At 39.3% G+C, this 263,592-nt stretch overlaps 11 protein-coding genes across 21 annotated transcripts in view; 9 read left to right on the top strand and 2 right to left on the bottom strand.

Moving 5' to 3' along the window:
- Positions 1-3,032: 3,032 nt before the first annotated feature.
- Positions 3,033-29,792, top strand: nfatc2a (nuclear factor of activated T cells 2a). The gene is given in 11 exon segments (XM_056733760.1): positions 3,033-3,527; positions 4,456-5,383; positions 5,470-5,638; positions 9,939-10,141; positions 10,730-10,902; positions 12,487-12,627; positions 17,984-18,039; positions 18,126-18,258; positions 18,477-18,612; positions 18,614-19,197; positions 27,916-29,792. Coding segments are annotated over 11 exon segments (2,703 nt in total). The 5' UTR covers positions 3,033-3,403; the 3' UTR covers positions 27,972-29,792.
- Positions 29,793-61,801: 32,009 nt separating this feature from the next.
- kcng1 (potassium voltage-gated channel, subfamily G, member 1) lies at positions 61,802-84,181 on the top strand. Its single transcript, XM_056733498.1, has 3 exons — positions 61,802-61,920; positions 78,999-79,839; positions 82,715-84,181. Exons 2-3 carry the CDS (start codon positions 79,057-79,059, stop codon positions 83,492-83,494), a joined length of 1,563 nt encoding a protein of 520 aa, XP_056589476.1. The 5' UTR covers positions 61,802-61,920; positions 78,999-79,056; the 3' UTR covers positions 83,495-84,181.
- Positions 84,182-85,440: 1,259 nt separating this feature from the next.
- Positions 85,441-120,411, top strand: src (v-src avian sarcoma (Schmidt-Ruppin A-2) viral oncogene homolog). Of its 7 annotated transcripts, none has more exons than XM_056733930.1 (13): positions 99,759-99,894; positions 108,437-108,540; positions 110,078-110,321; positions 110,421-110,520; positions 112,717-112,815; positions 113,858-113,961; positions 115,531-115,680; positions 115,999-116,154; positions 116,232-116,411; positions 116,789-116,865; positions 117,034-117,187; positions 117,283-117,414; positions 117,513-120,411. In XM_056733930.1, the coding sequence occupies exons 3-13, from the start codon at positions 110,087-110,089 to the stop codon at positions 117,719-117,721; spliced, it is 1,596 nt and encodes a 531-aa protein (XP_056589908.1). In that variant the 5' UTR covers positions 99,759-99,894; positions 108,437-108,540; positions 110,078-110,086; the 3' UTR covers positions 117,722-120,411. The 7 variants fall into 7 exon arrangements, with proteins under 7 accessions (XP_056589904.1, XP_056589909.1, XP_056589908.1 ...); XM_056733929.1 differs by having other exon boundaries at positions 108,437-108,609; XM_056733927.1 differs by lacking the exon at positions 99,759-99,894 and adding an exon at positions 99,923-103,091 and having other exon boundaries at positions 108,437-108,609.
- Positions 120,412-121,915: 1,504 nt separating this feature from the next.
- On the top strand, positions 121,916-144,170 carry mical1 (microtubule associated monooxygenase, calponin and LIM domain containing 1). Of its 3 annotated transcripts, none has more exons than XM_056733147.1 (24): positions 121,916-121,947; positions 126,447-126,741; positions 126,827-127,034; positions 127,593-127,700; positions 127,816-127,911; positions 128,300-128,455; positions 128,549-128,649; positions 129,032-129,289; positions 130,867-130,982; positions 131,360-131,483; positions 131,711-131,783; positions 131,959-132,106; positions 132,189-132,371; positions 134,072-134,183; positions 134,559-134,639; positions 135,844-136,027; positions 137,069-137,139; positions 138,952-139,732; positions 139,843-139,955; positions 140,271-140,378; positions 140,623-140,716; positions 141,216-141,306; positions 141,686-141,759; positions 142,824-144,170. In XM_056733147.1, the coding sequence occupies exons 2-24, from the start codon at positions 126,481-126,483 to the stop codon at positions 143,021-143,023; spliced, it is 3,741 nt and encodes a 1,246-aa protein (XP_056589125.1). In that variant the 5' UTR covers positions 121,916-121,947; positions 126,447-126,480; the 3' UTR covers positions 143,024-144,170. The 3 variants fall into 3 exon arrangements, with proteins under 3 accessions (XP_056589125.1, XP_056589123.1, XP_056589126.1); XM_056733145.1 differs by having other exon boundaries at positions 121,942-122,045; XM_056733148.1 differs by lacking the exon at positions 121,916-121,947 and adding an exon at positions 124,928-124,947.
- Positions 144,171-148,852: 4,682 nt separating this feature from the next.
- Positions 148,853-161,508, top strand: camk1gb (calcium/calmodulin-dependent protein kinase IGb). Of its 2 annotated transcripts, none has more exons than XM_056733301.1 (13): positions 148,853-148,952; positions 151,942-152,053; positions 155,701-155,826; positions 156,129-156,203; positions 156,298-156,436; positions 157,657-157,780; positions 157,918-157,993; positions 158,259-158,371; positions 158,489-158,567; positions 159,015-159,102; positions 159,429-159,772; positions 160,487-160,588; positions 160,679-161,508. In XM_056733301.1, the coding sequence occupies exons 1-12, from the start codon at positions 148,859-148,861 to the stop codon at positions 160,551-160,553; spliced, it is 1,437 nt and encodes a 478-aa protein (XP_056589279.1). In that variant the 5' UTR covers positions 148,853-148,858; the 3' UTR covers positions 160,554-160,588; positions 160,679-161,508. The 2 variants fall into 2 exon arrangements, with proteins under 2 accessions (XP_056589279.1, XP_056589278.1); XM_056733300.1 differs by lacking the exon at positions 148,853-148,952 and adding an exon at positions 149,025-149,421.
- Positions 161,509-163,843: 2,335 nt separating this feature from the next.
- Positions 163,844-164,741, top strand: g0s2 (G0/G1 switch 2). The gene is made up of 2 exons (XM_056733622.1): positions 163,844-163,902; positions 164,095-164,741. The coding sequence occupies exon 2, from the start codon at positions 164,109-164,111 to the stop codon at positions 164,445-164,447; it is 339 nt and encodes a 112-aa protein (XP_056589600.1). The 5' UTR covers positions 163,844-163,902; positions 164,095-164,108; the 3' UTR covers positions 164,448-164,741.
- A 562-nt stretch (positions 164,742-165,303) lies between these two features.
- Positions 165,304-168,186, top strand: otud3 (OTU deubiquitinase 3). 2 transcript variants are annotated; one of them, XM_056733657.1, is made up of 8 exons: positions 165,304-165,414; positions 166,375-166,655; positions 166,739-166,887; positions 166,959-167,071; positions 167,160-167,282; positions 167,387-167,486; positions 167,584-167,777; positions 167,866-168,186. In XM_056733657.1, exons 2-8 carry the CDS (start codon positions 166,453-166,455, stop codon positions 168,028-168,030), a joined length of 1,047 nt encoding a protein of 348 aa, XP_056589635.1. In that variant the 5' UTR covers positions 165,304-165,414; positions 166,375-166,452; the 3' UTR covers positions 168,031-168,186. The 2 variants fall into 2 exon arrangements, with proteins under 2 accessions (XP_056589635.1, XP_056589634.1); XM_056733656.1 differs by having other exon boundaries at positions 167,387-167,504.
- Positions 168,187-168,674: 488 nt separating this feature from the next.
- vwa1 (von Willebrand factor A domain containing 1) lies at positions 168,675-178,402 on the bottom strand. The gene is made up of 6 exons (XM_056733655.1): positions 178,021-178,402; positions 173,996-174,553; positions 172,570-172,893; positions 171,484-171,777; positions 170,429-170,691; positions 168,675-169,831 (listed from the first exon to the last, which is right to left on the bottom strand). The coding sequence occupies exons 1-5, from the start codon at positions 178,103-178,105 to the stop codon at positions 170,435-170,437; spliced, it is 1,518 nt and encodes a 505-aa protein (XP_056589633.1). The 5' UTR covers positions 178,106-178,402; the 3' UTR covers positions 168,675-169,831; positions 170,429-170,434.
- A 9,576-nt stretch (positions 178,403-187,978) lies between these two features.
- On the top strand, positions 187,979-205,950 carry LOC130409672 (transmembrane and coiled-coil domain-containing protein 4-like). The gene is given in 15 exon segments (XM_056733794.1): positions 187,979-188,118; positions 193,194-193,329; positions 193,427-193,601; positions 193,811-193,838; positions 194,146-194,275; positions 195,062-195,159; positions 195,357-195,500; positions 195,752-195,871; positions 195,957-196,121; positions 197,619-197,755; positions 197,841-197,925; positions 198,145-198,262; positions 198,606-198,723; positions 204,571-204,649; positions 204,652-205,950. Coding segments are annotated over 15 exon segments (1,854 nt in total). The 5' UTR covers positions 187,979-188,072; the 3' UTR covers positions 204,927-205,950.
- A 36,020-nt stretch (positions 205,951-241,970) lies between these two features.
- Positions 241,971-245,542, bottom strand: LOC130409577 (uncharacterized protein K02A2.6-like). Its single transcript, XM_056733619.1, has 2 exons — positions 245,183-245,542; positions 241,971-245,099 (listed from the first exon to the last, which is right to left on the bottom strand). The coding sequence occupies exons 1-2, from the start codon at positions 245,540-245,542 to the stop codon at positions 241,971-241,973; spliced, it is 3,489 nt and encodes a 1,162-aa protein (XP_056589597.1).
- Positions 245,543-257,527: 11,985 nt separating this feature from the next.
- Positions 257,528-263,592, top strand: part of LOC130409359 (transmembrane and coiled-coil domain-containing protein 4-like) — a 9,453-nt gene continuing 3,388 nt past the window's right edge. The window contains exons 1-13 of the mRNA XM_056733291.1: positions 257,528-257,696; positions 258,321-258,456; positions 258,554-258,728; positions 258,951-258,978; positions 259,297-259,426; positions 260,252-260,349; positions 260,538-260,681; positions 260,939-261,058; positions 261,135-261,299; positions 262,686-262,822; positions 262,908-262,992; positions 263,212-263,329; positions 263,562-263,592. The exon at positions 263,562-263,592 is cut by the window's right edge and continues 87 nt beyond it. Coding sequence (XP_056589269.1) covers positions 257,651-257,696; positions 258,321-258,456; positions 258,554-258,728; positions 258,951-258,978; positions 259,297-259,426; positions 260,252-260,349; positions 260,538-260,681; positions 260,939-261,058; positions 261,135-261,299; positions 262,686-262,822; positions 262,908-262,992; positions 263,212-263,329; positions 263,562-263,592 — 1,413 coding nt within the window. The 5' untranslated portion in view covers positions 257,528-257,650. The remainder of the gene's footprint in view (positions 257,697-258,320; positions 258,457-258,553; positions 258,729-258,950; positions 258,979-259,296; positions 259,427-260,251; positions 260,350-260,537; positions 260,682-260,938; positions 261,059-261,134; positions 261,300-262,685; positions 262,823-262,907; positions 262,993-263,211; positions 263,330-263,561) is intronic.

The following is a 263,592-nucleotide window of genomic DNA, read 5'->3' as shown; positions in this document are numbered from 1 at the left end:
AAGGTCGCTTTTATTTGATGTAACCAAACACCTCGGGTTAAACGGAATGTGTTTTATGAAAAGAATTTGAAAGCAGAATTATATGCAAATATCAAGTTATGATTGGAGCACATTTAAACCTTGAAAACGGTAAAATATAATTTTTATAATAAATGGAGCGCATTTCATTATTTGTTGTCTACATTAAATAATATTGTCCTTTCAATATCACAGCCATCCAAGTAAAGCAATTCAAATAAACATAGAAACAGTGGGGATTAGAAGGGGGAAATATTCATAAATAAACCACGCAGCATGTTCCATGCCGTTTCCAAGGTGTCTGAATATAAACTAAGTTTTTCATCCCAAACCCGTAATCTAGGTCCAGTTTTTCTGAATATGGACTTTATTGAATGCCAGTTGGGTCAGCAGTTAACTTCCATTGGGACATTAGCAAAAAGATCGATTCAAGACATAACTGGACGTCTTTTCGAAAGCATATTGACTGCTTTAATGTCTGGTTGATAATGCTTATAAGCTTTTATATAAGTATAAGTATACTATTTTTTACATATTTATCATGTCTAGAACAAATACAGTGACCCCAAAAAGTATTTAGACACCTAATTCAACTGTAATCGTACAGAATTTTACTGTTAATTATTTACACAGATTTATTTTACGGAATTTTGGGCTCTTTCGCATACCGTCAAATTACAGAAAAGACTGCAAATTTACAAGAAAAACAGGTAAACTATTGTACAGGAAAACTGTTATTTTAGGGTATATTTCTGTCGCCCCAGCTGCCAGAAAATACTGTAAATGTATAAATGTTATTGCGAGAGACCAAAACCATAAAACAAAACAAATGCTAACTTTTCTAACTACTAAATCTGATAAAAATAAACTCTGACTATCTAAAACTGTGATGCCTTGCTCTTGTTTCATTATTTATGTATTTTATAGAGTTTTATGTATTATAATCCTTTTGTAAGGTTCTATTGTTCTGTTTTTTTGTTTTATTTGATATGTACAGCACTTTGGTCAACCTGTGGTTGTTTTGAAATGTGCTATAGAAATAATATAAACAAACAAACAAATAAACTTTACTTGTCCTAAATGTCATTTTAAGTGTCATTTATGTGGAACATCACCATAAAAAACACATCGAACTAAATGGTTGGTTTATTTTGTGTGACATTCCTACGTTTTTCAAATACATCTCCAGACATTTGAATGACTACATTCTATATCGAATGAGCTGTAAAGTTGACTGGAGTACAGTTTAAAGATCCCCGTGCCTTCATAAGCCTGCTGTGTGCACCTTCTGTCTTTCATGCATATCCTTGAACATTGCTCCTGTTTTCATTTTTCTACGCCCTCCTCCCCTTAACTGTGATTTCGTCGAGCCCACAATGAAGTTCTTGTGCGCCACTGTCTGAAAGCAGCCGCAGAAATGCCTTGGCGCAGAGGCTGGAGACGTCATGGATTCCTCTGCAGGAAAGCCCTGAGTCTCCGAGATGGATCCACTCCAGGTTTCCATGGCAGAGCGCACAAACAGGAGGAAACACTGTGGGAATCCCGTTATTTTACAGCATTGGAGCATTATAAACACCCAGCACTGGGGAAGGAAGCCGTTCTTGATACTCAAGTCAATGCTCAGAGCAGTCAAAGAAGTTCACAGCACACACAGCTGTAGTACCAGCTTACTCTTTTTTGTGACGGAGTATTTTCTTCTTTTATCGCCTCTCCATTCAGAAGTTTCTTTGACGCTTCTGTTTGCTATGAGCTTTGAGGAAAAGCTATTTTTTGATTGTTGATTTTATTTCTTGTATATTTTCCAAATGTTTAGAGAGACCTGGAGACTGATGCATTACCACACCATGAGGTCGATGGATCAAGGTATGGATGGCGGGTGCTGAAGTGTTGTGAATTTCTGGTAATCAATAATTTGATTTTCAACGCTTTTTTATGACAAAGCTGTTAAAGATTTGTATGCTCAATCTTGCTTATTAAGTCATATTTAATGCAATAACCGAGTGTATACGATAATAATGGAAAGCAAAATCTGTTATTTCTGTACAGTATATTACAGTATAAGAATTACATCATCAGGGCACGCTCGGTTACAGCCAACCAGACATTCATGTAACGAATATTACATTGAAGAAACTTTAAAGATCTTATTATGAATGAACAAACCATTTAATGCATTTTAATGTTTTTTAAATGTTATTTTTGTCAAATGATCCTATTACTCATTTTGACATTCTTGGGGATTTAACAGACAATACGTACTGTATGTTAGAATTTGTACATCGTTTATTTTATATCAAGTTGTTTTTGAGCCAATAATATATTCAAACACCTGGCAAAGGATTTTGATCAGATGATGTTTATATGCCACTGTGTATGTCTTAAGACTAAGTGGTTTTTATTTTCTTGGACTTTCATTTGTCCATGGAGTGTATTGATGTACAATGCATCATATCACATTTATTTATCTATCGACCAAAATACTAGTAATGTACAAAGAATGAAAATGTTATCACAGGTTCTCAAAATATGAGTTTGACCTCTAGTGGATTGCAATGAGTGAATATTGAATATTCCTAGTTATATAAAATTCAGACTCCTTGGCAATTCATAGATCATGCTGTAATGGAAAACCCAGGTAATGTTTCATAACACTATATACTGCCACTATGTAGAGATCAAGATCTTTTTGTCATTTTTGGCTGTAAGAAATTGAATTTTTCTGAAACATTCTGGGTATAAGATTGTGGATCTGAACCGTTTTCTAAATAAAATAGAAAGTGTCGTCAGAAAAGTGGTGCAATTTCCTATAGATACATAGATAGATAGATGATAGATGATAGATAGATAGATAGATAGATAGATAGATAGATAGATTATGTCATAACTACTACCTGTCAACAGGAGGCGTGTGTCATCAATTTATAGTCTAACCTTTAAATGAACCCGCTGTACGCGAGCAACGCGGCGCAACAAAACGCGAGAAATCACCCGTCGCGTCCCCGCTGTTCTTTTACCTGGGATTGTATATGTTCTGATGCGTCAGACGGACACCTTAGGACATTGCGTCGCGTCATTAACTTTGCGCGTTAAAAACGCTTTTAAACTCGTTTAAAATGCGCACCCAAACATTTGACCGCACATTCGCGTCCATCGCGTATCCGTTTTTAATTAGCCTGCGGAGAGTTGTAACGCTGTCGCGTCGCTGGCGATGCAAATGGGGGTGTGAGTGAAGTTAAAGGCGGAAGTTAAAGTTGTCACGAGCATCTGCCGCTCGATATCATTCATGCGTTTGTACGCGCTCGCTCGGACCCCTGATCTCGGACCCCGGACGGCTCTCGGCGCGTTTATGAGGTTGTTCTGGTGCGCATAAATCCCATTGAGACAGATGAGCTCGTTTTACGGAGATAAAGTGGACTTGGGGCTGGCAGAGGAGCTGAGTCAGGTGAACTGCCAGGATGAGCTGGAGTTTGCCGATCTCTTTGAATATGGATTTTCTGCCGGACAACAAGGTTTGTTTTTATCAAACTTGCGTAAGAGGCGCGCTGAAGGTTATAATGTTGGAGTTACACTTCCTGTGGTGTTTGGCTAGTGGAGGGCAAACTGCATAACATCATTTGACAATAGAAAACAACGCTTTTTATCTGTTTAAGTTATAGCCTAGATACTGCAACTTATTTTATAACCTGCAATAACATCGTCTGTTTTATTAAGAATTTATAGGCGTATTTCAGATATGTCTGTCAAATACAGTTCAGTTTCTAAAGTTTGCATCTTACTTCACAATGATTCTCCACAAAATGGTTGAACTTTGTGGTAAGGAGCATATTGCTTCACCCAAAAGTTTTAAGAGTTTTAAGAGTAAATTGTTTTTTTAAACATACTATATCTGCCTCCTATATTATCTACGATATAATCGTATCTATGCCTCTATAGTGAATTTTAGGCATTCCCAATGCAATTCACATTTGTTCACTTCATACTCCTTTTTTAGAATTTAAAAGAGCTTGAAATCTAATTGTGTTTCTTTCAAATAAATTTGTGTTGTTTTGTAGTTTGTAGCATGCACAGGATAGTATGAAAATATTGATGTACTTCGTTTGCTAAAATGTGCAGTGTACTACAAAGCATGCAATATGAAATACTATATCCCAAAATGCGATGTAAATCAGCATGTTTATGTATGAAACGAATGCTGCTAATTGGTTTAAAAATGCAGTGGTTATTTGGCAAAACTTTAGTATAATCTTCTGTTGCATTACATACTATTTGAAATATAGTAAGCAGCATCCATATAATGCATACTGTGTACAGTCATACGCTAGCATTCTGTTCCTAAAACAACCCATTACTTGACCTCGCAAATCTCTTTGGATTGACCTTTTGGGCGTGCTCACCAACTTTGTTTCTGTATCCTTTTGTTATTGTTTGTTTGTCTAGATGAGCCAAGTATCTCCTCACACAAAGATCTCAACTCTCCTCCCAGCCTTTCCTATCACCTGGAGGAAGCCCCGCCTTACGGCATCAAGCCTTGTGTGCCCACCTACCTGGAGGTCGGCGCTGAGGGTCTCTCTGGTTTCAAGCAACTGGACGCAAAAAGCTACCTTGAGCAGGTCGGGACCAACAACCACGCCCTGAGCCCCAGGATCGAAATTACCCCTTCCCGTGAGCACTATAGTCATGGTCGAGAATCCCTCCAGCACCATCTTGTGAACACCAGCCCCAGTCCTGGGCTCACTGTGCCGGGTCACGATCCCTTAGCTTACCGAGAGCCACAGTGCCTGAGTCCCGCCAGCAGCAACTCATCCACCTCCTGGCACTCTGAGAACCTCTCACCCTGGGCGTCGCCCTGTGTATCGCCTAGCAACAGTCAGGCAGCGGGGGAGCTTTGCCCGCGACTACAGGGCGTCCACACGGGATCTCCTCGTACGAGTCCGGGAACCTCCCCCCATACCAGCCTGGCTGAGGACGGCTCCGTTGGGCCACGCTCTCCTTCGCCCAGGCCCGGGTCACGTTCCACCTCCCCCCTATGCAAACGCACCTACGAGATGTACAGGAACCCCAACCTGGTGCCAGGGTCCCGCTCGCGGAGCCCGTCGCCACACGGCGGTCACGATGAGCATCACAGTGGCCATTATGGTCTGAACAACCTGTCCGGTGCCCTGAATGGGTTCGGAGTTGGGCAGGTTTGCTCCATTCCTCCCAAAATTGTGAAGACCAGTCAGCAGGCCTATCCTCTGTACACAGACAACCACACTGAGAGCTACCTGGTGTCTTGTGACCAGGACGTAAAAAACAAACCTGGTTCTGAACCTTTCTTTGTAATTCCACAAATCTGGCCTAAACAGCTGGTGCCTGGGATATGCAGGTAATGTCATTCGCAAGATTTCTTTAAGTTTTATTTGGCAAAACGACCTGCCTTTAATAACATAAATGGTTTGTCAACTCTTCCAGCATCCCTGTGACGTCTCTGCCTCCTCTGGAGTGGCCGCTGCCCAAACGCACCGATCAGTATGAGCTGCACATCGAGGTTCAGCCCAAACCCCACCACAGAGCCCATTACGAAACCGAGGGCAGTAGAGGGGCGGTTAAAGCCCCCACTGGAGGTCACCCAGTGGTCCAGGTAGGCGTGGCCTTCTTAAAGTCTAATCTGGTTAGGCTTGCGTGTGAAGGTATTTCCCGATCGGCAGGGCTATATAAAAATGGCCGGCTGTGACATTGTCTGAGCTGTTCTCCATACTTGTAGAAATGAACAAGCTGTTGATTAGTAGTATTTGACAAGAAAAAGATGTTTGATACTAAAAAGCCAACAATATTCAACTGGCAGATGATACAACTAATAAAAAATTCTCAAACATTGCACACTTAAATGAAGGGTATGCATTAAGATGCTTCTAGGCCACTTATTATCATGAAGACTTGGGCTATTATAATAATGAACGGTATTATTAATATTTTTATTTAAAAAATGTGTAACATTTATTTATAATAATAATAAATGGTATTAATAATATTATTTTTTCAAAAATGTATTGCATTTACAATTTGTTATAATACTACATTCTATTTATATTATTATAAAAATATTAATTTATTATAAACAATCATCATAATACCACTAATTATTATATTATATTTTAAAATATCTATTGTATTTTTTTATAATAATAATTAATATGATTATTTATAGCATTATTTTATTCATATTTTTTGAAGGTTTATTGAAAGATGGTCTTTTTTGTCCGCAGAAGAAGCAAGACACTTACTGTACACTAAAGTCTCAGTTGGCTGTCCATTTCATTTTAATGTTGTTTTTGGGGACCGCTGAAATATCTGCGAGATCTCAAAACAAAAGTGTGCTCAGTCTATCATTTTGTGAATGTTACTGTCGTTTGATTTGCGTTGTGGTCGCTTTAAACCCTTCAGGAAGTTGTTTTCACCGAGAGATTTTACAGACGCTGTAATGGCAGCTGTTTTGTGTAGACTCATGATATTGCTCTGTTTGTTTACCACTTGAAGTTTGATGTTTCCAGGGCTACAGTTTATGTGAAAGCCCTGGTGTTCTTTTTTGCTCGCTCAGTGTAAACCATCTTTAATGGTCCTTCCTACCAACGTCCTTCCGATGTCATCTCTCTGCTATAGATCGCAGACTAGCTTGGCAAAGCCAAAGCGTTTAATGCTTTCCATTCCCTGGCATTCGCTGTGGTCAGCGCAGCCCCTCTCTGGACGAGGAGCTACTCGGGACCGGGATAAATGTCCCGCTCCTTCCTCTACTTTTCTTTTCCGACCTCATGAATGACTCACCGGTTGCCATGGCAATCAGGTTCTCAGATGGCGCATGGAAACTGCCCTGTTTACACAGTTCATGAGGCCCAGCTCTTGTACCTGATTCACTCACCTGCGTCTTAAAGAGACACCGCAGACATTTAGAGGGATCATGAACAAAGGTGATATTCATAACCGTTTGCGAAAGAATGCAATATGATAATGCGTTAAAGGGAACGTTAACCCTAAAATGAACATTCTATCAGCTTTACTCTTGTGTGATTCTGCTGAACAGAGAAACGTAGATAAAAAATGGTAACAAAACAGAATTGGCCCCCATTGACTTCCATTGTATGGACACAAGACATTTCTTAAAAAAAATGTTTTTTGAATTGCACAGAACAAATAGTTATATTAGATAAAATATGTTTAAAAACTGAAAATGATATAAACAATATGTTTCATATTTTCTTTTTGGGAAAGCGCACATTTCAACTCCCAAACATGAATAGTCATGTTTACTTTACATAAAAAAAATCTGACCATATTATTGCAAACAATATTGTGACATCTCGATATTGTAAATCTGCCATATTTCAGTAATTTAGAAATATTGCGCAGCCCTATTTCTAAACCTCTATATGCATTTCCTTTTTCTCAGCCAAAACATATGAGAAGCAGAAAATGAACCCTCATTTGGCTGTTTATTTAATCTCTAAAATCTTAATTCTAGGCAAGAAAATCACATGTTTACCAAAATTTACAGATTCGGTCCACTTATCTGATGCAGTCTATTAAAGTGCATGATGAAATGTTCACACTTGTCCCGCTTGCTGTGCTTTTGAACTGGGTGTAAATTTAGCTGCATCTTCATGCTTTGTGGTTTCTGCACGCTTCCTTCCCATGTGTACATTTTGCTTTTTTCGAGCGTGCATCTATTTGTCACTTGCGTTTCTGCATGTAATCGAACAGTTGCAAAGCTTTTTTGTGGTCCTTTCACTGCTATGCACAGTACATTGTTAAAAAGCCATGCAATAACAAAAATAATTTTATAACATTCAGTCCAATTTTTGTCAGTCTACTACAAAAGCAAAAAGCCAGTATACAAAATAACATTCAAATTATGCAGTCTTTCAAAGACACCTGTCGGTCATTTAAGCCCGTGGTTTACTTCTTTATTTAAGTGTATTTGAGTTTACACAACAATAAATATGTTTTCATAATCATACACAGTCAGCTTAATTTTGATTGTTAACAGACCGGTTCTCACCGTTCCAATATGGCGGACGGCCTATGTATAGCGGCCCATAAAAACTGATGCTAAGCCGGCATCTAGTTATTTATATCTATACATACAGTTGCAGGTTTTCTTCTACTACCTTAAATAGATGCTGCCAGGACACTGTTCCGAAATTTTCACACGCTGTCTTATGCGTACACTTAAAAAGGGAACTATACTTTGGGCTTTATCCTGTACATGGGTATGTGAAGCTCATTGCTCTGAAAAGCGAGGTGTGCTATGATTGGCTATTTAACCAGTGCGTAGTGATTCGAATACTGCAAGCGTGTGACGGAAATGTAACCCCTCTTACCATTTTTTGAACATCAGGTTCCAAAGCAATTGTACTGACAGGTTAATTTTTGCAATTTGAAGTATTTAATAGATGCATGGGCAATGTGTTTTTTACATTTGTTTCTGACTTCGTGCAATCCCCTGGGATCAAACCCATGACCTGGCATTGCTAGTACCATGCTCTAACCACTGAGGCACAGGAAACCCCTACAATGTGTTTAAAGTAACTTGGTTGTATGTAAATCATGGCCATCATATCCCATCAACTCTGAGGTTTTAATGCACTTTCTCACTTTAAAGTCTCTTTCATGATTCTGATGGCGTAGAAAAGAGCTAGCTTGATAATCCTTGTTTGGTTTTTCAGCATACGTATCCCCTCTACAACACCACGACAAGGCCGTAGTTGTTTTTCTCATTGGCCACACCGTGCTTTGCATATGAAAATGTGACCCATTTGCGTCTGTGTCGAACAGGATTTGAATTATTAACCTTCATCACAGGAATGCAGACAGGAAAGTAAGATACATGCAAGCAATATCGTGTTCATCTACATACACAAATGCCCTGTTTAAGGTTTAATTTTCACTTTCGTTGCGCCGGGGGTTTTGTGATAAATCACATTTTCAGTGTGGGTGTCCCTCAGGGTTTAATTCCTTTAATGCCACACGAAACTCGTTCAGGGTTTGTACTGAAATTGAAATTTATCTTCCACGATCAATCAGTTGGCGCTGAAAGGGCCCAAAGGCCACAGACCCCACCACGTGAGTGACTGCTGGGTTTTCCGGTAGTGTCTGAGAGACGAGTCCACGAAGAGAAATGTTTGCAGACCCTGTGCCTGACTGCACACGCCCTGCTGGCCTGTTTTCAAGGTTTCTGGAGATGCTAATGTTTCCAGCGGTGTGTCTACTTTAAGTGCCCAACTAGGAAAGTTGCTAAGATGGTTGTTTTGGTAGCACACCTCACCTCGTCTTAAACTGTACAAACCTTGTTCTCCATTTAGGGGAGTGGAAAGTCAGACTATCTCTGAATATTGTGATTACTTGTATATTTTGTTATATTCTGTCTGGTAAAGATTGTGGATGCTAGGAGGTTGCTAAGGCGTTGCGAAGGTGGTTGTTTTATTGTTTGTTCGATGATACTAATAAAGGGAGCCCACTGATAAATCTGTGATATTTTGATCTCTTATTATGGCTCAGGTTTGTCCTTTAATGTACTGCAAGTCAATAAATATTTTTTTCTTATCTTAACGAGACGTGTTATGTACATAACAGCACCACAAAGCCAACGTATGCAGACTGAAACTTTTAACTCGCTGCCGCCATCTCTGTTTAAAACACACAACTGCATGTTATTTTATGCATTTTTCTTTATGTGGGTTAAAGTGAAATTGATCAAAGTGACATTACCTTTTTGTTTATTTTTAACCACAAAAGTAGCGTCGCAGCTGGACTATCCTTTTTTTTATCAAAATTGTATTGTTTCAGAATATGAAAATAAATATATGAAATAACGAATCTGGTAAACTATATATAACAGATACCATGAAAACTGTCCATCTTAAATCTCTTTTTTTTTATGTGTATAGCTCCGTGGATATAGGGGGAAGGAACCTCTGTGCCTTCAGATCTTTATTGGCACAGCGGACGAGCGGATCCTGAAGCCTCACGCTTTCTACCAGGTCCATCGCATTACTGGGAAAACCGTCACTACCACCAGCTACGAGAAGATCATGAACGGCACCAAAGTACTTGAAATCCCTTTAGAGCCAAAGAATAACATGAAAGCAATGTAAGTAAAACTTATTAAATTAAACATTTTATTCTACAATTGCAGATAGCCGATGCTTTTGTGTAAAAGTGTTATTTTTGTTATATTTGTTTTTATTTTATACATCTTTAACAATAATCAGACAAAACTTTCATTTGTCTTCAATAAGAAGATAGTGAGTTAAGAGAACGAACAGAAATTGAAAATTGTAACTGCCCACTACCTAACCAAAGGCAATGCAGTTCTGAACAATGGTAACCAATAAAAACTATAGCAAACCCTTCAAAACCTTAAAGATAAATGAACATTAAACAATAACGAGTTTTTCTTTTTACTGGAAAATCCATAAAATAACACTTATTTAAGAAAATAAATCTCAAAATGAAGTCCTACGCAAAGCATGCTGGGAAATATAAGTCCTCTACCCAATTGTAACTATTTTATGTTGACACAACACAAATCCTTCATGTTGTCCCAACATGGAGGGATTCAGTTATATGATTAAACAAATAATAATAAAAAATAATGTTTGACCAAATCTTCCGATTTCATGTGTTTTAAACCTTTAATGTAGTGAGATTTTTAAATAATATGTCTGTACTCTGACAGAATCGATTGTGCTGGAATTCTGAAGCTCCGGAACGCTGACATCGAGCTGCGCAAGGGGGAGACGGATATTGGGCGGAAAAACACCCGTGTTCGACTGGTGTTCCGTGTTCACATCCCGCAGCAAGGAGGCCAAACTGTGTCGCTCCAGCTGGCTTCGCATCCCATTGAGTGCTGTGAGTACATTCAGAGATTCAGATTCACGATAGTGTGTTCCTGTAGCTCAGCAAATGCAACTAATTTACTTAACACACCTTGCTGGTTTTAATGTGAGCGATTTAATATCCTATTCAAATAAAATAAAATAAAACGATTGTAAAAGATCACTATTTAAGTTTGTTGAACAAGCATTTAGAGGAACCAGACAGGTTTAGTGACTAACAGAATATTTGAAATACTTTTGTAAATACCAAAAGAGGTTTTGTCCTGCATGAAGTTCGATGTCCTGTCAGATGCGTCTGGTTAAGGCTAAAATACACTACAAGACTTTTGCTCCGATTTTGGCCAGATTTTCAGTCTGGACTTGTTGCAGAAAGTCTGTGCCAGTCTGTAGATTTGATTTGTTAGTATGTTTCTATCTAAATCTTTCAAAAAGTCTGAAAGTGTAGTTGAAAAAAATCTGTTTGTCGCGTATTCCAGCCATTAGTTAGCCTCCTCCAGAGTTATTTCAATTTTTTAACCAAACATCACATGAGGTTAACAAAACAGAAAAGGAACAAATTGAATATGAGCTCCATAGACAGAACTGTCTAAGCCCTGCGTCTACGAAGACATTAAATCTGTTTTGACAGACACCTCTGAGGTAACATCACATCCTGTGTATTTAGAGACTCACGTCACCAAAACGGATCTCGATTAGCACACTAATATTTAGGACTATGTGTCAATGCTTCATTGTCCGTAGGTCACTCTCATTGGTCTCTATCACAATTACTACAGCGGATATTAAATCACAGTTGTTAGGAGATAAGTTTCATGCATGATGCTAATAACATTACAAATTTAATCTCCTCGTAAAACAGGATTTCATGGTCACATAACCTAAAGTAAATAAAGCCGCATTTAATATGCCGGAGCATACCGTCTGTTTGTTAACCTGTAGTAGACTCAGTGTGGCTAAAGCAAACAAATACTGTACGTTTATTTAAATCTCAATTCAAATTTTAATTAATTCACAAAATTTCCCAAGTAAAAGTCCAATTGCTTATAGTTACCCCTTTAAAACTGCAATCTGTGGCTTCAAGTACTATTCAAGTAAATATTTATGTAGACTTCAAGTCGGTCAAGTATTTAAAGTAATAGGTCACACAAATATGAAAATTCTGTCATAATTTACTCACCCTTTGTCGTATTATACCTGACTTTCTTTTTTTCGCAGAACACCAAAGAAGATATTTTGAAGTTGTTAACCAAACAGTGACGGGAGCTATTCACTGGCATTGGTTTTGTGTCCATACAATGGATGTTGTATGGGGTCTGTGTTGTTTGGTTACTGACATTCTTCAAAATATCTACTTTGGTGTTCTGTGAAGGAGAGAAAGTCATTCAGGTTTGAAATGACAAATGGATGAGTTAATGATGACAAAAAAAATTTGGGGGCAACTGTCCCTTCAATTTCATTTAAACATAAATATGAACTCTATAACTTCCAATATTCAGCATATTATAATGTTTAGGTGATATAAAATAATTGCGGTACTCTATTTTGAACAAAATGAACTGTATATTTAACCAAAAATTGTTCCTCTTTGACCCTGTAGCCCAGAGATCAGCTCACGAGCTGCCCATGGTGGAGAAACAGGACATGGACTCGTGTTCAGTTCTCGGAGGTCAGCAGATGATTCTCACCGGCCAGAACTTCAGCTCAGATTCAAAGGTTATCTTCACAGAGAAGACTCATGGTAAATTTTGAGTGGATTTTAGAGAAATTAAGATGATCAAAATCGTTCACATTTCTTATCAAATTTACCCCATTCCAGATTTTTGCTACCTCTGCTATATTTATTTTACACCTTCATACTCTATGAAGTACTCTCTTTAACAACTGTCCCATGTGTTTTCTGTTTTTATTTCTCCTAATTAATTTTAAGAGAAACATCTAAAACTACGTTGATACTTGTATGAAACAAAAGAGAACTCAATAAAATATCCTGAGCTATAATAGCGCAATCGTAGAGCAATAACATGTTAGATTATATTCTTTAGTCCAGCATATTTGTTTCTAGCACCAATAATATACATGGGTGTTTTTAAGTGGATCTTAAAATGTGCTCTTGGTTTTATTTCAGAGCTTCTATGGCATTAAAGGAACAGTTCACCCCAAAATTTCAATTCTGTCACCATTTACCCAACACAAATGTATTTGTTCTGATGAACACGGAGAAAGATATATGGAAGAACGCTTGTAACCGAACAGTTCTTGGCCACCATTGAGTACCATAGTAGGAAAAACGACAATGGTGGTCAAAAGTGCCCCAAAACTGTTTGCTGTCCTACATTCTTCAAAATATCTTCTTTTGTGTTCAACAGAACAAAGGAATATATAGAGCAATTTTCCTACTAAGATATAAGTCAATGGTGACCCAGAACTGTTTGATTACAAGCATTATTTCAAATATCATCAGAACAAGGACATTTATACAGCTTTGTAACAACCCAAGGGTGACTAAATGATGACTGAATTTTCATTTTTGGGGGAACTGTCCCTTTAAGCTGTTAAAATGACTTGCTTGTACAGGTAAGCTTTATTTTAAACGAGTGTACGGATCACAACCTGCAACCCATTCACACACAGTAGCCTACTTGAGCTCTGGGACATTCTCAGTTGTTTCACATATTTCTATTATGCGCTTATTGTTTTTTCTGACTCGCTCACAAATCAACCCATCAACAATTTGCATTATTTTTGAGATAAGAGGCCAAGCTTCACCATCACTCATGTGCTATGTCAGCTCACGGGCGTGCTGCTTTTGTTTTCACGGGCAGACACATAAAACAACTTACATTAGGTGACTCTTTTCAGGTAGAGGACCTCTTGTGTGTGTCATAATAGCTTGAAAATAATGCACAGTGCTCAAAAACAGAAAACAACAAGTCATTCTTTTAACCGATGAATTTGTGCTGGATTTCAACAACCACTAGAGTTTAACAACAATTACGCTATTGTCACGGACACGCACAAACTGTAGCTTTATGAATGATAGAGACCTGCAGTAGACCATTACGCTGCTTTTATTTGAATTTTACTAATCCGTTTCACTTGCGATCGCATGAAGTTTTCGTTTTTTACGTACAGGTAATGGCTTAAATATGCAAATTCTGGCCTTACGTTTTCATGTTTAACTCTGTCACTTTACCAAATAAAAATGGTTTAATGAGTTTTGCCGCAGTCTTTCGGATCTTCGATGGGTTGACTTCCATAAAAGGGGAAAGTTCTAGGCATCGTAATTGTTTTTGCATGTCGCTGGCAGATTTACGAGAAGCGCGTCGACTGAATGTGTGTGGCGGGATGGTTGTGTTGTTGCCCGCAGGTGTCATTGTTATGTCTCTCCCACACATTGTGTTCTTTCATGCGTGCTGAGCGGCAGATGAACTGTGTGTGTGCGGTGACGTCTCTCTCTTATTGACAGTCTCTTCTGATGCGGACAGGTGGCAACTGGCAGTTTTGCTTGCAAATAAAATCCTCTCACAGCTGTGTGACTAGAAGTGGTGCTTCGAATATCAAAGTTCTTATTGCTAATTTTGTATAACTTATTTAATCATTGGTTTACTCCACATTTAGTTTGTTTCTCTATTCTGTCTGTTTTATTGTTGTATGTGATGTGGTGTCTGGATTTGGTTTGTTTTGCTGAAAAGTCTGGCTCTGTTTATTGATCTATGCGGTGCTTTATGTGCTTGCCAGGTTGCATTTCCCAGTCGTAGTGTTTAGTCTCTCAGTTTAGCTCTGACTCATTTTTATTTTTTATTTTGATGTTGGGGTTTCATAACTCTTTATTTTTTTGCCCATCACTAACTCATTTACAGTTGTGTTTCTTCATATATGCTGCATTATGACTTATGTGGAGACTTCAAGGATGCTAAATAATGCTGGAAACTCAATCATGTTAGTTATGTGAAAAGATATAACAAAAATCTTGGATTCTTTGGTAATCAATGCGTTTAAATTAAATAATAATAAACAAAAAATGCCAAATGCGTTTTATTGAAATATGCATTTCAATTGCATTTTCAAATTGCATAAAACCCAGCAGTTAAACAATTAACCCAAATTTTTATTAAACCTAAAAAATACCTTAACTTTAATGCATTATAAGTTGCTTTAGATAAAAGATCTACCAAATGCAAACAAATGTGAAATTTTAAATGACTTGTTTTTCTCTTGCAATACTGCTCTAAATGTACAAAATGAGGAACAGAAGGGATGTTGCATTTGTTTTTCAGTGTCTCTATCATTGAAAGGGTGTTCTGGAGCAGTTTAACTGTGAAATCTCTCAGAAATAGGAGACGGCTGTCTTTGGCCAGAGTTTCGTTGGCTCTAACTGACTCTTTTCTACTCTCAAATCCTCGATTCCTAATTTTCTGAAAATCCAAAACCCGTTGGATTTAGATGGAGCTTCGGAACAAACTGGCAACGAACAGAACTGCCAAGGAAGAAGCTCTCATCACCTGTCGCGGGTGAAACGGAGGAGTTTGATCATAAAACGGCTTTAAGACGCTGGTCTGGCAGCGCGTATGGAATCCCCCTCTTTGTTGCTGACTCATTTCATCCACAGGGTATCATTTTCAGCCCGATGAGGGGTTTCCCACACGCCGCCGAGATACGATGCTAAATCGTTCCTTGTTTCGTGACTAATTCACTGGGAATGTTATGTTCAGCTTGAAGATTATTTTTGTGATGTTTACTTAGAGCTTCGATTTTTGTTGTGTATGCTTGCATGGATGTTCTATTTAAAATGATCTTGTAGTAAAAGTAACTTATTCATGTTTTAAAGGTACAGTTCACCTTCAAAATGAAAATTCTGACATGTTACTTCATATGACTTTCTTTCTTCTGCAGAACACAAAAGAAGATATTTTGAAAAATGTTGGTACCTAAACAGCACATTCACATCTACTGTAACTAATGCAAGTGAATGAGGGGCTGTTAACAACAATCTTCAAATTATCTTCTTTTGTGTTTTGCGGAAGAAAGAAAGTCATAAAGGTTTGAAATGACAAGAGGGTGAGCAAATGATGACAGATTTTTCATTTTGAAGGTGAACCTTTAATCATGATTCACATATCATAAATCTTGCCCATTTTTGATTGCAAACTTGGCAAATCTGAGCACAGTTTGAGTGTTATAGCTCAAGATAAGACAGAGGTTGCTCTCTTCTTTTTCCCTGGAGAACCGTCCGACCTTAGCAAAAGGCTCCATTTCATCTCACTGTTCTCCAGACAAAACATTTGAGAAACAGAGCCATTCGTGAGCTTTATGTCTTGTCTTTAACAATAAATGGGCATATAGTGTGCTTTGACTGACCTGTTTGTGGATGTGGGCGTGGTTAGAGATGCAATCGGCTCATACCACTTGCATTCCTTATTGTATGGGAACCAGTCAGTGGGCGAGAGGTAATGTAATTACCCCTTTGACCTATGGCAGTGACAGATGAACTCTGATGTTAATCGCCCACTTTTACCTGTCATAACAAAGCTGCAGAGTTGAGTCATCGTGAACGGGGAAGAAGCCGTGTGTGCCAATTAGAAGGTCAAAACATTAGAATCAGGGGGAACAACAGCCTGTTGCCCAAACCTGTATTTCCCCAAACTGCTTTGACGTATGACTATGTGCAAAAGACTCAAGCATAAAGAATGTACCAGTTTAAGTGTGCTGTGATGTATGAAAGCGGAGGCAGTTCTTTAAAGGGATAGTTCACATAAAAATAACAATTCTACCATTTATCATCATGCGATTGCATAAAGAAACACAAAAGAAGACATTTTGAGAAATGTGTCAAGGGTTTTATGTCCATACAACGGGGGTCTATGTTCTTTTATTTAACACATTTTTTTTAAATATTTTTTATATTTTGTTTGATCTGCAGAAGAAACGTCAAGCAGGTTTAAAGTGACATCAGCATGATTAAATGATGAAAGATTATTCATTTTTGGGTGATCATATTTTTGTTAATACTTTAATAAATTCTTGACATTTGCTTTAGCAGGATGAGAACAAATTGACTTGCTGTAATGTGAAGTTAAAGGGATAAAATTCTGTCATCATTTACTTGCCATCAGATTGTTTCACACGACCACACCCGTTTAGATTTCTTAGTTCTGCTGAACACAAATGGAGGGTATTTGAAAGAATGTCAGTAACCAAACAGATCTCATCCTCAAAAATAATTATTATGGGACTAAACCTGTTTTGTTAATGAAATTCGTCATTTGTGTTTAGCAGAAAAAAACAAATGTATACAGGTTTGGAACAATCTGATGGTGATTAAATGTTGACAGACTTACATTTTTGGGAGAACTATCCCTTTAAGTAAACTAATAGAGTGCATTAAATGGAGCGGCTCAGAGATGAGACATTTTTGTATGCAAACCCCGGAATCGAGCTAGCATTTTAAGACTTCCGGTTCCATCGCTACCAAAGTCTATGTTTTTTTTTGGTAAATCGCCTGAAATAAGGTCTGAAGCTAACAAAAGCTCTAAAGATTTTCACGTTTAAATCTATGACATAAGACACACCTGTTATTATAACCCGCTTATGATTCTTTAAAACCTTTATTGTGTCTTTAAAATGGCGGTTGCTAACAATTTGCTAATAGCGACTACTTCCATTGGTGGGGATTTTAGATGACATCGCGCATATAAATCTGACATATAATGCAACATGGGCACAAATGTTTAAAATCATTGTTGGGGATTCATTAACGGAGTAATTACTTACCAGGGAACACATTTTTTAAAAGTTTTTCACGAAAGTTGTCGGTGACGTTGATATCGAGCAACCATAGCTCTAGTCTGTTTATAACATCATGTTAGCTTTTTACTTCTGCCGATTAAATTTAGGCTTCAAAATAGCAAATATTGTGTTAATCTTTAAAGATTATCTTGATTAACAAATGTTCATGATATTTACACGTTTTATCTGTCACAGTTGCAATCTTTCCAAAGTCTGATTTAAAAGAATGTAAAAGCATCTTTCAAATGCATATATGTAAAAATATGAATCACTTAAGTCATACAAATATTTCTTCTTTGTCTTTGCAGATGGACAGCAAATTTGGGAATTGGAAGCCACGGTAGACAAAGATAAAAGTCAGGCAGTAAGTCTTCATGTGAAACTCTTTATTCAGTCTACTTCCTGTTTGTTGATAAAAGCAACCAATAAAAAAATGTATTTTGTTTACAGAGCATGATGTTCATCGAGGTGCCTCCTTACAGAGACCCGTCCATTTGCCATCCCTCTAAAGTGAACTTCTACGTAATAAATGGAAAGAGGAAGCGCAGTCAACCTCAGCATTTCACCTACACGCCTCTTCCAGGTATTTTTGACACTGTACCTTTAAGAATCCTTTGACTACTTAAACATGATCGTATGTTAAAGCGCTTTGTTTTTTAGAAATAGTTGCATCTGCAAGGGTTTGATTTCAAAAGGTCACAAAGAATCTTGCTTTTCTATTACATGTGCACCTTTAAAATCTAAACGGATGTCCACACTTTGAATTTCTCTTCAGTAATTTCCTCATTTTTCTTTTCATAGTTCCGTCTATTAAGACCGAGCCAGTGGATGACTATGAGTCCAGGCAGGTGAGATACTCCATGTCACAGATGATGGGGGTGTCTCCCCAGTCGTACTATAATCCACGCGGGATCATCGCCCCTGACAGCGGCCTGGTGCCCTGCCCTCGTCCCCTGCCAGCAGGTTCGCCTGGGCGTCTCTCCTCCGGACCACCGATTCCAGCAGCAAAGCCCGGTCATCTACCCCCGTCCTGCGAAGGCCATGGCAAGCAGTCCCTCTGTTGTATACTCCCAGACGGGAGCCTCTATGATGCCCGACTCTCATCGCTCAGTTCTGGTCCACACAGGTTCCCCGGCCCAGTCCTCCCACCTGGGTGGCCCGCATCCCACCAACCAGCATCCCTCCATTATCCAGTTCTCTCCCACCAACCACCACCTGCTCAGAGGAGGAGACCCTCCCGCACCACCACCTCCAGAACATCAGCACATCATGTATTGCGAGGGCTATAGCCAAGCTGTCGGAACCAGCCGCTCTCCTGCCCCGGCGCAGGCACCTCAGCAGTCTCAGAATTACCCAACAGTCATTCAGCAACAGCCGTTCGTGCCAAGGGTGACCAAAGACAGATCGCCTCCTGTACAGGTGGAGTCTCCGAGATGTTCCTCCGCGGAAGAGCAGGGAAGCAGCGCTCCTGGAAGAGTCACGGTGAAAGAGGAGAACCTGGATCAGGCGTATCTTGATGACGGTAAGAAAATGTGTTTCTTTAGCAAACCAGTCTATAAATAACTCGTCATGTCACTTTTATCATGTCCATGCATTTAGCAGATGTTTTATGCAAAGTCTGAAACATCATGTACTGTTTGGAGTCTATGAACCTCTTTAAATAATGAAAAATTCTAATTACGTAAAATCTTTTCTTAAAATGTGTTTTTCACTTAATTATAAGGTTTCTGATGTTCATTGACTTGAATGTGACTCAAATACTACACACATATTTAGTGATGACCTCAGTATTAAATTTAATTGAAGATATGAATCTGTTCGGTACCTGAGGTCAACGCAAAACACTTATTTTTGTATGTAGTTGCTTTTCTGAAACGACAACGAGGAAGTAAAGTAAATCTCAACAGAACATGAGAAGAAGGATAGAGTGGAGAATAAAGTAAAAGTTTGCAAATCATTCTACACTGAGCTACAGAAGCATCTGTCAACACATATTGATGTGCAATACATGCGTAGAAGACATTCTGTTTGTCAGAGTCATTTTCTTTATCACATTAAAAAACGTGTATACACCGGACGATACAGGCGTGTTTGTCGCGTCGCACTGGTGTGGACAAAATTAGATAATAGAAATTTGTCGTGTCGCATCACGCCTGCCGCATCCTTCGTGGACACTGTGTAAGACTGCATTCAGACAATGGCAGGACGAGTTGCCCACGCATGTATTAGACACATAAAATTGCAAAAAAATTGTGTCGGAACAAAAGATGCATTCTACTGTATATAAAAGCGAATGCTCACCCAGACCTGCCTGAAACGCCTCATGTAACCACACCCCCACAAGACTAAGACCGCCCAAATGTATACGCAAGTAAGGTGGGCGTACGTGTCAGTACAATTGCTTTGGAACCTGATGTTCAAAATATGGTAAGAGGTGTTACATTTCCGTCACACGCTTGCAGTTTTCGACCAATCACTACACACTGCTTAAATAGCCAATCATAGCACAACTTGTGTTTCAGAGAGCGCGGCGGCAAAAAGGAGATGCAAACATCCACGGAATGTGAAAAATTCAGCGTTTTTTTTAGCTTAAATCGTGTATACACATTGCATAACATCTAAAACAAACCATAATATTTGTTTTAGCCGTGTCGTACGACCACATTAATTGTTCAGTTTTACTATAGTAAAAGCTTTTTCGGGACTAAACTGGGACACTAGAGAGGATGTGTATTATATAAAGCTGGATGAGTTGAAGATGGATTCTGTGAGCTTGGCTTTTGTGTAATTTCTTTCCATTGCACAGGAACAGTAAATCAGGAATGAATTAGCTACGATGGTGCGTGTGTTTTTAATTAGAGTCCAGAAAACACTTCAAATTGTAATGACACGGTTTGGCAGAATAATGACAAACAAAGACGTAAGATTTCACAGTCACTTTCAATGGGCCACGTTCTCTTGTGTCTTCATTACTCCATATACGGGGGTTTCTCTCTTCCTTTTATGTGACAAGGAAACGGGTGCTTTTTCAACCCAGTGCATAAAAAAGGAAAAGAAAAAGAAGCCGCTCCAACATTTCTTGGACATATTGACACTGTTATGATTCGCAAAACAAGTGTCATGGCAACCCATTGTCAGAAAGCGCCTGGGAGAGCCGGGGAAAGCCGCTTTGTTTGTTATACTTGGCCAGGGCTTTCTCCTTGGCCCCGAGCCCCCCAATACTGCGGGGGGACTCGCTTTTTTCCACAGGTCGCGCTCTTGCCAATCTGGAGCACAGAAGTCTATTCGCAGCTGGTGCAGAGAGGCGGCGTGATCCGAACAAGATACTGATGGGTGGGAGTCTGCAGGAAAGGGAAAGGGCCATGTTGGATGGAAAAACTGAAGCGGCTGGGATAGGGAGCCAGAGACGGAATTTCTTCTGGATACTCTTGTAGGGTTTCCCTGAGTAAACAGCAACGCCATAACCGTGGCCACGTTAATAGTGCGTTTCTATGAGATCCTTTGGTCCTGCCAGCTTTGATGTTTTTTAATAACAAGGTGCTGCTTTAGAAGCTCTAATGAATTCAAGTCGCCACACTTTTCATATACAGGAATTTCTGGCCATTAGAGTTTAACACCGGTCTTGTTAGCTCATAAAAATGATAGATTATTCCCTCATTAGGGCCCCTAAAGTGAGAAAAATACCAAGATGTATGAAGACTACCTTAAAAATACTGGGTTGTCTCCGCTTGTGGTTGGCGTAAATATAGACTAAATGCATATCAGCGTATCTGTTGGCTTATACAATTTCAAAACTTTGGAAACACTTGACTAAAATGATTTTATTGATATTCAAATTTACTTAAATGTTTGAAATTTATTTAGTAAGTCAAGTACTGTTGAGTAGTTTTAATTTCATACGATTAATATACAAGAAAATATTAATATAAATGAATTGGAATATAAGTTGTTATATCTTAACCAAACACAGGCGGGAAGTTAAAGAAGTACACCTTCAAAAAAAAATTCATGATAATTTACTCACCGCCATGTCATCCAAGATGTTTATGTATTTGTTTTGTATTTGTGTATGTATTTGTGTAGTCGAAGGTTTTTGATGAAAACATTCCAGGATTTTACTTCATATAGTGGACTTCAATGGATTTCAAACGGTTTTAGTGCAGCTTCAAAGGGCTTTAAACAATACCAGACGATCAATAAGGGTCTTATCTAGCTAAACAATTAGTCATTTTCTAAAAAAATTATATGTTTATAAACACAAATGCTTGCCTTGATCTGTTCTGGGATGCGCGTTCCTCACTTCACGTTATACGTAGTTACGTTGGGCCAGGCATGTGTGTTCGATGAAACCAATGAAAAAATAGTTTGGAAATGGATGACTTACACCAAATAATGAAGAAAAATCAAAATAGATTCACTGAATAGATGGAAAGATCTTAAATGCTGAAGAAATTAACAAACAGGGGTGAGACCTGGACCATAAAATGCTAAGAGAACGATGTGCAAATTGTAGTCAAAGAATCTCAACGTTAAAGATGCTAAAATAAACCAGTTTTCTGTTAGTGATTTTTTTTGCAAGCTGTTTTCTTACCGCTTCTTGTCCCTTTAAGATCAATAACTACTGTTCATATACCGTGATTAGTTAAGAGATTCTGCAGAAATTATTTCTGAGTTACTCAAAAGCAGTTGGGCCTAGGTCACTGAGAACAGGAAGGATGACGACCGCAAAAAGTCCCGTTGCAGAGGTGTAAAGGTGTGCTGATCCACCCACCAACAGTTCATCGTTTGATGTTCTGTAGTCTTTCACACTCGGCGAGTTGTAAGATGAGTCACACACAAGTTTATTTTGCTCAGAATTTCGATGGTGGCTTTCGAAGGGGTATCAGGGTTTCTGTGGTCGGCTTTCTGTAAAGAAACCTTAACTCCATCTATCGCGTTACGAACATGCAGTTTTTGCATTTCTAAAGAAACGTAGGCAAAAGGCTAGACAAGACCGAGATTTAAGACCGGTCTTACATGCTTAACTATAGGTCAAGTTTGTATACTATCTAGACCATCAGGAGCAAAATTCAAAAATTAGTCTTTAGTAAATCGGTCTTTATCGTAGTGCTGGGGCCGGATTCACAAAAAAAGAAAATTCATCTTAGCTGCCATGTTTTTTCTTACATTCTAATTAAAGATGCCTAAAGAAAATAGTTAGGAATGTTATGTATTCCCGAAAAAAACTTCTTAAGACAGTTCTTAAATGATTTCTCAAGATTGATCGGAGGAAAAATTTAGAAGAATCTAAATTCTCGAAACAAAAGCGGTCGTAATTATCATCTTAAAATTACGACAGCCTCACGGTTGTCTTAAATCTCAAAAGGTAAGATGTTTAATACATGTATTCGGTTGTTTCACATGTGACGTGTATTGTTTTAAGCGACAATCATAATTTTGATGTTAACTTGCCATTAAGGAATATTTCTTTTGATATAATAATGATAAGGTCTAGCTCCCTCACTTTAGCTTTCATTATTACACGGAGTGCTTTTTACATTATTCTGGGACAAAGGGACTCGAAACGGAGAGGGTCACAAGTATTATGCCACAGTAAAACACAAAAAGTATTATAATAGGTATATTTTTTTAACGCTTGGTAACATATTAGCTAACATGCGATCATAAATGACGTTTAATGTGAATATATATATATATATATATATATATATATATATATTTGCTACATAAAAATGTGACGTGCTTGTCGTCACGCAAGTTTATTAGGCCTAGATAAACATCTACAGTTACCAAATGAGCAAGGGAGTATAATCATATTATTTTATTCTTATAATAAAAATGATGATGTTCTTAAGAAAATATTTGAAAACGTTTCAAGAAATGTTTGAGAATCGCTCTCACAAACATTCTTACGAACTTCCTTTAATTGATCTTAAGAACCATCTTAGATTTTGTCTTAAGAACAGTTTCGTGAATCCAGCCCCAGGTTCTCAGATGCAGCACATCTTTCCCTTAACCGCACGCCATGATTGTGGGTCATCTCCACTTTGACTCGAGTGTTATCCTTGAGAGAAACAGTCAAACTGGTCTTGAGTTGTGAGGGCTTTAATTTGGCCGATCTTCCTTTGCTGAACTGGTTCAGTTTAGATTGACTTCCCAGACTGGAACCGAAGCCCGAGGCAACGGGAGTTGAAGTTCTTCCAGCTGGAGAAGGCAACAGGAATAATTTAGATAGAGCACGTAAGCTTGCACATTAGTTTCAGATCACTTGCATTCAGCTTTGGACCATGTATGTGCCAAACCGTTGGATCATTGGCTGTGAAAACGCTTTCCTGATAAGATTTAGCTTTGTTCTTTGAAAGCTGTGTTTGAAATAGTCTGTTGAGGTGCAGAGTTAAAAATCTGTCTTCATTTATTCACCTTCATGTTGTTCGTAACCTGTAATTGTGACTCTTTGGTGTGTGGAACACAAAAGAAGATATTTTAAGAAATGTCTCCGTCCATACAATGGAAGTCAATGGGGGTCAATGTTGTTTGGTGGACAAAGCTTTTCAACATATCTTCTGTTGTGTTCTGAAGAAGGAAGAAAGTCATTCAGGTTTGATATGACACCTAGAAAGCGAGAGTTTTAAGTTTTGTTCTGTTTCAGACCTGCGGCATAGACTCTTCCTGTCTGTTTCTTACACTGAAGCTTTATTATTCTCACGAGTCCAGCCAGCAGCCACCACACACACCACACATACACACCTGTAGACCACATAATATATGTCTGTTGACTTTCTACACGAGAGGGTATAATCTAACCTACAAGATTATTCCCGTCCAATTGTATTTGTAAGTTTACTTAAGGGTTTACTTTATTTATGAATTAGTTTTAAACGTTTAAATAAGTCCCCCTCTCAAACACACACATGGGGGATGTACAGACTGAGTCGACTACTGTGCTGTCTTGGTGTCTGCGAATGGTTTGTAAACAAGCTCTCCCATTGGTCAAGAGCGTTTCAGCCAGACACTCACCTTTTGTACAGGCCGGTCTGTGCACTTCCTTTAAAACCGTCTGCGTGTGCCAACCCTTCATGAATTTTCCTATGGACGCTCTGTACCTGTATACTCGCCTATCTATGTATAGTTGTCACGTGATCTTGTGATTTTTAAATAAATAGTTCACCGAAAACTGAAAATTCCTGCCCTCACGCTCTTGTCATTTCAAATATGTATTACTTTATTTCTTCTGCAGGACACAAAAGGAGATATTTTGAAGAATGTTGGTAACCAAGCAACACTGAACGCTGTTGACCTCTATTGTATGGACACGAAACCACCACATTTCTCAAAATATCTTCTTTTGTGTTCCACAGGAGAAAGAGTCTTGGACAGGTTTTGAATCACATGAAGGTGAATAAATGATTTCTTTTATTGTGAATGTTCCTTTTAGGTTTACTTTTAAGTGGCACGTATAACTAGTTTTATTTGTGTGTTCTGCTGAGAGCTATAAGATTGATTTCTAAGCAATCAGATTAAAAATACCCCTTTAACCACCATTAAAGGTAAGACCCGAGCTATATATAAATAACAGAAGGTGATTGAATCTTACTGTAAGCAACCACTTAGAAACGCCCTAGCAACCGCTAAGCATCACACTAAAAAACACCCAGAAAACCATAGCAACCAGCTTGGCGTTTCCCCCACAAAACTATAATAATCGTGGAAGTGAGTTTTGCATGAGTACTTGCACCACCCACGTTTTCTTAAGAGAATGCAAACTTGCGCTTCTTAACGTGTTTACATGTAGTAAAATCCAGCTTCCCTGCTGTTCAGTTGAAACTTGTTGTTAGGCGAGAGAGAAACGATTGTCACAGCGGCACATATTCAGTGTCTTCATTAGAGGAAAGAACAGATGTCATCTGTATTGAGCCCTCATACTTACTGTTGTGTGATTTAGATCCACAAGGCTTTTTTAACAACATCATGTATGTCCATCTGTACTTATATGCATGTAATGTTTGTATACGCTTGTTTATTCAGATAAGTAGTGTTTGATGTACATTTGATTGAGCTTTATTAAAGAAAAAGTAGATTAAAATGACCCAAAACAACTAAATGAAATGAAATAAGCTAAATAAAGACAAAATATTAATTAAAATATTAAAAAGGAAATTATGTAAATGTTGTCACTTTTATATTATATACATTTATGTTATATTACATTTATTATATAATGTGTGTATATATTGTACTGTCTGTTTAAATATACACATTTAATATTCCTCTCTCTCTCTCTCTCTCTTTCTTGCTATCTAAATATATATATGTGACCCTGGATCACAAAACCAGTCTTAAGTAGCAAAGGAACACTTTTAGTTAAAGCCAAAAATACATTCAAAATTATAGATTTTTCTTTTATGCCAAAAATCATTAGGATATGAAGTAAAGATCATGTCCCATGAAGATACTTTGTAAATTTCCTACCTTAAATATATAAAAACTTCATTTTTGTGAGTGGATGACCAGTAACAGTGCATCTTATTAACAACTTCAAAAGCAATTTTCTCAATATTTTGATTATTTTGCACCCTCACATTCCAGAGTCGTTTTAATGTAATATAATTAATATATATAAATATATAAGTTATTTTATTATTATCAATCTTTATCAATTTTATTTAAATATAAAAGAAATGGTTATATTATAACCGAACACAGAGCGGAAGTGAACTTCAAGCCAGGCGCGTGTGTCCGACAAAACCATCTATATAATGTTTATTTCTGTGCCCTTTCTCTTCTTACACAATCATATTTCTAGAAAGGGAAATAGGTGAAACATGAAGTTCCTCCTTTGATCAAAAGCTCTTACCACAACAAACACAGTTTGTCAAACAGGATCAGTTTACTTCATCTTATTCTTTGTCGCATTATTAGTATTAGTGTTTTCTTATGCATGCATTTTACTCTACTTCATTTTGCACGACTTGTGAATTTGTGCCGTTTGATACGTCACGGTTTTGCACTTCAAAAAGAGCGTTTGGTGTTATTGGCGTCATGTACTCTACCGTTGCATAGTTAGCCGTCTGATGCAGGTTGGGTTGTGTGGTTTGACTCCAATTAGGGCCCTTTAAAGGGGGAATATGTGTTCGTTTTATAAAAAATATGTGATTATTAATAATTCAGTTGAAACCATTGCCTGGCGGCTATGGCAACATGGCCTATTATTTCAAGTTCTTAGAAAATCTACATCCAGCGTATGTTATTCCAGCGTGTTGCCTGGTATAGTTCTGGGCTTTTTTTTCAGGCTGAAATGTCAGACGCTGATAAACGCGTGACGTTGAGATGTTAAGTATGTGGCCTGTCAGGTCTGACCGCATTATATTGCTGTGGAGTTGTTGACAGTAAGTGCAGCATGCAGAAGGTTTGAGTGCAGTTCACCAGCTGTATAAATCAAACTGATAGTTCAATCGGTCATTATTTTGAGTGTATTTTTTCATAGTGACTTTTTTGTGAATGTCTGTGTTGTGGCTGGAGATAGTTTGGTGTGATTGCGTTAGCAGCCCCATGCATCCTCCAGCTATTCTTGGATTGAAGAGGCAGAAAAAGTTTCCATTTATGCCCCTTGTATATGTAAAGAAACAACAGGAAGTGATGTGTGTAATATCAGAGCATCTGTTCTGCAAATGCAAAGCTGCTTCTGTTCCCCCTATTGGATACTTGGTGCCATGACATCTGAAATCTTTAAAAGTGAATGTTCATTTAGCAGCTCTTTTTATCCCCTTACAAATAGGAAATAGTATGTTACTATAATTTTAATATTGTATGTAATAACTCACAGATATCAAACTCATATTTTGAGGATACATTTTATTTCACATTTGACTGCGTTACATTCATTTAACATGTCAGATCATCATACAAAACTGTCACATATCACAAATATAAACTGTTAGACATGCGTTTTGTGCTTTACATGATTAATTTTATTAAATTAATGAAAAAAAATCACAGATGCTAATATTTACTAATATATATATATATATATATATACACAACTAATATTTTTACAGTTAAGAGTCTTTATTACATATAGTATTTATTACATATAAGACTAAGGACATTTAACCTGTATGCAAATTTTAAATTATATCCAAAATAACAATGTGTATTTTTAAGTTTTACTTGAGTTTTAGTTGTTTGTACACAAATCTTCTGCTTTTCTAAATGTCTTGTCTTCTCTTTTGTTTTTCTTTAGTGAATGAGATCATAAGGAAGGATCTGACAGGAGTGCATGGCAGAGGTCAAACATAAAGGAAAACCCACCTCAGGAAGAGAGCAGGACCTCTTAAGCGTTTGTATTGTGACCCTCCTCAGTCTTCTCTGAAAACCGTCCATCTTAAGGGTCTTTTGGATTCCTGACTAAACTGGATCATGGACCACATGAAACCAGCCATCCATCTCAGTCAATTGCAGAAACAACCGTGATGTCCAAATGCTATTGAATTTCTCATCTATTATTTGAATGTCGAAACCCATCCAAAGTTGATCTCATATGTCAGAGTTGTCAAAGACTCGCGCTCTTGAGCCTTCATAAATAGTTGGAATTGGACAGGTGAAGTCAATTTTTTAACTCTTGTGGGTTTTTATTCCAAAGCCTTTTGACTCACGTGAATGAACTCGCTCAAATCAATGTATTCGGAGAAATAACCTCATCTTCTGTTAAACTTAATCTGAACCATTACTGTCTGTCATAAACCGGGAAACATGTAGTTTGCATAAACTTTTGTAGAGAAGGAAGATGAATAGATCACTGTTTCACTGCTAATATTTGATAAGAATAGGTTAATAATTGATGAGGGAAACACAAAGGTCAAATTTTCATTTAATACATATTTTATATTGCCAAATGCACCATTACTGAATAGGACAATGTATGCACTTCCTGTTCATTTTTTATCTTGTAGTTGTAGAGCAAAAATGGCTGATTAAGAAAAACCAAAGACGTTACTTTTACATTTTTTGTAAATAGAAAAGACTGACCAGTCTGCTTCTGTGCCTTTACCAACAATACTGTAATTATACCCAAACTAAGAGCTAACCAAAAATGAAAGGAAATAACATGTCAGAGCCCATAATGCCTTGCACTACATTTAGGTTCTGAGGTCTTTTTGCCATACTAGAACTATATGGTCTTTATCTTTCAACATTGCATACCTAAAGTCTTGTCCTTATCAGTTCCACCTGTTTCCTTATAAAAAGAGATGCAGATTTTCCGTCCTCTGTATTACAGTTCTGTGTCATTGATGCTTTAATAACCACAACAGCTTTTCTTTTATAATGCACATATATACAGTATGTGTTTTGTGTACATGGTAAAGATTTAAAATATGAACATCTGTTTCTTTATTTATCCAGTAGATACAATTAGATTAACAAATATGAGAAGTGTCAGCTTGTGTAGATGGTGTTTTTTTAATGGTTGCTTGATTTTGGGAATATTTTCAAACGGAACCCTGCCCACTTTAAAGTGCTAAATATATTTTAATGTCTTCACGATTTTGGCTAAATTATTAAGAGTGGCATAAATTAATAATTCATGTGAAAGTATTAATGAAGTTGTCTCTTTATTCTTTTGAAGAACATTGTAAAAAGGAGGCTTATGTTTCCATAGAGCCATTCTTTCAATGTACAGTGGGCATAGCCATAACACCTATTTACAGAATGTAAACATTTTATCATTATTGTAAATAGATTGCCTTAAAAGTGTATAGTATGTGTGTATTGTTTGTATTTTTTAAGTGTCATTTAGTCTTAATTGGGGGAGAATATTTATATGAACTGAATCAGTTGTTCTCTTGCCATTTTAATATCTTATTATCAAGGCTCTGGGAATATATGAAATGCCAAAGCATCTGCCTGTAGACAAATTGCATTTAACTTTTTTATATTAATATAAGATTATGTCAATACCAAAAGAGAGAACAATTATATTTTAAAGCCCTTTGCTTATCATGAAGTTTTTTATTTTATTATGGCTTAAGCATGTCTAACATAATTTGGACATGTTTATGTTGTTTGTCAAAAAGTAACAAGGCAAGTTGTGTAAATGAGCAATAAAATTAAAAATGTTTTAAAGAAATTGTTTTCTTGTGGTTTTCTTTGTTTTATGTCAGTTGTTATCGATCTGTGATTTGTACAGTAGGTAGTGATCTTTGTATTATTATTGAGGATAATACAACAACAGAGGAAGCACAATAACAATACAGAACAAACAAAAAAGTAAAAACATAGTAATTTAAAGAACAAGACGGGTATAAACAAAACTCATCACAATCAAACAAAAAGATTGAACCACTGACAAATTTCAATTCTTTTTAAGGAGTATTATATTGTTAGTTAGAAATAGTCCCGAAAGTAATGCTGTTTTTCAACAAGTAAAAGTTTTTGACTGTAAAACAATGTTATAAATCAGAGGTTTTTTTTTACAGAAGACTTAAAACTGCATCAGAGTATAAAGTTAAAAATGTACTTATTTAGGTTATATGTTTATAAAACTTTAAACGATTTAAATGAACTATTTATATTTATAAATATACATATTTTAAATATATGCACTATTTTTATACTGTAAGATTTAAAATATATACTCATCATGGCTATCTTTGTTACATAAACTGTAGATTTGTTGAGATGTTTGTAACTTGTGTTTACCATGGTATTTTACCAAAATGATGTTGTGTTTATCTATTTGATCACATTGGTAATTTGGAAGGCGGTATTAAACTTCTTTTTTGTTCCTTCTCTGTATGTTCCTTAAAGAATCTACCTTTATTTGGTTTTATGAAAACTGACTTTGCATTGCTTATGTAGTCATATTAATTGAGACTCTTTTTATTCTAGGAGCTACTACATCGGCCATAATCACAATGTATGATATTAATTTGCAGCAGAGGATGAATGTTTGCTGTGACAGTTTAAAATATTAGGCACAGTCACATATACATAATAATCATGTAGCCTTTATATGTCCCATGCAAATACACATATATTTTTTTGTTTGTTTGTTTCTTTTTTTTGACTTTGTTTGCATAAAGGCCATGGCTTTCCAAATTTTAAAAGAGGAGGAAACGGCCTATCCTGAAAGGCTAATTGTAATCTGGAGAAAGGCCTTTCAATACTAAACTGTAGGAGGAGGCTGATGATCAGAAAGACATTTTTAAGAAAATACAGTCAGTTTGAAAAACCTTAAGTCTACGTTTTAATGTAAATGGTTTTTAAATTATATAAAGAATTTAAATATGTGAACAATATGCCATGGTGATCACATTGGGGGTCACCTAATAAAGCCTGGGAATCCTTCCAGCCTAGGAATCGAACAGGCAACCTTTGAGTTTTAAATATGCCTCTCTAACCATTAGGCCACAACTATCTTTGACCCAATGCATCAAATATTGCCCAAGAAGTGGACAGATATGCATTCCTCTGGAGTTAAAATACTTCACTATTAACATCTATTAACTGTTGGAAATTGTAAGATGTGTATATTCATCCAGTGATATTTGGAGATTTTTTTCTCTAAAATAATTCAAAGTGTATTATTCAATATTTAATATAAATACATAAAGTTTAACAATAACAGCTTACATTATTTTATTTAAAGATTATTTCATATTAAAAGGTTAAATAATAAAAAATTGCGATGGTTACTTACATACCCTGAAAGTTATCTCCACTTTTGTAACCAAAAGTTGGGGACACCTGCTAACTAACCCTTAAACTTACCCGGGTGTTACTTCTTTTGCGTGCAGAGTATCACACTACCGACTTAAGCAATACTAACTGCAGAACCATGCGCTACAGCACCGTCAGGTGGCCTTACAATTATGTAGATTTCAACAGATAGACCAATCCTGGCCACTGAATCGTTCGGCATCGGCGCCGCCATATTGGACCGGACATGACTAGCCTGTAAACACATATTATGCAACGGGGGAGTGGCCGTTTTCTTAACGAAGCACAATAACACTTACATTTCTAAAACGACTACAATTCCTTATGATAATGAACGATTTTTCAAGTCTGATAATGCGAGATCACGGTGTATAATGTGTCCACTTGCTTGTACAACGCACAACTTGGACTTAAGAGCTTTGACATGTTCGCTACAATTCACGCGGAAACACGGCGAATAAATGATAAAAAGGCATGAAATATATGTGTAGCTACTTGAATTTAAAGGAACACGACAATCTGTTATCAGTAACTGTAAATCCATAAAGTGCGGTCTTACTTTATTTCATGTTGCTGTTGATTTTATTAATTACATCGACTTTGAACCGGATATCCGTACACAATCTTAGTACGGCATACATATATATACATCTGTCTGTATAACTCTATCCAAAACCTCATAAATTTAAGTTTACACACCCTCATTTTTCACAAACCTTGTATTTTTTTGAAGCAAAAAATTTTGAATAGAAAAATTGTGACTCAAAATAGCATGTCAGTGTTTATCATTACATCGTAATGTTGACTGCGATTATAAAACATCTCACACAGGAGCAGCTGCGCTCTTTATATGTGAATTAAAGCCGTTATCTTGATATGCACAGCTCAAAAACCGGATCACTCGAGCTGAAAAGAGAAAATGAGCACAACTTTGAGTCTTTAATGGTGTCGGCCCCTAAGGCCCTTTGTAACTATGTGCCTTCAGACAAATAAGCAGCTTGTCGTTTTCCTCGATTGCTAAGCAACAGCTTGTTTGGGCCCTAACTGGTGGTGAATGGCTTGAATGAACCCTGTGTTCAGGAAGTCTCTTGGTATGACATCACTAGCTTTGAGCAAAATAAATAAATAAAACAGCACGTGGGTCGCGACACAAGACAGGCGCTTTTCCCCTTTTCTTGCTTTTGCAGATTTTGCTATGAGTCATATGAACTTTATCTCTGATTAGATAATCCAAGTCCAATCTCATGCACAAAGACCATTATGGACCAAGGAACAAATAACACGAATGTTTTCACTGGATGGGAATTTCATTCAACATTGTGCTAGTGTAGAATGACCGGGCGATTCACTTGTTTTTCATCGTCTCTGTTAAGTAAGATGTTGTGAAGCTGGAACGTAGCCCAATGATGACTTAACCGGACAGACTGTTTGATCATGTAGTATTGTAGCACTGACATCACAGCACGAAAAAGGTCAATTTGAATAATTGTCTAATAATGACACATTGACGGACATTAATGGCTTATTGTGATGATGACATCTGATTAATCCATCTTCATATTTCATTGAAATCTTGACTTTGAATGCCCGGCAATGCAAGTTAGCTGTGGTTGTGGAAAAGGCCAACAATGATGTTGCGTCCTGTAGCATAGCAACCGGCTTCCGTGGGAATAGTCTACGGACCTAGCTCGGCTAAGGAAGGTTCTGTTCAGATAGAAAAAAACACGCCACACCCATGACGAACAGTAAATATTTGTTTTGATTGAATGCTGCGTTTGTACGGTAGCTGGGAATACTGCATCATACATGAGACGTTAGTCACCGTCCCGAGGTTCAAGTGTAGCACTTATTACCTCATTAAAGGGGTAGACATATTTAATAACACGATTTACTCATTTTACTGTTAATATGCAGTAGTCAAACAGTTCTTCCAATTTTAGATTGCATCAGAGTATCTTTGCTTAAATCTTAAACTTAAGTTTGTTCAGTTTTCAGACTATATATTCAATATAAAGGCAATAGCATGGTCAATTTATTTTCATTGTTTTATTTTTCTATTTACCTTTCGTGGTGCTTTTGAAAAGTATGTAAAAGAAGATTGTTTAGAATTTTGTAATCTTGTGTGATCTTTCTCTGGGTCTGTGTGGGACACGTTTTCGGTGTTTTGCAAATTACGTGACTAAAGTTTTTCAACCTCGGACATTAAGAAATGTTTTTTTTCCACATGGATTTGTCGTTTTAGTATTTTTTCCTAAAATAAAAAAATGTAAGTATAGGGCTGTCAAAGTTTGTGTACTGTGCATATTATTTTGTATTTATAAACACATACGTGTATACATATTTGGGAAATATTTACAAGTATTAACTTAAAGTATAGTAGTCGATATATAACAGATCATTCATTTTAATATTTTTCTTATTACACGGCTCGTTGGAATGCTTGATTCTAAAAGTGAGTCCTGGCATGTTTGTAATTCCCAGATAACAACCGCTCAAAACTAATAACACACGGTAACTCGGAGGCATCAAGTCATTTTGAAAGGTTTCTTGACGAATTAAATATAATTCTATCTTTAAATAACATATATGACATTATAATTACAAACGATTGAACAAAATTGCCTGTTCCTGACATTTGAGCGTCGTTTCTAACCTTTAAACCAAAAGTAAATGTCTGCATTCGGTAAAAATGAGCTAATAAAATATTTCAAATTCACATTTCATGTCCAGTTTTTTTCTCATGTGGCAAGTGGCCGTGTATAAGTGGGATAATATACAAGCAGCCGGTTATTATCGCGAAATAAGCCCCTCCAGTGTGATACACGATCCAATGTGAAGCGGATCACACCCTCGTGGCTTATTTCTGCGATAACAACTGGCTGCCTGTACACAATCCCTTACTGAAATGTAAACATGTACATACAATATGTATATTTTTATAAATTCAAAATTAATATGCACAGTACACAGACATATATTATGTAAACACAAACTTTTTTTCTGGTTGCAATTAATTGCAAATAATTGTTTGACAGCGCTAAAAAGTTCATAAATGGTATTTACAACCTAAAAATGTGAACCATATATGCTGTCTATCTTGCTTGTAATTTATATAAAGTAACATTAGTAAATACTTTTGTATATATCTTTATGGCTGTATTGATTTAAAAACCGAAAATGCTGTAGGCCGAGCCACATGCAAGGGTTAAGAGTTTTAGATGATGTATGGTATGTCATACTGAGTATATTAACTGTCATGCACTGTGAGTCCTAAATATAATATCCAATATAACAGATGTTGGAAAAGTCTGTGTAAGAAAGAAATCCTTTAAATAAATATCTGCCTGGAGGCTGTAGTCAGTAATGATGAATGTGATTATTTTGTGTTTTCGCCCCCTGGTGGCACAAAAGTTGTGTTCATGTTCTTTGATGGAGTCTTTAGATTGATTTGACCTGATATGAGCCTGCAGCTGTTTTGGTTTAGTTTGTCTCTCCTTCAGCACATATAACAGTTATCACTGCGGTAAATTAACCTCAAATTACTGACATTTACCTGCTGGCGCTGCTATAATTATCAGTTATCCAACAACCTAATTCTGTGATTTATCGCCCTTGGGTTATTCAAAATCTACATGCGTATTGTATCATAGAAAACAAAAGGAAGATTTGATAAAAATATGCAACTCTTTATAGTCCGTTTAAAGCACCACTGCAGTAGTTCATATGATTTTTATGCCTGACAGTGTCTTCTAAAGTCCTAAAAACTGATTTGTGTCCTTTGTGGAGCTTGACCAAATAGGTAAAATTTTGATTGCAAAAATATATTTTTGTGTTCTGTGAAACAGAAGGTTTGGAGCATCATGAGGGTGAATTAAAAATAAAATTGTATTTGTGTGTGTGACCAAATGTCCTTTAGCCAGATCTGAACAATCTTTTTTACTGCCATTTTTATAGACTGTGATGGATTTTAAACCATGTGCCTAATATGATCAGTGTTTTGAATAACACAATAAGGATTCATCATCTCGAGTAACGACAGAATAACTCATTTTATAAGTACATTTTTAATGCATGTTGAAGGCAACAAGTGGTTGATGCATGTTCCACCCACAGCCTGTAGAGGGATGTCCAGTCATATCCAATACGATACTCTTCTGTCCATAACAGAATCTCTGAGATATTTTCATAAAAAACCTTGTTGAATCCTTTTGGAAGCACCTTGTAAATGCTCATGGATTTGTGACCTGCAGCCATCTGGAGATCTCCTCACAACGGCCTGATTGACTGAAAGAGCATCATAAGCACAAGATGGACATTTGATATGGAGGAGTTTTTCTGCACTCATTCTGCCCTCTGTGGTCATTATTTTCACCATTAAGCGTACATCTGCTGCCTGTGAGACTGCGGTTTCCATCAGCTTTGATGTAGTTCTGTAGGGTGCTCATTATCGACAACCTAAACTCTAACCTGCACGCACACCCTCCCTCCGCCCACCACCATGTTCATTTTACTTCTCCAGCCTGTTTATTTTACATAACATGCATCCCGACAGGGCGTGCATGTGAATATCATATAAGTTGCAGCGTGACTTGCTTTGGAAATGATTGATTAGCTTCATTATATAAGCAGTGTTTTATATAACGACAAACAAGTGTGCTAATAGAAAGCGATGCATTAAATGAAGTAGAAAATTAACCTGAATTCACCCTTCATGATTATTGATGTGTATATCACACATAAAACATTACAGAACTTTTTTCAAGGGTTTAATATGCTTGTCATGGCAAGAATTAAATAATGATTCCTTTTATGAATTTTGAAATACAATGTTTCATTGAAGAGTTATGATTTGCTTTCAATTTGCACATGTAGGGGGAACCGGGGCTAGTTGTCCAACTGTTAGTCAAAGTTAGTATTTGTATAGACCTTGAGCTTTTTCAGCATAAAAAAAAAACATTCAACACAAATGAATCCAGCAGAATGCTTCTTCAATGCCATAGAAGAATCTTTTGGTTCTATAAAGAACCTTTAACATCTGAAGGACCTTTCTGTCTCACAAAAAAAGGGTTCTTCAGATTATAAAAAAGTAAGAAAGAGATGGTTCTTCAAAGAACCTTTGGCTGAATGGTTCTTTGTGAACCAAAAAGGTTCTTCCATTGCATCGCTGTGAAGGCCCTATTAAGCACCTTTTTTTTTTAAAGTGTAGTAGTAAGTTAATGGGAACCTGCTGTTTATTGGTGGGTTTTTTACATCTTTTCCAGTGGTTTTCTATATTTTCCAAGTGATGGTTGTGTTTTTTTGTATAATTCACATTTTACAAATTCATATGAAATTGTTAACTTATAAAGTAGAGACATAGATGTCCAATTCAATATAAGCATTTAAAGCCATGGCGACATCTTGACTAGAAACTTCAGTGAGCTATAAACTACAGTGTAAACATTTGGAGGAAAAGATCGGATGATCTGTGCACACTTATACATCGTGCTGTGCCAGAGCCATCTGTCCCGCTGTCTTCACCAACCCTCTACACGCCTAACACAGACCATACCATACCATATTGGCCTTCAGTCATTATCCATTCACTCCATTTAGGGTTATATTAAAATATCGCTAGTTTCTGGTTATATATTGGTAGCTATTTGTTATATGAAGAAGGAATGCTGCAATATGTGATGAGATTTTGCTCTTCTTGGGCATTTAAGATGAAGTTGCATTGACCGGTTTCACTCGGCACAGTTTCAGATGGCCACATCGGAGAACAAGTCATTAGTTTGCCAACATTTGCGGATTGGGTTTTGTTAGAGGAAATACTGTAGATGATTGAATTGTTTTGTTGTTGCGTTTGTGTACATTGAATAAGATGATATCTTAAAACAGTAGATAAGTAGATTTAAATTTTTTAAACATAACTTTATATTAAAGAAATCAGTCAAATTAATATTCAGAGGGCACAGGATCAAAAGTAATCAAAAGAAAACGGCACACTCTTTATTTGTTTCTTTATTTTTATAATTACAAATAAAACCAATCAATATAGTTTTGACCAGTATGAGGGACAAAGATCTTGTTTTCAACAGCAAATCAAATAGATAAACACTATGAGGATTTACTTGTTAACTTTCAGAGTTTTCCGTTAACTTTCTCTTACCTTCTCCTGATAGAAGCACAGTGATAAACACAGCTGAAGATGTTTACATGACCGCACACCTACAGAGGAACAAATAAAAGAATGGGATTTACTCTGTTTTTGTTAAGCTTTCATTTGGTTTGTAGTCCAATTGTAATTCTTTAAAAAATGAATATATTATTTTGTTAAATCTTGATTCCAGTCATATTGCGTCTCATCCCAGATCACGTGGTAGTGTTGCAGAGATGTTTGGTACACACACTCACAACAGATCACACAGCTGCACACTGACAGATCTGCCAAGACCAAATCACATGTGTTGTGACTTTTCAGATTGCCGTCATTCTTCGGGTCTCTTGACATGCACACGCGCGCACACACGCTGATTAAAGTGAAGCGAGTGGGATGTTTAATTATATAGACTCTTATCCCAGTTTTTTCTGACACGGCCTTTAAATGTGTGTGATTAGTGGCGTCCCAAATCATTTGGAAACATCAGCTGTCCCTCTAGCAGCACACCGTCATTAAGATCTTAATTGCTAACAAGTTTGCTTAAAGTTCTTCAATAGTTAAAGTTTAACATATATTGTAAACATTCACCCAAAAATTTAAATTCTCTTATCATGTCTTCCATGTCTCATGACTAAATGTCATTAAACAACATGACATTTTGGGAGATATATACAGTATGTTCATGATGTGATGAATGTTTAAAAAAACATGTTTAATGTTTACATTAAAATTGTGTTCATCTGAGTAAAATAAGTAAATGAGAGATTTGAACTTCTTACCAAGCATTTTTGTCTTGTTTTCTAGTACTAAATCCTCTTACATCAAGATACATTTTACTTGACCAGGAAATTGACCAAATATATTATATATATATATATATTTAGTCTTGTTTTATGAAAGTAAATATAAGAATGAAGTAAGTTCATGTTAAAAACAAGCAAAGAATCTCCCTATTGGTTAAGAAAAATAAACCTGAATTTTACCTTTTTTTAGGTACCTAATTAAATTAAAAAAATTCACCCCATTGGCAGATTTTCTTGTTTGAAAGTATTCCTTTAAGTCTACTGCATGTTCTTTTATGATGTCATCTTGATTTGTATAGTCGTACAGTGACAGCACGTGGACTTTATTCTCCGGATGTCCGTCAAACCTCAGTGCTCCTTGGCAATGTTTCCTGTGACGCTGACCTTTTCCTGACGTCTTTGTGAATCATTCTGCCAAGTCTTAGTCTTCGTGGTCTTATTGCTTGTGATCTCTACTTTATTAGAACAAAGAGAACATCAGCTGAAGTTAGCCGTGCCGTCACAAGCCTTTCAAGGCTTCTGAAGGTCACTGAAGCTCTGTTCCAGTGAGATGTCATGTTGTCTGATATTGTGATGTGAAAACTGAAGTAACTATTGTGGAACGTTGTGTAGCACCAAGCACATATAATGAAGTGCATTGAAAAGCTCATCCCTGACGACAATGTCTGCTACTTTTCATATATGTGATTAAATATATGTCAGATTTATGAGCCAGAAAGACGCAAGATGCCTTTTGTGTGATTCTGGAGGATGTTGTACAGCAGAAATGGACTTTAGCATTAAGCTGTTTCTTCGTCTTTCTTTTTAGATCTGTCAATCATCCCAATACAACTGACCGCAGGCGCTCATTATTTCTAAAGCAGGAATGAAATGGATGCTAATTGTCTCTCGAGACTCATTGTGTGGATTATGTGATAGTGACGGGTCACGCTGCCTCTGTACTGAATGTGCTGAATGTGCTGAAGTGATAATGATTTATAGATAACAATATGATAACAGTCTTCTTCAACCTTACTGTCACATATTATCATCTTCATTTCTGATGAATAAATAACCACAGTAATGAACCTCTTTCTCTCTGTTTCTCTCTTTACATTATGTTATTTTATATTATTAATGTTTATATATTCAGTAAGTGCAGAAGTATAACGTCATGGTTACATCTATAACCTCAGATACCTGATGGAGGGAACGAGACGTTGTGTCGAGAACGACAGATGGGGTTCGCCCTTGAGAACCAATCAACTCTGACCACTATCGAAAAGGCCAATGAAATTTGGCGAATGAAATTTGCATGCCGGTCTCCGCCCCCGGTATAAAACGAAGCCGGCGTGCAGCATTCATTTACATCTTGTTCTGAAGAGCCTGAGAGCCTCTCACGACTGGGAACCATTCTCATGAGGATACATCAAACAACATTGGGGAACAGCCCACGGAGGAGGTGTTACAGATGTCCGGTAGCACTAGGTCAGGTTAGAGCTATCTGTGATAGTTCATATGGTGTCCCGGCCTAAGGGGGAAGGCTGCTCTGCCCAGCCAACCCCCAGGGGGTGCTTGCTTAGTGATGGATGAAATGCCTGTTATTAACCAGTGTTTGGGCAAGAAGGAAGGTTGGTGAGATACCTGTTCTTAGCCATGTGTTTGGGTAAGAAGAGAGGTAGATAGCACATTGACCTAACCTACTGGATGGTGGGAAGGTGCTTTCGCAGGCATACGCCCCCCGGATGCCAGTCCTACATGTCGCAGGCAGGACGGTGGCTGACACTGGGTTTACGCGAAGGTTGTTAACCCTTGCGAAGGTGTTTGGGCGTAGCCCAACCTGCAGCTCTACAGATGTCTGCTAGAGGGGCGCTTCTGGCCAGTGCCTAGGAGGTGGCTATACCCCGTGTGGAGTGAGCCCTCACTGCCAATGGGCATGGGAGATTCTGAGATCGGTATGCCGTCTTAACGGCATCCACAACCTAGTGCAACTGCCTCTGCTTGGAGACAGCCTTCCCCTTCTGCTGTCCTCCAAAACAGACAAAAAGCTGGTCAGAGCTTCTGGGCTCTGCGTGTGGTCCAAGTAGAGGTGCATTGGCGTACTGGACACAACACGGATGGGGTTTGGTCTTCCTCCCCGATGGGGAGCGCATGCAAGTCCACCACTTGGTCCCGAAAGGGAGTAGTGGGAACTTTGGGCACGCATCCGGGCCTGGGTCTCAAGATAATGTGAGAGTTGCCAGGGCCGAATTCAAGGCAATCTGGGGACAAAGAGAATGGTTGGAGGTCCCCTACCCTCTTGAAGGAAGCGAGCGCCATCAGGAGGGCCATCTTACTCGTCAGGTGAGGAAGATTGGAACCAGGCCTCCGAGCCCCCCAAGACCACGTCAGGGTCCCCAGAGGGTATGGAGCGGAGACGAGGCGGATTCTGCCCTCTTGCGCCCCTTAGGAACCTGGTGACCAGGTCGTGCTGCCCTAGAAACTTTCCATCAACTGAGTCGTGATGAGTGGCGATAGCGACTACATACACATTCAGTGTGGATGGGGAGATGTTAGTCTTCATTCTCTTAAGGGCGAGAAGAGGCGCTATCTAGAGGCGTATTACCGAAGCCACCCTGGCGATTGATTTACGCTACGGCTCTCATGCTGTCCAGGCGGACCAGCACGTTCTGGTCCTGCACGAGAGGGCGTAGCCTTCTCAGTGCAAGTGGCACAGCCCACAACTCTAGGCAATTGATATGCCAGCGCAGACGGGGGCCCATCCAGCGCCTCGCTACTGCGTGCCCGTTGCACACTGCACCCCACCCCTGCAGAGACGTCCGTCATCACCACGACGTGCCTCGTAACCTGCCCGAGGGGGACCCCCGCCAGGAGAAAGGTCATGTAGATCAAGGGGTTAGGGTGCGTCGGTAGAGGGGCGTCATCACCATGCGCCAGCTGCCGGTGTGCCACGCTGTCCCCGGAAACTCAACTCTGTAGCCAGTGCTGAAGCGGTCTCATGTGCATCAACCAGAGGGGTATTACCCCCGCCGAGGTCACCATGTGTCCCAGGAGCCTCTGAAATTGTTTCAGGGGGACCGCTGGCTGCCTGAAGTGTTCCAGGCAGTTCAACACAGACTGGGCGCGTGCTGCACAGAGTTGAGTTCCATACCGAGAAAGAGGATGCTCTGCACTTGGGAGAGCTTGCTCTTTTCTCGGTTGACCTGTTATCCCAATCGATCTAGGTGCCGGAGCACCAGGTCCCTTTGTGTTCACAACAGATCTAACGAGAGTGCCAAGATAAGCCAGTCGTCAAGATAGTTTTAGTACTCATACACCTTTTTCTCGAAGGGGAGAAAGGGCGGCTTCCACGAACTTCGTGAGGACCTGTGGAGACAGGGACAGACCGAAAGGGAGGACTCTGTACTGATATGCCCGCCTTTTGGACGCGAACCGTAGGAACGGCCGGTGTCGAGGGAGGATCAAGACATGAAAGTAAGCGTATGTCGATTGCCACGAACCAATCCTGACACCTGATAGATGTCAGGAGGCGCCTCTGTGTGAGCATCCTGAACGGCAGCTTGTGAAGGTGCTTGTTCAGGGTACGCAGATCTAGAATGGGGCACAACCCTCCGTATTTTTTTGGGAACGATGAAGTACGGGCTGTTAAACCCGCTGAACATCTTGGCTTGAGGGACGGACTCGATTGCCTGTTTCACCCAGAAGGGTGGAGACCTCTGCCCGAAGTACGGAGGGGTCCCTGCCTCTGAGAGAGGGAGAGATGATGCCTAGAAACTTGGGAGGGTTTCTGGCGAACTGGATCGAGTAACCAAGACGGACCGTCCGCATTAGCCACCGAGACAGTGTGGGCAGCGTTTTCCAAGCTCCAAGGGACTGTGACATAGGGACCAAGGGGACGGTCTGCTTCACCATTCCCACGGGGAATCGCCCCTGTCTGCTTCTTCACCTTCAAAAAACTGCTGAGCGCAGTCCTCGATGGTGTTACCAACAACCCACCCTGCGAGACAGGTGCATCAAGAAAGCAGACTTTCTCGGTGTCACTCATCTGGGCAAGGTTCAGCCAGGGGTGTCTCTCCTGGACCACTACCGTGGACATCGTCTGACCCAGGGCGCGTGTCGCCACCTTGGTCGCCCATAGAGCGCTGTCAGTGGCGGCACGGAGATCCTGCATTATACCCAGGTCGGCCTTACCCTCGTGGAGCTCTCTCAACACCTAGGCCTGGCGGACCTGCAGGATGGCCATGGTGTAGAGAGAGGAGGTAGCCTGGCCCGTGGCAGCGCAAGCCTTCGACACCAGTGATGCTGAAGTCCTACACGCCTTGGACGGTTGCCGTGGCCGATTCCCCCAGGTGGCAGCCGCGGGGCGGAGACCGGTATGCAAATTTCATTCGCCAAATTTCATTGGCCTTTTCTATTGTAGTCAGAGTTGATTGGTTCTCAAGGGACAACGTCGAGAGACAGACAGAAAGGGAACAAGTATTATTTTGTCACATTACAGTAATAGAGTTTAGTTTGATTTTTATTTCAGCTTTACACAATATCATAGACCTTACTCGAGCTACTGTTGAACTTCATCAATGAAAGAAGTGTCCCTTTCGGAAAGCATAAAATATTGTTGATATGTTATGTTTTAAAAATGTTAATACTGAAAAGAGCTGAATGAAGTCATAAAAGTTTATTAACTTTCACAGTGCTCTGTCATCATTTACCCAAATTGGTCATTTTTACTCACTCTCACTCACCGTCCTGTCCTTCTAGACTCATTTTATCGGATGCACGCCCCTGACCTGAAGTTACCTTCCGGTCTGTGTTTGTTGACGGTCTGGCTAATGTCTACTGGCTAATAATATTTATATTTATGTGTATTTTAATTAATATTAGTTTTAAATTACATAAATATTTGATTGTGTAATAATTGTATCAAATAAACAGTTTTTTAAATTTGATTGTATATTTTATTAAATAAACAATTTGTTGAATGGGTCGTGTAACCTTGTCGCATTTACTTTTCGCCAAGTAACGTTTTTTCTACCGGTAGCCCAAAATAAAACTGGCTAGACATACTTCAAGTTGCAAGCTAATGTAATTTACTTATTATTTCTTTCACTTGTTTTCGGAAATAATCTGCAGGGACTCTATTCTTGGCATATGTGTACCGGAAGATAAGTTTGGACCACAAAATTGTGCATGAGCATCAACGTTTGTTTATTGTGTTATTTTGAAACCGTCTATAAAGCATGCAGTGATCCAAAATGACATGCTTATGTAATGTCCTTATATTCACAGTTTGAGTTCATTATTGTTTTGGCTGAGGGACGTCTTTGTGTAAACCTGTCGTGACTTTGAAAACTGTGTTTGGAACCATGTCTAAACATTCAGTCTAGAGACTCTTCAAGATCCAAATGACACATCAAACCAAACAACCAGCATATACAGTTAAGACGGCTGTATTTCTTATTTATTACATTTCCTGACACTAACATGTTTATGGCTGTGTAGCTTTTGAACTTGTACTAATGTACATCCTGTTTTCAGGGTAAATTGATTTGATGTTATACTGAATTTGAAATGTTATGATAAAACATTTACTGTAGCTCAGAATGTTTTCTTTATTTTTATTGACTTCAAGACATTGAAATCTCAACCTGAATGATTTTAACTCTGTGTAGTCTTTGTCCAGGTCCTGTGTAAGTGCGTTTGGAATTTGTTGTTGTTTCTACATAAAACTATAATCACACAGAACATAGATGAAGTCACACCTTAAGGAATGAGCACATGCACTAGACTAGATCCCTACCATCCATCACATATGTTCTACTCGCGCTGTCACATAGCAACAATGCTGTATCCATGGAAACAGATTTAAACTTAAAACAAAATGTATTTGTATCTATTTTTTTCACTCTAAAGCCAAACAACAATTCTTTCATTAGAAACGGAAGAACTTTGTGTCTCTGAATTGTTTTTTTTTCTTAAGTAACATCTGAACGTACAGTATGTTCTTCACAGCATATTTGCATTTCCAAATCGTTTTCTTTCTCCCACTTTTTGTGTCTACGTTTGCCATTTTCTGTGTTTCTCTGTTTGCTGTCATTATGTTAAAATTATTCATATTTTTTGTAGGATGTAACGTTTTGTCATATTACATTAATGAAAAGGTGTTGTTTGTAGATTTACAGGAACAGAAAATCATCGACCTTACAAGAGCTAATGATGAACTTCAAATCATATATACGTGGATAGAAACATTATTAAAATAATATAAAAATAAAAAATGGACTGTTTTTGCCTCCCAAGATTTAAGCAATGTTAAAGGGTCTGAACCGGGTCGATTGACAGTAACATAATTTAAGATGTGCTTTGTTAGGATACTGTTAATGTGCTTCACATGGTTACATCTTAGTTTTACTTAAATGAAACATATGATTTAATATGATTAGATCAATGTGATTACATTTTATTTTTGGTAAATATAAATAGCTTATGACATCTTTGTAAAAACACTAACTATTTATCCTCTCAAAAGCCACATTTTCGTTATAATTATAGTTTCGAATGGTTATTTTTCACAAAAGCCTCCTGACATGTAAACCTACATCCGAAGCAAATGGTATATACTTGCCTTACTTAATGTGATTGTGTCACTCTGTGCAAAGCAGGTGCTTCTACTGAAATTACAAACCATTTTTATTGTAACTTCATTTAATGAAACTCTGGTGGTAAATTGCATTTGCAATGCAAATCCAGCATTTGTTTGGTTCATTTCACACCGGTATTATGTTTGCATTGGATTTCTTGGGAATCAATACAGAGTCCAAGCAATAAGATTTACTCATTACTACAGGATCATCAGTGGAATTACAATGCCATTTAATTATGTTGTTGATGACAGTACCCGCTAACAAATCATAAGGGCTCTTTTGCGTTATTGTCTTAAAATAGTAAACATAATGTCTAAGTCTTTATTATTAGTCAGTGTTGGCTCATGACTCTTTGTTTACTCACTTGTGTAAACCACGAAACTCAAATATACCAACAGAATCTCTTCTTAATCTTAAAGACAACTGAACAATAAACACTATCAAGTCTTTCATTCATTTTAAAGCTGATAAATTAGCACTTTTTCCACAAAAATTACTCTCCTAAAGCTGTTGTATGCAAAGCATGCTGGGAACTCTAAATTCACTGCTCAGTTAGTGAAGTTAACTAAAATAATTAATGTAGTCACACCACAAAATAATTAAGTAAAGATCCTTTAAGTGGGTTGAACATAATAAAATTGAACTTAAATTCCGAGATCTTTTCTATGATTTTAATAAAAAATTTGCCTAAAAAACAAGACCCCAATTTTATGAAGTAAACTTTACTCAATAAATTTAAGGAAATCTACTGCGAGGCAGAACCCTTTTTTACAGTGTATAAATTACATTATATTGTGTGCATTTGTGACTATTAAGCAGGACAGGAGAGGAGTAATGTGGAGAGAAAGCGGCTTTTTTTCTCTCCAGTTTAAGTTGGAGTTTTAAATCCGCCATTTATTCCTGATGTGAAATGTTGCTGTAGTTTACAGTAAATTCTCTTGAGCTGCCAGAATCTTCATCACAACGCATTCCCCGCAGCGCAATCAGCCTCTCTGATGAGACGAACCACGAACAGCTGACAATCACAAATGCGTTTTATCACGTTGTCTTCCCTCACCTTCCGAGCCCGTTTCAGCCCAGCCTCCTCTGGTTACGTGCTTTTACCGCAGCAGGCTTCTTCGATGAAAGACATCATCATCATCATCCTGCTGGTGAACGGCTTTAATTCCCCTGTGCCCTCCTTCAGAAGGTGAAGAGATGCTGAAAAAGATCCTGACCCCCCGGGTCAGATTCACCTGTGGGGCCAAGAACGTATGTGGATGTTTTTCTAAACCTAAGCCCGAGCTATGCCATCACCCACACCTTGTAATGTTAAAAGCATGTGTTTGTGTGTTTTGGTAATCTCTGAGCCTCCAGGTGTATGCACTCTCAGGACTATAGACATTATAATTGATTTATTTTCCTACAGCAGTTTTTCTTTTTTAAGCTGCTGTTATTGATCAGAAAACAGGAGTTTTCAGTGATGTCTAATTTAGATACAGGGACAGTGTGTGGGTTTAAGTCAGCCATGATTGCAAAAATCATTTCAAAGATCCAATTTGCACATCAAGCTGGATGATGCTTGTGTTTTTTATATCTCCCTTTGTGTCAATTTAGCTCTGTGGATCTTGGACTATATTTCTAGATATATTGGGTGAATATCACAAGGAAATGACAACTCCTGTTTTACTGTAAATCGAATAAGTAGAGAATCATTAGCAATTAACATTTATTCCATTTTGGCCCAAAACAAGCTGTATTTTTTATGCAAAGTATGTTTTCATCTATACAATTTGCGGATGCTTTATCCAGAGCCATTGAGGGAGAGAGTCGCGACAAAGGAAGTTGACATTTTGCGAGCGTCACATGATTCATGGAGCCTTCAGACATTCCAGGGTTATTCCTTTAATTCTTTATTTCTTAAATTTTGTATTTGTTAAACGACTTACATTTTTAAATGTGTTAAAGTTTACCTCGCTTGGTCTGTTTAGCCGCAGCTCCGTGCATTACTTGTAACATCCGGTAACTATTGAGAAGCTTCATCAACCACCATTGTTGTGAAAATCTGTTCCAGTGGAGGCAACGGAGTTGACACGATTCTCTCTGCCAATGGCTCTGCTTTTATCCAAAGCAACAACATATACTGTGCATACTTGCTTTTGAGGCGAAATAATAATTGTTTTATTATTCTGAATCCTCAACATTTTTGCAAGGTTCCCCCATAACATTGTGCCACTGTAAAAGAATAAGATCGAGTCATCCCATCACTGGTATTTGACAGCTTTTAGTGGGCTTGTGTAAAACGCTGTTGTGTGGGGGCAGGGTGCTATCAGCATAACAGTTTGCTAATATTAGTATACTAGCTGTGAGGAACAGAGTAGCGGGGTCAATCTGCAGTTCTGTCTCCAGAGATGAAGAGGAAGACGGCATCCGCCCGTCCATGGTAAAAAACACAATTAAAAACACCATTAATTCATCCCACATTCCTCCGCTTGGTTTGACAACAACACACGTTTGAAGGGGACGTAACACAGAAAACAATATGTTTCTTGTTTTTAAACCTAAAAGGTACAATGATTTTTTTTCTGGACAGGAATTCTTGTGTGGCGCTAATTTGCCATCTAAAAAAAATTAGTGCATTTGTTGTACGTCATCTATATGTACAGAAAAGGTTCATAAGTGCATGCATACTTTATGCTGAAGAAGTTTACTGTGCTACAGTATATGTTATCTGCTGTTAAGACCACACAGCTTCCACCACAATCCACCCTTATGAATACATTTATGGATACAAAGTGGGGAAAAATTTGTCATTCAGAAATGTGCTTATGACATCACCACTATGTGCACATTAACATGTGACCGCTGATGTTAGTCAATACCATTTAGTAAGCAGTCGTGCTCCCAGGTTGTTCAGGTTTGGAACAAGACATGGGCGAATAAACGAGAATGGTTAATAATAATCATTTATTTACAAATTCAATGTTTAAAGCTACAATCTGCAGCTTTCGTCATATATATTTTGTGTGGGTTAAAGTCACACCTGACAGCTCAGATTATGCATCATTTTATAAACTTGCTGTTGTGAATCTGGGTAAGGTAAGGAGTATTCAAGAACTTTATAACTTCAACCTTTTCTTTGAAACGTAGGTAAGCTTCTATATATTCATATTCTGTTTGATTTTAGTGAGTCATGAAGAAGATCCAGATTCCAGCTGTTTCTTGTGACTGTGTGGGGTTGATAATCAAACCCATCAGACTGAAATCCTGTAGGAGCCTTTTGTTTGTCTTCTGAGATCCTGCGAGACAGACTGTCTTCTGACTTGTATCTGCAATTATGCAGCTCCATCTTCCTGAAAGGAAAACTGCCAGCCAAGAGCAAGTTATAATTATGACCCTCCAATCTGTGATCTCTCCATCCCTAAAGCGCTAATTGATTTTGACACAGCATTTTGTTCTGTTAAAATCGGCTCTGAATATCAAACACCCTTCTCGGTTCTGGAATTCAAAAGCGTTGCCTAGATTTTAAAGAAATAGCTACCCAAAAATGTGAAAAAGTCTCTCATTTACTCCCTATCATGTTGTTCCGTATCTGTTACAGTTTGAGTTGAAGAGAGATGTGAGCTCCAAATATAGAAATTCTGTCATCATTTGTTCACCCTCTTTCATACGAAACCTGTATGACTCTTTTTTTCCTGTGAAACTCAAAAGAAGATATTTTGAGAAATTTCTCAGGGGTTTTGGAAGTCTATGGGATTCAATCTTGTTTGGTTAACAATGTTCTTTAAAAAATCTTCTTTTGTGTTCTGCAGTAGAAAGAAAGTCATACAGGTTTGGAATGACACGAGTGTGAGTGAATGCTGAAAGAATTTTTATTTTGGGGTGAACTGTCCCTTTAAGAGCCATTTCCCTTTTCAATCCTTTGATTTATAAATTAAGGTGCATTTACTCATGCATCCCTCCATGGAAGCTAAGGATTTCTTTATTAACGTTTCTACAATTTCACACTTTATTTTTAGCCAAAAGCAAAGGTATTAAATCTTTTTTTATCAAATTGTAGAGAAAGTGAAGAAGGTGTCTTGAAGGTCGTGATGGTTCCAGCAGAGCATTTTAAGGAACAGAAAAGGTGAAGTTTAGGAAAAGCAACTTTGAACATTAGGACAGAAAACCCATTAGATGATGAGAAATGAATGGTTTCCTTGTTCATGCAAACACAGAACGTTATGTCATGTGTCATGTATGTTTCAGAGTGGCAGCTACAGTGAAATTGTGAGAGCATCTCATGGATTCAAAGGCCATCCTTGCACCATGCAATCATCCTGACATGTGCAAATTGAATTTGAGTCCTCGCCGCAAGCTGTTATTTTCTGTCGTGGAATCTCAACAAGCTCCAGGAGAAAAATGGTCAGTCTGCAAATTCACCAGAGGTCGAAGTGCAAAGATGCTCCTGATCCGGATCTGATTGTAGTTCGAGGTGAGCCGCTCGGCTGTAAGTGCTGCCCGGGGGAACGGGGTGTTTATGGTTGGCGCTCTGGATAAATTGGCTCTTGATAGGGAAATGAAAAGCCATGTGTGCTTATCTGCACAAACATTCTGATATAAAGGCTAGAGAGATGAACTCGATTCTAGTAATGATCGCATTAGTGTTTTCCTCAGAGGAGTAGTCCTCATTTGTGTCGATTCTCAAAATTTAAAAAGGGCATCACGGCAAGGCCCTATATAAGAAGGTCATAGTATGAAAATAATTCAGTGACATTAAATTTGTACTGAAGGGACAGTTGACCAAAAGATTTAAAGTCTTTCATTATTTACTCACCCTCATGTCAAGCCAAACCTGCATGATGTTCTTTATTCTGCAAAACATAACAGGAGATATTTTGAAGAACGTTGGTAACCGAATTTACTGAATATACATTTATAAGTCCCTTGACAATACAGTGCTCTATGTGTATGTCATGGAGATGTGTGTACTGTATTTTGTTAACAATTGTCTATTATTTATTGTATATTGTGTAAATGTATGTATATTGTGTAAAGTGTATATATTGTTGTTTATGTATATTGTACATTTTCAGATCTTGTTGTTTCTACTGCCATAGCCAAGATTCTTTTACTTAAGAATTTTACCATCAGTACACTTGCGTACATGATGAGTGAAAATAAAGAGATTTGATTTTTATTTGAACAACATTGGACCCCTTGACTTCCATTCTATGGAAACAAAACCAGTGAGACATTTTTCAAAATGTCTTCTTTCGTGTCACACAGAAGAAAGAGTCACATTTTTGAACTCTGCGGGGTTGAATAAATTAAGTATTTATGTTTGGGTTAACTGTCCCTTTAACCTATAGCACTCATTTAATGAAATTGAATTATAACATGCAGCAGAATAAAAAATCTATCTGGTTGACATTGTTCCTGCATACTGATGTTCCGTGACCTCTGAACTCTCCTCCTCTTCCCATTTAATTTGCACACCATATGGACCGTTCACCCAGACATCACTGGTACATCTGCTTGAGGTCTGGAGAACATCTGCTTTGAAAAAAAACATCTGCTAAACATCTTAGAAAGAGCAGTTTTACATACATTCCAAATCATGAACATGATTACATTCTAAATGTCTATGATATCTGAGGGCAGACATCACGGAGACGTATTGCAGATGAGCAAACAATAAAAAATTTGTGCTATCAAATAATCTTTATTATAAATGTTTAATAATCTTATATCTAACAAACAAATGGGACGAAATGGGGTTAATGTGAAGCCACATGAGAATCCTCAACTCAAATGTACAAAACGTTCTGAATATTATGAGAATTTTATGGTCTCCAGGGCGGACAGAGCGATTGAATTTGTGGCATGCTGGGTACAATGGCTTTTTGCAACCACAACCATTAGCATTTCTGGGAAATGACCCTGCAGCGACGCGCAACTTATTTGACTAAAATACTGTACCCCAAACCAGAGCCGGTCCTTCCAAACGCAAACTACGCAAGCTCCATAGGGACCCTGCACCACCTGGGGGCCCCCTTGAATATCGAATCAAAAACACTATCACAGAAAAATCTATTTGGTAAATTTAAATAATAATTAGGATTTTTAATTATAATATAATATAATATTTCCTTTTATTTACTTAATTGATTTAATTACTGTGACATACTCAGACATCATGCAGTGTGGGACTTTACATATGGCCATGACTTCAGAACAGAGCTATCTGTCTGGAGCGAGGGAAAGTAAAAGTTAAAGTAAAGAACAAGAAAGCATGTGTTTTTGTACCAGTTTAAAGTATATAACAGTGAAGCAAATATATGTAAATTGATCAAACATTAAAGATTGTGAGGTCGTGGCTTTGAATTGCAACTGTACAAGTTTGAGCCCCCTGCTTTAAATCAAGTGACTAACAAAAGTTAACAGTTAGTTTTAATTAAGATCTTTGGCTTTGAACAGAAGGGAAACATTATGTTGATGCTTGATGGATTAGCTTTCTTGCATTTTTCACACGAGGACACAAAACATCTGCGTAGACGGAAGTGAAGAGAAATGCTAATTCTTCATAACGGGAGATGTTGTTTTCACTCTGTACAAAATTGCCGGTCATATTGCAAATGACAATTTCAGATTTGGAGTCAGTATAGTTTGTGTGGAACAGCATGGTGCTGAATATCTGTTAAACGTGTCATTAAGACTGCGGTTACGAGCGGACAGGTGCAGACCACAGCGCTGTGTTTCTGTGCGTCTGTAATGAGTTTGGCATTTTCAAACTCATTTCACGAGAAGAGCATATGGTTCAAGGCAGAGCGGGAATTTGCCAAGTCTTTGCAATGCAAAGCGCTCATGATGTTTTGGTATTATCATCATTAGTTAACCTTTTCTAAATTCAGAGTGCTCTTTGCATTTAGATCTCAGTTTCAACATGGATGCATCCTGGCAAGCACCTTACATCATCTTAGAATCCAAAATAAGAACTAATTGTCCTTTCTTGTAAATTGTATTATATATTATTTAGATTTTACCAGCTGGATCATAATGTTGAGTCATTCTTAAGAGCTTTTTCCTTATTTTAGGTGTAGATCCTTTTATTGTATATATTTTTAAAGGCAAAATATGTCTTAAAAGGACAAAAAATGAACAAATCAACTAAAGCAGCATTCAAATTCACCTTGTGCACTCCAGTATACAGTATAAAAGTTCTTTGAAGATGTGTGAAAGAAACATCATCATCAGTCTTCCATTTGGTCCTTTCAGCCAAAACTCTGAATTCTTATTTTGTTTGAAGCTCTTATAAATCAAAATCAATCTGGGTGCCATAAAAATTCCAATATAGATGTGTCACATTGTCTATTGATAATACTGAAAACGTTTTGTTAAGATCTGTCATATTGTGGAAAAAATAGAGATGTTAGTAAAGCTTTAATTAAACAATATTTAAATAACAACAAACAGTTGTGACTGCGTGAATACAGACAAAAAATCGTTTTTGGATGATCTTTCCATTTATCTTTGGATTGTTGTGGTTAGTGTTACGTTTTTCTATGGAGACGGTGAATAAATACAAGTGCATTAAAAATGCTTTGGAGAAGTCCCCCCTTGGGTTCTTCATTAAAGTTTGTTGTGTGAAACCAGAAGTCGTTTTCACACCCATCTGTTTTTCATAAGGAGAACAACAGACGAGATGAATACCAAATCCGTTCAGATGCCATCGAGAGGAAGAGAACACTAGATGTCATTGCTGATAAATATTCAGATCGGCGGACTGTAAAAGCAAGAAAACAAATTCTACAGTTGTGATTACATTTGCTATGCGCTTTCAGTTCAGTGTCAGCCAATTATTGTGTCTCAGATGAATATCTTCAACATGCTCAAACAAGCTTTTATGCAGAAAATATTATGTTTTTGTTGACAGTGAGCGTATAAAAAGGAGCCAAAGATACACATGCAAGCAGATTCACTGTGCCAAAATCCATTACTGCGAGTGTCACAGAATATAAACCCAGAGAGAGAGAGAGAGAGAGAGAGAGAGAGAGAGAGAGAGAGAGAGAGAGAGAGAGAGAGAGAAAAGAATAGAGAGAGAGAAAGAATATTTTATAGTTTTTAAAAATCCATAGCATTTGTTTTACAGAAGGTTATAACACAAATTCCAGATCACTGTGGAGCTCACTAGAATTCCCAACATTCCCAGACATCTTGTCTGCATCCGTATCGATCAGGATGTCCCCGTAATGACACTAAACCACAGGCTTGAGTGTTGTGAAAGAGATGCCATTTTCTCTCATTAGAAATGTAAATCAGCCTTAATGTTATGAATAAAGTGACAATAATGGCAAAGGACATTTTTTAGTGGCTTGCATTTCTGAACAGTCAGTTAGCTCATGTTTAGGTCTGGACGGCAACATAATCCAGGAATAAATACACAAAGCTGTTGCAGTCATCCAGAGCTGTTTGTCAGATTTTGACATTTCATTTGGTTGAAACATGATGTTAGAGAACTTATTAGTGTTTTTGATATATAGTCCCAAGACCTGTAGAGTTGTACAAAGGTTTAAATAGCATTTTTTAGTTTCTTGAGTACATTAAATTAGGTTTTAATACATTGACAACAATGTACAACCAGCCGATTTAATAACATAGACAACAATGCTTCTTTTGGATAAATAGAATAGGTTAATTTGAGAATAGAATAGAGAACAGAATAGAATAGAATAGAAAAAGAATAGTGAATAGAATAGAAGGCATTTAAAATACAAGAGGTAAAAAATACACATGAATTATGTACAGAGGACAATAATAACATACTGTATATTTAAAGAAACTATATACCATATCATAATAACATTATGTATTAGAATTATATACAATAATAAATAAATTTTAGTACACATAATAAAGCATTGACTTCTAATGGTGAGACAGGAGAACGTCGGTAGACTCTGATGTTGCTTTGGTGAGCAAAGGCTTTGAGGTCGGCTCTTTTAGCGCTTGTCTTTTTTTGGTATTTTCAATCAGGGCTGCCCACATGACCTTCAATGGAGCAGTTGAGTCTCAGACTCCAGCAATGCCCATCTGTAGCCCATGGTCATGCTGTATCTGGGATGCAATCTGGCTTTGCCTGAAGTCTTCAGCAGAAACAGCGACTGTGGTCCTTCAGTTAGCTGACTAGAGCCGTGGGGGTCTTTGGCAGCTGTATATTCTAGAAATCATGTTTGATTTGTGTCTGGTTAAGGTTGGTGTTTTATATTTACATGTATCCATTGGGCAGGTGTTTTTTATCCAACGTAATTCATAGTGCGTTCACACACTGTAAACCCGGTTAAGTTGGCAATACTCAGACGTTTTTGAGTTTTATAGGTTCTCAAAAAAATTTGAGATTTAGAGGTTCTCAAAAATATTTGAGTTTTAGAGCTTCGTGGTTTAAGTAAGCAGAATTTCTAATTTTGATTACTGTTAAGTTAAATTTCTTACCAAATCTTAGCAAGTGCGACTTAAATATTTAATTTATCATTTTTATGAAATTAAGCAGACAGAACTGCAGTCTGACACAAAGCATGCTGGGAATTGGAAATCCTTCTTGACCAAATTGTGTTGAATTAACGTGTTTATATTAAGTAAATTGAACAAGGAGTAGATCCATTTTTTGAGTTTTAGTCAAAACTTCAAGTTAATTGAAAATAATCATTATACTTTACTCAAAAGTGAAAAAGTGTTTCAGGAACTTAAAATATTTAAGTGAGTAGAACCTTTTATAAAATTCAGTTTGTATTACTTAATCTGTTTGATTATTTTGAACATTTGGGTTTACAGTGCATTATAAATTTGATCCATATGTGACTTTTACAGGACTTCAAACAGTGGGGTTGTTTAAAACAAAAAGTTCCCTTTCTGTCGGTCTCTCGACGTTGTGTCGAGAACGAGAGATGGGGTTCGCCCTTGAGAACCAATCAACTCTGACTACTATAGAAAAGGCCAATGAAATTTGGCGAATGAAATTTGCATGCCGGGCTCCGCCCCCGGATATCCGGTATAAGAGGAAGCCGGCGTGCAGCATTCATTTACCTTTTGTTCTTCAGAGCCTTCGCTCATGACTACGAACAGAACGAATTCAATGAATTCTTCTTCTTCTACATTGCCGGATCTACGACGTGTTGCAGCGGTTCGTCCCTACCTGCAGCGACCTTCCCCTGGGCGTCTCGGCGGTTCCGGAGGAGTTAGAGATTTTTTCTAAAAAAGTCCTTTTCAGGACTGACTGAGCATTCTCCAGCGCGGCATGTCCCGCTGTTCTCTTGGGTGCAGCACCCTCATCGAGGAGGGGGATGGACACGATCGCTGCGTTAGGCGTCTGGGCTTCCAGCATGCTGAAGCAGCGTTCGTTGACACATCTGCCCGCACTGCCATTTCGTCTGCTACCTGGGCTGTGACATCTGTGGCTACGGCCCCGATGACCACCCACGTTAGCAGCGTTAGTGATATGGGGAACTCTGCCAACGTAAACCCAGATTCGCTCTTCTGAACGTTCCCCAACCGGCGGTGGCATACCGTCCGGATTCTCACGCACACACTCGGAAACGATGTGTGACGTAGATGAGATGTTGCTCGCAGCATCGGAGGGAGACTGCCATCCGACTTTGACGAATCCGTGCTCCACCCACAGCGGTCGAGTTCAGGAGGAAGCAGAAGTGATATCATCCATGCTCACTGTCCCCTTGGTCTCCCTGTCACAGTCCCTGGGAGCTTGAGAGCTGCCCACACTGTCTCGCTGACCAATGCGGGCGGTCAGTCTTGGTTACTCAATCCAGTTCGCCAGACTCTCCCATGTTTCGGGGCATCATCTCTCCCTCTGTCAGAGGCAGGGACGCCTCCATACTTCGGGAAGAGGTCACCACCCTTCTGGCAAAATAGGTTTCGAGTTCGTTCCTCAAAAGCAAGATGTTCTGTGGGTCGCGATCCGCACTTCATCGTTCCCAAGAAAGACGGCGGGTTGCGCCCCATAGGTCTGCGTACCCTGAACAAAGCACTTTCACAAGCTGCCGTTCAGGGTGCTCACGCAGAGGCGCATCCTGACATCTATCAGGTGTCTGGTTCAGGCATTCCCGTAAACCCGGTGTCAGCCCACGTCCTGTGTGGCGACATGTAGGACTGGCATCCGGGGGGGCGTATGCCTGCGAAAGCACCTTTCCACCATCCAAGGGGTTGGGTCAGTGTGCTATCTACCTTTCTTCTTACCCAAACACATGGTTAAGAAACTGGTACCTCACCAACCTTCCTTCTTACCCAGACACTGGTTAAGAACAGGCATTCCATCCATCACTAAGCAAGCACCCCTGGGGGATGGCTGGGCAGAGCAGCCTTCACCCTTAGGCCGGGACACCATTTGACCTATCACAGATATTTCTAACTGGCCTGGTGCTATCAGACGCAGTAATTTCCGTCTGCTATACCCTCATGACAATGTTTCCCACACATGGTAACCCATGAGCTTCCCCAGGTGGACCTCCACCTCACGGTTAACTACCCAGTCTGCACGTTCCATGCGTTCTCCTCCAAGGACGAGACCATACTTCCTCCCCACGGGTAGTAGGTGGCCTCTGCAGTGCTTCTCTGATTAAGAGTTGCGCTCACCCGGTGTAAACCCGAGTCGGACGGCCTCTCGCCAGTAGAGAGCTAAGGCCCCGTCTGTGAAAGGTTACTTGTCAGGGCTGTACCCATCTTTCTCAAAGAAAGCTCTGGTACCCCCCGACCACCACACTGGAAGGTTACAGTTTCACGAAGCTTCGAGCTGACATGCCCAGGCTTGATACCGTCGCTTCGCTGAGATTGTGACGCGATACAGCGTTGTGGCGTTTTCCATAGGCAACCCCATCTGTCGTTCTCGACACAACGTCAGAACAAGAGGTAAATGAATGCTGCACGCCGGCTTCATTTTATACCGGATATCCGGGGGCGGAGCCCGGCATGCAAATTTCATTCGCCAAATTTCATTGGCCTTTTCAATAGTAGTCAGAGTTGATTGGTTCTCAAGGGCGAACCCCATCTGTCGTTCTCGACACAACGTCTCGTTCCCTCCATTAGGGAACTGAGGTTACATACGTAACCAAGCCGATTTATATCGTCTGGCTTTCTGAAACCTATGTCCGAATTCACTGTTTGTCTTATCTTTCAAAACCCAGTGACAAACATACGGATTAAAGAATAGTAATGAAATATTGCAAAATATAAACACTTCAGGAGACTTCAGAAAGACTTTAGTGATACTATATGTTGTTTTTCTTAGTAGCATCTGTTATTGCTGCTCAAATCTTTCGTTCATTTTGTGGTCGGGTGGCTTTCTTCAATTCCCTCACCCGCGTGTGAAAACTTGTTTTTATTGTGCATTTATTGCATCAGTTTCATATAAACCTAAAATATATACAATGCATTTATGGGCGAATTGTTTTTAACCCTTTCTTAGACATCTCTGCTGGAGTCATTGTTCAAACTTCAATCTCCTTATAAACTGTTAACATTGTTGTAATGCTCAGGTGACGCATTAGTAGCCCGGAGCTATTCATCTCGATGATGACTTGACCTGTCACCTCTTCTATTGCCTTTGTCTCAGCAGTTTTCTCTTGGTTTGCTCGGAGGCAGCCAAACCTGTCTATGATTTTATGGAACACAGGTAATTCATCCTGCGCTATTGATTCAATATTTGTCGATGCTGTCACAAGAAATATGAATAGTTCATGCGATGATATTATTTCTTAGTGGTGCCGCAAAACGCTAAGGGAAACATCCAGGCTGATCTCAGGAGAATTGGTAACTATTTTACATGTCGGCTAATTCTTACGATGTGAATCATATAAAAACATAACATTTTTAGATAAAAGCAAGAAAGAAAGTCCAACCTTAAACAGATCGTACAAACTTTACACCTTGTAAAATAGTTAAGAATTGTAACAACACTTTTACTCTTGCTCATACTTGTGATTTGTGTTTGTTTTCCCAAAATATAACTAGTGCTTCACCGCACCTTTACAATTAATACAATTACGGCAGAAGAGAAATCAAAGAGAAACGATTTGCATGTGCTGTTTAGGTTGTAGCTGCACTTGGGCTTCTTTGAACCGTCACCAAATGACTTATTACTTGTGCTCTGAGAGTAATTGCCGGCCGTGATTTTCAAAGTCCACCGTCCGCTGCCACGCAGATACTGTGCATGACAGGGGGATCAATAGGAAATGAGGGCCGCCAACACAGGCAGTGTTTCAGAGATAATGCCCTGCGGCAAATCACCGGACGTGCCGAGCATACCCAAGAGTGTTTAGCCCTATGTATTCGTGCAGCTTTGTTGTTCCCCTCCCTGTCGTCTTCTGTCGGATATATCTTCAGATGGATGTCAAGTGCTGAATAACATTTATCATCTATGAATGTGACACATGTGGTTTGTCAGATATTGTTGGATGGTTTCTTAAAGAGATGAATATGTGAAGTTAGGTACATAAGGGCATGTTTAAGACACTTAAATAGTGATGTCACAATATCATATTTCCACCACACGGTTATCGTGACCATGGGTGGTTGCTGTGGCGGTAATTATCATGGTATCTGTTGGAATTTCAGCCAAATTTGTCATTTAATTATTGTCGTTGAAATTTATCTTTCATTTTACTTGCTTTGTTTTCTCTTTTTGGCCACATGAAATTATGACATCATCTATGTGGTATCGTGGGATCTGTTGAACATCTGCCAAATTATTTGTGAAATTTATCTTTACTTTTGTTTGTTTTCTGTTGTCTCTTTTTTTGGGTAGACGAAACTATGACATCATTTATGTAGTATCGCGGTATGTATTGAAATATCAGCTAAATTGATCTTTACTTTTGTTTGATTTGTGTTGTTAGCCACATGAAATTATGACATCATTTATGTAGTATTTACAGGATATTGAGAATCATGGTTTTCACTATCTGGATTATTGATAATATCAGTATATTGTGAGTGTGACACCCCTAATACTACAGCTTTAGAGAGAAAAATGAAATTATTTTGATATTGTTTGTTTTTGTTTCATGGAAAAAAAATGTTTCATTTATACATTTTATTTATAGATTTTATTTCCCCGATAGTCAATATACTGACAGGTGTGTGACAGAAGGCATGGGGTTCAAAATTTTTTGTTTAATATTATATTAATAGTAATATTATAGTAATTTAATATTATATTACTTCATATTTTATATTTTGGTATAAAATGCATCAAAGAATCATTCGCAACAAATCAAGGGTCGCTCTCTTAGGCAAATCTGTAGAAGATTTGAGCGAAAATGGAAAAAGGATAGACTCCAGGTCTCAATGCAAATGTTAAGAGACTCCTTATCTCAATATCAGAAAGCTTTAAAAACAGCGAAATCAAGGTATTTTACTGAAATTATAAATAAGAACTGCCATAAGACAAAAAATATTTTTAACATTATTAATGCCACTATCAATCCTTCCATTTGCTCCTTTACAGAAGTGTCTTCACGATCATGTGATGATTTTCTCAAGTTTTTTGTAAATAGGATAAATGAGTTACGAATGGGGATAATTCCTGTTCTGTCAGACCCGTCGACGACTCTTAGTTGCACTGCTGTGCTGAGTCATTTTACTCCAATTACGAAAAACTATTTTATAGATTTAGTGGATCATCTTAAACCATCTGGCTCTTCAACTGATGTAATTCCTCCTTTTTTCCTTAAACAAATTCTGGATGTGGTGGGTCCAGGTCTTTTGAGTCTAATAAATCGCTGTTTAGAAACTGGTACTATTCCAGATCTGCTAAAACATGCAATTGTTCGTCCTCTGCTTAAGAAAAACAGTGCATGGATCCCACCATTCTAGCTAATTTTAGGCCCATTTCTAATCTGTCGTTCATTACAAAAATTATAGAGAAAACTGTTCTTGACCAATTACAGACTTTTCTAGCTGACAATTTGATCTTTGAGGTTTTTCAGTCTGGTTTTAGAAAATATCACTCCACTGAGACTGCGTTGTTGAAGGTTTTTAATGATATACTACTAACGTGTGACTCGGGGAATTATGCGGTTCTTGTGCTTTTAGATCTTACTGCCGCATTTGATACTGTTGATCATGCTGTCCTTATTAATCGTCTTGAAGGTTGCGCTGGTATTGTAGGTAGTGCTGTGGAGTGGTTTAAATCTTATCTTACCAATAGGACTTTTTCGGTTAAGATGGGAGATCGTATTTCTGGAAAGTCTGTATTAACCTGTGGGGTTCCCCAGGGATCCATTTTGGCCCCCATCCTTTTTTCTCTATATATGCTTCCACTTGGTTCCATTTTTAGAAAATATGGGCTGTCGTTCCATTGCTATGCCGACGATACTCAAGTTTATCTGCCTATTAAGCAAAACTTGGATGGATTAGATACTCTCTGGGCATGTTTGGCAGATGTAAAGGCATGGCTGTCCCTAAACTTTCTGAATTTTAACGAGGAAAAAACGGAAATTATTGTTTTTAAACCCTCAGATTCCATGACTGCTGCCGAACCAAATCTTGGTGGGTTATCCTCATGTGTTAAGCATTATGTGAAAAACTTGGGTGTGGTATTTGATGAACATCTGAAGTTTGATAGGCAGATCAATTCTGTGGTCAAATCTTCTTTTTTCCAGTTGCGGCTCCTGTCTAAAGTCTTTTCTTTCTTTTAAAAATCTTGAGAAAGTGATTCATGCTTTTATTACTTCTAAACTAGATTACTGTAACTCACTCTATACTGGGATTAGTCAAACAGCTCTATCCCGATTACAACTGGTTCAAAATGCGGCAGCTAGACTTTTGACCAGGAGTCATAAACGGGATCACATTACTCCGGTTCTACAGTCTTTACATTGGCTGCCTGTGCGGTTCAGAATAGATTTAAAAAATGTACTTATTGTCTACAAGTCACTAAATGGTATGGCTCCTCCATATATCTCTGACTTATTGATTGAGCATAATGTAAACAGATCTCTTCGGTCCTCTAACCAGAGACTTTTGTTTATTCCCAAAACGAGGCGGAAGTGCAGGGGTGATCACGCTTTTGCTACAGCTGCGCCACGACTCTGGAATGATTTGCCCTTGCCTATTAGAATGGCATCATCTGTGGCTATTTTTAAGTCTAAACTAAAACCTATCTGTTCGATAAGGCATTTAATCCTGGTTGAAGCACAGCGTGTTTATGATTATTTTGGTGTATGTCAAAATGTATTCTTGTTTTACTCTTGTGTGTTACTGTTGTTTTTAGTTATTGTATTGTAAAGCACATTGGTCAACTCTGGTTGTAGTAAATAGTGCTATATAAATAAATTGCCATTGCCATTGCCATTTTAATTTCATGTTTTTCTTTTTTGAGTATAATAATGTAAAATATGCATTTTGTAATCATTGAAAAATCTTTTAAAGATAGACTCATGTAGTTCTGGCTTTACCATTATACTTCTAGTTTTGTTTATGTGTGGACAGCTGACTATCTCCACCGCCATAACCCTACGTAGAGGTAGATATTGTTCACGATAAAACTTAATATAATTCTTTGCCGCGTCTCGAGAAACAATATCCAAGAAGAATTGCGGTCTGAATAAAGACACAGGGAAGGCTCTTAAACTCACAGTGCTAAGAAGAAACACATGTGTCCGTTGGTTCAAAGACACTTGCGTCTTTCTGCTTGAAAGGAAGAATCCTTCCTCCCGTGGTTGGTTGCTATGGATATCTCTCAAAAGCTCTTAGAATAATGGCACGTCCCACTTCTGATGTCAGAGCCGTTGATGTGTGTGGAAAGAGGGAGGAGGAACTGTAGCCTGTTGCTCATGATCATCAAATGTACCGCCAGAAACCCGGAGCCTGGTCATGGATCAGTTGAAACGCTGAGCAACAGCTTGTGGATCTCAGTTTCTGCTTTCAGAAGCGTCACTTTACAGCTCTGAACATCATGAGTGCTCTTAACTGCAGATGAACTGAGCGCAACTACAGTAAGTGTCACTTTACATGACATTTTTTTTCTGTTTGTATAGTTGTGTTGTGAAAGGAATCAGAGATTTATTGAATAGTGATTTTTGATACAAAAGAAAAGATGGACTTGAGCGTGATGCGCGTGCTGTGAGTCAGAAGTGCTGCACTGGTATGGGATGCACAAATCGCATCAGGGATACTGAACTGCTCAGATTGCAGTAACTGTAGACTTCTGAGCCTGTAAAGAAATGTTCATTTTGTCGGCATCAGTTTTCTAGTGGACTGTGTGCCAACACATTGTGCAGGAGCACTTCGGACGACCTGAGTCGGACGTTTGAGTCCCAGCTTATCGTCCTTATCGTCCTTTCCCGGCTCCTGTTTCCCTCTCTCATCCCATAATTTCCTGTCTTACTCTCCACAGTCATATCTATATAAAGATGCAAAGGCCAAAAAATAAATAAAGAAATAGACAAATGTTTATTATTGTGAAATTCATCCACTTGTTTTTTCATGCACGTTTCTTTGCATATAACTTATGTCGTGTGAGTGTGTGTGTGTGCAGCCAAGTTTCTATATTTGTAGGAAAATGCTAAATCCACGGACGAATTACAAACTAAATCCATTACATTTTTCTCGAAGCATGTACATACCTGTACAAAAGAAAGAGAGCAACCATGGTATCGTCTTTGCCTACCGGAGCTGTGTCCATTGTGTAAAAGCTGAACCGATGTTAAATTGAGTTTTTCCTCTTTCCTGATCCAGACGTTTTTTCGTCACTGCTTTTAAAAAACTTACTTTCGTATTGTAGATTTACTTGTTGTCGGTTCCGCAGGAAAGTTTGACTGTCCGCCATTATCCATACATTGACGCAGTGGACGTGAACGCGCTGATGACGTATGATGTCTGAGTGAACAGGGTGCGCAGTGGTATGCAAAATACGTTGGCTGAAAACGTAAACATGACCATTCAGAACGTTCGGCCAGAATGTTTTGATTGGGCGAATGTTTTTTGGTCCTACGTCATTTACATACGATATGCAATTATCCAAATATTATGTGACAACTATACTTCTTGATTACTATTAGGATGTAAAGAGATTTCCAACCAGTATGACAAAAAAATTCTCTACATGATCACCTATTGTGCCTTTAATGTGTGCAATTTTATTACATTGTCAAGCTTTCAAAGAATCATTACTTGGTGTTTTCTGTTCATTCAGAGAATACAAATTCCTAATACTTGATATGATTTGTTGACTAAACCTGTTCAGTTTAAAAGTGTGAAATGTATTTAGATTATATCAGCGTTGGCGTCTGTCATTGACGTGAATGTATTCTTGTCTAATTACTCTGACTCATGTTCATTCTTCTGCTTGTTTTATCTAAAGACCCGCTGACAGATTGTCAGGAGTGCAGTTCAATCCCAATGTCAAATTCAGTGTTTTGGGAATATTATAAATTCAGCGGCTGATGAGAAAACGATGTGACAGTCGATGTCTGTGATAAAAGCCAAAAAGATGCCCTGACAAGTGCCAGAAGTTAGAATATGTTTGCCAGAAATATTTAATAAATACATTTATGTACAAAATTACAAAGAAGTAATCCCATGAACCACTGTTCATCTGAGAATATAAAATGTTACATCTGTTTTGTTGTTTTGGTATAAACCACAAAAATAATCACATAATGTGAGATCTTTTTAATATCTAAATTATTTCTCATAGACATCAGTGAGATTTAATGAAGATCAAATTGTAAATTTCAAGTCTCATTTGTAATATTTCTCCTGAGATAAAGCGTCAGAAATCTCACAAATGTCTCTGTCATTAGAGTTTCAGATGAGAATTCTCAAATTAAGATCAGATTTGTCAAGTCTGCTATCAAAAGTCAATACTATTCAAGATCTCAATATGAATTCAAACATTTCTTATCAAATGAAATGCAGATTATTTTACCTCAACAATACATTTATTTGCGCCTTAAAAAAAACTGAACACTGCTGTCATTCACACAAAAGAGGGACTTTTGGACCCCACTGCTGTTGACTTTGAATATACTGTATCAACACATCGAGGGTCAGAAGGCTCGCTGTGGGTGGTTTGAGAGTTGGTGATATGACACTTAGTCATAAGCATTATTGAGTACACTTCTCTTAATGTGAAATGAAGTTTCTTGGTTGTCGAGTGAAGTTATACGCACGCATCTACAGATGTGAGTGGGTATAAGTCTATAGGTGGGAATGTGTCCTCTCTGTAAATGATATTATCACTAGCGGTAACTCTAATGGGTAGCTCAAGTTTAAGAATGAGTTATATTTACATATTTTGAATTTCAAATTGGAAAATGACAGACAAAAATTAGTTTATCCATTAAACCAAGACAATGATATATCACATGTAGAGTCTACGAAAGCTTTCTCTCGGAGGTCATTTGCACGATGAGAAATAGACTCACGTCAAGTTTATTACAAAGAGAATAGATCTCCAAAACATGTTTATGCAAAAACCTTTGGCACAGAAACACCAGAGACTGATTTATAGGTTTGGCAGCTGAAAGGAACCGCAGGTTTATAACTCTCTGATCAAGGATCAAGATCACGTGTTGGGTTTTGGAGTTTACGTTATGATGTAGATTTTAAATGTCTAGATGTTATGCATTTAGCATAAAATTGGATCCAAATTGACTTACAAAGTGCATTCCGTCTATACAGTTGATCAGTATGTGTGTGCACTGGGGTTGAACCCATGAGCTTTGAGTTGCAAAGCCACGCAAATCTGTAAAATGTTGATGTATAGGAATATGATTCTCATAGTTAGAGAGAAGGTAGAAAATAATCAAAAACTAACATTACAAAACAAAATTGTGCAAGTTCAATGCTTTTTAAAGTACAGCTGAGATCAGGGCAGGGTCAGAGTTTGGGCTCATCATTACCGTTTAAGGTTAAGAGCATTATTCCCTGAGAGGATTTGTGGATTAAAATGACAAAACACTTCATCAAGTTCATAGGATTTGTAAATGGCCTGCTTTTAATGAGTGGAGTTAATGTCTTTTCATACCTTTATGTACACGGTTTGTCAGAATAATAAATGATCGTTCCCAGTTTCTACAGTTTATAATTGGGGGTCTTCATATAATATTAAGCATCTGAATTGACCTGAAGTCAAAGCAATGGCAGATTTACTGACCAATCCTAACCGAACTGAACAATTACAGTGTATGTGATATAAAATGCTTTCTATTTTCTTCCTATTAAAAGGATAGTTACCCTAAAAATATTGTTTACTCATATTTTAATTTTTCCAAAAACAAGAATTTGATTGTTAAGATAATTTTTTTACTGACAAGCTTCAAAAAGTGAACACAGTAGTCTATACAAACCTATCTAATATTCAGCATCTTCTAAAACCACCTCATCCACTTTTGTGTTTTGGGAAACTTTAATTCACTGTGCGTCACTTTGGAGAAATGCATTTGTCAAATGCATCATTGTAAGTATTCCTGTTAGTGTTTGACCCTACACTGTAATTTTTTGTTTTATGCTACTGACTATTTCTGTTATATTTTACAGATTTCCCACGTTAAGTAAAAAACAATGGAATTTTCTGTTTTTATACAGATTATTACAGATTTTTATGTCATTTTGAAATACAGTTAAAAAAAAATTTTACATGGTAAAATGTCTTTTTTTACAGTTTATTTTTAAAATATGGTCAAAAACTAAAGAACTACAGGAAACGGCAACAAATGTATAACAATAGAATATATATCCTTATATCCTATAATTTTACAAGGGTTGCGGTATATTTCTGTTTTTCCAGTTTACAGAAAATTTTACAAGGTCGATTTTACAAGGTTAGTCTTCCAGATTTATTTGTTCAGCGTCTCATGGTTTAAGTGAACCTGTGAGCTGCAGTCGAGAGATGTTTATATGTCATTTCCTCTCTTCTTATAGTTATGCTGCTTAATTCCCCATCGACAGTGCCTGAATGATGGTCGAGTAAATGTGTTGTAAAGCCCACTCTGCAGGACAGTATCTGAAGAAATAACTGAAGTGTTTAGAAGGTCTCCATAGACACCAAACAGCTTAAATCCATCACACAGGGGACACAGAAGCATCGTTCATGCAGGCTGCTTGAAGTTTTTCGATCCATCTCATCCGATCAAGTATTTTACTCTCTCACACCATCCAATAACACTTGATGTTGACGTCTTTGTTTTTATAACTCCTCCAAACACATTTTCTGCTTTCTCTGAAAGCACTCAAGTATATTTTCTCCAGCTGTGCTTTGAGGAACTCTGTGGTTGGCTAATGGAGATATCCACTCAGACGCTTGGTTTGCAGCAGTGACACCCTGCTCACGCAGACACATGTCTTCCGCTCCCATCCGCTGTGGTCTCTGTTCTTGGAAGTGCTTTGGCGTAATGGATGTTATACACTGAGGGTTGATCTGCTGGTGTCAAAAAGGAGATGGAGAGTAATTGCATGAAATCTGCAGTGATGCACACAATCGCTGTACGAATGCTAATGAAATAGTTATGTTAATTTGTGCATTGCAGTATAGCTGTACAGAGACAAAATATGAATGGAATGGACACACAAATAGAGATCAAACGTATTATTAATATTTGTTCTGGAATGTTTCTAACAAACTATTTGATTATTGTTCTGTCCTTGTCTGGTAGATTTGTCATTTGCAAGGATGTTTAATTTGCATCCGTATTTCAGATAAAATTTGTATTCTTTAACTTTTTTGGCATAAAAATAAAAAAAAAATTATATTGAGCCAACGCATCAACAATTAAGGTGCAATACAAATTCAATTGTTTTTCATTCAAAAACCAAACAGAACTTTTCTTTCCAAAATTCACAGCGGTAAGCGTATAATGAATTATAATTTCAGCTGTTGTGAAAATATTGCAAATGTTGTTTGTCAATGCATGTAAAAATAAGTACATATAGTAACTTGCAATTTTATGTTTCTGACAGAGATGGCAATAGAGAAGCACATAACATGTAGTGCACATTTTGAAAAAAATCCACGTAAAATTTAGAAAATCTGAATTTTACAGTTTTTTTACAGTTTTTATGTATTTTTAAATACAGTCAAAACCCATAAAATTACAGAAAGCTGGATTTTTTACAGGGAAAACCGTTATATTGCAGTTTAATTCCAGCTGCCAAAAAATTGAGCGGTGAGCGTATAATGATTTACAATTTGAGCTGTTGTGAAAATGATGCGAATGTTGTTTGTCAACGCATGTAAAAATATGTACATACAGTTACCTGCAGTTTTATGTTTTTGACAGAGATGGCGATAAAGATGCATATACAGATATTCAGTTTTATATTAGATCTTCTATGCTGAGATAGCTAAAAAAATTACCAAACTAATCGAATTCCTAATTCTCACAAAAACATGGTCGGGTCATTATTTCCTCACAGTCTAAAAAAAAGGAAGGCTATTATCAGTCCATAATGGTTTTTGCATTGTGAAATTTATTATTCTTATATATTTCAACATTCTGTGCATAATTTAAAGCACTTATTTGCAGTAAAAACTTGCTTAATTATCATAAATTAAAAGCAGCATCAATATGTCCAAAAGTCCTTATGGTTTAGAAAATCTAGTCTACTATGTTTTCTTGTAAGCCAAGTATTGCTTTGCTTTTTTATTTTAGAGAGAAAGTTAACCTGGAGTTGTTCCAGACAGTTTTCGCTAGAGTCGCCCGATGATAATCCCTCACAAAGAGGTTCGCAACGTGACCGTACTTTAAATGCGTCCGTGCAACAATGCATTACTAAACAAAGCCATTAGTGCTGGAATGGAAATCAGGATGACCCCGCTGGTGGAATTTAAATGAAAACACCAACTCTCGAACTGGGAACACAGATTTTACAACATCAGAATGCTGTGCATACATGATCGGCCTTTCTCTGCTTGTGAAAATCAGCCAGGAATAGAAGCAGCGCTGTGCCAAAGGTTAAGTATAGTGAGAAGATAGAGAGCTTTACTGAACCATCGCAACGCTTAGAGACTGTTATATCTACGGCCGACCATGATAGGAAGGGAAGGCAATTACATCCCGAAGGTTTTTCTTGTTTCAATATATTCAGCGATTTATTAAATCCACCCACCCAAATCTAAAAAAGTCTCTCTTCGATCCCTGTTCTGAGTTGATGTAAACAGATGTCTTGTGATACGAGCATAGCTGCGGGCTCTGTTGAATCTGTACATCCTGATGTTTCATACTCATATTGAACATGTGTTGTTTATACATACGGAAGAGTCTGTTCACAAAGATGCTGCTCACAGCATCCGTCCAGATCTGATGCGGGAGATATTCCTCGCCACGGGCTACAGGTGTCAGAGTTACAAATGAGGAGAGTACAGTATTGTTCTGTGGTGTTTTCTGGAGCCCAGTGAGGGTGAATGTGTGTTCATGCTGTGTTTCGGCTGTAAATGATGAGCGTTCATGCTGAGAGGAAGGGTTTTCCAGATGGCGCACGTATAAGAATAACTCAACAGATTATTTGTTTGGTTTTTCTGTGACTTAGTCTGAGTCACCGAGCGAACGAAAATAATGACTAGCTTTAAAGCAAATGTTCTTTAAATGTGGAGAGATCCAGATCCTTAAGACAATTCCAAAGTGGGTTTTGTTCATGAGTGAGTGAAGAGCTTATTGCCGTGATAACCATGAATGTCAATGTTGTGAAAGAAAGAAAAATCACAGATGAGATCTCTCGACTATTTCTCCTATAACATTGAGATTAAATATTGAGAGCGAATGGAACGTTTTTTTTTTATTCTCCTGTGTCTCAGACATTTCAGAATTCAAGAGGAATATGAGAAATCTCACAAATGTCTCTGTCATTAGAGTTTCAGAAGAGATGTCAACAATGTCTCAAACTAAACTCAGATTTGTCAAGTCTGCGATTATTCAACATTTCTCATCAAATTGACTCAAATCCAGATCTTCACCTCTATGATCTGCATTCATCATACTTTTATCAAATTGTCTCATTTGTTAATACTTTTATTTATATTTTAGGAGAAACATCATAAACTAAGTTGACACTTAAAGCCACAATATGGAATAATTGTGTTATGAAATATCCAAAAATCACTTGCACAGTGTGATATATTTAATGCATTTGAGTACTTACATTATCTCAAATGTTCCCAAGAATGTGCAAATCTAGAGAAATTCCTATTTAAAATAATGGCACGTCCCCCTTGTATTTGTCGCATATCAGTGACTTAATATCCGCTACTCTGCACTACCCTCAGTTGTAGAACGCAAATGCAGAAGTGGTTACACAGCGTCTGGGATGCAGCATCTGTTGCTCTGTTAGTATGGATCATGTTTACTGTTTGGCGAGTAAAGGAACCCGAAAAATGCATAAACGTAGGCCAAATGAGGCAAGCAGGCTAATGGACAAACAAAGAAATAAAACAAGGATTAATATCGGTGTGGAGTTTTCTAAATGGAGAGAGCTTCGCGACCAACTTGAACTCAATAGAGACTCCGTTTCACGTTTGTTTTAATAGACAGGTAAGCCATTTTTTTTTACACAGATTACTCTAAAGATTATTTGAATAGTTATGAATGTAGTTACCCTATGAAATACAGTGTATTTCGCACAGATATACTGTATGTACGCAGTAACGTTACTTGTAAATACTGTGGGTTCGTTCAAATTAACTTTCTAAATGACGCCTGTATGACTATATTAAACATGCAAAAGTGTGTAGCATTCATTACGCTAGCAAATCAGTTGACAAAGTCCAATATCAGTCGGGGGCTAACGTAGCATTACATTCCACGTTTCTTGGAAGCTAATTCATTACGATGACAAAATAAAATTAAAACATTACCTAGTCCATGAACATGGGCGATCTCTGTTCACCTCTGGATGGGGAAAATAACATGTGCTATTATCTAGCGGTCCAAATATTCCATATTGTGGCTTTAAATAAGACCCCAATAAGAACCTCATCAAATATCCTAAGCTGTGAAAGAGCAACATGAGCAACATTGTTTTGCCAGACCTTTTTATAAGTGTAGTATAATTCTGTGATGCTAATTATTTTTGTACATTTATTTTCATGTAGCATCAATGCTTAAGTAGGGGGCACGGTGGCTTAGTGGTTAGCACAAAATTATTTTCCATTTGTCACTGAAATTTCAGTAGTGATGATGGGTGACTACGTCTGGAACTTAAGTTCGAGAGGACAGTATTAGTCATAAAAGACAAAAACGATCCAATGTACACCTCTGAAGTTTTGGACGACTCATTATTAGTAACTGCTATGTTAAACTGTTGTTTTGAGCAGTGTTATGGCAGTACCTTGTCATTTCACCATACGAACAATAATACCGAAATGTGTTTTTTTTGTGAGTACCGTTGATGGTAAAAAGATAATAATGTGATTTTCGTATTCAGCATGTTAAACTTCACAAAGAAACAGTAAACTTTTCATTTTGTCATTACCTTGTGGTATGTTAGTCACACCAAATGGGACAATGGTCAATGGTCAAACTCAAAAGATATATTTGCTAGCACATCCAGAGGTGCCCTGGTCAAAATGACTCCCACCGGCCCTCTTGGGCACGATGGGAAGACTGAGTCCTCCACAGGTCACAGGTGCTTTGGTTTGAGGTGATGAGAGATGGAGTGGGTGAGATAGCAGGAGTCAGTAAACACAAAGTTCCAGGAAGCAGACCCCATCGACGGACAGACGGGTGGGTGGCATCAGAAGAGAGCATGAGATGAGTAGGAGGGGGTGGGGTGCCATTTGCCAAGTGGTCTCACCAGGCAACAGTGGAGGATGGAAAAGCACATGACAAACAAACAGTGAAGAATTCAAGTGGATGAATTAGAAAGTGATGGACCGAAATGAGCGTCCAAATGTTTTCACTGCCCGTGTTGTGTGCGTCTGAACGGACGTGATGTTTTACTACGGTTAGAGACATGGTGGGAGAAAGGATTAGGCTTCTATTATGTTCAGCATGCAAATAAGTCTGAGATAATGTGATAAACCTCACACAGACCAGCCAGAAGTTATCGTCCCCTGTTATCCATCACTTTGACAGGTTTTATGAAATAACGCTGACATTCTGGTTATTGTTTGCGTTAGGATTTCGTGCCCTCACATATGCAGATGCAAACAAGTGCATTGCTTACATTTGTTGGTTTACCGTACAACTGGAAGGTAAAATAAAAAGAATGCATTTTGAATACAGACTTGTAGATTTGGTTCTTTTAATGGCAAGAGTAGATCTTGCTCTCTCCCGAATAAAAGTTATTAAACTTGTCAGGTCTTGTCTGATAATGAAACCCCTTGGAGTATTAAAAAAACAATAGTGATGCAAAGCAATCTTGCATGACAATCAGAGTACACATAAGCCTTTTTCTTTTTGAATTTCATTGTTTTGTCACAGTTTCAATATTTCCAGTGATGTAAATAAATGATTCATGTGATCTCTCTGTGCTTTGAATACTGAACATCGCATTAGTTCTTCATACAATCCTTATTATTCTACCCAAATAGCTCACATCATTCAACAGAGGGAAAAGTGGACGGTATTATTCAAGCAGCTCTTTTGGTAATGTGCACATTGCGGTAAATGACTTGATGTGTTTCCGAGTTTTTTGTTTCTGTAGGCTGAAAGCTCAGGGTTTGAAGACTTCGCCACTGTTTACAGGGCGATGAAGGTTAGAGATGTTAGCTTTGGAAAGTATGCTCAGCATGTTACTGCCACAATCACAGTCCTGTGACTCAGAGGCAATCTGGAGAAAAAGCCCTGGAGCTAAAGCTGTGATCTCACTGCGTCAGAGAGAGAGAGATGGAAGGAGAAATGTATGCTTGAGACTCTGTGTTACCAGCTGAAAGGTTCTCCATCTTTCTCTATACTCTTCTCACAGTTTTTTCCTTAAAGAAACATCTTAGACGTACTTTGGTCAAACGAATAATCATGATTAATTGCATCCAAAATAAAAATTTGTGTTTACGTAATGTATGTTGGGGTACTGTGGATATTTATTTTGTATTCATAAACACATACACATAAATGTATATATTTAAGAAAACTAAAAAATATAGCAATTAATAAATGTTGATATAGAATTTCAATAATTAGTAAATATGAATAAATATATTTAAACATTTCCTAAATGTATATACAAGTATGTGTATGTTTTTGTGTTTATGAATACAAAATTAATATGCACAGGACACAGACATATATTACGTAAACACAAACTTTTATTCTGGATACGATTAATCGTTTGACAGCCCATCTTAGAAGTTAAAATTGCATCTCCTTTTTAACCTGTTTGACTTGCTTTTGTGGAATGAAGAAAGAGATGTCTTACCCACACCCGGACTGTTATTGCTCAGAGATTTCTCTTTCATACCTCAGATGATTTGATGGAGTTGTTTCATTGAGGTACCAGTTAAGTATCAAACAATTCTCTAGATTTGTTTTAAGGCAATACAAATAGAAAAAATGAGAGTGTGATTGAGAGGTAAAATAATCTGGACTTGAGTAAATTTGATGAGAAATGTTTGAGTTCACATTGAGATCTTCAATAATATTGACTTTCAATAGCAGACTTTACAAATCTGAGCTCAGTTTGAGACATTTCTGACATCTCTTCTGAAACTCTAATGACAGAGACATTTTTTTGATTTTTGCCTCTTTTTCTCTGGAGAAATATCCTGCTGTAGACTCAAAGAAAAGTTTCCATTTGCTTTCCATTTAATCTCATTGATTGAGAAATCATTGAAAATTCTCATCTGTGATCTCTATTTTGAAATGACGAGAAGTACAGAATGATGACTTAAAAATTGAATATGTCACAGACTATATTATGAATTCTTAGATTTTCTTAATGCAATATTTTATGTACTTCAAGCTAACATTCAAGACACAAAACTTGAATTCTCGAATTCTCAAGAACCGAAGATGTTACTATATTAATATACAATACATCTTGTTTTGTGTTCCATGAAATGTCATACAGGATTCAGAAACTATTATCCCAAATAAACGTTGAAAAACTGTATTATTTATTTCATTTTTTATACATGCTTTGTTTTCTAACATTATTCAAGTGTTATTTAAGGACTTCTTTTAAGACTTAAAAAATGGCTAGAAGGCCTTTTATGAAACCGTATAATTTTCCTTCTCTTTCTATCACACTGTTTTGGTGAATGCGTATACATCCCTCTCATCCACTTATTCCCATCACTCCTTTTTTGATACTTATTTAAGATGACGTTGCGTACGATCTGGAGATAAAGGCAGCAGACATTCTTCAGCAGCCAAGCGGTTGGCCCATGCATTATGTGACAGGTCGGAAACAAAGGGCGGAACGTAATGATTATCTTGCGGCGACTGACAGTGCAGGTGCTTAATAAGCATGCAATGATGCAAGCGCTTCCTGATTTTAGCAAGCCAAAGGCCCCCATCACAACCTCTGAACACAGAGGGCCGCAGACACTAATTTGTGACTTGTGAACCCATTTCATCTTAATCATTGTAATTGATTTAATTAGTTTGGACACCGGCCATGGATGCTGAGAAGTTAACGTTTGGTGGGATGTTGAACACAATTACATCTGGTCTGTGTTGGATGGCGGTTTGCATTGGTTTGGGGTTTTTTATACAGCAGGACTCTTCTGTTGTTTAAGTGACCGTTTGAGAGGAGATTAAAAAAGAGGTGTTGGATCTACTTGTGTTATTCATTTTCACACTCTTGAGTTGGATGACTGTCACAGGCTATCACAGTCTGAGCTATCACATGCCAATATATGTTCACTTGAGTTGCGAAAGTTCATTTATTTTGCAAATCCCACGCAACAAGTAAAAGCAGCCGTAACTTAATTGACGCCCCAGATGCTTGATAAACAGAAGATGAAATTCAATGGTACACAAAGTCCTAATGAAAAATTCAGAGGTGGACAGTACTTTAGCTGTGTGTTTACTCTATTCCAGTACATTTTTCAAGTATCTGTACTTTTTGTTTTTACTCTGGAAAGTTATACTTGACAACATTTTAATTTTTACTTCACTACATTTCATAAATAAATTTGACTTGTTTTTAACCTTGGATGAATTGAGGTGATTATAGGGTGACAGGTATAGTTTGGGGTGAAATGTAAATATTTATTTGGTGTTTAAATTACTGCATGTTTGTTATTTTATGATGAATATATAATAAAATGATATCGATGTAACAGACTTAAGATATACTGGACTTGTAATTATTGTTTGCAGATGTTGTTTTCCTTTGTTACAGTGACGTATGGTACATTAAATAACAGAAGCACTTTCTTACTTTTACACAAATGAAATGTTGGAGAAATTACTAGATTTCAATGTATTTAAGTAATAAAGGTCTCATGAATTGTGTTTTATCCTGATATATGAGGTCTACTTATTTTTACATTCAAAAACATCAAAATCAATAAGTAATGGGCTAATTGTCATGCGCGAACCAGTTGGCTGGGCTAGAGAAGTAGATGTTAATATTTTTTAATGGAGGTGGTGTTTCAACCTATCAATGTCGTCATAGATATTCCAGATTTCACAACCTGATGTTCGCTGGGCATGGTGTCATTAAAAGATGTAATCTCAGTAACAAAGGCGTTTTCAGTTCTGACTCTTTCATGATGTCCGCGTGAATATGATACTCTCTTATATGAAAAAAACTAGGGTTAAATTTGTGATTTTATTTCATCACTCCTTTAAAAGTAAAAAATTAAACAATGTGTTTATCATAAAAGTATATATATGTATGTAGTAGGATATATGCTTTATAGTGTAGTGAAATAAAATGTTCCATCATAAAACAGATACTGAGAGTCAACCTTTGAAAAAACTACAGTAAGTCATTTAACAAAAGTGAAAATGAAACGTTTGATTAAAATTGTATGTACTATAATTTACACAATTATTCTCTTGTCGACCACGCCCCCCCGTACCAGAGTCATCTACCCGCTTTACCCACTCACTTTCCCTGGACTTTTAACCCCAGGACTACATTTTCCATCTTGCACTTGCACCCCTCTGACATCAGTGATTAACCCTTACCTGACTCTCATGTCACTCCACCTGAACACTATCCCATAGACTCTATTTATACCTCTTTATATACCTATTTATATTCTTTAACCTGGACCCTTTGGAAATACCCCTACTATTACCTTCCCCGTGGATGTGATTCTGTTTTACCCGTTGCCCCGATTCTGTTTAACCCGTTGCCCCATTTTGGCTGATCCTGGAAAATTGCCAAAAAATTTGCCAGACTGCCTTCTGTGTGAATTTAAACGCATCCCGGATAGATCCAAAAAATGATTCCGGAAAGGGGACCTAGTAACTTGAATGGGATTAGGCCCGTTGTTGTGCCGAATTTGGACTCCCCGTCAGATTACGACTATCCTCGTTGATTTTGATGGGGGATTAGCAAATACTAACCCCTCCCCAACACCTAATCCTAACACCTAATGTTAGTGGGGAATGGGGGAGTCATAATTTGGCAGGTGTCATTTTTCGGCACAACACCAGAAAGTGTGAACGAAAGGCAGGAGCAATGCCGTAAGGGGTGTGTCGTAGTGCCGACTCACGCGTCTGACTCTTTGAGCAGGGGTTTTAAAAAACAGTAATCACTTCGATAAACAAAGTTTGCAGATCAACATCTAACTTCCGATCAGCTGCCATGTTGTTCAACACAATGTAAACACTCACTATGATGTAGCGCGTCACTATTGCTTTCTTTTCTGACGCGCAGATTATACGTCACGGCAAGATCGTGTCATGTGTCTTAACGGGATCTTTACGGGATGTGTGTGAATGCACCCACAGATTCCAGAAAATCATGGGCAGTGTGAATGAACAAAATCTAACGATCCCGCAAAAAATTACGGAACTCATTTTCTGTATATTTTCCAGGATCTCTGTGTGAAAAGGACTTAAGAAACAGTAAAGTTCTTTGGATCTTCAAGGTTTTTATGGAACCATTTAGCAAAAAAAATCTATGGCATTGGGAAGCATGTTTAGTTTTAAGATTTGATCCTTACTAGTATGAAGAATGATAACAGACAAAGACAGTATGCAGAAAGACTCAAACTTTCCAATACGACCAATAACCAGTTTGCAAAGTTAAACGTTTTGCATAAAGATTATATATAAATATACTACTCTGTAAAACACTACATGGATATGTACATAAAAACATTATTGTAACAATATTACACAAAATATTTTAAGTACTTTAAAGCGTATTTTTTAAGCAATATTCCATGAACAAATCAAGCAAAATTACCAAAATTATTTAAGTACATGTCACATATAAACTTAAAAAATCAAGATGATTTTTTTTGAGTTTTTTGAAAGATTGAGTTTTTAATTAATTATCTTTTACAACATATGTGATTGCAAGTAAGCTGAGTGTTGTCTCAGTACTGGCATTAGCATTACTGTTCACTGAGTGAAACAAAAACACACATCATCAGCTCTCCCATAACCTAAGCACAAGCACCACTCTTTTGAAAACCACAAAAGTCAAAAATACAAACAGAATTTCTTCTAAATCTTAAGAGAACTGAACATTAAACTCTATGAAGTCTTTAATTTTATTGTAAAGTATAAAATAGCACTTTTTCACAAAAATGACTCTCCTAATGCTGCTGCAAGCAAAGCATGCTGGGAACTCTAAATTCACTGTTCAGTTAGTAAAATTATGAATGTAGTCCCACCACAAAATAATTAAGTAAAGATCCTTAATACAAGTATAAGCGGGTTGAACATAATAAAATTAAGTTAAATTCACTCAATACAATTTTAATTAAAGAAACAATTGCATTAAGTAAAGTTTTATCAATTCATTTCATGAAATCTACTACGACACAGAATCACTTTACCAGTGTAGTTTATACAATCAGAAGCAACTTCACAGATCAGCTTTCCAGCACCACTCGGTCCTGTAGATTCATCTCGGCTGAAAACACATCTCTTCCGTCAGCACCTGACCGGTCATTTCTGACTTTTATATCTATCTATAAATATAAAAAAAACTTAGCTCTGTGCACTGTAGTAGGCTTTGTGAGAGATGTTTTATTGCACCTATGCTTTTTGTTGTCCTAATGTTGAATTGCTTCCATCGTTTACCCAACTTGTAAGTCCGTTTGGATATAAGCATCTGCTAAATGACTAAATGTTAATGTAAATGTGGCACATTGTACAGTATGCTATAATGATATAGTATGTTTTGTGAAATTGTGGCTTTGAGTCAAGCAAAAGGATGTGTTTTGTTTAAAGTGGCAGTTTGTAAGTTATTTTGAGTAAAAATTTGCTAAAACCAATTAGTGAGTAAGTAGATGAATGAACGGTGTTTAAAACTGTGTCACTACCCTTGCGGGGTTCACCACGTAAAGCTTGTAATAATGGTTTGTAATTTGCCCTGTCGGGTCGTCTTTACCGTAGATCCTTATTTGGTGTCTTTCGCGCCAGCGCGTGGATCCTGCTAGTGACAGGCGGTTTGTAGCGTATACTTCCAACTGTTGGGTAGGATATTATTTATGGCGGCGTTTAGTACTTTTACTTTTAAACACCAAGCAGTGTTTTTCACATCTGGGGATTCATTGTTTGTAAAAAAACAAGAAGAACTACTTCTGACAGTTTACAAAGAAACCGGGAATGTGATCGGACTCGTGCGAAAACAATAATTAATATTGGCAAGGCATTTAAAACGTGGTGTGAACTCTGTGATATGAAAGGGTTGTAAATGGATGCAGACTTCACTTTATTTCTTCTGAACGGATAAGACTTTAGATAGCACAAAACCGTAGCTCCCTTGTTTTGTTAATAGAGACGTGTACAGTTTCATTGGTTGTTCTTTCTCTCTTTGTTATGTTAATTATGATAAATGTAATTTAAGACCTATTCGAACGGGATTAGTATTATCTGTGGACCTCGTGTGATTTAGAAAATTACATTCCCCTTTCTGTATTTCATGTGGTGCGAATTAGCGCAGACAAGTGAAGCCTGTGATTTTCCTTAAATTTACTGACTTATATCCCGGATATGATGGCAAGGCTTTTCATATAGTATAAATAGTTGTATGGTGTATAATGATTTATGACGGTGCCTGTCAGCATTTGAGACCCGTGTTCGGGGATCTTCTGTCCGGTTCACTTCATGGGAGTTTTAATGAGAAATAACAAAATGACCCAGCAACCGAAATAATATTAAAACACTTCAACACAGCCTCCCTTTCGGCTGTTTGTGTCTGTTTATGTTCTTTTTTGTTTCGTGTTATATCATCTGCCATGTTATCTGTGTTTAATATGCGCTACTGATGTACAGTGAAGATTCTCGCCGCAGCACTGTAACAGGCCACGACTCAAATCATCAGACTCATTCGCGCAGGTGAGAAGTGCCGTAAAGAAATACCTCCGCACATCACCTGCAGTAGCAATTACAAACTGAGATGGCGACGAAGAGGCCAATCCTACGGACTGCCGCTTTAAAGAGATGCGCCATTGTAGAAAGTTTGGAAAACACAGAGACAGGAGAACAGCAGCAGAAAATCTTGCATCCACCTACATTACACAATCTTACTAACAATTGTCCCCCATTTCTGAAAAATATCTATGTTCAACACACCAAATCAAATAAGCCCTGAACAAACCAATGAGGACAACTGCACTCCACTGAACCAAAAGCACAACCTCTCCATGGAAACATAAACAGCGAGATTATTGATTATCAAAGCCCGGGAGGTTTGTGTTCATTAAAAAATCATTTTAAATGCATGGCAAAGACTAAGGTCTGCAAGTGTTGTCATGAACCTGAGCAGAGCATCTGACACTAATTCTATTACCATTTGCATTGTCCCACTAGCTCTTCAAAGATTGTTTTAATTTCTAAAAGGGTTTTTATGATCAAACATGAAACATGCAGCTAATGTGCTAGTCTTGTCACTGACCAGGATGATTTTCATTATGGCCGATGGTTTACATAGGTCAGAGTTTGGGTTAGGTCAATCGTACAGTAATATTCTGATCACTTATCGCCCTCTTTCAAATTAGGTTGCCCACAGAGAGGGAGTGGACAACGACAGGCATGTGACAGCCGCTGATGTGAAAGATGACTTTACTGGCAGGGGATGGTTCTGATTACGACTACAGCGCCCTGAGTTGCACCTCTGACACCTCTTTGAATCCTCCGCCCCTCCATGAGCAAGAGTCCCTAAAGGGCGTTTTTTACAAACGGGCCCAGCGCCTCCCTCCCACTGACCCTTATGCTGACCGCCCACCCGACGATGTCGACCTCCCATCTTGCGCCCAGCGGCTGCACGTCATCATCAATGTGGGCGGCCTCCGATACCAGTTTCCCTGGACGACCCTCGAGGACTTCCCCCTGTCCCGCCTGGGTCAGCTGCGCCTGTGCAACAGCTTCGATGAGATCATGCGGGTGTGCGACGACTACGACGTGGTCCGCAACGAGTTCTTCTTCGACCGCAGTCCATGCGCCTTCCGGACAATCCTCACCTACCTGCGCGCCGGAAAGCTGCGCTCTCTTCGTGAGATGTGCGCCCTGTCCTTTCAGGAAGAGCTGCTCTACTGGGGCGTTCCGGAAGAAAGCTTGGAATGGTGTTGCCGTAGGCGCCTCCTGCAGCGCCTGGAGGAGTGCGAGGAGCTGGAGCGCATGGCGGAGGAGGACGAGGAAGACGAAGGTGATAGTGAAACCGGTTCGTCCGGGGAGTCTCGGCTCGGACGCTGTATGGGAAATCTTCGAGATATGGTGGAGAAACCTCAATCAGGACTGCCGGGGAAGATCTTCGCCTGCCTGTCGGTCCTGTTTGTCACCATCACAGCTGTCAACCTGTCCATAAGCACCATGCCTGCCATGAGGGAGGAGGAGGAGACGGTAGGAGGAGATCTGATATTTACAGAATACAAAAGAAGATATTCTGAGAAATGTCTTGGTGGTTTTGTGTTCATACAATGAAAGTCAATGTGGGCCGACATTTTTAGGTTACCAACATTGTTTAAAATATCTCCTTTTTCTACAGAAGAAAGAATGGTAAGCCTTCTTTGTTAGTTCTGGTAGGTCACCTGAGTAAAGCTCACATCAGCTGATCCTCATCTACCTATAGAAATTTAGAGTTTGGTTCCAAAATGAGATAACTCTGTTTTAAAAAAAAATCTAAAATCTTTTTTTTTATTGTGCACTCAAATTATCAAAATGCAGTTGGTTTGTTTTGATCTAAGCCATAATACCAAAAAAATACGGCTAACTTACACAACAAAACACAATGAAATGATTACATCTTGAAACACATGATTTTTTTTTTTTTTTTTAAACGGGTTATCTCATTTTTGAACCAAACTCTTCAAATATGACGCTATCACAGCTTCCGTTTTAAAATTCATTCAGTAAACAGCAGTTTATCGTGTTGCTCAGGAGCAAATTACCCTCCTCCCTCCCCATTCCCACATGTATTTACAATCCGGACTCGACTTCTAGTTATTCCTTTTCTTAAGTCTCAATTACTTTACATAATGTGTTACACTTAAATGTCATTAAGAACTAATGACATCTGTTGTTCTGTTTACCCTAAGGAGGTGGGGGGTAGAGCAGAACCACAACGCCAATCTAAACTGTATGCTAATTGTCAATCATTTTTACGGTAGTAATCCTGACATATCTTTGAGTTTAGGTTTTTTCAAATATGGAAAGTACCTGAATAAGGGTTTCCTCAAAAACTCCAGAGAGGCGACTTAAAGAAGCGTTGGAAGAAGGAAGAAGATCCTTGTACACAATCATTCTTCTTAACACCATAAAATCTGTTTAACCAGACTCCAACGAGAGGTCATTTGTCACGATTAGATCGAGTCACGGGTTAAACAAGCCCTTACACTAATTGAATTAAGACACCAGTGTGTCGGCTGACATCAGTCTTTGGAATCATTCTAATGCTTGAGAAACAACAGAGCATCGAAAATTCAATTATGCATTAAAGCAACATAGCACTGGCATGACAGAGACTCCTTTCACTTTATAAATGAGCTTCTCTGTGTATGTCACTGGCTATTTATAGTGTCTTCTGTTATGAGGGAAAAAACACACACACTTGTCCAAGAGTCTCCAGGAATGTTCCCTTATAAGTGCTTCATATATGCCCCAACAAATGTGACGTTGTACCACCTTTGTTTAAAGGGATAGTTCACCCAAAAATGAAAATTCCGTTATGAAGATAAAGGTTTGATATGACAAAAGGTTGAGTAAATTATGACCGAATTTTTATGTTTAGGTGAAGTATCATTCAACAAAAGCCATGTTGAGGTGTAAATTATCAAACAATCATCAAATTAGTTGTTAGTCATCCAGACAACAGAAAGATTTAATAAGAATGCGGAAAACACAGGAAAGAACGATTTGAAGTTCTGAAAACACACTCCTCATATGACAGGAGCAGGTGGAGTTGTGGCAGAGAGGTTTTCATTTGTCGGCCTCTAGTGTTCTGAAAGAAGTATTGCAACTGGGAACAAGATTATTTTTACACATCATAGTAACCAGAAATGTGCAGGAAGGTTACATTATTCTTGCATCAGTGCCTATATATAAAATAGAGTACATCACACTTTATCACAATACTATGGATAGAAATTCAATGAGGAATGTAAAATAACGGCTTTATTTACTATTTTTATGCAAAATGAATTGACTGATGAGTTTGAACAATAAATTATAAAAACATGAATGCGAATATTTGTTTGGAACTTGACATACACATACCAATTATAAGAGTAATTATTATTAACAAATTAATGTCTGTCATCAGACTCTTAAAAATAAAGGCAATAAAAAGGGTTCTTTTTTAGCAACTCTAATGGTTCATAAAAGAAACCAAAAATTTCCCAATACTTAGAACCCGTTTTTTATGCTTTTTTTGCACTATTATTAAGCCATTCTTTTTTTTATTATATATTTTTTCATGCAAATTTGTGTATTGAGTATTTTTTATATTGTATATATTTATATCGTGTATATATTTTATATTCAGTTTTGTTTTTATTTTTGATTATCTCCAGTTATTGATCGCATTTCACTTCTTTGTTAAGGCAACATTTCCAAATTTTCCATTAACGTTTTTCAAATATGTTATTTGATTTGATTTCAATTAACAGACATGTTTTCTTAGTTTTGGTTAATTATAATAACCCTGCAAATAACCTTATGTGCAACAGAAAGTTTTATGTCCACGTGAGAGGTTCAATAACTTTTATGTGTTATTGTAACACCCAGAGTTCACTCAAAAATAAACATTCTGTCATCATTTTCTCACCAGTTGTTCTAAATCTGTATAGATGTCTTTGTTCTGGTGAATAAAGAGAAAGATGTTTGGAATAATGCTTGTAACCAAACAGTTCTTGTGCCACCATTGACAAGGGAAAATGACATATGGTAGTCAAAATTGCCCCAGAACTGTGGCTGTCCTACATTCTTCAAAATCTTTTCTTTTGAGTTCAACAAAACAAAGAAATGTAAACAGATTTTGGTGCAATCACTTGAGGGTGAGTAAATGAAGACAGAATTCATATTTTTGGGTGAACTATTCCTTTAAGTTAAACAACCGTATGCCTTAAAGCACTTTGTCCCGATGTGCACCTGCATCTGATTCGATTCTACAACTATTCGATTATTATTGAAACTTGACCACCCATATAGAGAGAACAAACTGCAGACTTTGTTAACCAACTAACCGCACAATCCCAAGTCTTTAACTTCTCTATTTCAGGGCAAGTGCTCTCAGATGTGCTACAACATCTTTATCGTCGAGACGGTGTGCGTGGCCTGGTTCTCTCTGGAATTCACGTTGCGCTTCATCCAGGACCGCAGCAAGTTGGCCTTCCTGCGACGACCCCTCAACCTCATCGACGTCATAGCCATCCTGCCCTACTACATCACGCTGGTTGTGGACAGCACCTCCACGGGGGAGAAACGACTGGGCTCGGGCAGCAGTTACCTGGACAAAGTTGGTTTAGTGTTGCGCGTGCTGCGGGCCTTGCGCATTCTGTACGTCATGCGTCTCGCGCGGCACTCGCTCGGCCTCCAGACGCTCGGCTTGACCGCCCGCAGGTGCACGCGCGAGTTCGGCCTGCTCCTTCTCTTCCTCTGCGTTGCCATTGCGCTGTTTTCCCCTCTCCTCTACCTGATCGAGAACGAAGCCGCGGCAACGCGGGAGTTCAGTAGCATACCCGCCACCTACTGGTGGGCCGTGATCACCATGACAACGGTGGGTTACGGCGATATGGTGCCGCGCAGCATCCCCGGGCAGGTGGTCGCGCTCAGCAGCATCCTGAGCGGAATCCTACTCATGGCTTTCCCCGTCACGTCCATCTTCCACACGTTCTCTCGCTCCTACGTGGAGCTCAAGCAGGAGCAGCAGAGGCTGCTGCAGAGGAGGACTCACTTTCTCCTCCGAAGCCGAATTGCGGGTCTAGGCAGCGGCCTTTCGCTGGAGAGTGGCGTGCTCTTTCCCAGCGTCTCTTCTGACCACAGAAACCGAGAGGAATAGATGAATACGTCGCAAGCTGTGAACTAAGAACGTGGAAAAATAAACAACTTATACATTTGGCAGAGGCTTTTATCCACAGCAACTCACATGCATTAAAGCCATACATGTTATCAGAATGTGTGTGTTCTGGGGATAGAACCAGTGACCTTTGCGCTGTTGAAGCACTGCTCTAAAAAGGGAGCAGTTGTTTTGATATCTTGAATGTTTACATATTGTATGTTTCTAGTCCCTTTTTAAGATTCCAGTTTTAAAGCGCCTGCAGTTTAATTCATAAAGTTTTGTTTGTCGACACTCTTCCAGCCTGTGTGTCCATATACCCACTGTGTTGAATTCGAAGATGTGTATTACTACTCTATAGTATCAAGTGAGTGTCTTCCTTTTGTGTATATGTATTTATGAGACATGAATCACACATGCACTTATTACTTTGATATTCTTTGAACACCAGGGTTCTTTCTACATGTGTTGTGTTGTTGTTCTGTGCTGAAGTGTATTCAGATCCAAAGAATGGTCTGGTCGTATGTATTTCTGTATCATGAAATGTGATCTGGAATGTTTGCTGAAAACGTACAATAATGTCTCTTTGTTTGGGAAATCACCAGATTGTTGCCATAAACTTTTTTATGATAATGAAGACAAACAGATACAATAAAAATCTATAACTGCTGTAAATAACCATAATTTGCTAAAATCATCCATTATCGGTTGATTCCACTAGAGGGCAGCAGTGCCCCAGGTTTGAATACAATTTACTGTGAGACAACCGCATGGTAAATAAAAAGGAAGGTTTACAGACAACCAGCAAGAATTTGCCTCAGGCGATAGTCCTTGGTATGTGTTTTTTTGTGTTATCCTTGAACCTGATGGGACTTGTCATGAGATGATAGGAAAGGAAAAGTAGCACTTCTAAAGTCAAGAAGAGGAATCCAGGGAAACGTATACAGTACTATACAGTAATACTCAAGAATTTGTCTATTCTTTACATCACAGGTACCGTTTATTTTGTAATAGATTTGCTGGTTTCATTGCAATTTATAATTCCAAATGCGACAGGGGGCATTAAATCTCATGTCATTTTAATTTAAAACACAACGCCCTTTTCTTACGAAAATCACATCCTTAAGTGTCACTTTGTAGATCCTTAATGAATGAATGAATGATGAGGCATTTATAAAGATCACATTTTAACCACTCAGACGTAGAGGACCTAATTGTAATTGTTAATGACACGTTCCTACCTGTTTAACTTTTGTTTTATACCAGACTAAGTTTTTTTCCACACAAACATATATCTATTTACAATAAAATTGGCTTGTGAATGAAAAACATATGAAAGAAATAAAAACAGCTGCAAATTTACACGTAAAAACGTACCTAGTTTATCACGCGCTAGACGGGTCTAAAGATACCATATCAACAACACACCGCTCGAGCGGATGTATTCTAATATATAATGTTCATTGTTTGGATGCTTTATGCTTTATTAGGGATATTATTGTGATGTTGCAAGCCGGCCGAAATGACAGATTTTTTTTTAAAATGACGTCACCCACGAAGCAAATGCAATGCACCCGGAAAACAGTTTTAAAAACAAAATATGTTGTTACAAAAAATAAAATAACAAATCGCACAATACAATACGATGCATGAAATAATCAGATACAATCCGTAGCGATTTAATTGTATTTCTTCTAATAATTGTACAATGACGTTCAGCGTGGGTGCCCCAGATCCAGCAATAGGTGGCCCAGTTACCCTCATCTCTCTCTCTCTCTCTCTCTCTCTCTCTCTCTCTCTCTCTCTCTCTCTCTCTCTCTCTCTCTCTCTCTTTCTCTCTCTCTCCTGCTTTTGCAGTCTTGTCTCTGCTAGTCAAGTGTGTTCTAACCCGCTCACGTCAAAGTGCCCTGCCCTTTCCAGTTTTCCCATACTCGTACGGGTTTGATGGTTCGTGTGTGCCTTTTCTCAGGGACACAATAATCCTCCGCTGCTCATTCAGACACTCCCAACAATCTCTTCAAGAAACTGATCTTGACATTGTTTTTACACCAACTGTTACCCGCGTAACATCGTTACATGCCATTAAAACGATGACTCGGTCGCGCAGCTGTGCGCGTTCCCAGGCAGTCCGCGTCATGAGCGCGCACTGAACGCGCTCGCGGTCTTCGTGTCATATCGTCTACATGAGCCCCTCAACGTTATTGACTATGGAAAGCTAAGCCTGCTTCATTCATACAACAAAACAATAAAGCTGAGGTCATACACAGGATTTTATTCACACCGCATCAGTGGTACACGATAGGGTGAGTATGGACGCCTTGGTTGTATCGCTGTATATTTTTGTTGGGCGTTGAGATTGAATGGCCGCTGTATTAAAATAGAGCTGTGTACGTTTTAAAACGATTTGGGTTTATAACATGTTGTGTGACATTAAATTGCGTGTTCAATATTTGTCGGCGCTGTTTATAAATCCGGGTATTTTCCTCAGATCCGCCGGCTTGAATTGATTTTATCAATAAATCAGCTGATGTTTTCACAATCGAATCTGATTTAATCCGAGTCAGTTGTTATTGTTGATTTATGATTGTGAAAATTGCAGACAAACAAGGACGTTGACTAAAATTGAAGACACGTGGCTTTATTTCTCGACTATATCCACGTTGGAAATAAGATTCATATTGCTTCAAAACCTGCTTCTCGGTTGTTCTCATCAGCAGACTCTCACTTCTCATCTGGAGTTTCAGAAGAGATCTCAAAACAGTTCACTGATTCAAAAGTCTGATTTTTGTCTCTCTCTCTCTCTCTCTCTCTCTCTCTCTCTCTCTCTCTCTCTCTCTCTCTCTCTCTCTCTCTCACTCTTTCTCTCTCTCTCTCTCTCTCCCTCTTCTCGCACTCACTGTTGGTAGTACCATATCTGCTTGATATTATGATTTTCCTCTCAGAATGACTCAGAGCCTTAAATATTGAGTTTTCCATGATAAATTAGTCATGCATGTTTAATTCATATTTTGGAAACTATTTAGTCAACATTGTATATATTCAGGTGCCTTTCAGAGCAGTCCCATTTTCTTATCCATACGCCAGTGTTTACGAAAGAAAATGTAAAGAAATGTCGTATAGAGCAGCGATTCCCAAACTTTTTCATTCCAGGACCCACCTAGACTGTCAAAATCTATCCTGAGACACACCAAAATATTTTTAAATGGAAATATGAGGAGAAAATACACACAAATACACAAGTAGAAGCTTTTATTTTCCATAAATAGAATAAATGAAATTTAAGCTGCAATACCAAACTATCTAATGGTAAAATTTCAAAGCTATTGTTATTGCCATTCATTTACTGGACTAAACTGTTTTTTTGTTTGTCATTCAAAAGCCAAGTGACTTTCCATGACCCACCTCATGTCACTGTGCGACCCACAAGTGGGTCCCGACCCACAGTTTGAAAACCCATGCTATAGAGCACCATATCTCAACTCAAAGTCCAGTGCCGTGCTCGTGAAACTAAACTATAATCTAAGTATACAACTTCTCATCTCAGTAGAACGACCTCGCCTACACTTGCTGTCCTTTGAGTGTTTCGTTTTGCCTGCCTCCTCAATCTTTGTGGAAAAATGCACTAACAGTAGGTAAGTGAAAGTGCGAGGGTGGTTTTACTAACCAAATCAATTCTAGTTTGAATCTGCGCAGGACTGGTTTGGAGTCCTAACAGTGTCATGGAAATGAAGGGTCGCATCTCGTCCATGTTCTCTCTCTTTATTGACATCATGATAACGGCTTGATTCTTCACATAGCAAGGCCTGGTTAAGCAGTCATCTTTTCCGTTTATCTTTCTCTTATCCCTCCTTTGTCCTCTCCCTGCTTGACCTGAGTTTAATACCATTGCAGTTCCAGTTCTTTCATTGTATGTCCTGGTTATCACAGGCGTTTTGCCAGTCGAGTGTTTGCCAGCGTGGCTCAATGTCAATTTTAATCCAAAGCTTTAGTTGACTCTTTAGCGTGTGTGGTTTCAGTGAAAAGGATGTGGGAGATGCAACCTCAGGTTTACGCATTTGTTCAAGCCTGTTCCTGTATTTTAGTGCTCTAAGAAGGGATGTGAAAAGTGTTAAAATGAAGTAAAATGTAACATTTTAATCACATTCAGTGATTTTCTTGTTTTATTCTGTTGGTTTGTTTTATATTTTGTCATTTGGTTTGTCATTTGTTTGACAGATTTAGGGATTTGTTTCAATCTCTCACTGTTACTATGAGTAACAATACTAGTGATTCTTTAATACATTTCAATACAGATTTACTTTAGGCAATTCACAATTTTGAAGGTTAACACACAGTAGATAGGATAGTAAATGAAGTAGATTAAAGTACATAATAAAACCGGACACATGATTCCAAATTTTCTCGTAAGCTAATCGGTAATTGTACTACAATTTTAAGTTACTTTATAAAAAGATGACTGAATTCATGAATTCAAATACATAAAACCTGGGAAAATTGTGCTTTGTAAACCAAAATCCTGTAAAAAAGCAGTATTTTTCCGGCAGGTGGGGTTCCAGTAAAAACCTGTAAAATATAAACTTACATTCTCTTTCTCCTTGAAAACTTAGTCTTTTTCTGTAAATGTACGTCAGTTTTTGACTGTATTTCCAAACAGTTTTTTTATAGTGTACATTAGTATTTTATGAAAGGAAAATGTTACAAATATGGTATACAACATTTTTTCCCTATATTTTTATTTTAATTCAAAGAAAAAGGTCTTAAATTTGCATCACTGTCAGCCTGTCAAATGCAACAAAACTACAATTATCACAAGTACAAATAGACTTTGAAGCAGTAAATATTACTGTTGGATTTGCAACAAAAGAACATCATCTGAAAGTCATCCTCTAAATCTAATGGTTTAGATCTTGATTCTACTGTATTCCCTGTCTGTCCCACGCAGTAGTGCCCTGTAGCTATTAGGAAATGCATGTGGTCTACAATAGTGTTTGTCTGTTTCTGTTCTGCATTGCATGTATCTGTCGATGCTTTTGAGGAGGATCCGGCGCTCTTAATTAGATGTGCTCATAAGAGCATTGAGGGCCCTCAAAGAGATAACGCAGAGCCCATGAAGTGGCCCTAATGCCTTTCCGAATTCACTCAATGCCTCTCAGTGAAAGCTGTGGAAGTGTAAGTTTGCTTGAAATGAGATCATTGGGAAAGCAACTCTTAAAGGCAAAATTCCTGTTAATTGGTAACGTGCCGACGCAGAGGGCCCTTTGTCCTCCCGTCACTGAGGCCCTCTGTCTCCCCAGAGTCTTACATTGAGCTTGGCTATGAATGATGGCTCTGTTTCTGTGGGCTGCCTTTGAGAATTGGCATGCAATAAAAAGTAGCTTCATCTTTTGAAATGCTATTATGTGAATGAGCGATCGTGAGAGACAAGATTAAACGAGGAGAGGGAAATAGGAGAACAACAGAGAATCTATCTGACGGAATCGCAGAGAAACAGATTCACTGAATTACATCATGTTAGAGCAAATATGAGATTTTAATTTCAACATGTTGAATAATCATTTTGTGTCATACAAATGACCTGTGTTTGTATTTTCTTTTTTTTGTGAAAATGTAATACGGATTTATTTTTCATTTTATGGATTTATTCGGATGTAAATAAAACCGCATAAAACTTTATAGCACTTATATGTCTGTAAGTAAGGCTGCTTGATTATGACAAAAATCATAATCACGATTATTTTGGCCAATATTGAGATCCCTGATTATTTAATACAATTACTCATTACCTTTAAGAACAACATAAAAAAACTGCAAAAACTAGCTTTTTAAACTGTGATTCAACTGAAGAAAAATATATAAATGTAAAAAAAGCACAGCTGAACCAATTTGAAAGGGGTGCGCTTTATATGTGGTTACATAAAATGTATAAATATATGTTATCCGGTGGATTTATACCACAAAAAAAGAGAGGAACCATGTAAAATGGAATGCTTCACAATAAATGTTTTACCTCGATTATTTTGTTTTTGTAATTGTTGAAGGCCAAAGTTGATGATTACGATTAATTTTCGGTTAATTGCACAGCCTGTAAGATCTGTAAGATGTCTTGTCAAAATCTAGATGTTCGGAAAACATTTGCCATGTAAAAACCTCAATTAAATTACTTTGATAGAGCAATTTTACATGCATTCTAAATCCTAACCATTTTACAGACATCTTCTCAACGTTTATATGACATCTGACCTGAAACGTCTCAGAGACATATTGCAGATGACCATACTCAAAAAAAAAAAACGTCTTGCAGATGAAAATGCAGACGTTAAAAAGAAGTCTTTGAGATGTATGGGTGCCATAGCGGAGGGAAAGTTCACCCAAGAATTCTTTTATTTACTCACCATCATGTCATTCCAAATCTATGAATGATTTTCTACAACCCCATTTGCCCCCACTGACATTTTTCAAAAGACCTTCTTTTGTGTTCCACAGAAAAAAAAATCAGGTTTATATTAAATATATCTGTAAATTAGCTTGTTGTTTGGGATAAATATGTTTTTTAAGATTCACCCTGAACATCATGAGAGACGGCTTTGGATGATTGCAATCTGTAAACAGGAAACTCTATCACCTTGTCTTTTATGTGTGCGTAAACACTTGATATGAGAGTACAATAGAGTGTCATGACGTTGAGGTCAATACACTGTTAAACAAGCATCGTCTTTTGTGTGCTGTTTGATTTACGCATCATCCAGATTGGCCATGAAATGAGCATTTTAAACGGGCGCATGCAATCTGACTGAATCTGGATTTGGACAATGCAGGCAAGATTTGTTGTGGCCACCCACAGCTCTTGTTCAATTTTTTATGCAGCAGACGGGTGACTGCGTGTTGATACCTATCTATTTTCTGTCCTCCTGTCCCAGTTAAGTGTTCAACCAGGGTCGTTCTGTTACCGACATTCTTTAAAATATCTTCTTTTGTGTTCTGGAGAAGGAAAGTCATACAATTTTGGAATGACATGGATGAGAAAATTATGAATGAATTTTTATTTTGGGGTGAGCTATCCCTTAAAGCTTAGTTACATGCTAGGAAAGTTTTGTGCTTTAAGTGAGGTCCTTAATGGGCCAAGAACATTCAATCAATGAGTCCACTGGCTAGGATATTGCCGGCAGGCGTTTTTCATTGTCGTCACTTAATGTGTTAGTGAGCCTGGTTTCTGTCACTGAAAGTGTTCGAGGTGAGTGACCCCTCAAAACACTCAACAGTACATTCATCTGCTGTTCATTTGGATGGAGGATGTGATGGTGGTCCCATCAGAGGAACACAGCGCTACTGTGTCCACACGGGGTTCAGGGCCACTTCCTGTCTACACAGAGAGAAAGAGAGAGGGGCCACAGATGCTTCACATCTCATTTCAATCCTCCCTCTGTTCTCTCCATCCGGTATGTGATGGGAGAAGATGGATTAATATGACGTGGGTTTTAATTTTGATTGCTGAATAGGTCTACAGGATTATGAAGAACTCATTGGTTTCCGCTAATGTGGCTGGTGTCTTCAGTGATCTAAATAATATCCAAAAGCTTGTGTAAATTGGACGGTTGGTTGGTTATTCATTTTAGTTATTTTCTTCAGGTCCTCTTTCAAGGCTAAGTGTTCTTAACTGAAAAGATATTAAAATCAACATGCCTGGTCATGACAGTTAAAATCCAAATGGACGTTTTTTTGGCACATTTTGTCCAAATATGTCTTAACTTAAACGTCACGACTTTTTCATGTTTTACACAAAGTGTAAGCGTTGATACAAACCTTAGTCAAAAAAGATATATCCTAAATTTGAAGCAAACATTATCTACTATAAGTTGTACGATTATATGGGTTATACTCTTGGAAATGGGGGACAGTTCACCCAAAAATGAAAATTCTGTCATCATTTACTCACTCTTGAGTTGTTCAAAATGTGTGTAAACGTCTTTGCTCTGATGAACACCGAGAAAGATATTTGGATGATTGCTTGTAACCAATCTGTTCTTAGCCATCATTGACTAGCACAGTACAAAAAATTACAATGATATTCAAAACAAAGACATTTATAATGCTGTATGTCCTAGTATAGTAGTCAATTTTTATCATTACACACACTCATGTCATTCCAAACTTGCACAACACAAAGTTTGATATTTTGAACAGCTTTTACCCCCATTGAGTTTCATGGACACGAAACCACTGAGACATTTCTCAAAATATCTTCTTTTGTGTTTGACAAAGGCAGGATGCATGTTTGAGATGACATGAGGAAGAACAAATAATGACAGAATTTTATTTTTGGGTGAACTATCCCCTCAAGGCATAGACTTCTCCATAATCTCCCAATTCGTCTGGAAAATGTTGGTGTGTAAAAATCCCACAGTTCTAGTAGTCACATGCTCATGCACCAGATGTCTGTGAATTCACACGACCACAGTGGCATTCCCTTTGAATATTTGTATGCTGTCAGATCATTTTGCTGGAAATCTCTTGTGTTAAGAGACGTTTAAATGGTTAAAGGGATAGTTCACCTAAAAAAGAAAATTTGATCATGAGTTACTTAACCTCAAGTTGTTCCAAACCTGTATAAATCTTTTTTTTCTGATTAACACAAAGAAAGATATTTAGAAAAATGTTAGCGACTGACATGGGACACTATTGACTAGCATTAAAATGGGACGGTTTGTTTTCCTAAATTCTATAAAATGTTTTCTTTTGTGTTCAACAGAACAACAAAATATATACAATAGTTCTTTCTTCTAGTAGTCAATGGTGCCCCAGATATCTCAGTTGTTAACATTCTTCAAAATGTCTTTCTTTGTTTTCAATCAAATAAATAAATGCATACAGGTTTGGTGAAACTTGAGCTTGAGTAAATGTTGACAGAATATTTATTTTTGGGTAAACTGTCCCTTTAAAATCTTTGAGATGCAGTGGAAATCTTTATTTCTCCAAAACTGTTCTAGCGAAATGACTCTTCTCTTAGTCACGTCTATATCCTCTATTTATTTCCAGAGGGAGTTCAGCACTGACAGAATGTGGAACCCGCTCTATTTCTGACTGACCTGCGATCAGCTGATTTTGACTCTCAGCTGTAGCGTTGGGCTGTGACTTGACGGGCTTGGGCTTGTTTTCAGAATGCACTTCTAGCAGCTTCAGGACATGAAGAAGCAGATATACAGCAAAGTTTTAGAAGCAAAAAACCCATTTACAATTCGTTTTTTTTGTGTAATAATGTACAGTATGTATTTAGAAAGGCAAGACGTACCATGACGTCCGGTGCTGGGTTGTGGCAGTAAATTTTTGTGTCAGATTTTAAAGTAAAAAACAAGTTTAGGAGAATTTCTAATTTGGAGTTGAATTGTGAAATGTATTTAGATGGGAGGAGTTGAATAAGAGAACTTGATGACCCTATAGCCTTGAAATAAACTCATTTCAGATGTGGAGTAAGTAATTATATTTCGATTATAGGTTATAAAGGCAAAACTGAAGTGAAGAGTTTAAGACTAAATGGTTGGTAAATGGTTGGATTTTTTTTATTAACATTTTATAATGTTGGGTTTTTTCTGAAAACTGGTTGGTTTGGTTACGAGCCTTCAAGTTCAATCATTGTTGCTCTTAAAGGGACAGTTCACCCAAAAATTTTAATTCGGTCATCATTTACTCACCCTCAAGTAATTTCATTCCTGTATAAATTACATGGTTCTGATGAACACAGAGAAAGATATTTGGAAGAATGTTCTGGTACATCATTGGCTAGCATAGTAGGAAAGATTAAATGGCAGTCAAAGATTCCCAGCACTGTTTGTTTTCCTAAATTCTTCAAATATCTCATTTTGTGTTCAAAAGAACAAAAAATACTATCTTTATTTCCTACGATTGTAGTTAATGATGTTCCAGAACTGAAAACTGCTGACATTCTTCCAAATGTCTTTCACCGTGTTCATCGGAACAAACAAATTTATACAGGTTTGATTTAAACAACCTGAGGGTGAGTAAATGAATCATTTTTGGGTGAACTATCCCTTTAAGTGTGGTTCATGACGTGTGATCTTTGTATTAAACAGGAGTGATTCTTGGTCTGACATGGTGTAGAATGTATGACCTGTGGGCTCATTGCTCAAAATGATTTTAAATGCTCCAGGTAAATTCCCTTCCCTGGCCTGGGTGTGTGAGAGAGATGTCAGGACTCGCCTTTAAATGCGTATGCATTCCGGAGCTACAAGAAGGCATCTGTCAATGTTGTGAGCGCGTATACTGAGTGAAAATATTCTGAATATCAATGCTTCAACAGTGACCTGAAGTGTGTAATCCATTCACAATAAAAATGTTAACTACTGTATAATAAAAACTGCATTAGTGTCCACACCAATAGACGATTCAGTTATGGTTATTTTAAGTTTGCGTGCTGCAGTTTTAGATATGTAAATGTTTCAGTCCTTTAAATTTAAATTAATTTTGATTGGCTGTCAATATTTAATTGTTTTTGAGCACGAAAATGACAAATTGACCCATGCTGGGCTTCAGTCAATGTCAACTTTTACATAAATACGCCTTTCAGGACGAATTCCATGTTCAGAAGGATGTCAAGAGGGGCATCCAAAAGTTTACCATAAAAAGACTCTTTCTCCTCAGGGGGGCTTTAGACTGAAAAGTAGCACTTATCAGTTATAAATGTGATTTTCACTGTTTAATCTGCTTTTCTTTGGGCCACTGTGTGATAAAGGTGCAGTGAGACAGAAAGCGTGAGAGTGGACGATACAGAGAAGAAATGTATCATTTGCAAAAGTAGCACTGGCAATCGAGCGCTTTCAGCACTAAACGTCTGGTTGCGTTTTATCTTGCTTGCTCATTTCGTTTGGTAAGTCTTTAGGGAAAAGACAAACCCTGGGGGATCCGTATCTCTTCCTCCCCACGCCGTATATCTAGCGCAACATCCCCCATCAATCCCCTTTTATCTCTAACGCTCGTGACCACAGGTTTCTGGTCTTAGCACACATACACTATGACCCTATTTAGATGCAGAAAGGAAGTATGCTCATTGAATGTTTACAGAAAAGAGCAGGAGGCCGTATAAGCGTGACTCACCAGCGTTGCTGTAACTAGCTCCGTATGCATATTCAATAACCCAATCTATTAATTAGGAGAACTTGGATGTTATAATCCAGCCATATGGCGCGATTTACTTTTCGGGGGCGGGTCATTTTCATCATCATGGCTTCATAGAGCTGGTTTATCTTGAGGTTAAAAACGTCTTACAGTTCTCCTTGAGATAACCTGGAGTTGAAAGAATGTGATGTTTACAATATACGTGCATGCCGACACCTGTCCATCAGTCCTTGTTGCCAGGAATGTGAAGTTTTATTTTTACACGGACGTCTTTCTTGCATCAGTTGTGGTCCAAAACGGTGAATAAAGTTTGATATGTATGAATCGTTGCAGTTCATTTTTAGAGAAACTTTGGGTCCTTGTATAAGGCTCAGTGTTAAAAGCATGCTGCTAGCAACACCAAGGTCATGGGTTCGATCCCAGGGCATTGCACATACTCAAATACACGATATTGTCATGGAATGTAAATTGCTTTGGATTAAAGCGTCTGCCAAATGCATAAAAGGGAATATCTTTCACAGCTGTAGTTGTTTGCTAGGCCAAGTTCAGGGGCCGGTGGCATAAAACTGTTTTAGACTAGTCTTACAAGTAATGGCTAAAATACATTCGATTTTTGCCCAGTTTTTCAGTCTGGATTTGTGGGAGAAAGTCCGTGCCAGTCTGCAGATTTGATCATTTAATGTGTTTCTATCTGAAACTTTCAAAAAGCCTGCAAGTGCATGATGTCTAGTTTAAAAAGTCTATTCAGATTTTAAAAGTCTTGTAGTGTATTCCAGCCATTAGTCTTCAATTTCTTTCTGTTAAGACAAGTGTTTACTTTTTAAGTCAGTTGCATAAAATCTTAGATGGGTCGAATTTTATAAAGAAAATTAAGACTGATAGCCCCCTGGCTAACTTTTCATTATGATCTATGTTGTCCATGCAAACCAATAAACTGCCAACTGCTCGCGATTTAAAAATGGCCTGACTTAGTTTTTGTTTCTTTGATACCGATTTAGACTATTAATGTTCTCAGATACTGTAGTCCAAGCCTTGTTTTTAGGATTATTTGCACTGTAACCACAAAATGTGTTCTTAAATTGATTGGGCATTATTGTATTCCTCTAATATGCAAATATTCTCAGCAAAGAAAATTGGGTTTAGTGCCTACTGTCGGCCATTTTGTTTTCAATGTTTTGTCTTACTTTTTCTACAATTTAGACTGTCTTACTAAAGACTGCCATGTCTTTCTTCATTGACTTTAGCTAGTCAGACTTATTCTTAGACAGTGTCTTAAAACCATTGCTATGTTTATGCAATCGGCCCTGGTTTCTTGCTTGTCTCACACTGAAACCTTGAAAGCTCATGAATAGCATGGCATACCAACGCAGTACAAACACAGAGGTGTTTTCCTTATACCCAATCTAAACTGGAAGTGAGCATGGTATCAGAATGTGACAGTTCCCATATAATCAACAATCGTGTTGCTATAGTTGTAGCTTAACATCGAGTGTAAACTGAGATTGATCTCGTATCACTTTGTATTGTGTTTTGAAAACTCGTAGCGCATGAGTTTCTATAGTCTCATATAATATGTCTTGGTGTTTTTTTACTTTTGTAAGCAATTGAATGTTTAGACAGGCGAATAATAACCATGCAAAAAAAGCATCATTGTGGCACGAGCCTTTGGTCATGCATCTACGTTTTAATATGCATAGTCATACCACACATACTTTTCATGCAGAGTAGCATTAATACGGCTTATATCTTCCTGCATATTAAAGACATTAATCAAAGCAGGTGAAGGTTGTTTTAATAACATTTTCAAGGACAGATGAGCTCTGAACTTAATGTAATTGACACGCCAGTGTAACGTTGGCATAAGAAGTGCATGATCTGTTGAGATTTAACTATTGCTGTTGGTGGGTTTCTGTTATTAGACTTTTGATTTTAATTCGATGGTTGGAAAATCCTATTTCTATTACAGTTTGCTCACGTTGACGTAGAAACCTGAGGGGTTTAGATTATGCGCTAATGCTAATCATACAAAGTATATTAGTATACAAGTAAAGTATATACGGTCCATGTAGACATAAAATGTTCCATTATAAAGAATAAATAAGTAAATAAATTATAGGTAGAACTACACAATTAATCCAAAAACTAATCGGGATTACAATTACTCTTGAAACAATGACAGAATGGCCAAAAGCCTCAATTACAGCTGTCCATTTGCACTTATTTCTTTGTGTCTGGGCACCGGATACAATGGAGAATCAGAGAATTAATACGTTGACGTGTCTTTTTGCGGTTTCGTTTTGGAGGTTTTATTGACAGCATAACTCCTATCATTATTTTTTATTTACATAATATAATTTAGTTTTGGATGTTTATAAAAAGAATATGGCATGAAGCTGCGTCACAGAAAGTTATAAAACCTTTTTAAATCTTCACAGTAAAACCGACAATAATAATCGCAATTACAAAATCGAGGTGAATAATCGACAATTATGATTTTTGTCATAATCGTTCGGCCCCTTTTTATAGGTCTATGGAATCTCCTTATTATATAAAGTAATTTTCTTGTAAAAATATGTAAAGATCTTTCTCTATACTACATGGAATTATGTTTCTTTTTTTGTTCAGTGTATGTTAACATGTGTGGCTGGTGGCACAGTGATTTGTATGTAAGGGCTGGTCAGTGTTTGGAGAGATTATAATCGTTGGGTATTTCAGGAATTAACCCAAAGTATTTTTCCAGATTATTGGATTTACCTTCATGCAATGTTTTAGCTCTTAATTTGATCAGATAAATGTTTTTTTTTTGTATCTTTAAGCACTAAATTAAAGCTCAAATTCAATCTGACATATAAATGCCATAAAGGTCTTAATAATGCTGACATAATGTTTGAGCATTAGTTCTAGTATTGTGTAGTTTTGGCTTCTTCACGTCTTCAGGGAAGGGACAGATGCGATCGTATGTAACGATGAGTTGAGCAAATGAACGACTCAAACTTTGATTCACTAATTTGCAATTGTATTAATACATGCTGGTGGTGCAGCAGGCTGGAGAGCTCTAGATTCCGCATGGAAAATATGAGCCATGCTCTTGTTCTGACACGTGTGCCTGGTTGCAGAGATGCTTTATAGACTCGCTGACTGGCCCACATTCTGCATCCATTCAGCCTTAATGATGTCATGTGTTTTTGGAGCCAATCGAGGAGCAATGACAGGTTTAAAAAAACACCACAAACCATCAGTATGTTGTTAATGGGACTTGCTAAGGCAAGTTTCTCATACTCAATTCAATTCAGTTTTATTTATATAGAGCTTTTTACAATGTTTCATTGTTTCAAAGCAGCTTTACAGGAAGAAAGACAAAAACAAACAAAAAGTTAGTATTAGTATTAAAATAACAAGTGGTCCATCTTTGCTCTTGGTTGTTGAAGGAGATTGCCTGGGGTGGAGCAGGGATGATCAGTTATTCACCTTTTGTGACCCCAACTGAACTTCTGGTACACGTACAAAAATAAAAGAGTGCCTGTAGATTGTTTCTGATAACAATCAAAAGAAACTGAGAAGAATCGTTACTTGGCTAAACTTGTCTCTCCAATATTTTGACTTAAGACTGCGATACCAAGCTCAACTCCTAGAGGTCAATGCACCATACGTTTTCTTTAAATACGACAAAACTATAGGATCTATTCAGCAAATTGTTAATTTAAATAAATGAACATACAACAAATCTCAACAAATCATTTATTCAATACAATGATTATACAGTAAAATAATGATGCAAATTAATATTTACATACATACATTAAATAAAATATAAATATTTATATTATTAGACACTAGCCAAACACAAACCGGAAGTTAACTGGGGGTCAGGCGTGTCTATACTGGAGATCTGATATAAGCATTTTTTGCCCTGGAGGTAAAAATAGTCTGAAATAAGTTAATGCACAATAAAAGAGAGCTGAACTCAGAAACGGAGTACCATTGAAAACCAAGATCTTTATGCACTCCAAACACTTTAGAATCTCCTTGGCAACATCTTGGCAACCACCCAGAAAGTCTTCACTTTTTTGGGGGGTTCTTCTGACTGCAGTGTATATACCTTATATAGCTAGCTTTCCTGTAGCTCAGTGGTAAGAGCATCGCATTAAAAATGCAAGGTTGTGGGTTCGATCCCAGGGGATTGCAAATACCTATGTAAAATGTATAGGATAAAGCAATGTAAGTCGCTTTGGATAAAAGCGTCTGCCAAATGCATAAATGTAAATGTAATACCTTACTGCCACAATTTTCACACGGATGTCATGGCAACCGTATATAAATGTATAGAATGTATATATAGAATTTGTATTCTTTATCAAGCTTTGATCCTGCATGATTTTTCACATCATGTAGCCGTATTTGTGGCAGCTGTGCAAGGCACTTGGTGAACTCCATTCTGAGGCACTAACGTAAGTGGCGCTACACTGCTTCGCGGCAGAATGGAAGATGCATGACGTCATGTCAAAGGGCCTATTGGTCTACTCCAGATGAATTGATGTGTCAACCATTTTGGAACAGTCAACATTACAATTGCTCTTTTCACTTAACATAAACTTCAATAAGCTTTACAACATTACACAGCCTCTTGTAAAATGCTGAGATTTAAATTGCTTATGAACATTTCACAAGTGATATTGTGTTGATTATGATTTTATAACAGGTTTTCAGCTATATTATGTTAGATAACAGCTTTGTTTTTAGGTTCAGTAATTATAATGTTTGTACGTGTTTTTTTAGACCAGCTTTGACCATCAAGTACGCAGGCAATGAGGCACCTATGTATATGCGCTCTGGTATAAACCCACTGACCGTGTAGTCCCATGTCTTGATCTCTGCTGTGATCAGTCAGGCGTTAATATCCACCTAATATCATCCCGTGCTGAAAACCAACCCGTCTGGTCTGAAGTCTTATCTGATCCTCTGGCTGTTTGCCGTGATCTTTCCTCCTCTCGTAGAGATCAGACTCACCTCGTTCATCAGACTCTCCTGGAATTCGAATAATCACTTCCCTGGCAACCCTTGACCCAGTCTCCTCAGATGGAGTAAATATTGACTCGAGCGCCTCCCGTCTCTGTGTGTCTCGCTGACCGGGAGAGCGTTGGGAGTGGGATCTTGACTGCGTGTGGGGAATGTTTACTTTCAGAGCTCTTTAAATGGCATTAAAATTAGTTTTTCTGACCTCCGGAAAATGCATATTTGTGAATATATTATGATGAAGCATTGAATCCTCACATACGGTATTGTAAACTCTGTTTAGGGATTTATGGGATTGTCAGTGATAGAAACGCATGTATGGGGAATGTATATACACAGCCAAACACACGTGTCTCTCTGTTTGTTAATAGGTAAACATGTCTTTAATAAGGGATAGGCTTTTTTTCCACACTTTGAGTGGTGTTTGCTTGCTATGGTAATGTAGGTGGTTTCCAAGAGATTGCTTCACAGTTGCTAAGGTGTTTTGAGTGGTATTTGTCACATTTCTGTGGTTTCTGGATGGTTACTCTAGGGCATCGTAGGTGGTTGAAAGGGTGTACTGGGTGCTTCGTAGGTTGCTGGCCAAAGACGGAAAAGCCTATGAGACATGCTCTCAAACTGGTAGTCTTGGAATTTGTGTCCGAGTTGGAGTCAGGCCCAGAGGGAATGTTATCACGGCCTAGTGATTAAAGGAACCAATGTTGATAATCTCTCTCAAGAACAAACTTCACATTTTTTAATTCTTTAATACCGTTAATGGAAGTTTTTCCTACATATATGAACTGTGTAGTACTGTACTGTGTATATATGTATATTTAAAATATATAAAATGGTAGTTTGTCAATATGTTACAATATAGAAAAGATCCATAAAAAATTGCCACCTTTCATGAATTGAAAAATATGAGCACTTATGGGCCGATTTACTAAACAGGGCAAAAAAGTGCGAGAGCGCAATTTAAAAAAGCGTCGATGGGAGTGGAAATTTCTGCGGGTGATTTACTAACAAGGCGCAAAAAAAAAAAAAAGGGCACAATATCTCATTCCCATAATGACCAACACAATCTACCAAGAGCAGCGCAAATTAGTGCAGGCTTTTTTGGGCGTTAAATAATGCCGCAAATACCAGAACGATCACAAGCTCAAACCTTAATAAATTGTGTTGCGTGATTCATTTCAAATAAATACTCTTTTCACATAAAGAGAAAATTCCTATAAATGCATGTGCAATAAGATCACTCTTTTCATTAGGGGTGGGAATCTTTTGGTACCTCACGATTCTATTCAAATCGATTTTTGGGGTCACGATTCGATTAGAAATCGATTCTGGTTTTTTTTATAACGATTCTTCCTCAAAATTTGATGCGATATATGATGGCGTTCAATGTGAGTCTTTACATTTAGTGTTCTCAAAATACTTCACCTTCGCTTTACAAGGATACATATTGCATACATCTTGTCAAGCTCCTTCTTACCATACAGTTGATAAAATCCGAAGTATTCTCCAAAACTTGCCCTCTCGACTGTCCGGGTGCCGGACTGCTATTGCAAAAAGTTCCACCTTTTTTGTTCCGACAATATCGACAATTGTTATATTAACTAGAAAATATATTTTTGTGAATCGATCAGAATCGTTAGAGGACTGAATCGCGATTTATATGTGAATAGATTTTTTTTCACCCATCCCTTTTAACTCTGTGTCTGTAGTGAAAATACTGACGGCAGTTTTTTACGCCAAAATAGACGCTTTGCTACCGCAAACTGATAGTAAGTTTGCCCTTAGGCTAATACCAGTATATTTAAATACATATTTTTATTGCATGTAATATTTATATTTCATTCATTGCATTATACTATTCAGTATATAGTTTTTTATTTTGTAGTAAATGTCCTCCTGATCTGTGTGTTTATTTCACTCCATGTTTCTTTATCACACTCAGGCTCAGCCACATCCCCTTTATTTACATACTACATTATACACTGCATTAAAAAATTTACAATTATTTTTGACCTTTTATTCTGTCATAAATGGTACTTGCATAATTCACACAACGTATGATGTATAAAGACAAGACAAAATCTAATTTACTGAACTTTCATTTCCTTGATTTATCAAGCCGGATTCACAGTTTACTGTATTTTATCCCATTTATTTGTAATAATGTCGAGCATGCGTCATAGCTGTGATTTATTTTTAATAGCTCAGCATAATGCGACGCAGGTTCAGCTGGGAATACAGTTTGTTTATTTCTTGCACCGTGTTCTCAGATCTTGCGTGATTTCAGGTGCTTTTCTACTTCAACTTTTCATGGCGAGTGAATTAAACTCTTTCATCGCATGTTTCCTTCGGCTTAGATGCTGCTGTGCAAATTGTAGCAAAGAAGCTTATCTACCGCTAATGAAACGTTTGATGTGGTCCATGCAAATGCAGGAATAACAAGATGGATATCTTGGGCCGTCTGGCACCTGTTGGCCCGACATAAGTGGAGGAAATCACTGTTTGTGTACAGTGTTATAAATTTTGAACAGATGCGTTGTGGTCAATTATTTTCAAACGGCTAAATATTGGTAATTTATTATAAAAAAGGTTTACTGTATAATTACTTTAAAAAGGGACTTGTCCGCTCAGAACAAAAGCAAATTTTAATGGGGTTAGATGAACAGGCTTTCCAATCACTTCAAATGTCATGTGCTCTCTGGAATCAGAGGATTAGTCTGGTCATTGTGTTTTTTCATAGTTATGTGCGTAATTTCATTCAGGCCGAAATCTTTCACAGGTGCAGGTGTTTTTAGATACTCAGCCACTTTTGTAACACTTGTGTGTCATTCAGAGATGGTTTTGTGGTCCTCAAGTCAAACAGAACCTTTAAAAGAGGAAAAATCACAGTCTACAGAGCAACAGAAGTGCAAATACTGACAGTATCACATACTTCAGACCAAGGCTCCCGTTGCGTTGAGAACAATGAACACTTTTGTTTCATCTAAGCAAAGCCGAGCTCACGTCGGCAGTTTTTTGTATGACTGGAAAACAATGAGAAAGATAAAATTAGCATCAAAACCTGCTGGAAAAGACTTTTTTTTAAATAGCGTGGCTGGAGATTTAGATTTAGCCCCAAGTATGATGAAGTTAAAGTTCAAACAATAAAACAAAATTTTAAAGAATAAAGTGAATGTTTCCACTACACAGCTGATAATGTGCGTTAACAGGCGCGCGTGTGTTTGTGTAAGCAATTGTACTGTAACGTTGGCTTTATATGTGTGTGTCTACAGTAACTGTATATGTGTGTACCAGAGAGCCTCGGTTGGGACCTTAGACTCTGCAAGCCAACTGCTTTTCCACATGCAAACAAGTCCAGAGGGAGAATATCGACCTGTCAGGCCCCCCACTGCTCCGTGTACTCCACACACAGCTGTCTGTCTCTCTCACGGCTCCAGAATCAATCCTCTGCTTCATCTGATCTGTAGGAATCTCTTCAGCTGTCAGATAACAGCACACATGCTGCCCCGCACCCTCTGTACACAAAACTCACCCCTCTCACAAATGACTTCTTTTTTTGCCCTTTTTGGTCATTTAAATGAACTGCGAACCAGCACCCCCATTTCGGAAACTAATGTTTTATTGGCGTTTAACTTTTTCTGTTTGTTTGTTTGTTTTTGTTTTCATGTCCTATTTTTATTTTGACCGTTTTTATCATTTAAATCATTATAATTGTTGAGATACTTTTAACCTCCAACCAGAAGGGATCTTGTGGAAACATATGATCGCAGTTTATGTTGTTGGCATTTATCTTTTTTTATTCATGATAACTAACAAATCATGCACAGAAAACCAAGAATGGGACATGCATGAAGGAATTTAGTTTGGTATTGACTTGACATGTATTTAGAAATTTGAATTCATGTTATTTTTTTATATATTATAAATATTTCAATATTTTTCATTTCTATTTATTTTTAGCATTTTGTTCAGTTCTTACCAAGAATGATTATTATAACAACATATATAGTATATCAGTGTCCAGACAAATTGCTGATACAATTTTGTATTTTATTTGAGCGAGGCCTTTAAATTTGAATGGATTTTGATAGGCTATCAATGTTTCATCATTAATCAGCTGGAAGAATATCACTCTGAAAGATATCCCAACGATATCATTCCTGTCTTGTCATTTATATAGATGTGGTTGGACTCCTCTACTCTCTTAAATTTATATTTACCGTTATTGTCCTTGTTCTAAAAGGGTCTTTATTCAAGGCTAAATGTGTGGGAAATCGTCACAATCAGGAGTTCTCCATAGTTGACCAGTTAGTCAAAGTGTTCAAACCGTGTTGCATCACATGAAACTAACCAGTTTAAGTGAGATGTGTTTTTTTGGCCGGGGGCTGAGTTAAATGTTCCTTTGTTTTAGTCCTCTAATTAGTGTTCCACATTCAGTGTGAGCACAGTGGGACAGTTTGGCCTTAATTTGTGTTTGGATGAAGTTGGATGATTCCCTGATCTAATCCCAGATTTACCAGAGGTTCAGATATGTTTGAGGCTTAAGAAATGTATTTATCCAACACTACCCACAAATATGTGACGTTTAATAAATCCTGATAGATAAGGAAACAGCCCAAAATATTATACCCAAAACATCTGTATAGTCTTTGTTGTGTTGGTGTGATGTGCTGTGCTGTTAAATGAACTACCGTATATTTAGATTAGATTAGATTAGATTCAACTTTATTGTCATTACACATATACAGGTACAGTGTAACGAAATGTAGTTTAGGTCTAACCAGAAGTGCAATTAGCAAGTGCAGATATACAGTGTGAATAAATACAGAATACAATATTAGGAAAATAATTTACGTTGGGCATGTACTATGAAAATATGACAATCGGTATGTACTATGAACAATATATACAGAAGGCTATATACTGTGAACATTAATGTACAGGAGGTTATGAACAGATAACAATATAGACTATACAATAGTGCAAGTGACTTGAGTGTGCATTAGTTACAGACATTAGCTATTAAAGTTACAGTGCAGTAGATGAGTTAATGTGGTTATTAAAGGTACGGTGCAATACATGAGTAGATGCAGATATACAGTTACAGTGCAGTAGATGAGTTAATGCAGTTATTAAAGTTACAGTGCAGTAGATGAGTTAATGTGGTTATTAAAGGTACGGTGCAATACATGAGTAGATGCAGATATACAGTCACAGTGCAGTAGATGAGTTAATGCAGTTATTGAAGTTATAGTGCAATAGATGAGTAGATGCAGTTTGTTATGCGATAGATGCAATAATGCAATAGATGAGTTACAGTGCAGTAGGTGAGTTAGTGCAGTTATTAAAGTTACAGTGCAGTAGATGAGTTAATGCAGTTATTAAGGTTACAGTGAAGTAGATGAGTTAATGCAGTTATGAAAGTTACAGTGCAGTAGATGAGTTAATGCAGTTATGAGAGTAGTCCATTAGTGCAAATGAGCATTCAGTGTAATGTTCCTGGTGTGCAAGTGAGCAGTATAGAGTGCAAATGATGCGTGTAAACAGTCCGGTAGAGCAGATACATGAAGTACTGGTGTGTACAGTTCCGTCATGCATGGCAGCCCTGTAGTGCAATGTAAACATTATAATAGCAGCATTAAGTTAAAGTTATGAGAGGTAGTGAAATCAGTGGGGAGCAGAGTTCAATAATGAAACAGCTCTGGGAAAAAAGCTGTTTCCTAGTCTGCTGGTTCTTGCCCGGAGGCACCTGAAGCGCCTACCGGAAGGCAGGAGAGTAAACAGTCTATGAGCGGGGTGAGAGGAGTCCTTGAGAATGCTGCGAGCTCGACGCAGACAGCGTTTCTTCTGGATGTCCTCAATGGAAGGGAGTGTAGTTCCTGTGATGCGCTGGGCTGTTTTCACCACCCGCTGCAGTGCCTTGCGCTCAGCAACAGAACAGTTCCCGTACCAGACTGTGACACAGTTGGTCAGGATGCTCTCTATCGTGCAGCGATAGAAGTTCACCAGGATAGTTGAAGACAGTTGGTTCTTCTTCAGTGTCCTCAGAAAGAAGAGACGCTGGTGAGCCTTCTTGACCAGGCATGAGGTGTTGGTGGTCCAGGACAGGTCCTCCGAAATGTGGGTCCCCAGGAACTTAAAACTGGAAACACGTTCAACAGCCGTCCCGTTAATGTGGATGGGGTCGTGTGTGCCTCCTTTCGCCTTCCTGAAGTCCACGATGATCTCCTTTGTCTTTGAAGTGTTAAGGAGCAGGTTGTTGTTTGAGCACCATGTGGCCAGGTGCCGTACCTCCTCCCTGTAAGCAGTCTCATCGTTGTTGCTGATGAGACCAATCACTGTTGTATCGTCTGCAAACTTGATGAGGGAGTTAGATCCATTCACAGGCCTGCAGTCGAGTGTGAAAAGGGAGTAGAGAAAGGGGCTCAGTACGCAGCCCTGTGGTACACCAGTGTTGAGGGTGGTTGTGGTGGAGCAGATGTTGCCTAGCCTAACAAGCTGAGGCCTGTTCGTCAGGAAATCCATAATCCAGTTGCAGGTTGTATTGTTAATGCCTAGGTTTCCAAGTTTGATGATTAGCTTGGAAGGGATTACGGTATTGAATGCAGAGCTGAAGTCTACAAACAGCATGCGTGCATAAGTGTCCTTATTGTCCAGGTGTGTGAGCACGGAGTGCAGCGCCATGGACACTGCATCATCTGTGCTCCTATTGCTACGGTAGGCAAATTGGTATGGGTCCAGTGTGGATGGTAAAGAGTCTTTTAGGTGTGACAGGACCAGCCGCTCAAAGCACTTCATAACAATGGGTGTGAGTGCTACAGGGCGGTAGTCGTTCAGGCATGTCGGGCTGGAATGTTTTGGAATGGGCACAATGGAGGTGGATTTGAAACATGCTGGAACCACTGCTTGGGCGAGGGACAGGTTGAAGATGTCCGTGAAGACCCCAGCGAGCTGCTCCGCACATGCCCGGAGTACGCGACCAGGGATGCCGTCAGGGCCAGCAGCCTTGCGCGCATTTATCCGGCTTAGTTCAGTGAAAACATCTGTGGAATTTACTGTGATGATTGGGTGGTCGGTGGAAGGTGTGAGCCTGGTGGCGGGTTCCTTATTGTCTCTCTCAAAGCGTGCATAAAAGTCATTAAGCTCGTTTAGAAAGGCAGCATCTGTGGTTATGGGGATGGAGTGGTTGGGTTTATAGTCACTAATGGCCTGGATGCCCTGCCACATGCGTCGAGGGTCAGAATTGGTAAAATGCTCCTCTAGCTTCAACTTGTAGCAGTGCTTGGCCTTTTTGATGCCCCTCTTCAGATTTGCCCTGGAAGTACTATAGGCCTGTGCATCACCTGATCTGAAGGCGGTGTTGCGTGCTTTCAACAGGAGGCGCACTTCCTTGTTCATCCATGGCTTCTGATTAGGGTATATGGTGATCTGCTTTTGAGTTGTGACACTATCAATGGTGGTATTGATGTAGTCCAATACAGAGGAGGTGTAGCTGTCTATATCCGTGTGAGAGCCACTGGTGGCCTGAGAAGCAAACATACTCCAGTCTGTGTGTAGAAACCTTTCCTGGAGTGTGAAGTCTGCCCCCGCAGGCCACACCTTGATGGTCTTCATTGATGGCTTCACACGATTAATGAGAGGTGAATACTTGGGGGTGAGGAACAAAGAAAGGTGATCAGATTGACCCAGGTGGGGGAGGGGGGTTGCGGTGTAAGCTTCAGCCATGTTTGTATAGACATGGTCTAAAGTTTTGTTTCCTCTTGTGTGGCAGGAAACATGCTGATGAAATTTAGGGAGCACTGTCTTTAAGTTTGAGTGATTAAAATCTCCCGCAACAATAAATGCAGCCTCCGGGTGAGCAGTCTGTTGTTTACTGATGGCTGCATGAAGTTCTTTCATAGCAAGCTTGGCATCAGCATCCGGTGGAATATAAGCTGCCGTTATAATGGTGGAAGTGAATTCCCGTGGCAGATAAAACGGTCTACATTTAACCATGAGAAACTCAAGGTTAGCCGAACAGTGTCTCCCGACAATAACAGAGTTCGTGCACCAAGCTTTATTGACATAAATGCACAGTCCACCTCCTCTTGTCTTACCGGATTCCTCTGCCGTTCTATCCGCGCGGTGTGTGTTGTAGCCCGCTAACTCAATAGCGTTGTCCGGTATGCCGCTGTGTAGCCATGTTTCCGTGAAGATTATGACATTGCAGTTCAAAAGTCTTTTGTTGTTGATGATGCGGAGTCGAATCTCATCCATTTTGTTCACTAATGATCGTACATTAGCAAGGAAAATGCTGGGTAAAGAGAGCCGGTGTGGTGTTAGCGTTAGCTTAGCTCTTAGCCCTCCGCGTTTTCCCCGCCTCTGTTTACGATCTCGACGCCGCCGGCGAGCACTTCCGCCGGGCCGTGTGGGGTGCGTAGCATCGGAGGTTTTGACGATCTCAGGGACGAGTTGAATGTTGCTGATATAACTTCCGGGAATGCGCAAACCGATATCCAAAAGCTCATGCCGGGTGTACGTTGTGAATGCACAACTGTTCTTAACGAACAGGCCCGAGATGAGCAAGAAAAACACTATATAATTGCTAAAACTGGAGAGACGCTGAGCCTCGCGATGTTCACGCGCCGCCATCTTGGTCATCCAAAGGAAATTGTATATTTGGAAATTGTCTGGTGATGATAATAGCTGTCTGCGCGCTCTCTGCTGACACAACACAGCGCAGATGGAATGAATGAAACTCGGTGTTGTTTACCAGCAAACTTTGATTCTTTACACAATGTCAGAATTACATGTCTCTCTTTCTTCCAGTCATCGCTCATGGCATTTAGAGTGACATCGATGAAGGGCATTTCCGGACCCGACCACGGCTGTCAGCTTGGAGACAATCGGTGCCAAACATTCGCACCTCGCGGGTGAATAGGATGTGGCTTTCATTTAATGACGTGCCTTTTGCCATAAGTTGTTGCTGTGCCTGGACACTAGTAAGACATCAGTTGCTCTTAGAATCCAGAATGCACCTTGGTTTTTATTGTTTTGGTCTATTGTAGTTAAATTCAAGCAAAATAAACAGCAAAACTCAACCTGTAACTTGTGGTTTGGGGTGCGTCAGTAACACCCTAGTTGATGTAAAATGTTAGTTTACTTTTGGCCGATGTTGATTTGTATAAAATGTTAGCAGATTTTTATATAATGCTGTACTTGATCATGCCATTTTTCGTTGGGAGACTTGAACTGACGTGAATAGACTATCAGTCAAGGAAACAAAAAGGTTCAGATTCACATCGTATCATTTCAGGGTCAGCGCAGCAGATATATCGGGTGTTTAATGGTACTGTATAGAGTGCCATATCCCAGCAGCATGCACGGAAGTGCAGTTTTGTGACTGTAAGGTTCACGGCACTAGAGAGAGCTTCTCTGAGGCTAGGAAGCTTCTGCCGTCCCCCTGGGTCCTCATCTGCGCTTTGACCCCGCAATCACACTGTTCGTCCGAGATTTGATCCACTCCACTGAGTCTGTAACAGCTTCTCTAAGACGTTGTTCTGTGTTAAAGAGCCCTGAGCTGCCAGCCCACCGGAATTTCGGGGAAAGAGTTTGGCTTTGGAGAATTTAAAGTATCGTGGGCAAGCAGGGGCTTGTGCAGCAGGGACCAGGATTGTGTGTGTCTGCTGGATGAGATTTGTGTGTTTGACAGAGGACTGTGGAGTAATGCGTGTGTGTGTGTTGGCATACAGACAGTATGACATGTGAAGGAATGTGTGTGTGCATGTCTGCGGTGGGGATCTGCAGAAGGATCTTATTGCGTCAGGCTGTCACTGGTATGTGAGAGGAAACAGCTGAGAGGTCCTGCGCTCAGCAAAAGCGATGTCAAAGTTCCCTTAACAAAACCTAAAGCTACTGCGAGTCACACAATCTGACCATTTGGTTTCCTGCAAAGTTTCATTTTGATTTAACATGTCCGTATAAAATGCTATTGTCACGTCAAGCGTTCTTTCATTTTCCCTGGCTTTTGTGAATTTGAGAAGTGTTAATGTTGTGCTTTTCTCAGATGAAGGAAACCGTTTGCATGGCTTTATCATAATTTGTGAAAGATTAAAAGCAGTCATGATTTGCAATATCAATATCACACAAGGTACATGTACCAGTATAACTGTTACTTAAGAAATAACAGAATATTGCTTGGATACAAACAGTAGTAGTTTGTGAATAATTCATGAAATTCATGCATAAATCATGAAGACAGGCTTTTCTCTAGTAACGCCGCTGGAATCAGACGGGTCAAATATTTCTTTGAAGTGTTTTGATGTAACAAATTGCATTCTATATAGAACCAAAACAAAAATCAAATTCCATATCAAGCAGTCGAAGAAAACGAACAGATCTGTTGGTGGGCTTGTGGCTGGAACGGATGTCAAATCGAACCCAAAAACCATTATTGTTTTTTCTCTGCAGGCGTAGGCCATGGGCGCCACAAAGAGCAAACCCAAAGAGACAGGCCAACGCTCCCGTAGTCTAGATGATGGGAATGGAGGACACCACCACAGTCCCAACCAATCATCATTCACGCCCAGCCGGAGCCCGGCAGTGGACGGTACCAGACGCGGCACCCAGCCCAGCATCATCAACGCGGAGCTGTTTGGAGGCATCAGCTCTACGACCAACAGCATCACCTCTCCTCACCGTGGCATGCTAGCAGGTAACACACCTCAGTCGGTCCAGACCCAGATCGAACCCTTGACCTTTAAAAATAGAGCTTCAGTATCAAATGCATGTTTGTCTCTTGTTTTATTCATAGGTGGAGTGACCACGTTTGTGGCTTTGTATGACTATGAGTCACGCACCGCATCTGACTTGTCATTCAGGAAAGGAGAACGACTCCAGATTGTCAATAACACGTAAGGGAAAACCCAAACAACAAAAATAACGTCTCCGGAGGGCAATAGACACGCCCCTCGGATACGCACAGACACACACACCCGTCTTGCATCTGTCTGGGCTCCGGCTGTGCCGGCTGCCATCCCCTGAACCACACGTAGCCCCCCTACCTCTATGGTAACCATAGTAACTGGCTCATTCCGAAGGCTCGCTATTTGTGCGAAATGATTGCTTTTTGTTCTTTTTGGTCTTTCTGCACACGGAACGGCTCAGCTGCACCTCCACTTCCCTCTCGGAGCAAAGGGAGCGATTTCCTTCCTATCTACACCTGCGCTTCACTTCCTTATTCTTGTGTACTGCACTGCTGTTTCTGTCTCGCTAACATCCTCTCAACACAAAGCTTTTTTTGTTGTGTTACTGCATAGAGGGCAATACACCAGAGAGAATCTCTTTAAACAAGTACACATGCAAATCATGGTTCAGCCCAAAAGTAAAAGACAAACCAATCCACATTACAGCAATGTTCACTACAGCGCAGTGATAAACCCAGTCGAATTAGATAAACAGAGTGTCTTCAGTGCATCAGGGCCACTTATGACCCTAAATCTGTTTTTAAAGCCAATGTGGGATGCTTGTAGCTTCTGCCGTCTGCGTTTAATCTCCAAACACTTTTTCTCCTTTCTCTGTTCTTCTGCACGCTCCCCATCTTTGTGTAGGAGAAAGGTCAACCCCAGGTGGGTAATATTGCTCTTGCCTTTAAATCGTAAATGTCCATTTTCTGTGTACTGTGTGTGTGTCATTTCACACTGTCCACCGGGGACTTATCTGTCTGGCTAGAAACTGTGGAAGAGCTCCAGAAATAGTGCCTGGTCGCCTCAAAAGCTCAATCTCATAACTCGCTCAAATCGTTTTATGTTTGTCCTTCATGTTGACTTTGTGGCGGCGCCCTTGCTGAATTATCCATTATCCATTGTTTTAAGTACATCCCAGTTTTCATTTTTTACTACACAGATTACAAGAATGCGAAGTAATTTAGGGCTGCATAATGATTAATCGCGAATCGTTTGCAGAATAAAAGTTTTTGTATACATAAAATGTTGGTGTACTATAATAATCATCTGTATATATATATATATATATACCGTTTTAATAGTCTTATTTTATTATGAGTTTCTTTGTAACACTTATTTTACATATTTCCATGTGTATATACATTTTTATATTCATATATAATTTATATTATATGTAATTATAAATATGTTATACATAAATATATTTATTCTTAAAATTATGTGTGTTTTTATATATAATCTACATAATTATTATATAAAGTACACCAACATATATTATGTAAACAAAAACTTTTATTCTGCAATCGATTAGTCATGATTAATCGTTATGCAGCCCTTAAGTAATTGGAGATATGGTAAAAACAGTCTTAAGTGGAGTCTATTTCTGAAGATTCTTAATGTATGGATTCATGCATGTTTGAGCAATACAAAAAAGCATACAAACTCGCTTTCAGTGTGTAGTAGAAGTATGTGAATTAGGATGCTGACTTGAAATGTGAACCATCAACATTTTCTACATAATTGAGCCTCACTGAATTCCGTCACCATCTTCTTTTCTTTAAGTATTTATATGTTTACTCTTCTTCTAAACCCTGCAACAGAAACATCACTGTTCATGTCTTCATCAAAAATTCGTTATCATCTGAATTTTAAATGGTGTAGTCAGTTGATATAAATAATGTAACTGTATTGTGAGAATATAAATGTGTTTGTGTGTTTTTGTAGCAGTACTATGGAGTAAAAAAATGAGACGATAATGTTGTTTCACGGGATGTTTTCAGACACTCTGCACACTAAAGCTGAATACTTCACTTCTTATAACATGACTCATGACTGTGATTTGTCTAGCAGGTTTAGCACTAAATAGTTCACACAAAAACAACAATTTTGCTATTATTATCACCTCGTTGTACAAAATAAGCAAGTGTAATTTGCACATCAATTAGCAAAGATAGTCTGTGTAAGTATTTAATATCTCCAGACATTTTAATAATTCATTTGAGGTGCGGGAGTTATTTCAGGATAGGTGACTGAGAAAATGTCTCACCAAATACTTTAATGTAGTCCTTTCAAGGGTGTATTGCATGTTATTGTGTAACAGAAAGTGTGTGTTAACTCAGATTATATGTGCGTGATCTCTTTTAGGGAGGGTGATTGGTGGCTGGCTCGCTCGCTGACGACAGGAGAGAGCGGCTACATTCCCAGCAATTACGTGGCACCATCCGACTCCATCCAGGCTGAAGAGTAAATCCTCCTCTTTTCTTTGATGTTCTCCTACCTGTTTTTCCTCTGCTTTACTCTCCTATCCTCAGAAGTCCCGCCTGATGCATAACAAACTCTCCCTCACAATTATAAAGCATTTGATAAATCAATATTATTGATATTTAGGGAAAGAAAATAGCTATGGAAATTAATTATTAGAGTTCCACCGTATTTTTTATTTATTTATTTAATATTATTGGATAATTTTTTTAAGGTTGATTTTTACATTTTATTTATATATATTCTTTTTATATATTTAATTATCTCATTTGTAGCATATTTACAAAATCATTCCTTTAACAAAATGTTATTGGTTTCCATAACGAACTGTCAGCGTTAACACACAGATTTTTACACCTATAACAGTTCTTGAGTTTTTTCTAAATTGTTGGAATGTACTGCATGTCAAAATTCCCATAACTTCCACCTAAAATGGAAAGATTTCTAAATATGAACCAGATCTTAACCTTTAGCCCTTGTGACATGACCCGTCGTGTGATTCACACTCCTCTTTCTTTATCCAGTGACCTTTTGAGTCCTTGAATTCTTTCATATGTTTTTCCTCTTTCTCCTCTTTCAATGTTGAAAAATTCTCTCCATTAATTAGAAAAAACCCTGCACATGCCCTAAAGCTGTTCTTCTCCTAGATAATCGCTTAAAGCCATCACTGTTTGTCCCAGGCCCCTGTCTGCTATCGTTGCTCTACACGTAGTTTATCTCCCACACTGTTACTCTTTTTAAAACCTATAATGACTCATTTTTCCACCCTTGCTTTACCAGTCATCTCAGATTGACTCTGGAGAAAAGGTAAGAATGAGTGAGATGTGCCAACCAGCACCGAAGAGAAAATGTCACAGGGTCATGCGCATAACCCAAACACAAATGTTTGAATCCTGAAGGGAATTGAACGTCTTTAACGTGTCACGTGATGTAAATTCCAAGGGGATGCCTTATGTTGAACACATGATGTTGTTGTTGGTACATCATGGTCACCTTTCTTTTTTGTCTCTCTCTCTCTCTTCAGGTGGTACCTTGGAAAGATCACACGCAGGGACTCAGAGCGTCTCCTCTTGAGTTTAGACAACAGGAGAGGAACCTTCCTTGTCAGAGAGAGTGAGACCACCAAAGGTGAATAAATACAAACAGTGTGTAACATCTTTTTTACCATCTGACCATCCGTCTAGTTAAACGGTGTGTAGCGACACGTCATTTTGAGGGTCCATGGTTAGTGCTGAGGTCCTTCTGCTCTCCAAGACCGTTTTTATGAAAATACCAGACTAGGAACCAACACAAGACATCCGAGTCCAGATTGGGGAAGTTTGTCCGTGCCTACATTTCAGGTTCTGGAAGAACAGGTTACAACAAAGTGCACATTTACTTCTCCTTTCAACTGTTTGTCAGATTCAGTCGTGCTTGAATTTGTAATCTGCTTCGGCTTTTTTTCATCATTGGCATAATGTCCGCTCTATTTATGGCTCTGTGAAGCCAGTTGAGCGGGTTCAACATGACCGATGTTGATGCTTGAGTAGTACACATGGTTAGGCACGTGAGTTTGCATAATGTACGTCTTTTGGTTGAGCTGGATGTATAGAGGAATGCAAAGGTCAGCGAAGCGCTTGCAGGAACGAAGAGAGAAGTAGGTCAACCCGTATCCGTGCCTGTATAACTGTAAGCTGTTCTCATAGTTAATATAGCAAGCTTGAGTGTGGGCGAAACCTCCGGGGCATGTGAGGATGTATTGCTTGGAGTGAGAAGAGTGTGAAGGATGAGTCGAACCCTGAAGTGACAGCACACCACGAGGGACCGGTGACAAAGAAAGCATGCATGAATAAATAACCCTTGCTATTGGTGATTATTGTGTGGGTATATAATCATGACGACAGCGCCCTCTGCAGACTGACGGATGAAGAACATCAATATTCTACTCAAAAGCTATTTATTGTTTCATCATAAATAACTCATTTCAAGAGGTAATTACATTTGTAGTATTTGTTTGTTACTTGGACTCTTGGACAAACTTAAAACAAGGAAACAAGGGATATTTGATTACATAAGATATTCAAACTAGGTTTTATTATATGTTTGCTTAAAATAAGATAAAGTTGTAATTCAGTGGGGTGAAAAACTACTCAAAATGGAAAAACAAATTTTCTTACCCTGTTGCTTTTTTGTGGTTTAAACTGTACAAATTCTCTTAAATTCACTTAAATTACTCTTAAATTAAAACATAAATTTGACCAATTTGCGTCTCAGTAAAATATATTTTGTTTAGAGGCTGGTTGGGTAATTTGGCTTGGAAGACGAGATGAAAAAACTAAAAATATGATTTTTGCATTGGAGGTAAAAGGGCAATTTTTTTTACATTGATTTCTGATCAAAATTCTAAATAATATTTCAACATGATGAAAATATATTAATCTTTGTAAAGAATAATGCAATTAAATTAAATTGACAATCAAAATAAACAATATTGCAATTTAAAAATTCTTTAAATAAACACAATATCCCACAATGTGTGTAATGTTTTGACTGATTTAGCAAAAATAATAAATCAATATAGAAATAAGGTAGCTTTTATTTTTTAATTAGCTTCTATAAATCAATAACACAGACTTAAGTTTGATATAAGAGCTGTCCATTTTAACCTCAACCCTTGTGTTCCCACAATCTTCAGTTCTGTTGTATTTTTCTCTTTAGGTGCCTACTGTCTGTCTGTCCTTGACTACGACAACGTCAAAGGCCTAAATGTCAAACATTACAAGATCAGGAAGCTGGACAGCGGGGGATTTTACATCACGTCGCGCACACAGTTCACAACTCTGCAGCAGCTGGTCAACCACTATAGACGTGAGTTCATTTCTCTCTCAGCATTAGCTCTTACTATCTTCTTAGGAAGTGATAGTTATTTCCAGAATAACTCAGATGAATCTTAGATTGTCAAGAACTGAGTTCAAACTGAAAATAAAGATATTGCGTGTTAAAATTTTAAGCAGCAGTGATGTAAGTACGAGTAGGAGGTGTTCGTAGTAGTTCGTAAATATTTTTGTAACCAGAGCAAATATATGTTAGATGATAAAAAGGTAAAATATTTAAGGTTACATTTACCATTCATAGCATACAGCCAGATCTGTTTAATATCCTTTCTTTTCTCTGTGTCTCTTTCAGAACATGCTGATGGCCTTTGTCACTGTCTGACCGATGTTTGTCCAGTACAAAAGCCTCAAACCACAGGTCTGGCCCGAGATGCCTGGGAGATTCCACGGGACTCTCTTAGACTAGACATCAAACTGGGCCAGGGCTGTTTTGGAGAAGTCTGGATGGGTAAGACATTTTCTGTCTGAGAGTACTAATGTGATTTAAGACACACTTCCACTTAAAATGCGTTTTATTTCCATCAGGTACGTGGAACGGTACGACAGGCGTGGCCATTAAAACTCTGAAGCCTGGCACCATGTCTCCCGAGGCCTTTTTGCAGGAGGCACAGGTCATGAAGAAACTCCGACATGAAAAGCTCGTGCAGCTTTACGCCGTCGTCTCTGAGGAACCCATCTACATCGTCACCGAATACATGGGACAAGGTCAGTGATGCTGAGGTCATTCTCCTGTTCTAGAGTCAGTGAGATATAAGAACGAATCACTTCTTTCAGCCCAAACATAGTAGTGTTACTTAAATGACCTTTATGCTTAAAAAGAGAATTATTGAAAGTCACATGAAATGGAAACATAGATTTGATAATCTGGCATTAGAATTTGTTTATTTAGTTTGTTTATTTTTCAATAGAGTGATATATGACCTTGAGATTTTTGCAAGATTTTCCAAGTGTAGTTTTGCTAAAATCTCTGACATAAATGTTAGCAATTACAGCATAAATTTAAAGATCAACAACGTTTTTTTGAGGTCGGTCAATAAAATGTTAATGAAGCTGCCATGCTGTGATTTTTTCCTCTTTTACAGGAAGTCTGTTAGATTTCCTAAAGGGCGACATGGGAAAGATGCTGCGTTTACCTCAGCTGGTGGATATGGCCTCTCAGGTGCTACATCTCTTCTTTATTTTATTGAAACTTTGCATACACAAAAAACCTGAACCCAACCACCTCAAAAAATTGGTATACTGTGCATGTAAATAAAAACCTCCTGTGATTGGACTATAGGGGGCAGCACTGAGCCCCTCAGCTCTGTAACAAATGCACTGTCCTCAGATTGCCTCCGGTATGGCGTACGTGGAGAGAATGAACTATGTGCACAGGGACCTCAGGGCTGCCAACATCCTGGTGGGTGATAACCTGGTGTGCAAAGTGGCCGACTTTGGTCTCGCCCGACTCATAGAAGACAACGAATACACGGCCAGACAGGGTGAGCCAGAAATGTTTCTTGCCTTTTATACATTGTGGCCTAAATTGAATTAGTGTGATCATTATAACAAGCCTCTTACATTTGTGTGACAACAGGAGCAAAATTCCCCATTAAATGGACAGCGCCTGAGGCGGCTCTGTATGGACGCTTTACCATCAAATCGGATGTGTGGTCTTTCGGGGTCTTACTGACAGAGCTGACGACTAAAGGCAGGGTCCCTTATCCAGGTACTACTCTTATTCTTGTCTTTCGCTTAAGATGTGAATGAGCATTCCGCCACCTTTAGATCCCATTCTGACTGAAAACATAATTTCTCTCTGGTCAGGTATGGTAAACAGGGAAGTTTTGGACCAGGTGGAGCGTGGGTACAGGATGCCCTGTCCAGCTGAGTGCCCGGAGTCCCTGAACGAGCTCATGCTGACCTGCTGGCGCAAGGAGCCCGAGGAGAGGCCGACCTTCGAGTATCTTCAGAGCTTCCTGGAAGACTACTTTACTTCTACTGAACCGCAATACCAACCAGGAGAAAACCTCTAGAGATGCCGAGTGTGAGAGCAGAGAAATCAGTTTTGGGTAAAGGATGCGTCTTCAAACATTCAGCTGGGAAATTAAGAACTCTGTGCAAACGTATTGACTTCTCCTTCTGAAGCATCTCCCTGTAATTACCGCATGTTTTTTTCCCTTGGCTTTGATTTCAAAACGAGACGGCGCTTTTCTGTATCAGTCGCAAGAAATGCAACCACAAATTGCTTCTTCAGCCATGCAACGGTGCCGTTTTGTGCGGATAATCATTTCGAGATGTTATTTTCGTGGCTCTGTGACAAGGCGGCTTGATCTTTAGCGGTTTCTTCTTGACCTTGATGTACTGCTGCGGATGATCCAGATCTGTCAATCATACACTCTGCTCCTCCCCCCTCAAACCCTTTCTACTCATTCCACCCTTCTCGATGCTCTGGGGTCTCTGTGAACCCTTTGACCCTAAACCGCATTTCGTCAGAGGAGACGCACATGAGGGACGAGACTTAATCACCATCATGAGACGTCCAGCAGATGACGGTACTGCCCTGTACATTTGGGAGACATTTGTGGTTGTGGTAAAGCAACTAAACATTTGTTTTACTCGTCTGATGAACAGATGCTCCGATTTAATGTCTTCCACTAGATATCCAGGGTGTGTATTTAAACAAATGTGGTAATTTATGCCTTTTACTGGTAGATATGAAAATTTGTCCTAATATGTTTTCCCTGTATCATCCTGGATAAACTGGAATAAAAATAATGTGATTGGCTAAAAACTGGTCACATGACATCTTGGCTTTTATAGATTGGGCGTTTGGACTTGAAACATTCTTCCTTTTGATATGGACTCATTAAAAACAATCATAAAGAATGTTGTTTTCATTTGATACATTTATTCTTCTCTTCTAGATTTTAGAAAACTACTGATATATTAAGCGACATTTTACTTTCAACAGAGGTGACTGTATAGTCCTACTTTGTGTGCCAATACAAAAGAACAAAAAAGAATTTTGTACTGTTTATGATGTATAAAATGTATTTTTATTAATGTCATTTTTTTGTATCAAAGAGGGTAAGCAGGCTTTGTAACTAGAACTAAAAGTCGTTCACGCAAAAATAAAAATGACATCGTTTGCTTATCAGCGGTTCAAAGCTGTATGATTTTTCCTTCGAAGTTTGACTTGAGAATTTTACTTTTCCATAGAATTGTAGTTTCTATCGGATCAAAAATAAGAGGAAAAAAGCATCATTAATCTAGTTCAGATCAATTTCATGCTGTTCAAATCCTTCTGAAGAACTATCGCTAAATTCTCCTTTTGTATTCCGCAGAGTCATACAGCTTTGAAATGGCCACAAACTTAAGTAAATGACAATAAAGCTTCTATTTTTGGGTGAACTGTTTTTTTAAGTATGACTGAACCGTCTCCTCAAAGCGTGTTCAATGCTGATTTTCAAATGTTGTCTTGTTTTGGCTTTTTGATAAATCGTGACCTGCAAAGTTGCCAGTATGTTATATGCAAAATAGCAATCATTTTAACTTATAATTCAACAAGTAACAAGTTTATTGCTACTTAATTTTCAGATCTTTATGTATTAACACTGTAATGTCCCACAGAAAGCCATGAACCCAATCTGTGAGGTGTTTCACACTAGAATTGAGTGTTAAACAATTCATACCTGATTAGGTCAGTTATAGGTCAACTGAACGCTAAGTACCGCCACTGACCTTAAACCAAGTATGAGAAACCAAATGCCCCAAAATAATAAAATGACTGCCAAGATGATGTGGTATGAACATGAATTGAAACTAGGGATGTTTTTTTTTGGTTTGCATTCAGAATGGTTTGGAACTGTGAATTGTGGGTAATGTCAAGTGCTGACGCGAATGGCATGCACGTGAATTGGTAATTTTCGCTGGAAGATCTGATCTCCATTGACACCTGTCAATATACTGTAAATACTTAATGGTAACTGTAAATATTCTTTTCATATTTATTCCTATACTGTATGTCGCAGGTTATTATCGATCGGCTGATCTTTGTTACTCCCTAAAAACTAGTTTGAATAAAACAGGTTCTCTGCCCCACAAAGAAATTTTGATCTTTTAAAAATGCAAATGAATCCTTAGAAGTTCTTTCTTATCTAACTGCATAACTTAGAATTGTTGAGTGAGCCAATCCCACGATCTGATCTAATCACGTGATCTGATTAGATCCCCAATCATTGTCATTACATATTTAACAAAATGTAATCAGTCTTAATTATCCCTTGAGGTTTGATTCACAGCAAACTTAAGTATTGACAGCGACTTTCATTTGATGCTTTTTGTTGCAGCTCTTATTTGCAATAAATGCCTTATTTCTTTTGACATGATAACTGCAATGTTAAACCACACTGTATACGTCGCTCTAAACCTGATGCGAAACACTGAACTGACAGATTTGATTGACTAGTGAGAAATGAGCCTGCTGTTAGTAAGAACGTAGCAAAGTAAATTACAAATCTTAATAAAAAAAGTAAAAAAATGCTATGGTTAGATCTACAAGTAAACAACACATTGTATATTCAAGCTATGCAGTTGCCTGTCTGTATTACAAATGCATTTGCTCAGAATCGAACCTCAGGTTCGCATTGTAGTTCTTCAACGTCATGGCCTGTATCAAAATAAAAATAAACACTGAAATTAAAATTGTACTTTCAAAATTTAATGTGAGAAAGTGTTTTTTTTTAAGTGCAATAAACTATGTTTCTTAAGCTTGGATAAAAATAAAAGATTGTTCTTAGCCATTGTAGTTTTAACTTTATGGGCACTCCGGTGTTTTTCTCAAAAGAAATAGTAATGATGATTAACTTGCTATAGTTTACAGATCTTGTTAATGTTTTACAGCCAATCCAGCAAGGAAATGTCATAAAATTCGACCTGGAGCGTTTGCTTTGTTTAATGATGGTTTCATGGTATTTTCCCCAAATGAAGAAACCAGCAGGTGATCCAATTAATGGCTCACCTGTTAAAGAAAACAAACCAGTAACATTTGTGTTGGCAGTCCACATCCTTATCCACTGGGAAAACACATCTGTGTTACTGGGACACATGCACATTATATAACATTTTAAATATCCATTTATTTTCTATTAAAAGTTTATTTATTATTACAGTTAATTACATAAACTATGAACATCTTTGTTTTAAAAGTGTGTTTGTGATAGCTTTCTTTAAAAGAGATACCACCTGGTTTAATATTTTGGCATCTAATGCAATGAGATTCTAGTGTGTCCTAATACTTTTACAAAATAATCTGTAACACAATAAGAGCACAATAGAAGAACTAATACAAAGTCACCAATGTAAAATAAGAAACAGTGAAAACGTCGTTCAGTGAAAGCACGTTATTTGTCCTCTAGCGCCATCTACTGTTTTTAGATATATCTATAAATGTAGAGATGTGATTATTATTTTTTTAAACAGAATAAAGAAAAAGGACTTAATAACTGAAATACTATATTTTATTTTATTATATTATAACGTAGTATCAACAACTTGAAACTAACTCTTTCATAACGTTTCCTTTGCCATTATATGAATTGAGCTTTATTACAAACTTTGAAAAAATCAACAGAACTATGCTGGTGCTGGAAACTCAATATATTCGGTCGAAAATAACATCAAAACAAACATCCTGCCTCTCGACAAGCCTTTGGCAACATCGGAAATATATAATTTCGAAACGTAAAAATGGTTGGTGTAATAAAATGTGCGGGTTACTGAGCATTCCTTGCACTGAAATTGTAGTTACGAATCCCACTATGATGAGGGCCTGTCTAATGAACAATAAATTAATCCACATTGCTTTAAAACCTTCCAGGTCCTATCTCATTTATTACAGTAAGTTGACCTTTAATTTAAGCTTAAACAAACACAGCTAGGTAAACAAACCCGGGAAGAAGAAAGCAAAAAGCCACAACAAAAGAAACAATTATACCTACATTTGGTTGAAGTTTAATACCCCGGAATATTAACAAAGAAACATTTTATGAACGATATTCTTAAATCGCAGGCTTACAAGCTTTCTTATACAGTGAAACTTCTGCTTTTCAGCCAATCAGATGTGCTTTCCAAGCAAACGTTACTGTATGTCATAAATATTCATAAGCCACGCCTTTAGTTTAAAGTAGGGATGGTAAACGTCACAGTACGTGATGAATATTCATATGGCGTTCCTTCAACCAAAAAGGAGTTTCCTCAGGTGAGTCGAAATCGGTGCTGTGACACACAGTATACAACGAAGTAGCACAAGAACTGTTTGTTTGTGTGCAGCTCCCTCAAAAGACTCGCTTTATAAAGGTAATGTAATGATTTGATATTGTTTTTATAATTTCAGCATGGCAAAGGCGTCTTGCCTTGTTGACACTGAAGTAACATGCAGAAGCGTATACGTTACTTCTTTGACCAAGTGTTCGACAAGATGTGATGGTAAATTTAGGTTTAAAACTAACTAGGTTTTCGGATACATAGTAGTTTGCAAATTGGTTAAACGTTAGATATAGGAAATGAGTGTTTTATACATGTGATGCAGAGATATCGAGAGTTATCACCGTCAGATAAAAGTAACGTTACAAAAATATGTGGCAGTAACTTCAAGTGTAATAAACTGTGGCAGTCATTGGAAAACTTGTCATCACAATGTTTATTGGACTTTTTACTGCCTATGTGTGTTTTAAAGTATCATACTATTTGAAGAATGCTTGCGTTTAAAGTTCCGGATGATCTCCTCATCATCGCACTGTTTTGTAAGCACTGCTTCATTTCCTGTGTTTCTTTATTTCTCAGTGAAGAACATAACTCTGGACTGCTGTTTTGTGTGATTGTTATTTGGAGAAAGAAGAAAGTGTGTTTTGGCCATTTATATTCTGTTCATGTGACGGGCTTTGCAGTGTTTGCAAATTCATAAAGCCACACAAAGCCTGTTTCCTGAGATAAAAGCCCCCGGGTGTTAAAAAAATCGTACAGTTGACAATGACCTACACATTCGGTCGAGTTGGGTAACTATGTACAACACTGGAGAGAGACGAACACACTATGACTTTGAATGGAAGTGTGCATGGGGATTTATATCATGACTGCACTTTCAGTTTAAATGATCAGTGTGACATATATTTAGTATTTACTGTTCTGAATCTACTCCTAATCAGAGAACTTTACTCTTTGTTCACGTATATTACTGTCTGTGTTTAAGATTACACCATAAACTTGTTCTCAATAATTTTTCGGCTTTGAGATTGTGTAGTTTATGACCTGACACACATCAGTGTAGGACATCATCTTATACATCTAGATCTGAAAAACTGAAACAACATCTAGTTCTGTCACAAGCTATACTTGACTTTCTTGTTTGTTCAGTTATTTGTTTTAAGAAGCAGATATACTATCAGTGATTAATGAGCCCACCAGGAATGAATTTCTGTTGTTTTTTAAAGGGATAGCAGGTAGCTCTCATGAGTATCTGTGTGTGTGTGTGTGTGTGATAGTGCACTAGTAAAATTATATAATCCATATAAATTGAGGTCTTTATAGCGCAACCATTCAGGTCGCATTCGCGGTAAAACCAGTTTTACACTTTATGTACATGTTCTATATGCATGCTCTGGAGCTTAGTTGTTAGGCCATGGGTTCGTGTCCCAAGAAAGTCACATATTGACGTTATAGTGAATGTTGCGGTACAGAAATATTATGAGTTAAAAAAAATTGACTCCTTAACTTTTGAATTTAGGTGTTTTGGTTTGCAATTGCAGTTTAAACTGTAAATGATGTCAGTGTTTGGCACGTATATTATTGAAGGCGTTCTAATGCCACATAAAAAATGAGAATGTAGCTATCATGTAAAAAAAGTCAAAACTACAAGAGTAAAATTGGAGCAATATGAGATTAAAGTCGTAATTTGGATGTGAATGTGTTTGGAGTGATGTAAGAAGCAAGCAAAGAAAATAGGCTATCAAATTCTTAACATACTTCATAAGTAAAGCATAAGAGTTTATTCTATCGCTGCTATTACGACTAATCTCATATTGGTATTTGTTCTTGTAATTTTGACTAATATGTTTTACAGTTTTACGAGTAGTTGACAAATAAACCGTACATGTGTCCTATGTTGTGACATCAAGATTGTTTAAAACAAACCGTTATTTATATATTATATTATTTTAAATTGTTAATATTTATAATATAAAATAGCATAAGAGGGGCTCATCTTCCTTGTTAGTTTATTTGTCAACTACTTTTACAGTTTACAGACAGTGATGTTCTGGTTAGAGCACTTTTTATCTGTGAAAAATATCTTTATGTTCCGTTGAACGCCCGACATCTGTTAACCATATCAGAGGCCTTTATGTGCCAATAAAAGCAAGCCCAGTGTGCTGTCAAGTGATTGGTTAAAAGCCTTTCAGCCAGCAGGCTACCGTTTGTTAATGCGAACAAGACTTTGTGTGTTTATTTCCTGGAAGTGTAAAAGATTATTGTGTGTGTTTCATGCTGTGTGATCGCGAGGCGTCCAGGAAGCATTACAGAGTTTATATAAACTGTCTGTTGGCACACAGGACGCTGATTGCAGGTTTCAAACATAAAGGGAACCGAACGTCTTTAAGTCATGTGCTTTTGCTGTCATGTAAGTGCGGTTTCACAGGACCGTTTGTCACCTCTAAAGGATGCTGAATTATGTTGTGTTTATCACACTACCAATGTTATACTGTAGGTGTGATGGATTCAGCATGTATTCAGCATTTAAAACTTATTACCAAAATCAAATTCTTGAAATATCCTTGTTATAATGCAAGCAACACTATAACTTAACCTACATTTATTAAATATTACACTATGTAGTAAACTTGTCTGTTGCCATTTGTGCTGTAGACAGGTGATTTCTCACATCATATGAAGCTGAGAAGTGCAAAAAAATGTGCAAAAAACATCACATCCTGTTTGCAACAGTTTCCATTTAGGGTTATAAACTTCACTTGAACAAACAGTCTTAAAGGTATAGTATATCCCTAAAAAGTCATCTTTTATTTACCCTCGTGTCAAACCTGTATGTGGAACACAAAAGATGATATTTTGAGAAATGTGTCAATGGTTTTGTCTTTACTATATACAGTGGCATCATTGGTAGTTCATGTTGTTTGATAACAAACATTCAAAATGACTTCTTTGTGTTCCGCAGAAGTAAGTCATACCGGTTTAAATTGACATGAGGGTGAGTAAGTGATAAAATATTTACATTTTTTGAGTGAACTAGCCCTTTAATATCTGTCATGTGATGTCATGCTCAAGAGAGATTAGACAAAAAAAGTTTTTTAAAGAAACGTGAATTTTTGAAAAAGATTCTCAAAGTGCAAGTTTTCAAAATGACTGCACTATCGTTTCCGTGTAAACTCTGAAGGTGGCGTTTTTCATAAACGATGATGTGCATGACGCGTTCTGTCTGTAGACATGCACGAGTAATTCCCAAACAATAATGGCAGCCTCCAGCCATGTAGATTTACTGCACCACAGCAACCAGCAGAGCCAGCACACTACTATAAACGCACATCCACGCCGACAAAGTGTAATAAAACTGCTTTAAGATTAAAACAGTGCGTTCGTATGTGTGCACATAGTGTTTCTTTACAGCGCAACATCGCCATCCACTGGCCTGGCATGCGTAATAAATAGTTTTTAGTTGTTTTCCTGGAGCCGTGTAAGTTAAATGCAGATCATTTTGTTAACGGTGTCGCGTGTACATGAAACTTTTCAAAAACGCAAAGGAAACACATTTCCGTTTTTTTTGTGTTAACTTACTATTTTTGATATCAGTAATATGTGGTTTTACAAACCTGTTTTGACAATAAAAACGACAAATACGAACTTGTTGTTTTAAGATTTTTCATTCATTTAGTTGAATGAACAAAAAATCTCTGCTTGCTACATATGTCAATACAACGGAAAAGTCTGCTAAAATGTTGGTGGAATATAATGTAGTTTAATCCAAAGTAGTTGCATTTTGTGATGTTACTGAATACAGTGTTTTGAAAGTACTTTTGCTTTTTATATGTGTTCGATTGGTTTGAATGTGATTTTGCTTGTATGGCAGCTTGTTCTACAATGAAGTTTCTATTGTGTGAAAGAACTAAGCGTTAAACATTATTAATGCTTTGTGAAAACTGTCATTTATGCTTGCTTGATGGTTTTTGCATGAACAGTTTTGAACAAAACGCAGACATATTTTTATATAGGGAAGCACATGTCGTCTGAAAATAGTCCTGCTTCTAATGCAGTGATGTAAATGAGTCACATTATAACACAACAACATTTTCCACTGTGTTTAATTCACGCCAATAAACTTTTCACCCTTTAGCCTCCTTTATCTCCTTTATAATGGTACATTAGAGCGTTTTTTTTTTATTTTGTGAACCTACCTGACTGACTTGTTTTTAAAAAAAAAAATCTTAAAACTTTCGCTTCATGCTGTAATCTTTATAGCTTAACGCCGGTCTTTGTGTACATACATATTTGGGCTGTATGTGGTTAACACAAGTTCCTTTCAGTTTCAGTAAAAAAAATTCTCATTAAAACTAATTTGCCTGCATTTGTTTATGTGTCACGTCTGTTGTTTTTAGATTTGAAAACAATACTTTGACTGGTTGAATGAGTTTTTGACATTGTATTGTATTCTATTTAAAATCCCTCTGTAAACTCTCTTTCGTTTCTTTGTAGGTCATCCAACAGGCTCTAGTAGCTTCTCCTCACAATGGCAAACCAGTCAGACCCTGTCAATCCCAGCCACGCTCTGTTTGATAAATTCGGCCAGGCCCAGACTTGCAAAGAGGCCCTGCAGAACTTCAGCGAGCTCTGTCGCCACCTAGAGTTAGACCCCAAAGACTACAAGCACTTCTACAGCAAACTGAAGGACAGACTGAACTATTGGAAGGCCAAAGAGCTTTGGCAGAAGATAGATAAGAGAGCCGCACATCCAGACTATGGACAGGGTAACGTCTGTCGCCAAAACAAGGTACAAATAACAATCACAAATCCTCATCATTAATGTTGTCTGTAATCTTTTGGAGAAGGTTGTAATGTCTTCTTGTGTGTGTCAGTGTTTAGTTTTGGGTGCCGGCCCCTGTGGTCTGAGGACTGCTATCGAGTTGGCATTGCTGGGTGCTCAGGTAGTCGTACTGGAGAAAAGAGGCTCTTTTGCCAGGAATAATGTTCTGCACTTGTGGCCCTACACCATCCGCGATCTGCGCAACCTCGGCGCAAAGAAATTCTACGGAAGATTTTGCACTGGCACCCTCGATCACATCAGTAAGTGTCCTCAACAGAAAAAATAAATCTCATTTAATATCACTTTTTACAACTTTTTTTGCTTTTTTATGACAAGAAGATTCTGTGCCAAACCTCCTAATTGTTATAACTGTCATTTGAAAATGAAAATTACCGTAATGTAGTAATATATTTATTTAACTCATACAATACAATCTGTAAAAAAAATAAAAAATGTTATTTATTTATTAGTTTCTTACTTTTATTTTTTATTTATTTATGTATTTATTCTTTTATTTTTTAGTTACTGTATTTATTTATATTAGCGTCTAGACTTATGGACTATAACAGTATGTTTATTTTATGCTCAGACACTGCGGTTTTACATTTTAAATGTGTAGTGTTTTACATTTATATAAATTTGATATTTTAGTTTTGATTGGTTGTCAATTATTTAACTATCAGCTAGAAAAAAGTCATCCAAAAAATATGTTTAATCTCTTTTGTTGTTTACTAGTGTTTTGGTGTTGACTCTTACATTTAGAACATAGCTTATCTCTTATATAGATCATTCTTGGTTTGATGTCTGTGTTTGTTTAGGTATCCGTCAGCTGCAGTTGATTCTCTTAAAGATGGCTTTGCTTTTGGGAGTTGAGGTTCACACAGGTGTGTCTTTTCAAGGTCTGATCGAACCATCAGGAACCATGGGTATAAAACGACACTTTTCTGTTCAAATTGATCTTTTCAGTGTGTTGTTGTATGTGTCATCTTAGATGGCACTTTTGAAAGATGCGCAAACTCATGTGATCTTTCTACCACACAGGATGGAGAGCGGATCTGTCGCCAAAGTCCCATCCAGCCTCTGAGTTTCAGTTTGATGTTTTTATTTCAGCCGGTGGAGGCCGATACGTGCCTGATGGTAAAAAACAAACGTACACACAGACGTGAGACAGTTCTGTAAATTCTGCATTGCAGTGTCACTTTGTAAAGTAGTGACTGTATCAAAACACCTGGGGCCTGATGGAATGCATATTAATCGTTAATGTATTTTCTATAAAGCCAAATTTGTTAATACACATTATACATTTTTTGTATTTTATTTTAAACTTTTAGTATATTGAGATTTATAAAAAAAATAAACTGTCACATTCTACTGACACAGGGTGCATGCACACTTAAAATCTATGCATATATGAAGACGTTTTTATATGAAGAACATTATTTAAAATGTCAATTTAGCGTTTTCTGTGTGCGGTCTTGGAGTGTCCTTTTTAAAAATAGTCGCTGTTTTTTTTCTGTCTTGTCAGGCTTTAAGATAAAGGAGCTCAGGGGAAAACTGGCTATCGGTATTACGGCAAACTTCATCAACCATCACTCTAAAGAGGAAGCTCAAGTGCCTGAGATCAGTGGAGTCGCACGGATATACAACCAGAAATTCTTTCAAGAGCTGCAAGCTGAGACGGGTACAACACACACACGTCCTGATCACACACACACATGATCTCTGTCCTTCCCCATCAGAATTCTTCCATTGTCTAATATCTGTCTCTCCTCAGGCATTGATTTAGAAAACATTGTCTACTACAAAGATGAAACGCACTATTTTGTCATGACTGCAAAGAAAGCCAGCTTGTTGAAGAAAGGCGTAATAAAGCAGGTAACACACACAGATATACTTGAGCCTTTAACATGCTTAAAAGGAGGGTGGGTGAGAACAACTCAGACATGTTTCAACTGATTTACAGGATGTAAGCTTACAAACACATTTGTGTATCTTCACATAGTGTTCCTGGGCTCTCTTGTGGTTGTTTTCTCACAGGAATAACTGTAGAGTTGCTGTTTGTGTTCTGTCACAGCGATCTTTATTTTGTAGATCATACGGGTGGGATTAAACAACACTATATTAAATCCCTGCTATAGATTTAAATTTTTTAGGTCTCACATCATCTCTGTAAGAATTTGAGTTCATCTACTAATAAACAATTTATAAAAAATTGAGTGTACTTGGATAAAATCTTGATCCAAAATGTCCTCCTCAGGACTACAGTGACGCCAACCAGCTGCTGGCACCGTCAAACGTCAACCAGAAGGCTCTGCTTCTGTACGCCTACGACGCGGCCGACTTCTCCACAGAACACATGCTGCCGGACCCGGAATTCGCAACGAACTACGCGGGCCAACCGGACGTAGCGATGTTTGACTTTACATCCATGCACAGAGCAGAGAACGCTTCTCTGGTCAAAGAGAGGAAAGGAAAAAGGCTCCTCATCGGATTAGTGGGTGACTGTCTGGTCGAGGTTTGTTTGTCTTGATCTTGGACAATGCTGGATATATAGTATACATGTATAACATACAGTGAGATCCAAAATTATATTTTATGTCTGTGATGGAGACAGCATTGGGTGCTTGGGGAGTATGAGGAATATGGTTCAAAATGGAGAAAACACTAAACTTGTTTTTTACAGAATAATTTGGCAAAAGTTGAAAATAGGTTTTAATATACGTATAAAAGCTTGAGCATAATGCACCATACATTGAGTTCAATGTCAGTTGGTCGGAAATCACTTTAAGCTGCTATTTTGTGAAAAAATTCACTACTGGTCCCGCAGTTCTAAATTCACTGTATTTCTACTGTATATTTCATATTACCCAGGGGCGTAGCAAACTTTTCAAAAGTGCGGGGGATGGATCTGTTTTGTTTGTTAACAATGAAAACGTTGAACGTAATGACAGAAAGGTACAAAAGGTATAACATACAAGATATAAAAAGCTTCCCATTTAAATGTGTGATACTAGTAAAGTATAAATACACATTCGGAACACAGAGAAAATAAGTCAAAACTCTGTTGTGAAAATACACAACAGTAGACTTGCTAATGAATCAGAAATACTATAATGATCCCAGGGGGGAAAGACAGTGGAAAGCTTGATAGTGACATGGGTCTGACAGGACTGTGACTGTGACCGCTAAAGTTTGCTTACTTGCACCTTGAAAAGGGGAGATATAAAAAACGCCCACACAAAGCTTTTTCTCTGGAGGTATAAATAATGTAACAATTTTCTGTTTTTAAACATTAAAATAATAAACACTTTTCGTTCATAGTTCTTCAACAGGTACAATCAAACATAATAGATAAGTATCCACAAAAGTATTCAGCTAAACAAAAAAAGCAATGTTCAAAATATCAAAATCAATAAACCCATAAATACACTGCTTAACAAGGACAATTTGTCCCTCCTCCTCGTCTATTCCCTGCCTTCTTCATCACAGTTACTTTATACATTGCATGCCACATAAATAACCGAATTTAGCTATTTCTGAACAATATCCCAATTTGCAATTAGCATTAGTCTAAAAACTAAATATAATTCAGAAAACACTCGACATATCAACAAAACATAAACAGAACATCTCCCCAAACACCTATCAAGGTTATTTAAAAACCTCGAAAGCATAAACACTCATTCAAAGTCGCTGGAAAAGGAAGACGTAAATAACCATAACCGTTCCCGCCTCTTCAGCACGAGCTAACCGATAAATAACACACCAAGAGAGGCGGGATTTAAGGCAGAACAGCCAATCACCATCCGGTCACACTCAAAGCCGGTGTTCTGTTTGAGTGGGAGGGGAGAGGAAGCAGCCGCATCGAGCGCAGACACAGTGCGGCAAGAGAAACGCTGGAGCGACTGCTGTAAGGCGTTTTTACAAAACTGCTGAAAAACTGCAAAAAAAGTGCGGGTGTTTAACCCTTTCACCGGGAAAAGTGTGGGTGTTAAAACACCCACATCCCCCACGGTTGCGACGCCCCTGCCGTTGTGTCACTATTTCTATCAGCTCATGTAAAGATGTTTCACAAGCTTAAATCTTTTCCAGCCATTTTGGCCTCTGGGCACAGGGATCGCTCGTGGTTTTCTGGCTTCGTTTGATGCTGCATGGATGGTCAGAAACTGGGGAAAAGGTCTGCCGCCCCTGCAAGTTCTGGCTGAGAGGTATAACCAACCGTTTTACCTTCACCAAGTGAATGAGATGCTTCATGAATACTCACTGCAGCGATCCCTTTATCCATAAAATAATTTCAATGAGGAAGAAAATGACAGGATATGTTGTGTAAATGTATATCTGAAGAGTATGTTTTCAAAATGAGAGAACTTTTTTATTGTACATTCCAATTAATATCGATCAAACTGCATTCTGTTTGTTCTGATGATTTAAGCCATAGTAACTCAAAATATACAGCTAACTAACACAATAAAACATGATATCATAATAAAAACATGATTTTTAAAAAGTTGATCTCATTTTGGAATAAAGCTCTTCATATAATGTGTCAAATAAAACATAAAAACGCTGTGTCAATATATTACAGGGAGAGTGTGTATCAGTTACTCTCACAGACCACCCCTGAAAACACCAGCAAAAATTACCAAGCATACAGCATTGACCCGTCCACACGTTACCCAAACCTCAAGCTGTCTATCAAACCCAAACAGGTGATCACACACACACACACACACATTTACTGAGTGATGTAAATGTAGACAATAGACCAGTGGTTCTCAACTCTGGCTCACAAGATCCACTTTCCTGCAGAGTTTAGCCCCAACTCTGATATAAAACACCGGAGTTGAGAACCACTGCCATAGACGTCTATTGTTGTCCCCAGATACGTGTTTAAAGGTAAACACACACGTACATGTCTGTTTTGGTCATTTTGCAGGTCCAACATTTGTACAATTTGGAGGAACACCAAGATGTCAAGAAACCCATTTTAAAACCAAAGCCCAAAAAAGGTAAAGATCATAAAGTACCGTGGTATGAAATGTGTTTCCATTTCAGTCCTCCGTAATTGAGCATTATGGAAAAGCGACATTTTCTTTTAGTCTATAAAGATTAATGTGTAGGAGAGTGAATGCATGCTAACACCGGGTTTACAGTGAACTTAAGAACTGATTCTGGGTGATTCAGAGTCCATCAGACGTTTGGAGGAGTTGCTGTCCTGGTGTCAGAGAAACACAGGCGGGTACGACTGCGTGAGGGTGAAAGATCTGAGCGAATCCTGGAGGTCCGGCTTGGCTCTCTGCGCTCTCATCCACCACTTCAGACCTGAACTTCTGTAAGAGGAGAAATACATAACTCAAAGATACTTGTGTGGGTGAAGAGACGTCACAGTTAATGTGCAAATATCTATTTTTCAGTGAAATGTCCTCTTTGGGTGAATTTGATGCCACTAAAAACAACCAGCTGGCCTTTGACCTGTTGGAGAAAGAGTACGGCATCACCCCTGTCATGCGTGCCAGCGATATGAGCAGCTGCGGTAAAATTGATCAGCTTTCAATGGTGGTGTACCTCACGCAGATCCGCAACGCCCTTACTGAGAAGACACGCGGAAGGTAAACGAAAGGAGCACAATTCACCGTGTTTAATGCAAATACCAAAGTTTAAAACTGTAGAATTTACCATAGTATATGTGGGTTAATTAGCATATTTATTAGACCTTAAGGTATGCGAGAGAAACCTCATAATGTCTCATAATTTACTCATTGTCATGTCATGGCAAATGTGTATGCTTTTATTTCTCCAGTTGAACGTTTTATAAAAATAACACTCGTGTACATTTACTACACATAGATAACGTCAAATCTCATTGGTTCTCATAACCAATGAGTTTGTTATTATATTTTTTTGTTGGCAAAAACCAGTGATATGTAAATTTTTTCACATGTCGACACATTTGAAATTATATCTCAGATGAGCTTGTTTTCATTCAGTTTTGCCAAATAATCTCTAAATGATAACAGTAGCCACATTTTCCTGAAATCACTGCAGCTGTCTCTTTAAGAGATGTTCCCAGCATGCACTGCTGCTGTCTGACAGCAGAGGCTGCAGCATCAAACGCTCTACGCTGCTTAGAAATCTGCTTCATATCGGTCATACGGTGGGAGTGGCTCTGATTCCACCGGGGTCTCAGTATTCTGCTGATCCACAAGGATCACAACACCTCTCATGCTGGAGAGCCGTGGCAGCGTTCAGAGAAGATTCAACGTGTCAGACGTTGTGTTTGTGAGGGGATCTCACGCAGATGAGCTTCTGGTTGAGATGTCACGAGTATAAGCTCTGGATGTGTGTATTCTGGGGAAGGGGGTGGGGTCTGATACAGTCCATCGGTAACGCAGCGATGTAAACCTCATACTGAATGTGACAACTCTTGTCTGTTCCGGTTTATTAGGTAGGAAATGATTTATATTGAATAGATTTTTGCTTTGCTGTATTTATCGTTCACTGATTATGTTTAGATTTTTGGTTTTGATGCTAATTAATTGCACGTTAGGGTTTTGGTTAGATGTATTTATGCAATTTTAATATTGCTGTGAAAGAATTGTTGAAATACAAATATTGCGTTTCACAAATTTTAAGGTTTGAATATTTACTTTTAAACATTTTCAAGTCTTTAATATGTACACAATTTTATTATGAGATGTTTTAAAGTGTTTTTTTTTTATTGTTGTAGTGTTTTATGATTTGATCATCACAATTTGGTAAATATTTATTCATTTTCACTGTAGAATTTAACAACAATTAATGTTGATTTGTTTTTTCCTTCTCTTGTATTTATTTGCTGAATTCATATTTATAGATTTATGTTTTTTTGTCACATACACAGTTACATAAATATGCATTTCACTGTGAAATCATTTTATATAAATATACAGTATATTTTTAAAATATGTATATTTATATATTATGTATTAAATATTTTACGATTATTCTTTACATAATCTACTTAAAATATTTTTATATATATTTTTTTTAATTATTTCAATATATTTAAAAAATAAAAGTAACATTTAATATAAACATATATTTATCACTAAAAGAATCAAAATAAAGTGCGGTTTAAAATAAACCAAATTTAAAAAGTGGGTTTTGTAGTTTTGAATATACAGTGTGATTTGAACCTAATTTTAGTTGCTTATGATTTCATTTTGCAATTAAAAAACTCATTTCTGGTAGATTAATTTGCGCGATCACTTTCCATTTGTCATCACCTCACTCTTCTGTAATCCTGTCTGTCGTCCTCAGATCCCTCGAACAGTCTCTCGCGCCACAACAAGAGCCTATCTCTCGCCAGAACCCGATCGGCTGTGTTCTTCATCAACAAACTCAAGCACAACTCCCTCCAAAGACGCAAGGTACGCAAACTTATGCATCACATCAGCAGGTCTATCGAAGGTCACGTGTGGCATGTTGGGTTCAACGGAGCGTGAAGTCACGTGCGATGAGCTGTGTTGTAACCAACCACAAGATTAAAGAAAGCATCAAACGCCCTGTTACACACACACACGGCTCTTGCAAAAGCCAATTACTTCCCTGCTGTCGCTACGATGACAAAACGCATTGTGAAATGAAACGAACAAAACAAGCAGCGTACAGGCCGGAGAGACGCAAGTGTTAGTTTTCTGTCTGCAGTGCAGAATGGAGATGAAATCATTGTTTATTTCTGCCATGCTGTATACACATTATGCAACCTGAGCTGTAAATGAAATCATGTGACGTGTGTCCCGCAGGAACGACTGACATCAAAACGTGGATCAGGAACGGAGAAGATGAAGGAGAAAGAAGAAGGCAGTGAGGTGAAAGCGGAAAACGTAAGTGTTGAGATGTCGTTTCTTAATAAAGTGATGCAACAGCTTTTGTTGCGAAGCTGTGAATGTTAACACACAGTAATGTGAGAGATTTTACATTTATTTAGGCGATTTGCCTTCTTTAAAGAATTAAAATGATTGGTTTCAACATTTGGAACACTGATTTAAAGTCCAAGTGAAATAAAAAATGACAATTCTCATTTTTTTAATGATATATTTCAGCTTAAAAGCATACTAAATAGCTTATCAATGTGGGTCATTTTCCTTTTAAAATTCATGTACCCTCATAATCTTCAGGTAAAATTTGAAAATCCACTTCCACTTTGAAATGACTATCCATCTGAAATGACATAAATTAGACGGCTTTTGAGCCATTGAGAGAAAGAGTTCTGTCAATCAAAGTCTAAAACGCTGGAGCTTCACGTGATTCACGGAGCCTTCAGATAGTTCCAGGAAGTTATGTTTTCCCTTTAAATGCTTTATTTCTTTCATTTTTTTATAAATTTAATGGCTTTCATCTATGAAAGGGTTTAAAGTCATCAGTTGGTCTGTTTAGTCGCAGCTTTATGTGTATCCAGTAACTTCCGGGGAAATATTGAGAGCCTCCATGTACCACCATTGCTGTGAAAAAAATGTTCCATTGGAGTCAACGAAGTTGACGCGACTCTCTTTCTCAATGGCTCTGGGCGTGGCATCCATTAACTCCTCCCCTTCAACTGTCAGTCTGCTGCCAGTTTCATTTCCAAATCAATGCAACAGCTGTTTTCACACATCCAATCAATTCGCAGTGAAAGACGCAAGCCACACCCACTCATCTTCTCCTTTGCACTCGGTAATGTGTTAGAATACAGAAGTGAAAACAATCGAAACTTCCGGATCACTGGGACTTCAAAGCTGGAATCTGTAACTTTTGCCTCTCTTTAGTCATCTCCGTTTTAAACAAAATTGTAGCTTACTTTAGGTTCTTATCTTTATGTGTGTTGAAGTCAAATGACAAACTGACAAAATCGTACCCGACAGCTCAACTTGTACATCATTGTTATAAGTTTACGGTTTAGAATAGAAATAAATATAGTTTTAAAACAGATTTTTTTACATTTATTTTTAAGCAAAGAAGTTGCAACTGCAGCTTTAAATACAAAATTGTAACAGTGAAGAATGTTGTAGAGTACATGTTGCCTAATGTAAATCCTCTCCTCTTCCACAGCCTGTGACGCCCGTGTTGTCTCCAGATATGAGCGGCAGCGAGCTCTGTTATTTCTGCCAGGAGCATCTCTATGTGCTGGAGAGAGGGAGCGCTGAGGGAAAGTTCTTCCACCGGGGCTGTTTCAAGTGTTATCTGTGCAGCTCCACCCTTCGGCAGGGCGGATACACCTTCCACTCCAACACCGGTGAGCACAACCTAAACATACTTTAAGTCCTTTGAAATGAGATCATAGTCTGCAGATATACTTACGGTGTCTTATTGAAGGAACGTTATAATGTTCACAAATATATTTATACTTGTATCACAGGTTTATATTTGCTAGGCTGGGATTCAGTCGGACAATCACAAAGTTCTGATATGTTGTTGTGTGATTTTACTTGTTTTATGATGTGTTATTGCTTATATAGTTTACCAGACAACAGAAAGTATGTAAATAAAAAGGAAAAGATCGAGAAATGTCTTAAAAACTATGATCTTATATTACAGATTCAGGGTTTAACTCCAACCTTTTATTCATAGGTTATAATTATTTTCATTGTGTAAATATCATAAAAATGTCAGATTTATATATTAAAAACAAAACTTGTGATGTAATGTAAAATATTACATAATCTGTGTGGAGTGCTGTTTTAACAGGTCACAGTGGTAACAGTTGAATATAATCACATTTTAAATTACATTTATCAAGCAGTAAAGCTTGTAAATGTACATTCTATCATCTGCAGAATACAAAAGAAGATATTTTGGAGAATGTTGGTAACCAAACAACATTGACCCCTATTGACTTCCATCGTCTGAGCACAAAACCACTGAGACATTTCTCATTACGTTACACTTAAGAATGGGTCATATATATACAGGTTTTAAACCGCATGAAACAAAAACGATGACAGAATTCTCTCTTTAATCCCTTTAAACATCTGTTAGAACCTGTCATCATGTTTATTATATAAGCAAGCTTTTTTTCCCCAAGAAAGGTGACGTGAGAATTCACCCTTCTGCTGAGAAATGCATGTATAGCACTAACACATCCAAACGTTATTTATAAAGCAAGTTGAACCAAAATGAGGCACGATTGAAACCAATAGAAGATCTAAGAAAGATCACGGATTAAAATATAGAATCTTACATCATTCCTTTTACAGCTCAAACTGAAGGTGTGAAATGACAGCAGTGTTGTTTATTCGGAGCTCAGTGTTTTATGTGAGATCTGATGTGTCCATAGGGAGATTTTACTGCGAGCTACACTCTCAAGCTGAGGATGAGGAGGATGAGGAAGCTCGCAGAGCCTCACAGGTATGAAGAACATTACAACTAATGAGACTCTTATTTACTCCCTGATCTCAGCTGTGATGTTGCTGGGCAGGATGTTTATTTTAGTGTGGATGTTGGACTGAGGGTGTTAACACGTTATTTTTTGTTTATTAACACACAGTATACTGAAAAAAATATTATGTGCCTTATTTGATTTTATCAACAGAAATTATTAAAATATACTTCATATAATAATGTTCCTGTTTTAAACAAAAAATTTGAGTTAGGATAACGTAAAAATCTTGGGGATAAAATCTACAAATTTTGTTTGTTAATTATTTTGTTTGAGTAATATTAATTAAAGTAAGACCAACTCAGTTTTATTATGTTAAACCCATTTAAATTGGTCAAATAAAGGTTTAATTATTTATTTTGTGTTGAGACTGCATAAATAATTTTTTGTAGATATAACTACCTTGGCCGTTGATCTGTAGGTCTCAGCATGGTTTGTATCTGACTGCATTAGGAGATTTATTTTCAAGATTAACATGTTTTTGTTCATCTTAATTTTTTTGTTTACTTTAAGTAACATTTACTTGATATTTTAACAAAAACTAAATTTATTTAATAAGTATGATTTACTATATTCTGTAAATTCTAGTAAGTTATTTTTTTCTGTGTATGAACATATATCACCTATATTTATAAGAAATATACAGCTGCAGAATTAATTAAGAGACCATTCCAAATTTTCAATTAATATTTTTTTTATGTAATTAACAAAATCAAACCTCAGGAGTGACATAAAGTCATCCAAAAGTAATGTGAAAGACTGACCGGATAACATGAAAACTGTGATTAAAAATCCAGGTTATCACATAAAAACTTTATGATAAATAAATAATACATTTAACTGTTGTATTGCTTAAAAATGAATCTGAACTTGTTTTCTTTAAAATAATTGAGATCTGAAAAAATAAGGAGCATCTTTTCTGTTATTCTGACCTGTTTTTATTTTCTGCAAATAGAAACATATTTACTTAAACACTTACCTATAAAAGAAAATTCAGAAAAACTTAAAAGAAATTGTGAAGATCTGTTAATTTTTTCAATTGCTGTTCATCAAATATTTGGACACTTTCGTAGTACTGTAACTGTACGATGGTGTAGTGTGTATAAACCTTGAATACCAAATGCCATAAAAACTATCAAACTAAAATGATATTATCGTCTGATAGCATTAATGGTACGTGGTACAAAGTAGATTTTTGTACAGTTATTAAATGGGACATTTCGTTTTTGGGTCAAGCACTTTATAATAAGTTTCATTAATCATTTTTTAATAGTTCATGTAAAACATGAATATTTATGAAAACATATAAATCAGTGTTTCTTCACGTTTCTATTTTGGTTTAAGTAATGAACTGTTCTGAACTTTTATATAATATAATAGATGTAGACTAATGTTTTAAAAGAGTTGATGCTTTAAAAACGTTGTTTTCTGGTAGGTCTTACATGTGCTATCAGATCTGAAATAGCATTGTAAAGGCTGTATGATATGATAGTTTTATATGGCAGTTTCAAGCTATTGTTAAAAAAAAGTCAGTTATTGAGCAAGTATTTAAAAAATCAGTGTTGAAAACGGTTTCCTTACCTTCGTTCACAACAGTTAGCATATAATAGTCATTTAAAAGTTAACGACTTCATAGGAAATGTTAGTTCAACGCATGTAAAGTAACCTGAAATTGTATGTTTCTAACAGAGATCGCAATAGAGAGGCAAACTTTTACAGCTTTTACACCATATTACGTCCAGAAATGTGTGCATTCATGTCCTTGATCAAATTTTTTTTAGGCTAATGCTGAGCACGGCATTAAAGAGAAAGAGAACGAAGAAACAACAACAAGTGATGAGCGAACTGAATCCCCTCTGCCGCATATATCAATCAGGCGAAAAGGCTCGTATAAAATCTCTGTTGATCCTGACTTTGAAGAATCAACAGAATGCTCAGCCCATACAGATCAGGACGACCAACCGTCATCCAACCCAGACATCTCTCACAATCCTCCAGAGAGCCCGCCAGAGTCCAAAGACATCGAGGGCAGTGAGGCAGTTCCAGTGCCGGCCCCTCGAAGTTCCCGAAATCCACTCTACCCTCCGCTCCCCAAACCTCGCACGGTCCATAACATAGTTCCCCAAGACCTCGAGAACCAGCAGACAGAAGAAACTCCATCGTCTGGGGACAAGAACGGCCATCATGACCTCACGCTCGACTTTAAACCCAAACAGTTACTGCGAAGACTTCAGCTGAGCCAAGACGAGAAGTCCGGTCTTCTCAACCTTAGCTTCAGTCAGGACTCGGACTCCGAGACGCCCGCTTCTTCTTCCGCTGCGTCAACATCCTCTTCCTCCAAGCAGCATGAAGGAGGTGAGGAGGAGGGTTACTGGAGCGGAGGAACTGTGGCAGGGAAGAACCTGCGAGAGCAACGGAACCGCAAGTGCGTAAGGAGGAAGAGCGAACCGCCGGTCCCCGCACGATCACAACACGGCAAGATCCGTTCCAAATTCTCACCCTGGAATCTGTCATCACCGAGGCTGCAACAGCGCTTCAGTGTGCTCCGGGTCGGACCAACAGGTTTGATATCCAAAACACACTTTACCTCCTAAAGTCTCATGTTTACATTCTGGCTTTTGTCTGAACTGTTTGAGTATTTGTCCTAAGTTTTGTGTGAATTGCTTTATCAGGACAAACCCAGCTGGACCATTACGTATCAGAAGATGACGTTGGAGTTGTGGATGATGATGAGGAAGAGGACGATGAGGATCTTCAAGCCGAAGATCATTTTCTGGATTGCAAGGTGAAATTCTTGTCACAATTGTGATTTAGTCCACATTGTAGTTTAAGATACAGTTAACGCAACAATGAAAAAAATCGAGGTTGGAAATCAATGGTGCCCCAGAATTGTTTTGTTTCCCACATTCTCTGAAAAATCTTTAGTAATGAAGTAAATGATGACTGAATTTTCATTTTTGGGTGTACTTTCCCTTTATTGTCAGATCATATCTAGACCGTTATTTCAACAAATTAAGATTGTGAAATTGTTGTCTCTAGTTTTGTGAGTAAGGGTTGTGTGTGATATGTCTCATCATGTGTGTGTGTCTTATGTGTTTAGGGAGCTGATTTTGAGATTTCAGAGGCTGAGAAACGAGACCTGATGAAGATGAGAACCCTGGAGCGCAAAGCCAGGATGAGCGAAATGCATCGTTTCCAACAAGCCCAGGTATGGAAAACCATTTTCATCCATAACATTGAGCATAATCCATTCTGAACAACTGAGTCTGTGAAAAGTCAATTATGCTTTTTTTGTAAATACGAAGACTAAATTAATGGGTGAAATTGATGAATGTTTTATTAGAAGTTTGCTCTTCTGGTCTCTTAAAATAGTAAAATAGCAAAAAACTAAATTGCGTCATTTGATTTCCATCCTCGTTTGTCATTTTGTCCTGTTTCGGACACACATGCAGACGATTCAGAGGAGGCTGGAGGAGATAGAAGTGACCTTTAAAGATCTGGAGGAGAAAGGAGTAGAGCTGGAGAGAGCTTTGAGAGTAGAGGCTGGTATGAGCATCTCATCCATCTCCTGTACAAACTACATCAAACTTTCCGACACAAAACCACCTGCTAAATAAATCATTTCACTCCATTGTGTTAAAAAGAATTGTGTAGTATACTAAAGTATTTACCTTAGTAAACTAGTGAAATTCCTTGATTATACTGTTTAACCATAGTAAATACTTAATATACTACAAGATCTACTACAGATAATCCGGTCACTGTACTGTATACAGCATAGTATACATAAATATTATGTTGTCATCAATGCAGTACTACAGTATGCTACAATTTACAATGGTTTACTGTAATAAAGTATTTTTTCATGTATGTAAGGGAAAAGGCAACATTTCATTTAATTGGCTAACGAAACACAACACCATTAATGTCATAATAACCAAATGTCCCTTTCCGGGCCAGCAGATGAGCTAAAGGAAAGATTAAACTAAATAAATGATGAATGTAAGTCTGACACAGGTCTGTTTTAATTGGATGTGTGTTTTAGGTTCAGGTGACTCTGAAACAATAGAAAACTGGATGGAGCTGGTCCAGGATAAGAACACTCTTCTCTCAGAGGAGTCTGATCTGATGGTGGCGTAAGTCTGATGTTTATCAAAGCTCTGCCGTTTTAAAATGAAGGCTTGAAACACATGTCGTTTGCTTAAGCCACCTTGAGTGTTTATCAGGTGCATTATTTTATTTTTGCATCTGTTAAGAGAAAAACACACGCATCTCTTTGAAAACCTGTTCGTAGTCTTGTTGCCCCTGGCAACCTCTCTTCTGCATGTCTTTGACAAGCATTAATGCTTCAGATGATGCTTGGAGTGGCCTCATTTATTTAAGATGACGCTTTGCATGTGTTTAGCATATATTGCTCTGCTCATTCGGTTCCTCTGTATTAAACTAAATTACAGGCTGGGTTCACAGCGGAATACTCTAATTAATTTGTCTGATTGTTGTTTTTGTGTTTCAAAGGTCTCGACAGATGGAGCTGGAAGACAAACAGAGCATGTTAGAGATGGAGCTACGGAGATACATGGAGATGGATGGTGCGACATTACATTATTATTTTCTTTATTACAGTATCATTTAATAATAAATGAAGAGATGATTGGTATCACAGTTCTTTTTTAAGTGTATTTATGCAGTATTTTTAGCATTTTATTGTTAATCCTCTTTAAACATCTCAACTATGTGTAAGTACTTCCCACAAAACACTGTAGAATATTTTATTATTTACTATAGTAAACCGTAGTTAATACTGTAGTAAACTGTAGCATATTATAGTCATCACAACACTTGTTATTGTTTACTACAGTATTCTGTAGTATCTTAAATTGAAAAACTGTAGAAAATATTGCTGTATGCTTTAGTATTTACAGTGGTAAACTGTTGTTAATTGTATGACTGTAATTTGTAACAATATACAGTACTACAATTTATAACCGTTTTATATTATAAATACTTAAGTATACCATAGAATACTATAGTATACACAATAACAATGTGTAGTGATTTACATTTAGTGTAGTGATGTGTAGTGCAGTGATGTGTAGTGCTTTACATTGTAAATGTAGTGATTACTACAAAATATACTAACCTATACTATAGTATTAACTATAATGAATTGATGAATGCTAGTAAACACTGTAGTATACTTTAGTATTTACTATAGTAAACTATTGCATAAGTATACAGTACTACAATTTACAACAGTTTACTGTAATTATTACTAAAGTAAACCGCAGAGTACTTTACTATACACACTAGTATATATTGTAGTAATAACTACACATTGTTAATGTATACTATAGTATTCTGTAGGATTAACTATAGGGACTTGATGAACTCTAGTAAACACTGTAGTATACTATATAAGATAAGATACAGGTAAAGTTTACTAAAGTAAGTAAAACACGAAAGTCTAAGAATTCTAAGAATTGAAGAGCACTTTACTATATTGAGTAAATACTAAAGTGTACTGCAGTATTTTTCATGGGGGTTATATAAAATGTCCATGAACTCTTTTTTTTTTCCACAACACAGGGATTTTCTTTATTATTTATATAGATGTATAAGGACCTGTGTTTATTGTTGCTTGGTTTGTGTGCAGACTCTGAGAAGAGTCCTGAGCTGCAAGCTCACGAGGAGAAGATCCTGCAGGAGATGTTGGATGTGGTGGACATGAGGAATTCACTGGTGTCCTTCCTGGAGGAGAAGAGACTGAAGGAGCTCGACGAGGAGCCTCTGGGAAATTCAATAGTAGAATCCAAGAGACATTCGACTGCTGGAACGCAGGTGCACTGGGCCTGATGGACCCAAACACACACACACATTCAAACTGCCGAGCCTAAACATACTCGGAAAGGTCATGATTTACAGCTATTACATCAACACACCTTGTAATGTGCCGGCGTAGATGCACACGTGGCAAAGCGAAAATCTGTTTCCTTTAAAGCCAAAGACATGTCAGGAGGTAGAACCATCCTGCGTCCACAGGTGTGGATTTGGAACTAAACCCTGAGAAATGCAGGTGTCAGACGCTGTCCAGAAACAAATGGATTATGAAAACTGTGCAGAATGTACTGAAACTGCACAATCGGGTCGACATTTACTGCCTGCATGAGACTTCCACAAACCCGGGTGTCGCTGTGAGAGCTCACAGTTGTGTAACATTTGACGTTTACAATTACGTCTCATTTTTAGAAGAGCTGTCTATCAAGTTCACAATTGTTAGAAAGTCCTATATATAGTAAACAATATATCGACATGATGTCATATTCAACATAATGGTGAAAACGGATGCTGCACCCAGATGATACGACCATCTTCAACAGCACTTGCATTGTACAGTTATGAATGTATCACAGCTTTGCAACATAAAGATATTATATATGGGCTTTTGTGCAATGTATTATGTTTTTTCCACACAAATTATTGTGCTTTTATCATTAAACATCAAATATTATTATAATACATTGTTTTGATATTTTTTGCATGACCACAGTTTTGATTCTCAGGGTGCAAATATGTGTGCCTGGCTTGGTCTCCGTATATACAGTATATATATATCTATATGTGGGATTCTGTATACTTGCATATCATTATTTAAAAGTATTTATATGTAATACTTGACAAATTCATTTTTTTGTGCAAAAGGGGGTCAGGATTGAACTGGACACAGCCTCCACATATACAATAGTATCTTTGCGACACATTACTGAAATACCCATAAAGTCATTTATTTGATACTTTGGAACTTTCATGTGTTTAATAAAGTGAAATCTTCAAGACCCTGATCATTTAAAATTAGTTTCTAGAGGAAATCATTGGTCGTGTTTTGGGTACAGGGGTGTACTGTTTACTTTTAGTCCCTCGTTCTTTGTATTCTTTTTACATCAGTAGTTTTTTTGGGCAACATTCTTTCACTTAACATGCTAATAAAAAATATGAAGCACTTTATGAGTCTCCATTCTGATGTCTTTTAATGCTGTGAAAAGTATTACGGTGCACAGGTATGATTCATCAGGAATTTTTTGTCTTCAATGAGAACTTATAAGTAGAAAAATGTGGTTGTAATTCAAAGCATTAAAACAATTACGTCAAGTCTACGTATATATACTTATGAAAACTGGAAAGAAGAGAAAGAAATCTTAGAACAGTTGTGCTGTTCAGATCATGTTGTGTTTTTACATCCCACCACTAGATGGCACCATTAGTTTTTGAAAGCAGTGGGATGTTGTGTATTGTTCATGATTATTGTTTTCACACACCATTCACACTCCTACAGAAGTCATGTTCTGTCATCATTTACTCACCAATGTGTATAAATGTCTTTGTTCAGATGAACACAGACGAAGATATTTGAAAGAATGCTTGTAACCAAACAGATCTCACCCCCCTTTTACTCTCATAGTAGAAAAAATAACTTAATCATTTTTTGTTCCGTTGGATTTAAAAGAAGACAGAGTGTAGGACAGCAAACAGTTCTCTGGCACTTTTGACTATCATTGTATTTTTCCTACTATGGGAGTCAATTTTGAGATCTGTTTGGTTATAAGATTCTTTCAAAATATCTCTCTATGTGTTCATCAAAACAAAGACATTTATACAGATTTGGAACAACTCCAAGATGAGTAAACAATGACAGAATTTTCATTTTGGGGTGAGCTGTCCCTTTAAGACATTTCTGACGTAGTCCCTCCATACAGCTGATCTCAGATCATTATCTTTTAAGTAACCGAGGGTTACATCATGGTGATTATTGTAGATCACTAAAGATCTTTAAAGGTTGTTAGCAGATGCAGAAAGCTCTAGTGAAATGAGATCAGCCATCTGTGCTCTTCCTCATGAGCTCTACAGCACTACAATAGAGACTCATGATAAAGTTGAGCATCTCCTTCTCTAATCGTGACTTTTTCATTACGGAGACGTGGTGAATTATATTTGCTTTTCTTTCAAGAGACCGTTTGAGCGAGAGAAAAGAAGGGGACGAAAACTGTATTCAAACTCAAGGTGATCCACTCCCCCTGTTAATTGATGCGGTTTCTCATCACATGTGATTTCTGAGGAAATGTTCATATATCTGACTGTAAACAGAAAACACCTAAAGCATGCACAACACTTTATATTTTATATGCAATACTTCATATTAAACCCGTGCTATAATGAATTACATAACAGAATATGTTCTTGTGTTTAAATGCACTATAAATACTTTAGTTTCTAAAGAAATGTTTTATATTTTTTTCACGCTGTTATTGTTGTGAACACCTGTGCAGGTTTTAACTTCTATACCCCTTAGGTCAATATTTGCATCATATGCATGGAAGAGGCATTGTGAGCATTGTGATACCTTCTCTTGGGTGAGTAAACATTTGATTTATTATGATTTTTATTTGTTATGATTTTTTTATTTACTTATTAATAAATGCATTTAATGTATTTGTTTGCCGATATATACAATAAGAGAGGAAAAAATGATCTTTTCACAAACATTATCTATAAATTGAAAAAAAATTGAAATATTGAGGAAATGGCCTTTAAAGTTGTCAATCAGAAGCTCTGTATCAGGCCGTCTCTAAGACGAAACAGGTTTGTTTCTATTGGTTTACAGCTGTTATTACGTTGTGAAGAGATAAACCTGAAAGCAGAGATACTAATCTTTACATAGATTCCAAACTTGAGTGGGAAATTCCCAAAAAGCGGGCAGCAGCGAGCGAAGTTTGTCTGTGTGTTTCCGGCCATTTTTGTTCGCATCCACTTGCAAAAATAAAGTTTTGATATATTTACAGTAGGAATGAAAATTACAAAATATTTTTATGGAACATGATCTTTACTTACTATCCTGATGATTTTGGGGATAAAAGAAAGATGGATCGTTTTGACACGTACAATGTTTTGTTGGCTATTGCTACAAATGTACAAATGCTACTTGTGACTAGTTTTATGGTCCGGGTCACAATTTTTTTTTTTATAGCACAAACATTACACGCCCCATACACTTTCAATTTTGTGAAGTAAGAAGCATTTGTTTACGTATTTATTTCCTCTTACAGTTCAATATTCTACTTTTTTTTAAAGGTGCTTCACAATGCATGGAAAAAGGTTTGCAAAATTTTCTTTGTTGTGGTTCTTAAGACAAAATGAAGGAAAATTTTGGTCTTTAAAGTAACCAAAAATGTTTTTATATGGCATCGCTGTGAAGTTAAAATGCATCAGAAAATACGCATTGTTCTTAGTTGATGTCTTCTTTATTAGACTCCATAATTTCTTTCTCTTTATCATTATGCAGCAGAACCTCCATTGACTTTAGATCATACTATGCACACAGATAATCTGATAATCAGTTCATATTTCTAAGGACAGAAGCTGTTCGTTCTTTAGGATTGTTTGGCCATATAAAGGCCTGCTGTAGTGGCACCGTAATGCATCAGTTGAGATGAGATTTGCAACAAATACGATACTATACCTCCAAAATAGGACATGAAAAACATCCAGGCACTGTGATTGTTCTAAAACAGATGGCAAGCTTAATTCCCCATGCAGAATGTGCATATAAATTGAACATCTTTAAAATAAATAAGTACAGTTTACAAATTGTATTAATCAGAAGGAAACAATCCCTCAGATTTTGGATTGTATTTTGATTATCTTCTCAAATATGTAAATAATATGTATATATATTGTATTTAAATGTCAGAGGAACCTAAAAATGAGTGACACCATCCACACGCCACCAAATAACAAATAACACTTTTAAGTTACGGATGATGTTAAAGTGATTCACATCCAGTGTGTGTCCCTCACATAGAAACAAGTTCCGTGTCTCCACATCCGTATTCCCATTTACGCAAAACCCGCCCTGAAATTGAACTATCCAGAGATCTTCATGTCCGGTTGTGTTTTGTGCATCCTTTCCCCGCCATAGCAACCCTGTACACAGACAGATAATGAGACAAGAGACTCACTCCTGCGGCTTCATCTCACTCCCAGCGTACAAAAGACAACATCTCTCTAGGAAGTCACATTTCCACTCGTGTTTCTCAACAGGCTCCCGTGAAATGCCATTTTATTTTGTTAAGCAAGGCAAACCCTTGGGCTGCAAAAAACATCGCAAAGGTAAGTCCTGCCATAAGTCAACCTCTTTTATATTTAGATGTGAGCGTGCAATGTTTAGGCCTACTACCAATGTAACATTTGATTTGATTTGATATTACTTGAGAATTGTTGATACAACATTTAGCTACAGTAATTTCTTTTTGAAAATTGCATTTAAAGGGATAGTTTCCCCAAAACTGAAAATAATGTTATCATTTCATCACCCTTGTGTAATTAAATAACGCAGAGAATGATATTTGGAGAGGGGGGCACGGTGGCTTAGTGGTTAGCACGTTCGCCTCACACCTCCAGGGTTGGGGGTTCGATTCCCGCTCCCGACTTGTGTGTGTGGAGTTTGCATGTTCTCCCCGTGCCTCGGGGTTTCCTCCGGGTACTCCGGTTTCCTCCCCTGGTCCTAAGACATGCATGGTAGGTTGATTGGCATATCTGGAAAAAAAATTCCGTAGGGCGTGAGTGCGTGAGTGCGTGAGTGAGTGAATGAGTGAGTGAGTGTGTGATGGGTTGGCACTCCATCCAGGGTGTATCCTTCCTTGATGCCCGATGACTCCTGAGATAGGCGCAGGCTCCCCGTGACCCGAGGTAGTTCGGATAAGCGGTAGAAAATGGAATGGAATGATATTTGGAAGAATGTTAGTCATTTTCAGTTCCAGGACATCATTGACTATGATATTAGAAAACATTAGATGGTAGTTAAATGTGCCCCAAAACTGTTTGTTTTCCTAAATTCTTAAAAAATCTCATTTTGTGTTCAACAGAACCAAAATAAATTCCTACTATGGTGGATGATGTCCCAGAACTGAAAATTGCTAACATTCTTTCAAATATCTTATTTTGTCTTAATCGGAACAAAGACATTGATTCAGGTTTGAACCTCTCATAGATTGAGTAAATGATGACAGAATTTTTGGGTGAACTATCCCTTTAAATAGAGAAACGTTTTAATGCAAAATGGCTAAACCCCAAATTGTTTGATCGATTAAATGTGTGGTTACTCTGGTTTAAACCTACAGTCAGTCATACTAAACTGTGGACTTTTTGAATTCAAGTTTATAAAACGTTCATTTTGCGTGGGTTCATAGGGAGTGCACTGTAAATAACCATAAATGAGCCCTTGTTTGCCAAAGGCAATAATGTGTATTGAAATAAATTCTTCTATAAATGATATTTATTTATAGGAAGAGATATGTTATAGTTTTCTAAGCAATATGATGTGTCTAGAAATATTATTTGAGACCTTTCCATGCAGGAACCAGCCCTGGCACCCACCTGCAACACCCTATATGGACGAGTTTTGCATTGACATATTCTGGTTCTCTGTTACTATCACTCACTTGCATTGCATTAGCAGCGAAGAGGTTGTGGGTTCGAGTCACGTGGAACACAGATACTGAACAAATGCGCGGTTAGTCCTTTAGAAAAGCGTGTCTGCCAATCAAAAAGAAGTAATTATGTATCTGGACACCTTGAGAATCCGCCTCATGCTCGCCCCCCCTTCCTCGATCGTTGCCTGCACATGTAATCTCCAACATGTTGGTTATTTCTGCACCTCCAGACTACAGTAGTTTAATCTCTCCAGATAGCAGCGGGCTTTTGGCAGGAGCGTCAGAGCGCATCTCTAGAGGTGAGTCAATAGACGGGACGCTGGTCGGCTTGCCGTCCCATCTCAGGACGCGCGTGAGAAACTGATGAAGTTACACTTCACATTTGTGTTCACATTTGGGTTTGAGTTTATGATCTCGTTTAGCCTAGTGTAATTATTTTTGCGTGCAATACGTGTTACATGGACATAATGTAATGCGTAATAGTGTCGGATAATTTGTATTCCTTGCACGCGCACAACAGAACTCGTTCTTGACTCGTTTTTTGCAATATATGCATCGATACGCATGTATTTGAAAGTTTTCCGTTGCATTAATTGCACAGGGATGTGCATGGTTGCATTTGGGACGCGACGCCAATGTCTGTATCGTTGAGATCCGCACCCCGTCCGCTTTCAGCTCATGTCGTTATCTGTCACTGCTGCCCGTGCTTGCGCTTCGATAGTTTCTGCAATAGACGGAAATCTTGCTGGAGTCGTTACCGAGCTGAAGGTAAGGTCAAAAACGGACTCTCTATGCATCACGTAATGCAACCACATATGCAAAATGACATAAATCCTTGTGTGACGCGAAATATGATAATGGCCGGTATGGGACATCTCGGCCCGGGACATACGCTGTATGAATGCGAATATGTCTGTGTGCTGAGTTGCATATCTATGTTTATGGTGGTCTCGTGGACTCAAGGGGATGGGATTGGTGTGAGTATATGAGGGGTATATGAGTTATTGTTTCAAGAAGACACTTCTTGTGCATTAAGAGGGCTGCAGAGGGAAAGCAAAGAAGGCAGGTACAGAATGTTCCTCTTTTCTGGGTCAAGAGATAATTGCAAAATCTGCACATTGATCAATTTGAAATGTTTAAAAATGTAAAATTAAATGATGCAAGTGGTTTTGTTTGGTCAGTGTGTTGTAATCTCTGTCATAAGGGAAAAAAATCTGATTTATTTTTTTAATTAAACGAAAAAGGTACATCTAAGTGTTTCTTGTTTAACATTTGAATGATACTTATTAACATTTATGCATTTGGCGGACGCTTTTATCCAAAGTGACTTTTTGTTTGTACATGTGTGTCCTTTGGAATAGAACCTAAAACATTTGGTTAGCGCAATACTCAACTAGTTGAGCTAAAGGAACAAAGTCATGCATTTAAATGCATGAAAATGTTACATTTCATGAATAATTTGCTTTAGGCTTATGCTTCTATCCAAATCTATAAATCTTTCATCACGGATCGATCCCATGACTCGCGTTGCTCTACCAATTCAGATGAAGAAATAAATATATATGTATCAATATCAACTCTATGAAATCATTTTTAATTGATTTCTTATTTGTGACCCTGGACCGCAAAACCAGTCTTTTGGGTCATTTTTTTCGAAATTGAGATTTTTACATTATCTGAAAGCTGAAGAATTAGGCTTTCTATTGATGATGAGTTGTTAGACTAGGACAATATCTGGCTGAGATACAACCGTTTAAAACTCAGGACTCTGAGAGTGCAAAAAAATCTAAATACTGAGAAAATTGCCTTTGAAGTTGTGAATCAGGGGCACTGTGGCAGGCTATCCACTCACAAAAATAAAGTTTTTATAAATTTAAGGTAGGAAATTTACAAAATATCTTCATGGAACAGGATTTCTTCTTAATATCCTAATGAATTTTGGCATAAAAGAAAAATCTATAATTTTGACGCTTACTAAAAATGTTCCCTTGCTACTTAAGACTGGTTTTGTGATCCAGGGTCACATTTAGGAATTCAATTAGAATTAGCGTACTCATATTCAACTCGTGTGTCCATTTTACTTTGAGTACTTATTTATTTGGACTTAATCGCGATCCATCATTCCACATTGTTCATATGGACAGTGCGGACGATGACAAAACCACTCGATGTCCTGATGTTCTCTGACATTACGCCTGTAGTCCTTTCATGTCTCTTATTGGATGTTCCTTTCAGGTTATCTGATTTGTCTATTAAGGTGTAAGCACACAAATCTTGTGTTAGTTCCAGAAGAGTTTATTCTTTTCTTCAAACTGATGTATTTATTATATGTAATTTCAAGCGACTTGTGGTGGATTATTTTAAAGCGAGGCCAAAGATCACAGTCTTAAACTTGTTATATAAGTGTAATGAGAGCAAGTTATGAAATTATCGGATTTGAAAGTACACAGAAGTCTTTCCAGAAACATTTGGTGCTGGCTGGTAAAATTGCAGTCTTTTGCGCTGCATTTATGTGGTATTCGAAAACCTTTTATGGCGTAACCTTGAATTAAACAGAAATGGATGCGGTGCATAATAGCTGTTCATTCACGGCATCCCTGCAATTTCTGCTACAGTATACTCGTGTGCCTTTGACGTTACTTGCTTAGAATACTGGATGTATTTAGGTGAAGATGATTCATTTTTCAATCCTTTCAGACACATGGATGTACCTTTGTGTTAGAATTGGAGAGGTCAAGGCACTTTAAACACAACACACCTTTGCTGTATCAATGTAAATGGATGCGCTGTAGTTATTCGTCTGTGTAAGACTCCTCAGCTCCAAATGTGTTTAGATGATGTCCCTGTCTATACGTTGACCTGCCAACACACGATTAGCTTTTCATGACAACATCGGTCTTAAAGGCATGTACAGCCAATCAGCATCTCAGGAATTGTTAAACAGGACGGCCCAATGGAAAGACACAGACAGAGAGAGCTAGATGGAGTTTGTCAAGCGAAAGCCAATAAGAAACATGAGTCAAACTGAGCTTCACTTCTGAGTTTACACTTGGATTCCTCCGACTGTCAGTGGAGATGAAGGTTTTCTGATGTTTCATCTTGATTTGGATTTTTAATCAGGTTTATATTAGGAACGGACCTCATGGCTCCGGGTATCTTAAGGGTTATTTTAAATGGAACTAAAGGTATATTTACAAATGGTTCGTATGAATGGACATCGTTTCTTTATTTTGCAGAACAGACATTTTATGAAGAGCTTTGTTTCTTGTTTTGTCCTGATTTCTCCAGAAAAACCTTTAGAAGCAAACGCTGAAATGGGCCGAAAGGAAGGAGATTACGATTGGAAGAAAAATACTGACAACATCCAGGATGTGTTTGAATTCATGGAGGTGCTCGGATCGTAAGTGTGAATTTCAGCTTTCATGCACTGCTTAATTTTATCACTATTTGTGGGGTTTTACTGACATGAAATTCAAATTGCATGAAATTCATGCGTTTAGATGTTTGCGTTTAGTGGATTGAGTTCGGTATATATTAGGTACTATAAAGTAGAGGTACTTAAAACAGATGGAAACCATTAAGACTTTAAAGTGATACTTCACCTGAAAATGAAAATTATGTCACCATTTACTCATCTTCGAGTTGTTACAAATGTGTATAAATGTCTTTGTTCTGATGAACACAGAGAAAGATATTTGTAAGAATGCTTGTAACCAAACAGATCTCACCACCCATTGACTCCCAATCTGTTTTTTGTTCTGTTGAACACAGAAGAAGACAATTTGAAGAATGTAGGACAGCAAACAGTTCTGGGGCACTTTTGACTATCATCATATTTTTCCTACTATGGGAGTCAATGGGGGGCGAGATCTGTTTGGTTATAAGCATTCTTCCAAATATCTTTCTCAGCAAAGAGAACAAAGAAATGTATACATATTGGAACAACTCGAAGATGAGTAAATGGTGACAGCAATTTTGGGTGAAGGATCCCTTTAAGATCTTTATAAAACATAACGTTACCATTAGAAAAAACGCGAACTTTAGTGTAAAAGTTTGTAATTTTGTTGAGGTCATTATTAAGGGTTCTATAAATGGATCTGATAAAGGTAATTATTCTTCCCCTGGCAACGACCGAAAATGGATTGACCCAACTTTACAGGATTTGGCACAGGCCTTTACTCCTTTATAAGCTTGCTAATTCAAGGCCTGAGATGTTCGGGTTTTGGAGAGATTAGTGGCTCGTTCGGAAAAGCTCAAAAGCTTTATCGACGAACATAACACACATGGGAGCATTGATTCAAAGTAAATAATAAGTAAAAATTTTGAACTGTCTGACTGGTCTCTGGCATAGAAGCAGACAGCAGTCATCTGTTGTCCTGTTGTGATGTCATTGTGCACATTAGACCGTGAGCTCAGCATATACGGGCAGCTGTACATCATCTTTGCTGACTGTACAGTACAGTGTACATTAGGCAGAATAATCTTGTTATGGTTGATGCCTCTGTAGACACAAACTAAAGTGAGATAGGCAAGCACAGGATTTATTCACGCTGAAATGATGTCTGCAATAATCCCTCACCTCACGCGTTTATTAAACACAGTTGCATACTGGTTTTAACGGAAGAGTTTGAAGTATTTTTACCATTAAAATGTTGGAAACTCTGCTTGAGATGTAATGCAGCGAGAGGCATTTAGGTTGAGATGTTTCCTTCTCTCCGGATTGGGTTTTCGGTAAATCAAGGGTAAAGCAGAGGTTAAGACACATCCAGACTGTTTGAGAGTGTTAATCTCGTTGGCCGACAGGGATCACACACTTCAGGAAACAACTAACTGGATGGAAAGCTTTGTGCTAATCTGACCAGCATGGCCTGCAATGTGCAGCGATTTATGCCTTCTGTTTTTGGAGAAGTTTACCATTGTGTTTTGAGACTTGTCTATAGTGTAAGGTGTGAACTAAAAAGTGCATCTGAGATCATCTTAATTCACAAACCTCTTGCAGAGGGATAGTGGTGAAATACGCTTGTTTTATTGTAATGTGGGTCTAAAAATAGAATCTGTTAGATAAAAGTCTGACATTGATTTGAGACTAAATAAGATTAAAGGCATTTCTTTTTGCTGAGTTTTCAACTAAGATTGAGTTTTCCAAAAATGGCTTGAGAGAAATAAAAAGAAGAACAAACGAGAGTGCAATTGTTGAAACACATGAAGAGTGTGGAGGTGTTAAATAAATGCAGATTGTAGAGGTAAAATAATCTGGATTTGAGTAAATTTAATGAGAAATGTTTTAGTTCATATTGAGATCTTCAATAATATTGACATTGGATTGAACTTGACAAATCTGAGCTCAGTTTGAGACACTGTTGAAATCTCTACTGAAACTCTAATGACAAAGACATTTGTGAGTTTGTTGTAGAAAAATGAGATACGTGTGTATAGAGATCTCCCAGCCTTGCCTCTGGATGTTATTGGTTCCAGTGGGACATTATGGTCCATGGGAGTTGAGCACAATGGCTTCCTCTGTCAAAACAACCTGAATTTAACTCCCACAATCCCTTCTGTGGGGGTTAACACCCATCCAGCTACAGAGCAGCATCTCACGTTGAATAAATCTTTGGTATGTTTGGCTGCATGGCGGATGCATTTACTGACCTTCACTTTGAGCTGTATTTAGCTTATTTATTTATTTCGTGACGCGTTTCAATCAACTCTGCATTATGTTATGAGGTCAGAGCTTTCTGAGGGTTTATTCACTCGGTGGCCGTGGGTGATGTGCATCTCATTTCTCAATCAAAGTGGAAAACACGTGTGGGAATATGTGTTAGACGCTGGACGTGTCAGAGAGACACGGTTCGATTATATGTGTGTGTATTTTAGAAAACAAATCACATTACTGCAAAATGAGTAGAAGTATTAATAACGTGTAAATAATACATTCTTTTATTATTGATAAATTATTTAATTATATACAATATAAATTATATATATATTATATGTAAATATTATTTATTAAAAAATATGAATTATATCTTTCACCATTACCTGTGTTTACAAGCAATTTGCAGTTTATGGAAGGCATTTATTATAGTAAATTAATAAATAATAATAATACATATTAATAATGGAAATAAATAAATAATAAATTAAATAATTCATAAATAATAATGAATCAATAATAATAATAATAAAGATAATAATTAATAACAATAATACAAATAATTTGTACAATTTTAATCATAAAATACATAAAAAATACATATAATAATAAAAATGCTTGATAAACTGAAAGACAAGAGTAAAACAAGATACTGAATACAATCGTGATTTTTGCTGTACAAAAAAGTACAAAAGATTTACTAAAAACAACTAAACAATGATAAAGATATTATGTTAATGATATTATTAATATGTTAAACCAGTGATATTTATAATCTCAGCAACCCTAAGATGTTCTTTAATAGCCCAGATAACCCTCCACCAATGGTCATCTAGTCTCTTTCCATCCAAGGTTTTACAGTGCCAGGTGACCTGCTCGCTTGCCTGTGTCACACCTGGACACCTGAGCCATTATTGTTTCCGTTGCGTAAGGGATTTTACATGTAATCCTCATCCCAGGACAGCTATTCCCGGTCACAGCTGAAGATCACATGGAGAAAAGAAAATGAACCACTTAATGTGATGTCCAGCAGCCCCCGCCACCAATATCCTGAGACTTTAAGAAAAGACGGTTTCATGAGGTTTACTCAAACACAACAAAACAGCAAAATAAAATATTAATGCTCTCTCCCTGAGCAGCCAATACATGCCTACAGCACAAATGCAGGATGCATAAGGTGTTTGTGTTTCACTTTTCAAGTGTTGTCTGCGATAGCTGTTATTAACTGAACTGCACCTGGTGCAGCGTGCTGATCTCCGTGGGGTTAAAAAGTCACATCCTTCATTAAAACCCCCTTTACTGCCATAACATAAATCCTGCATCATGCTCTCTCAGATCAGCAGAAAAAGCCCAGCAACTTGAGCATTCAACCGTTTCTTTCTTTTGTTCTTCAGGGGAGCATTCGCTGAGGTCTTTATGGTGAAGGAGAGGAAAACTGGGAAACATTTCGCCATGAAGTGCGTAAAAAAAAAGAGCAAAAGGGACCTTATCCTGGAGAATGAGATCGCTGTGTTGAGGAGGTGAGATGTGTCTCCAAACAAAGAACATACAGTACTAAGTCTTCTTCAAACTGTTCCTGCAGTCTCTTCAGCGATGCACATCGTGTCCCTTTTTTCATGCATCTGAATGATCTCGTCAGTACTCTATGATCTGAACAGTCTGCATTACATTAGGGACACTTCCAAAACTACTACTCTGTGTTGTCAGAGCTGCTACGCAATAAAATAGACATTAAATGGGATTTAAATCATTCATATTTTAATGCTAAAACAGCTAAACCATTATCATTGATTTCTATTCATTTATTGTTATTGTCGTTTAGGATCCAGCATGAAAATGTTGTTTGCTTGGAGGATTTCTATGAAAGTCGGACGCATTACTACCTTGTCATGCAACTGTAAGTAACGTTCACTGCCTCTGTTAAACTTTCAGGTGATTATGAATCTCTTTGGTGCTTTTGTGAGGGATGTTGATAGATTTCCTCTGCTCAGAGTTTCAGGCGGTGAACTGTTTGATCGGATTCTGGACCGCGGCGTGTACTCTGAGATGGATGCCAGTGTGGTTATCAGACAGGTGCTGGAGGCGGTCAGCTACCTGCACGAGAGCGGCATCGTTCACCGTGATCTCAAGGTATTTAAAAAATCCATATTTTTTGAAAAATGTGACCCAGTCTGTGAAATCCAGGCTAAAGTCTAAAAATCTCATAATGATTTAATGAGAATTAGCGTTTGATTTCAATCATTAAATTCACTATGATTTTAGTCTTTTACTCAGTCAATATTAAAGATGTCAAGATTATATTTTACAGAATGCTCTTTACATTATAGAGGATTAATTTTTTTTAGAAAGTAATTAAAAATGACTTAAGATGGGTTTTTACAGACTGGGCTTCACAAATAGTAAACTCATGGAAGCGATGAAATAACACAAATCTTATTATGGGAATGTTTTTTACTACTTCAGTCCATTTATCAACCAGCTTCTTGAGGTCTCACCCTAAAATGAAGGAGTCTCCATTTATTCTGGGTTTTAATTGGCTGATTTACATCATTCATCATTCTTCCATTTAATAGATAAAATCCCCAAAATAACGAAATAATGCATTTAAAATTACGTTTTATAATGAAAGAAATAATAATTTGTAAGGTTAATATGATAAAATAATTTAATTATATATATTCGGTTTTAAACATAATTCTAATTAATTTCACTATATTTATTTTGCACAAAAGTAGGTTGTGTTCTTTGTATTAAATCGTTTGCATGATATTGTTGTAGGATTTTTTAGTATAGAAAACAATAAATCGCAAAAAAATTACTTGAGCTGGGTTTTCACAGAGTGGGTCACAAATAGTAAACTCATGGAAGCTATGAAATAACACAAATCTTATTATGGGAATTTCTTTTACTAAAATGAAAATCTTCAGTCTGGTATTTGTCACCCTTAGTCATTTTATCAAGCAGCTTCTTGAGGTCTCACCTTTTTCTTATTGGCTGCTTATCATCATCCAGCATGAGTCCTCCATTTATTTTTTAATCTTCAAAAAAAAATAACGTTATATAATGAAAGAAATAATAATTTGTAAGGTTAATATAATATATAATGTAATAATATATATTCGTTTTAAAGCATTAATCTAATTAATGTCACTATATTTATTTTGCACAGAAGTAGGTTTTGTTCTTTTCATTAAATAGTTTGGAATATTGTAGTAGGATATTTTAGTATAGAAAACAATAAATCTAGACTAGGTCACATACAATACATAGTGAAATTTTCCAATTCGCCAGGGAGGATTCTGGGTGCATATCTCCCAGCCCTCATATATATGCGTTTCAACTCTCTGCAGCCTGAGAATCTTCTGTACTACAGTCCTGATGAAAACTCTAAGATCATGATCAGTGATTTCGGCCTGTCGAAGATTGAAGAGAATGGAATCATGTCCACCGCCTGTGGAACTCCAGGATATGTGGGTAAGAACAGTGTGCGTAGTGCAGCCTGTGCATGTCAAAGCAAAACTAAATGGCATTGAACCAAAGAATCCGTGTGAAATAATGTGGAATGAGACTTTGATCTGATGTCATTTTGTCTTTGTTTCCTTTTTTCACAGCTCCTGAAGTGTTGGCTCAGAAACCCTACAGTAAAGCTGTGGACTGCTGGTCTATTGGAGTTATCACATACATTCTGTGAGTCCCCAAACGCAACAGATCACGTAATTTTTAAGAAGATTATTAGGGTCCGCATGGTTCTCTAGACTATGAAGTGAAATGTGCAGTAGAGCTTAAAACAGATGCCGGTGTTCTAAAATTGGAAACCAAACGCTTAGATTTAGAGAACATCAGTTAGTAGGAACGAGTAAGAGATTAAAGACAGTTGACCTCTGTCCCCCTGGTGGACTATTAGTGAATTACATGTAAACATGCACATTCACACATTGTTTGTTCTTTACAGGCTCTGTGGATATCCTCCATTCTATGAAGAAACAGAGACTCGTCTTTTTTCTAAAATCATGAAGGGGCAGTTTGAGTTTGACTCGCCCTTCTGGGATGATATTTCTGAGTCTGGTTAGTATCTTCTATCACTCATAAGGCTACTGTCACTTATGTACGTATACTTTCCTCTAAAAATGTAAACGGATGATTGATTTCTCAACCTCATGTAAATGTATTATCTCTCAATAGCCAAAGACTTCATCCGTAACATGATGCAGAAGAATCCTAAAATGCGTTTTACTACAGAACAGGCTCTACGACACCCATGGTGAGTGACTGCTGTACAGAGATAGCCCTTTTAAAGCTTGGTTCTTTTTATTTTCTTAAAGTTCTTGTAGAAAACTGAAAATGAATACAAATGAGACAAGTGTTGATATACAGTCAAATTGGAAGGTGTTGATCATTTGCTAATGGAAAAAGTCTGTCATTCTTCAATAACCCTCACGTCATTCAAAACCTGTCTTCTGACTCTGTCTTCTGTGTAATACAAAAGAAGATATTTTGAGAAATGTCTTCCTGGTTTTCTGTTCATACAATGGAAGTCAAAGGGGTGCTGTTTGGTTACCCGCGTTCTCAAAATATCTTCTTTTGTGTTCTGCAGAAGAAAGAAAGGCAAATCATTTGTTCAATCTTTTCCCCATTTCCAGTTGAAGAATAAAGAATCCTGAAAACCAAATCCTGCAGGTCTGATTTTAAACCCAGCTTTGTCTTGCAGGATAATCGGTAAGACGGCCCGGAGTCAAGACATCTACCATTCTGTCAGCGTGCAGATCCAGAAAAACTTTGCCAAATCCAAGTGGAAGGTAAAGTCATGTTACATAAAAGGGTGAATACAGTGTTGCGTTTGGATACTGTGGTTTAACCCCAGTTGGCTTTTTTAGCCGATCTCTGGCCTGGTTACACAATTTGAGCCATTTTGTCATCTGCCAATCGTTGCTCCATCTCTTTCAATATCTAGAACCGACCAGATTTGGTTTAATTTTGACACACACTGTAGATTGAGATGTTTGAAGAGAAGTCACAAATAAATAGTCATTTTAGATGATGGCACTCGCATACAATATCGAAAACAACACCCACTAAAACGTTATTATACTTTACTGACTATTTGAAATGTTTTTTTCTCCAGCAAGCTTTTAATGCAACAGTGGCCATTCACCACATGAAGAAGCTTCAGATGGCTCATTCTGAGGCCTCTATGAGACAGAACCAGACCCCTCCGTCTGTACCTGAGATCAAGGTCATTACAATTTCCACACCTGAAGCTGTCAACAAGAAGCTGTTCACAGAGACCCCCGAATCAAACCACAACACTCCCAGTGAGCAGATGAATATTCCGTCCAGTTCCACAGAGTCGAAGAGTCAGTACCACCCTGTTCGGGTCAGTCACAGCGAGACAACCCATGTTGGAACCCTCACCATCGTGGAGAAGTGCAAACATGTTTATCACTCTGAGCCAGCTGATCTGAATGGGTATGTGCTTTTCTTGACCTAACGTAGGCTACTTAAAAAGGAAGGTGCTGACAATGATTAAACCTTTTGGTTCCCTAAAGAATTGTTCAGTCAAAGGGTCCTAAAAGACAATTTCTCTAAGTCTGATAAACCACTGCAAAGAACTTGGATAAAAGTGTCTGCTATATGCAAAATTAGGGAACCACAGGCCCACAAAAAACCTTTACGAACTGTGTTATTATAAAAAAGTATATTAAGTATATATATTTACTGTGTAAAAAGCACTATAGCATTTTGATCATACCATATAAAAAAAATCTAAAGTTCTATATAGACATTGTTTACAATCATTATGTTTCAAAAATGTAGTATTGGATAAAAAAGACAAATATTATTTTTTTCATTTAGATTATTGGTGCTAAACCTTAATGACTTCATTGTCCAAAATAACCAAACATGAATAAATGCCTAAATTTCTACTTGTTTTAGCTTATTTTAATGCTTTATCTCACGTTAAATCATATAAAATCATAATCATAGCCTCGTCTGTCCCGGACCCCTGTTGAGAAACGTAAAAATTAAATAATAAAAGATTAAAAAATACAAATAAAGAAACTTTACAATAAGCCTGTAATGTAAATTTAGGGAAGTTAAACTAGATTTTAATTTAATGTTGATACGTTTATGAGATGACAATTGCTTTCTCTAACCGTTTTAAGCTTTGGATTTCTTCAGGTATGCAAAAAGAGGCTCAGGTCGTAATGGACAGAACCTGCAGACTGGAGTTTGCTCCGTCATGTGATCTGCCGTAATGGAATGATGAAGTCAGTATGATTGGTGAGTTTATTTATTTTTTAGCTGCTGTTTGAAAATGCGAAATGATTTTATCAAGCTATGATGTTTGCTTACATCTGGTGCTCTTTGCAGGTCTGTGATCTCTCACCCAGCCACCGGTTCCTTTCTATGGTCAGGTCCGTTGCTCTGCTCCCCGGGCGGGAGCGTTTGCATGACAGTCGTCCTCCAGCCGTTCTGAAACACTGAAGTTTAGGAGAGTGCCTCCATATCTGGACATGTAGTCACAATGCACGAGCATAGGCTGTCACACACACACACATACACACACACGTTCAGTATCTTTGACACAGGTTAGCTTCATTTGCACAGTAGGTGCTGACATTTCGTATTTTCCAGTGAGGAAACTGTTTCACATTATGGTTTATTAATCTCTCTGTATTAAAAGATTGGACACTAGGGTCAATTTTATTGGGTGCTTATGTTGAGGAGTATTGAGAGTTTGATTCAGTTTTCATGTATGTATAATCTCTGTAAAGTTTGGCTTTGGTACTTGTTACTGTGTGGTATAATGTACTGCAGTAATCCATCGGAGGTTTATAACACTGTTGCTTTACTGTAAACTCTATTTATCGATAGAATATTGTGAATCGATGGACGTCATAAGAAAGCTTTAATTTATCTAGAGTGAATGTTTATTTTTCTAATGCATAATTTATTATTATACAGTGTGTATATTTTTTCCCATTATTTCAGAAAACCATCAAATAATATTACCTTTGTTGTGTGTTCAATAAGGCAGTTATATACCTAAATACATTAACTTTACTGTTAAAAATACTCATAAATGTTTAAATTTTAAGAGATTATGGTTAAGTGTCCTCTTCAGAAAAGTTAATGTTGTTTAGACTGCTAATAGCAATGCTTTGTGCAATATTTGTACAAATAAATTCTGATATACATCACTGTTCTTTGCATCCTTGGATTATTGTTAATCAAAATAATCTCTTATGTTATCTCAAATATGACGTTATTTTTAATGATCAATTATCACGGATAAAATGATAGCGATAGCAATATCATTGTGATAAATATTGAAATTCACAAAATGAATAGTGCTCTTGATCAAATTCCAAATATTTAATTTAGATTTTTTTCTCTTTTTTTGACGAATGATTCATTCTCAACCTTTGAGTCTAGAGACACAAATGTTTGCATCTCTCCAGTTAAAAAAGGATTTGACCCACCTCAATATGGTACACATGGCTGACCTGTACTGTAGATGCTGTGCATGTCACTCGTGTGATCTCAGATTAACACGATTAACCTCATTGCTGAATGTGCATAAACACACAGTGGACAGCAGATGATGTTATGATGGTCTGTCGTCCTGTGATTGGTCAACTGATGAAGTGAAAGACGTGGGAAAGTTTCAAGATGTACACAGTAATATACATATACTGTTCAAACAGTGAAAAAATATGTGCAATTAAAATATATACAATATAAACCTAAAATGAACATTTATTGTGTTGTGTACTCTTGCATCAAACCATCACGTCTGCCGTGCCAACACGAATAAAGCGTGTTGAACGTGTTTCCCAACACTGTCTGAACATGCAGGGGAGAGAGCGTGGCACACATCACTACTGATACGGTCGTATCCTCACAATCACTACCACAAGTCTACAGTGAGTCAAACTACAGTATTGCCCAACATTCATTTCTCCTTTCACCTCATACGCAAGCAGTCGCCCAAGAGACTGAAGAATGATGCTTTAACTCCCTTTTAAAGACTAATATTACTGAAAGTGAAGGGTCAGCATGTTTGCATCTTGCACTTTATATTCACACAATCATTGACTGCTTCAGTAAATGAATCTGTTTTTGCAATGTAAATAAAACAGGACTGTAAATTATTGATGTTGCACTTTTTTTTTTTGGGGAAATGGATCAAAAGTTTTGAAAAATGTTGTGTACTATTCACTGAGGCATTATGTGATATTATAATATCTTATTAGTCATTACACAAACACGGCCCATAAGAAAGAAAAATCAAAGCTGAGGTGTCTCTAATATCACATATGTTCCTCCTAGACATCAATGAGATGAAATGGAGAGCAAACAGAAACGTTCAACTGCGTCTCAAATATTTCTACTGAGAAAAGAGTCAGAAATCTCACAAATGTTTCTGTCATTAGAGTTTCAGTAGAGATCTCAACCAAGTCTCAAACTGTGCTCAGATTTGTCTCAATCAAAAGTCAACATTATTGAAAATATGAATATGAATTCAAGCATTTCTCATCAGATTGTTTTACCTCTACAATCTGCGTTTATTTTACACATTATTTGAACAATTGTCTCGTTTGTTTGTTATTATCTTATCTGAGACTTTATTCTTAATTCTATAAAACACAACTAAATCTCTTGAAATTTAATCTCTTGAGCTGTGAAAGATCGATATCTGACCAATAGAATTTTCCTCCGGGAGAATTTGATTGTTGTAAAGACTAAAAGTCACATTTTAAACTGTGATCAAATTATATGTTTTTCTTAATACTCATAATTAACTCATTCACAATAACAGAAGTGCAGGAGGCAGTAGAGGAAAGGTCACTCTGATGTGGCAGCTCTTATCATAGTTAAATTTCCTTTATTAAACAAATAGCTCAACGTTAGATAGTGGACCTTCATGTTCCTTCACTTCCAAATACTGTAGGACACATCTGGTATTACCTTGTTTCTGGTAATAGTAAGTAAATATGATTAGTGATCATCATGATATCATAAACCCATTAATGTAACATGAAAGTATTCTTTGGCTCTGTATATCCTTCTCATAAAGAAGACTTTTATTTCTTTTTGCATATTTGTGTGCCCCAACTTCATACCATCCGATTTAGACAATGTGTTCTTTGTTGGTAAACATCCTACAGATAGACTTTCTCTGTTATGTGGTGCCATAAAACTAGGTCTGTGAAATTTGAAGGTGTTTCGATTTAGTATTATCCATAGCATGTTTGTTCGTATATTCTCTCGTTCTATCTGTTTCTAAATACTCAGCACGTACAGTGAAGGCAAACAAAGGATCCATGGCACAGATTTCTTCAGCTTGTCTATATGGTCTTGCCAAAATTTTATCATCTTGCCAGCAGCCCTGCAGTCAGCCTTCACTCACATGGAACAAATCGGACAAAAGTTGCTGCCCCGCAGTCATGAATATTCATATTGTGTGGGTGTAGACAGATACCCGCTGTGTTTAAATAGACAGAGAGCCTGTACCTCAGCACCCACTAAACTCTTAGGATAACCATTACGAGGACTACTCATCGGAGAGGGGTTTCTACAGCTTGATAAAAGTGAGTATTTATTTCTCTCGACCAAAATTGAACTGATATTTATTTATTTGTACTTTTAACACAGATAAAAATGTGAGAAACTTTGTAGAAAGTGATTTTTTTTATATTTTATTTGAGGATTTAGAAATATGGTTTAGTATCACATCAGCAACATTCTATAAAGCTCATAATCTCTCCCTCTCACCTTTACAGCTCAACCAACCGAAATGGAGACAATGCATGAGATCATTCCCTTCGCAAGAGAAATGCTGAGCGCCGGTCCCACCAAGGGCTGCCTAAAGGTTTACCTGGTGGGCGGCACACTCGCTGTCCTGGGAATGATGAGCGGAGTGGTACAGTTGGCCTCCTCCTTCTTCCCTGACCAGGAGGAGCTCAGCTTTGAGATGCTCAATGAGAAGGAGGTAAAAATAGTGAAGGAGCAGATCCAGGAGCCACAGACCTCCATCATAGAGGATGATGAAATGGACGCTGTGATGGAAACCAAGGCCAAAGAGATGCCCGCCAACAGGCAGAGGCGCATGAGCTTCAGGGCACACGCTTCATAAGGCTCGCCCTCTGCAGTTTCGTGCCCGTATGAAGAAAGTGGAGCCATAAAAGATCTCCTGCTTGTGCACTGATGTGTGGGACACGTCCTGAGGAAATAACTCTGCTTTTGGGCTGAGAGCTGCAGAGCAGCATTAAGAAGGAGATGACTTGATAGTTTGACTGTTGTGTACGTCTGTTTAGATGGTGTAAAGATTTTCTTTCAAGTGAACTATTTATAAAGGATGTATAAAAGTCACGTGTTGACTGACTGTGCTATGTTCGAGCGCCATTTAATAAATACAAAAATGCTCTAACCGTTGTTTTGATGTTGTACTTTTAATTTCTGTTTATGTCAGGATCTGTTGTGGTTGTCACACAATCCTGATGTCATGTGTTTAATCATCTTCTTCAAGATTGCTCTCTGTAAACTTAAGTTCTAAACAATATAGATTCAAAAGATTTAAGTGCAAAGGTATTTCATTTTTTATGCTGACACACTATGAAAGATCAACAGATTAAAACTGTACAAAAACGTTTCTATAATAAAGACAGTGGTTCATTGATGGCTTTGGGAACAAACTTTTATTGAGCTGTTTTTGCATAAATAAATATATTTTGACTATGATACAGAGTTATACACAATACAACACAGTGTGCTTAAGGAGAAACAAATATGTATTTTAATGTAAGTAAGTATATATTTTTTATGAAAAGCAATAAGAAGCATCCTAAATAAGACACTAGCACAACAATAAATTATAGCATAATAATATATTACCTTTGTTTCTATAATAAAAATATATGTGTTTTATTAATTTATTACAGCGCGGTGGTGCTTTATTTTGAAGGCAACCCTAAACGGAAGTGAGGCTCAAGTGTTTCGGAAGTAAACAAACCTTACACCGTTCCGACTCGAGCCAGTCACTAGACTGATTGGCCAGATATTCAGACAGACCGTTGTTGTGTTGTTTGTTGTCAGCAGATAATGTAAGTAAACTGTTATTACTTTTATTGCATACTTTTACTGTTTGTCTTTTTATCGTTAGAATCTGCCAGTTTTTCTCTCTTACGCCACATTTCGGGCAAAAAACTCTGCGTTCCTCTGCTCGGTCTGTCGCTGTTTCACATTGAAAGCTCTGTACTTTTATTTAGTCGAATTTATTTCATAAAATTAGGTTGATGTACTGTAATTTAATTAAATTAACTGGGCGAACAGCAAACATATTCATCTATCAACATTCAGTGGGTTCATGGCATTAGTGAGTCGTGCTGCAATTTGTTAATATCAAAGTTCATCATCGTCATTAAGCTTTATTACAGAGTTAAGGTCCAAGATACAGAACAATACATAAAATAATCAACATACGAAAACAGAATGTTATAATTAAAGTTAAAATTTGTGAAACTCATATGTAATGGCAATATCATGGACTTTTGAGTGGTTGAAAGAGACGTAGGTCTAATGTTCATTTTTATATCCGTTGTCTTACTCCTATGGAAGGCGAATTAAGGTAAATTGACAAATTTTGACAGTCATCTTAATGAATATCGACTTCCATAAGAATAATCGTATACATTGTAAAATAAAAAATGATTACTTATTTTTTTCAGTACTAATATCCAAACACTCCTATATCAAGATAGATTTACTAACTTACAAAATGCTCTAAGATGTTAAGCCTTCAGTTTATTTATCTCATCACATTGTTAGATTTTTAGTTATAAGCATTTTTACGAGAATATATTTTTTTATAAAAATAAATATATCTTGCTTTAAAAAATGAAATGAAAACACGACAAAATCATTAACTAAGAAATTTGTTATCTGGTAAGGCATAATTAAATGCTTTTTAAACTTTTTTCTGACGTATGTACACATTAGGCAGCTCATTTAAAGTCAAAGCAGTTCTCCTTGTCATTACTGATGTGTTTGCCTTGTTATTTTAGGTTTCAGTTGACTGTGTGTAATAGATAGATTTGTGACCTCATCTGGTGCAAGAGGAAGTGTAACACAACAGTGCCACCATGTCAAGGAAACAGTCTACGAAGCCCATCCAAAGGAACAAGAAGTGTGAAATAGAGAGGAAAAGGGATGATAGGGCGGCCCGCCGGGCTCTGGCTAAAGACCGTAAAAACCGGCCACCAGGAGAGGACGTAGAGGAGTTTGTCAGCTTCTCCAACCAGCTTCAAGCTCTGGGTCTTAAACTGAGAGAGGTACCTGGAGATGGGTATGTGTGATCATGTTACACAGAGCGATTTTATCGATCACATGTGATTCTTTGAGAAGTCATTTTCATGTGTACCCCTGCAGAAACTGTTTGTTTAGAGCTCTTGGTGATCAGCTGGAAGGACATTCACGAGGTCACCTGCGCCTCCGACAGGAGACGGTGCAGTACATGTCGACACACAGGCTGGACTTTGAGCCTTTTGTGGAGGATGATGTGCCATTTGCTAAGCATGGTATGAAGAATTTTCAGAAGAAAAGTTCTATGGTTACAGAGGTTTAATATGTTTTTATTTTGCTCGCTCAGTGTTAAACCTCTCACAGCCAGGCACGTTCGCCGGCAACGACGCAATCGTGGCCTTTGCTCGCAGGCAACAAGTGAAAGTGGTTATTCATCAGCTAAACGCTCCATTATGGGAGGTAATGGATCATTTATGTATTTGATGTGTGTGATTCTAAAACGTTTGTGTCTTTGATTAACACTTTTCCTTTCTTTTTGTACTTTTAGATTAATGGTACAGAGAAATCTACATACCGGGAGCTTCACATCGCATATCGCTATGGAGACCACTATGACAGCGTCAGAAAGATTGGAGATAACTCGGAGGACCCGGCGCATCTGTGTATAGAGGTCTTTAGACTCAACTACATCGTTGCAGTATCATTTTATGAGCAAATACAATTATATGATTGTCATATATTAACAAACAGTATTGGCATATTTTCTTGTGGTAGAAGCTGAATAATTCCAGACGGTTTGGAGACGGTCAGAAGGACAACCACAGAGACCCATCCCCTTCTCAGTCTCTCACTGAAGATGAAGAGCTGATCTTGAGTTTAGTTTGTGCTGACAGTCAGTCAACCTCTAAATCTCTGTCTGCTTGCTATCTTCCGTCTCTACTTTTTCTCACCGCGCTGCTTTGTGTCTACAGGTCAATCAGAGAATCTTTGTCAACCAAGTGCCACGTCACAGAAGTGCCATAGTGACTGGATGGACTCTGAGCTGAATAACCAATTAGCAGAGAGAGATTCTGCGTCAGAGACACACCCTCTTTTCCAAAGCATGCAAGCGGAATGTAGTGAAATCAAATCAACAACAGAGGGCAGCATCTCACATAAACTCAAGGTTATTATAAGTGGCTTGATCTTATATTATAAGTGGCTTGATCTTTGATGGAAAAATGTGATAAATCATTTTTCATTTTGTATTAAAGCTCTCTAGTAAACAACGGAAAGAACAACAGCGCCGAGAAAAGAAGAAACGTCAGGAGGAGAGACACAGGCAGAAGGTTTTACAGGAGAGAGGGTCACATGACCAGAATCAAAATCCACCTGAAGCCGTTACTCTCGTGCCGGCGCTCAACACCCTGAGCATTTAGATCAAACGTGGGTGGGACTGATCCTCAGTTTTTGTGGTCTGTGTGCAGTGAATGAATGACGGACTGTGTTGGGTGTGGGTGCGTTTCTTTAGTTTGAAAGTGACACGTGAAGTATTGTCTATCAGTTTGTTCTTCTTGAATAAATTGCTGATTGTTGCATTTTTGTACCTAATATAGTCAAACATTAACCGGTCAATATTTTCGTTTGGTCTTTTTATTGACATGAGAAAGCGTCTAAGATAAATGTTGGGTCTATGGTAAAACTGGCAGGGGTATTTAAAAATGTTGTTAAAACGTTCCCTGTAAACCTCCAGTTTCTAAAGCCTTGAAAAATTGACACTATTGAATAGAATATTTTTTTGGACAGTTGGGCTCCCTTATACTTCACAGTGAAGTAACACACATAAATCTTATTCAAATTGTTGTCTACTATTAGATTTTTTTATTTTCTAAAAGGGTGAATCTGTGGGTCATATTAAACCCCCGAGTTGATCTTGTGGAATTCAATTGAAAAGTAACTTCTTAAATATGTCTTAAGTAATTGTATCAAATTGTTAGAAAAATAAATATGGATTTAAAATTTGATACATAAGATTTTTCAGTATATAGCATTTTCAAAGTTTACAACACAAAGTGACACAGACTGAAATAGAAATTATTTATTTAGAAACAAGACATCTTGAAAGCTGTGATTTTTAAGACGTGCAACTAAATTGGGAATACACGAGCACCTTTTCCTAATCCAGAAAACCTGCCATTAATGCAAACATGAACCAAAATGTTGGATAGTAAATAAATATCTCTTTGAAAAAAAATGATGATTAGAAGACTTGTGCAACAGAAGCTTCTGTGGATGTAAAAGGTTCATTATGAACCCATACAGCCCGACAAAGAACCTTTTAGTAACCTTTATTTTCAAGCATGTAGTATGAAAGCCAAACATCTGCAACAAACATCTGCAAAGTCTTAATCCTTAAACCACTGTGATTATGATCTATGCCAGATTCTTTCACTTCTTATAAAATGCACATGTATGGTACAGTAAAGAGTTACAGGCTTACTAATCAATACATTTATTGACCTTAAAGAAAAACAGTGATTGAGGTATTTAGATTTCCCTCTAAACACGTCTTATTGTTCCCTTTTCAAAGATGTAAAACTACACGAGAATTCTATAAAATACAGTAACCAGCTATGTCTTCGATAAATATCACTTAAAAGCGTATGCAAAGTATTTACAAACTACTGTTTAAAATAGTTTACTGTTAAGTGCTCTACCTCTCATAATAACAACATTGTTAACATTTCTTATGCATAAATATTTTGAATGTTTCTGGGTCCAAAACAAGTTAAACTGTATTTGGGGTATCTGTGACATTTTGTCAATTACAAAAAATATATATGTTTTGACTCTTCCCTGCGTAAAAAAAAGGAAAAATAAATCAGATTTACATTAATGTGCAAAACACTGCACTAGGATTTTACGTAGATCTGTTTTTCCACCACTAAAAGGCCAACTTGACAGCTTCAATACGATAACTGGTTTTGAACTCATAATATTCCTTGCAACACGGTCTTGTCTTTCAGACGCAGTCTTTGTAGCATATAAGCATATTGCGTGTCAGTTTTCAGTGCATGTTGATTTGATGTGTTTTAAGATCACCATCTACAGGTGATGAGTGTTAAGACAGTTTCAGCATCCAGGCCTCCATGTCTCCATGAATGGAGAGTTTCTGTTCTTCACTGATCCCTTTCATTAGTGTTTGGCGAGGATAAGCTGTACAGTTCCATGTCACCGCGGCTGTGAAGTACAAAAACATAAGGCACTCTTGTTTTTTGTAATTGCATTATTGTACAGGATTAACATTTTGTGTCACACTGCTCAACACAAGCACCAAGGGACAAATTTATACAATTCTTTAGTCAAAATCTTATGGAAAATTTCCTATAAAACATTTTCCTGTTATTGTTTGTTTTAAACTTTTTCCTATGTCCAAACTGCTAAAATGTGTTTTGCAACATTGAAAAATGTGTGAGAAAGTGGTATATAAAATACATCTGAATTTAGTTGAATTAAAATTGGTAAATACAGTATTATAAAATTATGAAAATAGAAAAGGGCAAATATACTTCATTGTAAAATATTAAATATAAAAATAAATCACTTAAATAAAATAAAAATCACTTTAATAAAATAAAAATAAAATATAAGGGATTTGAAAGCCAAACATCTTTTTTCATAATAAAATATGGCCACTTTTTAATAGGCGTCAATGAAGAAAGATGCTTTCTGTAGTCAGCCCATTAAAGTTAAGGCAAATAATGTATTAAGGTCCTTAAGATCCATTTTGGGTAACAACAACACAGCCCATAACTGTTTTACAGACTGACATCTCACCTGAACCTAAGCAGTGCAACAGATCCCCTCTCCACGAGCTGTCCGGTACACCGGTGACACACAGACCCGGGCGCTTCTGGGCACGTGGTTGAGGGTGGTGGACAGGAGGTTGGGTGGTAAGTACAGAGTGGAGCGTTGGGTATGTCCTCGCTCCCCCCATGTCACCCAGTAACCACGGAGACCGTCAGCGCTCCCTCTCCAGCGGAGCTGCACAGACTCGTTGCCCACTGTGGTCAGCTGCAGATCAGAAAGAGCTGGCAACTCTGAAAGAGAGAGAGAGAAAGAAAGGGACACACAGAGATTAAGTTTTCCGTAGGAGGTGAGGGGATGTGAAATGACATTGGGAGGAACACAAAAGGGTGTGGTCTGAATGGAAAATAAATATTCCAGATGCTTCTCATCAATTCCCCAAAAATTTTTGGATGATACAGGCAATTTTTGGGATAACATTACATTCAATGATGGTGTAACCGAATGATTAAATATCTGGGCCGGTAACCAAAGGGTTGTGGGTCTGAAACCCAACAAGGGTTCATTCATGAACACTCATCACTGTCTCTTTGATAAAGGCACTTACTCCAAGGGAACTGAAGCTGTACTAAGTTTACTGAAAGTCACTTGGATGGCAGTGAAATGTCAAATGTGTAATAAGACCAGAAGTGAGGTCAGAAATCTCCAGATGGGTGGACCTCTATAGTGTGTTTACATTCTAATTAGTCAACATGAGACAATTGTTGGTTGTATTACAAATTCAAATAGAGACTATTAGGTTGCAAATGTACTTTTTGTATTTATTTATTATGGTCAAAAGAGAGGTGCTGATTTGGTTGGTTTTAAGCATAAACCTCCAAAATGTCTTATTTCAAAAAGAGATTTTTTTGCAATACAGTTTTTCTCACTGTTACCAAACTTATACAGAAACATTACCAACATAACACAGCTAAAGTGACTGTGGAAAAATCATGTGACATCTGTAGAATTGAAAATCAAACTATTGATGGCCCTAGGAATATTTTTTTTAATATTGATCTTATGTTATGGAACAATGTGCTTACCCTCCTGTGTACAGACTTTAACAGACATGGCTCTCTCTTTCCCAGAAAATTGCCTCGCGCTCACGGTAACCAGGTACTGAGTGTCAGGCTGAAGGTTGGTTAGGAGGGTGGAGTTCTGTCGGTTGCTGACAGTGACAACCTGGAGTCGTCCTGTAGGCAATGCTGAATATTCCAGTTGGTAACCCTGAATGAGGTTAGGAAGCAGCGGACCCCAACTCAAACGTACACTGTTAGAGGTCGAATCTGACACGGTCACCGTAGAAAGAGTCTGGACCTCCGGCTGGGGGGGATTTACTGGGGTAAAAACATGGGAGAGGAGAATGTTTGTATGTACATTAAAAAATATCAATGTCCTATTTACAATCGCTCTCTCACTTTAATATTTTAAAATAAATGAATGACATATTATTGATGTATAGTAGATAAAGGTTGATTCGCAACAATACATAAACTCTCTCATTAATAGATAATGACCCATCTACTGCCTCATAATCACCTTGTTGTCAGAACTACATGAAATAGATTTCACTTTGTCTCACTTCGTCTATTATGCTATCTAATAGGCCAGCATAAAGGTTTGTATTAACATGATATGTGTCTGCGTACTGTGCATATACATTTTGCATTTATTTCAGAAAAATATAAAAACAATTAAACATATACATATATTATATTAAATTAAATAATATTGGTAAATATAAATAAATACATCTAAATATTTCCTAAATATGTGTACATGTATGTGATTATAAATAGATAATTAATATGCACAGTACACTCGTCACACGTATTTTGTAAACACAAACTTTTATTCTGGATGTGATTAGTCATTTGACGGCCCTACTATCTATATATTTTTCTCTGTTTGTCACAGTGCATTGTGGGATTGCTTTCTATTGGACATAGCACATATGCGATGGTATCTGGGCTTGGGTTTTGTAACAGAGCATGTTTGTCAGTCAACCCTAATTACCAATATTTTTTTGCAAAACTGCCCCCTTTTATATTTTTATAATAGTTACAATTGCACAGAATGTACTTGAATCATTCACCCAATTACTGATCTAAACGTGAAGATCCTCCTACCTGGTTGTGTTGTAAAAGTGGCTGAAAGAGAGTTCAGAAACTCCAGGTTAGACTTTGGGGTGAGAGTCACTGTGTACGTGGTGTCTGGACGCAGTCCAATCAGGTTGGCCGAGCTGGCGTCTCCGGGACGTGTAATTTTTTTAAAGGGTTCCAAGCCTGTACCAGGACTAGTGCCTGATCCACCCCCACCGCCCGGCACCCCCGTTCGGATGGGCCCAAATTGGATATCATAGTGGCTGATGCCAGCCAACACAGGTCTCCATTCCAAAACAGCTGAAGTAGTGGTGACCGACTTCACTTGTAACCGCTTGGCGCGAATAATCTCTGTTTGAACAGGAAGAAACCAAAAGATAGGGCATGACTACTGAAGTATGTATGACATTCTGGTCCAAAGATATAGCTTTAGGATTTCTTCGTTTGTGGGCTGTTATCATTTTGAGTAACAGCACACAATTTGAGAAATCATTCTTGTCCACAAACCAACTTTAAATACTGCATAACATTGCAAATAATGTTGAAAGACTTTTCTAATCCATTAAACAAAAGTATACGCAATAGGAATAGTGTTTGTCTTGCAAGCACTGCGAAACAGATCCTCACACTTCATCGAGTATTAACCGTCACTAAATCAAATCAAGGTCGACAGCAAACTTCCAAAAGGGGAGCTCTCAGTCTGGTCAAAATTTTTGTGAACGATCTCTGCTTTTGTTTATGTAAGCGTCTAGAAGGGCCCACATATGTAACGCCTTATATATGCACGGAGGATTGAGCGATATAAATAGCTATGTCTAGCCTCTGGGGGTCTAAAATAATTTTAATATTAATAGCCCCCATCTCTCATTACAGTGTCTCTGTTTGTATCCTCATTTCCTCCAAGGCCGACTTCTCTTGGAGCGGTTTCTAGGTGTCTGTGTCAGAAACGACTGGCATGGAGGCCGAGATTCAGACGAGATGCTTGGGTGGAGGTACAGAGCAATTCACACCCACATTAGATCACTTTCCCTGTTTAAAATAGTCTCATTTAATTATTATGACTAAGACGTAGTGTAGTCACCACCTTAATCTAGAAGACTCCATATGTCTTACATTTACAAAGTGCCCAAAGCATACAGCGTATTCATAAGCGTAACTTTAAAGGGTAAGTTCACCCACAAATAAATAGTCTGTCATCATTTATTTATGTCATTCAAAACCTGTTCATGAATATTCCTTCCGTGGAACACAAAAGAAAATATTTTGAGAAATGTCTCAAGTGATCTTGTGCCAATACAATGGAAGTCAATGGGGGTCAAAGTTATTTGGTTACCAACGTTGGTTAAAATCTCATCTTTTGTGTTCTTCGCAAGAAAGAAAGTCATACAGGTTTGGAATGACATAAAGGGTGAAAAATTGTTTTTGTGCACGTGTTTTTTGAGGTATAACTAACCAATAATGGAATTTCTCAAATCTTCTGTGATGATATTTATGTCATCGATATCCACAAAGAACAGGTGATCCTCCGCTTGCGGGCTTACGACATCTCTCAGCACCTGGTAGTTCCCATGACCGGTGGAGACCACCAGAACAGCCACGCCCTCCTCTTTCAGCCGGGCCATCGGCTCCTGCACCTCTCCCGGATCCACGCCATCCGTCAGCCACACCAGAACCCTGGGCAGCTCCGGTCTGGCGCCTCCAGGCACGCCCTGTTTTAACACTCCATCCCTGGCCATCAGCAGAGCATCTACGGTGTTGGTATCCCCCTTTAGCTGTTTAGTCCTCTTTAAAGCCGCCTGAAGTCCAGCTTGGCTCCTGTAAGCGTCAAAACCGAACTCAAGATGCGGCTCGGTCCCGACCTGCAGCAGCCCCACCCTCACCTCATCCGGTCCCAGCGAGAAAGGTGACAGGAGGTCGGATAGGAAATCCACCATACGGGAGAACTCGTAGGAGGCCACGCTTCCCGAAGAATCAAGGAGGAACAGGACATCCCCCTCACAGCAGTTCAGAACTAAAGGTAAAAACAAGACAGCGGTTGTTTAAAGAGTAGGGAGATGTTAGGAGTGTTTATATAACACATAGCTCCAGAGACTCCGAGAAGTATGAGGAAGGTCTTTGGGAGATGATGCAAGCCAACATTGTGTTTTATTACATTTTGCAATGCATTTTCAGGCATCGATTCAATCTATACCTTTTTAGCAGTTTTGGTGTTCCCAGGGGATCGAACCTACAACCTTTGAGTTGCTAACGCAATGCTCAACCAACTGAGCTACAGAAACACATGAATTGGAAAGGCAAGAATTTGAGATTTTCTGAAAAATTTTGATGGTGCTTGCCCATGCATTAGCCCATAATTCCAAAAACGGGGCGTCGCTTCACAGTTGGTTAGGGGTTTTGAGTGGTTGCTAGGTGACTGGCCCATTTGAATAGATTGAGATACAGTATTTGTTGTGTTAGGGTTTCTCTTGAGTTCCCTTCTCTTTTCCTGACCACACACTCATTAAGCATTTATAGCAAGCACAATAAGAATGAGAAGGAACGTTGAGCCAAATCGAGACTGGTGTGGCAGAGGAAATAAGCCATTAAAGAAGGAAGATAGCTGGAACAACAGACACTAAAAATAGGGAAAAGAAAACGGCAGGATTTATTGGGATAAGGGAGAGCTTCACAGTATTTCAAGAGATGGAACATTCGACTTGGCCGTTTGAGGAATTTCCTGGCAGAAGAGCCCTATAACCTGGAGCTGGATGATAAACATAAACAGATGGGGGAAAGAGCAGTGCTGCTACTGGATGTTACAACCGGGGGGCAGTCGGTGGGGGGGGAGGATGGAGAAAAAAAAGGAGGTGAGAATTGGCTGTTCCATGTGAGGGAAAAGAAGGAATGTTTAGGGAATTCCAACAGCCACTGAAAGAGAGAAAATCAGTGAGAGAGTGAGAGAAAGAGAGAGGATGAGTGAGAGAGTGGGAAAGAGGGTTTATAAGAATTCTGCCAAGTGTTTGCTACTAAAAGACCATCCAAAAACACCAACTAAGGTGAAGTGAGGAGGCCATCTGAAACAAAAGAATCCTTGTTATGCATCCTTTTTGTCACAATATATCTGACCCTGGACAAAAAAGCAGTCTTTTGGGTCAATTTTCCAAAATGGAGATTTTTACATCACCTGAAAGCTGAATAACAGCTATCTTTTGATATATGGTTTGTTAGAATAGGACAATATCTGGCGGAGATACAGCCATTTAAAACTCTGGAATCTGAGGGTGCAAAAAATCTAAATACTGAGAAAATTGCATTTGAAGTTGTTAATCAGGGGCACTGTGGCAGGCCGTCCACTCACAAAAATAAAGTTTTTATATATTTAGGATAGGAAATTTACAAAATATCTTCATGGAACATTATCTTTACTAAATATCCTAATGATTATTGGCATAAAAGAAAAATAGATCATTTTGACACATATAATGTGTTTTTGGCTTTTACTAAAAGTGTTCCTCTGCCTATTTAAGACTGGTTTTGTGATCCAGGGTCACATATTTTATTGCATCTAAACCCGCTGCAGGACAATGTCCACCATTTTCAGAAATTAATGTTTTGCTAGGAAAAAAAATCTGTTCTGGTCAGCTAAATCTTATGAATAGGTACACTACTGACTTTGCTTGATCAACTGAAACCAAGATGCATGATGAGAAACTTTTGCTGTCAAGATTCAATGAGAGGTCCAATACACACCATACCAGTTTGAAAATGGATGATAAAAGCATAACTTGCTGGTTTGGTCAATAATCTTGATTGTGTTAATGTTACGTTGACTGTGTGATGATATCATAAATATTTCAGCACCGGTATCTCTGGTTGACACTTAAACAAATCAGGTGGCGTTTTCACTACAAGTTGTTTATTAAGATCCACTATATCTTCTTTCTTTCTACCTAGCTACACTTATATATTTGTTGAGTATGAATCAATGGCCAAAAAATATGTATTTGACTGATAGCATTATAAATGTTTATTCTATAGATCATGGCTCTCAATAGGCGGCCCAGTTGACTGCCAAGGAGGCCTCAAGATTACAAGACCACTATTTTTAAAGTAGACAAAATGAGCTTTGAAATGCATAACAAAAACTTAAAACATTTTTCTTATTTTTCGGCCATTTGTATAACAAATATAATATTTTTAAGTTAATGTCAAGCTCTAAAATATTTTATTGGGTACAAATCTGTAGTTTTTGTGAGTGGGAGACGGCCTTTGAATATTGTTTAATAAAAAGGGGGGCCATGGAGTCAAAAAGGTTGAGAACCCCTGCTATCGATGTTGCGATAATATTATCTTGATTTATTTTGGTGTTTGATCTTTTGACTGCTTTATATGAATGCAGCCTGGAACAAAATAATTCAAAGCAATGAACAACGTCTGTTTTTTTTTGCTTTCTTGTGCTAAGATCACTGTGGTTTACGTATATATGCTTTATAGAAACCATATTATCAAAAAGGTGTTGTTCCAACATTGTAAAAACATGTAACTTGGTATAAGCACGTCTTCTTCTTTGAATAAAAGCGTCTGCTAAATGCCTATATGTACATGTAAAAAGTTCATGCGTTCGCCCTCTAGCACACATGTCATGCATGGCTGGTGGAATCTCCCTCATGCCTTTTAAAGAACAGAAAAATGTTGCAAAGAGTTGACTGCTGACAGAAAAAAGTGAAAGTTAATATTCTAAAATTAAATCTAAACAGTGGTGAATGATTGACATTTCCAATGATTATTTCAAGCCCTAAAACTCACATGCACTCACGTTTGGTTTGAGGAAAGGGATATGATTTTCTTATCATCAGAGAACTCACACTCTTTTATCACTGTTAGACATGAACTTGATTTTAATGTATGGCATATTTCTCCACATTGTATATTTGTCAGAACTTTTTTGTATGTAGAGGAGACCGGGACTAGTTGTCACACCTGTATTCTGGCTATATCTTCTATTGTGGCTTAGGTTAGGGCCTATTATAACTCAGGTTTTACATTCAATAGTTAAATTACACATGTTTTACTCTTAACAGTATGTTGCTTGCATGTTGTCAAGAAAGACTAATGTGTTTTGAATAAAGGTACGTTTTTCTCAATGAATTCTTTCATTTGTAACAACTTTATTACAAACATACCCGAGTAATGTTTACTGAAGTAAAATATCAGACATTTAGTCCTATTAAATCACGTTCTATAAGTCAGGTGTACCTGATTGAACCGATATGATTCACATGAATCAAACACCTATATGATTCGCCCGAGTCACGTACTAAATCCGGTACTGACTCACCTGAGTCCCAAATCAATGCGTGACTTAAATGACTCAACTGAATGAGACACAAATAAAAATCGACGGATGTGATTCATCTCAGTCCTGAATGAATGCGTGATTCATCCGAATTAGATACCGAGTCCTAAATCGACACTCAGACCTTGACAAACATGACTCACCTGAATGAGGTTTCGACTCCTGCGCGTCTCCAGCCGACAGAAACACGCAAAAGAAAACACACGTGAACGACTTTCTGACATCCATGATTGACTTTATGTCAAAAATACAGTAAATTCTTGAAGTTTTCGTCCTCCGCAACGCGTCTACATCGCCTAGCACGATGTCTGTTCAACTTATGACGGTTCGCTGTGAAAGTCGCATGGGCTGCAGTCACCCAAAGCGCTTATATAACTGCAATAAAACCACAGCTGCAGCACCTGCGCTCTTACTACATGATTTGCGCAGAGAACGAACTCTATATTCCAGTAAGATCTCGATCTAACAAAATCAGTCAGGGATCAAAACGAGTTCTCATTCGGCTACTGAATGCAGCAGGTTCCCTCCCTGCCTCTCTCTCTCTCTCTCTCTCTCTCTCTCTCTCTCTCTCTCTCTCTCTCTCTCTCCCCACCCTCGTGCACTCCTTCCATGCCTTTCTTTTAGACAGATACCAACGTCACCGCCTTGAACCTGTGCCCGGTTTTAAGTCCTTGGCCTTTACAGTACAGTTATTTTCTTGTTAGGGAATGGACAAGTGTATCATTATGACTAAAACTGGACTTTTGGAGCAGACACTTTACTTGAAAACAAAGCAAACTACTATAAAATCTTATGTTTTTGGACATATAGTTTAGTAAGTTTCATGAACCATATAGTTTAGTAATACAATCGTGTATCATAATACAATATTTATATAGACCTAATTTGTTTTTGAAAATGCAGTTTGGTATGCTGAAAACAACAACACAGGCTCTTATGGTTTCCTTAACAAATTCCATTTTGAACCACCAGCTAACCATTAAAAACATTTGAAAATTGTGTTTTATTCCACACTGTATACAAAAATCACATAAAAAAACGGATAAAGTACTGGCAGAAAATTACCATTAAATTACTTTTATTTTACAGACATTTCCTTTAATGCTAAAATGCAATTTAATGCAGTGCAAAATGTAAAATACAAGTAAAACAACAGGAAAAATGAATACGGAAAATTCCTTCATATTAAAACAGTATATTGTGCCCTATTTTTACAGTCTCAAGATACCGCAACATCACACCAATAGACTAAAACACAGAAGAGACCCACAGAGACCATTAAATCGCATTAAATCGCATTAAAACCATTAAATCCATTAGAAATTTTGAAGTGGTTTCTATTGACTTTTGCAGTGCTTTTTTGCATTACTTTTACATTCATGTTTACTTTTACATCCACTATCTGTTAATTGTGTAGATTTACTGTAAAGCTTTGCGACATAGCTTTGTGCATAAAAAGTGCTTTAGAAAGTATTTGAATTTGAGTTATATGCCATGATGTAATATGATTACAATTATGTGATAATCATTTGATAAAACACTAAAAATACCACAATACATCTATCAGTCTGTCTGTCATTCCAAGGTTTTCTATTGAATTTAGAAACGTTGGAAAACAGTCTCAAGTTCACACTGGCCCATACAGTATAAAGGCATCCATCTAACAAAACTACACACGCACTGGTATCTGCTCTTTGTTGGCATAAGCCCAAAGTAATCTTTTTAATTACGCCTATTTATGCTAATGATTTCATTTTAATACGCTTTGGAGCCACACAGCTTTGCATTTGAACAGGCACCTTACAGAAAATATGTGCGTCATCTCAATCGTGTGAGAACAAGAGATCAAATCTAATAAAGAGACTTTGAGTATATGTAGTCAAGACGACCGTCAACCAAACATTCCTTTCATCACATGACCTCTGCTGCATATTTCCTATACAATAAGCAATGTTCACCTCCTCACGCCTTCTAAACAAACAGATACGCCAGACATTAACATGAGTTGACATTCAGTAACTTAACCTAATTTCCTCTTTTGATCTATCCCTAGGCAAACCCATATGTCCTTTCGAAACCTTTGAAGAGAAAATGAATGACTTGACTGCTTTTTATTCCCATTCATATATACCCGTGATCACGTATCATTTAGACAGTTGGCGCTCTTTCATTTCTCTCTGGGTGTTTTTCACTGCTGCACCCCGACCAGTCTGGACACGCATCCCTCCCACCCTCGTCCGACTGTCATCGTTTCTACGCTGTCCAGCACACGCAAGCTTTTCTCCTCCGATCTTTCATCAAATAAATCAGGTGCATCTGTACACCTGGAAGAATTTTGCCCAGGAATGCACGCTCTGCTTGGCTTTGTGTTTTGTAATGGTTTATCGATTTTCTTTTATACTTCTTAGAAGTGTGGTAATATCATTCCACAGGGTGTCAAGAGTGGAAATAATGTCATTGTGGGAGAAGAGCGGTTTAAATATCATATAGCACAGTTTTTAACCAGAGACACGGTCATGAAAGACTATTTGCAACACTTCTGTTTGACTTTCATGAGAGAGATTCTCGAAAGAGAAATTCTTTATAAGTGCTGTCTGGTTTTATTCACCCTCAATTCATCTCAAACCTGTTTGACTTTGCTTCTGTGGAACACAAAAGAAGTCACTTTAAGAAATGTCTCATCTCATTTTGTGTTTATACAATGGTCAATGGGGCTCAATGTTGTTTGGTTTCTTTTATATCTTCAAAATATTTTTGTTTTCTGAAGAAGTAAGAAATTCATACAGGTTTGGAATGACTTAAGGGGGAGTAAATTAATAATATAGTCTGATTTTGGGTGAACTAGTGCTTTAAATATTATATATTGCTTTTTAATATTATATCCTTGGCCAAAATAACTACCAACAGCCAAAATGACTGTATATATGTAAGGAAATGCTTTGTCACATGATTTCTCTAAAGGGCTCGTATGAACTAGATTCTGTGTCATCAGATGGCTCTGGAGTGGGTATGACAGAAGGGTAGAGGCATGGCACTCAAAAATAGTGAGGGGTGATTGTGTAGAGTGTAGTCCTCAGAGACGGCCATGCCCTGCTCAGTTTTCTCAGTTTGGCAGGCGGGAAATATGATGCAAATAGGAGTTAAATACTGCTGAAAATAGCATTCGTTGCGAGCTGAGGTACTTCAGGTCTCAGTCTAATGGGGTCTGATGTCAGTCTAAGTCTGGGTCTTGGGGGGATTTGGGCTTGGTCTGGGTCTCAAGTGGTGTATTAGGCCTGTTGGTATATAGCCAACATACAATTCAGAACCTGAATTCCTTGTTCCAATATTTATACTGTATACTGGCCTATGCTCTGTTCTAAACACATACTGGGTTGTTTTCAAGTTGGGTCAACTATGGAATTTGTTTAGGTTAATTACAAATTTTCTGGCAGCTTTGGTGGCAGAAAAATACCATAAAACAGTTTTCAAGATTTTAGGTAAATTTGTAGTCCCATTTTATAACCGTATTTCAATCAAATCTGCACTGTAAAAAAGTAATTTTTATGGAATTTTACTGCTATTCTTTGTATTTATTAGTACATTTAATTAATATATTTCTATTAATTTTTTTCAGATTTTTCATGTGTTTTTTAAATATGTTTTAAATACAATCAAAAGGCGTAAAATTACAGAAAAGACCACAAATGTACAAGAAAAACATTTTATATCACAGGAAATACTGCTATTTTACCGTTTATTTCTGGAGCCCCTGCTGCCAGGAAAGTTACATTTTTTCCTTGCAAAATTATAAAAAAAAGAAAATTCTGTGAAATTAACAAAAATGTAAACTATTTTGTGCAAAACCTTTATAAGCCTTTTTGTTTTAGTACAAAGTCTTTAAGTTGAAACCAGTTGATAATGACAGCCAGAGAGAGGGATGAGAGATTACACAGAGCCATTATCTGATTTCTGTTATCTCTGTAAGCATAAATACAGGCTGAAAGCTGATAAATGTGGCGATAATCTGAAGCATTCAGTGTAATGAGTCTTTGAGGCCCATGTGCTATAATGGAGAACAGGTATAAACAATGTCCTTCCACGCATCAATTAAATATCCTAAAGGAGCACAAGGGTTTCCCATCCTGCATAAATAAGGATATGCCTTCCCGGCTCTTCAATACCTGCGTCATTTTAAATACTTCTTCGCAGTCTGAATGGCCGGACATCCACTTGTTTCCTTGCTCAACATTTGTCATTCGAGCTGTTTGCGCACTGCTTGTTTTATAGCTTCCCATATGGGCCCCATATGTTGGTACGTTGTGTGAGAAGGCCTGATAACATATTTGTTTACCATAGATGTGCAGGGATCTACGTGTACTTAGCTGTCTGATTTAATGCAGGTCATCGTCTGCATGGGAGCTAATGGAAAATGTTTTTTCATCCATCTAGGTTTCATGGAGAAAGAGCATTTCAGTATTCAGAGTTTCCCAAAATTACAGAGCCGACACCCCCTTTACAACTTTTCCATGGAGTGCTTCAACGCAGCGTTGCTTTGCCAGCTGCACCGTTGCATCTAAAGAGATCCAATCGTGAGACTGCAGCATCTGCCCATAAATAAGGCTCCCTCATGTATTTATGGTATCCCAAAAGCTTGGAAAGAATTCCTCACAGTGGAAGAGGAATTTCCAAAAAGAAAGCCATTATAGTCCTGGACAAAAATGCAAGGACAATGAGGCCCTTGTGTCCATTAAATAACCGTTTATCTGTGTAGCATGCTAGAAGCATCATTTAGAATGGAAACCACGAAATGTAGTGGCACAAAAAGTGCCTTCTGTCTTTTTTGTTCACTTCAGATTTAGTCATGAGGCCTGTGAGTAACATCCAGATAAAGGCCACTGGGCAGATGTCAAGAGGTGACTGCTCATTTTTCCATGCGATCAAACAAGCACCAAAGGTTAAATTCATTAGAGGGTGAACTTCTTCATCCAGAGAGATGTTTAGAAATCAAGTGCATAAGTGGAACTAGAAGATATTTTGAGAAATGTCATACAACGTAAGTCAATAGGGGCCAATACAAAAGTTCTTTAAAATATCTTCTTTTGTGTTCTGCAGAAGAAAGAAAGTCATATTTATTTGAAATGACACTAGGGTGAGAAAATAATGAAATCATTTTCATTTTTGAGGGGGCTAAGTTGGGTGAACTATGCCCCTGTCTTGGCAAATATCGCTCTGTAACTTAAACTTTGATGTGATGATGGTTTTATAACAGGTTAATGGCATGTTTTTCTCAGGCAAAACTAATCTTTCAACAAAAGTGAACATTTGCTCTTGATTTAAGAGTTGTTCCAGGCGGAACAACTGAGATTGTAAGAAGCTATTCATTCTGATTTTCACATCTATTCTTTCCTGCTCTGCTATCTTATAATTCAGCATTTTCTTGTCTTGGCCTCAGTCTCTTACAGCTGTGATTCTCCTTTAAAACTTCTCTTTAATCACATCATGACCTATTCCTCCACCCCCATCCCAGCTTTACCAAAAGATAGTCCAGCTGGCTTTCTCCATAGAAACACACATATACACAAACACGCAAACTTCTGTTTCATTCAGCCATATGTACTGTTCTGTACTTGATGTGGGAGCTGCTGTAGTGCTAGGGGTTGGTAGTAGCTAATGTTGTTTTTGTGAGTGTGTTTGTGTTCTGTAAATCTTTTTTTAGTTTGTTTACTTTATCTGAGTCAAGCGGATGTCAAGAGGGTGTATTTACTTTATATTGCCTTTGATTGGATGCCAAATTCCACATGAATCCCCCTTGTGGAGAGGGCCTGTTTTGACAGAGTCAGCTACGGATGTACTAAAAAGAACACACGTCTTAGAACAATGGCAACAGAGACATTGTGTGTGTGTGTGTCTGTCTGTGTGCAAGTGTGACTGTCTGTGTGTGTGGAAGTGTGTGTGTGCATGTGTATAGTGTGTGTGCGTTTGTGAATGTCTATCTTCTTAAGTTTATATGCGTGTGTGCATGTGTACAATGTGTGTCTGTCTATCAGTATGCATACCTAACTGTGTGTGTGTGTGTGTCTGTGCATGTGTATCTGTCTGTCTCTGGTTGCATGTCTAATGTGTGTGTGTGTGTGTGTGTGTGTGTGTGCATGTGTACAGCGTGTGTGGGTTTCTGTCTGTCTGTCTTCTTATGTGTATATGCCTGCGTGCATGTGCACAATGGGTGTCTGTCTATATGTGTGCACTGCATACATGTGTGTGTGCTTGTGGACTTGGTTTTTATATGTTAGTGGGGACCTAAACCTGAATGCACACCAACTTATTGGGACCCGTGTGACTGTCGGGACCAAAATTAAGGTCCCCAAGGACACAAATCTTATAAATTGTACAGAACGATAATTTTTGAAAATCTAAAGATGCGAAAAGTTTTGAACGATCTTTAGGTTTAGGGGTTGGGTTAAGGGATAAAGTATACATTTTGTACAGTATACAACTCATTACGCCATTGGACTGTCCCCATGGACAGTGTGTGCGCATGTTTAAGTCTCTACTTAGATCAGTAGGTGATAAACCTCTGGCGTTGTCTCAACAGATCTGTGAAGAAGCTGATGAAATTGTGATGAAGGTTAACCTGTTGCAATCTGAACAAACACACATTTTTACCTCTTTTGCATTTTAACTCTTCTGTCTTTGTGTCTTGTTCCAGGGTTAAATGTGAGTGCAGGTGGCTGTGTTGCTATGAAAAATAAGCTGGTACTGTAAGTAGCAATGTCTGCCAAAGAATCAGACATAAAAAAATTGTTTAGATAAACTCAATCTTTCAGCTGAGATAAATGAACAATGTCAAAGGGTGTCAAACACAGAAATCTTTCTCTGTCAGTCTATTGAGTTAGTTCATGTTTAATTCAGAGAACCTAGTGCACATATGTCAGAGTCAAGGCCCGCGGGCCACATCCGGCCCGCGAGAAGGTTTTTTACGGCCCCTGGGATGATCTTGATTTATTATTAGAACCGGCCCGCAGACCGCAGCAAGCCGGCAGCCCGCAGATCTTTTACACGCACCAATACTACATTTCCCACAATGCAACGGTGACGCACCGAGCAGTAGGCTGCTTCATTTCAATATTTATTGGCACAGCAGTCGTCAGCATCACAGTAAAATTAACTTTCAGATACCCATCAAAAATGGCAAAACGGAAGGTGGACACTGAGAACCGGGGGTTTCAAACAAGGTGGGAGTCGGAGTATATGTTCACGGAGGTAGCTGGAAAACCTGTGTGTCTTCTGTGTGGAGAAAGTGTGGCGGTACTGAAAGAGTATAATCTGAGACGACATTATGAAACGAAACACGCGGACAAAAACAAGAATATGGACATGGAACAAAGGCTACAAAAAGCAGAGGAATTAAAACGAGGCCTCAAATCTCGACAGGCTCTGTTCAAAAAAGCCAAATCACAAGGCCAGGCTGCTGTCAAGGCCAGTTTTATTTTGGCAGAAGAGATCGCTAAATCAGCCCGGCCATTTACGGAGGGGGATTTCATCAAAAACTGCATGATTAAAGTTTGTGACGAAGTTTGCCCAGAAAAAAGGCAACTCTTTTTAAATGTGAGTCTGAGCAGAAACACCATTGCCGAGAGAGTAGACCAGTTGTCCATCAATCTAAAAGAGCAGCTTGTGAAAAAGGGAAAAGATTTCATTGCATATTTCTTGGCTGTGGATGAGAGCACCGACATTTCTGACATTGCCCAGTTGTCAATTTTCATCCGCGGAGTGGACTCTCCAGCCTAAGCGTGACAGAGGAGTTTTTGGCTTTACGTCCTATGCATGGCACAACTACGGGGCATGATTTGTATGAAGAGGTGTCAAGATGTGTAAATGAGATGGAGCTGCCTTGGGAAAAACTCGTAGGTTTGACAACCGACGGAGCACCTGCGATGTGTGGACACAGGAGCGGACTGGTGGCGAAGATACGGGAAAAGATGCAAGAGGAAAACGCGACAGGTGAGCTGACAGCTTATCATTGTATCATACACCAGAACAAAACATCACACAGAAGTCGACTTACTGCTGAACACCTCCACTCAATTCTGAGGATTTCCTCAGCTCAGAGCCTTACCCCGAACATTGATGAACTTGTGGAAAAGATGGGACACCACCAAGTATCACCCTCAACCTCAAACAAGTGAACATTACTGTACAATCACATATTTAGAGTTTTTACTCAGTTCAAGTTTAAAAGTTAAAGTTTAATATTTGTTTTCACTGCATGTTACTTCTCCTTAAACAAAGTGTTGTTTTTGATTAATAGATTTTTGCACTTCATTTTATTGTATTTCAATCCAATTATATTTTAAAAATATTTCAGTTGAGTGGATGATAGAAAATTGCTATTATTGTTTTTTTCTTTGAAGTAAATTTAGCCCACTTTTGCTAAAATAGAAAATATAGGCTACTGATGGTGCCTTGAATACCGGTTTCTTTCATTTAATGTTCATGTTATGGGGATTTTTATATAAAGGAAATTTGTCTTTTGTGTCTGTTGAAAATTAAAGATTACTGACAGAGCCATAAGAAAATATTGCTTTATTTATCTGATCATATTGGAATATATTTGTTAGGTTTTCAGTAGGTTCAATTAGGTTCACTAGACTATATGCGTCATTGAAAAATTTTTCAATGAACATTCGAACAGTCCGGCCCTCGGCTTGTAGCTAAATTTTTTATTTGGCCCTCCGTCCATTTGACTTTGACACCCCTGACCTAGTGCATCTTGTCACATGGATTCAGGTAAAAAAAGTTTTTAAAAAGCGGTTGTTTATACAAACTGTCAAGACTGAGGATGTTACTGTGCTCATCAAAATTTACATACTTCAGTGGAAATAGAGAAAAAGGTGAAAATCGAAAGATGCCTGTGAGATAAACAGAATGTTCAACATGACATTTATTTAGATAACAGAGCAGAGTTTATATTAACAGTAACATCGGCTGTCTTTTTTCCCTAATTTGTCGTTTTTGCTCTTGAGGTCTTTGCTCTTTTCGAATACTTCATGCACACTTGATTTCTGAACATGTTATATCCAGAGAGAGAGAGAAAGAGACAGGAGGAAAATATTGGCATGCCAGACAAAGACATAAAATCATTTGAATCAGTGCTTAACTTGAAATGCACAGATAATAGCTGCTGGATTGTGAATATCCATTTCAGATTCTCCACTTAGATGTTTTGAAAAGAAGGTAAATAGATCAAAAAGCTGAAAGGAGAGACACGATCAGGAACTGACGAGTGCTCGGGTGATTTTAGATCACAGATATGCTTTTGGGGTTTTCACTTTTTACTTATTTATACAACCATTTCACAAACAGTCTTTCTGGCTCATCTGGATCAGGTAGAGACATTTTTTGGAAACAGGAGCAAATACGACAGCTCACAGGCCTTATATAATAATTGGAAAGACGCGGATAATATGGTTAGAAATTCAAAAAGCTGTTTTATACAATTTGGATTATGCATGGAGGCCATAATAAATTGATGTATTCGGATAAAAAACATCACCATAGCTTATTTATTGACAAAAGATTTGAATGGCCTTTTTCGTTAGATAACCAATTTGCTTTTAAAGTAAATGAACCATACATGTTTTGTTATAAATAATAACATATTTAGTGCCAGATACAGACACACCTGCACAACAGTTAACAAATGATATCTGTGAGGTTTCAACTTCAGAAAACAGGTTTTAAAGAGCAGTTAGTTTATTGTGTATCAATAGCGGCCCCTGCTGGCGCTTCAACAATGTTTATATTTCTAATATTCAATCCACTTTCACGTACCACAAAGTTCCTAAAACGTTTTAAAATGATTAAATTATTTAAATTAAATTAACAAAGTCATACTTACAGTTTCTTCTGATCTTTTCCTTCAAAATTATAAGCTAAATCTTCATCGCTTTTGTGGAGAAGTTGCATTTTTTTTTCTTCACTAAATTCAACGTCATGCTCGCTCGTTAATATTCATATGCCTGTCCTTCACATGGCATGTAGGCGTAATAGGTGGGTTTCGTGAATAACGGTCATTAATGCATCCGGTAGGAGGCACTCATGCGAATGGGAAAAAGGAAAGAAAAACACTTGTGAACTTTTGCCTCAGGAGAAAAGTAAAACTGTGATACATGCAAGAAGAAATCTGTGTTATCTGCACTGTTAGACGAAGCCAATGGACCAAATTAATAACAACATTGAAGATCCGAAACTGACTCCAGGTATTTATAGTATTTACTGAACCTGCGGTTAAATCTTCAAAGGTTCTTAACATTTTAGTATAGACAACAACAAAATAAAAGTCTTCCTGTTGATAGAGACTGAAGCGCGTAAAAGTTTGTTACATTGGGTTTAATAGTTTTTAGAAGTTTTGATGTGCTGTGTATATGCTGCTTTCCTGTGATCTGATTTGACACCGTCGTGTCCTATACGTGTCCAACAGCTGCTTTTGTAAGCAAAGACACGATTACATCAAAATCAAATAAACCAAAACATGTTAATCGTTCCCAAGAGCTCTTATCCAAGACAAGGTTTTGGCCCGAGAACCCAGGGAAACGTTGGATATTCTGTAAAACAGCATCAGGTTATCCAGGTTATGCTGCGTTTTGCAGGTTATGCAGGTTATGCTGTGTTTTGGAAGTGTAATGACGTCATATAGTTGCGCAGATGATCTGTCTACTACAGTGTCAGAGGAAACGTCTCGGGTTACTTGGCTGTAACCCTGTTCCCTGAAAAAGCGGGATATGCCTCAGATATGACTCTGGGATGTAGACTCCAGGACACGTGAGCCTGGAGTGTTTTGGACATCCAAACAATAAATTGAACAAATGTGTGCGGAGAGGACCAGCCCGCCGCATCACACACTTGCTGCAAGAGGATACCTCTTGCTAAGGCCATATAAGATGAAACCCCCCTTCTGGAATGAGCTCTGACTCCTAGAGGTGAAGCTTGACCGCGCACCTCATAGGTTAGAGCAATAGCATCCCTCACCCAATGTGATATTGTCTGCTTGGTTGCAGCCGCCCCTTTGTTGCGGCCCCCATAGCATATACAAAGTTGCTCTGATTTACGCCACTGGCTAGTGTGGTGGACGTAGGTCTGAAGAGCACGTACTGGACACAGTAGATGTAATCGTTCCTGCTCTGACATTGTGAACGGCGGAGGGCAAATGGCCTCAAGAATAACCGGATGCACGGTGGAGAACGGAACTTTAGGCAAATACCTGGGGTGAGGATGCAGAATAGCTTTGACCATCCCAGGGGCAAAATTTAAACAGGACGGCGTGGTCGAGAGCGCCTGCAAATCTCTGATTCTCTTAAGAGAGGTGATCGCCATTAGAAAAAACATTTTAAAGGTCAGAAGCCTGACAGACACTCACTCCATAGGTTCGAAGGGGGCGCTACCTAGACCCTAGAGCACTGTTGCTAAGTCCCATGGAGGGACTGTCCGTCTAGAAGGGGGCATCAGCCTCCTCGCTACGCGAATAAAGCGTGCAACTAAAGGGTGCTTTTCAACAGAAGCCCCATCAATCGGGGCGTGGCAGGCCGAAATGGCGGCCGCGTAAACCCTGAGAGTACCGGGGCTTATCCCTGAGGACAGTTTCTCTTGCAGAAATTCCAACACTGAAACGATCTGACATTGAATTGAGTCTGCATGGTGTGCAAGGCACCATCTGTCAAAAACGCTCCATCTAAGGGCGTAGCACCTTCTAGTGGAGGGAGCCCTAGCACTTAAAACGGGATGTGAATTGCTCTGAGGGACAGAAATTTGCGCTCTGCCCAGGGCAGAATCTGCAGGGGCCAATTTGTTCAGGTGGCGCAACCGTAGTCCGCCCTGGGGATTTATGTACGAGACTACTGAAGTGTTGTCCACCCGCACTAGGACATGGTAGCCTCGTAACTGCCGGAGGAATTATTTGACGGCCAGAAATACAGCCATCATTTTGAGGCAATTGATGTGCCAATCGAGAAGATGACCTCTCCAGATCCCTTTGGCTGGACGGCCATTTAAGAACGCACCCCAAACCGTGCGGGATGTGTCTGTCGTTAGCATTTTGCGATGACAACACGAACCGAGAGTGGGACCTAAAGTCAGAAACCGAGGTCTGAACCATAAAGAAAGTGTGCGAAACCCCTGGCGCGTCACCCTTATATGCCTCTGGGGGTTGGCCCTTGGAAACCCCCTGGCTCTGAGCCACAACTGAAACGGTCTCATATTCAGGAGGCCCAGAGGTATCACTGTGGAAGCCGCCGCCATGAGACCTAGAAATCTCTGAAAGTAATGATTTGTCACTTTCTGGCCTAACCTGATGCTCCTCAGGGTGTTTTGGACAGACTCGACACGTGCAGGAGACAGTTGTGCCTGCATTTCGATCGAGTCCCATATGACCCCGAGATACGTTGTATTTTGCGTAGGGGAAAGAACACTCTTTTTGATGTTGAGTCTCAACCCTAGAGCTTTGAGATGAGCTAGGACGACATCCCGATGTCGAAGCACTAGCTCTCGAGACTGAGCTAAAATCAGCCAGTCGTCTATGTAATTCAAAATGTGGATGCCCCGGAGTCGCAGAGGAGCTAGAGCTGCATCCATGCATTTTGTGTACGTGCGGGGTGATAAGGCTAGGCCGAATGGAAGAACACCGATACTGGTAAGCTTCGCCCCCGAATGCGAACCTCAGGAATCTTCTGTGTTGTGGCAAGATCTCTTTGTGAAAGTATGAGTCTTTGAGATCGATCGTCACGAACCAGTCGTGACACTGACTTTGAGACACAATCATCTTGATTGTCAACATTTTGAACTTGAGTGTCTTCAAGTAACGGTTCAATCCGCGAAGATCTAGAATTGGACGTAACCCCCCATCCTTCTTGGGGACTAGAAAATACAGGCTGTAATAGCCTGACTCTCTGTCTAATAGGTGAACATGTTCTATGGCCCCTTTGTCGAGCAGAGCTTGTAATTATTGTGTCAACAGATGCACTCGCTCCGCACGGGGTTGCACGGAAGTGGAGACCACGCCGTTGAAACGCGGAGGGCGATATGCAAATTTAATTCTGTAGCCTTTGGTTACAGTCCTTTCTATCCATGGAAAGATACCTGGCAGTAGTTTCCACGCTGCCAGATTCTCTGGAAGGGGTATCAATATCAACAATTCATCCTGTTGGGGGGATGCCAGGCATTCGGTGCCCTGCAGTGTGGCAGGAGACGACCGAATATTTAGCATTTTTGAGACCGCTAATCCCCGAAAGGCTGTTAGCTGCGGGGATTGCAAAGCGGCCCTGTGAGGGTACCGAAGAGGAGCCTCTAGTTTCTCTTGGAATTCTGGGCACCCCTCCCTGGGGGGGCACACCCCACAGTCCCGGCCACACATGTCTCAGGGTTTCTTCTTTTTTGAAGAGATTAAGAGCCTCAGGTCCGGACCTCCCGATGTGGCCTGAGGGGCACGGTGGGCTGCTCCCCTGCATCTGCAAGGGGGGGGCGCGACTCGCCACACTCTCCCTGAGGACCTCACGCCTAAGGTAGACCGGACCCACCCGAGACTGCGTGCCTGGCCGGGACTGGGGAACTGATCCGGAGTGGGTGGCCGACACTCCAGACTCTTGGGCAGGGCGGGGTAGGTATTTGAGGAATGCCTCCTCGTGTCGTCTCGCCTCCCGGAACCTGGTGACAACGGTATTAACCGAATCTCCAAACAGTCCAGAAGGTGAGATCGGGGCATCAAGGAGGAAGGCTCTGTCCCTGTCCTTGATGCCCATGAGGTTCAACCACAGGTGCCTCTCCGCGATAACCAAAGCAGCCATAGACTGGCCGATGGCACGGGCCGTCTGCTTGGTTGCACGGAGTGGCAAATCTGTGGCGCAGCGTAGGTCCGAAAACATTGCTTCGTCAATAACCCCGCAAGTGCTGACATCATCCAGTAGGTCAGCCTGGTAAGCCTGCAAAACCGCCATGGTGTGCAGGGCAGCACCAGCCTGACCCGCTGCCTGAAAAGCCTTTCCCACCAGCGCAGGCTTGGTGGAAAGAGAAGGCTTTTTAGCGATGACGACAAGAGATAGCTAGCCAGCGTTTCTTCCACCCTGGGCATCGCCATGTATCCCCGTGTCCTCGCACCAACGATGGTCGAGTAAATCGGCGTCGATGGTTCAAAAACATGGGAGGAGTGAGGTTTCTGCGAGATAGCTCGCCGTGGAGATCCTTGAAGAAAGGGAGAGCCCGATTTTGGGGCTCCACCCTCTGGCCACCCGACAGATATCTGTCGTCAAGCTTTGAACCCCTGTGGGCCGTGTTCCTGTGGCCAGTCGAGTTTTAATCTGTCGACTGCCTTGGTTACCGCCCCGATTAGATCCTCAATCGCCTTAGTATCGCGAAAGGAACGCTCCGAGGCGGTTCTATCTAACCCCGCAGAAACAAAGGGAAGCCTCGTCCCACGCCGGCTCAGAAGAAGTGCCGAGGCATGCTCCAGAAGCGGACGCGAGGACGTCGCGGTTCGGCGAATGCACGGGAGAACCGGGCGGATCAGCCTCCCGTGACTAAGCAAGCTCAAACCGCGAGTCCCACGATGAGGAAGAGGCGCCTCGGTCTCCTTTAAAAATGGCGAACCGAGCACGCAGAACTCTGAAATCAAAGCCATCACAGAGTTCAGAATCTCCCTCAAGTCCCTGGGTGGCATGGTCAGCCCCCAAGCATTCAAAGCAAAACTCATGCTTGTCGAAATCGGAGAGGATCCTCTCACAAGGAGGAACACATCTCCGATCCTAGTAAATCATGGTTTTTAATTTTCCTTATTCTTACACTAGGCTAAGTAACTCAGAGAGTGCTTGATTACTAGTGTAAGAATCTAGGTAAATCTTCGTTTTGTTTGTGACAAAAACAAAGAGTGAGACTTCTCCCTCACAACACACGCACACACAAAGCGATCCTTGAAGACAAAGAAACCTTATGACGAGTCCACATTCATGCGTATTTATAACCGGCAGGTGCGGGTGTAATTGGCCACCTCATCTGCCGAGGTTATTTAAAGGCAAAATAATTTTTGCCGTGTTTGACACACGTGCTTCACAACCGGTCGAACAAAGACTGTTCTCCCATAGTGTTTGAAACGCAGCATCGAGTGTAGCTTTTGATAGGGAACATGCAAATTACCGAAGTCAGCTTTCAATCACATGTTGAGCTTTTACGTCATCCCATTATGCAAGTTTTGTTTTCTGATAGCATGTTAGGATGTTTCCCCATATTTTATGCACTGTAGGTTTTATTTCTTTGCTTCGTTATTCAGTAGTACTGAATTGTATTGTTTTAGATCCAGGAGGACGAGAGCCAGATGATTTCCCAGCAGAGAAATTGTTTGGTCGACAGCTGAGTGAACCAGGACGTTTTGCCTATGCTGGATTATGTGGCGTGTCTCTGGGTCAGCTGTTTCAAGAACCTGAGCAAAAGTAAACCAATCACCATTGATAGTCACCAAGTCCCTGTGATTCATCTGTGCTTAAATGTGGGTTATTTGAAATGTGAATGGGATGTTTTTTGATGCAGATGTTTCCGTGAGAAGTATCTGGAGAGTCTTATACGATGGCTGAATCTGGATGAGTCTGTCATGCCGCGAATGCAGTCCTTTTTGGCAGGGCATGGGTTTGAAGGTACTGGCACCTTCCTGTCTATGATAAACGCGGAGCCGCTGCTCAGAGGCGGAGCCTTTCCTATCACTCAGGTGCGCAATTCAAAACAACTACAACCTATTTGCATTTACATGTGAACATTCATGCTTTTATTTCGAGCTGAGCTGAGACATTGTGATGTTTTTACTGTATTTGTCTCGTTTGTGTGTGAGCACTTTGGTCAACCATGGTTGTTTTTAAATGTGCTATATGACTAAAATTGAAATGAAATTGAGTTTTCTTTCATGTCATTGTTTTACAGGATCTTGTGTCATTCTCTGTCAAAGATGGTGAGTTTATATTCCACATCTAGTCGAATGAACTTGTGTTGACATGAAAGAAAATATATTTGATATTATTTCCTTTTTTTGGTAATTTTAATAATATATAAAAACATTATGAAAAAAATATATTTTAACCACACCCTCATATTGCATGAAAAGACATTTTTGGAAACCAAGTTTTTCTCAATTCTTACTGCTGTTATGCACTTTAAATTTCATTTAAAAGTTGAAGTTCTCATTTTTGTAAAAACAGGCGGAATACTGAAGTTGTACGTTTCTTGTGCAGTAGCTCTTTCTGATTCCTCTCATGCAGGACATTACGATGCGAGAGCTCGGGTTCTGATCCGACACGTCAGGTGTCTCCTGCGCGTCTCCCAGCAGCAGCTGGAAGATTTTGAAGAGACACTTGGAGAGAAATTGAGAGAGGCAGATGAGGAGAGCGAGTGAGTAAAACTTCCATATGTTCAGAGGTGCTCCTCATCATCTCGAGGAGGTTTTTAGGAGGTTCTCAACATGTCAGGTTCAGTTGTGCATTCATACATTTTTATGTGACTTGAAATTAAGTGTTATTTTGATTTAAAAAAAGGCATGACACATGGTTAGTTCAGGGTAAACTACAATAACACTTTGATTATCAAGATTCTTGAATAATAGAATATTTTACCCTGGACATTTTGCCTAAAACCTTTTTTAAAATAATGATTAACTTTAATAATGATCAACATGTCTATTGACGCAAGCAATTAAAGCTTGATGGCAATATTTTTGTCCAACAGTTTAACCAACAGGAATGTGTTTCTAGGAACTGTTTCTCTATACTGAACATGTCAGACATTCAGTAACATTGCCTCATGACACTGGCTTCTCTGTTGGGTGGATTACTGGCAAAAGATTATATTCACAACACTCCCTCAGAGCAATCTGCAAAATCAATACCTCCACAGTAGTATTCTGAAGTCAATGGAGATGTGTTAATAATTATGACGTGGGCATGATATTTGAATGCCTTTGCTGATTTCTCTTTTAATGTGTTCTGTGCTGCCTTTGAAATGGAGCGCTCACAGCCGTTAGTGTTTTATATTTACAGACTTCTCAAGGTTTTCATTTCTGCACTGTGTTCTATACCAATCAGGTTTAAGTGTTATCAGATCTGTTGACCGTAAATAAACGGTGACCTTAAAAGAGCTTCTTGTAAATATAACACGAAATTCACACTCTACCATTAACAGAGAAGAATCATCTAGAAGGCGAAAGAAGGAGAGGGGTCGTAAATTGCGACGCTATCTGCTTATTGGTCTAGCCACTGTGGGTGGAGGAACCGTGATTGGTGAGTCCAAGTGCCGGATGTTTGAATCTACTCGCATGTGCAACCTCATTGCCTGCCCACACTTTTTCTTCGGTGTTTATAAACAAAAAAAAATGTCCAGCTTCATATATTTTATATAAGTCAGATGTGTATGTAGTCTGTATGTGCACATTTATTTTCATACGAGACTGGTTATTGTGTTGTCATTGTTTTTTTAGGTGTGACAGGGGGGTTGGCGGCACCTATGGTGGCAGTTGGGGCCGGGGCCGTGCTGGGTGCCGGTGGAGCGGCTGCATTAGGATCAGCTGCGGGCATTGCCATCATGGCTTCTCTGTTTGGAGCCGCTGGAGCTGGATTAACAGGTCAACTCATGTTTGAATATCTAACCTTCTTGTTACCAGCATAACCGTTGTGATTCCAACACTCAGAAGTGAATTAACAGGATGAGCAGATACATTTGTAGATTTGTGGCTGTTATTCAGCATGAATGGAACTTAAGGTTAACGGCAATATAGTTTCATTCAATGTGGTTGTGTGTGGATTCTGTCAGTAAAGCTTTATTTACCTTTGCTTTTTCATACACACTGAAGGTGTATTAACTTGTTCCATTCAGGTTATAAAATGAACAAGCGTGTTGGTGCTATAGAAGAGTTTGAGTTTCTGCCATTGAGTTCAGGGAAGCATCTTCATGTCACTATAGCTGTGACCGGATGGCTCTGCACTGGAAAATACAGTGAGTTCTCCATCGGACATGTACACTGTTGCTTAGATTCTGAGGTTCAGATTCAGCGATTTTAGTTCATCATCATTGTGTCCAGGCTCATTCCAGACTCCGTGGTCCAGACTGGGAGCGTGTGGCGAGCAATACTGTCTGAAATGGGAATCCCGCTACTTATTAGACCTGGGCTGTATTCTGGACTCATTATGGGATGGACTCGTCCGTGTCGTAGCTAAGGAAGCCCTCAAACACACTTTGCTCTCAGGTGCAGTATGTCTGTTTTAATGTAACACTATTAAGTGAAAGTGTTGAGGTAATATTTTTTTATTCATATTTTTTCATTTAATCGTTTAATAGATTTTGATGCTAATGTCATGATGTCTTAAAGAGTACATAACATGAGATCATGAAAATGACATTTCATGCAGTGTGTAATGCTGCCACGTGTGAATGTAAGCAGTCTCTCGAGTTGTAATTCCGAAGGTAAATGAATAAGAAAGTTAATGGCTTGGAAAAAAAGTGAGTGAACTCTGAATCACGCAAACAAGTCTTCCCTAGTCCGATTGGCAAACCGCCGCGGATTTATGTCACTACATACAGTCCCCGCCTACGTTAAGGACTGCCCGCAAAAACATCACTCTTCTCCCCCAAACACTGTAGCTTGTGAGCGTCAGTCATGGTAGACCAATCACAGCAGACTAGACCATCTGACCAATCACATCAGACTAGGCTAGCGGGAAGCAGGGGATTAGACAGATGAATTGCTGCACAAATCTTTTTTTTTTGAGTAATTCAAGAAGTAATGTAAAAATAACAGCGTATTATTACGAAATAAAAGTGTTTTTACGCCTTCTATGTACATACACTTGCTGTTGGACACTACATAAACCAAAGTAGGACCTTAAGGGTCACTAGTTATGTACTCTTTAAACTGAAGAAATTCCCAAATATGAATATTTCATCAGTTCTCTCAAAAAAACTCATGCCATGTTTGTTTATTTCTTTATTTGAAACGTTGTTTGTTAATTTAAAAAACACAGATCACTTTATATTTGGTATCTCAAAGTGGGGTTGATAAATGTCCTCTAAACTAGGTTAAATTAGTCGACTAAAATTAAAGCTAAATTTCTGTTAACTGAAACAAAATAAAATATTAGTCTAAAAAGGGAAAAAAATTTAACAAAAAAATTAAATGCCTCAGAAATAAACTGAAATAAGTTTAACACACTAAAATTATAATGACAAACAAAACAACAAAGAAGCTAAAACATGAAAAATAAAGAAAATAAATTATAAAATGACAAAAGCATTTACCAAAAATTTAGCTTAAATTAACATAAAATCTAAATCAAAGGCTTATAAAAAATATTAAGAAAAAAAACACCAGTGTAATAGCTCTATTAAAAAATAATATTTTTAAAAAAATAAAATGATTATGTTAACTTATTTAGCAAGATTGTGTGGAGATGTTTTGCTATATTTGAATTTTTTATATTATTTTAAACCCTGAGATTGTTGATCAGTATTTTCTTGAAAGACAAGCAGCACTTTTTAATAATAATTTAATTAAAATAATGTATTTTAATTCATTTCAAGACCTCTTTTGTTCCTCAGAGTTTCTGCGTTCGATAACAGCATCATTAAGATTTTCAAGAAAATTAACATTAAACATTAAAAAATAAACATTCAATTATGCTTTTTCGCACATTGTTTTAATAGGCAGCTCAACCATATTGCTGTTGGTCTGGTTCTTCTTTCTCAGGCATTTTGACGGCTCTAACATGGCCTGCCTCTCTGCTGGCTGTAGCCAGTGTGATCGACAACCCGTGGGGAGTTTGCCTGAGTCGCTCGGCAGCTGTGGGGAAACATCTCGCCCAGGTTTTGCGGAGCAGACAGCAGGTCAGAAAAACTCAAAATTGGACGTTGAATGACTAATTAAAATGCATGTTAACTTTTCTTCTGTCTTTGTTCCTTCTCCGCGCAGGGAAAGCGACCCGTCAGTCTGATTGGGTTTAGTCTCGGAGCACGTGTCATCTACTTCTGCCTGGAGGAGCTCGCTAAAGATCAAGGTCCTCTTTCATTTCATTTCATTTCATTGAGCGTGCCAAGATACCGCCACATTCTTTTGTCTTTAACAGCTCATTCACTAAGACATGTCAGAATGAGAGCTCGGCTGAATCTCTGGCTTCTCATTCTGTCTTTGTAATGAAAGAAATGTGAGAGGTTTGAAGCTGTAAATGAGAAGCGGATGGCGTTTGAAGGACGGTTTGTCTCTTATTATCTGGCAGGTTGTGAAGGTGTGGTGGAAGATGTGGTGCTGCTGGGAGCTCCTGTGGATGGTTCAGAGAAAGTTTGGCGGCGGCTGTCCAAGGTCGTGGCTGGAAAGATTGTCAATGGATATTGCAGGTCAGAATTGGGCTGGGCACCATTAAAAACCTTTAGAATTATTTTAGTAACTTTTCTAAATTTGTTAGGGTTTCTATAAGATTGTTTGTTTCTGTTGTAATTGTTGAAGAACAATTATCTCAATGATAAAGAGTATGTCATTTGCAGTCTTTGTGGAATTAAGTAACCATTGAGTAAGTGAAATATATTTGAAGGCACTAATACACAAGAGGCTATGAGAGGACTGATTTCGCATTGTTAAAGCATCATTTCTAAATTTAATTTCAAAATAATTGTATAAATAACTAAATGCGTTAACAGCATAGAAAATAATCACCATCTTTGTTCTTTTTTATTTGTTTAGAGGGGATTGGCTACTTGGATATCTGTACAGAAGTTCATCTGTCCAGATGTGTGTCGCAGGCATCAAGCCTATCAATTCAAAAGGCCGGAAAATAATTAACGTGGATCTGTCATCAGTGGTAAGCACTTGAGAATCTTATTTTGTTCTTGGTGTCAATGCAGCGGATTTGCATCTTTTCCTCACGATATGAAGACATCACAGAATCAAAGTTTAATTTCCGTCGGAAATCATCTGAAAATACTTGTATAGAAAAAGACATTTATGCCGAACACCCCCTCCTGCATGAATACAAACCGCATTGGTAAAATGTCCCCCACAAAAGATAATTACCACAAAAGTAATTATTATAATTACGGTGTCAGTAAGATACATTTGAGTGGAGTTCCAGCACTTATGAGTTTGCATATGGAAATTAGACCTAAAAAAAGTTTGAATATTTGAATAAGAAAAGATAGAGACGTTTCACCTTGAAGGGATCCATTCATTACAATACATTGTAAGTTACTAGGGGTGTAAGGATACATTGCAGTACAAAATATTTGATGTGTATTGAGCAGCTATATAATATAACGTCTGTTTATTTGTTGAGCTGCTAACATGACTTATGTGTTAAATATTTACATATATATTTATAATGATTTTTCATGTTTTTATTGTGATAATAATGCATTAAGAAGTTCTATTTTAGGGCTTGGCGTTGTAATAGCTTAACTTTAATTTTATTTTAGTCAGTACTCGGTAACAGTTACTATTTAATTTTTTATTCATTTACATATAGAAGATTCAGTTTAGCCTTAAATATTTTTAATTCTATAACAAGTTGTATACACAGCAAAAATTGTTATGGAAAATTGTTAATGTTGGAGATCAATCTGTTATTTCAGTTTTATTTTATTTAAATGAGCAATGTGGATATTTTAGTAGCATCTAGTGGTGACTAGGGCTGGGGGATATATATATTGCGATTCACGCTTATTATACATGTCTAAATCGATTCTGAAATCAATTCGATGTTTTATGCACAACTCTTCCATGAACTACAGCGGTTTGATCAGTAGGAAGTACCGCTCGATCTAAATTCACTACAAGATTGAGTCGTTTATAACGTGTATTTGAAAAAGCAACACTCGTCTATCATTATTAATATAAATCTTATATTATATTATATAAATAATATAATATAATTTTCAAAAAAAAAACGTATGATGACAAAAAAATCGAGGACTGTGACGTCGTAGGAGCCAGGCCCGGGGTTGGGGCTCGTATGCGAGCGCCTGGTGGTCGGGCCTTCCCCCATGAGGTCCGACCGGGCTCAGCCCGAAGGAGCGACGTGGGGCCACCCTCCCGTGGACCCACCACCTACAGGAGGGACCGTAAGGGGCCGGTGCAAAGTGGATCGGGTTGTAGTCGAAGGGAGGGGCCTCGACAACCCGATCCCTGGACGCGGAATCTAGCTCTATGGACATGGAATGTCACCTCTCTGACGGGGAAGGAGCCGGAGATTGTGCGTGAGGTTCGGAGATTCCGACTAGAGATAGTCGGGATCACTTCTACGCACAGCTTGGGCTCTGGAACCACACTCCTCGAGGGAGGATGGACTCTTCACTACTCTGGAGTTGCCCAGGGTGAGAGGCGGCGGGCTGGTGTGGGTTTGCTTATAGCCCCCCAGCTCAGCCGCCATGTGTTGGAGTTTACCCCGGTGAACGAGAGGGTCGCTTCCCTGCGCCTTCGGTTCGGGGATAGGTCTCTCACTGTCGTGTGTGCCAATTGCAGTGTAGAGTATCCTGCCTTCTTTGAGACTCTGGGAGGGGTGCTGGAAAGTGCCCCAACTGGGGACTCCGTCGTTCTGCTGGGGGACTTCAACGCCCACGTGGGCAACGACAGTGACACCTGGAGGGGCGTGATTGGGAGGAACGGCCCCCCTGATCTGAACCCGAGTGGTGTTCTGTTATTGGACTTCTGTGCTAGTTACAGTTTGGCCATAACGAACACCATCTTCAAGCATAAGGGTGTCCATCAGTGCACGTGGCACCAGGACACCCTTGGCCGGAGGTCGATGATCGACTTTGTGGTTGTTTCATCTGACCTACGGTCGTATGTCTTGGACACTCGGGTGAAGAGAGGGGCGGAGCTGTCAACCGATCACCACCTGGTGGTGAGTTGGATCCAATGGCAGGGGGAGGAAGCTGGACAGGCTCGGCAGACCCAAACGTACTGTGAGGGTCTGTTGGGAACGTTTAGCCGAATCGCCTGTCAGAGAGATCTTCAACTTCCAACTCCGGCAGAGCTTCGACCAGATCCCGAGGGAGTCTGGAGATATTGAGTCCGAGTGGACCATGTTCTCCACCTCCATTGTCAACGCAGCCACCCGGAGCTGTGGCCGTAAGGTCTCCGGTGCCTGTCGAGGCGGCAATCCCCGAACTCGGTGGTGGACAACGGAAGTAAGGGATGCTGTTAAGCTGAAGAAGGAGTCCTATCGGGCCTGGTTGGCTTCTGGGACTCCTGAGGCAGCTGACAGGTACCGACAGGCCAAGCGGACTGCAGCCCGGGTGGTTGGGGAGGCAAAAACTCGGGCCTGGGAGGAGTTCGGTGAGGCCATGGAGAAAGACTATCGGTTGGCCTCGAAGAGATTCTGGCAAACCGTCCGGCGCCTCAGGAGGGGGAAGCAGTGCCCTACCAACGCTGTTTACAGTGGAGGGGGGCAGCTGTTGACCTCAACCGGGGATATCATCGGGCGGTGGAAGGAATATTTCGAGGATCTCCTCAATCCCGCCGTCACGTCTTCCATTGAGGAAGCAGAGGCCGAGGGCTCAGAGGCGGACTCGCCCATCACCCGGGATGAAGTCACCGAGGTAGTCAAGAAACTGGATGAGATCCGTCCTGAGTACCTCAAGTCTCTGGATGTTGTGGGGCTGTCTTGGCTGACACGCCTCTGCAGCATCGCGGGGCGGTCGGGGACAGTGCCCTTGGACTGGCAGACCGGGGTGGTGGTCCCTCTTTTTAAGAAGGGGGACCGGAGGGTGTGCTCCAACTACCGGGGATCACACTTCTCAGTCTCCCCAAAGTCTATGCCAGGGTACTGGAGAGGAGAATCCGGCCGATAGTAGAACCTCGGATTCAGGAGGAACAGTGTGGTTTCCGTCCCGGTTGTGGAACACTGGACCAGCTCTATACCCTCTTCAGGGTGCTGGAGGGTTCATGGGAGTTTGCCCAACCAATCCACATGTGTTTTGTGGATTTGGAGAAGGCATTCGACTGTGTCCCTCGCGACATCTTGTGGAGGGTGCTCTGGGAGTATGGGATTCGGGACCCTTTGCTAAGGGCCATCCGGTCCCTGTACGACCTGAGCAGGAGCTTGGTTCGCATTGCCGGCAGTAAGTCAGACTTGTTCCCGGTGCATGTTGGACTCCGGCAGGGCTGCCCTTTGTCGCCGGTTCTGTTCATAATTTTTATGGACAGAATTTCTAGGCGCAGCTGGAGGGCGTCGGGTTTGGGGATCGCACGATTTCGTCTCTGCTCTTTGCGGATGATGTCATCGTGTTGGCCCCATCAGACCAGGACCTCCAGCATGCACTGGGACGGTTTACAGCTGAGTGTGAAGCGGCTGGGATGAGAATCAGCACCTCCAAATCTGAGGCCATGGTTCTCAGTCGGAAAAGGGTGGCTTGCTCACTTCAGGTAGGTGGAGAGTTCCTGCCTCAAGTGGAGGAGTTCAAGTATCTGGGGGTCTTGTTCACGAGTGAGGGAAGGATGGAACGGGAGATTGACAGACGGATCGGGCAGCTTCTGCAGTAATGCGGTCGCTGTACCGGTCTGTCGTGGTGAAGAAGGAGCTGAGCCACAAGGCGAAGCTCTCGATTTTCCGGTCAATCTACGTTCCTACTCTCACCTATGGTCATGAGCTGTGGGTCATGACCGAAAGGACAAGATCGCGGATACAGGCGGCCGAAATGAGCTTTCTCCGCAGGGTGGCCGGGCGATCCCTTAGAGATAGGGTGAGAAGCTCGGTCACTCGGGAGGAGCTCAGAGTAAATCCGCTGCTCCTCCACATCGAGAGGGGTCAGCTGAGGTGGCTCGGGCATCTTTTCCGGATGCCCCCTGGACGCCTTCCCGGGAAGGTGTTTCGGGCATGTCCCACCTGGAGAAGACCCCGGGGAAGACCTAGGACACGCTGGAGGGACTATGTATAAGATCTGGAGGAAGTGTCTAGGGAGAGGGAAGTCTGGGCATCCCTGCTTAGACTGCTGCCCCCGCGACCCGGCCCCGGATAAGCGGAAGAAGATGGATGGATGGATAATATAATTTATAATCATATAAATCCTTTTTATAAATATAAAAACTTTATTAACATGAAAATACTTGAAAAGGTTTAAAGAGCAGCGATAGCATGTAACCACAGGCATTTCCTGGAATTTATCGTTCTTCCGTTTCCCATATATGCTGAGTTTCTGGGCAAGAGCAGAATGTGGCGGCATTTAACCCTAAGTCATTGAGAAAATGAGAGCATAAGTATCGTACGTATATCACACAGCCCTAATGAGTGACGTTGTGAATTGCAACCAACTGATCCCTCCCCCACCCATTCGAAGCACTACTGCGGCGTTCACAAGTCTCGTTTGGCTCTCAGCGGAGGCGGTCGCATTTTCTCACTCCCCGTCCTTGCCCTTATTTTCCCTGCTCTTTGTCTCTTGTCTCATCTATTGAGAGACTCTCTCTGCACTGCCCTCCAAACTTGGAAAATTATGGATTCGATCAACTGGTCTTCTCGACGAGAAAACTGGGTTCGGGGGAACCCGTCTGCCCAGCTGGCTACACGATGGACGGGTGGGAGAGATTGCGGATCGTCTGTCTGGCGGCTCTTTCAGTTGAGGAGATCTAAGATATTTATCTATTTGGAACCATTATAACAGGTCTTGTGCTGTTTGGATTAGGCTTTGCCCTGGGTAAAATTGGCAATATCGAAGATCAGAACGACAATAGACAATGAGGGTTGCCGTGACATATTGGAATACGGTTTCCCGACTAAACAAATCACAATCTTATCTTTTTGGCTCCACGGCTCCAGAAACGGTCTTCAAGACCGCAGCTGGAAAATTAACCCTGTGAGAGCACTGCAGGGAGACGCTCTTGCATTCCTCCTCCACTCTAAAGACTCAGAACTATCACACACACACACAGACTTTTGGACCTTATTCCTCCCACTCCTCCGTAGCTTTGAACCACCAGCCTGACAAATGGATCTGTGAACGGTGCCGTAATGGCACTGGACCGTATGGCTGCATGCCGGAGCTGGATTATCTTACCCTGTTGCAAGTCTTGTCTATGGTGTATTATGTGTATCCATTTTTCTCTCCACTTCCCTCATGTTTGCTGTATTTTTCTTCTTAAATCCATTTCGTTACACTGTACTTGTTATATGTGTAATGACAATAAATTGAATCCAAATCCAAGTCAAAGATGTCGTTGCATTTTCACTTCTTTGCAGAAGATTACGTAGTTACAAAACGCTTTCTGTAGAGCAGTTTGTCTGATAGGGCTAATGTAGAGACAACATGGCGAAATCCATGCAGGAGACCCGCGGTGTATGTAGATAGAAATAGCTCATTCTTAGGTAATATAAACATAATGCTTATTATGTAAAGTCTTTATACATCTATGAAGACACAGTTATCTAAATTATATTGTATTTATGTCAATTGATCCTCCAAAAAATTACATTTTAGTTGTTCAGAATTTCATGAATGTATCATATTGTAAAGCCAGGATCATGTACTGTATCGTTACACCCCTATCAATTACCCAGAACAACAGATAAACCAGTATAAATATGACAACATCATTAAAAATACATTTTTTGAAGAAAGGTAAGACCACACTGCAAATTCTAATTATTTTAAAAATTGAAAGTATTGTAACAGCAGTATTTTTGCTCTAGAGTACTAAATCCCTTCTCACCCCCTCCTAGGTGAAAGGACATCTGGACTACATGCGTCAGATGGAAACAATCCTCGTGGCAGTGGGTGTTCCCACTAGAGAAGAAGCAGGAGCGGCCAATCACAGCTGGATATTTTAACTCAGGAAAAGTCAGGCACACCAGGGTCTGTCCCAGATGAAGTCAAAGAGGAGCCGACTATTGACACTTCAAACACAGACTCATCAGAGAGCAGTTATAGTGAAAGCATAAACCACACTGGAGAAAAGGGAAGGGGCAAGAACTCAACTCAACTCAACTCAATTCAACTCAACTCAACTCAACTCAACTCAACTTTATTTATATTGCGCTTTTTACAATTTTCATTGTTACAAAGCAGCTGTACATGAGACACATTGAATACAAGTATGAATTCTAAAGCAGCCCCCCCGGCCAGGCAGATAGTGCAAAACAATATTCAAACGGTGGTGAGGAACCCAAAACTCCCATCGAGAAAAAAAACCTCAGGGGTACCCAGGCCCAACCAGGGGATTCCAGTTCCCCTCTGGCAAAAGCTGCTGCCTCTGCACAAGCTCAACAGTGCTTGCACAACAAGGCTTAATAAAAATATAAAAATTAAGGATTTAAGATTATCATTAACAATCTAATAGCATTTGAAATGTTGTAGGAAAAACAAAGTTGTCGCGTCCTTAATCCAGCTCTATCCTCTCAGCTCTTGTCAGGTCACCGCTTCCCATTCTCAGCTCTGCCATCAGGTCTGGGCATGAACTGCATCCTGCGGTAACCTTGGAACAAAGAGACAAGACTGGCTGAGAGTAGAGTACTGTTCTGCACTCTTTGATGCAACAAGTACATCATTTGTTGTTGGATGTGTTCCTGGTTCCGGTTGATCTAAATAATGCAAGAAGACCGGCTCTGAGAGTGGTTGGGATATTCCTGATATATTGAAGAAGATATTTTTGGCTAAAATATAGAAGAATAATGTATAAAATTGTTTACTATTATAAAATCATTTGAAGAGTTTCTTATCTGGGGGCCGAATGCTAGTTGACACAAAGGACCCTATGTAGGCTGGGGGTGGAAAATACATCTGTTTTACATTGTATTGGGGGGCTCAGAGGACATGTGTGTGTGTGTTAAGCACACACACTAAGAATTGCTGGGTTAAAAAATAACCCAACCTTAACCCAGCTGCTGGGTAACTATGGGACAGAACACGCGCTGGGTTATTTTGACCCTAGTGCTGGGTTGAACCATTTCACCCAAAATGCTGGGTTGATTGTTTGACCCAACTAGTGGGTCAGGTTAACTCTGTTTCTGGGTTAAACATAACCTAAACATTGGGTTATATGTTGTCTCATTGCCTTGCTACTTTTATATTTACCAATAAAAATAATCAATAATACCAATAATCACAGGGGAATGTAAAATTATTATAATTTTTCTGTTATACAATTACACAAAATAAATGCAATTGTAAATGTATTGAATAGGTGCAATTGTCATACATTTCATCCAACACCTACAGAAACATAAAAACAAGTTTTTATAGATGAGTTTCTTTAAAAACACAAAACTGGGTGAATTATGCACTGTATATTCCTATTCTATATGTCAACATTGCAGCATTAGAACACTTAAAAATATATTATTGCCACATGAGAATCAGTCCAAACAGTTTGCCACTAAAACTAAGCCAAACAAAGACTCCAAACAACAGACATACATGTGACAACTTAAAGCATGTTTACAAGTGTCCAGAACAAACTGTTGTCCTCAAAAACTTCCCACATGAATACTCATGTCCATCAATACGATAAACTGCATGCTGGAGAAATTCCTAAGTAGGAAGAGACTGCTTAGTTAACAGCAAGGACTAAAAAAGGACTTGAAACAGATCAACTGAGCAACAAGTCAGTTTCAATGGCATGACCCGAAACAATGGTGAAGGTCTGGGATGTCGTTGCTGCCTCGTCCCCAAGGCAGAAAATGTGTAGATTACATCACTGGTCTCTGCTATTTGCAAGTATTCCACCATGACAGTCCCCACCTGTTAAATATATGACAGTTAGTCTTAAAAGATAACTAACATTTAAGTTAAGTGTATTTGATGAACAAACACAGAGGCCTGATAAAAATGCTAATTTTATAAGAAAATTTCAAACTTCACTTTTAGTATTTTACTTCATTCACTACTTTCATAATGTATATCATTTACTTCTGAGGATATACATATACCACACAGTGATGGCCAAAATTATTAGAACACTAGTATTTTTACCAGGTAAAGTATAATGGTATACAAGTCAGTTATTTCTATTGTTTGCTGTTGTGTCTCAGAAGGAAATTTCTGTTTAATTTTCCAAACATTTTTTTTGTCATTAATTGTAATAATCAGTGTGATTAATATGCATAGCTTTTAGCTAATGCAGCTAACCGTAACGTTACCTGACGGAAAAAAAGCGTGAAAATGCTAAATTTTAAATTATGTCTGGATGGTTGGATCCGGCACGTCGCAGACACTTGAAAAAATATCCCCTCAGATCAAGTTTTGTATGAAACTATCTAATTCTGACTGAACATTACAAAGCCATACAGTAGGCAAACAGTAACGGAACTATACCATGTATTTCTGACCTAAGGCTATTCATACATTTCCATGAGGATTTAACGTGAAGGATAAAAACCTTTTAAAGTAAAAATGAGCATACGTACACACATAACATAACGATAAAGCGATTGTTAAGGCCTTTTTTTTAAAAAATATTAGCTTGCTAAGCTGCTAAATTACTGAACGTTAATCAATCACAGAATAAAACCCTTACTCCGCACAGCGACAGATCAAATACTGCATTAAACAGTCAAATCAGGGTGCTCTTACCACAAGTTGTTAAAAATTATCATATTAATTTACATTATAAAATCAGCTTGCTGTGATGTGCATGGCCGTCTCACAATGAGACGAGTGAAGGATACAGAAGGTTCGATGAAGAGTAAAAATGAATAAACTAGCTGTTCAGTGGTGAAAGAACCTCTACAGTCAATTTGACCCAGCATGAGCAACCCAAATGTGTGTTTACAGTACCTCAAACAACCCAAAATTATGACCCAGCACAATTAACCCAGAAATGTGTTTACAGAAATAACCCAGCATTTTTTTGAGTGCAATATATAAGGGCTTCTCCAAAAACGGAGAAGAGAGTGACATTGCAATCCTACTCCATTAATAAAGTGTTTTTTTGTATCAAAACTCGGGACTCAAGAATAATTCTTCAGAACACGCAAAGAAAATCCACAACAGTTTTGGCGACCGCGGCAAGACAACACGGAAAGAACACTGAGGTGAACCACAGCGGGCAACTTCTGGACGAGCAACACAACAAAATTTGGCCAAGGTAAGCAGTTTTTGCTAATATATTTAGGTTGTGTTGTTTGGCAGATATTGCTTGTGTTGAGACACTTTACGTTCTTCTAAATTCATGGAACTAAATTGATAAAAAATATTAAGCAGAACCTGAGTAAAGGATTTTTGATCCAAAGCCATAAATGCATGCATTGATTTGTGTTTACTGTTGGGTTGATCTCGAGAAGAACAGTTTTCAGATTTTAATACTTATATAAGTGTACAATGCATATTAGATAAAAATAGTATTAAAATAAAAGCGCTAATAAATCCTATAGGTTAAAAAGGTCCTACAAAGGTTGCCTTTTAAACAGAGCAGATTTGTAGGTACTCACAATTTTGGTAGAAGTGCAATTGTGGGTGTCCGCGTAGTTATTTACTTTATGTTGCCTTGTTGATCCAAGTGGAAATGAGAGCAAAATTGTATTTAATTGAAGTGTGGCCATTGTTGATTCAATCGGAAACTTAGGGACATTGATGGTATTTATTTTTAGGTTGCCTTGTTGATCCAATCGGAAACGAGTGCAAAATTTAGTTCAAGGGAGGCCTACTGTTGATCCTAGTGGAAACTTAGGCACACTTGAGGGGGGTGTGTTTGGTATATAACCGGTTTGGTGTGTGAAATGTGTATTGTCTGTGTATGCATGACTGCAGTATTAGTGTGAAATATATTTTTTTTTCTCAGAGCAGTGACTGCTTACCCCTCCTGTGTCTCCCAGAAGGAGTGTAATTGTTGGCTCATTTTTGAGATTTACATATAACCCTGTAAATAAAGGGATAACGCATAATATTAATCCTATAGAAAATGAATACAGTATGACAGTATGAACCCTGATGATAAAGGGACATGGATGTATGTATACAGTATATGTTCCCAAAACAAATAAAGGAATGGGTATGAATGTTGAATATTATTTGCTTAAAGTCTTACCTGTATAGGTTATTGAGATTGAAAGTCTAACATTTTAAATAAAATGTAACTCTATTGTTAATGTGAACAACTTTATCTAAAGGAGTGGTTGAATAATAATATGTAACATTGGCAAATAGGAATAAGTGGCAGATATTGCAGTATGGTATTAGATTATCAGAAGTTTTTTTACATCACTTTGAGAATCTGTGTGTAATTGGAAGCTTTGGAAAGAAGTAACACAAAGGAATTTTTGTACAGCTGATAATATTTTGAGGGATAAGAGATTCAAAGTGAAATATATTTTTTTGAATATATTGAATAATTATGGCTGCAACTCCTGTGGAATTTATTTGCCTGGAATATCCCTTGAGCAAACAAATGATCATTAAACTTTCAAAGAAATGGCAGAAAACATCCTCCTGGCGTAGGATGGCGGCGCGTGAACATCGCGAGGCTCAGCGTCTCTCCAGTTTTAGCAATTACATAGTGTTTTTCTTGATCATCTCGGGCCTGTTCGTTCAGAACAGTTGTGCATTCACATCGTACACCCGGCATGAGCTTTTGGATATCGGTTTGCGCATTCCCGGAAGTTATATCAGCAACATTCAACTCGTTCCTGAGATCGCCAAATCCCGATGCTACGCACCCCACACGGCCGAGCGGAAGTGCTCGCCGGCAGCGTCGAGATCGTAAACAAAGGCGGGGAAAGCGCGGAGGGCTAAGAGCTAGGCTAAAGCCAACACCACACCGGCTCTCTTTACCCAGCATTTCCCGATCAATGTACGATCATTAGTGAACAAAATGGATGAGATACGACTTCGCATCATCAACAACAAAAGACTTTTGAACTGCAATGTCATAATCTTCACGGAAACATGGCTACACAGTGGCATACCGGACAACGCTATTGCGTTAGCGGGCTACAACACACACCGCGCGGATAGAACGGCAGAGGAATCCGGTAAGACAAGAGGAGGTGGATTGTGCATTTATGTCAATAAAGCTTGGTGAACAAACTCTGTTATTATCGGGAGACATTGCTCGGCTAACCTTGAGTTTCTCATGGTTAAATGTAGACCGTTTTATCTGCCACGGGAATTCACTTCCACCATTATAACGGCAGCTTATATTCCACCGGATGCTGATGCCAAGCTAGCTATGAAAGAACTTCATGCAGCCATCAGTAAACAACAGACTGCTCACCCGGAGGCTGCATTTATTGTTGCGGGAGATTGTAATCACTCTAATTTAAAGACAGTGCTCCCTAATTTCACCAGCATGTTTCCTGCCACACAAGAGGAAACAAAACTTTGGATCATGTGTATACAACCATGGATGAAGCTAACACCGCGACCCCCCTCCCCCACCTGGGTCAATCTGATCACCTTTCTTTGTTCCTCACCCCCAAGTATTCACCTCTCAATAATCGTGTGAAGCCATCAGTGAAGACCATCAAGGTGTGGCCTGTGGGGGCAGACTTAACACTTCAAGAAAGGTTTCTACACACAGACTGGAGTATGTTTGCTTCTCAGGCCACCAGTGGCTCTCACACAGACATAGACACCTACACCTCCTCTGTATTGGACTACATCAATACCACCATTGATAGTGTCACAGCTCAAAAGCAGATCACCATATTCCCGAATCAGAAGCCATGGATGAACAAGGAAGTGCGCCTCCTGTTGAAAGCACGCAACACCGCCTTCAGATCAGGTGATGCACAGGCCTATAGTACTTCCAGGGCAAATCTGAAGAGGGGCATCAAAATGGCCAAGCACTGCTACAAGCTGAAGTTAGAGGAGCATTTTACCAATTCTGACCCTCGACGCATGTGGCAGGGCATCCAGGCCATTAGTGACTACAAATCCAACCACTCCATCCCCATAGCCACAGATGCTGCCTTTCTAGCGAGTTTAATGACTTTTATGCACGCTTTGAGAGAGACAATAAGGAACCCGCCACCAGGCTCACACCTTCTATTGACCACCCAATCATCACACTAAACTCCACAGATGTTTACACTGCACTAAGCCGGATAAACGCACGCAAGGCTGCTGGTCCTGATGGCATCCCTGGTCGCGTACTCAGGGCATGTGCGGAGCAGCTCGCTGGGGTCTTCACGGATATCTTCAACCTGTCCCTCGCCCAAGCAGTGGTTCCAGCATGTTTCAAATCCACCTCCATTGTGGCCATTCCAAAACATTCCAGCCCGACATGCCTGAATGACTACCGCCCTGTAGCACTCGCACCCATTGTTATGAAGTGCTTTGAGCGGCTGGTCCTGTCACAACTAAAAGACTCTTTTACCATCCACACTGGACCCATACCAATTTGCCTACCGTAGCAACAGGAGCACAGATGATGCGGTGTCCATGGCGCTGCACTCGGTGCTCACACATCTGGATAATAAGGACACTTATGCACGCATGCTGTTTGTAGACGTCAGCTCTGCATTCAATACCGTCATCCCTTCCAAGCTAATCATCAAACTTGGAAACCTAGGCATTAACAATTCAACCTGCAACTGGATTATGGACTTCCTGACGAACAGGCCTCAGCTTGTTAGGTTAGGCCAGATCGGCTCCACCACCATCACCCTCAACACTGGTGTACCACAGGGCTGCGTACTGAGCTCCTTTCTCTACTCCCTTTTCACACTCAACTGCAGACCTGTGAATGGACCTTACTCCTTCATCAAGTTCGCAGACGATACAACAGTGATTGGTCTCATCAGCAACAACGATGAGACTGCTTACAGGGAGGAGGTACGGCACCTGGCCACATGGTGCTCAAACAACAACCTGCTCCTTAACACCTCCAAGACAAAGGAGATCATTGTGGACTTCAGGAAGGCGAAAGGAGGCACACACGACCCCATCCACATTAACGGGACGGCTATTGAACGTGTTTCCAGTTTTAAGTTCCTGGGGACCCATATTTCGGAGGACCTGTCCTAGACCACCAACACCACATGCCTGGTCAAGAAGGCTCACCAGCGTCTCTTCTTTCTGAGGACACTGAAGAAGAACCAACTGTCTTCAACTATCCTGGTGAACTTCTATCGCTACACGATAGAGAGCATCCTGACCAACTGTGTCACAGTCTGGGAACTGTTCTGTTGCTGAGCGCAAGGCACTGCAGGGGGTGGTGAAAACAGCCCAGCGCATCACAGGGACTACACTCTCTTCCGTTGAGGACATCCAAAAGAAACGCTGTCTGCGTCGAGCTCGCAGCATTCTCAAGGACTCCTCTCACCCCGCTCATAGACTGTTTACTCTCCTGCCTTCCGGTAGGTGCTTCATGTCATGGTTCCATCTCTCATTGTCAGGTATTTCTTGGTTTAGAGGTGGAATCATACAGAATCCTCTGTTTCATGTGGGAGAGAGACGATTTCATCTCTCTCTTGTCTCGTCATCGTTCCTACCCTCCTGTTCCCTAGTTTGTGTTGATTAGCCTTCCTTGATTGTAATCCCTTGCACCTGTTCCCTCTTGTTATCTTCCCTATAAGAATCCTCATGTTTCATTGTCCTGTGCGCGTTCATTGTTTGAGGTTTGACGTCATTGTATATGATACCCTGTAAGCTGTACCCTGTCTGTTCCTGTAGTTGAATGCTGTGCCCATCAAAGTCTTGCTGTTTCAAGTTTGTTGTCTCCCGAGTTCCTGTCTTGTAAGTGTAGTTTAGTTCAGTTTAGTGTTTGTCTCTAGTGTTTGTTTTCTTAGTTTATTGAGACAGTGTCCTTGTTTATTATCTTAGTTTATTTATCCCTGTATTGTTTTCCCCCATCGTGGGTCTTTGTTTTACCTGTTTGTTAGTATTTCTTTGTTAATAAATATCCTTGTTTACCCCACGTCTGAGTCCTGCCTGCACTTGGGTTCTCCTGCCTTATCTCCCTGCGAGATTCTTGACAGAATGAACGCGCCATACCGAACCCAGCAGGCAGTCAAGACGAACTGCTTGCGGTCCCGCCAGGCACGCCACCTCTGCGGTATCCGTCAAGGTAACGACGACCTGGGGACCTACGTCGATAGGTTCCTCGATGCCGCAGAGGAGGTGGTCTTTGGGGAGGAGGAGTTGGCGGTGTTGTTCAGCCGCGGCCTCAGGGATCCTCTGTCGCCAGCGGAGATGAGGATGCTGAGACCGCTGGACTTCGATGTCGTGTGGCGGTATGCCACGAATAGGTCGGAGTCCAGGGTCCCAGTTCAGTCCTGTTTTCCATCTCCGCTGGTCGCTATCCCGGAGGGTCGTACCCTGCAGGTCGGGGTTATGGGCATCACCACTCCCTCCCCCTCAACCTCTGCAGTCTCTCCACCACCATCTGGTGTCCGGGGCAAACGGGGGAGAAGAAATTCTTCGGGGTCTTCCTCTGAGGCCTCCAACCCCGAACCAGCAGAGCCCTTCACCTCCTTCCTTCAGCCGACCACCAGACGGGTGGGTCGGCTGAAAAAGAAGAGGCAGCGGTGGGCAGCTGGGAGTCCGGTGGTCCCGAGTCCGGTGGTCCCGAGTCCGGTGGTCCCGAGTCCGGTGGTCCCGAGTCCGGTGGTGTCAAACCCCAAATATTTTTTGGGGGGGCGCCGTGGGGAGGGGACGGTCCGAGCGTCCAGCCCGGCCGCAGGTTCCTCCCAGGAGCGTCAAGCCCGGTCCAGCAGAGACCGCCGTCAAGCCCGGTCCAGCAGAGACCGCCGTCAAGCCCGGTCCAGCAGAGACCGCCGTCAAGCCCGGCCGCCCAGCCGCCGCCGTCGTCAAGCCCGGCCGCCCAGCCGCCGCCGTCAAGCCCGGCCGCCCAGCCGCCGCCGAAGTCAAGCCCGGCCGCCCAGCCGCCGCCGAAGTCAAGCCCGGCCGCCCAGCCGCCGCCGAAGTCAAGCCCGGCCGCCCAGCCGCCGCCGAAGTCAAGCCCGGCCGCCCAGCCGCCGCCGAAGTCAAGCCCTGGTCAGCCGGCCCGTCAGCCGGCGCCCAGCCCTGTCCAGCCGGCCCGTCAGCCGGCGCCCAGCCCTGTCCAGCCGGCCCGTCAGCCGGCGCCCAGCCCTGTCCAGCCGGCCCGTCAGCCGGCGCCCAGCCCTGTCCAGCCGGCCCGTCAGCCGGCGCCCTGCTCTGTCAAGCCCCCTGGGGCTCCGCGCTCTGGCGCGTTCCCCAGGGCTAGGACTTCCCCTCCCAGCCCTGCCCCTTCTGGACTTCCCCCGATGTGTTCTTGTTTGCCCCCACCCCCCTCCCTTGTTTGTTATTTTTATTGAGTCACCCTAATCCCCTGATTGTTCTTGCCTGTCTGCCCCTAGTCTTGTTCTCCATGTTTTGTTTGGTCTTGTCTTTGTCCCAGTCTGCCTTGTCTTGTTCGTCCCTTTGAGGAGCATCAGGGTGCTGCTCCTTAAGGCGGGGGTTCTGTCATGGTTCCACCTCTCATTGTCAGGTATTTCTTGGTTTAGAGGTGGAATCATACAGAATCCTATGTTTCATGTGGGAGAGAGACGATTTCATCTCTCTCTTGTCTCGTCATCGTTCCTACCCTCCTGTTCCCTAGTTTGTGTTGATTAGCCTTCCTTGATTGTAATCCCTTGCACCTGTTCCCTCTTGTTATCTTCCCTATAAGAATCCTCATGTTTCATTGTCCTGTGCGCGTTCATTGTTTGAGGTTTGACGTCATTGTATATGATACCCTGTAAGCTATACCCTGTCTGTTCCTGTAGTTGAATGCTGTGCCCATCAAAGTCTTGCTGTTTCAAGTTTGTTGTCTCCCGAGTTCCTGTCTTGTAAGTGTAGTTTAGTTCAGTTTAGTGTTTGTCTCTAGTGTTTGTTTTCTTAGTTTATTGAGACAGTGTCCTTGTTTATTATCTTAGTATATTTATCCCTGTATTGTTTTCCCCCATCGTGGGTCTTTGTTTTACCTGTTTGTTAGTATTTCTTTGTTAATAAATATCCTTGTTTACCCCACGTCTGAGTCCTGCCTGCACTTGGGTTCTCCTGCCTTATCTCCCTGCGAGATTCTTGACAGCTTCAGGTGTATCCGGACAAGAACCAGCAGACTAGGAAACAGCTTTTTTCGCAGAGCTGTTTCATTATTGAACTCTGCTCCCCACTAATTCAACTACCCCTCATAACTTTAACTGTAATGCTGCTATTACATTGTTTATATTGCACTACAGGTCTCCCATGCATGACTGAACTGTACACACCAGTACTTCATGTTATCTGCTCTACCGGACTGTTTACACACACATAGCATCATTTGCACTCTATACTGCTCACTTGCACACCAGGAATATTACACTGAATGCTCATTTGCACTAATGGACTACTCTCATAACTGCATTACCTCATCTACTGCACTGTAACTTTCATAACTGCATTACCTCATCTACTGCACTGTAAATTTCATAACTGCATTACCTCATCTACTGCACTGTAACTTCAATAACTGCACCAACTTCTCTACTGCACTGTAACTCAGCTATTGCATTACTGCATCTATTGCATAACTAACTGCATCTACTCATCTATTGCACTATTACTTCAATAACTGCATTAACTCATCTACTGCACTGCAACCTTAATAACCGCATTAATGCATCTACTGCACTGTAACTTCAATAACTGCACTAACTAATCTACTGCACTGTAACCTTAATAACCGCATTACCTCATCTACTGCACTGTAACTGTATAACTGCATCTACTCATGTATTGCACTATAACTTCAATAACTGCATTAACTCATGTACTGCACCGTACCTTTAATAACCGCATCAACTCATCTATTGCACTGTAACTTTAATAGCTAATGTCTGTAACTTATGCACACTAAAGTCACTTGCACTATTGTATAGTCTATATTGTTATCTGTTCATAACCACCTGTATATTAATGTTCACAGTATATAGCCTTCTGTTTATATTGTTCATAGTACATACCAACTGTCATATTTTCATAGTACATGCCCATTGTATATGTACAAAATATTTGGAAAAATTATTGGAGGAGCAAAGTTGGTAGAAATCCTACAAGCATCTGGCTTAGAAAGAGCTGTTGACTCACATTGCAGAGACAGAATTGTTTTTGATGTGTATCACCCTGCTTTGTGGCAAGCATTGCGTTTGGAATACCCAACCAGAGTCAACCCTAAAGCTCTGAAAGGTGATCAATTAATGGACACAGACAATCCGGTCAGTTACATTCAAAGACACTTAAAAAGATGGAAACAGGAGACTGAAGGGAATCCAGAAGAAGACCCTTTAATGGCTATATTATTCAGAAATTCTATTACTGAAGCCATGCCACCAGTTGTAAGAAGCAAGTTAGAGGATGTCGTTGAGGATAATCACACAAATAATTTGTTGACCATGTGTCCCATATAGTGGAACAATACAGAAAAAATGAACAATCCCTGAAAAATCAAGAGAAAGAACTACAACGGAAGCTAACTCACTTACAGCTTGAATAACTAACAACCAAAAATAAGAAAAAGTTTCAGGTAGTTGTAAAAAGGCAAGACTCTAACCAAATGACTGCAATTGCTTCTTTGAATGGTCCCTCACCAGCTATCCAAACAACGTTCCCTGCAGGAATCCTTCCAGACACCCACCAGAGCCCTGCCCCCATCTTTAATGTTTTTACTCACCAGCAAACACCACTGGGAGAATGGCAGAGAAACCCACAGACAAGTGGGCCAAGGGGAAGAGGGAGAGGAAATGGTCATTTTAACATCTAATGAAACAAGAACCGATTTTGCAAATTGAAGTAGAAGGGAAAACCATACCAATGATGATAGACACAGGAGTAGTTTATTCATGTGTAAAATCAAATTATGCCTCACACCTCCCCATGTCTGGAAAATTTGTAAAGACAGTAGGTTTTTTGGGACAAATACAACTAATTCCTATGACTGCTTCAGTTTGTTTGCAAACAAATGTGTGACAATACCAGTCCTAATATCAGATCAGACTCCTGTTACTCTGTTAGGAAGAGATGCATTGTGTAAATTGGGTGTTAATATTTGGTGTTCTTCAGATGGAGTATATGTAGATTAGAAGGGTACTCAAATGATAATATCAGACCCAAAAACTTAATGTATACTGGATAGGACAAATAGAGGAGGATGTGAGACAGACGATTAATAAATGGGGTAAATTCATTGAAGCACAGCTTCCTGACGCACAGATACCCAAATCTGGATTTCACTGCACAATGAAATATGACCCCTCGAGGAATACTGACATAGAAAATGAATGGCAGGAAGGAACTAAAGACCAAGAAATTGAAATGATGACACAATACATCACAATAAGTAAGCAGGGAGCAGCTTTAAAAATAACAGAAAATGAATTTACAAACAAATGGTTCAATGTAAATGATTAGATTCCACATATTTCTTTATACATAGGAAAAAATTGGGAAGCAAAAGATTTGGCACCAATGATGAAAAAAGCAGAAGAAAACAAAAGTGGAGGCTACCATAAATCCATTAATTTTTAACAAGAATTACATAAAAGTTATATGTGGTACTTCTTCGCTAGGAATTCCTCAAGAATTAATGGTAAGCCAAAAAGAGCATACTCAAATGATGTCAGCACCAGAAGTGGAAAATAATACTGAGGAACTTTTACAGGAAGTTGAACAACAAGTAACAGCTGAGCTATGGTCCCTGCATGAGACAGATATAGGGTTAGTAAAATCAGCCAGTCCATAACAATAATAAATAATACTCCCCAGAAAAATGCAATATTCTTTATGCCGTGAGGCTGAATTAGGTATAAAGGATAGAATAGAGGGACTTGTTAAATCAGGAGTGTTAATAGAAACAAACAGCTATTGCAACACTCCCATTTATCCTGTACGTAAAGCAGACACAAATAAATGGCGTCTTGTACATGATTTGAGGGCAATCAATGAGATAGTTGAAGATTACCCTGCTGATGTTCCTAATCCACACACGCTGCTTACAAATGTTCCTCCTAATGCCAAATATTTTACAGTAATTGATCTTTGTTCTGCATTTTTCAGCGTTCAGGTGGCAGAAGAAAGCAGACACCTATTTGCGTTTACGTATGCTGGTAAACAATATTCTTATAATTCCCTACCAATGGGGTTCAGACATTCACCTCATATATTTAATCAGGTTCTCAAAGCTGATTTAGAAGACATCATGCTAGACAGCACTTTGATTCAATATATGGATGATGTTATGATACATTCAGAAACACTTGAACAGTGTCATAGAGATATCATGAAAGTGCTAACAAGATTAGCCCAGGGAGTGCACAAAGTGTCTAAAGCCAAACTGCAATATTGCTTGTCACAGGTTGAATATTTAGGACGATTGATAGCATATGGCACAAAGGCCATAGCGCCATCACATTTAGAAGGCATAAGTAAAGCTCCAATGCCACAAACAGTACACCAAATGTTTACATTTTTAGGAATGACTGGATTCAGTAGTGATTAGATTGAGGATTATGCTATAAAGACACCTCCATTGAGAGACTTAATGAAGCAAGCAGGATTGCAAAACTTAAATGCCTCATTAACATGGCATACGGATGCCACAATAGCCTTTGACAGTATTAAGAAGAGCTACAAAACGCACCTGTCCTGAGTGTACCTGTCATGATTCCGCTATCATGTCATGTTTATTCTTGTTCTTTGAGCGGAGTCATGGCATAGCCTTAAGTTGTGTGGGGAGGGAGAGATAGTGATCCTACCGGCTTTCTATACTCTCTCTCTAACAGGTCCTAGGCGACGGGTCTGACTAAGAGTGGTTCAAAATCCCCTTATGATGACAAAAAATTGGAGGACCGTGACGTCACCCGGCATGGCGCAGCCGGGGCCTCTTGGTGGTCGGGCCTCCCCCCATGGGGTCCGGCCGGGCTCAGCCCGAAGGAGCGACGTGGGGCCACCCTCCCGTGGACCCACCACCTGCAGGAGGGACCGTTAGGGGCCGGTGCAGAGTGTATCGTGCGGCAGTCGAAGGCGGGGGCCTCAACAACCCGATTCCTGGACGTGGATTCTAGCTCTGGGGACATGGAACGTCACCTCTCTGATGGGGAAGTAACCTGAGATTGTGCGTGAGGTTCAGAGATTCTGACTAGAGATAGTCGGGATCACCTCTACGCACAGCTTGGGCTCTGGAACCAAACTCCTCGAGGGAGGATGGACTCTTCACCACTCTGGAGTTGCCCATGGTGAAAGGCGGCGGGCTGGTGTGGGTTTGCTTATAGCCCCCCAACTCAGCCACCATGTGTTGGACTTTACCCCAGTGAACGAGAGGGTCGCATCCCTGCGCCTTCGGGTCGGGGATAGGTCTCTCACTGTCGTGTGCGCCTATGGGCCAAATGGCAGTGTAGAGTACCCGGCCTTCTTGGAGACTCTGGGAGGGGTGCTGAAAAGTGCCCCGACTGGGGACTCCGTCGTTCTACTGGGGGCAACGACAGTGACACCTGGAGGGGCGTGATTGGGAGGAACGGCCCCCCTGATCTGAACCCGAGTCGTGTTCTGTTATTGGACTTCTGTGCTAGTTACAGCTTGGCCATAACGAACACCATGTTCAAGCATAAGGGTGTCCATCAGTGCACATGGCACCAGGACACCCTTGGCCGGAGGTTGATGATCGACTTTGTGGTTGTTTCATCTGACCTACGGCCGTATGTCTTGGACACTCGGGTGAAGAGAGGGGCGGAGTTGTCAACTGATCACCACTTGGTGGTGAGTTGGATCCGATGGCGCGGGAGGAAGCTGGACAGACTCGGCAGCTGTGGCTGTTAGGTCTCCGGTGCCTGTCGAGGCGGCAATCCCCGAACCCGGTGGTGGACACCGGAAGTAAGAGATGCCGTCAAGCTGAAGAAGGAGTCCTATCGGGCCTGGCTGGCTTGTGGGACTCCCGAGGCAGCTGACAGGTACCGACAGGCCAAGCGGACTGCAGCCCGGGTGGTTGGGGAGGCAAAAACTCGGGCCTGGGAGGTGTTCGGTGAGGCCATGGAGAAGGACTATCGGTCGGCCTTGAAGAGATTCTGGCAAACCGTCCGGCGCCTCAGGAGGGGGAAGCAGTGCCCTACCAACGCTGTTTACAGTGGAGGGGGCAGCTGTTGACTTGTTGCATGTTGGACTCCGGCAGGGCTGCCCTTTGTCGCCGGTTCTGTTCATAATTTTTATGGACAGTATTTCTAGGCACAGCCAGGGACCGGAGGGCGTCGGGTTTGGGGACCACATGATTTCATCTCTGCTCTTTGCGGATGATGTCGTCATGTTGGCCCCATCAGACTTGATACGGTCCCCTTGCACCATGCCGGGCGAAGTCACGGTCCTCGAATTTGTTGTCATCATAAGGGTTTTTGAACCGCTCTTGGTCTGACCCATCGCCTAGGACCTGTTTGCCTTGGGAGACCCTACCAGGGGCATATAGCCCCTGCATAACATAGCTCCTAGGGTCTTTCGGGTACTCAAACTATTATAGTCTATCATATCTTCAGATAATGGCTCTTCTTTATACAAAAGACATTAAAACAAGTATTACAACATTTACGAATAAAACAAAGATTAGTCTGCATCTACAATCCACAGAGTCAAGGAAACGTGGAAAAATTAAATGGGTTGATGCATTAACTCTTAATGAGGTAACTTAATGTAACTTTAATGAGTTACAGCATGCAGACTAACAGAATTACTCATTTAACACCGCATGAAATGCTTACAGGTCGACCTATGCCGGTGTCATGCAGCAAAGGCCCATACGAAGGACCCACCTTAGATTAATTGCAAATGGAATTAAGAGCGTATATGAAAAAACTAACTTCTATCCATGAAAGAGAAAGAGGTCGTGTGAGGAAACGGAGACAACCTGTCCAATAGCCCCAGGGGATAAAGTCTATCTGAGAGTGTTCAGTAGGAAATGGAACGAGCCGAGAAGGACCTTATAAAGTAGCAGCAGCTACTCCAACCGCAGTCCAAGTGGAAGGAAAAACCACCTGGTATCACCTAAACCACTGCACGAGAGTTCCTAAAGAAAAAAACTAAGAAGAATAATACCGGAAGCCAATGAGCAGGAAAGTCTGGTGGTTGACAACAACGAATTGCAAAGTGCGACAGAAGGAAATGAACAAAACAATGAAAATGAAAACTCTGACAATCTGCCTGATCATCATATGCTTGTCACAAGTTCAAGCTACAGTCAACATGACAACTCCATATCTTATAAATCACAACCACACTTCCCTATCATTAACTATTCAGCCCTCAGCGAAACCCAGTAACAACTCTGTAAATGAACTGTCTCGAAAACAACGAAGGAATATCGAAGAAGATTACAGCATGTATGAGGGCGATACCAAATTGGATGCTTTATGGGAAACAGCACAGAGTAATCAAGGGTATGAATGGGCAACCTTTACAGCCACAGAGGTAAAAAAGAAAGACTGTTTATTCTGTACTAAAACACCGATGAGCCAAGTGATATTAACCCCAAATCAATTCGATTACGAACATTGTGCTAGATTCAACAGAGACTCTTGCCATTTGATAAAAGCCGCAAGATATTTTGTCCAGTTGAATGTTTGGGTTTCCTAACTAATTATCACCACATGTTTCTCTTAAAAAAATATATACCTCTATTGAGACCTAAATGTAAACATGTTGAAATAACTGAAAGTATAAAAATGCAAGACAACCAAGTAGAAATTCCACCATTGTATACCATAGACCAGTAGTTCTCAACTCTGGCCCGCAAGATCCATTTTCCTGACGAGTTTAGCGCAAACTCTGATACAAAACACCTGAAAAAGCTAATTACCGTCCTTCGGAATAGATGCATTCAATTTAATGTGACGCTGCACAAATCTATCAACGTATGAGATTTAAGTACCGCGAGAGCGATTAAAGTCCAGATTGCTCGGTACGCATTTCAATTGCTCTCGCGATACTTTAATACGATGCCAAACAATCTGCGCAGCCCAACATTAAGTTGAACGCGTCTGTTCCTGAAGTCACTGATTAGCCTCTTCAGTTGTTTTACCAGAGTTGGGGCTAAACTCTGCAGGAAACTGGATCTCGTGGGCCAGAGTTGAGAACCACTGCCAAAGACTATATTAAGGAATATGAATGTTTTTTCAAATCCACAGGGGTTATAAACGTGGGACAATTTAAAGGGAAATGCAGTGTCATTTGGAGTATAGATAAAGACATTTTTCTGGATGTAGATGACTCTAGGGATTTCCAACCCTTTCGGGCCGAGAAAGAATAAGTCCAGCTGAAACTTGTGAAAATCAAACTATATCTTTACACACAGCAGAGTTGTATCACGATCAAACTAAAGCAATAGCTGACTATTTCTGGATTTGTGGAAAAAGAAAAACTATTGTCTTCTTTACCCCTCGGATGGAAATGAAAATGTACGAGAGTACGATTAATTCAAAAAATCAAAATAATAGAATGGGATTCAGAATCCACAAGGGAAACGAATAAAACAATCAATTACCGAGCTAAGAGAAGTTATACACCAGATCCAAAAGTTTACATAGACTCCATAGGACAGCCTAGAGGAATACCGGTCAGTTCATAGCACGAGGCGAAGTTAAATCAGGTTTTGAATCAATATTAATTTGGATTCCACCATACAAAAATACAGAATGGATAAATGATATTTACTACAACCAACAAAGATTCATTAACCATACTAATGAAGCTATGCTTGCTTTAGGCGAACAATTAGATACAACCAGTAAAATGACATGGCAAAATAGATTAGCCCTGAATTGGATGTTAGCAGACAAAGAAGGTGTGTGCATTTTATTTGGGAACCAATGTTTTACTTATATTCCTAACAATACATCACCAGAAGGAACATTTACTAAAGCCATGACTAAACTCAAAGAATTACAAATAGAATTAGCAACTAATGCTGGAAAAGATGAAAAAAACATGGGATTGGTTTAATTTAAAATTAGGAGTTTGGGGAGAATGGGCAGCGAAATTAGGAATACTTTTTGGAGTGACAATTGGTATAGGAGGATTACTTTTTTGTTGTGCAATACCTTTATTAAAATCCCTAATTATTAAAGCCACAGTTAAACAGATGGATATGTTAAGGTATTGTTGTGAAAATGGGTACTGTCCCTTTAAGCTATCCTCTGTGTTCATCTTGTTTCTCTATTCCTATTGGCTGTGTAATGTGTCAGTCATAGAGTACGTGCGTAGTTACGGAAATAGAGGAGTTTCTAGGCAGTCCAATGGTTGTTCTAATGCTCATCGCACGGTCGGAAAAGCTGCCGTTCTGTGCCGGAGCGAGACAACCGAACAGTGTGAGATTTTACATTTAAGAACTGTTTAAGAATTAAAGGAATTGCTCAGAGAACGGAATCTTTGTCGTTACTTCCACGCAGCCACACAGGCCAACGCTTGACGAGGATTATTAATAACAAACGCGAAACACGACAATTGGTGTCAGAAGTGGGATTTCATCTGGAAATTACAACGAAATTGCAACGGAAGGATCGTCGGACGCTGGCGAGACAACAGCTGATGAACAGTAAGCTAATTTGTTTGTAATCTTTCCGAGAGAGAGGTAAGCGGGCGGACGCCATTACGCCGATGAGAACCGCATGGACGAAACTGCAAGTGAGTCACAGAGATAAGAGACTAAATTATTCATCAAGTGCATTTGTAAAGTTGATTGAAAAACAAAAGAGAAATAATAACAAGTAAAAGATGTCTCAAGAAGAATTGTGTCAGGGAGCCATGGCGGCAGTTTCTGATGACAGCCAACCCCCAGACTGGTTGAAAGAAATGCTAGAACATCAAAATAGGAATAATGAGCAACTGCAGATGATGATGGCTCCAATATTGACTCATATTACAAGTTGTACTCAAGCCCCACAAACGTCGATGTTTACCGCGCAAAAGGGTAATACACGTGAGAACTCTATGCTGGCGGTCAGAGAAATTAGAGCGCTTTATACAGATTCAACCTTCCTTCAAGAAACTACTGAAAGGCCACGAAATGTCACTGGTGGGCCGTTTGCTGCCGAGCTGGAAGTAATACAGCAGAGAGCACGTACTTCGGGTCCCTCCAGGGCTACCCTCTCGATGGAAGCTGGCGAAAGACAACTTAACACTGAGCGTGGTTTCCAACCTGTGCCACAGACTTCTAGCGTTGAACAACGGTCTAATACTCCTCACTATCATGGCCAGCCAGTTGCTACGGAAGGTCTCAGGACAAAGCTCGCTGTTTTTGATGGTAGTGGGGACTGGGAAGCATTTCTGGTACCATTCCAGAGACAGGCCAGAAAGCATAGTTGGAGTGGGGGCTACAGAGTGGACTGTTTGTACGAATGCCTAAAGGGGCCAGCTATTAAGTATGTCTGTTCGCTGCCTGAACATATCCGAGAGGACTACACCCTTCTTAAAGAGCAGTTAACTCACCGCTTTGGTTTGCGCGACCCCCCCGACCACAATCAGAAGGAAACTAGGAGAGATCCGTCAGCTAAAGGAGTCGACAGCCGAGTTTGTAGAAGAGGTGCAACGCTTAGTCACTTTGGCCTACCCTGGCGTGGAGCTCGATCTGCAGGAGCAACTTGCTACAGACTTTTTCCTCAAGGGACTTCACAATCAGAAAGTAGCTTATGAGGTAATGAACAAGGATCCCCGTTCATTGGTGGAGGCTCAAAGATTGGTAGAGGCCCATGAGCACAATTATCCAGCTACTGTGGGCCGTGATACTGATGTGAAGGGCAGAGCTAGACGTATTTCCTGGGCGGATGATGAGGACCAGTCCATCGATTCCCCGGCAGTGTCACGCAGAGTTCAAAGCCCGAGCTACGCTACTACAGACCAGGTGGCTGTTCTCTCACAGAAGACAGCGTTCCTAATGGAGAATGGAGAAGATGAGTAAGAGCTATGTGTCTGCTGATCAGTTTAACATCCTAATGCAAAAGATGGAGCAACTACAAGTGAAGCTGAATAACCTGGCAGGCAGGGAGCTGAGAAAGCCAGGAGAAGTAAGTCAGAACAGGAGGCGAGGGCGATCTCCGACACAAGATGGCAGGCTAAGAGCAGGAACAAATTCGCCAAGCCCCAACCGCACTGGAGTAGGGATGTGCTATAACTGTGGGGAAGAAGGGCCTTTCCGCAGGGAGTGTGTCAGGCAACCAAGCTACAAAACTTGAGGCAAGGGAGCAGCGACCAGAACCACAGTATCACTTCAAAAGGGCTAGAAGGCTGGAGGAGCCAGTCCCCTACACCACAAGTGGGACAATGCTAGAAGCAGAGGCCCGAGTTTGCTTATGGATGTGACCATAAACTGCATTCCAACACAAGCCGTTGTGGACACAGGAGCTGAAGCAACAGTTATCTCTGAAACGTTGTACAAACAGTTTCCTCTCGGTATGCAGACAGCTACAACGCTGACACGTCTCAATAATGCAGAATCAGGAAAGGACATGACTGCGAAGGTGGACTGAAAGTTAAATTCCAAATTGGCACCTGGTGCAAGGAGTGGGAAGTACTGGTCGCTCCGATACGTGACCCTGTCCTTTTGGGGCTGGATTTCTTGCAAGCCGCAAACGTAACCATCCATACAAGTGGTAGAGTGTTCATTGAAGAAGAGCTTATCCCCACTAGGATCGCTGGGGGTGATGGAGCAGACTATCATATCGCTCAAGTGGTCTTAGAAAAGCATCGCATTAACTTTAAGATCTTGCTTATTACATATAAAGCCCTACATGGTCTAGCGCCGCAGTATTTGAATGAACTTCTATTGTATTACAGACTTCCACGTACATTACGCTCTAAGGGGTCCTGTCAGTTGGTAATACCTAGAATTTCAAAATCAAGTGCAGGTGGTAGATCCTTTTCTTATCTAGCGCCTAAACTTTGGAATATTCTTCCCTGCACGGTCCGGGAGGCAGACACACTCTGTCAGTTTAAATCTAGACTAAAGACTCATCTTTTTAATCTTGCATACACTACACCTCCATAATATTAATCCTCAGAGGATTTAGGCTGCATTATTTAGATCAACCGGAACCAGGAACACATCCAACAACAAATGATGTACTTGTTGCATCAAAGAGTGCAGAACAGTACTCTACTCTCAGCCAGTCTTGTCTCTTTGTTCCAATGTTACCGCAGGATGCAGTTCATGCCCAGACCTGATGGCAGAGCTGAGAATGGGAAGCGGTGACCTGACAAGAGCTAAGAGGATAGAGCTGGATAAAGGACGCGACAACTTTGTTTTTTCCTACAACATTTCAAATGCTATTAGATTGTTAATGATAATCTTAAATCCTTAATTTTTTTATTTTTATTAAGCCTTGTTGTGCAAGCACTGTTGAGCTTGTGCAGAGGCAGCAGCTTTTGCCAGAGGGGAACTGGAATCCCCTGGTTGGGCCTGGGTTCCCCTGAGGTTTTTTTTCTCGATGGGAGTTTTGGGTTCCTCACCACCATTTGCATATTGTTTTGCACTATCTGCCTGGCCGGGGGGGCTGCTTTAGAATTCATACTTGTATTAAATGTGTCTCATGTACAGCTGCTTTGTAACAATGAAAATTGTAAAAAGTGCTATATAAATAAAGTTGAGTTGAGTTGAGTAGAGACGGAGACAATGTTACCGCCGGAAAGTGAATGTCTAGTCTGGGGTGAAGTGGACAACACAAAGCCTGGTGTCTGCGCAGTTCTAGAGCCCTACCTGATCACGGAAACTGTGGCCTCTGGCAGTGTCGTCATCACAATGGAGAGCAGAGTAATTGTGAGGCTTTGCAATCTTTCCAGAAATAAAACAATCTTACCAAAAGGAGCCTGTCTCGGTCTCTTGGTAGAGACATATCCAGAAGAGAACCTAATGGAAAAGTAATGTACCAACACCCAAGAACAAAGAGATGACAAGCATCACTCAGAGCTGAGATGACTGACAACAGCAACAGATCTACCTGAGCATCTGCAAGCCCTTTATGCCGCCGCAAGCGAAACATTAAGTGATGCTCAGCAACAACGCCATATTGAACTCTTGCTCTCGTACAAATTCCTCTTTGCTGTTTCCGATATAGACCTTGGCCTTTTAACAGCTGTCACACACAAGGTAAATACTGGAGCTGCTGGACCTGTACGCCAACCAGTCAGACGGACTCCCCTTGGATTTCAAGCGGAGGAGGAGGGGCACCTTAAAGCTATGCTGGAGGCGGGAGTCGTCACACCTTCTGCCTCGGAGTGGGCGTCACCCGTAGTGTTAGTTCGCAAAAAGGACGGAGGTGTTCGCTGGTGTGTCGATTATCGTCGCCTCAACAGTTTGACAGCCAAAGATGCTTATCCTCTTCCCAAAATTGAGGAATGCCTGGATGTCCTTGGGGGAGCTTGTGTCTTCTCTACTTTAGACCTCCAGTCTGGCTACTGGCAAATTGCGGTGGACGAGATGGACAGAGCAAAGACCGCTTTCATTACTCGCTATGGGCTCTACGAGTATACCCTGTGCAACGCCCCCAGCACTTTCCAGAGGGCGATGAAGCTTGTTCTTCGAGGACTTCAGTGGGAAACGCTCTTAATCTACTTGGATGACATCATCATCTTGGGAAAAGGGGTTGATGAGAGCCTGGATCGACTTGAAGCTGTATTCCAACGCCTTTTCAGCTATGGACTAAAGCTAAAGCCATCCAAATGTCACTTGCTTAAAGAGGAAGTCCTGTTCCTGGCCCATGTGGTTAGCGGTGAAGGCATACGGCCCAATCCATCTCTGATTAGTGACGTTAATGCTTGGAACCCCCCCACAACTTTACATGAGTTGAGAGTTTTTCTTGGACTGTGTAACTACTACAGGAAGTTTGTGCCGTCATTCTCCTAAGGAAGGAAGCAACGTTCTCGTGGACAGAGGAGCACCAGAATGCTTTCACACAGCTCAAGGTAAAGTTAACTTCTGCACCTGTGCTTGGATATCCTCTAGTGGAAGGAAAGTACATTTTGGACACGGATGCCTCAAATCACAGTATCGGTGCAGTGTTGTCACAACTTCAGTGGGGAGAGGAGAGAGTCATCACTTATGCAAGCACTCACCTTACACAAGCTCAGAGGAGATACTGTGTAACGAGACGAGAATTGCTGGCTGTTGTTTTCTACACCCGCCAATTTCGATACTACCTGCTGGGCTAGAGTTTTCTTCTACGCACTGATCACAACAGTCTTACCTGGTTGTTCCGGTTCAAACATCCCGAGGGACAGCTGGCCCGCTGGCTGGAAGAGCTGTGTCAGTATGACTTTGACATCAAACACAGAGCTGGAAAACTTCACTCAAACGCTGATGCAATGTCAAGATGTGCTGGCGAGGCCCCAAATATGTGCAACTGCTATCCAGCAGGGAACAATGTTGCAAATCTGCCATGTGGAGGCTGTAAACAATGGCAAAAGTTGCATGACCACTGGGAGAGGTTTGAAGAGGATGTTGATGATGTGGTCCCACTCGCAGTAAGGAGCATTGAGTATGCCACAGGGGAACAAGTTGTTGAAGACCCTGGCAGGAGTGAGGAAGAGAGGGGAGCTGTAGACTTATTGGGAGCACCGCGTGTGAACTGGCTGGAAGTTTTCCCAAAAGAAAAGCTAGCACAAGAGCAGAGAGCTGATCCTGATTTAGCCATCCTGCATGAGTGGAAACAGGCAGGAGTTCTTCCAACAAAGGATGAAGTTGCATTGAGAAGTCCAGCAGTAAGAAAATTCTGGCTGTGTTGACCGCAAGTGGAACTTCATCAGGGAGTCCTCTATTATCGTTGGGAAAGGCCTGGAGGACTGCGTCCCTCTCTACTGTTGCTAGTACCGGCCTCAATACAACCAGAAGTGTTACAAGCCTGTCATAATCCCCCACAGTCTGGTCATTTGGGAGAAGGAAAGACCTTAGAGCGACTCCGTCAAAGTTTCCACTGGTATGGCATGGGTGGAGATGTACGTTTGCACATACGGAGGTGTGGGCACTACAATTGCTTGCAAAGCTGCTGGACCAACTAAGAGGGCCCAACTTCAGAATTACCAGGCAGGGGCACCAATGGATCGGATCCACATCGATATACTGGGCCCATTTCCTGTGTCTAGCTCAGGAAACAACTACATCTTAATCATTATTGACCAGTTCACTCGATGGGTGGAAGCTTTTCCTGTGCCGGACAGAGGGGCAGAAACTACGGCTAAGACACTTGTGTACGAGTTCATCTCCAGGTTTGGGGCCCCGCTGGAGCTACACAGACCAGGGGCGAAATTTTGAAAGTTCGCTATTCAAAGATGTTTGTATTCTCATGCAGATCACGAAAACGCGGACAACACCTTACCATCTGGCCTCGAATGGACTAGTAGAGAGGTTCAATCGAACGATCCTTCAGATGATTCGGTGCTACGTGAACCAGGATCAGAAGAACTGGGATAAGCATCTTCCGCTCCTTACAGCCGCGTACCGCAGCTCTCAGCATGCAGTCACTGGATTCACACCGAATAGGCTCATGTTTGGAAGGGAAGTTTACCAACCCCAGGATCTATGGTCCGGTGTCGCAGAGCAAAGTTCGGACAGTGTGGGAGTGCCAAACTTTCTGTATAACCTGGAAAAAGGGCTGAGAGACGCACATGATGTTGCCAGGGAACACCTCCATGTAGCCCAACAACGACAAAAGAAGATATATGATCTCAGGGCTCAGGAGAGGAAGTACATTGTTGGAGATTTGGTGTATAAGCGGGACAGTACTAAGAAAAAGGGACAGAGCCCAAAACTTCAGCCACCGTGGAAAGGACCCTTTGTGATTTCCGCCTGCTGTGGCCCAGTACTGTATGAGGTCCAGGGTTTAAAACAAAAGAGAGTCATGCATCATGATCGCCTCAAGCCCTATGACTGCGACGTAATTCCAGCGAGGGTCCGACGCCAGAGGAGTGAGATCCTGCGAAAGATTAAGGAGAACCCTGACAACCCTGTTCCATTAGAAACCCTGCAGGAGCCGGAACCGGCTGCACTCCCGGGGGACAGTGAAACGGAATCCATGTCCTCTGACCCTGAAGCCCAGGAGAACCAGGGTACGGAGAAGAAGCGGCAGCTGGCAGCTCGGCGACGTAGGAAGAACAGAAGAGGACCTGGACTAATGATGGACATAGGAGCAAAAGAGACAATTAAGAGAACGGTTAAGGGAAGGGAAATACGGAAGCCCGTGAGATACGACAGTTAATGTTTTATCATTGCCGTATATTGTTCATTACAGTTTTTGCAGTTAGAAATTGTTGGTTATTACTGTTTTCGTTTTACTGAAGGGACTCAGTATTGTTAAAGGAGGGGATAGTGTAGTGAAAATGGGTACTGTCCCTTTAAGCTATTCTCTGTGTTCATCTTGTTTCTCTATTCCTATTGGCTGTGAAATGTGTCAGTCATAGAGTACGTGCGTAGTTACGGAAATACAGGAGTTTCTAGGCAGTCCAATGGTTGTTCTAATGCTCATCGCACGGTCGGAAAAGCTGCCGTTCTGTGCCGGAGCGAGACAACCGAACAGTGTGAGATTTGACATGTGATATGTGTATATCGACTACTGTACTGTTGGTGAATGTATCCGTGTACCCGTACTGTTTAAGAAGTAAAGGAATTGCTCAGAGACGGAATCTTTGTCGTGGCTCGTTACTTCCACGCACCCACACAGGCCAACGCTTGACGAGGATAATTAATAAAGAACACGAAACACGACAGTATCACGATGATGAGAAAATAAATTTGACTCAACAAGAATGTTATCAAGAGTTATTACACAAAACAGTATTGACTTTGCAACAGGCAGAGGATAGTTAGAATACCTCTTTTTGAATATTAGGAAGGAAACGCTTAACAAATATATTTTGTAACCTAATCAATATTATGCATGCCTTGTTTTCATATTATCTTGATTTTATATTACGAATGGTTTATGCAGAAAGATTCAAAGTAGGGAAGGGAGGAGTCGGGAACCGGAAGACATTTTAAAACATTTAATAGATTAATATAACAGCTGGCTGCCCTTCATGGACGACCGCCGGCTAACAAACAAACCAAAACATAACAGCCGGCGTCCCCTCACGGACGACCACCAGCTAACAAACAAACCAAAACATAACAGCCGGCGGCCCCTCACGGACGACCGCCGGCGAACAACAACACAGTAAAACATAAATACATCAATACAAACACTTCGGGCCCGGACCTCGCTCTTCGACGTTCGTTCTCTTATATGCTCCCAACTCCTCCGTGATGGGAGCCCGGTGTGCGCACAGCTGGCGCTAATTCACAATTACTCACCGGACTCGAACCACGGTCTCGCCCCGCCTACTCTACTACAGTTTATTTTTACATGTTATACATTTTTGTATTATTTTTTTTCTGTGCACATTTTATTTTAGTATCTTTAATTCATATTTCATATTTCATTTGTTATGCGCATTTCGTTATCTTAATTTCTTTAATTTTCTTTCATGCTTATCACAATATGTTAAACTTTCATTTTTATATACATTCCTTTTAATGTTGTATTTACACCAATTTATTTTGTTTACTCTTATTTGTTTATATACACAGTTGAAAGAAAAAGTATGTGAACGCTTTGGGCTTACTTGGATTTCTTCATAAATTGGTCATAAAATGTGTTCTGATCTTAATCTAAGTCACAACAATAGAGAAACACAGTCTGCTTAAACTAATATCGCACAAACATTATACGTTTTCATGTTTTTATTGAAGACAACATGTAAACATTCATAGTGCAGGGTGGAAAATGTATGTGAAACCCTAGGCTAATGACTTCTCCAAGAGCTAATTGGAGCCAGGAGTCAGCCAACCTGGGGTCCAATCAATGTGATGAGATTTGTGTTGATTTAAGCTGGCCTGTCCAATAAAAAACACACACTAGTTTTGAGTTTGCTGTTCTGAAGAAGCGTTGTCTGATGTGCACCATGCCTTGCAGAAAAGAGCTCTCAGAAGACCTACGATCAAGAATTGTTGACTTACATAAAGCTGGAAAGGGCTACAAAAGTATATCTAAAAGCCTTGATGTCCATGTGTCCACGGTAAGACAGATTGTCTGCAAATGGAGAAAGTTCAGCACTGTTGCTACACTCCCTAGGCGTGGTCGTCCTGTAAAGATGACTGCAAGAGCACAGCGCAGAATGCTCAATGAGGTGAAGAAGAATCCTAGAGTGTCAGCTAAACACTTACAGAAATCTCTGGCACATGCTAACATTTTTGTTGACAAATCTACAATAAGGAAAACATTAAACAAGAATGGACTTCATGGGAGGACACCACGGAGGAAGCCACTCAAAAAAAAACATTGCAGCACGTTTGAAGTTTGCAAAAGAGCACCTGGATGTTCCACAGCACTACTGGCAAAACATTCTGTGGACAGATGAAACCACAATTGAGTTGTTTGGAAAGAACACACAACGCTATGTGTGGAGAACAAAAGGCACAGCACACCAACATCAAAACCTCATCCCAACTGTGAAATATGGTGGAGGGGGCATCATGGTTTGGGGCTGCTTTGCTGCCTCAGGCCCTGGACGGATTACTGTCATCGATGAAAAAATGAATTCCAAAGTTTATCAAGACATTTTGCAGGAAAACTTAAGACCATCTGTCCGCCAACTGAAGCTTAACAGAGGATGGACGATGCAACAGGGCAACGACCCAAAGCATAGAAGTAAATCAACAACAGAATGGCTTCAACAGAAGAAAATACGCCTTCTGGAGTGGCCCAGTCAGAGTCCTGACCTCAACCCGATTGAGATGCGGTGGCATGATCTCAAGAGTGCGATTCACACCAGACATCCCAAGAATATTGCTGAACTGAAACACTTTTGTAAAGAGGAATGGTCCAAAATTTCTCCTGACTGTTGTGCAGGTCTGATCTGCAACTATAGGAAACGTTTGGTTGAGGTTATTGCTGCTAAAGAAGGGTCAACCAGTTATTAAACCCAAAGGTTCACATACTTTTTTCACCCTGCACTATGAATGTTTACATGTTGTGTTCAATAAAAACATGAAAACGTATAATTTTGTGCAGTATTAGTTTAAGCAGACTGTGTTTCTCTATTGTTGTGACTTAGATGAAGATCAGACAACATTTTATGACCAATTTATGAAGAAATCAAAGTAAGCCCAAAGGGTTCACATACTTTTTCTTTCAACTGTATATTCTACATAACTGTCAAAACAACAGGCAAGCGTAGAACCTAATGCACGCACATGCTTTAATCAAGTTTTTGTAACCTATAATCTTATAGTATCAGAATCTTTTACTTCCTTCCTGTCAACGGCGGAGGGAGATGTTTGGTTCTTATACTCCAGAATGCTGTGGCATGATTGGTTATTGGTAATAGAAAATTCTGACTACTTAGTCCAGGGCTCTAGAGTGCGACTAATTTGGTCGCACATGCGACCTTATTTTTCAATGGTGCGACTTAAAATTATCAGAGGTCACACCGGTGCGACCAGCCATTCGAGGGGAAAAAAGTCTCCGCAACTCTGAAAGTCTTCTCCTGTGATTCAATCAGTGGCGGAGCCAGAGGGCTAGTTGGGGTAAAAAAACATTAAAAAACTTTATTTATTTATTTGGTAGGTAGCCATGTTATAAGCGGGGGAATGTATAGCGAGGCGGTTGTTATAGCGAATACAACCCCTTCAGGCTGATTTAAGATCCCTCCGCTTCACGCCGGGCTCCTAAACAGCGGAGGGCATATTCTATTAATATGGAGGACTTTGAAAAACATTTTGCTTTATCTCACCAGAACCGCAGAATTATGCTGTTCTGAATCTGAATGTTTGTATTTGTGAACTTGGTGGTGCCATACCATGGGTAGATGCAGGTTATACCTGGTACAACTATTGAAGTTTATCATTAGAGTTAGTGTTAAAGGGCTCTATGTTTTTTTTTGTATTGTTGTTCTACTATTATTCTTGTAGTACATGTTTGAATGTGTACAACTGCCTAGTCCTGCCTTGTTTTGACAGGTCCAAGTTTACCTCAGTTTTTTCTCTTGGACTTGATTAGTCCAAGGAGCACTTTGAATACTTGTTGTTCTATTTTTGCTGTATACTTAATACATATATAATTGTGTACATTTTGGAAAATAAACAACTTTAATTTAATCTATATACATTTTGTGGAAAATAATTTATTTTTACCTTGACACCCCTTTGCCACCCCTGTTTTTAAAGTGTAGCTCCGCCACTGGATTCAATAACAGACAAACATTGGACCCATATCGTGGTCTAAACCAATCAATGATAGTGAAGGGCGGACCCCCCTCTGATTGGCTGTGGTCCAGATATTCCTGCACGTGTGTGTACCGGAGGTCGCGTTAACTGAAAATTCTCTGTCATTGACAGATTTTTTACCCGTGACGAAAAAACCTGAAGGCCGTCCGACATTTTGGCGGATTACAATGAGGGCAAATTGTAAATCCCCGTTTCCCTTCAGCGTGATATGCTCGCGAAGCGACCTGCGTGTTTTCACCTGTTGTTACCGACTAGACATATGTTATGCGATCTGGGAAAACCCGTCGGATGTCGCGCTGGGACGCGGGAAAGACAGTTCACCTATCAAAGTAAACCAAATAAAATGAAGAATGAAGGAGTATCACTGCACATTTCCCTCCTGCCCTGTGTAAACTATGTCACGCAAAGTTTTTTTATACAATGTTTTCGTGAGTTGACAGAGCTCCCAGTGTGCAGCACCAGGAGTTATCGCAAAACATAGAAGGGAGGATCAAAAGTCCAGTCATGCACATGATAAACAACGTAAAACTTGCTTCACTGCTTATTAGTTGTTGTCCGTAATGTTTGTTATTTTCCTTGTGTAGTGATAATGTCAGAACTCTCGTTCTTTAAGTTTGCCCTGCACCATTTTCATTACTTACGTATTATTCAAACGGTTTTGAACAGTATTTTTATAGACTTCAACACTAGGCTTTTTTAAAATAAATTATTAATAGAGTAAGTCTCTCACCACTGGAAGGTGACTTTTACTTGTGATACTGGACTGTTTTGCTTTTAATTTCATCACTGAACTTTAAACACAATTTACTTCAAATTCCATTCCTAAAAATCACAGCGCTTCAGCCGACATCAGCCATAACTTTTGTTACATACACAAGATATGAGCAAAATAAAAAGTTTTTTGGAAAGGGCTTGAATATGGTATCAAAAACTGTATTTAAAACTGCTTTATTGGGCATTCGGTTGCATTACAATACAACAAGTTCCGTGACGCCAGTACAGCTTGATGACGTCCGGAACATACAAATTACCACCTACCGCCATATTGAACCATAGGGTGCTTCTCATGTCTTATTTGTGCGTCCTCGTTTCCTTTCCTCGCTTCCTTTCCTCTTGTCTTAGCTCCACCTCTTCAGGATGCGAGAGAAGGAAGCAAGGAAAAGACGCAGGGATGGAGGAATCGAAGCAAGTGAAATGATATTCCTCGCTCTTTAGCATCACTTCAAAGCGTCGTCAACTACTGATGACTCTAAACCGCTGGATTTAGCTTGAACATCGGGATTCTCGAACATAAGATATAATTATTTATATTGTTACCGTTTCAACCTCCACAAAATACCACATTTGATCTTATTTTATTACCAGTTATTATTAATGAATTATTGTTGTTGTGATTTCACATACATTGTGTTTGTACGTGTAAACAATAATGATAATGATTATAATAAAAATAATTAAAACTGTGCTGAAAAGTACACTTTATACATCGAAATTAAAGGCACTGTCAAAAAAAGAACACACATTTACAATAACTTTATGATTAATACTCAGATTTATGTGTGTTTGAATGTTCTGCCATGGTTAGCACTTGGAGCAGATGTGAAGTGGGAGGAGAATTTATACGTGCGTCACGTTTAGGCAATAAAAAACTTCCGCATAGGATACACCTGTGTATCCTCGCTCATGACTCCTCAGGAAGCCTCCTCGATCCTCGACTCCTCCTGGTGCAATTAGAGAATTGAGATGTCCTTCAATATGGCAGAGCTCGATCGGTTTCCGGGTCATAGGATGGAGGATAGAGGAGCGAGGAGACAAGGAGGGATATTGAGAAGCACCCTAGTGACGGGTAATAACAGATTATGACAGATCTTTTACGAGCATGTCAGTCAAAATGAAAAACTCTAGCGCAACCTCTGGTGTGTACGTTTGAAAATGTGTGTGCTGCAGTGAGACAGAGAGGTGAGGAGCCTAATGCTGTTAGTTAAACAAAGTGGATGTAGAAGGGGATAATGAGAGATGTTGAAAAGAACAATTCACAACGTTTTCGTCAATAATGTTAAATTAAGGCCTAATCCGTCCGAAAATAAGCAATGCTCTGACACTGAGCCTTCAAGCCCTGGTCCATTTATCTTGAGATCTTTCTAGAAGATCTTGAGAAATTTCACTTCACTGAAGCACAAACACTTTTTCAGTAAGTGACCTTTCTTGTATATTTGTGCTTCAAATAAAGAACTTAATGTTGAAGTTTTTGTAAGATAAACATTTACAAGTAAATTTAGCCTATATGGACATTAAACAAAAGTGAACTGGTAAAAGCAGGTTAATGTTAAATGCGATGCGGTCAAAAATTTGGGTGCACCTTGTGCTGGTGCACCCAAGAAAAAAAAAAAGTAAAGCGCACCAGTGCAGCCAGTGCAAAAAGTTAGTATAGACTCTAGAGCCCTGTAGTCATTAGATAGATATTGTGAATTGTATCATGAAACAGTATTCTGGGAAATGGTACGTAAATAACGCACCAAAGGGGGAAATGAAGAATATATTTTTGGCTAAAATATAGAAGAATAATGTATAAAATTGTTTACTATTATAAAATCATTTTAAGAGTTTCTAATCTGGGGGCCGAATGCTAGTTGACACAAAGGACCCTATGTAGGTTGGGGGTGGAAAATACATCTGTTTTACATTATATTTGGGGGCTCAGAGGACGTGTGTGTATATGTGTGTGTGTGTCTTAAGCACACTATATAAGGGCTTCTCCAAAAACGGAGAAGAGAGTGACATTGCAATCCTACTCCATTAATAAAAAAGTGATTAACATCAAAAGTCTTTTTTGTATCAAAACTCGGGACTCAAGAATAATTCTTCAGAACACGCAAAGAAAATCCACAACAATATCAGACTTACTAGACTCTCTTAATGACTGTGATGACGTCTCGGACCCCTGTCAGAGGATCGATCGCTCAACATGTGCCTTGGGAGCCGAGGATCATTTTGAACAAAAACACCAGAGCACAAGTTGCCCAGACAGTGACACAGACTGTGAGCGCACGTCCTGGGACTAGGACGACACACAGTGGACTACAGAACGCTCAAACACAAGCCAACAATCACACAGTTAAGCACAGGACCAATTAGCCAACGGCAAACCTGCATGTTCTGAGCCAAGAGCAATAACGTCACGACAATTTCCATATTCTCGCAGAATACAGTTTGTGTCTAGATGGTAAACCTTGATGTGCAAAACTTTTGTGAGATTTGTTTTTGCTGCTACTGAGATCAGAGGAGTTATTGTGGAACTTGAAACAAACAAAGTATATAATTTAGGGCTGTCGCAAAATTTTAGGTTTTACTATATGGTTATTGTGGCAAAAAGATGAACCAAAACATCACCTGAAAGCTGAATAATAGCTTTCTTTTGATATATGGTTTGTTAGAATAGGACAATATCTGGCAAAGATACAGCCATTTAAAACTCTGGAATCTGAGGGTGCAAAAAATCAAAATATACAGAAAATTGCCTTTGAAGTTGTTAATCAGGGGCACTGTGGCAGGCCGTCCACTCACAAAAATAAAGTTTTTATATTTTTAGGATAGGAAATTTACAAAATATCTTCATGGAACATTATCTTTACTTAATATCCTAGTGATTATTGGCATAAAAGAAAAATCGACATCTCGGTCACATATTTTAATGCATTTAAACCCGCTGCAGGACAATGTCCACTGTTTTCAGAAATGAATGTTTTGCTAGGGAAAAAAAGCTGTTCTGGTCAGCTGAATCTTATGAATAGGTTCATTACTGACCTTTGCTTGATCAGCTGAAACCAAGATATATGATAAGAAACTTTTGCCGTCAAGATTCAATAAGAGGTCCAATACACACCATACCAGTTCGAAAAGGGATAATAAAAGCCTAACTTGCCAGTTTTGTCTATAATCTTGTTATAATGTTAATGTTACGTAGACTGTGTGATGATATCATAAATATTACAGCACCGGTATCTCTGGTTGAAACTTCAACAAATCAGGTGGCGGTTTCACTACAAATTGTTTATTAAGATCCACAATATCTTCTTTCTTTCTACCTAACTACACTTATATATTTGTTGAGTATGAATCAATGGCCAAAATAGCTCAATAAAATTAAAGACGTATTTGACTGAAAGCATTTTAAATGTTTTATTCTATAGATCATGCTTCTCAACTGGGGGCCCGGTTGACTGCCAAGGAGGCCTCAAGATTAAAAGACCACTATTTCTAAAATATACAAAATAACCATTGAAATACATAACAAAAACTTAAAACCAACATTTTTCGGCCATTTGTATTCCATTCCATTCCATTTTCTACCGCTTATCCGAACTACCTCGGGTCACGGGGAGCCTGCGCCTATCTCAGGAGTCATCGGGCATCAAGGCAGGATACACCCTGGATGGAGTGCCAACCCATCGCAGGGCACACACACTCACTCATTCACTCACGCACTCACACCCTACGGACAATTTTTTCCAGAGATGCCAATCAACCTACCATGCATGTCTTTGGACCAGGGGAGGAAACCGGAGTACCCGGAGGAAACCCCCGAGGCACGGGGAGAACATGCAAACTCCACACACACAATTCGGAAGCGGGAATCGAACCCCCAACCCTGGAGGTGTGAGGCGAACGTGCTAACCACTAAGCCACCGTGCCCCCCTGGCCATTTGTATAACAATTTTTTTTTTTTTAAGTTAATGTCGAGCTCTAAAATATTTTCGCGAAAGATTCGCGAGAGCACTCATCTCTGCCCATACTCGCGTGGCTCCATTTATGCGCGCTGAGCCGAAAATATCCCTCGCGATTATTCTTTTACGCTCGCGGATGCTTTTCTGCGCGCTCGCGGTGTATAAATATGCCCTCGCGGAACAGCTTTTTCACGCGTGTATATCATTATGTGCGTTTGTATGGGAAGCCAAGAGGGTCACAATTGCGCCATAGATTAAACGCGTTTGTATCGGAACGCCGTTTTTGGCGGCGTTTTAAATAGTATTTGCGGCGCAAAATACGGCGTCGCGATTCCAAACGCCGTAAAAACCGCGCGGAAAGCCATTCATAACGCCGTATTTGCCGGCGTTTTAAGGCGGCCGAACAGTGCCCCTGTCTTACGGAAAGCCAACAGTATCACAATTGGCGTGCTTTGGATCGCCGTATTAATATCAAAACGACGATTTCTTTACGCCGCCAGGAGTTAAATAAACGCTGTCTGGTGCTAAATTAACGTCATACGCCGCCACGCGTTTAAGTAACGCCGGGCGCCGATCGACGTTAAGTTAACGTCACACGTCACTCAAAATGCAAACGTATTAGCTAATATACATAGCCCCTCCTCTTCTGGGTTTGTACGGTCTACGGCAAGTCGGAGGCACGCGTCATCTCAAATCCATATCGAGCTTAATTTTGTGGAAAACTAAAAATGGAAAGAAATAAAAGAAAAACCCGTAGAAAAGAAAAACATATAACTAATGCAGTATGTAATATTTCAAATTAAGTCAAGTCATGATTAAAGGTACCGTAGTTCACCCCCAAAACGAAATTTCTGTCATCATTTTCCAATGGTCCCCATTGACTTCTATTGTATGAAGAAAAGTCAATGTGGACGAAGGGTTTTCTGTTACTAACTTTCTTTCAAATATCTTCTTTTGTGTTTATACGGTTTACACATTATACAGTCATATAGATTTGATAAGTCAAGAGGGTGGGTAACTGATTACAGAATTCAATCTATGTTTATGCGCTTGTTCATACATCTTAATACTAGTGTAGAGGTAAGCTCGTTTGGCTTCCAATTGAATATCACGTTTTTGACGGGTTCAAGTCCTGCTTCGACCACTTGGATTTTTACATTGTTGGTCTTGTTATGTTTATCTGTGTCACAGGAATTGTTTATTTATATTTAGACATTTAATTCATATGGTAAATGTATATAGAAAGTCAGGAATAAGACCTCTTTTTCCACAGCAAACTTACAGTATATTCTAAATTTCTCGATCGCATCTGACACTGTCCAGACAGCCTCGCCAATAGCCTTTCAATAATCACCTTCAATTATATTGTTTCATATGATTTGTCGAGTAAAATTAATTATATCTAAATGACGGCGTTTATTTAACGTCTGGCGGCGTTAAGAAATCGGCGTTTTGATATTAATACGGCGATCAGAAGCACGCGAATTGTGATACTGTTGGCTTTCCACACTTGGCTTGCCATACGTTTGCATCCCACGTGCACTTTTGGGTCAAAATAAACGCCATACAAATGACTCATCTGAATTAGACACAAATAAAAACGGACGGATGTGATTCATCTCAGTCCTGAATGAATGCGTGATTCATCCGAATTAGATACCGAGTCCTAAATCGACACTCAGACCTTGACAAACATGACTCACCTGAATGAGGTTTCGGCTCCTGCGCGTCTCCATCCGACAGAAACACGCAAAAGAAAACGCACGTGAACGACTTTAGGACATCCATGATTGACTTTATGTCAAAAATACAGTAAATTCTTGAAGTTTACGTCCTCCGCAACGCGTCTACATCGCCCAGCACGATGTCTGTTCAACTTATGACGGTTCGCTGTGAAAGTCGCATGGGCTGCAGTCACCCAAAGCGCTTATATAACTGCAATAAAACCACAGCTGCAGCACCTGCGCTCTTACTACATGATTTGCGCAGAGAACGAACTCTATATTCCAGTAAGATCTCGATCTAACAAATCAGTCAGGGATCAAAACGAGTTCTCATTTGGCTACTGAATGCAGCAGGTTCGCTCCCTGCCTCTCTCTCTCTCTCTCTCTCTCTCTCTCTCTCTCTCTCTCCCCACCCTCGTGCACTCCTTCCATGCCTCACTTTTAGACAGATACCAACGTCACCGCCTTGAACCTGTGCCCGGTTTTAAGTCCTTGGCCTTTACAGTACAGTTATTTTCTTGTTAGGGAATGGACAAGTGTATCATACGACTAAAACTGGACTTTTGTAGCAGACACTTTACTTGAAAACAAAGCAAACTACTATAAAATCTTATTTTTTTGGACATATAGTTTAGTAAGTTTCATGAACCATATAGTTTAGTAATACAATCATTTCATGTATCATAATACAATATTTATAGGCCTAATTTGTTTTTAAAAAAAAGCAGTTTGGTATGCTGAAAACAACAACACAGGCTCTTATGGTTTCCTTAACAAATTCCATTGTGGACCACAAGCTAACCATTAAAACCATTTGAAAATTGTGTTTTATTCCACACTGTATACAAAAATCACATAAAAAAACGGATAAAGTACTGGCAGAAAATTACCATTAAATTACTTTTATTTTACAGACATTTCCTTTAATGCTAAAATGCAATTTAATGCAGTGCAAAATGTAAAATACAGGTAAAACAACAGTAAAAATGAATACGGAAAATTCCTTCATATTAAAACAGTATATTGTGCCCTATTTTTACAGTCTCAAGATACCGCAACATCACACCAATAGACTAAAACACAGAAGAGACCCACAGAGACCATTAAATCGCATTAAATCGCATTAAAACCATTAAATCCATTAGAAATTTTGCAGTGGTTTCTATTTGTTGTATCTGGAATACAATAGAATAACTCCAAGAGAACGAAACTTCGTTATGATTTTTCTTTATTTAGGATCCATCAGGACAGCAATCATGACCATCACAAGCACACTCATTACGAGTTCTTCTGCTCTTTTAACAGTGCTATCAATCCACCACCCCAATGCATCACCTCCCCCTATTGGACAAACTCCGCACTTACTTTAACATACAACATTCCCTCCCACTACACTCAGAAGAAAATCTTTCCCCCAAGCACTACTTCAAGAATAATATGTATTAAACAATACTCTAAGTTTGTGTCACAAAGTCTTTAAGGTATGCTGGTGGTTTCCTCTCTCTGACTGAACGTCGTAGACCTCCAGAAGGTGCCCTTTCAGGTTCTGTTCTTTCAACCATGGGACTCATTTCAAGCACCCTGGGCAAATCTGTCCGTTGATTTCTTTGATGTTCCCTTTGCGAATTCTCACTCTCTCTACTATTTACCATGGGGCTTCCTTCACATATTGTTGAACTACTGAGAGCTTCTGGTACTTTCATCTCAGTGTCCACTGACACTACTACCCCAGTATCATAAGGTTCAGCACCCTGAGCCTCTTGAAATTGTTTAGTCATCATTTCCCTTTTTTGTTGACTGAATAATTGATCCACATGACGTCGTACTACTTGGGCATTTCCTAATGCTACTTTATATGATACGGGTCCTGTAATGTCCTGAATCACTCCTGGCACCCATTTTGGTCCATACCCAAAATTCCGAGTGTACACAATATCTCCTACTTCAAAATAGCGGGACCTCACATGTTGATCATGATGCTCTTTTTGGACTTGTTGTTTTCCTTCCATTTTGCTAGTGAAGTCCGGATGTATTTTATCTAATGTGCATCGCAATTTCCTCCCCATCAACATTTCGGCAGGTGAAAGCCCTGTTGTAGTCTGAGGAGTAATACGATAACTAAACAATGCTCTGGACAACTTTGTCTCAATAGAATTTCCTGAACTTTTCTTCATAAGTTCTTTAAACGTTTGTACCGCCCGCTCAGCTAGCCCATTCGAGGAGGGATGATACGGTGCAGAGGTTACATGCGTTATTCCATTCCTAGACATAAAGTCTTTACTTGCTTCACTCACAAAACACTGTGCATTATCCGACACCATCATTTCGGGAATACCATGTGTACTGAAACTATTCCTGAGGCACTCAAGAGTCATAACTGTGGTTGCTGAAGGTACCGGATATGCCTCAATCCACTTAGAATGGGCATCAACTAAGATAAAAAACATTTTTCCAAAAACTGGACCAGCATAGTCCATATGCACTCTTCTCCAAGGCTGTCGTGGCCACTCCCACGGATGAAGTGGTGCACCAACAGGGGCTTTTCTTTGTTCTTGACACACCGTACAGTCTTTTACTCTGCCCTCAATGTCAGCATCTAATTTTGGCCACCACAGATAACTCCTGGCCAGTCCTTTCATCCTGGACATCCCTGGGTGAGACTGATGTAACTGTTCCATCAATCCCGAACGTCCTTGCTCTGGAATTACGATACGGGCTCCCCACAGCACACATCCGTCTTGAACACTGAGTTCCTGCTGTCTCTGTTTATAAGGTGCAAATTCGTTGGAATTACTGTGATCAGGCCAGCCTTTAAGAACATACTCCCGCACTCTAGAGAGAACAGGATCTCTGGTAGTCCAGTATTTGATTTGCTCTGATGTGGTTAAAGGATTTACAAGGCTGTCCAACATCAAGACCTGCTCCTCTTTAATTTCTTTCTCCAAAATCACTGGAACAGGGAAACGACTAAGAGCGTCTGCATTTCCATTGTCCTTGCCTGCTCTGTAAGAAATTACATATTCATATGCCCCCAACATCACTGCCCATCGTATGATTCTTGGAGAGGCCATCTGGGGCACCACTTTCAATTCATTCAATAGACTGAGTAATGGCTTATGGTCAGTACAGATCACAAATTTGCGTCCATAAAGATATTTGTGAAATTTTTTTACTCCGAACACTACAGCTAACCCTTCTTTTTCTAGCTGAGAGTAGTTTTTTTCTGCCATTGAAAGTGTGCGTGATACAAACCCAATGGGCCTCTCAGCTCCGTCGGGCATCCGATGTGCCAACACAGCTCCCACACCGTAGGGTGACGCATCACAGGAAAGTATGAGGTCTTTTTTTTCATCATAGTGTACTAACACATTGTTAGACTGAAGTAATTCTTTGGACTTCTTAAAAGCTTTTTCTTGTTCCTCTTTCCAGGACCATTTGACCTCCTTTTTCAAAAGTCTGTGCAAGGGAGCAAGCAATGTTGAAAGATTTGGCAGGAACCGGTTATAAAAATTCAACAATCCCAGATATGCTTTCAGTTCTGATACTGAGGACGGTACCATGGTATCTTGTACTGCTTGGACTTTTTCTGGCACTGGATGAATACCAGTGGCATCCACTTTATGTCCCAGGAAATTAACTTCCTTTTCCAAGAATTTACACTTTCCCCTTTTTAATCGCAAACCACAGTCCTCCAACCGTTCCAAAACTTGCTCCAATATGCTTAAATGCTCCTGATCATCTCGTCCTGTCAACAAGATATCATCCAGATAGACAGTCACCTTTGAGATACCTTTCAGGACCCCTTCCATTGTCCTCTGAAAGATTGCGGGACTGGAACTGACTCCAAAAGGTAAACGAGTATACGTAAACAATCCTTTATGAGTATTCACGGTTACATACTGCTTAGAGTTTTCATCTAAGGTAATCTGTTGATATGCATGACTCATGTCTAATTTACTGTATTTTTGTCCTCCAGCCAAGACAGCAAACATATCCTCCAATCGGGGAATGGGGTACTGCTCCAGGGTTGATTCTTGATTAATTGTTACTTTGTAGTCTCCACATAGTCTCACTGTTCCATCTGGTTTTACGACTGGTACCACAGGTGCTGCCCACTCTGCAAATTTCACAGGCTCTATGATATGATCCTTAAGCAACCGCTCCAGTTCTGCTTCAACCTTTTCTCTCATCGCGAACGGCAAGGACCTCGCTCTAAAGAAACGAGGCTTCGCATCCCTTGGTACATGAATCTTAGCCTTGGCTCCTCTTAAAGTTCCCAATTCCTCCTTGAAAACAGTTTCATGTTTCCGTAATATATCCTGTAACCACTCAGAGCTGTCTTTAATCTTACTCACATTTTCCCAGCTGAGTTCCAGTTCTGAGAGCCACGACCGTCCCAATAAGTTGGGCCCCGCTCCAGCCACTACCACTGCTGTGAGTTCTTTGGTAAGTCCTTTATGTTTCACTTGAACTTTTGTAGTCCCTAGAACATTTACTGACTGTCCTGTATATGTTTTTAAACTTACAAAACTTTTTTCTAGTTCAGCCACCTTCTTTTTAGCATCTATTTTGGCATATTCCACCTGTGATAATACCGTCACGCTACATCCAGTATCAATTTCACAGGGCCTTCATTTACCAACAACACCTGTGTAATAGGCGGTACCTGGGGCTGTGGTGTCTCTATACTATATATAGTGAAAGCTTCTTCAGGCTGCTCTTCCTCGTCCTCCTCTTGAAGGTAGTTTGCCCTCCTTGATTGTTGTCCTCGACCCCATTTGCCTGCATCCCGGCTTCTATCATGACCAGTTTCTTGGGGTTTCATTCTACACACTCTTTTCACATGTCCTATCTTTCCACACTTGTAACACTTTTCTTTGGCAAATCTACAGTCTTTTGGTCCATGGTTATTCCCACCACATCGATAACACATCACTATAACACTCGAATTACTTTGTTCTCCGATATCCACTTTAAAAACAGTGGTGCTAAGTCGACTTCCTTTATCTTTGTGCATATCCGCCATATCCTTATTAGCAGCTTCAATAGCCTGAGTTTTTCTTAGCGCCGTCTCAAATGTCAGTCCATCCTCAGCCAATAATCTCCGTTGTATGCCATCATCATTAACACCACAAACTAATCTGTCTCTCAGCATCACTGTGAGTGTTTCTCCAAAACTACAATCTTGTGCCAGCTTTCTCAGTTCTGCCACATATTCCACAATGCTTTCATCCTGGTGTCTATTACGTGAATTGAATTTCCACCGTTGCATTCCACAATGCTTTCATCCTGGTGTCTATTACGTGAATTGAATTTCCACCGTTGCACTATTTCACTGGGCTTCGGATTAAAGTGATTTTTCAGCAAACTCACCAGTTCCTCATAACTCTTTGCTCCGGGTTTTTCAGGACTCAATAAATTCCTCATCAGTGTATATGTTTGCACTCCCACACTGCTTAATAATATGGCTCGTTTTTTCTCTGGTTCTTCCACATCATTTGCCACAAAGAAATGGTTCAATATTTCACAATACTCTTCCCATGATTGCAACTTATTATCAAATGGTGTTACAGATCCCACCATACCAGCCATTGTTCTGTTCAATCAATCAGTAAGTCAGGTGGTAGCTTTAAGTTTCTTTAGCTCCCCCCAATCGGCGTCCTGCTTTTTACTTGCTTTCAGGAAATAATTGATCCAGCATTTAGACTTTCATCCTCGTCGCCATATGTTGTATCTGGAATACAATAGAATAACTCCAAGAGAACGAAACTTCGTTATGATCTTTCTTTATTTAGGATCCATCAGGACAGCAATCATGACCATCACAAGCACACTCATTACGAGTTCTTCTGCTCTTTTAACAGTGCTATCAATCCACCACCCCAATGCATCACCTCCCCCTATTGGACAAACTCCGCACTTACTTTAACATACAACACTATTGACTTTTGCAGTGCGTTTTTGCATTAATTTTACATTCATGTTAACTTTTACATCCACTATCTGTTAATTGTGTAGATTTACTGTAAAGCTTTGGGACAATGCATAATTGTGAAAAGTGCTTTAGAAAGTATTTGAATTTGAGTTATATGCCATGATGTAATATGATTACAATTATGCGATAATCATTTGATAAAACACTAAAAATACCACAATACATCTATCAGTCTGTCTGTCATTCCAAGGTTCTCTATTGAATTTAGAAACGTTGGAAAACAGTCTCAAGTTCACCCTGGCCCATACAGTATAAAGGCATCCATCTAACAAAACTACACAAGCACAGCTTTGCAGTTGAACAGGCACCTTACAGCAAATATGTGCGTCATCTCAATCGTGTGAGAACAAGAGATCAAATCTAATAAAGAGACTTTGAGTATATGTAGTCAAGACGACCGTCAACCAAACATTCCTTTCATCACATGACCTCTGCTGCATATTTCCTATACAATAAGCATTGTTCACCTCCACACGCCTTCTAAACAAACAGATACGCCAGACATTAACATGAGTTGACATTCAGTAACTTAACCTAATTTCCTCTTTTGATCTATCCCTAGGCAAACCCCTATGTCCTGTCGAAACCTTTGAAGAGAAAATGAATGACTTGACTGCTTTTTATTCCCATTCATATATACCCGTGATCACGTATCATTTAGACAGTTGGCGCTCTTTCATTTCTCTCTGGGTGTTTTTCACTGCTGCACCCCGACCAGTCTGGACACGCATCCCTCCCACCCTCGTCCGACTGTCATCGTTTCTACGCTGTCCAGCACACGCAAGCTTTTCTCCTCCGATCTTTCATCAAATAAATCAGGTGCATCTGTACACCTGGAAGAATTTTGCCCAGGAATGCACACATGCTCTGCTTGGCTTTGTGTTTTGTAATGGTTCATCGATTTTCTTTTATACTTCTTAGAAGTGAGGTAATATCATTCCACAGGGTGTCAAGAGTGGAAATACAGTCATTGTGGGAGGAGAGCGGTTTAAATATCATATAGCACAGTTTTTAACCAGAGACACGGTCATGAAAGACTATTTGCAACACTTCTGTTTGACTTTCATGAGAGAGATTCTCGAAAGAGAAATTCTTTATAAGTGCTGTCTGGTTTTATTCACCCTCAATTCATCTAAAACCTGTTTGACTTTGCTTCTGTGGAACACAAAAGAAGTCACTTTAAGAAATGTCTCATCTCATTTTGTGTTTATACAATGGTCAATGGGGCTCAATGTTGTTTGGTTTATTTTATTTCTTCAAAATATTTTTGTTTTCTGAAGAAGTAAGAAAGTCATAAAGGTTTGGAATGACTTAAGGGGGAGTAAATTAATAATATAATTTGATTTTGGGTGAACTATTGCTTTAAATATTATATATTGCTTTTTAATATTATATCCTTGGCAAAAATAACTACCAACAGCCAAAATGACTGTATATATGTAAGGAAATGGTTTGTCACATGATTTCTCTAAAGGGCTCGTATGAACTAGATTCTGTGTCATCAGATGGCTCTGGAGTGGGTATGACAGAAGGGTAGAGGCATGGCACTCAAAAATAGTGAGGGGTGATTGTGTAGAGTGTAGTCCTCAGAGACGGCCATGCCCTGCTCAGTTTTCTCAGTTTGGCAGGCGGGAAATATAATGCAAATAGGAGTTAAATACTGCTGAAAATAGCATTCGTTGCGAGCTGAGGTACTTCAGGTCTCAGTCTAATGGGGTCTGATGTCAGTCTAAGTCTGGGTCTTGGGGGGATTTGGGCTTGGTCTGGGTCTCAAGTGGTTTATTAGGCCTGTTGGTATATAGCCAACATACAATTCAGAACCTGAATTCCTTGTTCCAATATTTATACTGTATACTGGCCTATGCTCTGTTCTAAACAAATACTGGGTTGTTTTCAAATTGGGTCAACTATGGAATTTGTTTAGGTTAATTACAAATTTTCTGGCAGCTTTGGTGGCAGAAAAATACCATAAAATAGTTTTCAAGATTTTAGGTAAATTTCTAGTCCCATTTTATAACCGTATTTCAATCAAATCTGCACTGTAAAAAAGTAATTTTTATGGAATTTTACTGCTGTTTTTAGTATTTATTAGTACATTTAATTAATATATTTGTATTATTTATTTTCAGATTTTTCATGTGTTTTTTAAATATTTTTTAAATACAATCAAAAGTCGTACAATTACAGAAAAGACCACAAATTTACAAGAAAAACAATTTATTTTACAGGAAAAACTGTTATTTTACCGTTTATTTCTGGAGCCCCAGCTGCCAGGAAAGTTACATTTTACCTACCAAAATTATAAAAAAAAAGAACAGAAAATTCTTTGAAATTAACAAAAAATTTAAGTATTTTGTGCAAAACCTTTATAAGCCTTTTTGTTTTAGTACAAAGTCTTTAAGTTGAAACCAGTTGATAATGACAGTCAGAGAGAGGGATGAGAGATTACACAGAGCCATTATTTGATTTCTGTTATCTCTGTAAGCATAAATACAGGCTGAAAGCTGATAAATGTGGCGATAATCTGAAGCATTCAGTGTAATGAGTCTTTGAGGCCCATGTGCTATAATGGAGAACAGGTATAAACAATGTCCTTCCACGCATCAACTAAAAATCCTAAAGGAGCACAAGGGTTTCCCATCCTGCATAAATAAGGATATGCCTTCCCAGCTCTTCAATACCTGCGTCATTTTAAATACTTCTTCGCAGTCTGAATGGCCGGACATCCACTTGTTTCCTTGCTCAACATTTGTCATTGGAGCTGTTTGCGCACTGCTTGTTTTATAGCTTCCCATATGGGCCCCATATGTTGGTACGTTGTGTGAGAAGGGCCTGATAACATATTTGTTTACCATAGATGTGCAGGGATCTACGTGTACTTAGCTGTCTGATTTAATGCAGGTCATCGTCTGCATGGGAGCTAATGGAAAATGTTTTTTCATCCATCTAGGTTTCATGGAAAAAGAGCATTTCAGTATTCAGAGTTTCCCAAAATTACAGAGCCGACACCCCCTTTACAACTTTTCCATGGAGTGCTTCAACGCAGCGTTGCTTTGCCAGCTGCACCGTTGCATCTAAAGAAATCCGAGAAATCGTGAGACTGCAGCATCTGCCCCTAATAAGGCTCCCTCATGTATTTATGGTATCCCAAAAGCTTGGAAAGAATTCTTCACCTTGGAAGAGGAATTTCCAAAAAGAAAGTCAATATAGCCCTGGAAAAAATGCAAGGACAATGAGGCCCTTGTGTCCATTAAATGACCGTTTATCTGTGTAGCATGCTAGAAGCATCATTTAGAATGGAAACCACGAAATGTAGTGGCACAAAAAGTGCCTTCTGTCTTTTTTGTTCACTTCAGATTTAGTCATGAGGCCTGTGAGTAACATCCAGATAAAGGCCACTGGGCAGATGTCAAGAGGTGACTGCTCATTTTTCCATGCGATCAAACAAGCACCAAAGGTTAAATTCATTAGAGGGTGAACTTCTTCATCCAGAGAGATGTTTAGAAATCAAGTGCATAAGTGGAACTAGAAGATATTTTGAGAAATGTCATACAACGTAAGTCAATAGGGGCCAATACAAAAGTTCTTTAAAATATCTTCTTTTGTGTTCTGCAGAAGAAAGAAAGTCATATTTATTTGAAATGACACTAGGGTGAGAAAATAATGAAATCATTTTCATTTTTGAGGGGGCTAAGTTGGGTGAACTATGCCCCTGTCTTGGCAAATATCGCTCTGTAACTTAAACTTTGATGTGATGATGGTTTTATAACAGGTTAATGGCATGTTTTTCTCAGGCAAAACTAATCTTTCAACAAAAGTGAACATTTGCTCTTGATTTAAGAGTTGTTCCAGGCGGAACAACTGAGATTGTAAGAAGCTATTCATTCTGATTTTCACATCTATTCTTTCCTGCCCTGCTATCTTATAATTCAGCATTTTCTTGTCTTGGCCTCAGTCTCTTACAGCTGTGATTCTCCTTTAAAACTTCTCTTTAATCACATCATGACCTATTCCTCCACCCCCATCCCAGCTTTACCAAAAGATAGTCCAGCTGGCTTTCTCCATAGAAACACACATATACACAAACACGCAAACTTCTGTTTCATTCAGCCATATGTACTGTTCTGTACTTGATGTGGGAGCTGCTGTAGTGCTAGGGGTTGGTAGTAGCTAATGTTGTTTTTGTGAGTGTGTTTGTGTTCTGTAAATCTTTTTTTAGTTTGTTTACTTTATCTGAGTCAAGCGGATGTCAAGAGGGTGTATTTACTTTATATTGCCTTTGATTGGATGCCAAATTCCACATGAATCCCCCTTGAGAGGGCCTGTCTTGACAGAGTCAGCTACGGATGTACTAAAAAGAACACACGTCTTAGAACAATGGCAACAGAGACATTGTGTGTGCGTCTGTCTGTCCGGATAATGCTGCGATTATGTCCCGCCCACGGACGCTCAGCGTCTCTGGGATGAATGGATGAGTGGGCTGACCCGGATGATTGCGTGATGATTGGAGGGTCTGTCATCTCTTTTTAATCCACTTTTAGGTCCTAAAACGCTCGTTTTTTGGGGTCGACAGCTTATAAAAACGTATATCTTGTTTTTTTTAGCTTGTTTGCTATACACATTGTCACATATCAGCTTTTAGACATTGTTTTTTTTCTTTTTGGTATAAATCATAAATGACAAGGAGGCGGCAGCTTCTCGCAATGCAAAGAGACGGTTGGTGTGGGCGTGGGCGTGGTCTTCAGATTATGACGCGTATCACTCTGTGTCTCCATTTCCAACTCAGTCCCATCGCGGATTTTGCATGTGTAGTCGAAAGACAAACTGCTGCAACCTTCATCGTATATTTCACACAATTTCACACCACATTCATTGTTTCAGTTTAACATCCATCCATCCATTTTCTACCGCTTATCCGAACTACCTCGGGTCACGGGGAGCCTGTGCCTATCTCAGGAGTCATCGGGCATCAAGGCAGGATACACCCTGGATGGAGTGCCAACCCATCGCAAGGGCACACACACTCACTCATTCACTCACGCACTCACACCCTACGGACAATTTTTCCAGAGATGCCAATCAACCTACCATGCATGTCTTTGGACCAGGGGAGGAAACCGGAGTACCCGGAGGAAACCCCCGAGGCACGGGGAGAACATGCAAACTCCACACACAAGTCGGAAGCGGGAATCGAACCCCCAACCCTGGAGGTGTGAGGCGAACGTGCTAACCACTAAGCCACCGTGCCCCCTCAGTTTAACATAATTCCCACATTTCCTCCCATTGAGTTAAATATATATATATATATATATATATATATATTAGATTGTTTGTTCATTAATTCATATAGTCTGAACTAGCCGACCTGATTTTGGCAAAGCCATTAGAAAGTCTTCCTTACGAGGAGAAATTTAGAATTAAACAGCAGGGCAGATCAACACCTAAGATTGATTTAGTGCAAAAGATAGGGAAAAGTAACAGGTCTTTTCAGCTCTCCTGGTATGACAAAGTTAGCTGGCTGACTGGAAGTGTTAGAAGTTAGCTGGCTGACCTTGCTTGGCCGGCAGGAGCTGTCATTTAGGGGACATGATGAGAGTAGTGAATCATCCAAAAAGGGGAATTACAGAGAGTTCACAGAAACATTAGCTAAATATGACTCTGTCCTGTCCACACAATTCGAGTCCTAAACTGTGTTTTCTGGTATGTCACACACTATTCAAAATGACTTGATCTCTGCTCTTGCAGCCACCATTTCTGATCAGATCTAAGATGAAATTCAGGATGCTCCCTTTTTTGGATGGCAGGTGGATGAAACCACTGATATATCCTGCCGTGCCCAGCTCTCTGTCATTGTTCGCTATGTGGATAGTGCAGGTAAAATTCAGGAGCGCTTCATTGGATTTTTTGATGTTTCTGGGGGGCGAGATGCTCTGTCTGTTTTTGATGTTTTAAATTTTAAGGATAAGCTTGTGGCACAGACCTATGATGGGGCTGCTGTCATGGCTTCAGCTCTCAATGGTCTGCAGGCCAAAGTGAAAGCAATAGCCCCCAGTGCAATGTTTGTGCATTGCTATGCACACAGACTGAATCTGGTGCTGTCACAGGGGGCCAAATGCTTGCCTGAGTGCAGATTTATTTTTGCATCACTCTCTGGGTTTGCCACATTTTCTCAAAATCCACAAAGAGGACGTCTTTTCTGGAGTCTGCAGGCTGCTCAAGGTTGCCCAGAAACGCTCCCACTCGATGGAATTTCACATCACGGATAGTAAGCACTGTGGAAAACAATTATGATGGCCTCCTGCAGACATTTGATAACATCATTGCAGATACGACAATGGATGATGATACACTGGATTGTGCCAAAGCCTTGTTTAAGCAGCCTAGCTCTGCTGGCCATTGAGAGGACACTGGTCAAGTCACTGGAAAAGACGCCTAGTTGGTACGACAGGGTTACAGAGCATTTTCTTGAAAAGGAACGTAGGGCAGAATTTACATATAAATTAATTGACAATTTTTATGATTTAGGCCGAAAATGAGCTTCCCCTCTTTAAAAGATCAGCAGCCGCCACTGGTCTCTGGTTGCATGTCTAATGTGTGTGTGTGTGTGTGTGTGTGGGTTTCTGTCTGTCTGTCTTCTTATGTGTATATGCCTGCGTGCATGTGCACAATGGGTGTCTGTCTATCTGTGTGCACTGCATACATGTGTGTGTGCTTGTGGACTTTATATGTTAGTGGGGACCTAAACCTGAATGCACACCAACTTATTGGGACCCGTGTGACTGTCGGGACCAAATTTAAGGTCCCCAAGGAGACAAATCTTATAAATTGTACAGAGTGATATTTTTGAAAATCTAAAGATGCAAAAAGTTTTGTTCGATCTTTAGGTTTAGGGGTTGGGTTAAGGGATAAAGTATAAATTTAGTACAGTATACAACTCATTAAGCCGTTGGACTGTCCCCGTGGAGATAGTAAAACATACATATGTGTGTTGTGCGCATGTTTAAGTCTCTACTCAGATCAGTAGGTGATAAACCTCTGGCGTTGTCTCAACAGATCTGTGAAGAAGCTGATGAAATTGTGATGAAGGTTAACCTGTTGCAATCTGAACAAACACACATTTTAACCTCTTTTGCATTTTAACTCTTCTGTCTTTGGGTCTTGTTCCAGGGTTAAATGTGAGTGCAGGTGGCTGTGTTGCTATGAAAAATAAGCTGGTACTGTAAGTAGCAATGTCTGCCACTGACCCTTAACCAGTCTGTATAAACAGTTATATCTTAATCAGACATAAAAAAATGGTTTAGATAAACTCAATCTTTCAGCTGAGATAAATGAACAATGTCAAAGGGTGTCTGTAACAAAGTTCAAGCTCTGAGGAAGAAAGGAGGCGGGGTCGGCGTGACTGAGAAACGTAAGAATCTTTTATTTGGTTATTTCCGGGTTTACTTCCGGCATCAAACATTCACACTGTCTATTTATAGCTCTTCGTTGAGTAAGATTCTTCCCTTTTTGTCCTGGACACAAGGTCTCGAGGCTTCTCCTGGGACACGTTTCTCAGCCGTCTCTCTCTCTCCGTTTGCTTCCTCCGTCGTGCCTTAAAAGCGTCTCCTCGCCAATTACTAGAACAAGAAGCAGGTGTTTTTACTATAGCGTTGATCTGCTTACTTACCGTCGTTCTCCCGACACGCCTCTCTGCCGCAGACCGTGTCAGACCACGCCCCCCTTGCCACATACCCCCACCGCCCGACTCAGGCCGAGGCCCCATCCGGCCTGTAGCCTCGTCCCCCCCCTCCGGGAGAGAAAGTCGGCCACCGCCATCTGAGTCCCCGGCCTGTGGATCACCTGGAATTTAAATGGTTGCAAAGCAAGGTACCAACGAGTGATCCGCGCGTTGGTGTCCTTCATGCGGTGGAGCCATTGGAGGGGCGCGTGGTCCGAACAAAGCGTGAATTCCCGTCCCAGGAGGTAATAACGGAGGGTGAGGACCGCCCACCGAATTGCCAAACACTCCTTCTCGATGGTCCCCACAACGCCAACAGGCCGGCCCAGGAGTCCCCGCCGCCCCAGCGGCAGGAAGCAGACCCCCGAATTGGCGAGGAGAGGCTGACGGAGGGTAAGAATTCTGTGGACCGTTGCCCATCCGCTGGGGGTGTCCCTCCTGGGACCTTATAGCTCCATATGGCCCCGCTTCTGGTGGGAACCGGGTTCGCGGCGCCGGACGCGGATAGAAGCTCCCCCTGGACCTGGGAAGTGGCACCGGTCTAGTAGAGATGGTAGAACTAGAGGGAGAGAGAGAAAGAGAAAGAGATGTTGGGGTCGCGCCGACCCCTGGGCACGCCACCAATTGGTCCTCCGCCAGCTGGATGGCCTGGGCCAGCGTCGTCGGGCGGTGACACTGGACCCATTGGGCGGTTTTCTTTGGCAACCGCGCCGCGAACTGCTCCAGCGTCACCTGGTCGACGATGGTATCGACAGTAGTGGCCCCGGCCATCAGCCATCTGCGGCAGGCATCCCGGAGCTGGTGAGCGAAGGCAAAAGGTTGGGAACGTTCCCCGAACTCCAGGGATCGGAACCGCTGCCGATGCTGCTCAGGACTCCGGCCAACCCGTTGGAGGATGGCCTTCTTGAGGTCCGCGTAGACCATGAGATTCGCCACCGGGAGTTGTTGGGCAGCCATCTGGGCTTCTCCAGACAGGAGTGGAATAAGGCGGGAAGCCCAAGCGTCCGGCTGCCATCCGGATAGTTCCGCGGACCTCTCGAATAAGTCCAAGAAAGCTTCCGGTTCGTCCTGGGCTCCCATCTTATGCAGCGGTACCGTCCCAAAAAGCGTGGATGGTGATGAGCCTCTCTCCTGGCTCAACCAGCTCCGGAATGACTCGCGGTCCTCCTGCTGAGTCTGGACGAGAGCCTGGAATCGTGCCTCTTGATCCTCTCGCAGACGCAGCAGGGCCTGATGGTGTTCCTGGTGGAGACCAGCGAGTGAGGTTATTACTTCCGCAAACGGCGATCCTGGCGGGGACTGCATGGCGGCGGCTCCTTCCTTTCTTCCCGGGTTTCGGCACCAGTGTAACAAAGTTCAAGCTCTGAGGAAGAAAGGAGGCGGGGTCGGCGTGACTGAGAAACGTAAGAATCTTTTATTTGGTTATTTCCGGGTTAACTTCCGGCATCAAACATTCACACTGTCTATTTATAGCTCTTCGTTGAGTAAGATTCTTCCCTTTTTGTCCTGGACACAACGTCTCGAGGCTTCTCCTGGGACACGTTTCTCAGCCATCTCTCTCTCTCCGTTTGCTTCCTCCGTCGTGCCTTAAAAGCGTCTCCTCGCCAATTACTAGAACAAGAAGCAGGTGTTTTTACTATAGCGTTGATCTGCTTACTTACCGTCGTTCTCCCGACACGCCACTCTGCCGCAGACCGTGTCAGACCACGCCCCCCTTGCCACAGTGTCAAACACAGAAATCTTTCTCTGTCAGTCTATTGAGTTAGTTCATGTTTAATTCAGAGAACCTAGTGCATCTTGTCACATGGATTCAGGTAAAAAAAGTTTTTAAAAAGCGGTTGTTTATACAAACTGTCAAGACTGAGGATGTTACTGTGCTCATCAAAATTTACATACTTCAGTGGAAATAGAGAAAAAGGTGAAAATCGAAAGATGCCTGTGAGATAAACAGAATGTTCAACATGACATTTATTTAGATAACAGAGCAGAGTTTATATTAACAGTAACATCGGCTGTCTTTTTCCCCTAATTTGTCGTTTTTGCTCTTGAGGTCTTTGCTCTTTTCGAATACTTCATGCACACTTGATTTCTGAACATGTTATATCCAGAGAGAGAGAGAAAGAGACAGGAGGAAAATATTGGCATGCCAGACAAAGACATAAAATCATTTGAATCAGTGCTTAACTTGAAATGCACAGATAATAGCTGCTGGATTGTGAATATCCATTTCAGATTCTCCACTTAGATGTTTTGAAAAGAAGGTAAATAGATCAAAAAGCTGAAAGGAGAGACACGATCAGGAACTGACGAGTGCTCGGGTGATTTTAGATCACAGATATGCTTTTGGGGTTTTCACTTTTTACTTAATTATACAACCATTTCACAAACAGTCTTTCTGGCTCATCTGGATCAAGTAGAGACATTTTTTGGAAACAGGAGCAAATACGACAGCTCACAGGCCTTATATAATAATTGGAAAAACGCGGATAATGTGGTTAGAAATTAAAAAAGCTGTTTCATACAATTTGGATTATGCATGGAAGCCATAATAAATTGATGTGTTCAGGTGGGAGATGATGGTCTAGCGGGTTAAACCACTGAACTGGTAAAGGTTGCTAGTTCGATCCCAGAAGCCACCACCAGTGTGTCCTTGAGCAAGACACTTTACCTCATGTTGCTCCAGGGGGATTGTCCCTGTAAGAAGTGCACTGTAAGTCACTTTGGATAAAAGCGTCTGCCAAATGACTAAATGTAAATGTAAAAAAACATCATCATAGCTTATTCTTTTGACAAAAGATTTGAATGGCATTTACATTGGATAACCAATTTGCTTTAAAGTAAATAAACCAAACATGTTTCGTTATAAATATTAACATATTTAGTGGCAGATACAGACACACCTGCACAACAGTAAACAAATTATATCTGTGAGGTTTCAACTGCAGAAAACAGGTTTTAAAGAGCAGTTAGTTTATTGTGTATCAATAGCGGCCCCTGCTGGCGCTTCAACGATATTTATATTTCTAATATTCAATCCACTTTCACGTACCACAAAGTTCCTTAAACGTTTTTAAAAGATTAAATTATTTGAATTAAATTAACAAAGTCACACTTACACTTTTCCTACACAATTATAAGCTATCTTCATCGCTTTTCTGGAGACGTTGCATATCTGTGTGCCAATCCACTAAATTCAACGTCATGCTCGCTCGTTAATATTCATATGCCTGTCCTTCACATGGCAAGTAGGCGGAGTAAGTGGGCTTCGTGAATAACGGTAATTAATGCATCCGATAGGAGGCGCTCATGCGAATGGGAAAAAGGAAAGAAAAACACTTGTGAACTTTCGCCTCAGCAGAAAAGTTAAAACTGTGATACATGCAAGAAGAAATCTGTGTTATCTGCACTGTTAGACGAAGCCAATGGACCAAATTAATAACAACAGTGAAGATCCGAAACTGATTCCAGGTATTTATAGTATTTACTGAACGTGCGGTTAAATCTTCAAAGGTTCTTAACATTTTAGTACAGACAACAACAAAATAAAAGTCTTCCTGTTAAAAGAAAATGAAGCGCGTAAACGTTTGTTACATTGGGTTTAATTGTTTTTAGAAGTTTTGATGTGCTGTGTATATGCTGCTTTCTTGTGATCTGATTTGACACCATTGTGTCATATACGTGTCCAACAGCTGCTTTTGTAAGCAAAGACACGATTACATCAAAATCAAATTAACCAAAACACGTTAATGGTTCCCAAGAGCTCTTAACCAAAACAAAGTTTAGGTCCAAGAGCCCGGGGTAACGTTGAATATTCTGTAAAACGGCATCTTCTGCAGGTTATGCTGCGTTTTGGAAGTGTAATGACGTCATATAGTCGCGCAGATGATCTGTCTACCACAGTGTCAAAGGAAACATGCAAATTACCGGTCATCTTTAAACCACATGTTGAGCTTTCACGTCATCACAGTTTACATTATAGTTATGCAAGTTTTGTTTTCTGATAGCATGTCTGGATGTTTCCCCATATTTTATGCACTGTAGGTTATATTTCTATACCTTTTTATTCAGTAGTACTAAATTGTATTGTTTTAGATCCAGGAGGACGAGAGCCAGATGATTTCCCAGCAGAGAAATTGTTTGGTCGACAGCTGAGTGAACCAGGACGTTTTGCCTATGCTGGATTATGTGGCGTGTCTCTGGGTCAGCTGTTTCAAGAACCTGAGCAAAAGTAAACCAATCACCATTGATAGTCACCAAGTCCCTGTGATTCATCTTTGCTTAAATGTGGGTTATTTGAAATGTGAATGGGATGTTTTTGGATGCAGATGTTTCCGTGAGAAGTATCTGGAGAGTCTTATACGATGGCTGAATCTGGATGAGTCTGTCATGCCGGTAATGCAGGCCTTTTTGGCAGGGCATGGGTTTGAAGGTACTGACACCTTCCTGTCTATCATAAACGCGGAGCCGCTGCTCAGAGGCGGAGCCTTTCCTATCACTCAGGTGCGCAATTCAAAACAACTACAACCTATTTGCATTTACATGTGAACATTCATGCTTTTATTTCGAGCTGAGCGGAGACATTTTACTGTATTTGTCTTGTTTGTGTGTGAGTCTTTTTCTGGACATTGTTAAGCACTTTGGTCAACCATGGTTGTTTTTAAATGTGCTATATGAATAAAATTGAAATAAAATTGAGTTTTCTTTCATGTCATTGTTTTACAGGATCTTGTGTCATTTTCTGTCAAAGATGGTGAGCTCATGTTCCACATCTAGTAGAATTAACTTGTGTTGACAGGAAGGAAGGAAAATGTAATTGATATTATAAAATGTTTTTGGTCATTTTAATAATCTATAAAAACATTATAAAAAATATCAGGATCATCTATTAACCACACCCACATATTGCATGAAAAGACATTTTTGGAAACCAAGTTTTTCTCAATTCTTACTGCTGTTATGCACTTTAAATTTCATTTAAAAGTTGAAGTTCTCATTTTTGTAAAAACAGGCGGAATACTGAAGTTGTACGTTTCTTGTGCAGTAGCTCTTTCTGATTCCTCTCATGCAGGACATTACGATGCGAGAGCTCGGGTTCTGATCCGACACGTCAGGTGTCTCCTGCGCGTCTCCCAGCAGCAGCTGGAAGATTTTGAAGAGACACTTGGAGAGAAATTGAGAGAGGCAGAAGAGGAGAGCGAGTGAGTAAAACTTCCATCTCTTCAGAGGTGCTCCTCATCATCTCGAGGTGGATTTTAAGGAGGTTCTCAACATGTCAGGTTCAGTTGTGCATTCATAGATTATTATGTGACTCGAAATTAAGTGTTATTTTGATAGAAAAGGCATGAAACATTGTTAGTTCAGGGCAAACTACAAAAACACTTTGATGATCAAGATTCTTGAATAAAATATATTTTACCTTGAACATTTTGCCTAAAACTGTTTTAAAATGATGATTAACTTTAATAATAATCAACATGTCTATTGACGCAAGCAATTTAAGCTTGATGGCAATATTTTTGTCCAACAGTTAAACCAACAAGAATGTGTTTGTAGGAACCGTTTCTCTATACTGAACATGTCAGACATTCAGTAACATTGCCTCATGACACTGGCTTCTCTGTTGGGTGGATTACTGCAAAAAAATTATATTCACAACACTCCCTCAGAGCAATCTGCAATTTCACAAAGAAAAATCAATGCAAACTAGAGAAGAATCTGGACACGATCAATACCTCCACAGTAGTATTGTGAAGTCAATGGAACTGCGTAATAATTATGACGTGGGCATGAAATTTGAATGCCTTTGCTGATTTCTCTTTTAATGTGTTCTGTGCTGCCTTTGAAATGGAGCGCTCACAGCCGTAAGTGTTTTATATTTACAGACTTCTCAAGGTTTTCATTTCTGCACTGTGTTCTATACCAATCAGGTTTAAGTGTTATCAGATCTGTTGACCGTAAATAAATGGTGAGCTTTAAATAGCTTCTGTAAATATAACACGAAATACACACTCTAACATTAACAGAGAAGAATCATCTAGAAGGCAAAAGAAGGAGAGGGGTCGTAAATTCCGACGCTATCTGCTGATTGGTCTAGCCACTGTGGGTGGGGGAACCGTGATTGGTGAGTTTAAGTGCCGGATATTTGAATCTACTCACATATGCAACCTCATTGCCTGCCAACACTTTTTCTTTGGTGTTTATAAACAAAAAAATGTCCAGCTTCATATATTTTATATAGGTAATATGTGTATGTAGTCTGTATGTGCACAATTCTTTTGAGACTGGTTATTGTGTTGTCGTTGTTTACAGGTGTGACAGGGGGGTTGGCGGCACCCCTGGTGGCCGCTGGTGCCGGGGCCGTGCTGGGTGCCGGTGGAGCGGCTGCATTAGGATCAGCTGCGGGCATTGCCATCATGGCTTCTCTGTTTGGAGCCGCTGGAGCTGGATTAACAGGTCAACTCATGTTTGAATATCTAACCTTCTTGTTACCAGCATAACCGTTGTGATTCAAACACTGAGAAGTGAATTAACAGGATGAGCAGATACATTTGTAGATTTGTGGCTGTTATTCAGCATGAATGGAACTTAAGGTTAACAGCAATATAGTTTCATTCAATGTGGTTGTGTGTGTGCGTAAATTCTGTCAGTAAAGCTTTATTTACCTTTGCGTTTTCATACACACTGAAGGTGTATTAACTTGTTCCATTCAGGTTATAAAATGAACAAGCGTGTTGGTGCTATAGAAGAGTTCGAGTTTCTGCCATTGAGTTCAGGGAAGCATCTTCATGTCACTATTGCTGTGACCGGATGGCTCTGCACTGGCAAATACAGTGAGTTCTCCATCGGACATGTACACTGTTGCTTAGATTCTGAGGTTAAGATGCAGTTCATCATCATTGTGTCCAGGCTCATTTCAGGCTCCGTGGTCCAGTCTGGGAGCGTGTGGCGAGCAATACTGTCTGAAATGGGAATCTCGCTACTTATTAGACCTGGGCTCTATTCTGGACTCATTATGGGATGGACTCGTCGGTGTCGTGGCTCAGGAAGCCCTCAAATACACGGTGCTCTCAGGTGCAAATATGTCTGTTTTAATGTAACACTATTAAGTGAAAGTGTTGAGGTAATATTTTACTATTCATATTTTTTCATTTAATTGTTTAATAGATTTTGATGCTAATGTCATGATGTCTTAAAGAGTACATAACATGAGATCATGAAAATGACATTTTATGCAGTGTTATGCTGCCGTGTGTGAATGTAAGCAGTCTGTCAAGTTGTAATTCCTAAGGTGAATGAATAAGAAAGTTATTGGCTTGAGTCGACTCTGAATAAAACACTGTAGCTTGTGAGCCTCATTCACGGTAGACCAGTCACAGCAGACTAGACCATCTGACCAATCACATCAGACTAGGCTAGCGGGAAGCAGGGGATTAGACAGATTAATCACGGAAACAAATCTTTTTTTGTAAAAATGTAAAAATAACGGCATATTATTACGAAATTATAGTGTTTTTACGCCTTCTATGTACATACACTTGATGTTGGACACTACATAAACCAATGTAGGACCTTAAAATTCACTAGTTATGTACTCTTTAAACTAAAGGAACACCCAAATATGAATATTTCATCAGTTCTCTCTAAAAACTGTTTGTTTTTTTCTTCAGTTGAAACGTTGTTTGTTTATTTTAAAAACACAGATCACTTTATATATCTCAAAGAGGGTTTGATAAATTAAACAAGGTTAATTCAGTCGACTAAAATTAATGCTATGAAAATATTTCTGTTCACTGAAATAAAATATTGATAAAAATGATAAGGAAAAAAAACTAAACGAAAAATTGAAATGCCTCAGAAATAAACTGAAATAAGTTTAAAGCACAAAAATTATAATGATAAACAAAACAAAAAAGAAACTAATATAAAATAAATGTATCTTATCTAGAAACATAAAAAATAAAGAAAATAAATTATAAAATGACAAAAGCATATACCAAAACTTTAGCTTAAATATACATAATAATCTAAAATTAAAGCTAATAAAAAATATTAATAAAACTAAATAAAACAAAAAACTAAACTACAGTGTAATAACTCATGTAAAGTGTAAGACATCATAAGAAATCTTATTCAGAGAAAAGAAATTATTATCTTAGCTTATTTAACAAAACTGAGGAGATGTTTCGCTATATTTGAATTTTTATTATTATTTTAAATCCTGAGATTGATGATCAGTATTTTCCTGAAAGTTAAGCAACTCATTTTAATAATAATTTAATTAAAATAATGTGATTTAATTCATTTCAAGACCTCTTTTGTTACTCAGAGTTTCTTAGTTTGATAACAGCATCATTAAGGTTTTCAAGTAAATTAACATTAAATTATGCTTTAATTGTCGCACATTGTTTTAATAGGCAGCTCAACCATATTGCTGTTGGTCTGGTTCTTCTTTCTCAGGCATTTTGACGGCTCTAACATGGCCTGCCTCTCTGCTGGCTGTAGCCAGTGTGATCGACAACCCGTGGGGAGTTTGCCTGAGTCGCTCGGCAGCTGTGGGGAAACATCTCGCCCAGGTTTTGCGGAGCAGACAGCAGGTCAGAAAAACTCAAAATTGGACGTTGAATGACTAATTAAAATGCATGTTAACTTTTCTTCTGTCTTTGTTCCTTCTCCGCGCAGGGAAAGCGACCCGTCAGTCTGATTGGGTTTAGTCTCGGAGCACGTGTCATCTACTTCTGCCTGGAGGAGCTCGCTAAAGATCAAGGTCCTCTTTCATTTCATTTCATTTCATTGAGCGTGCCAAGATACCCCCACATTCTTTTGACTTTAACAGCTCATTCACTAAGACATGTCAGAATGAGAGCTCGGCTGAATCTCTGGCTTCTCATTCTGTCTTTGTAATGAAAGAAATGTGAGAGGTTTGAAGCTGTAAATGAGAAGCGGATGGCGTTTGAAGGACGGTTTGTCTCTTATTATCTGGCAGGTAGTGAAGGTGTGGTGGAAGATGTGGTGCTGCTGGGAGCTCCTGTGGATGGTTCAGAGAAAGTTTGGCGGCAGCTTTCCAAGGTCGTGGCTGGAAAGATTGTCAATGGATATTGCAGGTCAGAATTGGGCTGGGCACCATAAAAAACCTTTAGAATTATTTTAGTTACTTTGATACATTTATTAGGGTTTCTATAAGATTGTTTGTTTCTGTGGTAGTTGTTGAAGAACAATTATCTCAATGATAAACACTATGTCATTTGCAGTCATTTTACTCATTTGTGGAATTGAGTAATCATTGAATAAGTGAAAGAAAATAATCATCATCTTTGTTCTTTTTTATTTGTTTAGAGGGGATTGGCTACTTGGATATCTGTACAGA

Source organism: Triplophysa dalaica, chromosome 20, assembly GCF_015846415.1.
Source record: "Triplophysa dalaica isolate WHDGS20190420 chromosome 20, ASM1584641v1, whole genome shotgun sequence".
NCBI classification, from domain to species: Eukaryota; Metazoa; Chordata; class Actinopteri; order Cypriniformes; family Nemacheilidae; genus Triplophysa; species Triplophysa dalaica.
The sequence above is the reverse complement of the archived record's forward strand: the minus strand, read 5'-3'. Positions and strand labels throughout refer to the sequence as shown.

Coding starts and splice junctions, on each gene's coding strand:
- vwa1 (XM_056733655.1), bottom strand. CDS start 178,105: ATGGATGTCAGAAAGTCGTTCACGTGTGTTTTCTTTTGCGTGTTTCTG. Junction 172,894..173,995: donor TTTGAGAAATTCCATTATTG/GTTAGTTATACC, acceptor CTGTTCAAACAG/AGATTATTCGCGCCAAGCGG. Junction 171,778..172,569: donor CACTTTTACAACACAACCAG/GTAGGAGGATCT, acceptor TTTTTACCCCAG/TAAATCCCCCCCAGCCGGAG.
- otud3 (XM_056733656.1), top strand. CDS start 166,453: ATGTCAAGGAAACAGTCTACGAAGCCCATCCAAAGGAACAAGAAGTGT. Junction 167,072..167,159: donor TAAACGCTCCATTATGGGAG/GTAATGGATCAT, acceptor TTGTACTTTTAG/ATTAATGGTACAGAGAAATC. Junction 167,778..167,865: donor GCATCTCACATAAACTCAAG/GTTATTATAAGT, acceptor TTTGTATTAAAG/CTCTCTAGTAAACAACGGAA.
- g0s2 (XM_056733622.1), top strand. CDS start 164,109: ATGGAGACAATGCATGAGATCATTCCCTTCGCAAGAGAAATGCTGAGC.
- LOC130409577 (XM_056733619.1), bottom strand. CDS start 245,542: ATGGCGGATATGCACAAAGATAAAGGAAGTCGACTTAGCACCACTGTT. Junction 245,100..245,182: donor TAGAGACACCACAGCCCCAG/GTACCGCCTATT, acceptor GTATTATCACAG/GTGGAATATGCCAAAATAGA.
- src (XM_056733926.1), top strand. CDS start 110,087: ATGGGCGCCACAAAGAGCAAACCCAAAGAGACAGGCCAACGCTCCCGT. Junction 110,521..112,716: donor CTCCAGATTGTCAATAACAC/GTAAGGGAAAAC, acceptor GATCTCTTTTAG/GGAGGGTGATTGGTGGCTGG. Junction 113,962..115,530: donor AGAGAGTGAGACCACCAAAG/GTGAATAAATAC, acceptor TTTTCTCTTTAG/GTGCCTACTGTCTGTCTGTC.
- camk1gb (XM_056733300.1), top strand. CDS start 149,289: ATGTCTGTATCGTTGAGATCCGCACCCCGTCCGCTTTCAGCTCATGTC. Junction 149,422..151,941: donor GAGTCGTTACCGAGCTGAAG/GTAAGGTCAAAA, acceptor TGATTTCTCCAG/AAAAACCTTTAGAAGCAAAC. Junction 156,204..156,297: donor TACTACCTTGTCATGCAACT/GTAAGTAACGTT, acceptor TCCTCTGCTCAG/AGTTTCAGGCGGTGAACTGT.
- mical1 (XM_056733147.1), top strand. CDS start 126,481: ATGGCAAACCAGTCAGACCCTGTCAATCCCAGCCACGCTCTGTTTGAT. Junction 127,912..128,299: donor AGGCCGATACGTGCCTGATG/GTAAAAAACAAA, acceptor CTGTCTTGTCAG/GCTTTAAGATAAAGGAGCTC. Junction 141,307..141,685: donor GAGTCTGATCTGATGGTGGC/GTAAGTCTGATG, acceptor TGTGTTTCAAAG/GTCTCGACAGATGGAGCTGG.
- kcng1 (XM_056733498.1), top strand. CDS start 79,057: ATGACTTTACTGGCAGGGGATGGTTCTGATTACGACTACAGCGCCCTG. Junction 79,840..82,714: donor TGAGGGAGGAGGAGGAGACG/GTAGGAGGAGAT, acceptor TCTCTATTTCAG/GGCAAGTGCTCTCAGATGTG.